Source organism: Agelaius phoeniceus, chromosome 3 (genome assembly GCF_051311805.1).
Source record: "Agelaius phoeniceus isolate bAgePho1 chromosome 3, bAgePho1.hap1, whole genome shotgun sequence".
NCBI lineage: Eukaryota > Metazoa > Chordata > Aves > Passeriformes > Icteridae > Agelaius > Agelaius phoeniceus.
Window position 1 is genome coordinate 70,846,500 of NC_135267.1, and position 248,177 is coordinate 71,094,676.

The following is a 248,177-nucleotide window of genomic DNA, read 5'->3' on the forward strand; positions in this document are numbered from 1 at the left end:
TTGTGCCACACTTTTCAGAAGTTTTATTCTTCCAGTTGCATTAAACCGTGACAATGAGAGATAGATAGATTTATTTTTTAATAGGATTCAGCTTGACCGGCCGTCATTTAGCTGGAGATGGCTTTGCTTTAAGGCAGAGCTTCCTGACTTAGTTTGTACAGGCACTGTGATCACAGAAGGAGATGGCACTGCACCATGCCCTTATCAGCAGTGGCTGTAGCAGCTTCTGGCTGTGTGCAAGGCTCCACGTGCACTGTAGGAGATGAGATCCTAGCCCTAACAAGTCCTCTGCTGGCCTCTGTACACAAGGGAGAAGGAAGAGGTATTTGGTCATTGTCTGTCTCCTCTGGGATTGTTTTAAAACGCTCCCACTCCACCCACCTTAACCTGCAGGGTGCCTGTTTCAGGATTGAAATCACACACAGAATTTTAATGCTTGCCATTCCATAAATTTCCAAACAATGGCCAGAAAAAGCACCGTTGCATACTTAACATCTGCTTTTTTTGCACATGAGGAAAAAGTGACATACAGAAAAGTTAAGGCCAATGTCCTCAAAAGCAGTAGTGCCTCTGTCCCACTGAAATCAATCTAAGCTTGGAGTCTAACAAGTTAGGGACATCTGTGCTCAGGTGACCTAAATGGAAAGTCTCCAACTCATCCTGAGCTCCATCTCTCTTCATGAAAACAGACCTATACCTCCAGCACACAGAGACTGTTGTTCACGCAGACACAATGTATTGAAATGTGTGACAGATTTTGAACTTTTTGCATCTGAAAACTCCTTTGATGTTCAGAGATGTTTCCAGTTCATAGAGGGAGCCACTAGGTTAATTGCCAACGACAGAGTCTCATAAGGTTTTGAAAAGCAGACTTTATTTAATAGGCACATCATTGCTTTAATAGCACTGGGCTGCACAGCTTGCTTCACCATTTGTAAATGGTTTTGTTTGATTACATTGCATTTCCTCAGTGTCAGTAGGATTCAAGTAAAAAAGTTACTGCTTTTATTCTCTGTCATTTCTCAAGATGGAAAAAACCAGTAAACGTCTCGCGCACAGGAGCAGGGTACAGACAGAACTGCCTGCGACGCAGCAGAACTCAAGACAAAGTGAATTCTGAGCGCTGAACAGTTAAAGCTGCAAGACAACCATACTACATTTGCTCAGATGGGAGTTTGCTTTATGCAGGATAGAGATGAATGTTGCCCACTAATACATATAATAATGCATTTTTATACTGAGAAACAAAGACTGTCCAACATAGACAAGAATGAGGGTTTCATAACAAAACAGTTCACATGAAATTAGCTTTTCTGATTATAAAAGTTGTATTCCCTCAGCTGCAAAAGTTAAAGGCCTAAAAGAAAAGAACTGCTTACAGAGCTCTAAAAATGCACTTTAATCAGCTTTTCCCCCTTATATTACAACTCTTTGAGACAAAAGCATAGCATTCTGGATTTTTTTTGCAATTAAGTAGTTTATGTGGTTGTTATATTTCTTCCCTGAAAATCTGCATTTTAGTATTTTATTAAATTCCACCAATAGAAGCATACAAAATCAGAAATCATAAGAGGAAAGTAATATTGCTCTATGAAAGAAAAAAAGCATGACTTCTAAAACAGTTTTCTGAACATCATAAAAGAAGCGCATATGGCATTGAAACATTTTGAAAATGGAGAAATATTTTTTGTGTTTCAATGTTTTTAGGTTTTACATTCTGTTTTCTGAATGTATATTTCCAAAATTAATATCTTTCAATTTTTTAATAGATTTTCTAGCATTGCATAGGACGGACAACCTAAAACCAACAAGGCAGGTATCTAGCGTGCTGCACACTTTAATATACACCGGTTACATCAGTTACTAGCACTTTACACTGACGGTACCTACTGTATTTGTAAAATTTGTTTTTAAATCAGCTTGTCAAAGCTTTTGAGAAGCAATCTGGGCAATAAGGTGGGTATTTTTAGTGTCTACCATGAATACAGCCAGTTACTGACTCAGAGGTCGCTCTCTCCATACAGTGCTGATGAAAAAGAGGTGTAATCCAGAGCCCCAGGAACAGAGCCTGGGCCAGTGTACGGAGGCATTCTCTTGATGCAGTACTGAGCCTGCTCAGGAGGCAGCTCTCGACGCAACTCATCTGCCAGGATATAAGGCTGGGAGGGGGAAAAGGATTGACAAATTCAGTATTTGTTCTTCAAAATCACAAAATATATTTATTTTCTGTAACTAATAGATTTGGGCATCTTGCCTATTTTTCTGAGAGCAAATATTTTCCTCGGTAAATTCCATCACAAATTAGGAGTTGAATTCCACCAACAAACTGATTAGGTCAAAATGCAGTGTCAGGATATGTGACTGCCTATGTTAGCTACCAAGCACTGTGCAGCCATGGGCAGACTGCTACAGATACAGCTTATTCCTAGATAGTCAGTATCTCTGCAGTGCACTACTGCCCCTTCTGCAGTGACAGGACAGATGCAGGTAGTTTCTCTTAGTTTCAAGGTTCTAATATATGTGTAAAGAAAGATGCATTATTTTTCTTAATGGCATGCATTTATGACATGAAGGATACCCTCTGTTAACAGACTTGACATTGCTTAAAATAGCAATCTAATTAAACCACTTTTTCCTGAGACCATCTTCCACATGAATTGCTACTGAGAACATGTCTGGAATTTAAAATGTGGTCCACATTAACTGAAATCACAAAATCAATACAAGCAGCTGGAATGAGAAAATCAATAGAGTGAGCTTGGGCAAATAGACCTGTACTGCTGTGATCTCTCCTTTCTCCACAGCAGAGGATTGGTTTTGTGGCAGCATTGTTTATGGCCCTGACTCCTCCAGAAGCTCTTGTGTTGCCATTATACTCCCTTACATCTTCAAACACCACTCAGTCACAAGTGCATCTGGCAGTGGGGATGAAAGTATGCCAAATTCAGGAGCTTTCTCTACAAACCCAGTAACTACAGGAGGCTTCCTCCTGCTGCTCCTTCTAGGATGTGGATGCACCACATTGCATCATCCTGTTGAGTGAGCTGTCCAGTCACAACATGGCTCACAATCAGGGTTAGCCTTGTGCACCTGATCTAGGCTATGTTCCAGAGGGCAAAACTGCATTGAAACATCCAGACAACAGCATGAAAGGCAGAACAAGTTCCCCACTAGTCAAAGCTGTAGTGTGGAAATAACCTGATGTAGAATATACAGATCAACCATCTAAGTCTTGTCTAAGATGTCTAATTTTATGTTGGCTCTTTATGATATGAGGATACAAAGACCAAGCCTTCTATTCTGCACCTATTTCAGGTAAGAGCCTTGGTTCCAAACAAGAAGAAAACGCACATGCTTTCACTGAAGTCTGACAAACTGCAAACAAAGCTTCACTATTACTAAAAGGCTTGTAACAAGAAGGGCTAAACAGGAGAGCAATTGAATCCTTGCAGCAGCAGCAGCATGGTGACTGACCTTATCTGAAGCCAGGATTCTGAAGGAAGCTATCACTTGCTCAGCCGTGTCGGTGTCTGCCGTTTCTCTGGTCATGAAGTCAATGAAGGACTGGAAAGTGACAGTTCCTTGCCCATTGGGGTCAACCAGAGACATGATCCGGGCAAACTCAGCTTCACCCTTTCACAAAATCCAAAACAAAGAAAATGGTCACCATAATACTGATCTCCAGCAGCCCAAGCCTCTCATGAGCCAGTCAGAACCACTGGCTATAGAGCTTATAAAGCATCTTCCTGACTTGGGAACATCAACAATCAGAGCCAATTAAATCTGCACCTTAAATGCCCACCCCACTTCTGTAAAAAGGACTGTGCTTTTGGAAAGTGTATCCTTTGTCCTGAATACATAATATGTACCTTCAATTAAATGTCACCATATTCTCTCCCTCCCACAGTACCAGTTTAGCTTGTTCTAACTTAACACTTCATTTTCCATCTCATCCTAAAGCCATTGTAATTTAGGCATCATGCAGGGAAGTGAAACAATAGCCCAACAAGCAGGGTAGTCACAGATCCACAGAACTAAGAAGGGAAACAATTCTGAAAATTTCATGCCAAATACAGGACAGCTTAACTAAGGATAATCTCTTTCTTTTCCATAAAAAAGGTGAACGTCAGAGGAAATTTTTAGAACAAATAATTGAAGCAAGAAAAATGTAACCCCCAAGGCAAGTTTATAAAAGTTAAACAGTATCAAACTCATTCTTCGTCATGCAGGTAGAAAAGGATAAATTTACAAAAACATCAGTTTAATAACTGTAAATTTCAATTTTTAAAGTTTCATTAATTCAAAGAGCAATGCAGTGCACCATAGAATATGGTTTTCAAGTGTCTTGTTTTACTTTTAACTTCCCTTTTAACCATTTGAAAATAAAGAAAAAGCAAAGAAAGTATTGTCTAGTGTGAATGACATTAGTATCCTCTCTATTTAGATAAGCTTTAGTATTGCTGTGGTTAACATTTTAGCTGCAAGCAGAATCAGCTGAGATTTTTTCTTAAAGCTCGTACCAAATCATAACCCATTGAAATTAAGCAAGCTCTGAAATCATCGTGGTCCATCAATCCATTCTTCCTCTATCGACCAAAACAATGTAAGGAATATAGAAGGGAGGGTTTGAAGAATCCAAGGTAATTTCCAGAGAGATGATGAGTTTGGACCATTGGCATATTGGATCCAGTGCATGAACAGTATTCATTGATGTTGCCCGATCAGGTCACCAGAACCATCATCAGTTTTAAAAAAAGAGGAAGAAGTAACTAACATATTACACACAGGAAAGAGACATTTTCACCACAAAAAAAGTAACATCAGGAAAGGTCAGGGGAGAGATAAGGGAGAAGAGGAGATGAATGGGACAAGAATACAGGGAACACAACCAGAGAAGACAAAGAGAAGAGCGAGGAGAAAAATTTGTTACTAAATTAGTCAAACTCAGTAGATGTTCAAGCTGCCTCCCTGATATGAAATATCTTTGAAATGTTCTGTGTGGAATCTCTAGCAGCCAAAACTACAGTGAAAAAAATGAAATACTTCATTCCAAGGCCAAAGTAAATACATTATGAGAGCAGTCTGCTGATATATGGGAAATAAGTACAGGGATTTTCCCTCTGCAGGCTGTCAAGACCCTGAATACAGCAGAGATGTGCATAATGGCTTAAAGGATGAGACCTGCAAGACTTAGAAGGAGATCAGTTGAAGACCTAGTATGAAATGAGGTTGCTCATTTTCCGGGCAATAACATATCTGCAACATTCTAGACTTGAGGCTGAGTAAACACAAAATGGCATGAGAGTAAGAAGGTAAATAAATCTTTCTTCTGTGCTGTGATAGATTGCAGTGGCTTGGAGAGAATTGCGTCATCCTGTATTAGGAGAGAGCGTAAGAGAACTTGTATTGAGCCTGAGGGAAGGAAAATTGACAAAAGTCTGAATGCAACAAGCATAAGAGCTCTCCTAGTCATCTAGTAGTGTCCAAATAAAATACCTCAAACCAAGTAAAACAAACAAACTGAAGAATCTTTGAAAAATGAAAAAAATATAGCTCAAAGTGATGCTGACAGTCCATCTAAACCAGTTGTCTTCCCAGAGGCAGGATCTTTTCAAAGCATTATGACCAACAGATTGGAGTTTAAACATGCAAACTTTTTGGCTATTGTTACATCTGAAAATAGAATTATTTTAGTTTCCTCTACCTGCAAGTCATTTCCAACCTGTCCTAGACTGATGAGGCAGGCTTTAAATTCATCAGACTGTAGATTGTCAGATTCGTCCTAGCATCCCATCACAGGCCATGCATTTGGGAAGGGAAAGGAAAGAAAAGTCACAGATCAGGTTAGTTGGTTAGTAAAGAACCTTCCATTCACAAATTAAAAATTACATTCTTCCAGAATTTCATGGAAATGTAATGTCAACATATGCAATGAATTACCTAAAAAGTGTGCAGTTTTTGCAGTTTCATTCTTTAGACTTTTTCTTAGTAGAAGAGGGTCCTCACTTCAACTACAGAGTTAAAACTCTGATTCCTTCCATCTTTTTTTAAAAATACCTTTGCTAACAAGGCAGATTGCATTCTATGAACTTCCATTTGCTTCCTTCCTTTTCTGTTGTCATGCAGTGTACTGGAAGTACTGGAATGATCTGCCCGGAAAGGAGGTGGAGTCACCATCCCTGGATATGTTTAAAAAAAGACTGGATGTGGCACTCAGTGCCATGGTTTAGTTGAGGTGTCAGGGAATGGGTTGGACTCGATGATCTTGAAGGTCTCTTCCAACCCAGTAATTCTGTGATTCTGTGATTCAGTGTATGTGAGATGCAATAAAAATATCACTGAACCCGGGCAAAACATGGTTTCCCCACTCAATTACTGTTACTTCATTCTTGATCTGGTAATACTACTTAATATAATATGCATATCTCAAAGGAGACAAATACAAAATAAATTTATAATTGACAACTTATTTTCAGTTATCAGTCTTCTTTAACAATATATATAGTCAGGTTTTGCTTTGAAAACTGACTTTAAACATGCATTGAATTCCAGGTTAAATGGTTCCTAGTAAAACCACATCAAACTGGAGCATAGTTCTGAACCAATATATTTTTCTATTTTGCAGGTGAAGAAAGTCCCACTAACTTCTTTAAAACAGACTGGCTTGTCTTTTTCTTCGTGTTCTTACAAAATGTGTCCTATCAGAGGGGTACTTTAGAGTGAGTTAACATAAATACAATTAAGGAGATATTCCAAGATGAAAAATTATTACCCTTATTGATTTTACAGATAGTTTGGAGAAGATCCAAGGTTTTCTGTCTGCTACATACTTGCCTGCTAGATGAATAATTTATTTTTGAACATTTCTATATAGCTATGCATAGGTAAAATTATAAGAGTTTAACAAATGCACTGGGCTTATTTAATATACTAATAGGATGAAGTGGTGCTTTAGTAAGTTAATAACACCATGCATTTTTAAAATATCATGCTGTTATTGACTCCCTCTGCATCAACATCCACCACCCCCATAAAAGAAAGATGAAAACTAACAGTGGGAAGTCAATGAAGAGGAAAAAAGCAAAGTTACAAATCTGGAGCAGCATTTAGTTAAGAGCCATAATCACAGTAGTTTCTAGCCTTTAATATTTCCATTTTATATGATGATTCCTTTAAAGCTATGATGATGCTATAAAGCATTCAAATTGGCTTATTTTATCATTCTCAAAATGTTAATCTAGGCCGGTTTGAAACTTTCAAAAGCTGTCCTGGAGACAGGCTATGGCAGGTCCCACCAGGGGTGAAGTTATTCATTTTACCTCATTTCTAAAGCTGAAGATACTTCTGTGTGACTGCAAACAAAATCATACAGAAATGAGAGCTAAGAGCCAAATCCTACCCCACCATCTCCTCTACTCGGTGTTGGTGGAGGATCACCAGCTACCACCCCATCCACAGAGGGTGGGTGGGTGGGCAGTGTGTGCAGGAGCTGCCCAGCCAGGCACACACAGCAGCAGGAGCTGAGGCAGTGAAGGGCAGATGGGAGTGAGGGGCTGGCACATGCTCCAAAATACCATTTTCTTTAGGAGAGAAGTGCAGTGGTTGTGCTGCAGCTCAGAACAGTCATATGGTTAAGTGGGACTCCCCAGTGAGGGTCCAAGTAGTAGTGCCAAGTGCTATAGCAGGTTTTCACATTCTTGTAGTGAAATTTTCAAATCTTCATCATATGTTGCCTAAAAAAAGCATCTTTGAAGTATATCAGAGTTTCATGGAATTCAATGGCATTTTGCAATTAAAGCATAGATCAAGCCCATGTGGAGGCTTTCTCAATTGGAAATGGTTCTTGACATTTACTTTTATTGTTTGCAGACCAACATTAGGAGCTGAAATTAATCTTTTAACAAATATAAATAACTTTGCCTTGTTTATATTTTCCTTCCAATGCAAAGAAAAACACTAAAATCTCCTTCATGTTTCATTATTAGTCCCCAGAAATCTTTTCCCTTCTTCTTGTGACTTATATGTGACCTTATAAAACAAGTGAACTTCTGAGTCAAACTAATCCATTCTTAAATATGTCCTTAATTTTCCTGAATGCTAATCGACCTGCATAAGCCTAAACATATGATTCCTTTAATAGAGAGCTGTTGTTTTTCTGTTAGCAAAATATAGGGTGGCATGACGCTATTTTTCTGCATGCAGAGCTCCTACTTGAAATCTGGAGTTTGCAGAAAAATCAATAGTAGAATGTATTAGCAGCCATTAAAATAGTACAGGGAGAGCAGCTGCAGATATTTCATCACGTACTTTGCAATCTTATTTAGAATTTACTAAATATACTTAATCTGAAAAAGGAATCCCTGCATAAAGAAATGTCAAAACCAGTGACTGACAACCTATCTGTGTGGTATCCTGATTTGGCTGCATACCATTATTCAGCTATGCACCATTTTGAACACTTCTAAACCGCTTCTGTGATTCAGACATTGTGTCCCACTTTCTCTTTTTTTCTCCATGCAGTCACATTAAGGAAGGAAATATAGCAGCAATGCTAAAGATTTATATTTATAACTACAACTAGACTGTGCCTTCAGGCACAATTTCTAGCAAGGAGTGGGGCAGCAGGGGTAAGCAAGGGTAAGCATCAGCACCCTCAGGAATAACCCCTGGGGTGCCAGCATGTGTACATGCCTGCTGGGAACACAAGAGCCAAGAGGGCTCACGCCCCCATGAGCAAGGGGAGAGCCTGTTTGCCATTTGCCTTTTCAAGGATGACTTGTAAAGCTCTCTGTGCCAGCACATCTTTGCTGGGGATGCACTGAGAGAAGCGTGACTCTTCCTGCCCTTGTAATTCTCACATGCACTGTGAGAATTTTTTTTTAATATATTCTTCTCAGGGAGGAAGACAGGGGTTCCTTTTTCAGATTCACAAGTAAAGGAAGTTGTTTCTAGAAGCACCCTAAAAAGAGTTTTTAGATTTATGTGTACCAAAATACATACTTTAAAATGGGGAAAGGAATTGCATATTAGTACTTTGCTGACATCCTCAACACACACTGTCAGACATTAAGAAATGTCTTAAATGTGAGAAATGCCACACAAGTCAGAGCTATACCATGCATAAATTATTCTGTTGTACTTAGATATTTAAAGCCTCCTTGTCAGTGACAGTATTAATTTTTGAGATCCTTTCTGGCTATTCATCATGGTGAACAGCAATCCAATCCTTCAAGTGTATTTTAAACTATATCAAGCATTCAGAAATACTGCTAAGTGCCACAAAATTTGTACATATATTGTTAATTCCATCTGACATGAAGAAGACAGTATTTTTCATGCTAGTGCTTATGTTCAGATAATCCAGTTTTATCTTCATTTCTATTTAAGGAAATCAAAACCATAAAATAATCCATTACTGCCTTCTCTTTCTAAAGATGAACAAATATAAAGTCTTCATTATTTTATGTACACTGAAGTAAGTCTGAAGTACCCTGAATTGCCTTCATTCACCAACACTAAATATTCAAATGTGCAAGGACACAGGAAAGATAGAAAAATGAAAAACAAGCCTGTCTTTCTCCAACATGTTTGTTCAAAGCCTCCTTTTAGCCTTTGTAGATTGAGTTGCATCTGTCCATTAAATAACAGTGTAATTTAATCCTTATAAACTTCTCTTTTATCAGTGCTTCTACTATCTGTTCCTGCAAAAAGCCTGGCTTGATGGTTGAGTCATTTTAGATCTTATCTTCTTCCTTTCTTTAACTTGCATTATGCTACAGAGAAAATAATTGTTACACTCTGTCAATGAAAACGTCCACCTAGACCAGTTTCCCTTGTTCGATTCTGAGGGTGGGGTATACTAAAGAGGGCATTTGTAAAATGGTGTTTTCCTTATGTGATCCTTCCAGACCTCTATTTTTAAGCCATTGGATTATATCTGTCATGGGGAAAGGCAGGGTCTACAGCTAAGCTTGCAGACCAGGCCCAGGTTGTTGAGGCCACAGAAACAGATGAGGATGTATGACAGATAAAACATCTGTCACCTTCTGCTTCTGACCTGGCCATTCAGGCTTCCTTCAACAGGAGCCAGGACAAAAGGGACACAGCCTAAAGCCATGACCCATTATAGCCTGAGGAAAGAGACAGTCAGGAACACGTAAGAATCTAAGAGCTGGGCAGCAATTTTGTGTTACTCATTATTGTTGTAGCCCATCTCCAGCGTGCTAGCAGCTGTGTGACACAACCACCTTCTTTCAGGTCATACAGCCTTTCCTAAGGCCTTGCTCTGTGTTATGCTTTCGTATTTCAGTGTCTTACTGCATCTGCAAAGCCTGAAAATCCATGACAGTAGGGCTGGTTGGTGTAGGATTTAGCTTCTCCCTTCAAGCAGCCTGAGGCACCAAGAGCTGACTGTGATATTTCCTCTGCCACAGAGCCAGCCTTGCTGCAAGTAGGACAGAGAACTCACCTATGAGCTACAAAGGTACAGGGATGCTAGAAATGCCCATCCAGCATAAAATAGACTTGGATTCAGTCACTTTGCCTCCTTATCTTTAGGGAACTGTCAAATCTTTGTGCAAACACCTTGGTTTCCCTTAGAGAAGTCTCTCAATTCAGGCATGTAATTTATCCAGGCCTGGTACTATGTCTGCTTTTAATAGCTCTAATTGCTCAATTATTTGCTCCCGTGCATTGGGAAAGCCATTTGGTATGCTACTTCCTTCCACCCCAGGAAAACTATCTCTGCTTTTGTGATGTTATATTCTGCTTTCTTAGAAAATACAAAAAAGAATTATGCTGTACTAGAATCACATTAAGATTTTTCCATAGAATCCATTCCTAGTTCTGTGTAGCTACATTTCCCTATGCTTGTATGTTTCTTCAGCAAGCAGAGGTTTGATAATTCTGGTCTTCTTCTTAAATAGTTAGGTGTATTCTAAAGAAGGCTTAGTAAACTGACTATCAGCATCCATTGCATATCAAATGAAAGTGCATGTATGGGCAACCAATTTGAATTGAGCTGGACCAACAGGATGTAGGTGAAAAGGAAGTGGCATTTTGCTGTACCCTGAAATTATTTGAAGGACTGACTTTACAGACTGGTGCTGCATTCTATGTTTTCAGTATTTGAACTGTGAACTTGGTTTTAAAGGTGGGTTCATGTGAGCACAGAGGCATCAGAATTAATTCATGTTCAGATTGTTCTCCAACTGCAAATGTCAGATCCCCATCTGCATATATTTTGCTATTGTGTATATTAATAGTTACCTTTATAACACCCTGTCCATAAATACTGCATAACTCACAGAAGTGAGTTAAGTTTCTTCACAGCACAATTTTCCTTCCTACTTTTTTATTCATCCATATTTAGAAAACTAAAAAAAGGAACAGCCTCTTATTTCCCACATACAGCCAGAAAAATAAAAGATATTCCTGGACAGCTGTAAGTGTCCCAACTATATTCCCTACAAATAAATTTCTAGGGACACAAGTTGTGATTCAAAGGGGAAAAAAACCTCTGTGATATAGATTACAGCTAAATTTAATGAGATAGAAACAACAGCAAGTACTTAGAACATACTGTACAGTCTTAAAATAAAAGAGTCATGTTATTTTCCAAAACACATGAATTTATGCAGTTCTGCTTATTATTTGAACAAATACTAAATCATATTAGCAGAGCTATAACTCTGCATTACACTTAAAAAGCAAAAATTAATCTTTAATTTATTTGCACAATGCTACTGGGCTATGGGGAGCCCTGGGCAACATGATCTAGTGGATGGTACCCCTGCCCAAGGTGGGGAGAGTGGAACTAGATGATCTTTAAAGCCACTTCTAACCCAAGCCATCCCATGACTTTATAAATTCTTTCTTAACTGATCTTTTTTTCTCTTTTAAAAAGAGCCCATTGCTAGCTCATTTGAAGGCTTTTTAAAAGGCTTATGTTTGGAATGCCAAGAAACTCGCTTTTGGGAAGAATAAATATTGCTAGTTGAGAAAAAGCAGGAGTACTGTACCCTGTCAAAGTGATTGAATGATGCTCTGAAGTCATTCATCTGTTCCTGGGTGATACCCTTGGCATCTCTTGTGAGGATCTGAGTCTCAACCTCATTGATAGTTCGAGCAATGGTGGTAAGCAGGAGCTCCCATCCAACACGGATGTGCTATGAGAGAAAATTCTGAGTTATTACAGAAGCAAATATATTCTTTTAAGAGTGTAAAAGGTACAATAAGAAATAAATCAGCTCTAAATATTTATGTGATACTTTTTCCATACCACTAACTCTGTATTATGACCAACGATCACTAAAAATAAAAATGGCCTTCAGAAAAATACGAAACTGGTTTCTAAATGGGTATTCCTTCACTAAAACATGAAAATAAATTAAAATAAAACAAGTCTTATGAGATTGTCAGAAAGCCTGCCAAATTCCCTCTGCTGTGGCAGTCCCTTTAAATCAGGGCAGGTAGTTACACAGCACACAAGGACAGAATGAACTAATAAATAGAAAAGGGAGTAAATGGCTACCTCCATGGTATAGTTGGTGTGCTTGTTGTCAAACACCAGGGCTTCTTGAATAAGCTGATGATCTCCTTCCAGTTTGTCAATATTGTGTTTATAATTAATTATATTGTGCTCATATTGCTTCAGCTGATTCATCTGGTCCTCCAAAGGCCCTGTCATTTCAATAGAACTGCGGGCAATTTCCTGTCAGAAGAAAAAAAAAGACAACCCCCCAGTCCCACAAAATTTAAGCTTCAGCTGTGCTAATTGACCAATGTTCACATAAATATGTTGTATTTTATACTAAAAAGCAACAGTAATAACACCTTCATACAGTGGAGATGAGAAACTTTACTGTAGAAAACACATTTCAAAAGAAACGTGTCAGATTTATATCTGGAATTAGTGTTGAGACCCCAGTGAACCTGGTATCTTTTCTACAAAAAGCAGAAGCTAAACAGTAATTGGTTAATGATTGATTTTTCATAGCTGAATCTCTTGGTCCACCATCAAGGTACCACTTTTACAAAGTTCCACAAAGTTTTAAGAATAATCTTAACAGGTGCTAAATAGTTTAGGCTCAAACAGCTGGCGAACTTTCATTGACTTTGCTGTTGCCCTGTATATAAAGATGAAAAAATTAAAAATCACTTTGTTCATCAGCTTCAGCATGAGGGTCTGGCACTCACCTCCATCTTGGTCTGGATCCATGGCCCGATGACATTGGCCTGAGCAGCAAACTGGCGGCGCAGGCGCTCGTTGGCATGCTGGCGGGCTAATTCCTCCTGCAAGGATTGATCCCTCTGAGGCACCAGCTGCTTCACCTGTTACAGTGGGAGGGCACTAAAGGTGAGTAGGCACAATTCAATAGTTTAAAAACAGAACAAGTAAGTCTACAGAGAAAGAATGCAATCATTTCCTATATTTTAACAGCACCCCTAGCCAGGCACCAGCCTCAACACATGCCTCTTGTCCTGGCAGAAAGACAAAGAGGACATAGGTAATATTGCATGACAGGAGCAAGGGATATTGTGAAGTGAGCTGGGCAAGCATAAAGGAGAGCATAAGGTACTGTAGAAATTCATTCTGGCATCTGATGATCTAGAATAATTTAGAGACGTATTGTAAAGTTCTCTGCATATTCTCAGTAATTCTCAAGCGGAATAATGTGCTACAATGTCCTTTCTGTATTTAGCAATTTAGCATACATTACCTTTTCCCACTTGCTACGAATCTCTTCGACTGTAACAGTGCTGTAAGGATTGGTTGCACTTATTCTCATGCTGTAACTCTGGATGACTTTTTCAACTTCATTCTGGATTGACAGTATGGCCTGTCGTTCACCATCTGCCTCTGGCAAAGTAGCTTTAAATTGATCGTGTGCAGAGATTAAACTCTAAAATCGGAAACAGAGAGGGAAAGCATGAAAACTCTAACATTTCTTCCAGCATCTGGAAGATCTGCTGTAAATAAGCACAGCTCCTCTTTCAGGCTCTCAAACATCCTGGCTGCTGGGTGTAGATGCAGGAAATAATACAATTACCTGAATTTCCTCTATGCTATGAACAATAAACATGTCCTGTAGGTCTTCCATAGCACCTTCCATCCAGTTGTTGAAAGGAGCAGCTCTTTTGGCAAACTCCAGGTGAAGCTGATCAATTGTTTCAAGCAGTTTCTCTGTCCTCTGTACGGGTTGGGAAAAGTGCATTCTTTTGTTATTAGGGCAAAATCTAGCTCCACACATACCACATACCCACCCAGAAACAAAGTCATGCCTCATTTTTTGAAATGCATTTGATTGCATTGACTGATTTCACCACCCACTTTAAGGATTCCCACTTGAGGCAATAGGACTAATTGCAGTAGTACTCTCATATCCAACACATTAAAAGGAGTGGGTGTATGCTTGTGAAGTATAATACTAATATTTTAAGTATTTTAATATACATATATATTAAGTATTTTTGTTATTGGGATCTATCTGCAAATGAATTAAAATCTGCTGATTTTGATTTGCCAATTTCTTTTAAGTACAAAAAGGAAGAATTACACATTTCTCACCTTGGCATTTATGTGTGTGACTTCCTCTTTTCCAACAGAACAAGGTTTTGCAAAGTATCTCAGTGCTTTGAAATACTCACTACCAAAAATTAACTTACTGCTGGACAGAAAGGTATGCAAGACTGCAAACTCAGACTGGTATGAAAAGGTAACCAACCAACAGCTTTTTTTAGCCTTGCTGAACATCAGATTCCCACAGAGGGGTGCTACAAACCACATGACGTTTGTTGCTGCATTACAACTGTCTGTGGCAGCTCAGAACTGTCAAGTCTACTCTGAGTAATTCAGTCCATTTGCAAGAGTAACCACACAAAAATTAAAATTATCTGAGATAAGGGTTTTTTGCTCTTTGGACTCCAAAGTGGATGCACCATTTCCAGATCTGAAATAAATGGTTCATTTCCCTCTCCCTTCCTCAGCTGAGCTGCTGATCCTTATTATATGGTTTACCTCCAGTGCCTCTCTCCTTTTCTGGGTGAGTGTTCCCAGACTGTCCCATTGGTCACATATCTTTTGACATCTATCATTGACACTTGCAGCATCATGGTAGTCCAGTTCACTAGGAAAGAGCAAAGGCAAAACTCTCTGTGACTTTTTGAAAGACGGGAGCAGTGTCCACACATCCACTGGCCCTCAATAATTCTTCCCCTCTTCTTTGCAATATTTCTCCTAAGGTGAGCAAGTGTTGCAGTACAGACATTGTGTTTAGGCATTCAGCATTTCAAGAAGCACAGCACAGGAACAGGATCAATCCCCTCTGTTCTGAGAAAAATCAAGTGACACCCAGGTATTAATCACACTTAAGGTGTCCAAGCATCTTTGTCGTAGTTATTCCTGTGACACAAGCAATTTGATCCCCTGATGGCCAGAATGTTTCAGTCTTGGTCTTTAACAAGTTTGCAAAGATTGGTACCTTTTTTAATTAATTGGTCTGAAATATTCACTTTGTTTTAAATAATCCAATGATCCTTTCCTTATATGCTTTGAAATTATTTAACTGAGAAACACAAATCAGGTTGCATTCAAAGTGTAACCTCTCACAAACCTGTCAGTACTAATAGGGGCTCCCAGGATCTGGGGAACAGAGAACAATTTTCATCTTCCTCTCCAGGATCTCCTCACAGATCTACACCCCAGAACTGGCTGCTTCAGAGAACAGGGATCTCCAGACCCACATATGCCACCAGGATGAATGAGTGCATTCACAAAGGACAGCAGTTACCATTGCTTTTTCACCTGCTTAATAGGCTAGTATAATCCTGAAGAAAGAAACTTACTATTCAGACTGAGACTGGAATAAATTTTTGAGGTTATGTCCTGAGATTCTGGACTGACTCTGCTTCAAACTGAACTTGTGATCTCAGTGGCAAATGAAAATCATCCATAATACATGTGTTTGACACTTTGGAAACTCCCTTTTATTGGTGCATCACCATTCATTGAATTTAGCTCTTGGCTTTGCCTTGAGAACACTCTGCCCAGTACTAAACGTTACAGGGACTGTAAATATGTGACACATGGCAATAATGAATCTAAGGTTTACTTTGAGGCTTGAACAAGACAGCAAGTGCTGATAGAATTTGTTCCCTTTTTGTTTGAGCATTCTTCTCTAGGCAATTGGCAAGAGGAGTGAACAGATCACACTGCCAGTAATACAGAGAATCGCAGAGGACAAAATGAGAACAGAGGCAGCTTTCCTCTGTGAAGCCAGAGGCCAGAAGCCAGCAGCTCTGTAGGCCAGGGGCAGTGTTCATGTTGTTTCTTCTAAGCCCAGTCAGAGCAATCTGGTTTGGGAAAAACCTGAGAAGTATGAGAACCATTCTCATTTAAAAGAAGCTTCAGATTGACTGTTGAAAGTAAAGAATAGTAAAACAGGTAAAAAAAATACCATAACAGAATCACAGAATTACAAAATCACATAGTGGGTCAGGTTGGAAGGGACTAGAGTGGGTCATCCTAGAGCATATGTTACAGGATTGAGGCCAGGCAGTTCTTAAATATCTTCAGTGAGGGAGATTATGCAACCTCTCCTGACAACCTGTTCCAGTGCTTAGTCACTCTCACAATGAAGAAGTTCTTCCTCATATTCAGATGGAATTTCCTGTGCATCAGTTTCTGCCTGTTGCCTTTTGTCCTATTGCTCAGCCCCACTGAGAAGTGCCTGGCTCTTGGCACCCTCCCTTTAGATACTGGTAGACATGGATGAGGTCCCTTCTCAGTCATCTTTGCTCAAGGCTCAACAGGCCCAGCTCCCTCAGCCTTTCCTCATAAGAGAGATGTTCTAGTCCCCTCATCATCCCTGTATCCCTCCACTGGCCTGCTCCAGGAGCTCCATGTCTCTCTTGTACTGAGAATCCCAGAACTGGACCCAGCATTCCAGATGTGGCCTCACCAGGGTTGAGTAGAGGGGTGGGATCACCTCCCTTGAGCTGCTGGCAATGCTCTTCCTAATCCATCCCAGGACACCTTTGGCCTTCTTGGCCACGAGGACGCACTGCTGGCTCTTGGACAGCTTGTTGTCCACCAGGACCCCCAGGTCCTTCTCCACAGAGCTGCTTTCCAGCAGCTCAGCCCCCAGCCTGTGCTGGTGCAGGGGCTTTTCCTCCCCACATGCAGGACCCTGCTCGTGCCTTTGATAAATTTCTGTCAGTTCTTCTCTGCCCAGCTCCCCTCCCTGCCCAGGTCCTTCTGGAGGGCTGCACAGCCCTCTGGGGTACTGGCCCCTCCTCCCAGCTTTGTGTTGTCAGTGAACCTGCTGAGGAGGCATCTGCCCCTTCACCTGAGGCATTGATGGACAAGGTGAACAACATTGGGCCCAGTGCTGGACCTTGGGGGACACCACAAGTGACAACTCAACCATGTGCCACTGGATACAACACTCTGGGATCTGCCATTCAGACAGTTCTGAATCCACCTCACTGTCTACTCATCCAGCCTGCACTTCATGACTGTGCCCATGAGGATGTTGTGAGAGATGGTGTTGAAAGCCTCACTAAAGTCAAGAGAGGCAAAACCCACTGGTCTTCCCACATCCATCCAGGTAGTTGACTCATTCTAGAGGGCAACCAGGTTGGTCAAGCGTGATTTACCTGACTACTCCTGATCACCTTCCTGTCTTCTCTGGCTAGAGATGGCCTCCAGAATCAGACACTCCATCACCTTGCCAGGGATTGAGATGAGGCTGCAGGCTGGTAGCTCCCTGAGTCCTCTTTCTTGCCATTGCTGAAGACTAGGGTGACATTTGCTTTCTTCCAGTCCTCAGGCCCCTCTCCTGACTGCCATGGCCTTTCAAAGATCATCATGAGCAGCCTCACTATGGTATCCAACAGTTCTTTTAGCATTCATGGATGCAGCCCATCAGAGCCTATAGACTTGTAAGATGTCAAGTTTGCCTAGGTATTCTCTAATCCAATCCTCTAAACAAGTTTTAAAAATAACAAAAAAAACCCCCAGAATTGTGGAAGTAAATTCTCATATGTAAAGAGAAAACTGACAGCAAGTCACACTGTACAAGGGCTCCTTAACTGGAAAACTCACTTCCTTCTTTGGAAGCCTTTTCATTAGCCTTCAAGGGGTACAACAAAAGTCACCTCTCTGCTAAGAAACTTTAAGTTAGAAGCATAGAGTCTTGGATGAAACAGGCTGAGATTGATTTTGCTGTCAGGAGCTTTTGGCTGAAAGTTGTTTTTTTTTTTTTTTGTTAGAGCATATTAAGTTTATTAGATTATGTTCCTGAGTGAGCAAACTTTATTTTTGCTTCAATGGATCACTTATCTCCTTTTGTCAATTAAGGGTAAGGGCAAGTGTCCTTCCATGAAAGTGAGGGACTGATTGTACCAGCTGTGGTCAAAGTCCTGGAAGGTGATACGCCACCTTCCTCCACAAGCTCTGCCAGGGAGATTCAGTCATTCCCCGTAAGATCTCTACTATCCTGTTCCTTCCAGGGATATGTGCTGCAGACAAATAGGTAGGAGAATAATATCAAAACAAATTTTTAAAAGGGCACTCATGGTGCTAACTAAATCCTACATTAGTTTACCAAGTGGCATTAAGCAGTGTAGCTCCACTTCCTTTCTGGGCCTGCTGTTGTTTACTTCAAGTAAGTGTATTATAGGTATCAAAGAACATTTTTCTGCTCAAAGCAGGAGCAGATGAAGTAATAACTCAAAGATCAATTAGCTGGAAATAAAACACAGGCTTACATTCCCCGTTCTATTAATTTTTGTATCTTTCTCAACGTTGAGGAGACTAGATTTACATTTTGTAAAAATGCAGTGCGTGAAGTACTGCTTCTAATGTGTTACAGACTTTCTGAGAGAACAATCTTTCTATTTGTTTGGCCACTTGAAACCTACAGCCTTTGGAATTTAAAAGTCATTAAGTTACCACTATTGATCTTATGAGCAACTCAATCTTCTTTGTCAAAAATTAAAAAGTCAGTCAAATTTTGACCTGATCCAGAGAAACACTTAAGTGTGAGCTCACTTTGGGAACAGTGATAGTGCCACAAAAATAACCTGCTGAGCAACATGTTTTAGCAGTGCTTCAGAACAAGGCTCATGTTAACCATGCACGTAAGCACAATTTGAGCCCAGGTCTCCAGAATCAAAATGACTCTAAAATCAGTCTTACAGATAATGGTCTGCTTGGCTGAAAATCAGTCACTATACTACAAGTGACAGATATACAAGAAACTACTTTCCAAAATTTTTGTCTTGATGTTTGAAAACATTGAAATTAGCACATAATAAATTAATATGGGTTTTTATGGCACAGCTTACTCAAATGAGCATTTACTATGTCATAAATGGCAAATCTCATTTTAGAAATGCCTCTCCCCTTCAGCTTTGTATAAAGCCCTATCCAAGCCCTGTCATGCCTCTTTGCCAAGGAATATCTAAGTTTATATAGGCTGGGAACACAACAATCTTATAGCAGCATCCTGGCTGGAATTGCCTGTTTGCATACACACATAAATTCTCTATTAAATAACATCAATCAACAAGTTTTAGCAACTTTAACCTTAAGCACACAGTGGACTGAGCTGTAGCAGAAATACCAGGACAGGAAACTGTAACTAGTAGAGTTCAAGGTCATACAGCAATAGTTCTCCTTTGAAATTGCAACTTTAGGCATCCAAGAGATGATTAAAACAAAACATGGAGGTGTACTGACTTAGAATTTAGACACAGACGATGATGTTTTCTGTAAGGGCCTGCTCCAGTGATGAGGAAAAAAAACAACCAACCCACCAAGCAAATGAAAATCAAGAAATAAATATCCACACTGACTTCAACAGGCTTTGTATCAAGATGCCAATGCACATTTCTTAGCATTCAGACATTAGTCCTTCTTTAAAAATATGGATTAAGAAAGAAATTAGCATTTTCCTCCATAATTTTATTGTGGGAGGAATTATGTATAAATAATTAAAATCAGTATTTAAATAGAAGCTGCCCATTTGCTTGCACCAGTGATAAAACCTGACCTTTATGACCTTTCATTCAGTGTTCCCCATGGGCATTAAGCCTAATTCAGTTACACAGTCACAGTGAAAAATCAGGCACTGATAGCACCATTGTATGGAGAAGCAGAGAAGTCAAATTAGAGCATCTCTAAATGCAATCAGCTTTCAGCACCTTTGCAGCCCAGGCCACAAATAACTTGTTTTACTTCACACAGCAAATTACTGAAACAACTGAGAAGAGACAATCCCAAAATAGACAGGATACAGTGCTCACTGGCGTCACCAGAGGTAAAGGACAGAGGGTTCAAAACACTGGTAAGCAGATGCTGTGCTATGTATGCTACATTCCCAAAGTTTCTCATAATTCATAAAGCTGAAGCTGTTACAGAAACTTTCTTTAGTATAAAGAGAAACAAATCTCGGGGCAATCCCAAGCACAAATAGAGGCTGGGTAGAGAATGGATTGAGAGCAGCCCTTGGAGGAAGGACTTGGGGATGTTGCTAGACAAGAAGTTAATATGACCCAGCCATGGGCACTCCCAGCCCAGAGAGCCAAACGTGTCCTGGGCTGCATCCAAAGCAGTGTGGGCAGCAGGGCCAGGGAGGGCATTCTGCCCCTCTGCTCTGCTGAGAGCCCACCTGGAACCCTGCATCCAGCTCTGGGATCCCCAGAGAAGACATGGACCTGTTGGAGCAGGTCCAGAGAAGGGACACAAAGATGATCAGAGTGGTGGAGCATCTGTCCTAAGAAGACAGGCTGAGAGAGAGTTGGGGCTATCCAGACAAGGAGGTTTTGGGGATACCTTATGGCAGCCTTCCAGTGCCTAAAGGGGACTTACAGGAGAGCTGGAGAGGTACTTTCAATGACGACAAGGGGGAATGGCATTAAACAGGAAGAGGGCAGGTTTGGACTAGATATTAGGAAGAAATTCTTTACTGTGAGGGTGGTGAGGCACTGGAACAGGTTGCCTGGAGAAGCTGTGGATGTCCCATACCCAGAGGTGTGGGGTGAGGTTGTATGGGGCTTTGAACAATGTGATCTAGTGGAAGATGTCCTCATCCGTGGTAGGGGTCTTGGAACTAAATGATCATTAAGGTCCCTTCCAACCCAAGCCATCCTATGAAATAACTCCACAACAGAGATCAAGGCATGCCAGAAAGTGTTTCATAATCTCACTCATTCAGGGCAATCTCCATTCTCTGTGTTTTTTTCTGATTTCTTTCACATTAACCAAAGCACAGTACTTAGTCTGCCCACTATGCTTAATTTTTCTTCCTTTAAATAATCCCGAAGATGGAATTTTTCTTTTAAATCCATTGGAATTCCATAATTACTGTAAGTGCTGCTGCTATCAGATATGATACACTACATTTTTAGACAAGTATCTGATTTTTAATTGTTAATGAAGATGGAGCTGTTTGTGAGTCATGGTCCTTCACAAAGTGAAAAAAGGGCATGTTTCTAAGATTTCATTTCTGAGCAGTAACTGTTCTGCCAGTTCAAGGTGAGAAATTGTAGCTTGGAGAGCTTCAAGGAAGCCAAGGGCAGGAATCTGAGAGCAAATTATTTCGTTTCCAGCGTCCCTTCAGTAAAAAGGAGACAATGGCAATTCCAAATATAATACCAAGAGATTGTGAAAATAAGCATATTAGAGACAGTTAAATCTGCAGGAAGTCAGTGCATTACCCACTACTATAGAGATAATAAAGGGATGTGAAGCATTTTGAAAGGACCAATATTCTTGTGAAGATACTTAATCTGTAATTTGTGTAAGTGAAATTATTTTCTAAGTTAAACAACTCATAGCTCATACCTCTCAGCAGACCATATGAACTGAGAAATAAACACCTCCAGGATTCCCATCAACCCATAATGGACTCATGGGTAGAGCTAATCTAAAATATTACTGTAAAGTCAAGTTTAAAATGTTTCTTTTCAAATAGTTTTGTTCAGTTGAATATCTATATTTGGTTGGGGGTAAGGGGGAGATGAGGGAAAGGTCTCAGTGACCAGCTCAGATAATATACTTATGAAGCTATGCCTGGAATTCCTTCGTTGGTACCTATGACACTATCAAATTCATTGGAAAGAGTTTATCGCAAAGTTAAATGTCAGCAGCTGCAAGCCTTTAAATGGAACATACTTCAGCTCCTGGGCAATGGCAGCGATCTGTTCCACCCTGTCCTGGTGAGCAGCCAAATCGCTCTCAAAAGCTTCATGTTTCCTTAACATGGCACGGACTTCTGTCAGAGAGGCAGACTCGTAATCCTTCTGAAGCAAGGTCTGCTCTTTGCCTGAAAGAGGAAATAAAAATATTACTAATTTTTTAGCAATTTATTTGTTAGGAAAATTGTAAATTTAATCAACTTTTTAGTTGAGGCATGGTGAAAATCAAATGTATGATTTCATATGATTTGATTAAATCCCACCCCTACTGAAATCAGCAGCAAATTGTCAGCACATGTTAATTAGAAACATATATTTTTAAGGCTCTCACAGTAATGTCCTGGGTTTTGCATAGGCAGCTTATACAGGTCTAAAATAGTGAGTACTACATTGCTGGAGAAACTGGCATAAAAATGGTATATTAGCAAAAACTGTATCTCTAAACCACTGTGATAATTTTTTGTAGAATAGATTTAAAAACCCAGAAATTACACTGCTATGCTCAGCTTCACTCTTACTAATGATCTGTTATTCTTTTTTTATGTTCTGTCTTCAATTCATTAGTCATTTCAGCACTTAAAAAAAAATAAACCTGAGATGTGTGACTGCCTTTTGTATTGAACTCTGAATTTTAAGTGGAAAATGCCAACTCATCTACAAAAGGCTAGAGAAACAAAGATTAAGTAGAAACTGAAATATTACTGCTGAGTAGCTCCTATGTTGGACAACTGAATCCACACAGACAGGCCCTGCAGCTGCACTCACCACATGGCATTTGCAGCTCTGTGAATCCTAGAGCCAGAAGCAACTATTGTTGCACTTGCTGTGTACCAGCTTATGTGAAGTTTTCCCTACACAACAGCTATGACTTGTGACCATGAGGAGTTTTTATGCTCAGAAAATCGGCTCTCAGGGCTGTAGTTTCCCTTCTAGTATCTGCTTGGCAACCATTTACAGCCTTGCATGCTTCCAGCAACTATAAGAGGATGGACTCTGATTCATTTTCACAGTGTCAAAATAATCTAGCTGGGAAAAGCCAGAAGCATGGCAGAAACAGGAAGACAGTCGTCAGGATGATAGAGCAGACCTACGTTTAATAGGCCCGAACAAAACTGAATGTCACTGTAAGGTCCTACAGGTGTCACAGCTACAGGTAAGGTTAGGTTAGCATTAGAAGCCAGAACTATTAATAGTTTATAATTAAGAGTTTGGAGCAAAGCAGACACAAGTCCAGTATCATGTAGTTTATCTGGACTATTCAGAACATCATGATGACCAAATAATAAACTCAGAATATTTCTGTTAAGAATTCCACACTTAGCCAGTGGTATGACTGCATTCCTGGTGTACAACTGTGTAGGAATACATTAGCAGTAATGGCTTCTATTCAAATGCAGAATATTCCCATTAAGTTTGACTCACTGCCTCAAGCATGATTTTTACAGTTACATCTCATTAGCAACATGCCAACAAGTTAGGACCGTTACTACAGTCAACAAAACCTGACATTTTATCTGTTATTATTTTAGATTGTCTGAAATTGTCCAAACTACTTATGAGTGAGTTTCTAGCTGGCAAATAGTCAGCACTGACAGGTCGACTTCAAACATTCGAATACTAAAAATGTAAAAAGCCATCTCTCCTCACCATATGCCCACTGTTCATGAGTGGAAGCCTTCTGCCTAAATTTCTCAGCCAAGTGTTCCAGTCTTTCCAGTCGTCGTATTTCATTCAGCAGCCACTCTTCATAGCCTTTCTCAGCTTGCTCAAGTCTCTGCCAAGCGCCGGCAATATCCTGTGAAGAGAATACATGGGAGAGATGGATGAAACTATAATCTCTTTTTATCTACGTTTACAGATTTTTGATTCATTCACAATTTGGCTTCAAAAAGAGAAGTTTTTATGTGCAGATTTTGTAAAATCACAGAATTATATAACACATTGTCAGGGCGTTGTGTTTTAGTGTGGACACCTGCTCCTCATAGTGTGTTGTGTTCAGGGGCATTTATGAAAGCAGCCCCTATAGAAATGGTTTCCAAGCATGGCTACAGGTCCAATGTCTTCACAATATATTGCTTTTACCTCCCATATTACAATGTGTGTGTTCTTTTATGTATTATGTGTTATCAAAATGAAAGTGCTTTGCTTTCACAAATGGACAATAGCAAGGTAATTACTATCAAAAGGATTTGGTGCATGTTTTACCTGGAACACAAATTCATTTCACTTTCTGTGGTATACAAAGTTTTGTGAGCTTTCTTGCAAACTCAAAAGACATGAGTGGGAAGCTGAAGTAACAGGGCCCTTATTTTCTGCATATGGAGGGTGGACAATAACCCTTTCCAGATAGAGCAATTTTTTTGTTTATGAAAAACAAAACACAATGATAGAATAGAGTACAGAAACAGGTTTGCTAGATTCCACAGGAAATGTTTTGACCCAGTCAAGCCACAGTATTTATCAGCAGATGAGAATTCTTGGTATGGACTGTCTTATCTTCATAGACATAAGAGAAAAGGCAGAATAGAAAAAATGTAGAAACATGTATTGAGCAATGTCTGTTTGTTTGATGATTAAATGTCAGTGAAACAACTGAGTTTTGCTTAAATAAGCAATCATTGGCCCAATGATACACAAGTATTGATAACACTGCCGAAGGAAGCTCTCTATAGTCTTGCATCTCCAGATAATTTGCTTTTGGGAAAGCCTTCAAAGAGGCAGGAGCATGCTTATTAGAAAGCAAGATTCTGGAACAAAAGGGAATGTGTAAAAGGAGTTTGGTATTGAAAAAGTACAACAAACTGATGTTTCTGAGAATGACTTAGAATGGCTTTTCAATCCCTCACATTGGCTTTTTTGGGAGATCATTGATAAAACAAACAGAATATTAAAGCCTCCTTTACTTACTGAAACCATTTTCCCCTCTGATGGCATGAAAGCAGGCCGATTGCTGATTCTCAGTTTTGTCTGCAGGGTGTTGAAATTGATCTCCAGCTGACATTTCTCCTGGACTTTGGGAGGTTTGTGCTTGCGGCGGTAGTCCCGGAAGTCCTCTAATTTCTTCTGCATAGCCTGCATTGTTTTTTCTGGGGTCCTGTTTTCCAGCCAAGGAATTGTCCGGCGAATCCATTCCAAAAGCTTTCAAGCCAACAAAAACAAGTCAAATAAAGGCAATGGAAAAACAACCAAAAAATATTATATTGAACTTACAAATCTTAATTAAGTTTGTTCCAATTAAATATTATTGATTTCAGTTGGTACTGATGCCTTAATGGTGAGTAAGCACAAAATATTCAAAGCTAAACAATATTTTTATATTGTATTGCTTTATAAAAGTAACAAATTTGCCCAGATATTCCAGGTATTTCTAGAAATAACCTGATTTTCAGAAAGATTAACACACATCTAAGGTTCCTCTAATTACTCAAAATCTGAGTTACCCAGCATCAACTGCCACTTTCAAAACTATTGGTCTTGGTGTTTCAGGTTTGTCATAGTTATGGGATCAGGACAGAAACCAGCCTCAGGTCATGTTAAAATCTTCACTCAGAAGGCCATTAGTGCAAATTTAGATACAGAAAGTAGTGCTGCAATTTCAGTTTATTTTTGCAGATTAAGCAATAAAAGATAAGAGAGCACTCATTTGTGCACTCTACATCTGTAGTCCTGCTTGGCAGATTTGCCATTAAACAAGAAAAGACAGGAGGAGCACGTTCATCTGTACATTCATCTGCTGTCCTCGCTCACAGATGGATTGTGAACAACCTGACAGACCCTCTCCAGGTGTGCTCTGCAGTACACAAAGCCAAGGGGCTTGCTTGATCTGGAATGTTCCACATGTGGTCAAGGTAGGCTGTCTTGGAAGATTAGAGAAACTGGAAGCCTGGTCTTGAGGCATATGGATGGCAATCCTCAAGACACACTTTTGGGCACGTTAACAAGACTGACTGACTGACTAGGGCACATTCACTGACTGACTGACTTCCTGTGCAACCTTCAGTCACACAGGGAGTTGTGGTGAATGATTCACCCGAAACTCAATGTCTTGGGCAGCTGGGCTTTGCAACCTGCCACTGAGAGATTTACCTTCACAGTGTCTCTGCTTTTCTGTCTTGAAGAGAGTGCACAAAACTTTCAGCTTTCAATAGTTCATGAGCATTATTGTCACCACATTACAGATAGAGCATCCTTACCTCACTTGCTAGTCTCTCATATTCTTCCATCAACCTCTCATTTTCCTGATTCACAGCAAGCACCTTACAGATCCGGTTAGCTGCAGTCTCAGCCTGTAACACACAGCAAATAAACAGAACATATTCATAAACACATTCTGAGAAAGGTGTAGGCTTGGAGAAAGAGAGAGAATGTGGCTGCTGCAAATAAAAGATCACTTTTTTTATAGTTGGTGATTTATGCTCCTAAGTTGTTTAGATACTCATTTTCCCTCCTCCTGCAGCCATAGATTCCAATGGCCTGAATGAGGCACAGATCAGCACAGAGGTCCCCTTGTTGTACAATGAAGCCTTATTATATAGTTGTCTAATAAATCTTTTCTTTTTAAAAACAACTTAGGCCATTCTTAAAGATATCCTATTAGGTTATTTTTTTAAGTCATATCCAAAAAGTATTAGATTTGTTAGCCACACTAGATAGACACCACATGTGATGCAGGAGTCTCAGACCACTCTATATCTGCATACCAAATGTTCAACCCTTGAGACTAAGTGCAGCTCAACCACTGACAGCAGATCTTTTCACACCTCTTAACAAATTTATATGTGAAGGCTCTGTGTAGCTCTGCCATATTTTAAATTTACTAGTTTGATACCACAAAGCAGTACTTTCATTAAAATATGACTCTGGAATATATCTAATCAAATAAATATCCATGTAGACTCCCATGTTACAGAGTAGTTGGAATTCCCCTTTTGCATGAATATCAAAACCCTCCTACCCAGGAATGAGAGAGTGCAACAGCATAGCTATGCTGTGGTAAGGTACAGGGGACCTAGCAGACAGGAAGGGAAATTCAGTCCTGAGGATGAAGGCAAAATATCAGCTACTTTAAAGGTTTGTTGCTTTTTTTGTAACATAAATTGGATTATGCCCATTTGTAGGCTAGAAATGCATGAAAGAGAAGAGTGGGAAGTGCCACATTTATGAGTGAGTATCCCATTAATTACATGAACATCTGCTGCTATGTTCATGCCTTTTATACTTGTACTTTCATCCACAAATTCTGTTGGCTTCAGTGGGAACCAGGCACAAAAACCATGTTGGATGTCTTCTGTGCCTTTCTGCCTCTTTAGGCATCTTTGAAAATCTAGCCCTAAATTACGACTCAGCATGAGTAAGTCTCAGTCTCCAAAAGTCAAACATTCTGTTATGTAGCAAACACATAAGATGTTGTAGCAACAAGCAACAACTCCACTTAATATCTTCAAATCAGCGTTTTCTGAAACAGTCCTTAAAATTATCAAATAAAGACCCAAAATTAGAAACAGAATGCGTATTTGAATTAAAGAAGTTAACTTGTTACACAACATTTAACTAAAACAGGTTTGAGAGTTGGTTAAAAACAAATATTAGTGCTCAAGTGATACTTGCAAATGTTAATTATAACTACATAGTACTAAATTAGTTGAGGTTGGTTTTTTTAATAAACTAGTGGAAATGTGAAACAACCAGTCAAAAACACAGCAACCTGAAGAGACAGTTGATTAATACCTGCTCTGCTCCAGCAAAAGCATGGTAGAAGCAGGACACATATGTCATGATAGCTCTCTCATCAGGTTTGGGAGTGTTCACAATGTCTACAAGAGGGGGGAGAAATTAAAATAAAACAAGAAAAAAAGGAATCGAGAAGTAGAAAACAGGATGAATAAATAAATGCATCACTTCATGTCCTTCTTACTGCTTTCTTGTCCTTAGCTCTGTATCCGAGAAATTCTACAAAGCTGTAAAAAATTTACTGTTAGATTGAGGGGTGCTGACAGAATAAAAAGTACACTAAAAATTCAGTGTAAGCTCATACAAAGAGGATAATTTTTTTTCATTAAGCTCAATCCAGCAGTACTTTCATAGGGGAAGTGACCCTAATTTTACCAGGACTGTCTGCATAAGAACTAGCACACATATGTCTGGTGACTTAAATTGTGAGGGTTTTGACTAAGACACAGGAAAGACAGACTACATTTCAGTCTAGGGAGATGTTCTCTAGAAGTTGCATGTTAGCATTTTTAGCATCAGTATTTTTCCTATTACCAATACCTGAAGTATGCCCAACTCCAAACCGCCTTACTTTTCAGAATTTTCCTTCTTTTCTTTAGGACATGATTCCAGAGCTTGTCTGAGATGTCTATAAATGTTTCTGTTTTGCTTAGTAGCATCATTTGATGTTGCTGTTTGTACTTACCATTAAGCATTTAACATTTTAAAAACAATCCTGAAAGCATAAGAGAAGGGTTTATTTTCTGAGCATGTTATGATGATTTTGACATCTGTGGCAGAAATAATATCCAGCAGAGAGAAGAAAGATGGAATTCTACAATTGCTTTTCACTCTGAGCTTATTTTCATCTTACATTTTTAATGGTGCTTCAGATGAATGCACACAAATTCATTTTAAGGGGAACATCATCCTCTCCCATTTGGTAACTAGCTGTCAAAAACCTACTGGATATTATTAGTAAATATGCAGAAAGATGAGACAGGAAGGTTTGTTTCTATGGAACAAATGGATAGACTACTACTGGCTCTACCAAAACAGCAGCTCACAGAGAAAAGAGGTGACAGGAAATGAGCTCAGCTCTAAGATGCTGTTCTAGTAACTAGTGAGAAAAAGATCAGAAAAGGAAAAATTGCTGAAAAAAACAAGACAGAAGGTGAAGGATGAGATCTGATCCATCTACAATCTCACCTTCTGAGCACCAGCAAATGCATGGTAGTAACAGGAAACATAAGTCATAATGGCTCTTTCATCAGGTCTGGCAGTGTTTACTACATCTGTGTGGAGAGAAGAGGGTTAACTGCTCAGAAATTCTCACAAGGTACTTTCATCTGATTATGCTAATGGTGCCACCTCAGTGCTGTAAGGATTCCAAATAAATACACAATTATTCAGGTTGCATCTGTTTACTGATATGAGTGCAAAGCCACCTAAGCTTTAGCAATCAGCAAACACAAAAGATACAATTCTTCCTGAAATGGCAAAACATCTGAAGGCTGAGACTGTACAGAAGGGTATTGCTACCTTCTGGTTTGTGGAAACTTCCAAGCAGATGGCATGGCTGGCAGATCTGCTGGGTTCAGCTTCACTGCCACTCCAAAGCAACTTCATCTGAATCTCTGCAATTACTGCAGAGCTAAATGCAGCCACTGACAGTCACAAACCAGAACTGCACTCAGTGTGTATCAGCACAGGGTCCCTGTGTCTGACAGGGTACTGGCATATACTGGGAACCTGTACAACTCCTGCAGGCCAGAAATACATTTTGTGCTAAGAAAAGTTGGACAGTAGCAGCTCTGCAATTCCTGTGCCAGCCCATCTTTTTCATTAATAGCATAAATCACAGGAGGGTTTGGCTTGGCTGGCTAATAGCTTTGTCCCTACCATGGCAGGAGAGTGGAAATATAAAGTGGGTGCAACCAAGGTATGCATGCATAGGTAAAAATGGACCTTTTCAGTACTTAACAGAGAAAGGCAGGAAAGGTGTTTTTACAGCAGTTATGGCTGAGTAATGAATGATTCTACTGCAACCTGCATGGATTCCTGCCAATGAAAGGAGTGGGAAGATACTGACTTGAAAAGACCCTAAAATTAGTGAAAATTTCTAATGTTAACAGTGAGATTTCTAAGTTCAGGATCAATATATTTACTGATTTTGCATCTACTTTATGTAGCTGTGAACAAAATTTGCAAAGTTTCCATGGAGAGCACAGTGGAAATAAAGATGGCAAAAAGTGACCACAAATACTTAAAGGGTATTAGAAAGAATATCATTTCATTATCTCCTCCCCTGCCAAGAGGAGAACAGTGAGATAAGGAATAGAATGTGCAGAAAATTTGGTGAGGAAAATAAAAGGTTTCTTATATTGATTATGAAGAGAAGAGGAAAAAAATGAAGAAAGCTGCTCAATGGCAAGGGGACAGCACTTCTCTGTTTATTCCTTGCACAGTATTTCAGAACAAAATAATTAAGTGGTGTTGTTGAAAGGTGAATTGCACTGCAAAAGATGAAAACTATTTGTTTTAAAGCATGAAAGTGAAACTACTCTTCAATGAAGAGATTACAGCCTGGACTTTCCAAATCATCCTGTCTAACTTTCCAAATGAAGACTTCAAGAGGAGCCGGTGTAGTCAGTTTGAGTGCTCTGGATGATTCCCATCTTATCACTGCTTTACTGAGAAGCCACCAGAGCTGAGTCTCCATTCTTGGGGAAGAATGCTTTGAACTAATTTAGGCAAATTCCAGTAGTTGGCAGCATTTTTTAGCCCTGAGTATGAAAGTTTGATTATCTTGAAGAAATTCAGGAAATTCTCAAGATAATTGGAGACACATGAATTATTTGTTAAAAGTATCACTGCAAAAAGCTTACAACTAAAATGAACAAAAAAAATGCTTTCCTCAACCTAGCTCTTTTTCAGAGGTGAGCCATGTGTTAGCATATTTTGAAGGCTTTGGAAGTACTTCTACTTTTCTATTTCTGGCCTCTTGCTTAAATGTTTAAAAAACTGAATATGCTTTAAGTTGCTAACAGTTATATTTCCCTTTATTAAATTTGAATTATTAAAAGCAAGGATTAACTTTTGATCCTGCATTCTACCTCAACACAGTGGGACCATGTGCTGAGGTTAGGGTCCAAAGCACTATAATAAATGCAACCATTAACAAACAATAAAAAAGCAAAAAGTGAGTGAAATTATCCAATGCATGCCAGAAAGAAAAGAAAATATATTTTTGAAAATGAAGCAAGTTGCTACATTATGATTCATATGGAAGGAATACTGAAAATCTGTTAGGAAAAAAAAAAAAAAAACAACAAAAAAAGAAATTTTACTGTGCCCTGCTTACAAACAACACAAACTTCAGTAAGGTATAACTCTCACCTTCTGCATCCAGCATCTTTGGGATATCCAAATGCTTTTCAGCAATTTCCATGGCAAGGTTGATATTCCCTATGGGGTCATCCTGCATTAAAGAAAAAAATACAATGAGTTAAAGATAGAAGTTTTTCTTTGAAGCAAGACTAGAGTAAGTACACTAAAACTTAGCTTCTATTTTTCCAAACTGTAAACTGGAGTCACAACTATTGTTCTTCAAAAAACAGTATAGGTATATAAACTTTTGGTCCATCTGCTGCTATATTTTCAAAAGAAAACTTTAATAAGCTGTTCTCCACAGCTAGAACTCTGCTGGAAATGCACTCTGAAGGTGAACACAGATAACAGTGTACTCTCAGTTCTGAGCTAATTCTGAATGAAGTACTGCAGTTATACAGACACTAAATGCCACTGGACCAGCAGGCTAAATGAGACTGTTCAACACAGTTAGCCCTGCCTGTTTTATACCCACTATACATTACATCATAGGGATATGACTTCCACTGAGTTCTCTGCTGGTTAGGTGCATGCATGAGAAGAAGCAAGCACAGGCAGAATTGTTCTCCAGAAGGAGTGAAACTTGCCAGTTTGGGATTGGAAATAAAAATCCGTAATTCCTTTACAAACAAAATTTTAGGTCTGTGGAAATTCAAACACTTCCTCTGGTTTTAAGATTTTGCTTTTTGAAGGAAAGAGAAAGCAAGCTGTGAGCACACTTCAGATAGGGAACACAGATTTTGTAAAAGAAAATTCAAAAGACAGTAAATCTAAGTGAGACTTATTGACTAGGTTAAAGCACTTTGCCCATGAATGAGTGATGATCACCTCCTATTTGTGTGCTTGGTACTAAGTGCACGAGCAAATAGTGCTCCACTGGTAAAGGAATGCTTTAAAATCATAGCAGCTTCTGAAGAATTGGAGATTTCCATCACCCATCCTTTTAAACAGAACTACAAGCTGCAGTAACTAAAAATCTCTGCTACAGCTAAAGAAATACCTCATCTAACTTGGCATAGTAAGGAGATCAGGCCTGTGTCTATGGATAAGGGCGTTGAAAGCAAGGCCATCTTTCCAGCTACAGGTTCACATGAAACATATTGGTGAGAAAAGGAAAGGACAGCATGCAGGCGGTAAGAAACAAGACACCAAGACAGCTGTTAATGTAACCAAAATGAAGAGTCAATCAAACATAGCCAGGCCAGAAAAGCAAGATCTATTTTAGGATTTTTTTTTTCTGCATGTGCTTTATGTTCAACAGCTCAGCCTCAATTTGAAACCTGACCTGTTCTTATTTTGGAAACCTCTAAGAGGAAAATAGTACCATTGAAGCAGGCCTGCTTATGTTCTGTTCCCTTTTCTCAGCACTCATCTATGGGATGGTTAACTGTGATGTTCTTCAGCACCACGTACCACTTTTCAAAGCACAGATTCAATCAAACTCACTTCTGTTCATGCCATGCAAAATAAGCACATGTGCACAGAGACAGGTAGCTCAGTCATTCCATTACTCTGTTTATCTGTAGGAAAGGTTGCATATAGAATTGGAGAACAAGCTGGTTTTGATGGCTAATATTTTGCCCATTGGTTCAGATCTGAAGTTGTCTTAACAGCTGCCTAAGTTTAAATCTTAGTACTGTGTTCAGTACTAAATTAATTTTTAATTTTCATCACTGCGAATTTCAGGGACTCTGACATAAATTGAACATATAAACATATAAAGCAGACTAAGATTTAAAATAGTTTCAGTTCATTCATTTATCTATTCTTCACCAAGGACCTTCTAATAACAGTTGATTCCACTAGTAAACCAGTTTGCAAAGAAAGGGCATGGACAGTTGATATTTTACCACTCTCTCTCATCAATGCAAAGTTGCACACAAGAGATTAAAATCATGATTAAGGTTTCTGTTGCACTGGTGTTTACATGAGACTGGTGTTTAGATTCATTCCAGAGAGGAGAAAACAGTGTGTCTGTATTGAGAGCTAATGTGAAACAAGAACATTCTACTTCTTTCTAGGTTTTTTTTTCCTTCAGTAATGATACCAAGAAATTCTGACATTACTGCTCATTCTTCATTTCTCCCTCTCAAACCAAAGTATCTTTTAGAAAACATGCATTTTGCCGTAAGTAGCAAACTGTAATAAAATAGTTTTTAATCCCCATGAGGTACTACCTAAGGAGGTTAGCTTATGGGTTGTGCTTCCACTTGTCTGGAAGTACAGGTAGAAGAGTAGATCTGAAAATCAGTGAATACTTCCTGAATATGTAAGACTAGTAATTTACTGTGTATTCCTAGTTAGTAAGAGCAGTATTTTTTCTAAGGAATCTTAGGATTGATTGTCATGTCATTGTTTACTGGTCTGCAATCTCCAGTTATTTACACCAGATAAAAACAGGATGGACAATACTATCAGTGGTAAATGGATAATTCCCATGTATTTGATTTAACATCCATACTGGGCAGTGTAAAGACTTCATCAACTGTCAGAATCTGAGGGCCAGATTATTTGCAATTAAATGCTGAAGTCATTGTAATGGGAAGGAAAGGACACAGGACAGCCAGGAGGTCCTCTCCCTTGTGTCACTGAGGTTTTTTGGGAAGGACTTTAGAAAGTCAGTCAAAATTAGTATGCACTCCTCAGCCTGTCTTTTAGAAAACATGCTAAGCAAACCAGAAGCCAGCCAAATCACTGCAGGACACCATGCTGTACCACCCAGGCTGATGACCTTATTTAGCTTGGAGTAGTCAATAAGATCAGGTCGGTGTCTGTGGATAAGTGCACATAATCCAAGGCCATCTTTCCAGCTTTACAGCAAAAAATAAAATGGAAAAAAAATTAGTTAATAAAGTCATGGCATTTTACAATTTGATCCTTGCTCAAGGCTTAAATTAAAGCAGGAATTCTGTCAAAAATCCTGAACTTAGATCCTGTCAACTCTCTCTGAGCTGCTCTGTTACTGTACTCTATCTATCTATAGTACATATCTTACTCTACCATCCATACATACTTAAGGTATACTCCATAAACTCCATGTAGACTTCAAATACTTTCTAGGCAATGTACATTTTGTGCAACAGTCCCTGATTTCAATTGCTTAATTCATGCAGTGTTCTAGGACAGCTCAAGTACACATTCATCCATGAAAGTGCATCATCTCCCATTACACTCACAGCGTATTTGTGAAAAAATAAAAGGAGAGCAAACCTGCAATTACTTGAATTTGCTGAAGCAATTGGCTTTTCCTCTGTTATTTCTGAGAATTTTACTGGCACAACCAAGTGCTTAGAGAAGTAAGAAATCGTCAATCAGCTCAGTTTATTTAAAACACTTCACACATATGACAGCGTTGATCTGAGTTCTTACACTTCAGCCTGACTTCAGACCTGCTACCTTTTATGGCAAGAACAGGAAATGAATGCAGCTACAAATAACATATTTTTGGAAAGATTATGAGAGGTTTTTTTCAGCCAGAAGCAATTATTCTGTAAGATACTTTATGTAAAGACTTTAAGCAATCACAGGGACTGAGGGTTTGAGGTCTTGTCCTGTGCAGTAATTGTGTGAGCCTAAGCATGTTAACACTGTTAAAATCCCTACCACTGAGATGTCTGGGTATGTTCTTCAAATAATAGAACCATCTCCAAAAAAAAAAAAAATCAAGCAGAATATACCTACATTGTATAACATAAAATCATCTAGAATGTAAAACCAAATCAAAGTGAGCACCAAAAAATTTATTTTTCTTTTTCCAAAAGGTGCAAAATAAAATGATCTGGATAGCCCACTGCAAAGCAGTACTGTAAGAGCCAATCCACACAAACAAAAATGAAGGTACTTCCATTCAAGATGTTTTCCCCATATCATGTATCAGACCAGTGTATGTACATAAATACACTAAGATTCTGACACTGTAACTTATAGTAAACCATCAATCCATAAAAAGTTCCCCTCACAGCTCTTTGCATATTCCAGGAAAGTAACACAGAGAAAATTTCAGATCTCTGAGAGGCAGTACAGGGACTGTACATCAGACAAATTTTTCTTCTCTTGTAACATATGTATGAACTGTATCTTCTCTGCCACTAAATGTGCTTTAGGTATTACACATAAAGAATTAATTCAAATCACTAATATAGAGCTCTTGTTTTAAATACTAGAAGGCTCTCAGGGAAGGGAAGATCACCTGATTAAACAGTGCACGTGCTAAGTCATGTACTTTAATGAGGTAGGCCAGTGGCAGAGATTTAGGAACTAGCCAAATCCCCAAACCAGGCAGACTGTATAGGGCCTGGAATTCCCATTCTAGCTCTTAATGAAAACACAGAAACACAAGGCTGGAGCTTTCACGAAATTTTCCAACTTAGGTTATGAGCCTGATTCTGTAAACCAATGTGTTTACAGTGCTGCTGTTGTGTATTACTGAGTGCATTTTATGCTCCCTATAGTAATGTACATTGCAAAACAATACAGATGGATTCATCATAATCATGAAATATTCACATGCTCAACACACTGGTCTTTTTCCCAGAAGAACTTCTCTGTGGCTCTCATTTGAAAGCAGTCATTTGCCACTATGCTACAGTACTCAGGAATTACTACAAAGGACCTCTAAAGATGTAATATGGTAATTCTGTATATAGCAGGATCTTTTTCTTTTAAATAGTAACTCCGGAAGTCATAGTAAATAATGCTAAAGGCTAACCAAAATAACACTCCGAAGATTGAGGAGGAGAATTTGAAAAAGGTCTAGGGAAGAGCAAAATTCTCTGATCAAATATATACCTGCACAACTGTGGGGAAAATTTGACATAACATTTTTGAGATTGCTTCTATCTCTTGAAATAATGGAAGATTACCTAAGATGGAAGTTCTGAATGTTCACATTTCTGTAAGGAGCAGTTTTCCTTTGACACCACAGCAGCAGCCCTTCTTTGGCAGAGGTCTCTGTAAAAGACACAAGGAAGTAAAAAAAAAAGGAAAAATTTTAAAACTGCTCAGGTAATTAATTTCCTGTCATCTTAAATGTGGTTGGCCATCTGAAACCGAATAGCATAACCCAACATTTTATCCTAAAGGTTGTTCATATAAATGCACTACTGGCATTTCATTAAAATACAAAGGTCAGTTAAGATTAGAGTCTCAGCCTGTACAGAATGTTCTAGGATGTCAGAAATTAAAGGAATTATATTTTTTTGGACAGTAGACTGTACACTGGAGAAAAATATCCAATAAAAATATAACACAAATAGACATAAAAGATTGTGTTGGTGCCATGAAATGTAAATGAAATATGCTTGTAGTCTCAGTTCATTTGCTTATGGGGAGGTTTAAGTGCCAAAAAACCACATTTATTATCTGAACCCTGTGGGCATCTGAGTGCATAAGTAAAGGTCAGAAATTATTAAATAAACAACTAGGTCCACACTTAATATCCAAATTATGTGTGCAGGACAACAAGCAGGCAGAGCTTGAAACAATTCTACTTTTGCTGAAAATTGAGATTAGTTTCTAGAATTCTAGACTTTCAAAGCATAGACTTGATTTAAAGAGTATTGTAACAACATGCTTTTTGGAGCCAGTGACCAAGTGGAAGTTAAGAAAAAAATTCTGAAACAGTGAGGGGAAAAAAGGATAGATAGAAAGAAGAAGGATATAATCAGATCATATTTATTTGCAATAAATGTGACAAATGGACAGGACTAAAAATGTATGTTGGAAATAGAACCAAACACAAAGGGTACAGCTCAGAAGCTCAGAAACATAGTGATGTTTCTGTCTCTGTAGCTGAGAGACATGACCAGAACTTCTGCACTTAGAAAGCTGGCTCAAGGTCTCTGTCAAGATAAGGAGAGTAAATAATTTCCTTCCTTCCAGAAATTCATTTTGTCACTAGGTAGAGAACTTACAGTACCATTTTCTGTGGAAAAATTATTTTTAAAATACTTCTCTCACTTATACTCAACTCATTTTAAAATGCCTTTAAACACATTTTTTAATTATTTAACATAATTGTATTACTCTTACCTTCCACTGAAATATCCTGAATAGCAAAACGAAGGATGATAGTCCAGATCATACCCAGTGTCATTTTCACATTGCCGTCCACGATTTCTAAGGTTAAAAATAGATATAGTAGTAGTATTTTAAATGGTTTTTTTTCAATGTCATCTTATTTAATCACACATTTCTATAAATAATAAATTGTAACTAATAAATTAATTTTACTTTTACTATAGTTTTTTATGCACACAGAGTTCACCTGGGTTCATTTTTCAACAAACTCATGCTTGTGCTACTCTGTCAGTAGAACTGAATGTTACTGAGGTCAAGGTCACTTCAGTCCTTCCATGCTGAAAGGCTTCTCTCAGGGTGGTTGTAACAGTTTTAAATCTTTACCTTTTAGGATGATGTATTAGTGAGAACATGAAGGGAAATATTGAAAGTTTGAGCAGTATCAGTATTAACGGTTTTCAAATACAACAGAATTAAAAAACATTGGGGTCTTACCCCAATTTTTAAGAAACTACAGGACATTAACAGTATTGGTTTTTAATAAAATGGTACTCAGAATTTCCCCTGTACTATTTATGTTTGAGAATTTACCTCTAGTGCCAGCCCAGACGAGACATGAAGAGCAGCTCAAGAGACACTGAGCTACACAGCTTCCTGCCAAGCTGCTCAGAACCACGGCCACCAGGCTGTAATGCCTCACAGCTCTGAAGCAAACACACATTTAACTATCTTTAATATAAATGTTGGGGTGTTTTTTTTACCTCTGGGGTTTCAATTTGTTTCAAGACTGCTTGAGACTCCCTATAACACAGTGAATGTGGGAATCCCTGCCACAAGCTGGGTCAGAATCCAATGCTCCCACACTGTAATTAAGTGATACCGCTGAAATTTCTCAACACCAAAATGTACTTCCAGATCACTTTAGTGTGCTGGTAATGTTAAATAATTCTCAAAAGTCAATCAAGAGACTCAGAAAAACACAGTGAGACTATAAGGAGGGTGCAGCATTGAGAGGGGAGGAGATGGGGCTGCAGATTGACTTTCCAGTCACCTCACACCAAAGGAGAGTGGAGCAGGGAAGGCACCAGCTGCTCCCCTACTTAAAAGTCACCTCCAGCCTTTCTCAAAAAGTAAGCAGCTGTGTCTGCCTGGGGGCCCGCTGGTGTTCTGGGCAAGGAGCAGGAGGAACTTGCAGCAGGAGGAATTTCCTCAATTTAACATCAAATGCCAATTGAGGTGCCAGCAGAAAATGCAGTCACTCTGCTACTTAAAATTGCCTGAATCCAGGGGCAACTTTTACAGAGCAAGAGCAGCTGCTGTCTCTGAGACTAGAGATACATGTTAAATTGCAGTAGGATGTGACACAAGCTGTCATTTGAACCTATGGAATTAACAAATGTGATGGGAAATATGTAACCCATCACTGCCCTATACTTATTTTGTTAGTGTGATAATTCAAGTTTATATATAAATGGCAAATTTCTCACTTCCCCTTTAGATCCTGCACTAATTTTCCAGATTTCTTACACTACGCTGCCTGCCTTCCATGCATCCTGCCTTATTGGCCCTGGAAGACCTCAAATCTCAAAACAAAATCCTTCCAGACAAAAAAAAAAAAGACCAAATGGCAATTAGAGCATGTAGCTACTTCTCTTTCTTCCCTCCTCCTGAGTGAAGTCAAGTCACTTCACAATTTTGATCAGCTGTCTGATATGTATATACAGTAAAGACAAATTTCTTCAAATGTAAAATAAATGCATTTAAATACTCAGGAGGCATTGTTGATTCTCAGGCAATCAATTAATAGATTTGCATAATCACCACATCGTTGTTTAGATTTACATATCTGTATGTACACACATACAGAATGAAAGAGCAAGAGAGGGAATTTTCTGTGTTGTGCCTCAGGAGGATTTTCAAGTGATTTTCCAGCTTTGGTTTCTCACAAAACTGCTTGCACAAAACAAAAAAGACTCCTATACAGGACAAGGAAGAAAAACAAAATTGATAAAATATTGAAAAGTATCAGTGACAAAAAAGCATAGATTCATTCTGATAATTTTCCTCTACAGATCAATAGAAGACTTCATTAATTTTTTCACACTACCTGTTGGCTCTGGCTGGAATATAGCTCCTACCCCTCACATACACAAAGCTACAGCTTTCTGGGGATGAGGGCAGAAAAAAAGAGAAAATGAAGCAGAAACAATAAAAACTGTCTAGTGAAAAAGTAAAGCAAAGCAATTTCTCAAAGGCTTTAGTCCCATTTTTTTTATTCTGCTGTGGTTGTATGTATTAATTTTTTTTTATTCTAACCTTCTTGTAGCAGATTCACAGATCACTTGGTCTTTAACATTTTTCCCATTTCCCAGAAAAGCAGTACAGAAGTATTTCCCAATACTATTAACAGGATACTTGTCTTTTGGGGTTCTCCATTTCTAGTTGATTTCATTCAGGATGCAAGCGCCTTCCAAATGCAGTTACTGCACTTTTTTAAAACTTGAGAGAAAATTTCTAAATCCTGGACTTCGAATAGTTCATAAGGACTACTTTCACAGTTTTTAATTTTAGCTTCTTGACTCTGTAGTCTCATTTCATGACCAGTGGAGAGAGATATTCTTTGACACAACAGATCAGCATGAATAAATTTGGCTCCTGCTCAGCATCACAATTAAAAGTGATCAGCTCTCTCCACTCCACAGACAGCCCAGAGAAGTCAGGCTCAGAACAATATTGATGACTTCAAAGAATATCCCTGGACCCTTAAAATACTAATTTTATTTTTGTACTGTGATGTCCCACAGGAACCACTGTTTTGAGGCCCCATTTTAAATGCCAGTTGTTCCCCTTGGGCCTTCGTGCTCTTCACCATTCAGTATGTCAGATAATGGAACATGATCCTCAGCAGATTTAGATACAAAACTTTCATGCTTTGGAAATTAAAAAGTATTCCAAGCATCCATGTAACTCAGAGAATGCCCAAACAGATGGGTGAGGGCAAGCCCACGAGCCCCATGCTCACCCACAGGGGCAGAGAGTTAAGGGATTGTAGACTTTGATAAGGAAACAAACTTAAGGAGACTGTGCTCTCCCCCCCTTTCTGGCATTCACTCCAACCTACTATTAATGACTGCCTGGTCAACAATGCTGAAAAATGCAACGAAAGGAAAAAGAGAAGTGAAGTGTGTTTTAAAAACAGATCAGATTGCTGATCCAGTCTCCAGCAGAGCTACAGCAACAGTTGTCAGCCCAAGTGAGAGGGCAGGGCTGTGAAGTGTGGGAGCAGGAATGCAGTTCCAGGGGGCACAGGGACTCTTTAAACACCCCCTGGTGCCAGAGGTCCCACAATGTGAAACCATACCCAGTCAGATGTGATACTGCTTTGCTGCATCAGCACAAAGCTGTGCTTTAGGTAACAAATTTAGAGAGGGGATGCAGTAAACTTAACAGGGCACTAAGCATGTCTGTGCCAGAGCTGGCTTTGTGCTCAGCCTCTTTAGGGTGGGAGGGAAGGCACGTGAATCCATCTGCTCCTGCCCACATGGATGTCATCTAATGTGGGCATCAGGCCACACTCAACATAGCATCATGTCTTACCGTGACAGGCTCCTCTCTGCTCCTAGGCTATCACAGTGGCTGGGAATTTTTCTCTCATGCTTCCATCTAATAAATTAGGGGGTTTTTAATGATAATTAATTTGGTTTTGCCTTCAATACATCCATTTTACAGATTGAGAATTCCAGAAACAGGGAATAGCTAAAACCATCGCCTTAATCTCTTGGGTTACTAGGTATGGCCTGCTGCTACATGCAAGAATAAATACTGGATGCATGGACAGGCAAGTGCCTGAAAAGCTGGAAGACATTACTGCCCTTTTTCCTGCCACCTTCCAAAGGGAATTATCACAGAGCACCTGAATCACAGAGCATTGGAACCCATGTCAGTTGCTGCTAAGGACAACAGCAGAGTTTAAATGTTTTTAATGTCTGATCTGAGCTATCCCAGATGCTTTGCCTCCAAAAAGTGCTCAAGTGCTGTTCCCCAGCCTGAGTACCCTGGCAGTAGTGACCAGCAATAAACAGGGCAAAATGAGGGAGATGGGAGTGCAGGCTTGCTCCTTTCAGGAGCAGATATGAGCTGATGTATCTTAGTTTAAATACTCCAGCCTTGTGTGAACAGTGATCAGCAAGAACAACTACTCTGTCTCACAAGATATTCGTTTTGCTACGCTCTGGTTTTGGCTAGGAAGCCTCAGAGTCTTCTGCCCGACATGACAGAAACTACTTTTCATTTGCTCCATGCTCTGTAATCTCAGCATTTCTTCACCAGCTATCAAACACGCATCTGTCTTAATTTTCATTTCCACACATAAATTGTCTCTTCAGTACCCTCTGCTGTCCATTCAATGCCATGTCACTCTCAGAAGAGCCTTGCTGCAGAGGTTTAAGGTAGAAGCATATTTTTCCATCCCATTTCTTTTAATTGAGGAAAGGGCACAGGTGCCCCAGCAGTCTGTACAAGTGATGGAGGGAGCCAGGAACCTCTGAAATGCAGTAGAGCTCTTCTGAGATCTGAAGTGCCTGTAAGAATTGCCCATTTCTCCCCACTGATGATACATTCCCTAAAAAAGGTCTCTACTATGTGTCTAAAGGCAGATGATATGAATTTGGGCTCAGGTGACTCACACAGTTCAGTCTCAAATAAATAAAGAGGGAGTTCAAACAAACTCTCTGGCCACAGAGCACATTCCTTGGGATTTTTGAGAACCTGAACACATTTGGTGAACAACACTTGAGGAACTAAATGGGCTAGGTCAAACCATAGTAAAATCAATGAATGCTGCCAAACCTCTCCATTATTTCTACAGATACCCTTATCCCACATAATGAATCTCCAGCTCAATCCACAGTTACAGTAAGGTCCCTGGGATCAAGGCTTGGAAGCCAGAATAAGGATACATATAAGCCTATAGGAATCTGGAAACAGGAAGAAGAGGCTTATAAATCAATCTAAAAAGGTCTAAAAATGTCATAGAATATAGGAGTGATTATCATCATAATGAGGTTGCAAACAAAATTTTGCTCTAAGGACATGTTAGAGTGGGGGGGAAAAAAACACAGAAAGCACATCCTTGAGGCTATGGAATCAAAAATAGTTGAATATCATGCTAGTCACATCATTCTTGGTATGGTAATGGCTATGGAAACCAGTATGCAAATACCTGCATGGAGCAACAAGTTCTACATAACCTTTGTAATTTTTAAACAATTAATTGAGTCTCCTAGGGAGACATAGGTTCAGTTATAGTGAGAGACTGCCTTCTTTAGCTCAGTTTACATCTATCAGAATCTAGCTAGCCAACCACATGTTGGTACTTAGCTACCTGAACAGCAGAACAATAAAAAAGCAATTGCTTTAGTTAATAGCATCCCACTCCACTTTCTTCATACGTTCAATCTCTCCCCAGCTACCAGTTTATTTTGATCACTCCCTTAACTCTACATCTGAATTTTAGAAACGGCTGCAGAAAATCTCATAATAAAGTGGGAGTAGGTTCCAGCCCCTCAGCAATGATGTCAGCCTTTGTTTTGGCTGAATAATATCTCCTAAACATGCCAGACTGTATAAGGCACACCCCAGAATCCAACCTGGTTTCTAAAGGAGTTCCTTACTTTTAATTATCTATGGGAAAACCACAGTGTCCTGTAAGGAAAAAAAAAAAAACATTATCTGAGCACCTACTGAACCACAGACAATTCAATTTAACCTTAGAGACAAACTAAGCTTTGTGTTCACTTATACCCCTGTCCCTCTCCAGGAGTCCAAAAATTTCCACCTCTTGTCCTTTCACAGATACAGTCCAGCAAGCAACATTGAGGCACCCATATGTAGAGAACATAATGTGGCCAAGGGTCTCCACCAGACTGCTCTGTAATGTGACCTAAGTAAGGTGCACTGTCAAGGTCTGTCACGTACCTTCTGCACCAATAGACACAAGTTTCACTCCTTTGCTGGCAATGTAATCCAGAGCTTTGTTAACATTAGCAATTTTATGGAAGCGCATCTTCCCTCTGTCTGGTTTCGGTAGCCTTTCCCCTGCAGAACAACAAATTTAATGTGATTATTCTTAAATACACCTTGCTACAGACATAAAAGTGATTAGAAATCAAGAGTGGATGTTCCCTAACACTACCTAAAAGTCAGCAATTATTTTATATGGGTATTTTTCTGAAAAAATGCCAAAGAGGTTTGAATCAAACCCTGAAAAGAAAATTCAAATGTTGAAGCATCTGATTTTGATCTTTCTGATATAGCAGTAAAACCACAGTAAAATTTTTGTTTTTCCTAAACATCTGGAAGATATTTGTACTTTTTCCTACTCCACTTCTGGTTTATTGCTACTGTCTGTTACAGTAGCTGAATATTAAGAAGGCAAAATGTTGTCAGAGCTCATCATCCTTATCTGCCAGACTGTAAAGAGAGGTTGGATTCTATCCAGCAGATCAGCCATAGCATCCTTACACATCTGACCCAGAATGATGGCTTTTAAGAACCTCATCCAGCACAGCAGAGCTCATTTCAGGGCTGATGTGTTTGAACAAACTTATCTTTTCAAATGATCACAAAGACTAATAATTTCAAAAGGGATTGTCCATTTCATGAAGAATGATCATTCAAAGAATTTCTTTCCACACTGAAATCTCCAGCAAAAATCTAAACTGTCTTGTGTATTTGTTGCTTGAGCTATTCCCTTCCCATTAAAGGACATTCTGATCTTACCTTGGAGACTGCCCCTCTGAATAATGCATAACAAAAGGGGCATAGTGAGTTTACATCAGTTAGCAAAAGTTCTTGAATGCTCCACTCTTTTGAAAAATGAGACCTTTTATTTGTGACTAAAGATTGATCTAGGCGCGCTTTAGGCGCTCACTTTTGAAAGCGTTGGTACGACCAATAAAGTCATTAAAAGCAAAGCAAAATGTTTATGCTAAAAGCAGAATAAAATTAATTTGTAACCTATGTGTAAAGGGTTTTTAAGTGTTAGGGGCTAAGACAAGGTCCTCAATGTTTTTGGTTTGTCCAGCACCACTGTGATGTCAATGATACCTTGATACATTGTGATATCCTGGAACACAGGCACAGACCAGAAAATTCTGGAGACAAGCAAAAAGCAGAGCTTCTTTTCCCCTCCTTTTTGCTTTACAGTGTGTTTCATCTCTCACTTTTCAGTCTACTTAGAGTTTGTTCACGGTTTTGAATCATTAGCAATTTAAGAGTGTTTCAGTTCATGTGCTGTAAATACACAGAAAACTTTATTTTAGCTAACCTGAGATAACTTCCAAGAGAAGCATCAGTTTGAGGCCATTTCTGAAGTCCTCTTCAATGTTCTCAATCTGTGTGCCTGCTTTCCTGAGGTGGGAATTGCACCAAGCTGTAAACGTCTGTAATAGCAATTAAAAAAAAATACTTATCAACAACTTATCAATACTTATTTCCAAACAACTGCTAAGCCATCTGAGTAAATACTGCATCTGAAATTTGGATGTCCAGCTCCCATTCACTCTATACATGTTGCCAAGTACAAAATTCTTACCCCAGATGTTCATGAAGATGCAAAGAATTTCTTGAATAGAAACAATTTTGTGCTAGATTCTGCTTGTAGATACATCTCCAGACAGAAGTTCTACACATAAAGGCAAAACTTGGACAGAAATGCAGATACTTAAGTTTGCAGGGAAAAAATGACCACAAAAGCAACCATGGATATTTTTGTGTCCATAGCAAGTAACCAAGTCTGCTTTTACTTGCAGAGGTGAAAAGCAGAACTAATTCCATTGCAGAGGTCATATACATGTTACCTTTTGTACGAATGAAGTCAAAACATGGGCTACTATAAAACTTAGTAGTTAAATTAGTCTGGTTTTAAATATCCATTACTTCTCTCAGCCTTCTGACAAATGGTCCTTGCTTTTCAGCGTTTGTTACAATACATAAAGCAAGTTTGTATTTACTAGGTATTTTAGCAGCTGTTTAGTTATATAACAAAGTCAGTTACTGAATATTTTTAGTAAATTAGACCTCAGCTTTTTAAAATTGTCAGATATTTGGAATTCCCCTTCTTTTGCTACATCAAATTTGCAGTTTTAAAAGCATTTAATTCAAATAATTAGAAAGAAACAAGATATATCCCAGTTGTAAATAAGAAATTCCCTTTGGCCTTCTTTATTCTTGCCTGTTTCCTTTGGACTATTTAATTTCTGGTCTCTCAGAAACAGAATAAGGAAGGCCAGTAGATTAAGACAAAGATTTCCCCTGGAATCGAATTCTACAAATTCTAGACAGATTTGATACCTTAATAAAACATGGACTCAACTCCGCCAAGTGGTCTAATCTTAAAAAAGCAACTTTTTGTTAAGAATAACATTGTGACTATTGTTGGGCTTGACTCAGTTTCTGTGAAGAATTGATGGGCAGCTTACTGGGCTCTTTTCTCAGTGCTCCTACTCTGAAAGGAACAGCTTCCTTTTGTCATCTTCTCCTGTTGAATTGAAAGGAAGCAGGAAATGCTATGGATATGGCAGAGCTGTGCAGTGAAATCCCTAATTCTAGGAACCCAGAAAAAAGAGGAGAGAGAAGAAAATACTGGAAGTGTTTCTGGGCAGAGGTCCATGTTGACATGCAGAGGATGAATTGTAGGTAGGAATGTGAGTTGTTCTGTGTGCACATAGGGATAAGTAAGGTTGCAGGGGAAGCATATCTGCAAACACATTTTAATAAAGAGATGTTAGCTCCCATTCAGGAAGGCAGAACACTCCTCATTTTAAGGTAAATAGCTTTACTGAGTTCATGAGAGACCTGAAACCAGAGCATCCCAATCCTCACAGCACAGATTGTAGGCACCTCTGCCATCAGGGCATGACATGATGGAGTGTGAGGATGGCATTTCACTTGGATCATTATAGAGTTAGGATCCAGTTTACAAGACTCATTTGTCTGCCTCAAGCAGTATCTTGTTTTGGTGGTACGTATCCCAAAAGGTTTAGCACCACATTGTCATTTGCAAACATTAAAAATTATTACAAGCTTCTTGGAAGGAATAATACTATGGCAATACAGAAAAAAAAAAAAAACTGAAGGCACTCAAGGGTAAATGCACATGAACCTTGCATGGCAATTTAGCAATAAATATTAGAAATCTGTACCTTTAAATAAATTAGCATTTCATTAATTAGGCTTAAGTGATGGACATGTGCTTATTTGCAGATGCTATTACAGTTTGTAGAACTGTTCCAAGCACACCATAACAAACTCAGAGAGGAAGCTGGAGAAAAACCTCAGCCATTTCCATCTCTTCTTTTAGATATTTATGGTAAATGTTCACCTTGTACCACTCAAGTAAATGAGTTTTCCTCATTTTTCATTTAATTATGAGTTTAATGGCAGCAACCCCACTGGGTGAGAAGTCTTAAAATATGAATCTGATGCCTACTGTGAAGAAGGTTACTTCTCAGTTTCTTAAGAAGAAAAGGATCTTGGCACTTAGCTCATATACATGCATATATATATATATATATATGAATTAGCTTACTTGATGCTGCACTGATAGATACAAAACATAAGTTTTATCCAAAGATCACAAAGTTTTCAAATAATTTAAATAATTTCTCTTGAAAATTGACATTTTTATGGCACTGAATTTCCTGAGAGACAAATGGTTTTCTAGTGTCATTCTTTCTATGCAGACAATAATCAGCCTATGTTGCTGTGATATAGACAAGGAAAAGATGCTGCTACTGCTGAGTCAACCTGTTTTCAAGAAATAGTTTGATGACAGAGTGGTTTTTATGATCTGCTTTTCTATATTTGCAGGTTATTTAAGATTCTTTCCAGCTGTATTGCATTTGTAGCATTTTGAAGCATAAACTTGGAATTACCACAAGGCCTCCATCAATGAGATAAGAAGTTCTGCTGAAGCACTCTGCTGCGATTGGAGTCTTTATTTAGACCATCTGTATCTAGATAGTTTTGATTACCTTCTATATCTAGAATAAGAGAGTTACATCTTTTATTTAAACTACAGTTGCTCAGTTTTCTGTTTTACCAGTGCCCCAGGCCATGCCTTGGTGCTGTCTGTCCCCTTCCAACAGTTGTCCTGTGCCTCATGGAAATGCCACTGCACTTCACAGCAGAATCCTGGTGTGTGGCTTCTGAAGCCTGGTGCCTTCCAAACTAGCTTGTTTCTCCCTGGACTAAACATGGTTATAGAAACGATTCTTACGGAAGTGTTAGCTTTGTTTCAGTGATGCAATTTATTAATGACTGCATGAAGGTTACTGCACAAGTTAACTTGCAGATTTTAACAATTTCCTCAATCCACATTTTATTTAACCCTCATCCTTGCAATACCACTTGTTCTCACTGCTTTGGCTTTAACTAACAATTCTATTCATAGTTATTGAGAAACAATTCAAAGCACGTTCAAGTCCTGGAGATCAAGATACAGCCAGCATACAGTACCCTGGAAATTTGTAATCCATTGGGATTTAAAAGCTATTAAATGACTTAGACAAAGCAAATTCCTTTTTCTGCTGAGCTGTACAGAACATTTCAGAGTATCAAATTGCCCAGAGAAACAAAGCAGGACTTAAGGCACCAAGCTGAATACCAGGAAGAACACAAATAAATGTCTACAAAGCTACACATTTCTTTTTAGGTTTTATTTACCCTACATGGCTCTATAAATTGAAAATATAAATAAATAAAATTTTCTCTGTTCAAAGTTTGTTATTACAAAAGAAAGTTTGCTAATGTTCTGAGAGGAGAGACCCTAGAAAAGAGGATGCAGGGCAGGAAGCCAAAGAACTTGCAGTCCCACAGGTGAATGTTCTCTTAATGCATCATTAATTGTCTACTGCTGTCACAGGTCTATTTTGGAAGCAGTAACTCCAGGAAAGAGAATGCAGTTTATGTTCTATGCCCACTTAGCCTCCTTGTGAAGACTGCCAATAGCATATTTTCCACAATTCACAGATCTGTGATGGCAAAGTGTATATCTATGGGGGAAAAACCCTTACCTGGTAATTTACTCAGGCCACTTAATTTCACAATTCTCTGACAAAATTGCGACCCAGGGGCAGCAAAAGGATATATCCCTAATTAACTATCAATCAATAATTAATGCCAAAAAAAGAAAAGGGTATGCCCAATTTGTACAAATATTTTTACACAGACGCAATGAAAGACACGCTTTGCAGGGAAAAATGGTACCTTTGAGATATGAGTTGTCCTACAGCTCTGCGAATGTCCACATGTCCTTTTTATGTGAGTGTAATAATAATTCACTTTTGATAGGGGCTCAAAGCCAGAAAACAAGATGCTATGATAACAAGCTTCACACGTGCATGTAATAATATGGATAAAGACAACTGAGAAAGCAACAGTCACCACACCCTCCAACACTGGTGAGTCAAGACAATTGTTCCACCTCCTGCAGACATAAAGTAAATTTCTAGTTTGGCGCCGACAGCAAGTCCATAATGAATATTGCTAAAGCAGCAGCAGAATTTGTGTGCACAGGAGATACACTTGCACTCAGAACTGAAATTCAGAAGTAGATCCAGCCTAATGAAGCACTGGAACCTGTATCCTATTTAGTACATATATCTCATATCAAGGCTAACTCTGCCTTTCACTCACTCCAACTCAAATCAATTTCTGTCTGCTATAGTATTTATAAGTGTTGAAAATTAATATTTATTTCAAAAGCCGTGTGTCTGCTTGTCTGTACCCCTATCAGTAGCCTAAGAAAGGCTACTTGCTCAAAGAAATCATTTGGTTTTACTTGAACTGGAAATTTAATATTTTCTGTTTTCTAAGGAAAACAGAAGCAGAAGCACAATTTGTTTTTCGTGGACCTTAAATTCTAATAACTAGAGCAAGAGAACTCACCTGACTAAAATTAACTTCAAATACAAACATTCAACACATCTGTTTACATACATATTATCCTGAATTATTTCAGTCTGATAGAGCTGTTTCTTTAAACTGATTTACAGCCCTTCTTCTAAAGGGCTTTTCCTCTCTCTTTGTGTTGGCTGAGGGTCTTCATTACTTCTAGGCTAAATGGGATGCAGTGATTCACTCTGCAATTATACAGAACATTACTGGGCTCTGAGTGCATGACAAGGGTGTTACAGAAGGAGCTCTGCCAGAACATTCCCAGTAGGCCAGACTGAGGTTTCCCCTTGAAGAATTTCCCATCTGACTGTTATCCATGTTTTAAAATATAAGTTGAACTTGCAACATGATATCCTAGCTCCTGTGTCCACAGCATGTTCTGATGGCTGCAGAATCAGGGGTTTTCTCTGGACTTAGGATACAGTCTGTGTTGGCCCTCCTTCTCTTGACTGTTTATTCTGTTACCAAAGGAGGCTGGAAGGTGAAATGCAGCAGAAAATTTTTAAAGCAGCACTTTTAAACTAGCTTGATGTAAACCAATAACTACACAGGGTATCTTCAGCTGTTCCTAGAGCATCTAGAGCAGCTATACTTGTATACATGCATGAGTATATTTTTATGAATTGAAAAGAAATAAAATCTTCTATTTTAGCTGTTGGATTTAATTAGCATTAACTGTTCCCTTGCTCTACTTTTCCCTTGCAGTGGAAACCTAAATACATTGACATATGTTAGTGAAATAACTAGAATAACTCTAACAGCAGATGTGCTTCACCAGTACAACTGGATCACATGAGAACATCAGGAAGCAACGTGGGATTTTAACACCAAATGTACCAGAGCATAGCAACAATTCAAGTGAAGCAGAGGGAAAATATTGTGAAGGATGGCATGAAGATTAAGGTAGGGGAAATGTTTAGCATATTCCAAAATGGTATTAAAAGGAAACTCTTAAATCACAGGCACCATGTCAAAGCCAAATTCCTGGGAATGCCAGAAAGGATAAGCACAGAACCATCTCACAATGGAAGTGAATAGAAGCTCCATCACAAGTACCCCAAAGCCAAAGCTGGGGTAAGCCCTTCCTGCTCCAGCACATCCACCCATATAGCTGAAGAGATGGTATCAGATATGATCTGCTGGCACATTCTGCACTGTCAGCAGATGTGCTCTACTAACTCAGGGAACTTCCTTCCAGTCCCTTAGTTTTATCACTCACAGGAGAAGTCACCAAAGGGATGCATTCATCACACAGGACTTTGCACACGTCTTATTGGCACTCTGCATTTTGCTCGCATGGAAGAGCCTGGGGAGCCCTCAGTCCTTGCAAAGCAGGTGGCCTAATCCCATGTGAGTCTAGGGTTTCCTGTAAAACATGCAACTCCCTCCAGTACTGAATGACTGCACGTCTGTTTTACAGTGATCACTATTACCAAAAAAACACCCAGAGCATGTAAATAGCCCTTGAAGAATAATTTGGCAAGGTTGAACCCTGAGCAATGTCAAGATTATTAAGCCTTTTGTTTCAAAGTGAGTGACATTAGTTCTTTCTTTCAGAGGAGACAACAGAGAGAATGTTTGTTTTCCCAGTGGTCTAAACTGCAAAAAAAAAAAAAACCCTCAGGTGGTAGCAAGTTGCATGGAAAATTTAGTATGGATCACTGGCTGCATTATCCTCACCTCAGCCCTTTTTTTTAACAAAAGAACAGGGAGGAAAGGAAGGAAGCTGAGAGGTTTCACAAGGTCTTTAAAGAGGGTAAAACAGTTAAAATTTTGCAAAGTTTATTAGGAGCAGGCAGATATCTTTATTGGCTCACCTGAGATAGATGGAAAAGGCAGAGAGCTTTCAGGCACATAAGCCCATCTTGACATGCAAAAGAAAACCTCAGGCATAAATGTGAAAATTTAGGCAAGTGTTCAGACAACTCAGAGCTTTGATGGACCATCAATATAATGCTCCAACAGCTCTATTCTCTGAAGGAAGCCCCTTCCTTTTTCAATACTATTGATGACACTCATTAAGAAATGTTTGAGAAAGCATCTGTAAAATCCAACTATGTGACTTCTCAAAATACATGCAGTACCATAGGGTTGCCTGTTGGAGTATTTTTTCAATTTAAAATTATTCTGCCTATTCAAAAGGTATTTTCAAACAAAAAAATTGATATTTCAGAAGTGAGAACATATGCAATATCAAAAATTGCATTTGAAACTAAAAGGTACTTAGGATCCATAGGAAATGTTTGTCTAAATCTCCTTTTAATTTTTGGAATTTCAAGCATCATGCATGTAAGAGATGCCTACTCAGAAAAATAACACAGAAATAAAAGATGTAGGGATCCTATGAAAACCTTAACTAAAAGCATGGGTATGGTTTTATTTTGCATTATAAAAACAGTGAGATTTTTTACTCATTTTTATCTTTACAACAATTGCAAGCTACCCAATTTGTTAAGGTGAAGGAATTAGAAAGACAAAGGGACTGTCAGGTGGAAAAAAACCCCACTCCTGTCTGCTTCTGATGTGTTCTCTGAATTCTGAATATTTTTTAACACACTCCTATCATCTAAGCAGACCAGAATGGTTTGTGAAAAATTTACATGTGGCAATTTGAATAAAAAACTGAGAAACACAATCCTACAAAAGGTCTGGCATATTTTGTTTACATGAAAGTGGGAAACTAGGTAATTAAGCATCAGCTTCTGCTAAACCCAATTTATATTAAATTAAACTTCCAAGGACAAGCAAGCAAAACTAACATTGTACTACAGTTCTAAGCCTGCATTTATGTACACACACATCCTCTGCTCATGACTTTATCTAGACTCTAGCCATTGGTCCTAGTTGCACTGGTTAAGCCAAAGTATTTTAAAGCTCCTCCACCCAGACTCTACAGAAGCAGATCTCTTTTATTTCTTGTACCTGAATCAGTTGCAATAGCAGCCAACTATTTATCAAAGGGGAAAACTAAACACAAAACTGTAGTGGAAAAAAAAAGGGTGTTTATTCCCAGTAATGGTGAGTAGTAGCCCACTTTAAGTGGAAGGGATTATTAAACAGACTTCTGTAGGAATCTGCCCTGAAGCATTTCCTATACAGCCCTTTACTTACTCATATGGATAACAGAACAAGGTGCATGCTTATCACATTTGAGTAAGACAAAAAAACGATGGCTCTGCAAGCATGTTTCATGTCAGAGCTACAATTCAAACTAATCTTAACAAATCAGTGAAATAACTTGAAGAAAGCCAGATTCAGATAGGCAAGAAGTCTCGATTCTCCCAATCATACTTTCTATGATCTTCATGGAAGATTTATATCCTAACAGACATCTACACTGCAGCTGTGAAAAGGGAGAATATCAAGAAGACAGCTTTTCCTGCCAGATTGTGTCCTGCCAGGTAAGTGATCCAAAGGCTACAAAAAAAGAAGTCACTCAGCAGAAAGCAACTCCCTTGTAGGAATCCAAGCACTTGGCAAGCAAAAGGTAGCTGTAAATTTTGTTTCTGCCAGGGTGTTCTTTAAGTGGTGATCCCCATTTCCATCCTCTATTTTCATATGACCCTCTAATTTCCCTTAGCAAAAAGAAACCTAATATTGGAGACTTGTCAGTGATATTAAAGAAAAAGAAAAGATGATGAAGACAGAGAACAATAATGAAACAAAGCTGAAGAAATAGAGGGTAGAGGGAGAGTCAAAGTCAATAGGCAAAAGAGTGTTTATGGGAAACTAAACAAACCAAAAAAAAAAGGAAACTGGATTCCATTATCTGTTTTATGGGTACACACTTTTCCTGAGGTCTCTATTATCATCCTTGAGAAGAGACCCTGACACTTGTGTTTTCTCCCCATCTTTGCAACAGCCTTTAAGGCACTTAAGACAGGAATTTTTAAAATATTTTTACTGTCTTAAATGCTGAGCAAATTATGACCCATCATTGCTCACAAGGGACTATAATCCTTTTCACAACAATACAGAAGTGGGATGCTGAAAAGCACTCAACTATGGCTAACATTTAGCCATAGCTGAGTGCTTTTCAGCATCCCACTTCTGTATTCACGGATAATAATAAACCCTCCATATTCCACAGCACTATTTTATGGGGAAATTAATAATTGTTTTTGAGATGCTGAAACACTACCCTGAAAAAAAGCCCAATAAAGAAAGAGTAGCAAGAGAGATTAGAAAGTTGACAAAACTACAAATGTCTTGTAAATAGAGAACCGTGAAAAAATGAATCAAAACCAGAACCAACTCTGGACAGAAAACAATACATAACAACTATCAACATCTTCAGTATCTGTACACTGTCATCCAACATTAATTCTGCATTTAAAAACCAAGTTGAAGTTTTTAGTATAACCAGTTACCTATTACTGTAAATCTAGTTACATGCTAGTTATTCTTCTCTCCTTAAACCCTTTAGTGAATGTGCCAGCCTCTCCAGCATGGAGCAAGAAGTAGCTCAGGGAATGGTTAAGAATAGCAATGACTGTGAGTAACCCCACAGATGCAATCTGAGAAAGTATTTTCACATACAGGAATTTTTTTAGCTTTCACCTCTAGGATGAAAAGTCACTGTCCCTACCTCTCACTAATAAGGTCAGTTTTGGGCACCTCCAATGAAGCTGCCATTTCTGGTGGTTTAAGTGATGGGGACACCTGTCCCTCTGAGAGCTAAACTGAGCCTACAACTCACCTCATAGATATTACCAAACAGTCTGCATGTGTTAGCAACCTTGTCACTTACTCACCTGGCCTGGGTTCAAAACACTGACCTAAAAGTGAAAGGTTCCCATCAGCCACACATTCCCAACCAATAAATTAAAAGTCCATCTTCAGCACAAGGTTATCTTTCATCATGAGCTGGGGTGTGGGAGTTATCAGAATATTCCACTAGGAAGGGTTTGCAATACTGAGACTTTTAATTAATGTCACCACCTTGCTAAGCAGTGCAAGTCAGCTTTCTCTTGGATGTGAATGACTATTTTTGCAGTACAGTTTGTTCATTCACATCACATGCATGAATCCCTGGAAAAAAGATGGTCCCCAACAATACTCTATGAGAATCCTTTGTCCAAATACTCAAGTCCGGATATATTATGTCAGCCCTGGATAATTCACAGTAGCCAGAAGGAGTGATGAGGAGCAATCCCTTGTTGTTTATAATGATGTTAGCTCTTCATTTTCCCTTCTACTTCAGTAACAATATGCATGACATCATTTACAGTTACACAACAGTCTTCTGATGACTCTGCTCTCTTTGCCTTTTATGTAAACCAACAGGTATATTAATACCTCATCATAACAGAATTAATACCTCTGCATTTTGGATTGTAGGCCATTATTCAATGCACATTCTCAATGTGGAAGATTAGCTTTAGAGAATGGTAAATAATTGTATAGTCTGTGAAGTAAACAAAGTTCTCAAATTACTAACAAATTTCCAAGTTATAATAGCCCCCATATTAAATTGCATTCTCCAGTGAGAGTGAAAAGACAGACTGTGAGGAATGACTCAGTGTTGGAGTTCTTGCTCTTCCACAGCTTTCTGTACAAGTTCCATCAAGTTATAAAACCTCTTTGCATGTCCAAAACCTTTATCCCACAGTAGATGGAAGTATAAATACATTCCATGGACTGAAACCTCTAAATGCAGGATGAGAAAGGCTGTTACTCTTCACAATGGAGTGTATTTCACGGTCTCATGTATATTTTGAAAACATAAAATGCTGTAGAAAGTGAAAGAAATTGTATTTCATAATCCTGAAAAAACAAATATTGGTGAAAAAATTATCAGTGAATCAAGTATATTCAGAACACAGTTCTTAAATGGCACTAAAGCTTTGAAAACAAAACCAAACACAAACCAAAAAAAGGAATCAATGGAACAACACAAATGAAAAGTTTTGAATAACCCATTTTTGGTCAATTGTTTTTTTATCTTTTCTTTTTAGATGTTGATTTTATATTTCCCTCAAAGGAAAAGTTTATGAACATGCTGATGTCTTTAAATTTGCCATATTATTTCTAGCATTTATTAATTCAGCAATTAACGAATCACTGGAGACTTTCTTTTTACATGCAGCACTGCCAAATTTTGCCCTTCAAAATGCCTCCTACTGAAATCTGCAGAAATAGAGATGCATCCCCCACAAGGACCTGTGCCTTTCTGACAGAACCAGGGCACTCCTACACAGCACAGCAAGGAGTTCACAGCATCCAGCCTGAACCTCTGAGGACTGCCAGCTATTTGCATGGCACAACAGTATTTCCCTCTAGAAGGGTAAGCTAACTTTAGAGTGCCCTCACCAAATATTCTCTGCTCTGATACACTGCACTTTGCAAAGCTTGCATGTACACTCTATAAACAAGCAAGCCTGACATTAGAACCTGCAGTAGTATGGCTACTAACATCTTACACAGCATTCCCAATCACTTTATGCCACAGAACCTCACAGTGCATGCCTAGAAATAAATTAGTTCTTGCTCAGTTGTCAGGGCATTAAAATAGATTTGCCACTACACTGCACAAAATTGAGTGCCACAAAGAAATGTACACAGTTTTATAAGAGTTTTAATGGACTCTGTCATCCATGCAATAAAGACTGCATCTTTGCATTTATACAGAGGTACATATTCATATCTCATAAAGTGCTGTCCAAATACCCCTCCCCAGTCAGTCAGGCAGGGCACCAGGGACCCAAGCAGAGAGCTTGCAGAGCACAAAGTCTGCAGGTTCTGTCAGAAACCCCAAAGTACTGATGCACACTCCCAAATATCTCTTTTCCACGCACCCTCTCTCTTGCTCTCTACAAGATTTTTAGATACAGATCTTGGGTGAACAAAATTAAGACAACTCCTGATACTTTCAAAGGCATGCTCAGTTAACGCAGCAGAGACCTATTTGCACTCTGGTGCTTTCTGGATCACTTTTGAGCAAAGTGACATTTGGGAAGTCTCACTTGAAATGCTAGTTAGACAAAGCATCTAAATATTGAAAAACCATTAAAAAAAAAAAAGCATAGGAAATGATATTTCATATGTCATGGGGCCAAAACATACAACAAAAAGTTCAAATGTCATAGGGTCAAAAGAAATTCACCCATTTCTACTTGGCTCAGAATGAGTTCATTTTCAAGCACCACCTTTCCTGTATTTCTGCTTCACAAGAGTATCAGCAAACTATAAGGCCTCTTCAGGAAAAGATTTGCATTATAAAAGCTAACAGGTTTGAAGGGAACTGTTTCAGCAATGATAAAATATTTGAGACAAGCCACTTTACTGTTTTCTCTCTCCCTCTATATTCTTTTCCAATTGTCCACTTCTTCACTATTACAGAAAAGAACTATCTCTGTTTCATTTGTCTCTCCCTGTGGAGAGTTGACAATGAAGTACAGGTAATCCTAAAAGGATCCTGTGATGGATCTTCAAGGGAGAAATGCACAGGTATGTTTCAAAGGGGAAATCCATGCCCCTCATACTGCCTGGGGCTTTCTCTCAAGTGTATTAAACAAGGAACATGCATTGTCACTACCCTGTCAGTGCCAAATGAACCTTCTTAGTAAAGAGATAGGACCCCCTATTGTTTCCATTCTTAGGTCCTTCCACCAGCTGTACCTTACAGTGTTCCTCCTGGTTTCCCAAGAGCTCATGAACTATCCCAGACAGCACTGGCTAACAGTTTTGTTTCAGCAGATACATATTTTAATGGCTAAATACTATTTAGGATGAGATGAAAGAAGCATTCACACATTACAGTATGGAAGGAACTAAAGGTATGTTCTCTGGAAATAGAAGGATTAATTAAAGTAGGCTAATGCAGGATTTAGTTGACTGGATTTCTAAATGGCTTTCCTTTGCTTTCTCTGTTGATTTTCTTCATCATGCCATCTTTATCCAGTAATTATACACTACATTGCCAGGTGAGTAAGTTAATACAGTATAAATTTGTCAATACAGTCAGAGTGGGATAAAACTATGTTCCTATCCAATTTAGCAGCATTCTTTAAAGCACTTCCATAATCATAAAAGCAGGCTGTGACAGATACTGAAAGTTTTTTCAATTTTACCCTTACCAAAACACACATCCTTAGGTCTCTGACACCAATAAATGGAAGGAAAATATGTCAATAGTCAGATCCCAAAACATTTACACAGTAAACGTTGTCTTTGCACTCTGTTATGTAGCACATCTGGAGACAGTCAAATCTAGTTTCACTTGTAATCTAAACTAAGGTTTCAGTTGATACTCTTACAGAGAAAGGAAAACCTCATACATTAATTCCCAATTATGCAAGAAAAGGCTTTTCTGTGGCATATATGCCACGTTACTCAATGTAGTATTTCTAAATACACAAACCACATGACCTGTCCATGTGAATTATTTTACTATTGTAACTGATGACTAAAAAAAAATTCAATTTTTATTTCATGCTTGTTTTAAGAAACTGATTTTTAAAGAATTTCATTATTTCTGTGGCTAAAGATACCACTTAAACATACTGGGTTAATTTGTTTATGCTTTAATTATTTTTATGAGGCATTATCTATAGAATATCATTTTCTAGAACATTTAAAATATCCTATAAGACAGCAGACATTCAGAAAAATTTCACAGTTGCTAAATAACACAACGTTTAGTGAGGCTCAGGTTCCTAAATTACTTACATTTTCTTTAAGAATAATTAGCAAAACATTACTTGGGATTTTTGGATGACTTGATTATATATGAATAAGAAATTTAACTAAGTAACCAGTTCTCAAGCACTTAACTAAGAATAGATGGGTAAATAAACAATGATGACTGTAATTGCAGAAGGCATAAACAACAGTTTTAGACAGTTTGTGATAAGCAAACTGCTTTATCAATTAAATAAACAATTATTTGTTTCTAGCTTCTCTCTTTTCAACAGGAGCCATTCCGGGACCTGTGCTCCATCATGGAAATGAGGGCCTTAGACAAAAGGAAAGAAAACCAACTTCAGCCTCACGTCTGGTGTTTTGCTTGTCTTTTACTATAATGCCAGATGGGTGTCAAGTACATTGTACATAATATGTGCATGCACAGATACAGCTGCTTGTGGGGCTGCACTGCAAACCACATTGCTGAAATTATTTAGGATTAAAAGGTATTAAGAAGAGGGAGGGTTGCCTCAAATTTCTTCCATGATCTGGTATATAGCAAAAGATCATTGTACCAGAAAATGAAGGGGACTAGAAGCCTATGGATAGTAGTAGAGTCAAAGATGATCAGCTACTCTGCCAAAGAAAACTTGTAGTGGAACTACTCTCCAGAAATGAGCTGGAGATGAGCTTGGACTATAGAGGTTTTCATAGCTCAAAGGAACTCCTCTAACCCCAGAGCTACACAATCATTTATAGTTGGGTGTTTGGGATTTTTGCTTTTTTTTAAATTTGAATTCAATGCAGCTGGGTACCAGTTTTCTTCACATTAAAGAGTGCAATGTCTTAAGTCTTGCAGCAGTGAAAAGCTACACTGGTGCCAAGATTAAATATAAAACAGAGTTTAAAAAAATCACTTAATGCTAGATAGCTAAGCCTTTTTGTGACTGCCAAAATAGCAGGCTGATTTTCAAAGGTGCAAAATAGACAGAAGTTCCTCCTGACGTCAGTGGAAATGCCTGGGTGTTCAACACCTATAAAAAAAATGAGTTTCCTTAGATGCTTAAGGAATAATCATGGATACTAAATTTAGCCTGGGGTAGTCACTTTCCACTGACTCCTGCTATGGTAGTGGGGTGAGCAAGGCTTTTCAGAGGGGCAGTTAAGATTAGAATCTGTCTGCTCTAAATTATTGAAGTTATTGAAGTAATGGATGGCTGGACTTCTTTAATTTACAAGTTTTCTGAAAGGAAATAAAAACAAACATCAGATTTCAAGCTGAAGGAATTCTGGCAGTTCAGAGCAGTTGGGAGGAAGCATTTGAAGTAAATGGAAAATCTTACTCATATCAAGTACAGTAAACACCACTGCCATCTGCCAAGCCAGCACATAGGTATTACAACCACTCTTTTGGAGATGAAGGCATGGACAAAGCAATGTGTCCTTATAACTCAAAAGTGGGTAAAACTAGGACCAGACACAGGAGCAGCAGTGCCCATTCTTGCACTTAGGACAGAAATTTAGGATTTATTTTCTCCCCTCTGTGCACATTCAAATTTTAGGTCCAATTATAGAAACTAACTAAAAATCAGCCAGACAGCTGTCACCTTCTGCTTCCCTCTGGAGAGGCCTTTAAAAGTATGAAGTGTATTTCTACAAGCTACCATTTCAAGTAGGAGACACTTTCATAAAAGGAGATCATTGCATTTCTAAGCCTTCTGCCTCGGTCCCTTTCTGCAGAGCAGTAACACCTGCCCTGTAAGCCTTTCACACCAGCAGTTTGAGGATTAATGAGACCACGCTGCCTTGATCTGTACTGAAGTGTTCCTTGTAGTGCCAGCAGAAAGAGCTACTACAGGTTCTGTACAGAAACAAGGCACAGAGGGTGATCATAACACTGTGTTTGCTGTTAAATGATGCAAAAAGAGGAACTTTAAATACCTGCCAAATTTTATGGTGTAGAAATACAGCATTGTATAGGACCTGTATAGTTATGATAACATTTATTCATCAAGTCTCTCAGCCTGAGGCATATTTCAAACCAACAAATCCAGTGATCTAAAAGCAAACATCACACACTCTTATCACAGCATTTCATGAAATGGTGTTCCCCAAGCACTGAAGATGTGAAAATTACCCCAGACTAGAGAAATGAAATTTAATTAAGGGAGAAATTGAGTACTCAGTGTGAATACACTTTCCTTCTGGTATCAGCTGAGAGTAAAGAATGCATAGCCATAAAGGAAATATTCACTCAGAGTCAGCAACTTCTCATTGCTCACAGTGGAGGAATTCCACATCAGCTACACATTGTTTATCCCAACAATTATGGCTCAGAAGAAGTTATGCTTGGCAGTAAAGCCATTGAAACCAACTCAACTTTGCCAACTGTGTAAGCACTTTTATATTTGTTTATTTGTAAGGCTATAAAACAACAAACAGGAGGGACATCTTTTGACTTGGGACAAAGCAAAGCAGCACAAATTCCCATCTAATTCTATTTCATTGACATGTTTCTTCCTGCATCACATCTACCTGCATTCCAGCTGCAAATCCAATGCATTCTTCTGTAAGCAGGGTCTGCAGTACAATTTCTAAAATACTATTAATATCTACTAATTAATCACTATCTGAAACTAAAGAAAATCTTAATGCTCAGTCCTTTGGAAATTAATCAGGAGAACTGCACAGTGCAATTCAGAAATCACTAGCTAAATTAAAAGTCATTAAATAGATGAGAATTTATGCAACAGTGATCAATTCATGTGAGGCATTTGTTGGCAACTGATTTTTCCATCATAATGACGTCTTTTGTCTTGTGAGAGGACAGATGGGTTTTAATGAAAGATTTTGACCTGGCCTCATTGGGCAAAAGCAGTCAAAATTCATTTTGTAAAGCTGTTTTAGCTTAAATTGGAAAATTATGATGGTATCATGATACTTTTTTACTGAAATTCATTCGTTTACAGAATTTACCCCATTCTGCTTTTATCTGCGCCGGGCCAGAAATTGCATAAGCATGGATTCACTTTTACAGTGGTCCCAGGGCTGAAAACCCCCAGAGACTGTCCAAGCAAACACCTTCCATGCCTCTCTCTTCAGCTCTCCAGTGACCCAAACAGAGATTCAGGCAAGATACAGACATCCCACCCCCAAGAGATTATTGCAAAGTCTACTGCTTAACACACAGCTTTTCTCTAGCTCTTAAGCACATTGGTTGCAGCTTATGGAAACCCACTTAGATGCATACTTTCTTCCAATCCTTATTGTCTTACTAATTGGATCAGCATATCTACAGACAGACATTGTACTATGCAAATTTCAGGGGAGGTTGTGGTGTGTATCTATGAGTACAGGAAGCAGGTAGACTTTGCTTCCCATTATAAAATGGTTCTGATAATTTCTTTACATAATCTGTTGCTGGCAGATATTTGGGGGTCAATGGAAATTAACAGCTACACTGAGACTGTAGGAATTATCAATTTGACAACACTTAAAGCATACAGAGCCTGGAATGGGTCAACATTGAGAGGTTCATTTCAGTTTAAATAGAAAACATAATATTGAGTAATATATTGATTTCTCTCACTTAGTACTGGTAAAGAAAACCTTCCCATTCAAACAAAGTACCTACATAATCATGTCTAGTAAAGTGAATTTCATAATAGCTTTCTTTGATTTTTCCTTTATATACCAGCACCACAGTATTCAGGGCTGCACACCTTATTGACAGCTTCCTAGACAAAATATGACCCTTCCACTATCCTTTCAGCATGCTCCTCTCAAGCACCATTCCATGCAAGTAACAGCAGCAAGAGGAATTTAACATGTTACTATTTTAAAAAGCACTAATCTCTAAGAGGCAAATTGTACAGAACAGGCCATGAGCACATTCCCTATTTCTACAGAGCCTCCTGCTCTCATGGCAATTCTTCATAGGATAAAAGAAATTGCCACTCCACGACTTTCTGTTGCATCAGTGTCTAATACTTGGGACAGTTACAGTGTATGTTGAGAAATCAAGACATGCTGGTGTAGAAAAAATATATGTTTGTCTATTGACTACAAAGTTCTCAGCAGACCTTCTATGGGGCCATCTGCCACTGAGAATGCACATAGGATTTAAAAGAGAACAAGAGATGTTCTTTGTGTGTTCTCGATGCTAGAGCTTTTGGCATCCACTGTTTGAAAAAAAAAATTCTTTATGCACCCAAAAGAGGAGCATTTGGCCTTGGAATGCTGAAACCTATGGTTCATAAGGTGCACTCTGCATTTACAGTAACATGTATCATTTGGCAAGACATTGCTATTCTATACAAGACAGCCAAATACTTGCTGAACACCAGGGGGAAAAAAGTCTAAAGAAGGTGGAATTGTTGGCACTTTTTAACTTTTAATACTAATAGAAAATCCTGCATTTCAGCCAACAGAATTCCTAATTCACCCACATAATCCTAATTACCTGCATAAAAGGTAAGGGAGGGAGAGAACTGCAGTGTAGGACTCAGCATATAAAATAGCATACGCTACCGTGGCACATGGTTTTTTCCATTATCATTCTGCTTTTGACTCTGGATGATTTTCCTCCTGACATATTCAATCCCCTCCTGAAAGTAGTTCTAAAGCTACTCAATTCTTCATAAGAAATATCCTCTTTATAAGAAATATGCAACTGTTAACAGTTTAGTACTAGGAATAGGTAATGAGAAGTTTTCATACTCTCTTCAAAAGGAGAGGACCTTTTGCTTCCTCACACCTCCTACATTCATGTCCAGGCCCTACTCATGTTGCTCACTTGCAGAGGGGAATCCATGCCTTCTCAACAATCCCACTGGTATTCCAAGTGGGTAAAAAGTGCCACCTCAGTAAAAACCCTCTAGTGGTGGTTTCTGTGTCTGCCATATGAGCCTAACACCAAGGCTCATTATTCAAGGAAAGAATTTTACATGGTTTAAAACAAACAAAACAAAACCCAAGCCAATTTTATTTCCAGATAATCTCAGTAACAGAGGAAGACCTAGGCTGGAATGCCCTCTACACATTGAAAATGTCATTATATTCTCCACAACTGTTTCAATCTGGAGCCATGAGAAGTGGTTCTGTAGAATTTAATTTTGTTGGTGGCGTCCAGCCTCTCCTGCCAACCTTTTTCTGCCTTACATTTATCTTTCATTCATTTATCCTTGCTGATTTTTCTTGCCCAGTGAAGAATGAAGTTGTTTCTTTCCACCTCTCCACTTACAGGAAGAGGTTTCTGATAAGAAAGCAACTTAAATTCCATCCATAGAAGACCAAGCAAACTGTAGAGTAAATCCGGGATACTGACTGTAACTCTATTTATAGACTCTGAAGTCAGACTGAACACAAGGTCAATTTCTCTTTCAGAAAGAGAACCTCACAAACCTGCTGAACTTAATAAAGCTGCGGCAACATAAAAATAAGAACATTGTCCATAATCTATAGTTCTGATAGCCCTGCCAAATAATTTGCCATACACATGACTTCCAAATGGTTTTTTGTTTTTTTTTTTGTTTTTTTTTTTTTGCTTGCAAGGACAACAGGAGTCATATAACCAGCCAAAGGAGGTAATACAGATAAATCCTTATAGGTCACACTTGAAAAGTAATCTGATATGCACTGCTGAAGACTGAAAAGACACAGCTTTTTTCCTTAAGAATCTTTTCCCAAGTCCTCACTCATGCACAACATTCAGTGTCACCAAGTAGATTTGCATTCGTAAAGAGGGCAATATCAAAGTAAATAAATATTTTAAATCATCTTGTTTATTTTATACCAGTATAAATAACACCATCCAAATGGTCATCATTTACATTGACATCTACATTAAAACCCTCTGCATTAACAAAGAAGTGGTACCAGGGCTACAGAGCAAGCCAGAATAAGATCATTCATCTGTAACAATGGCAGTAAGGCAAGGAACTTGTTCCCAGTTCTTTCCTTACATGTGTTAGGGCAATAGTGTCACTCACATTTTTATGACTGCTGAAGGCACGTGTTAAATATGTGAGCTCAGTTTAATGCCCTACAATACAATACAACTGTCCTGAAAAAGGGACCACACTTGTTTCACAACCTTCCTTGGAAATCTAACAAACCACATTGCATGTCGAAGTTTTAAAAAGCACACTCACCCTTATAATTACTTACAGCAAAAATTGCAAATAGGCAAGAGCCATGTTAAACACATGGCTAACCAAGCAGTGTTGGCAGATCAAAAACATTGCAAAAATACAGTGTGTGTGCATTTCAAGTAGCATTGTTGCATTTAGTTCCCTAAGCTAGGGGACACTGCATTTCCTTATGATCTCCTTTTAGTTCTACTGAGATATGGGGGACACCACAAGGTTTGTGAAGTCTGTTGAACTTTTCTAGAAAACTTAAGAAATAAATTTACTATGAAGAAAAGAGAAATTACATTTTAAATCTTCCATTATAAGCTAGTATGATTTCCACTTCCACTCCAGTCCAGCACGGTAGGGACTAAAAGACATCTGATCTCTAGTCTGACAGACCATAGAACAAACCACTTCTACCAGTTCTTAGAAATGTCACTGGCATCCTCTTTCTACCAATGAGAAAACTGAGGTCAGAGGTGACTTGACCTTGTCTAGGGTTACAGAGCAGAATGAAGAAAATCCCACCCTCTCTGGCCAGGCTTTCTAATTTCCAATACTTCTTTATTTTTGTGTGGTACAGTACTGAAGAAACAAGGGGCCACTTCCATAGATCTTTCAGCTGCTGTTTTAGCACACATGGGCAGTGGAAATGTTGTGGGTCAAGGAGCAGACTTCAGAAGTCTTCTATTTCATGGTACATATCTATATATTCAAAAGACACAAAGCCCATGGTTCTCTATTTTCTACAGTAGACAGCATTTCTACCCAAAATGTAATTTTTACTTTCTTTAAAGCTGCTGTCTGAAGTGCCCAATGACATTTAAATTTTTGCCAAGAGCGTCGAATGCAAAAATGGTCAAATTGTTGCATTTTTTTGATATCCTGAGCTGACACAGGCTTGAGGCTGTTACCTCAACTAAGTCATTGAAATTGTTGTTCACATTCAGAGAGACAGTGCTGAACTACAACACAACTTTCCTTCCTATAGTGTTCTTCATATATTTTTGGACATCTGCAACCACCAAGGAGCCTGGATTACAGCAGACCATAATATTCTACGAACTATGGTTATAATTAGGCGTCTCCTCCATTGTAATCCTATGGACGTCATCATGTGTTACCAGCATCTGTTGACAGATTTCATACCAGGCATATCACTGAAATGGCAAGTCTGGAGAGGGCAGCCCACAATAGAAACAATGGCATTTATTTTTGGTTTGTTCCAAGACCATCTCATAGAAAATATATGCTGCCAACTGCCAGGGCTCCACCAAGATCTCTTCTGAATATTGTATTACCAGTTAGAACAAAGATCTGTGCTCATGTACTTGCAGTCTTCCCCTAATGAATAAGGAAACTAAAGCACTTTCTGCAACTGTCTGAGCACAGATTAGGAAAAGATAGAAGCCTTGACATTCCACAAAGTTGATCAGGCCCTTTATCATGCAAGTACTTACTTTTCATGTAATAATAAATTCAGATTTCTTTCCAAGATGAAGAATAAGGATCCCCTCTTGTAAATTTTATTTGAATATGCCATCACATAAATATTAAAACTAAACCCTGGGAATTGGCAACATTAAGTGGCAAAACCACATTCTCCATGGAAGCAAAGCAGAGTCTGCTTTCATTTGACAGTGTGGAAATTTGACTTCCTGCTGAAGTACTGCTTGTTCAGAGGAATGGAAACATAAAATTTTCAATGCAGTTTAATTGCTCCCTGCTTTCCTGTAAAAATCAAGAGACTTGTAAGAATGTCTACCTAATCCAAACTCCCTTTACTTTTTAACATTTATCTGCATTAGAGTGCATTAGCATCTAGTAACCTGCCCATTTTCTTTTGAAAACAGCCTTCTCTGAAATAATGGACAATTGAATCCTTATCAGATGTAACACAACCCCTCACAGCTGAGGGGTTTCAAATCACTAAAGCACTTTAGCACTAAGATAATTTTCATTCTCATTATAAAACATGAAAGTATAGTTCACCATCTGAAGAGTGACAAATTAATACAAACACCAGTTTTGAGTATAACTTAATTATTCCTTAGGAGTTGCAGCAGCTGGTAGATCAAGAAAAGTGAACTTCAATTTAGGACAGAACTTGTCCCCTTATCCTCACAGAGCAGGATCTGAACAGGTATGAATGTAAGAAAATGAACAAAACCAGCTACAAATAACAGAAGGAGGGAAGCTACAAGCTAAATCTGAGAGAAAAATATTGCTTCTACATATTTTAATGGAAAAGCAAACTCACTGGCCTCAACTATTCTAATAGCTCTAACTTTTATAATTACACTTTTACAGTATAGCTTTTATAGAAGCTGTAACAGTGGGACAGACTGTCATTAGATCTAAATTGTCACCTTCTACTTAAGTTGCTCATCTAGGCAAAATGTATATTCAGCCTTATTGTCCAGAGCACTGTCTCTCACTCCCTCCCTTTTTTTCATTCTTGTAACCAGCAGATAACCTTTTAATCCCAGATCTGTCAACTGTGACTTCAACATCACCTTTTAAATTAGAAAGCAATAAATCCTTTGCATTATTTCGTCTTTCTTTTCCATGTGCTGCTTAAAACTTAATGTCATTAAATTAGATATTGGAAATATTACTAAAGTACCAAAGCATTGACATGACTGCAGCTGGGATCGTAATTTCTGCCTGTGTTAAAAAATAAAACATGAGCAGTACTTGGTGGCACAACAGTTTTCTTATACCTACAAGGCAAAAAGCATTTCTTCTGAAACTGTGTATTCTGAAGAGTTTACAGACATGTTGTTGGGTTTTTTCCCCCAGACAGTGAACTGGCATATAGGAAAATAATCATGACATACAGTTTTCCAAATATAGCCTGGATATATTTCTAGGCAATATTTTCCTTGTCAGGTCATTCAGTCAGAATGGAGATAAATAATAAATTCTAATAAGAGTTGACTTGCAAGATCACAATTTCAGAAGTGACTTCTCAGTCTGCTTTCAGAAATATTGCAAACTTTTCTGCACACTTATTTTGAACAGTCTCATTCATCTCTGCCTACAACTGCAATTTACTTTTTTTGAAAATCAATCAGGCACAAATATCAATTCAGAGTCTGCTTTCCAAAAGGAAAGACCCAGGAAGTGAAGTTGAAAGCTACTGAAATACTTATACATAAATCTAGAGGTACTGACATAATATTTGCAGTGCAATACAAAAATAAACTCCTGGCTCCCGTGAATAACAATTTAAGGTTTCACTTCAGAATTAAAAAATTTAATGCTTTAAACTAAAAATATGGCATAGCTACTATACATTCTAGAAATCGTTCATACAACATAAAATATATTTTATTACAGTCCCTTGGTTGTACAACCCCGACAATTCCAGACACAGCATGGCAATAAGATAGGGCATCATTCCACACAGAAGCACACAGACAGATACACATTATTTCCAGACCTTCCTCTGCTGTTTCTCCCATGCTGGGTCCAGGAGCAGATCCCTGTCCCATTCTTCTTCTTGGGTCATGTACTCATCCTCTTCATAGTTGTAGGTGTACTGCATGTTTGTGTCTATCTGATTCATGCTATTCATGCTGCCCGGGGATCAGCTTCAGCTGCTCTGGCTTCTACTACGATTTAACTTTAGTTTACTTGCTGAGAGGTTGTAGATATCGGTGTCTTTTTTCCTTCTTCCTTTTTTTTTTTTTTCCTTTTTTTCTTTTTGCAAGGTGACAGGAAACGAATATTGACTAATCTTGCTGAGAGCAGAGGCTGAAACTGCCAGGTAGGCGCTGACCTGTGATGACCTTCCTTCCCTCCCTCCCTGTGTCCTGTCCCTGCCGGCTGCTGCTGTCGGTGCCTGTGGCTGACCCTGCGGAGGAGCCCGGCGCGGCTCCGCGCCGCCGCTTATTATCCCCGCCGGGCCGTCACGTGGCGCTCGGGCACCGGGCGGGCAGCGCTGCCCAGCGCCCCGGCCCCAAGGCCCGCCCGCTCCTCCAGCCTGATACCTGCCTGGCCTCTGCTTTGGGCTCTTTCTCTCTTACCGACACGTACTCCTGCTGCCCGAGGGCCGCCTACGATCTGCTAATGCGGTTCGACACTGCTCAGCGGTAGTCTGAGCCCGCGTCCCGCCTTGAGCCACTTGGCACTTTCAGATTAAGGATTACACGAGCCAGCCCAGCAAGGACACCCAAGTGATGAAACGTTTTCCAGTGGAAATGGGTCTGGAGTTAACCAGACAGCATGGAAACACAGCTTTAAAAAGCAACACGTGTATTTTCGCCAAAACCCACGCTCAGTATATCCAAAAGCGGGGACCAAGAAGCACATACAAAGCTCTGCGGAGCCGGTAATTTTACAAGTGTGCGGCAGGAGCCATTTGCCCATGTGTTCCACAGGGCAAAATCTCAAAGGATAGCGCTGAGATCAAACATCCTGGCAAGCATGTCCGGTATCTCCCGTGCCCTCTCGTTTCAGCTGCTTTGGCAACAATGTTTCTTCTGGGAATTGGCAAGTTTACCACGTTCTTCATGGAGCTTGTCATTCGTGCCTGCACCTATCATCAGCCAAGGTCATCTTCTCTAGCGGTGTCCACACTGGATACAATACCAACCTCACCTAGAAAACGAAAATGCTCACCCAAAGCTGAGCTTTTGGAAACCGCAAGTTACGAAACCAGGTGTAAGGGAAAACTGTGCTCATTAAAGGCTGAGTAGGTCTCCAAACCAATGGGAATGAATAACCAGGATAATTTACACCTAGACAGCATATACCCTCGATCTCATATTGCTAGCTAAAGCTCTGTTTTCTTCCAATTCACTTTCTATCCCTTAACTCCAAGCAATATAGAAAAATATGCACACGTGCACAGAAAATACCTACTCCTCAGCTCAAAAAAACTTGGTAAATGCAGCACCAAGGTTGCAAATTGGAATTCAGAAGAGGATTGCAACAATTCATGCAATAACAGCAAGCTGAACTCCTGAAGACTGATGTACATACTATGAGATAAACAGTCTAAAAATGAAATTCCAAATCTAAGCAGCCAGACAGAACCACATGCTCTTCACCTGCTCACTGCAAATACTTTCAAGGTTGCTACACTTCTATCTACATACCAAAGCAAATGCTATGCTTAGCCTTTTTTGCTCAAATACAAATGAGCATTCTCTTAGGATACTCTGAGACCAGATCAAATAGCAATTACAAAGCAACACAATTCATGTGTGTACACATTACATGTATGCTGGTGCAACTTGTGTGGTTTATTTTTATAGCTTGGTAGTCGCCTTTGGTATTCAATACAAGTCTAACTGCAATCACTTAAATGATAATTCAAGCCTTCAAAGTCACTAAAACCATTTCTTCTTATTTGCTATATCAAGCACAGGAGAAGTTTCTAAAGGAAATACAGGAAGAAGGCAGAGAGGTCCTAGAAGTACACACATAAATTGTGATGCTGTCACCCAGAGCTGTCCCCCATGCAAAGAGCTCTCCTGCACTGATGAAACCTGTGACCTTCCATGCACTCCCTCATTAGAGGGGAACCATTGCAACCAGCTTTGTGCCTTTCCTTGGCACTGCTGTGTCTGGGGATCTACATGGATAGAAATGGTTCTGCACAGGTCCCCGCTGTGCAGTACAGGCGAGCCTTACAGGTACTGATGGCTTCATAAAGGGAGGCATTAGCTCCAACCCACATTTTATTTTTTGATCCTCACCCTCTAATATGGGCCAGGGTGCCCACCTCAGTTATGAAATAAAAGCTGAGGTGCTTTGGCAAAGAATTTCTTTGAAAAAGAGTTTCCAAGCACACTGTGAATTAGGACTGGAATCAGACCCATGTCTGGATTTCTAGAAATCAAAGGACATCTTACCCAAATTTTCTAGAATTATTAAAGAAGGTTATTAAGTTTTTCATAAAATAACTGGATTTTCTTAAAATACAGCTAGCCACTGCTACAAAGGTACTCTTCATTTTTCTATGTTTACTCTGTACACAGGTAAACACCACTTGATAACAAAGCAAATAAAACAAAAATGCCTTCATTGTTCCTAGAAACCAACAGCCAGAACCATAGTATCTCTCAGCTAGCTGGAGAGATTAAAAAAATCAAGTGTCTCAAGACCTACTTCGTCTATGTTATATTAGTCCATTTTGGAACAAAAAAAGATTGTTCATTCTGAAATATTTTAATTCTGAAAATGTCAAAATAGGAGGCTTCAACATTGTCAGTGTGCATTTTGGGAACATTGGGCTTTTTACCTATGAAACAGAAAGCTAAATGGAGTAGCCCCATTTTTTTAAAAAAATCCTGCCTCTCTTGATGGAATCTGACCTGTTCTAGGTTCTCTAACTAACTGCTTACTGTCTCTTAATCAGACAGCATGAGTAGGCAAGGGAGATATTTATAGATGGAGCTTTAGGAGTAGTATCTGGTATTTTGTTTACTACTTTAATTTAATTTTATAAACTAACTGTGTGGATGGTAATGAGAAGCATATGAATGGAGGTCTGTAGTGGAAAGAGAGCCAAATGTGAAGTGGAAAGGGAGCTGCCTCTTTCTGCTCCCTTTCCACTTCAGAGAATAGGAGAGAATAGGAAAGCTGTGCCTAGCACAGTGGTATGAATAAAGCAGTTTGCTTCACCAAGCTTCTTCCCACATCTGAGGTAAGTTAGGATTATTCCCAAATAAAGCTGGCAGAGTTGCATAGCCATGAACTATGTATGCCTAAAATAAAGAAAATAAAACCAAAAAAGAAATAAGTAACCTGAGCAGGAAAGAATAGACAAAAGTCTCCAAAAGAGAAAAAGAAAGAAACACAAACTATGTGAATAGGGAATCTGAAGCTGACATGGCAATATACCTGAAAGTCAGCAAGTATATTTAAGGCAGAAATGACACAGACTGTTTACAATGAGGCAAGACAAAAGAATACTCATGACTGACAAACAGAATAGAAAAAATAAGGTGGCAGGGGAGATCAGGAGTAGAGATGGCAGAGCTGAATTGTCAACTACTTTTGTCTTTTATTTGGCAGAAGATGTGCAGCTGTAGTTCATGCTAACATATAAACTAGTAAGGGCCTACCCAGGAGAATGGTGCTTCAAACCCACTGTGGCAAGCAGGCATCACTTCCCATGCATGAGGAACACCAAAAGGCCAGATCTTTCCTAGCAGCAGGTCTGGGAGTTCACACAAGTACCACCCAAGTGAAAGCCTTCTGGTATGCTTTGCATGAAGCTCCTTGAGAAACAAAAGGCTTTTCTACCTAAAGGACATTAATCTCTATCATTCTTCTTAATGAAACTGAAGGTTTTGACAGAGTTTATATTTAACACTCATTTACTTGTCAAAAGCCATCATACCATTCTTTCAAGAACTCTGTCCTTCACATTTTTACTGTTTCTCAGATTTTTCAATCCTTCAACACGTTTCTTACACTTCCCCTCTCACAGAATTGTAGAATAAACTGACAACTTTTATTAAAAGTTCAAAAATGCTGAACACTGCAAGAGTGTTTCACCAGATCATTCTTCTATTTGAACCTAATGAGATCTAGAATAAGAAATGAGCCAGATTTCTCTACTTCAATAATTGCCTGTGAAACAATCAATTGACATCAAAATGGTCACCATCAGTTTTCAGCTGTAATACTTCTGTGTAGGAACACAATAGTTCATATCTGCCAAAACTGTCTCAGAAAGGCCACAGGAAGATAAAAGAACCTTATGAGAGCTCAATCAGCCATTGAGTCTAAGTAATCATCTTGTCCTAGTCACTGCCTCCTTCTTTGTGAAAAAGAACAGTAGGATGCTGTCTCAAGAAAGAAGTCAAAGAAAGGTAAAAGAAAATAAATTCAAAGTGACTATTCTTCTGTATAAACTGTTAAGAGAATCTTAAAACAGGGATCAAAAAGCCCTTTCTTTTCAAAGCATGCCATATCTGTGACTTGGACATAAAATATATTTTTCCTTGTAGCAAATATCCACTAGTTTAATGCTTAACCAACAAAAATCTGAATTATTTAAGAAAATTATGATTTAGATTGGGCCAAAATGTTGGATTCTGTTAAAAATTATGCATCAATTTCCCTAACAAAGCTAAGCAGAAAGTTAAGGTGTTTTATAAAATGTATTCAAATTTTATTAGAGGTGTTTTGGGTTTGTTTTTTTTTTTTTTGCAATACAATAAATATAACCTGCCTTCTTCCATGTAAAAAATACACTATATTGTAAGATGAAAACCAAGGAATTTAATTCATTTTGTAAAGGTAGTATGAATAAATTTTAAATTCACTTAATGTTTTTGAAACCAACACATAAAAAAGAAAAACAGAAAGAGAGAAGAGAACAGAGACATACATCTGGGAACAAAACCCTCAATTTTGTCTGAGCTAAGGAAAAGCACTGTGGGCACTGAGCATATTTAGCCCTCCCACATTTAGCACCAAGAGGCACAAACTTTGACTCTGAAAAATTTCCACACTAGTCATATGTGGTGATAGTAACTAGATAGTAGCTAATTCCTTTTTTTAAAGTATATTATTTCCAATGACAGGTTTGGAAATAAAAATTAAGAAAGAACAGAAAACATTAATCTACTGGCTTCATAGTAACAACTGTCATTGTCAGAAGACCCCAAAGTGTTTCATCAGCTATATATAGAGACTACTTGCTCTGTCCCTGGAATTCAGCCATGGATGAAGTGTAGCAAGAAACATTTATGGGACCAACAAATACTACCAAAGCATAGCTTGGGCTTCAGGAGTATGGAGAAAATGCTGACTGCACTGACATCACCAGCTTTTGCCAACCCTTTGTGCGGAAGGAAAATCACGGGGCTGAGATGTGGTGTGACCATGCCAGCTCAAGATGCCCTTATCTGACCTTGAGCAAATCAATTCAGATAAAATTTTCCCAAAAATCTGAGTGTTAGTTTGTCAGATTACTCTCATCGAGAGAAATGAGCTTATTGTGCTGCACTCTGCCATCTCTGAAACTATCAGCAATGCTTCCTTTGGCCCCTAATGTCCACCTAGGAAAGAAGTCACAGGAGCAGAGGCTTTGTCTGTCTCAAAGCCCTGGGGAACCTACACAACAATTATGATTACAGTGTGCTTCACCTATCACACATCCTTCCCCTCCGTGTTCGCCTCTCCTGACTGTGTGTGGCCTGCACCCAAACATGCCCAGCATTATTCTAGAATGGCAGGGATTTAGGGTCCCTTATACCCTGGAGGAAGGGTTCCCACTGTTTGTAGGGCCATGCTTAGAGCCCTGCATCCTGCACAGCAGATGGCCCTGGTTCTCAGAGAGGGCTCAGGGCAGTAGGAATCAATCAACATCTGGTCTCTGCCAGAGCCACTAGGCAGTACTGTGATACATAGTAACAATCACAAACTGCAAGGAGAGTGCTGAAAGGTGTAACATAGCTGGGCAAACCCTCTAGGATGGCACTGCCAGGGACCACTGCACAAGATCAGATCCCTCAGACTTCCCAATCTGATGCATTTCTATTTCATAAGGAACCATGACACCTGCAGTCCCATATCCCTTGAGCTAGACTCTCACAAATGTCTTTTTGATTTAATGGTTCTTGTCAGGATAGGTGCAACTCACAAAGACAGATTGGATCATGGACTAAATAAAATCAGAAGCTTTGATAGATGCTTTGCACAGATTAGAAGTGGGCAAAGGAAAAACTGGGAAAAGTATATTGTAACTTATATACCACGCTGCAGTCAGTCTTGGCACACTGAAGCTATGGAGCAATACACACAGTAACAGGTGGGGAAACTACAAATAGGGCTGGCGTAATAGTGGAAAAAATGGTGAGACAGATCCAGGATTTTAAAAATGGTTCAGTGACGAGAATGCAAGGGGCAGGACTAGGGGTATAGCATGGCCTGTTACGAACCTTTTGAAGAAACCACACATCATGTGTTTCCAGAATACTGCTTCTGTTCCTATTTTATGCTGGCTTAGCTTTACCACACAGAGATACTAAGTAAATCCTGTGTGACTAGGGCAATGAGAAAGCTGCAACTGATGATATAATTTGTAATTCATTAATACAACCAGTTAAAACATCCCATTGTAGGCCAGCCTGTGACCCTTAAATTATTTCACTGAGACTGCCATCTAAAATGGCAGCACATTGTTCAGGAATAATTTTGGTCACAATGAGAGAGGGGTGTGTGTGAGACAAGGAGTGCAAAGAAAAGATGCCTTTATTTATCTAGAAACAAACACCATCAACTAAGCTAGCTTCCAGACAACAATTATCTGAGGGACACACGTTTTAAATCACTGAGGTATGAGGTAGAGATTATGGGCACAGGACATCAGGCACTGCTGTGTTCTAAACTCAGCATTTGTACACATTGACTGACTGACCTTTGACAAGTTGCAGTCTCAATGCCCTCATTTCTTTTTCCAGATACACCAGTGTAATATCACTAACATCAATGATACTCAAGTTACACAGTCAAGAAGGCAACCTGGTTGAACAAATGGCCAGTTTGCAAAAAGGAATACTATCTATTTATTATTCATTCCACAGAAGAGATAGAGATGAATAAAAGCAGCAAATTCATCCTTGTATACAGCAGTATTAGGCACAACATGAATTACTGCCAAACAGGGATAATTATGTTCTTTATGGATAGCACAAGGTTTCCTTTTCCAGAACTGTCATCCTTCCATGCTGTCCAACAGAGTCTTACTCTGACACTCAGCTGCATTAAGAACCAGCACTGTGAAAATGCTGCTTTTGCATCAGACATGGCATGAACATTGCTCAAGGCCTGAATTTTCCAATTCTGGTTTTAAAGACAATTGTTTCCTTTCAGCTATGATCCCTTTCACCAACCTCAGACATATTCTTACGTCAGGAGAAATAAGTATCAGTTTTACACACTTTCCAGTATTGGCCTGCTCTTGAGATCTACCAGCCACAACCTACTCATGGTGAAGGCTCTTGTCTATTTTCAATCCCTCTGAATGTCGACAAGTCCTCTGTTTCTTAGCTAGCTAACCTCTCTCCCTGCCTAAGTTCAGTTAAGCATAAGCAAAGGAGGACAGGAAAGCATTTAAATGTTTCTTCACTTTGAAACTAGTTCATTTTTACAATAAATTGGCTAAAGGGCAGTCTAGATCTCTTTTGGGTCCTGTAGTCAAATTTGAAATAGCTGTAATCTTCCAGAATTTCACAGCTGAACCAAGTTCAGCATGTGTGGGGTTTTTTTCCTAAGCCAGAAGCTGTTCTAGGTAATTTTTCAGTTCATATGAACAGTTACTGGAGGTGGAGTCAGCAACAAAGGTGGAATTACCCCTACAGGCTGTAAGGCTCCACATGTATTTATACAAACTCCCACTTTAATTTTTCAGTAGATACAATCTGAACACATCTTCCCCGATAAAAACATTCTACAGAAAGCTCATTTTGCAATTCAAATGAATGGACTCAAATATATTTGAGGCTTCTCTACAGGAAATTATTTTGTCATGTATGTGCTTCTAGAACACCATGACACTTTTTCATTTGTTCCCCATGGTTCAGTGATTCCTCTTGTACCACTTTCATTGGTAACCCCGGCACATAGATGATCTGTGGAAGATCAGGCTGTTCAGACTCTAAATTTGTAGGGCCTGATTTTTTACTGTGACAGTACCAGTGGTGGGAGTTAGGAGAGTCACTGCACTTCCAGTTGCAGGAGAGAATGCTTAAAACAGTGCATGATGGAAATACCAGGAAAACTTACAATTCTGATGGGCCTAAAGGTTCAAACCATCAGGCTTACTCAGTGGGGAAAAGTGCAGTATGCAACTGTACTCCGTAAAGCACATAAAAAAAAAGACAAATTCCATACAAACAGCATTCATTATCCTAAAACTATGCACTGTATAGGGAAATGGAAGTATATACAGTTTGGACCAAGTCCCTCAGTTTTCTTTCTAGAGACCAGGAATAATACTAATACTGTGATGTATAAGGAAGTGTGTGAAAATCAAATACCAGATAAATTTGGAATACTTGAAGACAAGTACAAATACTGTGATGACCAGAGCAGAAAACCATAAATTATATATTTAGGAACATGCACCAACTGAGTGCAACAGACATTCACTGAACAAAGAAGAAAAATCACAATGGCATTGAGCACGCCTTATGTAGTACACTAAAAGCACAATTTCTGGGAAAAAATTTTGTGACTATGCAAATAAAGTCTGCATTCTGATACATGCAAAACAGCTTGGAAAACTTAACTCTGGCACAACCCACCATGAATTAAATTGTGATCTTGATTTTTTTAAGATAATTTATACCTTATTTATAATTAGTTATAGCACAATTAAGTTATTTTAAATGGGTTCTGAATTGGAAGACAATTCATACACAACATCAAGAAAAGCACTAAAGGCTTCTAATGCAGCCCAGCAGCTGCATAACCCTTACAGCATCTGCTCAAGAAATAACATCATGTTTTGCATCTCAGATCTGTCTGCAGTTCACACAAGAGTCATTAAATGTGTTACATTGCCACAGACTAGACTTTTCATTAAATTAGTCATAAATTGTTTAAAGTGTTTTGTTGCCCCTCTGCAAATTAAAACAAGCCACACACATCACCCTACTGTTAAGAATCAGCAGGTAATACAGACCAAAGTACTGTAAGTAAAGTGAGAAAGATTCTGAAGTGCAACCTCTCCCATGCAGTACTTGAGAGTATCACAGCAGGAAGTGTTTTACTATCAGGCTTATTTAAAATTAATGTATCAGCATCAGAAGCACCTAATGCTCAGTGCTCCACACTCCCCTCCACTACATGTTCAAGGCCAGGCTGCCTTCCTGGCCCTACACTATGTGCCTGTCGAGCATTGTGTAGAAATAGTTCCTTCATCTCTGTGTATCCAAGGAATTGCCTCTGACGTCACAGGGTCTCCAAGTTCTCTCTCAAGTAGTTTCCCTGCAGAGAACTCCCCTAAGTTCCCAATATGGACAGTGCAGGCAGAGTGTCAGAGTGAGAGACACAGCAGAGAAACCACTGACATACACTTGTCAGTAAGAGCAGTTAGCAGTTATCTAGAACACTGCCAGTTGTCAAGACTACTTCATGCAAGGCACAGAAACAGCAGGGCCACTATTTTAAATCTGAAATCATGATGCCTCTAGTAATCAGTAAATCTGAAGATGTAGGCTTATTAGTAAAACTCAGATGCATACCCTCATCTAACACACCATTTCTTCTAAAAACAGGGGTTTTTTCCCCTCCAAGAATCCCCACAATACATAAGAGCATGAACAGTTTCCAATCCACAATGAAAGCAAATACAAAAGCCATTTTTTCAAATGGCACTGAAACACAGGAAAAATTGGGGGATTTTTGTGACTGAAGATACTCTATGTGACTCAGTATCATGAGAATGCACTAACTCTTTAATACTTTTAAAATATAACAGTATTAATATCTCTCATATATGTACACACATATACATACACAAACATTAAAAAATGTTCTGTTTCTCGCAGTGTTTACAGTGCCACTGTGCCAGGCATTACACGAACATATAACTCATTCCTACACAAAAAGTACGTAAAATAATTAAACTTTAGAATGTGGATAAACCAAATATGTAACTGAATATAACTGAACAGCAAAATCAGCAAATAAATATTCTTTATTGTGCTACTGAATGCAGACCATACCTGTTCTCAGGAACTGTCATGTAAAGTTGTGAGCTCACTGTAGTTTAAATCATGTATTCACCATTTGCAGAAAAGGCCCATGGACTGGCAGCGGCTGGGACAAATGAAGAAATGAAAGCAACACAGACTTCAGTAGCCAGCCTGGGAAAAAGGCTGGAATCTGTATTTAGTGCATCCAGATAGGAACAACACTATTTCCTCTTCAGGGAAAGAGCTGTGAGTCATCATAACGTTTTTAAAAAGACACAAAAAGTGGCTGGCTGACAAGCAAATAGAAGTTTGAACAACTGCAGGTCAGGAATGGGTGAGTGAGATCTGCTGCTGTGCCAACACCTGTGATGAACAGGCAACTAAAGGAGGTGATAGCAAGATATACACTGCAGTAAGGAAAGTGTTAAGCATGTCCCTATTGATCACTTCTTCCTCCTTCCCATCCTTCAGTTTATTGTCTCTCCTCCTGTTGACAGCCCTGCTATGAACAATGAGACATATCTGGTACACACTACTGTCATTATTGTTCATTACACCCAAGTCCCCAATGGCCACATTGCTACACTCCAACTTCCAAGTTCTCCCAATGCATTAAACAATGTGACTCACAACTACCACACAGCAGATCTATAACACCTACTCTCTCAGCAGATTGTCTGGCACAGGCACCTTTTCATAAAAACAGTTAATTTATACACTCCAGTATTGTACTCCCCAGGCTAAGAAACATCAGAGCATGACAAAGGACTATACATTCACAGCAATCATGAGAGACATTTTTCCTACTTTTCATTGCAACTATTATGCAGTCTCTGTAATCCAACTTTCTAGCTGACTTTTTTACACAAACAAAAAAGTCACTATTCATCAAGCAGCTCTGCACTGAAAGAACAGCTTTTTTTCTTCCATTCTTTACCTTCTCCATTTGTCTTCCTTACTCTCCCTAATGCTCTTAGGATAAACTAGACTACCCCAAATGGATTTACAAAAATTACTATTGCCTACTCTTTTCAAGACAATGCTTTCTCTGCATGTGTCTAGCTGAAGCTAGTTTGCTTATTTTGGGCTTATTTCTCCTTATGTAGAATATATATTTAAAAGCTTCCTTTACAGCAATTTTGATTCAGAAGCCTTTAGTCTGTATTACCATATCAGAAAGACTTGAGTACAGTAAGATCCCCAAAACAGCTTCCACCTGTTCTAGAATTTCTATTTATTATTAGATCTGGAATGCAGCTTAACATGAGAATTTATGGCTGGGGGAAGCAACAGTAGATTTTCAAGGAAATCCAGGAAAACATGACACAGCCTCCCACAGTGGTCAGTAAGTCAATGATGTGCTGGATGCATTGCCTAGCAAGGAAACTTCTTCCAGCCCTTCAGCTCAACTCAAGAATTATTCTCCCTTCAGCCTGATCCAGCAGTGAGAATTACAACTCTCTATAACCTCAACCACCACTGAGTGGTGACAGTTGACAAAAAACTCAACACAATCAAGCAATGTGTGCTCACAGTCCAATAAGCCAAAAGAATCCCAGGCTGCATCCAAAGCAGCATGGCAAGGAAGGGGATTCTGCCCTTCTAGTCTGCACTTGTGAGACCCCCACCTGGAGTGCTGCATCCAGCTCTGGTGCTCCCAACATAAGAACATGGAACTGCTGGGACCACAAAGTTGATAACAGGATTGAAGCACCCATTCTATGAACACAGGCTGAGAGAGTTGGTGCTGTTCACCCTGGAGGAGAGAAGGTTGTGTGAAGATTTAACAGTAACTATTCACTATCTGAGGGAGTATACAGGGAAGGAGGAGAGGGGCTCCTTGTCAAGAGCTGTAGTGACAGGACACAGGGAATGGCTACAAACTGAAAGAAAGTAGCTTTATATTAGATGTTGGGAAGAAATTCTTTAATGTGAGGGTGGTGAGGCACTGGGACAGGTTCCCCAGAGAAGTGGTAAATGCCTCAACCTTGGCAGTGTTAAAGGCCCAAGATGGATGTGGCTCTGAGTAACCTGGTTTAGTGAAAGGTGTCCCTGCCCATGGTGGGGAGGTTGGAACTAGATATCTATAAGGCCCCTTCCAACTCAAACCATTCAGTGATTCTATGAATTATGCTTGATTGTGTCTGCCTCCAGGTAGCCCAGCTGTACACTCATACAGCTTCACTGACCTCATCAGAATTACTCCTGAGTTTCACTGATGCAAGCATAAAAAGATCAAGCCCTTATGGGAGAAAGCAGATAGGGAAAAGAAATCTTAACTCCCTCATTTTAGATCCATGCATTGCTATAGGGCAAAACAGCTCCCATCTCTTTGCTTATAGCAAAAGCCTAGCCAAGAGAGTAATGGCCTCAAGGCCTTATCAACATGTGCCCTGCAGAAAGGTACTGCCTCATCATTTCACAATGCCCACGAGTGAAAGGTGACTGCTGTGTTGTCATAGGGTACAGAAAGAACTGACAATAGAGAAAAATATATTAATTAACCTAAAGAACACAATAAAGCACGGTTCTTCCTGATAATCACAGTAACTCTATAAATTCAGACAGGTGTGTCCTTATAAATGATAATGTTCTAATAGGAAGCATATACATACATCAATTAAGAACAAAGGACATGGATTAGCTCAGAGTAGCAGTCTCCCAAACTACAAAACTTCACCATGGCTCCTAAAACCAACGGCAAAACACAATATATTCCTTGATAACAAAATTACCTTGGGTGAACAAGGTGTTCAAGCCACTACTCTGAAACACAGATTGGTTTCCAGTTCAGTTAGCAGCCACAAATCCACATTAAACACATAGATTTGTTAACTTACTTTTGCTTAAAACATTAAAGAACTTCATACACTCCGAAAAAGTGACAATCTTTGTATATCCTAGAAAGGTTTTAATGTTACTTCATTATGCTGCAATCAGATGGTACTTTAAACACCAGAATTAGAAATGGCATGGGGAAATGTCAGGCAACATACCAAGATTATTAGCAAGTGATAGGAAGCACAGGGAAGGTGGCTTTCTTCTCTCTCCTTCAGAATTGTTTATCACGGTGGCTCACAAGATTACAGAAGGTGGTGCAAGAAGGAAAAAAAGAAGTCGCATATTAGTAAATTAATAACAATTTGAGAATGCTTAAGAGCATTTAATATAAGCACTGTAATTTGGTATGCAAACACTGAATTGCATAGGTAGCACTCAATTCCTTCACATTCATTCTGACATATTACAATTGAACACTACTGAGCAGTCTCTTCTTTTTTTTTTTAATCAGAAGAGAATCCTTTTTTCTCTCTACATGAAATTCCTCCCACCTCTTGCTTACAAATGAAGCCAGATCAGAAAGATGCATTCCAAGAGTGCAGCTCACAGGGTTTTGATCAGACCTGCATAAAACTTCTGAAATGCATATAGCATGATGAGGGTTCCTCAGCACCACTTCATTCTACAAATCCCCTCCTGCTGGGTGCATTACTTATCAAGGTAGATGAAGCTCTGCTCAATGCACAGCTTATAAGCTGAGTTGGAAAAAAACAAGAATATAAAGACTAGACCTCTAACTATATAAAGATATGCATTATATTTTCTCCAGAAATACCACAAACTTAGTGGTGGTACTTTTACAAAAGCAAAGGACACTTAAAATTTCATGGCACTTACCTTTCTCAATCAAACCTTTTCAAACACACCAATGCTTACAAGTGAATAACATGCAGAAAATGCTTGAAACAGATCACCTTTATCCCAATTAAAAATTAGCATATGACAGTTTATATTCTGAGACCCTAAGAACTTTAACAGACAATATATTCTTTCAAATGCAATTTAACGTCACAGTTGAGATGGCCACAGCCCCACTCCCAATCACCACAAACTGTGTGCCTGTAGTTTAATAGCAGCCATCAGCAGAGGTGATCTCAGCTGTAGTGTGGCTATCAGAATTTCACCTACACAGACCATCTATGTCATGAGAAAATAAAGAGACTACTTGAAATGGGTTTGGATGTCAGTTCAAAAAAGCACCCTTCAGAGTCTAGCATGGAGCAAATCTCCATGAGGCTCAGCTTCAACACTGAATAATTACAATGCCAACTAAGCATATTTCCTAATAGACATTCTGAGCTAATATTTTTCCACAAAACATTGTTTATAATCAAATCAAGAACAAATATTTTTCTCTCTGTAAAAGGTGTCTCTGTTCCTCCAATTAACTTCCAAGGGAAATCCCAGCTTTCCTCTGAAACCAAACAAGGATGGAATAGAAAGCAGAAAGGTATAAAACTTTTGTCTTGCAGCTCTCCATGGGAAAAAACAGAACCTGAACGATTTCCAGCTTTTACAACTTCCAGTTTATCTTTCTGGATAGAGTATTTAAATAATGAAGCCTGTTGCTGAACACAACAAACAAGACTAGTTTTCTTGGTTTAGAAAACTTTCTGCCCCTTGCAATATGTTTGGCATTTTTAGGCATGGAAATATGCCTAAAAATTTAATTTAGGCATATTTTTTATGGTTTTAAGTTATGCTAAAAGTAAGGTCATTTGAAAGTTTCATGAAAGAAAAGGATACACAGAAGTCACAGGGAATGTGAAAAAGTGCAGTAAAACTGGCCTTTTGGTTTGCACCACTCCCAGCCAGCCCCTTTGCTCAGTGATCAGAATCTCAAGTGTTAGAACCATCAGAAAAATAATATCAATTCCTGTTAAACCAGTTATATCCTCCAAACACTCTGACACTGTTGTAACTGCAGTGGTAGCAGCTCTTACCAGCTCAGCAATTGCTGTGATTACATCCAGATCATACCGTGTCAGAAGGAACGTGATACAGAGTTAACACACACTCTCTAAGAAGGCACTGGTAAATATCATCAGGCACAGAGTTGGACATCCAGCTGCATTTCCTCCCTCTGCTGCCACACCTACAAGGGTTTAACCCAAGCAAAATAAAATCAGAGATGAATAACAAAATGTTGAAATCAGGGGACACTCACAATGGATAAAATTAGGCATTTAAATAAATCTCTGCAGAGATTTATTTTTAAAAATCCCAGACTTTTATCAGCATTTCATATTTCTACTGCATGTTAAATGATTGCCAAATACAGCAGTCTTACAAACAAATCTGTTATTTCTGTCATAGCTATGAAGCTTTTCAACAATATGTGGAAATAGTTTTACAGAACTGATGCTGGAATTGTTATCTTTGGCATCATTTTGTCCATCTGCTGACATCAGTTGGGATAAATTTTATTTCTGATTTTTTGCCAGGCTTTTCTTGGTTTTGTCACAAGCCATGTTCCCTTTATGGCTTTATGCACCGACTTCCAGGTCCAGAACCATGCAATCTTGAATGCGAACTGATGGGAGACATCACAGGTTTTAATATCAGAAATTTATTTTTAATCTGAGGTTAACCAAATTTCGGATGAGAGGCTCAGTGAAGCCATGGAGTTTCTACCCTTGGAGATATTCCAAACACAATTGGGCAAAACCATGAGCAAAATGCTCTAAGCTGGCCCTGTTCTGGGGCTGAATCGGAGGACTCTTCCAGTCTGTATCATTCTCTGGTTCTGCAGCTACGATCCAGCCCACACAAATCACTGCAGCTTTCAGTACCTTCTGCTCATGGGAGTCCTGCACTTTCCCTAACTTCACTCACTCCAGATACGGTAAAATCTTAAAGTGGAACAACTCTGGTTGTCCTCGTTGTTCCATCTCTTGTTGCTGTTGGTTTGTTCGTTCCCGGATAGTCTCCGGGGAGCCCCCTAGGCTGCGTGTTCGCTGATAGCAGCAGCAGGCAGGACTCCACACGGCTTCTGAGGACGCTAATGAGATGAGGGTTTATTGGGGATCCTACCCCCGGGAGCTGCATGGTTTCTGAGGGAGAAGTGAGGGAGGGGGAGAGAGGGAGAAATAAGGCTAAGAGAGAGCCTAGTCTCCCCCGCACAGCTTAACAGGGAGATTCAAAGTGGGCGCGGAATAAGACTTGGGCCAATGGGATTACAGATACATGACACGGCAGGGGAGGATCACAGGCTTGGAATAAACCGTACGTTTTCGAGGGGTGAGACAGAGCATACCGTTTAAATAAAATGTTACTCTTCACTGTGAAGAGATGTTTGGTGGATCCCCACTCCCAGCCCAGGCTGTTGCCTCGCTGGGCTCAGCACAAAGCCAGCAGCAGCCCTGGCACACTGAGGTGTCTTCATCTCTCCACTGCGCTGCCTTCCCACCCTGGCTGGTGCCTGGACTGGATGCTGCCAGTAGAAAAGGATGGGCCTGCCCCCCACCTGGGTGATCCCTGCTGGGCCTGCCCCGCACCTGGGTGATCCCTCCACGGGACACTGCCCTGCGAGGCACCTGCCTGGATGGGTGACACCATCCTCCATGGCCACAACAGCTGCTTTCCTCACGGACACCAGCCACACGCCGGCATGGCCTCCCGCAAGAGGCGCACACTCAGCTGAATCATAGAATCATTTGGGTTGGAAAAGACCTCTAGGATCATTGTGTCCAACCACTATCCCAGCACTGCCAAGCCCACCACTAAACCATGTCCCTAAATCCGACATTCACATGTATTCTAACTGCTTCGGGGAGGGTGACTCCATCACTTCCCTTCAGTTCCAATGCCTGACCACCCCCATGGTGAAACAATGTTTCTAAATAGCCAATCTAAACCAGCAAACCTCGAGGCCATTTCCTCTAGTCCTGTCACTTGTTTCTTGGAGCAGAGGCCAACTCCCCCCTGGATACCGTCAAGGACAACGTCCCCCTGAGCCTCCTTTTCTCCAGGCTAAACACCTCCAGCTCCCTCAGCTGCTCCTCACAGGACTTGTGCACCAGACCCTTCACCAGCTCTGTAGCCATTCTCTGGATTCGCTCCAGCGCCTCATGCACTGCAGGGCACAGAGCTGGACACAGGATCTGATCCTTTCCCTGGTCCTTCTGGCCGCACTACTCCTGACACAGGCCAGGGTATCACGGCCCGCTGGACACGGGGCTGTCTCGCAGCTCTCGCCCGGCGGCTGCAGCCCCTTTCCCGCCGGGCCGCTCGCCGGCCGGGGCCGAAGGCGGGACACAGCCGGGCCCACGCCCGGGCCCGGGCCCGTCCCTCGCCGCCGGGGCGGGAACTTCCCGAGCCTCGGGAGCAGCCACTTCCGGGTGAGCGGCGCGCGCAGCCCACGTGGGCCCGGCGGGAGCCAGGTCGGTGGCGGGGACCGGGGCCGGGATCGGTACAGGGACAGGGACGCGTGTCACCGCCGGGCTCTGTCCCCTTCCTCCCCGGACGGGCCGGCCACACGTGCGCGCCCGAGCGGCAGCGGGGCCGCGCCGGGGCCGGGAGAGGCGGCTGGTTGCATGCGGCTGCTCCATCGGCGGGCCTGCTGTGTTTTTCTCCCCCCAGTTTTCTCCGGAGGTTCCTTTCCCCGGTACTCAGAGCCATGACGTCCCTGGCGGAGCAGCTGAAGCGGCTGGCGCTTCCCCAGACCGATCCCAGCCTCCTGGACCGCAGCGAGGTGGCATCGCTGCTCTTCACCTGCAAGGAAGCCGCGACTATTGACAGGGACACGTTTTTTGCCATTGGTGAGTTTGGCTGCTTAGATGCCACTGGTTTTAAAAACACTCCAAAAAAACAGATGGAGGAAGATGAATAGGAGAGGCAAACCCGTATTCAAAAAAGGCTAAAAGAATAGTTGAAGAAGCTACCGGCTGGTCAGCATCACTCCAGTCCTCGGGAAAACCAGTTCCTCTACGAGCATGTTTCTGGGCAATTGAGGGTAAGGTGGTGGGGAAGAGTCAGGGATCACCAGGATGCTCAAGGACTGAAGAATTTGCCCAATAAGGGAAAGTTGATGAGAGGAATATCTCTGGTCTCAGTCAGTCTGGAGAAGAGAAGGCTTTGGATATGTCTCATGGAGCCAGCCATTGCCTTTGACGATATTCCCAGAAGATGCACCAGGCATGTATGGCTGGAGGACAGGAGACAGTGGGAATGAGTTGGAAAAATAGGAGTTAAAACTGGATAGAAGGAAAAGCTTTTTCATTGTGAGGACAGTCAAGCATTTAACAGGATTGTCTGGGGCGATTGTGGTTGAGAAAAGAAAAAAAGTGACTTTTTTGAAAACTTTGACAGAATAATGCCCTGAGCAACCTAGTCCAATTTTGGAGACCCTTTTAACCCTGCTTTGAGCAGAGCCTGGGACTGGAAATCTCCCAATGTGCCTTCTGACATGAATTCTTGTTTCATGAAAACTTGCTGATGCTCTGCTCTTGGGTAACGTTATGGTCACAAATAATGTGAAGTGGCAGTAGCCTTTGCCGTGTTGGCACACTTCAAACTCTTTATGCTCTATCTCTTTCCATTTTTGTATAAATTTTTATCCAGGCATGTGATACTCTTGAATAAGAAAGCTGTTTTCTAAAACCAGGCAGATTGATATCGTGTTTCCGTTTTAAGTAACAGGATTGTAGATCTCTATCTTTGATGCAGCACAGTGTGTTTGTTTGGTTTCTTAAATAGTTACTCTAGAACTGCTTGGCTGAGTTTGAAGATGGAGTTTTATGGTCTCTCATCCAATATTGCATCTATGATCCAGTATTTGATCATTCCACTGTTAGAAAAAATAAAATCCATACATCATTGAGTTTGAGTTTCCTGTGTTCAGCTTGCATCTGTAGTCCTCCCATCCTTCCACTGTGCATCTCTGAGAAGAGTGGCTCCATCTCCTTGATAACCAACACCATATCCTGTTAAGTAGCTGCAGACAGCAGAAAGATTTCCTTTTGACTCCTTCTTCTCCAGGCTGAACAGTTCCTCCTTTCCCTTTTATGTTGTTTTCCAGCCCCTAGACCATGTCAGCATTCCTCTGCTGAACTCACATCCAGAAATGTTTTTTCTTCTACTGATGATCTTCAAATTGCACACAGGGCTCCAGCTGCAGCTCACAAATGGAAGGGGCAGTTCCCCCCTCCGTCAGCCTGCTGGCCTTCACTGCTGCAAGAGCACTCTGCTGATAGTTGTTAATGTTCTTTTTCTTTGTCAGTTCAGAAATAGTTCCAAGTATATCAAAGGTTTTGATCTTAGCCCTCTTTACTCTTTGTTTTGGTTTGCTTGGTGAGGATGACATGTACCAGTATAGCAGAAAAGTTGGATAAGCCAGTGGGGAAGTAAATGGGTAGGACTGGAGAACAAAAACTATTGTGTTAAAAGCATTCTTCCCATTAATTTTTTTTCCCCCACAGGGTGCACTGGCTTAGAAGAGCTGATGGGCATTGATCCTTCATTTGAAGAGTTCCAGGCCAGTTTGTTTAGTTCCACATCCAAAGGCCTTGAACGCAGTGTTCAGACTAAAGCAGTAAATCAGCAGCTGGATAAGAGTATTTCATTGTTCCTCATTCACCTGTCCCCCTACTTCATGCTTAAGCCAGCCCAGAAGTGCCTTGAATGGCTGATTCAGAGGTAATCCACTAAATATCCTACATGTCAGTAGATAAGGCTAGAAATGCAAGATTTATTTCTCCCCAGTGAGAAAAATTTTGAATAATTTTACTTCAGCTTTCTGAAAATAGGATAGAATGTTAATGATGTGCATTTAGACTTAGTCCTTATGGGGCCAGATGCTCTTCTTTGCTAATTAGATTTTTGTCTTTTGATAAATTTCTGTGATTATTTTGATCTGTCATGATATTCTGTATAAAAGCAATTTCACCAAAGTTGCCCAGCCCTAGGGATCTTACAGAGCACACAGAGAGGCACTTCTATATTGTGTTTTTAGAAGTGGGCTTTGTAAAATAGCAAAGTTTCAATGTTAAGACAAACCATGAACCTTAACTATTCTTATTTCAAGGTTTTGTAAGAAGGTGTGAAGAAAAAAACAATGAAGTATTTTGTGATGTTATATTTATTTATATAAATTAATCTATCCAAATGCAGAAAGTGCAGTACTTCTTATCATGAAAGAGTGTGTGATTTTCCTGAAACATACTTCTCTGAGTCACATTTGTTCTATGCATATATTTACTGAGAGATTCATACTAGATTTTTGTAACATCTGATTTACTCTTGAAGCCTGTGCAGAAGAAATTGTTGTTGTACAGGGACCTAAAATTGCTGATAGTGAGGGGAAAATATATGCTTGCACTGTTTTTTCTTCTAGCACATACAGGCCACCTTGAGTTTCTGGACTGTAGGTGGACCATAGATCTGAGTCAGTCTGACAACCATGTCAGGTCTTGCTTAAAAGCAAGTAAACAAGGTGTTCTGAGAAGAATGTGGAGGGGTCTTTTTTCCTTTTTGGCTTCCAGATACTTTTAAACTACATATGTATGTTCTTTTCCTTAGATTTCACATTCATCTCTACAATCAAGACAGTTTGATCGGTTGTGTTCTGCCATATCATGAGACTAATCTATTTGTGAGAGTTATTCAACTTTTAGATATAAAAAGCCCAACTCATAAATGGCATTGGATGGATCCAATACGGGTAAAGTACTTAACAGATGCGAGATAGAAGGACCTTGAGGGACTTTTTTTAATAATATCTTGACACTTCTACTCTGCTTATGAATATGGTCCACCAATTTATGTGGTTAGTTTTAGAACTGTACTGAAAGGTTTAATTACAGGAGTGGAGCCTGGATGCCCACATGTTATTGCTGCTATCATTCTTTAAAGGTGAAGTTGATATTAAAAAGCTTTGACTGTAATTACTCTTTGTTTTGGCTAAGTTAAAGCACACTTAAGGTGTAAGTATTTGCTACTGCTAGGAAGATACATCAATTACTAAAATTTAGGTTTATTCACATGTAGTTTAAATATAATTCTCTTCATCATCTGTCTTAATGTAGACACAAGACATTCTAAAGCAGTGTGTAGCAATCCATTACATATTTCAGTTTCAATGGTGTTAACTGATCAGTAGGATTAATTTAGAGATTATAGTAATTTTTACTTTTTGTGCTTCACTTTACTCTGAGTGTTCTAACTTTACTTTTTTTCCACTGTGTAAAGAAACCTGGAGTCCCTCTGGCAAGGGGTACTGTCATTACACACTGCTACAAAGACCTGGATTTCATGGATTTCATCTGCAGGCTGGTGGCAAAATCTGTGAAGGTTGTTCATTTATTCTAGAGCATTGTTTGCTGTCACTTTGTCTTCCTGGGTTTTTATAGTAATGTGCTATTTCTTAGTATTTTGAACTCATTCATCAGTAAACAGTATGAGGACTTCTTTTATTATAACTTGTGAAGATGACAGTCTGTCAGAAGTTCTTATAGGGAAGTGACTGAGAACCAATGAGCCATGACAAAACAATTTAGCCATACTGTATTATTTACTGTGTTGCCTCAGGGTACTTAATTGTCTTAATTTCTTCCATAAACTCATTCCTGCCATTAGTCTTTTAACTGTGCTCTGAATTTCCATGTCTCTTCTGGGGGTTGTCATGGGTGTTTTAAATACACATTTTCAAATATTAATGAGAATTTGAAATTGAGAATGTTAGAAGGTGGGCAATTTTTTTTTTGTTTTTTTCAGTTAATGTCAAATAGAGGGCTAGTTCTGTAGTCTCAGAAGGGTAAGATGTATGACAGATCCAGTTATTTAGAGAACTGGGATGCAATTGCTGTCAAACTAAGCAAAGCGGACACAGTAACATTCACAGGTGTAGAAAGAGGTGTTAAACATAACACCATTTAGCTTCTTGGCTGTCCAGCTCTGAGTCTTGAGCAGTACACCAGGATCACAAGTGATTTTGGCTGCCTTACTCTGATTAACCACGTTGGCACCCATTTCTGTCTGTGAGGAGGAGCAGTAACCTCTGGTGAGGGTTGCTGCTGTGAGAGGAGATGACTTCATTTGTGCCAGCAGGAGCTGCTGGAGCTTGCAGGCTGGAGTTCTAAGATTTTGGTGGTTTGAGAGAAGCCATATGTGCATGTCCACTTGCCCTGATGTCTGAACAACCGATTTTTTTCTGTGATCCAGGTCTTTTCAGAGTGTCCTGGCAACTCAGCTCAACTGAGAGTTCTCCTTGTGTTTTATGCTTCCACCATTGTGTCAGCTCTTGGAGCTGCAGAGAAGATAACAGACACTATGGTGTCTCTGCTGCTCCCTTATGTCCAAAAGGTGGGTGAAGCTCTGTTTCCCTCCTGTGTGATGAAGTGTGCTGTGTTCTGCAGATGTGCATCTGCAGATAACCTCTGAGGGAGGCATCCTGTGTGATTCATACTGTACCACTCAGCCTGATTTGAAACCTCAGGCAGGTGAAGGCCCATGGGAAATAATGTTTTTTCACACCTCAGATGAGCACTTTAAGAACTGTTTTCTACTCTGCATGAGGAATGGAGCTGTGAGAAATGGATACGCAGTTTGAAAGTGTCTTTGCTTTGAGATTTATCACACTAAACCATGAGGGAATTGTGTCAGGGTAGATAGCCTGCTTTAATATGCTCTCTTGTCCATGACTGTTGCTTTGTCAACAAACAGAGCAGTAGTTAATAAATGTGTCTTCTTTATCTGTGGGCCCTGCATGACAGCTTTTTTTTGAAAGTTGAGTTTATAGCTACCTTAAACGTTAACACATGGAAAAGAACATCTGTGGATGTCAGAATAAAAATTATTTTAATGTACTCTTTTGTGTTATTCTGTGTTAAAAATTCACCTTTGTCTCTTTTTCTAGGGCTTGAAATCCTCTGTACAGGATTACAGAGCTGCAACATACATGATAATCTGTCAGATGACAGTAAAAGTGACAGTGGAGACTTCCTTAGTGCATTCCTTGATGGTACAGATAAGCAAGACATTATTTAAAATGCCCTCATTAATCAGGGATGGGCTGGCTTGCTTGAACCTACTTCTGCAAACTCAGAAAGGAGATAAACTTGGGAAGAAGTAAGTCTACATGAATCAGATTTTCCCTCTTTCTAAAATTCCAAACTGTGCTTTGATTATTTGAAATTTTTATATCCTCATCATGAAAGGGATACTTCCCTGTCAGAAGTTATAGTAGTTGACATTTCAAAGGGCTTGCAAGCTCCTTTGGCTTACTTTGAAAATTTGTATGCCCACTGCAGCAGGGGAGTGTCAGTGGTGTGAGCTGGTCATCTCTTGGTGCCTCTGCTACTTCTCTTAGTAAGGGATTGATGTCAGTGTGCAAAACTGAGCTCTGTCCAGTAAGAGGTTTTCTGGAAAGTGCAAAGAAGTTCTGCCCCTTCAGTGGAAGGGCTTTGAGTTGGTGTAGTTTAACACCTGAAGCATAAGTGTTTCTCTACCACCCCTTGTTTGGTTTCACTTCAGCTGAGGTGTTCTCCTGGGGACTTGTGTGGGAGATTCCCATCCATCTGTCTGCCCTGCTATGGCACAGTTGGCTTCTGCTGGTAACATGCATTTGAACATAGTCCCACATGCTACAAGGAATTTGCTTGCTGTCAGAGAGGAGTATTCCAATAGGAAAAATCTTCTGAGGGATATATAGAGTGATTACTTTCCAGCTGCTTAAACACTGTCATAGGTTAAAAAGTGCAGGTATGGGGTTGATGTGTTATGCAGCATCCAGCCAGGTGGGTGTAAAAGGAGACAAGGTGAGGCTTTGTGTGAGCCAAAAGCGAAATGGCTTCTCCTCAGAGGATCTGTCATTGCACGATTACTTCTCATCCCTTTTGCTGCTTCTGGGGGATAGATATGCTCCTTGCAGTGTGAGGATATCTTCTGTAATTCATACAAGTATTTTTCTTTTTACTACCAGCTTTGCAAAAAATGTAGGTAGGTTCACTGTGCTGTTGCAGCAGCTGTGCTCAACATGGCTGGCAGTACCCTCATTTCTTCTTGGATATTAAATTTGCCAATAAACACCTGGCATTAAGTGGAGCCTGTTGAATCTTTTCAGTGTTTGTTTACAGTGGGGCTGTTACCTGATGCTGAAAATTGAATCCTCATGAAGTCTGCATAGTTTTGAAAGTGTTTGTAACCCAGATGAGCATACATACTTTTCTTTTTTTCCCCCTTTTAATTGTGCAGGCCGTTTAATTATCTGTGCAAAACTCCAGAACTGGTAACGCTTTTGCAAGGCCTGTCAGCAGGCTATGATATCTCTCCTCTCCTCCGCTACCTGTTGCCTCACCTTGTTCACACCATCATGAAAAGTGATACAGGTAAGTTAGCACAGGTTCTCTGTAAAACTTGGATCAGCCTTAGGATGGATAACTGTGGTAGATGTCACAGCTGTGTAATTGCTTCTTCCATTGAAACTGTGCCAGTACATGTGAAGACCTGATTGAGCTTTTGTGCGTTTGCTTTTTTTCTTCTATTTTCTTTTTTTTTTCTTCTTAGAGGTGTATTGTAGTACTATGAAATCTTGGGTAGATTGCATGTACTCCATATGTGGTTAATTAGGGGACAGCTGTGTTTCCCCAGTGATTAAATGTGCCTGGGAACAGTCTGGGGCAGCAAGGCTGGCTGACATGCAGTTGTAGCCTGTGTCTGTGCTAGAGAGTCTGTTTGCACTGTGGCTTTGTAATGCTGAATCACGACTGGGAAAGCTGTTTTGTTAAAAAGGTCCAGATTCACACCAAGGAATGTTCTAGGGTAGTTGCTGGCATAGCTTTTAGCAGCAGGTCTGGAACATGCCAAAGCATCCTTGAATTTATTGGCAGCAATCCAGGCTTTGGCATTTTAATGATGTTGGTATAAAGCATTGCTAATGGATCACAGAGAGTTAGTGCTGCTGTGGTCTTCAAGTTGTGTGCTTGGTTCAGCAGAGGATGATGCCTGTAGAAGCTGTTTGCTTTAATGAGTAGGAGGGGGCTGTTTTCTAACTATTGTTCATCTTTTATGATTGTCCTTAGAGGAGCAAGAAGAATCTGAGGAGCTAGAAAATGACATTTATAGCAAGCATCTTCAAGCTATTCTTGAGAGTATTCCACTGGAAAAGGATTTAGATTCCCTGCTGGCTTCGTGAGTTGACTTCAGTTCTTTTTCCTATGCAGTAGTGCAGTCACTTCCAGTTTAACTATAAATAATTCCTGACAATGGCATTAGCATTATATGAGTATGTTTTTATGAGTTCATAAATTAAGTCCAGATGTGGATTTTGAAATTTAAACATTCAGTAACCCAGAAGAGCCATCCATTTAGCATTTGTGGGAATAGTTGTGGGACAGAGTGAAATTTGAGGCCAGCAGCAAATCTGTACTTGCAGTAAATAATGGGTATTAATCCTTATCTGTTAAGTACTGTGCTTTATAACAGAAATTAAAAGATACCATGCAAAACATGGTGGCTTTTCCTTTTGTTTGTAATTTTAGCAAGTTTCTTGAAGAGTTTATCTCCTGTGGCACAGAGATTGAATCTAATCCCACCAAAATGGCTGCACTCAATCAAAAGATCCTTCCTCTCATCAGACTTCTTGAGAGAAAGTAAGTTCCATTTTTCTGTGACGTACCCAAGTCTGTAGAGTGGTGATATCAACTATGATCTTGGATTATTGGGTGTAGTAAGCACAATAGTCTTGCTGAAATAGATACAAAAGTAATAACTGACTCCTAATCTCTGTCCAAATTTTGTTTTACTGATTGTCCTTATATATTTTGTTATCACTGTAATACATGGACCCAGACCTACTGGATGTACAGCTCTTTACTTTGTAGCATGACCTTCTCTGCTCATTATGTCTCCTAGTGGTCTGCATATCATTCATTTGTGTTAAGATATAATGGTTTATTGCCTTTGCAAAACCACTTAAACTATCTGGTTTGGATGAATGCATGTGCTTTCAGTTTCCTTTGTTTTCCCTGTATTTCTCCTGTGAATACATGTTTTTCTATAATCCTCTGCAGAAAGTATTGATGGTTTTGTCTTTTGGCAGGTATCCTAAAGCCTTAGACTCTGTGTTGGAGAAGCACCTGGAAGATTGCACAGATGAGGCTGACCAAAATCTTTTTCATCAATTTATTTCTCTTTCATTAAGCTGTGGCAAGTACAAGGTAGGTAGGATTATGATCCTAACTCTTATATGGTTATACTGTCAGAAGGCTGATTTTTAACATAGTTCTGCTCTCTATTACTCCTTATGAACAAGCTATCTACCGTTCCTACAAAAAAAAAAGAAAAAAAAAGAAAAAAAAAAAAACAACAGCAACAAGAAAAAAAACCAACCCAATACCAAAGTAAAGGATCCTAACTTGATTAAATATTTGGGGGGGGAGCTTGGTCAAAATTGTGGTTAAACAAAAGCTATCAGGTCTTTTAATTTTTTTTTTTTCATAAGGACTTGTAAGCGTGAGATTTTTCCCCTGGTTAAAATGTCTGCATTTCCACCTGCTCCAATTGCTACCAATAATATTTTTCTTATACACATGGCCACTACATAAACTGTAGGGGTCAATAGTGACAACACAGTGGTGCCCAGCAAGGCCTCAAGGATGTTGTCAGTGGCAGAGGAGTCTGTTTTGGGAAAGCTGAGAAACAACTTTATCACTGTTGAGAGAAGATGGCTTGGTCCTTTTCCTTGCACTGATTTTATGAACATTTGCAGTCGGTAACAGGGAAGAGTCTGAGTCACCACAGAGTTCTTCCTGTGCCATTTCTGAAGAGCAATTGAAACTCAGCCTAACACAGAATAACCATTACTACAACAGATCTGGCCTGGGAATTTATTAGAAGAGCTGGTTAGTATTATGGCTGTTGTTTGCAATGATTGAAGGACTGAAAGCAAACATGACAAACTACAAAAAGAAGCGCTTCCGTATTTTTGTACTTATTTAACAAAGACACAGATTCTGTGCCAGAGTAACAGTGTATTAACAGAAACACAAGGCATGCAGAACAAAGGCATATGACTCTCTTCCAGCTTTTAAGGTTCCTGAGATAAGTGCACGCAATTGGACTAGCAGGGATGCCTTTTTAGCAGTTTCTGTCTGTGCTGTGTCACACTGACATTGTCACTAGAGCTTTCTCAGAATCCTTAGATAAGCGTAATGCTTTTCTAGGACATAATGGTGTCTGTGGCCTACTGTACTTTTCAAGCTATCTTCCAAAAACTTTCTGCAACAGTGAGGAAAATTAATAATTTAAAACAGTTATACAATAACATTGTACTGTAGTTGAACTTTCTAGGTCTTGATTGTGCAGGTTTTCTTCTGATACAAAAAATTGCCATAAGAATGTCTCCCATTATCCTTATGTATATTTAAAATATTTTTAACATGCACTGGGGTCACTGTGAAATCTGTATTTCAGTTTCTGGACGTCTCTGATACCTCCCTTCTGCTTAGTTTGAATCATCCTCAGCCTGCTGTGCGGGTCCTGGCTCTTCAGCATTTGAAAGATGTTATTGAAACTTCTAAGGTTTGTGTCTGAACCTCTCCCTTACAGAACTGATTTAACATAGAATGTCTTCAAAAAGCTGTTTGCCAAACTTAGCAGTTGAAGATGAGTGGTATGTAAAACTGTGCCTACCTCATCCTTACTGCTTTTCATGGTGTTTTCAGTAGGCTTCTGTCACCATTTCCCCATATTCTGGAGTCTGGTTATAGTTCTTGTTGATTAAGCTGCTCACATTCTCATAAAATCCAAGTTAGTTAATATTTCTAGTTTTCTTTCTTTTGTTATTGAAAGTTAGTCTGCCTGTGAGATTTAATTTAGATAATATTACCACTTCTCTTACACTAGAATTCAGATATTAAAAGCCTGTAAAGTGTTTGACAGACAAATTATTTATTTTCCTTTTGACTCTGTTTTCCTTTATTTTTTCAGGAAGGTTTTGATCAGGCTTTCATAGAAGAAGCAATTTTTGGACGGCTCAAGGATGACAACAGAGATGTTGTGATGTCTGCTCTCAGTTCTTTGGAGGTAAGTGGGTCTTTTGGCATGCGAGATTTTACCTGGTCTCCAATGTGTGTGTCTGGAAGGTGTTCTGTGTAGTTGTCTTTCTTGTCCTTGTGTTCCTATTGGATGACTTTTGTCCTTTAACAGGATAAAGCAGCACAAATACAGGAAGCTTGTGTTGTTTGCCATTTCACAAATTCCCCCCAAATCTCTGCTCCCTGATCCTTACCAAGGGGTAGGCAGTTAAAGTGAATTTATCAATTTTGTTTTTCCTTTTTTTTTTAATGTAGCTACTGAAGCATACTTAAATCTTTGATTATTATTTGAGGCACATTTCCTGCTTATTCTGTATGTTTTTCTATAAAAAGGCAAGCTGCACTATCTGTCTTTTGGATGGAAAGTGTTGCAGTCACAAGACATTACTCCAGTGAGAAGTGCTCAGCTGAGTTTTTCCATATGCGAGTCATTTGGTCAGTTGATAGTGGCAAAGTCCTGAGCTCCAGCTCAGGTTTACTGGATAGGACTCTGGTATGCATTGTACTGATTGTTTCCAGCTAGAGTAACAGTCTCTCTTCATGGCTTCTGCTAGTAGTAGTGGAGAATATTATTAGCAGTAGTGGAATTGGTCTTGTGTGTTCATTCATTCTTGATCACCAGTAAATAGGAATAGAAGCACGTGAGGGCTCCTTTAAACTTTAGTGTCTTTTGTTAATGTGCCTTTTATTTTTGTGATCCAGATGTAATATAAAGTAAAAGCAATTCTTATTTAATTATAACATATTTTGCATATCGTTTATCAATTTTACCAAACATTTCCACATTCAATAAATTCTCCATACTTTAGCTATCGAGAGGGCATACTGGGCCGCCTTATTACTTCTTTTCACCTGATAGTATTTTCATTTCATGAACATCAGCAGGAATGCAGTTAGTCATGTTTGACCTCTGTTCCCACTTGTTATAGCAGATGCATTTTCCATTGTGATGTGGTTGACTGTTTTGTATATTGTTGTATTTTCATTCATTTTTCTTGATTATCGTTCAGATTTTCAGAGAACAAGTCAATCCAGAAGTAATAGTATCAAGTCTTTTGAGCATTTTCCAGAAAGCTGATCTTTCGAAGGATGGAAAGTGGTATGTTTGTGCTTTTTTTTTTAGTCTACATTCTTTCTGTACAAATTAATTTTTTTTAAAGTAACTATAAAGAGTACTTTAAAAACTGTGTTTTTCTGCAGATGCTTTTTGTTATGCTGTCTATGCTGAGTTACAAGAGAGATGTCCAATTATTTTCATACCATTTCCCATTAATTCCTTATGTGTTGTTACTGCTGTTTAGATACAGAAAATCACCATGGAGAATAGAGAACAAATCAAAGAAATGTTGCTGATGTGCTTGAGTAATGTATTTTCAACATGATTTGTTCTCTTTCAGGTACAAGGTTTTGGAGCAAGCAGTAAAAATTTTAGTCAAAGAGGAGATTTTGAAAGAGAAGAAAGAACTGCTAGATGCAGCAGTAATGCAGTTATTACCTTTTATGATAATCACTAATGCAAATTCAAAATCTGCAGATTGGAAAATGGCTGTTTGTTTGTCACAGTCTGATCTCTGCTCTTTACATCCTTTACTGAAAGGCTGGCCAGAAGGTAAAGCATTCCTTGTAATTAGTTTGATAAGGGAAAACTTGTGGCAAGTTAGGACCTCATCCTTATTGAACCTAAACACATATTGAAGGAGGCAGGCTGTCACTATCAGGCTATCATGCAGTAACTGTGAATGGATTTAGGAAAAACTCTTTGAAAAGAGGTAGAAATTGTTTAGTATGTTTCTGACTCATTCTAAATATTATTGAGTCACCAGTATGTTAATATGTGAATTTTATGCCTAGATTATTGATTTGATTTTTTTTTTCCCTTGGAGTAGCTCTTGAAGAGGCAATTAAATCTACCGAGCCTGCAGAGTTGGTTCGAGTGGCCAATGAGAAAATGATTCTTCTACTTTCTGGAAATTTGACATCAGAGGACCCTTCCTTACTATTGCAAATAGTAAGTATACCATGTCAGCCTAACCTTAGAGAAGTTTTACTTTTCAGGTGGTGACTGATTACTTTTCAGGTAAGTAAACAAATGTGATATTGAAGAATTTTGCATGGCTGCTTTAGGCACTAGTATGCTATCATCAAGCTGCTAGGCAAATACATGTATATATAAAAATTATATCTATCTATGTCTGTATGTATTCATGTATTTATACACAATTTACATATATATATATATATATATATATATATACACAAAATACCAAACCATAATACCATCCATGTAAAACCAATTTCTTCCTTAACGTAAGGAAAAGAACTGATTACCTTTTTTGACAAATGATTAGTGTAACTGAATTTGAGGAATTTTTACTTTAGTAAAAGAAAAGTTCTAGAGAGTAAGCAGGTATACCGTTGGGTAGTTCATAGAAACTGATGTTTGTGCATTGCAAGGTTTTAAAGAGTACAATTACAGCAGACAGTAACTTTTTACCTATGATAGAAACTAAACAGTATTACAACATGTCTTGGTTTAGAAAGGCAGGTGTCTGCTAAGGAAGGCAGGAGCCTCCCCTGAAATGGAAAATGTAAACCCCCTCCCTCCGAATTGTCATAAATTTGAAATTAAGGGACTCTCAAGCAAAAATATGGGAGCAGGTTTAACAGTTCTTTCTTGGAGAAGAAAATTTTAAAAAGATAAAATAAACAATGCAGTAAACCAAAACAACACTGATAGAGTTAGAATACAACATATCACCCTGTTGGTCAGGGTGCTGGTAGCAGTCCAATTGGAATTGTGGCTGCAGTCCTCCTGGTGCGGCAGATGTGGTTCTCTTGGAGCAGTGATCCTGTAGAAAGGGTGTAGTCTTCCTCTGAAGGTCTAGTGGAAAAGGCAGCTGCTCCTCTGGGAAATCCAGTGGAGAAGCCGTGCTGGTGTTCCAGAATCTCAAGACTATATCCAGGTAGGAATGCTTGGCTCCTCCCTCTGGGTGGAGCATCTCACAAGAAGATGCTCTAGTTCTTATCAGTCATGCAGTGACATTCAATAGCGTGTTATCAGCAGATGTCTCCCTGGAGGGAGGATTGGTTGTGGAAGAGATATGGTAAACTGCCCACTTAACAGAAGACAGCTGCCATATAGATGGCAAATAGAATACATATTGCTTGGCAATCTAGGACACACCATTTTTCATTTACATGTTCAGTTTAGTCAGAGGGAAGTCCCACTCTTATACTGATTTTTGTTGTCCTCCACTCTTTTTTCCTAAGGTTGATGACCTGATAGTCGTTGCTGAAACAGAATCTGACACTGTGAGACAGAAAGTAACTACTCATATAATTGGTGCAGTGCTTGTTCAGCGCTGCTGCAATGCACACATAAAGGAAAATTATCTTCCAGTGGCTATCAGAGTCTTCCGCTTCTTGGATAAAAAAATTAAGAATCTCAGAACTTGTGAACCTGCAGAGGTAAGATGTAGACAGTGTGGAGAGGGCATTTTCTTTGTACTGAAAACAGTATTAAGAAGGTTTTTAAATTGTTTTTACTGAAGACCAGGTTCAGAAACTTGAAATGAAAGATCTCACCTTCATTTCCTCTCAGAGCAAAATCACACACTTGGAAATAGTGCCATTAAGAATTACTCTAATATTTTATGTGTGTTTCCATTGGAGTTTTCTTGACTTATTTTGTTGAGAAACAGCTCTAGGTTTTTTTTCTGTGTGTAAGAAACCCATGTGAGCAGGGTTGTGTTTCTGTGTGTTCATCCCTTCATATACAAATGCATAGTGGCACATGGTAATTATTTATTCTGACCTCAGGTTATTCCATTAATGATTTTATTTGTATATGCAAGTATCTGAAACATAGATTATTTTTCTGGAACAGAGCTAGATGAAAGTGTTAAACTGACTGTCAAAAATGCTGCAATTCCCAATCCCTTTGAAGAGATATTTTAGAGAGACTAATATTTTACTCTTCTGTTACCTCATTTATGTACACTGTAATTATGGTAGAAAGAGCTAGCATAGGTTTTAAAACTGCAGATGCAAGTTGCAATGTAAAATCAGAAATGTAATTCACTCCGTAAGGATATCTCTTTGAAGGTTGGAAATGAAATGTTGCTGAATTTTAATGCTAAATTTCTGGTTTCTTTTGCATGGAATTGTGACAGAATACATTAAAATTGATTCTCATTCACAGGAAACTCCCCTAAGCTGGTCTGTTGAAACAGTAGAGGACACTTTGGTGCCTGAGGACTTGTTAATTGCATATATAGAAAAGCTCAATAGTGATGAGACTGCTCATGCAGAGGAGTCAGCTCTGGTTCTGTTCTTATTGAAAAACTTTATTAATGGCCTAAAAACTCCCCTGGCCTTTGTAAGAGGTAGGTGTTAAGATTTTGCCTGTTGTTTACACCAGTGAAAAAGGAAAGGTTGTATTTTTTCCTTCCGAAGTTGTTGGAATCATGGAAATGTTGCTTCCCTAACCTTCTCCTTTGTTTCTGACATATGTAAAGATTGCTTACTTGTGAACATGAAATCAACTAAATGTATTATCCTCTTTTAACTAGAGATGTCTGGTTTCTCCTGGTTTCTGAGGGTGTTCCTATGCACCTGCTGTGTCTTAATTATAACCTGTATTTTTTAGAGAAATATTGCTGGAATCCTGAATCTCTGAAGCAAGATAGCCGAGACTACCTGCACCTCCTTTTGGGGCTGTTTGACCTGCTTGTCAGTGGAGCTAGTGAGGGAAGCAATGCTCTTCAGTACAGAGCATTGATGAATCTCTTTTTCAAGGTATTATTTTTGCATTTGTTGCTCTGAATTATGAGTCAGAGTCATGAACTATTTCATGATTGTATTACCTTTAAGGAAAACTGAGAAAAATGGTCAACATTGATGCAACACTGCTTGTGGCATTCAAGTACTGTGAGGAGATGGAAGCGTAAGCTTCACCTGGGTTACTTAACCCTAATTAAATGTAATAATAGAAAGCTAAAGTTAAAAACAAAACAAAACACAAATGTACTAGTGGAGGCAAAGATGAAAACAACACTGATTCGCAGGACAAGATCAAGAGCCTAAGTCTGAGCAAAAAGTTTTTGTTCTATCTGGTAGCAAGACAAAAGTTGCTCTGTAAAATTTGGTAGTGTTTATATACCGAAACTGGAAGGAAAACTTCTAGGAGAAATTTTGTGTTTCCTTATTACATCATCTCATGATTTTTCACATGCATATGTAAATAACATCTGGCCTTGTATATACATGCAGCATTTACTCAATAATTTTTCATCCCAAAAGACACTGTTTCTCTGTTTTTGTGAGACAAAGTTCTCTTTCAGTGTACTCCTTTGACGTGGGTGGGGTGGTTTATCAAATATTTTCAGGAGTAGTTTGCCAAATAAATTAAAAAAGTGCTTTTTTCCTTTTTTTTGTTTTCCATTGTGTTAAATTTAAGGTGCATCTAGAAGATTCAGATATTCTCTTCAAATTCCTTTCCATTTTATGGACTTACAGTTATAACCTTTCAAATCAACTGAACTATGAAGTCAGTGCAATGCTACAGACTCAGGCTCTGTATATTGGCTATGCACTGCTTGAATCACAAGCAAACCAGAAAAAGAAACAACTGCTATCACCATCATATCCAGGTAAATTAAATGAGTATCTGTCTGTCTGTCTGTCTCTCATCTTAGAACTCAATCACTGTACTTTTTAATTTTGTGCAATTATACAATATTCTATACCATGAAGGGTATCTCAAGTTATTTATGTTCAGCTTCCTTTGCTGAGACAGTTCTCTCGCTGATTCACTGGTGCAGTTGTAAGTCCAAGCTTGAAGTAAGTGAAGTCACTTTTTTTTTATTTTTATAAGCGTTAAAGGAGCACAGGGCTGTGCTGAAGGAGTCAGTTACAGGACATTACTGTCTGTGCAGTCTCAGGGTGTGACAGTCAGTAGCAATATATGAGCTCTGAGCTTAAACATGAGTATAAGGACTGTGATGAAGTTCAGAGTCATGAATCTGTGAGACTCATATTGGTTTTGTGTACCTTAAAGGTTTACAGTGAAAAGACACAACTTCTTAATTCCAAAGTAATGTTGATGCCTCTTCAGGGACAGCTACAGTAAAATTTTCACCCCTCACTTTACTCTGTTCTTTTTCCTCCTTTCCTCATTGTTCTTGCAGTGGTGATATCTTTGCTAATTAACTTGGGTAGTCCTGTGAGTGAAGTTCGAAGGGCTGCTCTCAACTGCCTCCATTCCTTGAGAGGAATAAAGGAGTCTCTGTTTCATCCTGTCCTTCAGCATTTGGAGCAAAAGACAGAAGAGATTGTATCTGACCCTACATACATAGCACAGGTATTTTTTTAATTTAGGCATACATTAATGCAAGTTTTGTCTGCTGCTGTGAGCTTCTATCTCACAGAAAAGAAATCAATTTAACCAGGAAAGTTGTCTTTGTATCCTATAGTGGACTGATTTATAATTTTTTTAGGAACTATAAAAACATTCAGGTGATTTATTACATGCAGAGAGCTGAGAACATAAGAAGCATTAACAGTGGTTTATTTCCAGATGAAGAACTCTGCTTATATATAGATGACAGTGTTATGAAAGCATCAAATAATTGTTCTTTTAAGGCATTTTTATTGCAAGAAAATAATTTTCACTTTGCTAATGAACTAGATTATGGGAACTCTATTTGAGGATCTTGAGACACAGTCAAAACAGAAATCCCAGAAGAAAAAATTGTTGGAAGCTTTGGAAAACATACTTGATTGTGTACAGAGCCGTATTTTCCCATCATATATTGCAAGAAACTTAATGAAAATTCTTCATGAAATCCATGGTGAAGTAAGTGCTGCCTTTTGAGTTTTTTTATGGATTCTGCACTTGAGTGAAATGCTGAAATCACATATCATTTAGTAATAATGCTGTTAAATAATTCCATAATGTATTAGATTATTAGGTATTGACACCTCCAATAATATGCAGTAAAGCTGCAAATTAAGGTTTAATGAAACATAAAACGTTTGCATGCTCCTTCTGGAATGTAATGGCTGTAGAATTTTGCATTGGAGTTTTTAAGGAAACTTCTTTGATATTACAAAAAAATACTGTTTCAGAAGAGATTGTTACAGAAGAAATGTATAACTTTGGTAAGTGAACATTGAGTTTTCTGTACGGAATTGCAAGGTATTAAATAGTGACTGTGAATTTCTTTTATATATATTAGCCTAGTCTCATCTAGCATATTCAGAATTCTTGAAGTGCTGGAAAATATGACTTCAAAGTTCAAAAAATGAATTAATTTTGAATTTTTATGTTCTGTTCAGTTGTATGTGTCTTGAAAAGATTATGAACTGCATAAGGAGGTTAGTTGTTTTGCTTCACATTTGGGTTTTGTGGAAAACAGCAGTCATAAATGGGTTGGAAAATTACCTTGCTTCTGTACTTTGTCATTTGCAGAACAGTATTTATTATTTCAATAGCGAAGGAGCAGATGAGCAAGTACTTGGGGTAATCTCATATTATGCCTTGTGAAGAGCTGCTGCCTAAAATACTGTGTGCAGTGTGGTCCAAGAGAGGGGGTGCTGCAGTAAAATGAAGCTGTGGTACTGGAAAGTTGTTAAACTGAGAAGGGATAAAAACTCCTGCTATGCATTTTCTCTCTTTGCAGATGGTTCTCTCTCACCTCTTGCCTCTACTAGACCGTCTGCTAGAGAAGGTCTTTCACAAAGCTGAGGAAATGTTAAAAGATGAAGTCATTCTCCTGCATCTAATCCTTGGAAAGTTTAATGAATATTCAGCAACCCTCCTGTGCAAGAATCAGAAGAGTCTGGATTTATTTATCAAAAGTCTGCATGCTGCCAAGAAAATATATGAAGAAATTCCACCATTTCAGATCACAGCACTTGGGCAGGTATGGCTTTATGAAATACCTTTTATTTATTTTATGCTTAAAGCAGCTAGCAGTGTTTGAGATTGGATTTACAAGGGCTCTTTCAGTGTGGAGGAGTCCATAGCTTTCAACTGTCTTTTTTTCACTACAAGATTTCAAGTGTCTTCATACTATCTTTGAAACATCTAAACAGGCTGAAAAACTTGATCTCTTAAAATTATCAGAAGGAGATATTGCTGCTTGCTCTATTTTTTGCATTTTGATAAGCACAAAATAGCAATACTGTATTTGCTTGCAGATGAGTTCCTGTATCATTACAGGTACTACTGTTCCACAGGTTTTAGGCTTTGGTCAGTCAGGCAAGAGCTTTACTTAATGTTTATCATCTGAGGAAAAATTGTCAACAAAATACAGAGGTGAGAAATAGTTTAATTTGAAGGAAGCTACAGATTTGGGCCTATATTGGCCAGGTGTTGGCATGTCCTTCCCAAAGGCTGGCAACAGCAAGTTTGTTCCCCACACCAGTCAGTTATGAGAAAAATTTCAGAAGTCAGTTTGTCTGTTGGATATATCATGTGCCAGTGATCTACATCTTTTTGTCTATGTTCATTCCTGGATATATACAAATATGTAGTTAATATGCATTTTTTGCAGTACTGCACGAATGGGGCATGTCATACAGAATCCAACATACAGTAATTCAACAACTTGCAATTTTATTACCCTCTTAAAGTAAACCTCTCTGCATCTTTTTTTTCCCCCTTTTGTAGATTACTAAGCCGTTCTTTGCAGCTGTGTCAGATGGGATGGTGCAACAGAAGCTACTAAAAGTATTGTTTGACTTACTCTTAGACTGTAAGAACCCACTTTGTGCCCAGACAATCAGCAGTGTGTTTAAAGGGGTAAGTGGCAACCTCCAGAAATATGTTTAAACCCATTGCAGTGTGATTTTGTGTCACCTACATTCAGTAACACTTTTTGTTTAGGTCATTTATACTGGGAAAGGAATGGGAAGCTTTTTGTCAAAGAATAGTGTTAATAGCATGAAAATTTTGTTAAATGACTGACTGCTTTTAAAAGATGTTTCTTTAATAGCCACCTATCAGTCACTTATTACACTAAGTGAATGAATGCAGCAGAAGTCACTTCTTTTCTGCTGCACTGATTTCCATTTTCTGGGAATATGACAGGAATATGTGGATTATATACCCGTATGTGCATGAAAGGGATGTGTTTTTAAGAAAGGCAGGGCACAGATATGTGATGTGACAAATTGTTCATTGGTGCTTGCACTGTTACTGTTTTGTTTCAGATTACAGTGTGTGCTGAGCAGATTGTCAAAGAACTGGAACCTCCTGAGAAAACCAAAAGTCTGGCCACTGTTCAACAGACTAGAAGGCAGAAAATGCAGCAACACAGGTAAAGTAACTAGAAACTCACAAGTATTATCCATGCAGTTTGAAAACACCAAATGTATTGTCTTAATACTTTGCATAGTTTGTACTGAAAACACAAGCAAGCATTTCTTCTTTTCACAGTAAAATAAATCCAAGCTACTTTTGGCATGGGAAAACCAGCTCATATCGCTGTTTGAGAGCTGATGGAAATACAGTCAAAATATATTTTAAAATCCAGTATATTTAATGTTGACAGTTGCTGTTATAGAATCTTGACACAGTTCACCAAGATTCTTTTTTGTTAATGGTAAAGTTAGTTTTAAATATAGATGCATGGACAAATTACATACACTTGGCTGAAACCTAACAGATGTTCATCAAAATATTCATTAGTTGACTGAAAAACAGTATTTTGTTTCCAGTAAGGTGGTAATATAATCACTAATTTTTAAATCTTTGTCCTGTTTCTTCTCTCTGTTCTCATAAGGAACTGTTTTACCCACTGTACTTACTCTCTTTAAACATTCTTTCAGCCATATTGAAACAGGATATTGAGTTAATTTTTCTGATTTGACCGGGAATAGCTTTTCTAATTTTCCTTCACTTGACCATTTTGAATAATCATAACCAGTTAGATTGATGCATCTGTAAACTGTACCTGTCACAGTTTACAAACAGACATACTCATACACCCCCCCCATTGCCTGCATAGTCAGTGTGTTAACCACTAGTATTTCCAGAGAAGCAAGTTTCCTGGATGGCAAGCAGATCATAATTTGGACATTTACCTGGCAACAGTTTTTTTTTTACCTCCCCACTTCCAGAAGTGTTTCCAAGAAACACTTGTTTTTTCAAGTTCAGTCTGAAATTTTTTTGTTATTTGTTTAAAATGTGTTGCTTCAATCAAAAGCCCACACACTGCCACCCCTCCAGGGAGCAGCAGTAAAGGACATACAATCCTATGTGAAAGAAAAATTGTCTTTTTTTAGTTGTGTGTGTGTGTGTGTGTTTCCTGAAGCACTGTAGCATTTGCTTTGACAATCCATGATTGTTTGTCCTGTCTTTTTAGAAAGCCTCAAGGTGCAGAATTGGCACCAGAAACAAGGCACTCTAGCTGGCAGAGGGTGATGCTTATTCTGGAGTTACTGCAGCATAAGAAGAAGCTTCGACATCCGCAGGCATTGGTACCTGCACTTTTCAAACTTCTGAGCAGGTAAAACAGAGCCTGGACCCCTCTCTGCTGCAGCAGACACCCTAAACATGGAAATATGGGCTACTGGGTCTGTGCTTTGTTGCCATGTCTTGTAGTTTAGCTTGTCTTTTTCAACTGAACTTCTTTTAGGCCAGTCAGGAGGACGAGGGGAATGGGAATTTACGATTTTTTTCTCTTTGAAACAGTAAGATTTTTACCTGATGCATGGCTTGTCTTGTGAAAACTTCATTGGGCAGAGAGTTTGGGATTACCAAGAAAGATGACACCTGTCCTAAAACTGGGATAATTGGCAGAACTTGTGTCTTCAGCAGAGCTATTATAATTCTCTAAGCTTTGAAATTCCTCCCAATACATTGTGGAACAGTCTTAGTCCAGTGTAACCTAAGGAAATTATTGTTTTTCCTGCCAGCCCTATATCCAGGCACTTAGGATAAATTTATATAGATTAGGTGTTTGTCTTTTTTTCCTTATGACTTGCTTGTACATAGACTAGCAATTATAGTCCAGGTTATACATAAGTTTTTGGCAGAGCTTTGATAAGTGTCTTTTATTAGACCAGTTGATGCATTTGAAAACAAAAAAAAGAAACTTTTGGCAAAGGCTTTTTGGAAGCCTCCATTTAGAATTTATGTGGAATTAAAATTGCTGTTTCTTATTTGTGTTTTAATATACAGTTTGGTTACTTATTTTTGCATCTCTTTTTTTTTCCATGAATGTACAGGTGTCTGGAACGCACGGCATCGAAAGAAGAAAATATGGAATATACAAAGCAGCTGATCCTCAGCTGCCTGCTGAACATCTGTCAGAAATTGTCATCAGATGGTAGCAAGGTCCCAGCAGGTAAAAATCACCAAACTCATCTCTTGGTAATTCTCTCACAGCTCAGCATTAAAACAATGGTCTCAACTTGCTTTTCTTCCTCAGTCTACACTGTTTTGTTGAGGAGAGAGGGATTTCTCTATGAGGGTATACAAGTTTGCCTTCCCAATCATTTTTTGTAGATGCATTAGGTATGGTTTGCACGCTGAAAACAGTGCTTGAGTGTACTGTTTACTCCTACATGGCTGACCATTGATGTGTTAATCAGTGAGTATTTTTACCTGCAGATATCCTGGACAAAGAAAAATTCAATGTGGAACTGATAGTTCAGTGCATCAGGATTTCTAAAATGCCCCAGACACACCACCATGCTCTGCTCCTCCTTGGTGCTGTTGCTGGAATATTTCCTGTAAGTAACACCTGGTAGACTGTATGCGTTGGCTCCTGTCTTTGGTTTCCAAATATTGGGTAGAGTGAAGAACATACAGATCTGTTCTGTGGGGAAAAACTTCCTGAAAAGGAGACAGAGGCAAAATGGGCAGGTTCCCTGCTCTTGTAGGGCTTTCTGTTCCATTTTAGTTGAAAACAAACCTCTGTCTTGATGCTTTGGTCACCAGCCATTTGTGGCTCACAGTGGAGTGCAGCAGAAATGGAAGCAGCTTTCTGACACCAGCCCTGCCTGACCTTTCCACTCTGGTCAGAGTTCTCATGCCTTTCTCTTCTTTCGCCTTCTTTTTTATATAAAAAAGGAAAACAGCTCACCTGTCAGTATATGCATTCTTACAAGTTCCTATCTTGTACAACACTGAAAAATGAAATTGTAGTTGATAATAGAACTGAGTTGTTCTGATTTTAATTGACCAAGAAACAGGCCTTTTCTTGTATGGACTGAAATTTGACTGTATACTGTTCTAAGATTCTTTTGTTTTGAAACTAAGCCAGCAAAATGTATCCAGGTGTCTCAAACTCAGTTTGCATCTTCACATTCACCTCAATATTTTCTCCACACATTTGGAATTATAGCATGTTTTCTGAAAGACAAAACTGTGAAATCTTTGATATATTTTGGAGGATTTTGTGGTTTTATTGTTTGGGGTTTTTGTTTCCATCTTTCTGCCATCACCAGGCATTTATTTTACATTAATATTGGCTCTTAAAAAAGTTTTCTGAATAGAAGGAAACATTTTGTATTCATTTAATCTCACTTTTAAAATCTAAAACACTTCTTCCAGTCACTAAAACTAAATGAAAAACATGTCCATAATTTATTGCTCTAAGTCCTGGCAAAATCTAGGAAACTAACTTTTGAGCTAGGTGACACCTCTAATCCAGCCTTCTTAAAATTGTTTACTGTCATTACAGTCTAGGCCCCAAAAAGCCAAAAATTGAAATTAGTATGGTTAGTTTACACTGTATGATTGTGGATATTGCAGATGTTTTACAGATACAAAAAAAAGGTGGTTGGGAAAATCACTGGAATCTGTGCCACACCCACATTTGTGCTTCTGCAGATTTCCTCATAGCTGGTTTTATATGTGTTCACCTGGCACTGAGTGGAAGGATACAAGGTGTTTTATCACACTAAACTCTCAATTTCCACTCTCTAATTACTTGCTTAGATGTGTGTCTTGGTTTCTAAATAATGTTTGGTACTCTACCAATCACACAGCAAGTAGCATTAAGGGACAATATGCATTTAAAACTCATTTAGGGAGATTTTGAAAGATAATCATGATTCTTTTTTTATTTTTGGGCTTTTTTTAATGGGAATCTAGTGTCATTTGTGGGAATGAGAAACATCTCAAGGTACAGCAGCAAGAACTAATTTCATCTGTTCTTTTCCAGGATAAAGTTCTTCACAACATTATGCCCATTTTTACATTCATGGGAGCAAATGTCCTGCGTCTGGATGATACCTACACTTTCCAAGTAATTAACAAGACAGTGCAGATGGTTATTCCTGCTCTTATACAGGTACATTTGTCTGTTTAATGAAAAGATTATTAATTAAGTAACTTTATTTAGAATATTGGTGGTAGAATAAATTCTCACCTACTCTAGGATTATTTTGATAGACAATAAATTGTATGTAATATAATGTAATTCAGACTCCTCTGTCTCTGACCAAGTTCATCAGAATGCTGCTTCTTTTCAGTTTTGAGTTTCTGCACTTTGTAAATGGTTTAACCAAAATTACCACAACTATACGTTGAGAGGTTGTGAAACATACTTTAAGTTCAAGCTTTTTGTCATAAAAATAGCAGGCAAGTTCAGTAGAGGAACCATTGGAAGGAAGAATCTGGTTATTAGTCCTATAATATGTCATGGTCATAGGAATAGTAGATGTGGTCTGAAAGAAGTGGAAGTGCTTTTATTCTTCCTGCTGGTGTTTGTAGGGCCTTTCTTGATTTTGCCTGGACCTCTTAGATAAATGACTATCAGCCAAAACTAAAATAGATCCTTGTTTTTCAAATCAACATTTTCTTCAGTCAGATTTCACTTGCACCTAAGAAATCTCGACTCTGGATCATAATTAGATTTAAACATGAAACACGATGAATAATGTCATTTAAAAATGAATTGAGGAAAAAATGGTTTTGATAATGGGCTGAAGATTTCCCAGACTACATTTAATTGTATGTGTACACATTTTTCATCCTTCTATATCTTCATCAGTTATAGTTCTCTTGTTATATAAAAAGAGAGACAAATTAATTTCTTTATTTTTTTCTTTAAAACCTTTCCTAGCAGCCCACACAAGTTTCTGTGACAAATTATTTGTTGCACACAATTATTTCATGTGGGAAGAGACTAATGTTACTTGAGACCGTGTAGCCCATGTATATTATTTTTCCTAGGCCCTTGAATCTAAGACCCTAACTCAGAGTTTTCTGAAGGACGTGGCTTTGCTTTCTCTTGAAAATGTCTTGTTTGTTTCAGCTGATGCCGAGTAGAGTTTTTCTTTTTTTTTTTTAATTCTTTTTTTTTTTCTTCCTTTTTTTAAATTTTATTTGAAGCATCTTCCTTTAACACTGCAAAGGAGCTGTATGATTACAAACTTTACTTGGGAACACTTATGTTTTCCTTGAGGTTATGCATTTGGCAGTGCTGTTGTCTGGCACTTAGAGCTTTCTCTCATTTTCTGAAGTTGCAAGAAAGGCCTTGCACCTACTGCAGTAACGTGTCTGAGCTGCTGTGTTTGTGCCCAGGCTGAAGACAGTGACTTGTCAGAGTCCTCGGGAAGCGTGGAGGAGGTGGTGATCAAGATCATTCGTGTGTTTGTGGATGCCCTGCCCCACGTGCCGGAGCACCGGCGCCTGCCCATCCTGTCCCAGCTGATCACTACAGTGGGAGTAGACAAATTCCTCTGGGTTCTCCTGGTGCTGCTCTTTGAGCAGTACGTGACCAAAACTGTGACAGCAACACCAAGCACAGACAAGGTTAGCAGGCTGAGGGGTCACCTTTTTCCCTGAGAGCCTGATCTCTTTTCTTCATGGTCTTGTCTTTAGGAAGGTTCCTAATAAGCCCCAGGTTATGCTGGAAAAGGTAGTGAGCTCTGGATTTGTGCTACAGCAGAACCTGATGGTGATGTTGGCTGTGACTTGTACTGCACATTCAATAGTGTTATGTCCTGGGGCCTGAACAATAGATTAGATCAGATTGTATAGCAATCCTTGATCTGAAGAGCTGATAATCTAATTATGTAGTGCTTCAGTAGTAATGAAGTTGGTTTTTTCCCTTCAGTTGTGTTTGTGAAACATGATACTGGTCTTTCTCTACAGACTAAGATGAAAACCCTATTAGGTTTTTGTGTAGGCAGGCCCTGAGATTAGGTGAAAGCATAGTTTATGGGGGAAACAGAAAGAATTATTAAAGGAACATTGGTGAGAAGATAGTCTTTGCTGCAGCAGTTTAATCTCTCTCTTTACCCTCTGGAGGTTTGTTCTCTCCAAGGGCTTGCTGCTTTTACCACTGGTGTTAATCCTGGAAATGTCCAGCTCAGCATGGCATTTTCACAAGCTCACTGAGGCATTTTCAAGTATTTTTATTAGTATTGATAGAGATATTATTTCCTAATCCTTGAAATATTTCTTTTTTTTCCTGAACCATAAACAGGATGCTGTTCTGGAAGCAGACACTGAATTTTGGATATCCATCTGCGGCGAATTTAATGTACGTTCTCAGTTCCAGAGCGTGATGAAGATAATCCAGTATCTGACAGAGCTGCCAGAGAATAAAGAAGGTAACCACAGAACAGACAGCAAATGCATATAAATCTTCTGAATATAAGAGAAAATGGGTAGTGGTTTTAAACTGAAAAGGGATAGATTCAGACTAGATATAAGGAAGAAACTTTTTACTCTGAGAGTGGTGAAGCACTGGAACAAGTGTCTCAGGGAGGTGGTGGGTGCCCCATCCCTGTCAGCGTTCAGGGCCAGGCTGGATGGGGCTTTGAACAACTGTAATTTTACTTTGTTTCTGTCATCAGAAATGAAATATCTTTTATTTTTGGATGCAAATTTGTTTTGTCAATGTCTTCAACAGATGATCCTGGGACAAAAAAGTTAACGTGTAAGACAAAGCCGAAAAATCAGGAGGGGCAGCTCTTTAATGTGGAGTCTCACTCCGACAAACAACTCCGGCATTTCAAATTCTTGTCAGTCTCCTTCATGTCACAACTTCTGTCCTCTCAGAGTTTTGTGAAAAAGGTAATAATGGCAGGTAATTTGCTTCTAGACTGATCACAGTAAGTGTTTGTGCCATATTGTAATAGCTGAGGTGTCATTTACTTTTTAGTATGACTTAATATTCAAGGGGGGGCATTGTCCAGTGTATCATGCTGACACCTTTATTGGCACAGTTTTGAAACCTCTCAGTAATGTTATTTATTTTAATAAGGCTTTTCCAGACAGTCTCCATTTATGTGACTAATGCATAGGTAACCAAGTGAAATTCTGGTCCCAGTGTATTCCCACTGGCTTTATGGAGCTTGGGATTTCACTCACAGCCTGTGTAACTCCAAATTCAGTGTGGGATTCATGCTGTTAATTGAAAAGACAAAATATTATGAATTTCAGACTCTGACTCTCGCAGGTAGACCCAGTTTTTCAGCTGAAAATCATCCACCAGCATGAAATGCATTTGCTAATGTGACTGCATTGCCCAAGGGTCTCAGATTTCCTTCTAGAATGATGGCTTAAGTACAAATGTAGGGACTCATAATTAGCACATTAGTGGACATTTGATTCAAAAAAAACAAATTTGTGAATTCTGGCATTTTAGTTTAATGAGAGGAGGTAAGTTTCATATTTTCATTCTTGCTTTTTAAACCAGATAGTTGAATATGAAGAACCAGAAGTGCTGCAGGAGTTGGAACAGAGGTATGCTTTAAATATGCCCTATCCTATTTTTAGCTTTTACTGCAACTCAGGAATATCTTTAAGTGTAGTGCCATTAGAATATCTTTTACTCTAATGATACTGTTTAAATGTCCTCTGTAACAAGCAGTATTTATTATGTACAAGTTACTTGGTTTTGGTTTGTTTTTTTCTTTTAATGGAATGTGAAACTTTTTATTTCTCAAAGATTGCTCTCCCCAATATGCACTCTTTTTCTCTATTTTTGATAGAGGTTATTTGCATGCTTGGCCATAACTGTCATGCTATTCATGTCTGAATCACTAAAGGAATTCCAGACTTTTAGCAAAATATATTGGTTCATTGGTAGAAAAAAAAATTAATCATTGTTCACAGGTGCCTCTGTATTGGTGTAATCAAAGATCATAGTTGTAGCCATTGTGCTGTAAAAGCCAGTGATAGGGAGATTGAGGGTTTCTTTTGCAGAGGCCTAACTTACATGTTTGTTCCAAGAGAAAAAGGGTGTAAGATTTATTTAAATGCTGTGTTCCATGAATGCTCATTTTCAAATTTTTCTGTTTAATTTCCTTGTATTTTTGTTGCCTTGTAAGATTTTATGCTTTCCAGTAATAACAATGGACTTCTTTAGTCTCCTTGTTACTTGCTGAAAGTTACTTCCTTTCTGTCTAGGCTGTTAGAAGAAGTTCTTCAGTACATAAACACTGTGGCATCTTCAGTGGAAGGAAATGTGGACAAGCCAACGGCCAAATTTTGGAGGGTTCTGCTTAGCAAGTGCTATGATATGCTGGATAAAGTAAGTCTCACTAGCCCCCATGTTAGCACTGGGACATTGCTGCTTTTGCTTGTTAATATGATTATAAACTTTGTAGGGTTTCTTGTTGCATTAGTACTACATTTCATTGGGTCTGCAGCCTGGTACATCAATGTTTAAACACAGCTAACAGCCTGAATAACTAGAGATAACAGCTTCTTAGGACAAGCAGAACAAAAATCAGGAATGCTTGTTTCCTCTAGTTTAATATTCTACTGGCTGTAAGCAGTCATTTCACTATGTCTGGTGGAGAAAAATGGCTCTTGGCAGCATTTCTCACTGTTAACTCACAAAATTATTAGCTAACGCTGTTGCATATTTCTACATGAAATTAAATCCTTACACTTTTCATCTTACTATTTTTTCTGATTAGAAATGTATTTGTAGAATTTGAGTGGCTATCTAGCTGGAAGTTTTCTGTAAAGCATATTCCAGTTTTCATTATGTACATGCAGAGGGCATTGGCAGAATTATTTTGGCTAAAGAGGGACAGAGCTCACGAGGGTAGACAAAAGGACTTGCTGAGGAAATCTCAGAGCTAGTGGATAATGGCTGCTTAGCAGCCAGTGAACACAGACTAGCTGGAACCTGCTTTATTGTTTTGCATGCCTCAGATACAGCATTGCTGGCTTGTCCCCTCTTCTTTGTTCTTGAAACCCATGAATTGAACAGAATCTTATCAGGAGGCTGCCATGTCACAGTGCATGCAAAAACATTTATGGTACTGTTTTGTTTGTTTTCTCGTAGGTCAATGCCTTACTGCCGACAGAAACCTTCATCCCTGTAATTGGGGGGCTGATGATGAATCAGCTGCCGTCGGTGAGACGCAAGGCCATGGACCTCCTGAACAACAAGGTGCAGCAGCGCACCAAGTGGCAGAAGAGCCAGGTGAGGCAAAGGGGTTAAACCCAGTTCCTTTAGCAAAAGTACCCAGAGAGAGATTGATGTGCAAGCGCTTGACCCCCTGTAAAGATGGCACATACCAGTGCCAAGCCTGGCAAGGGCTCTTGAGCAGTGACATGAAGGCTACCTGCCCACAGCTACCTTGCAGGTCCTGAGTTTCTCACTGAATGTCTGATGTGTGTGTTCTCCTGTCCTCTCAGATCCTGCAGCTCTTGGAGCTGGTTCCTGAGCTCATTGCCATTGTCAAGTGCAGAAGAAAGGAGGAAGAAGAGGAGCAAGCCATCAACAGGCAGACTGCTTTGTTCAGCCTCAAGCTGCTCTGCAAAGGTTTTGGCACAGAAAATCCAGCGCCATTTGTGCCTGTTCTGAAAACAGCCATTGATCTCATTTCTTCAGAGAAGGAAGAAAAAAATGTGATGGGAAGTGCTTTGCTCTGTATAGCTGAGGTCACCTGTACACTGAAAGCCCAAGCAATACCTCAGCTTCCAAGGTACTGTTGGGTTCTTCTTAACAGAACCAACTGCAGCAGGAATTAGTTATACCAAAATGCATTACTGAAGGAATGCTGATGAAAGCAGTCTGCCCCTGTGTGTGTTTTGTGCAGACAGGATTAAAAGTATTTCTAGTGCTTGAACGTGCTTTGTGGTCATAGAACTAAGAAACTAGTGGGAAAAATTGCAAGACTTTTATAATGCCCAGTAGAGTTCCTTATGGAGTCTGCTGCTGTCACTAGAGAGGCAACCTGTATGGCTTTAGAAAAATCAGACTATAGTTGGTATTTTTTCTGTAGAACAGATTGCATTTAAAAACATGAGAACAAGTACAGCTGAAAAACCTTCATGAAAAACTTTATTTTATTCTCCCTATCCAAGAAGAATCCAAGTATCTAACTTGTTCCTTGTAAAACTTTTTCATTTCTTTACAAATACAAGTCTCTTATTGTCATTAAATCTTTAAATTGAAGACAGGGCTTTGAGAAACCTAATAGAGTGAAAGGTGTTGATCTAGATGATCTTTAAAGATTTCTTCTGATCAAACCATTCTGTTAATCTAATATCTTTCATTAGCTTCAAAATAAAATATGACAGTGAGCCCAGAATACTGAGCTTTCTCGAATACACGTGTAAAAATTCTTGTGAAAATTGTCCTTGCAGGCTTAACAGATGGATTTATTGGATTGGAAACATACCTCCAAATGGTCAGTTATTTCACATTTCTCTGTTTATGTTTGGTTATTCACAGACTGATGCCAGCACTCTTGAAGACTTTAAAAAGTAAGAAGGAGCTGGTCTCCAATGAGATTTACCTGCTGAGTGCCATCACTGCTCTGCTAAAGGTTGCAGAAACACTGCCACACTTCCTTAGTCCTTACCTTTTGGAGTGCCTGTTGCAGGTGAGCTCTGTGACTCCTACAGGGGTGTAAAGGGGAGACAGGGCCTTCCCAGATCCCAGAAGAAGCTGTAGAGATTACTTTTTTTCTCTGAAACTGAAGTAAGAGTATGTGCCAACTTTGTGAAAGCTCATAACAACTCTTCTACTCACTTTCTTATGCAGGTAACTCAGATACAGAACCTAAAAGCATCTCCTTCTTCTCCCTCAGATAGGTTGTATTTTTCCTCTTTGAAAAGGGAGATGAATCACAATAAATCATTCTGTAATATTCAGTCTCCTCAAACTTGTATCTGACACTCTTGTTGGAATCATTCTAACCCTCTGCTGCTGACATGGGCATTTTTCAGTGTTTGTCTTCTGAAGACAGTGAGGCTTTGTACAGAGACCTTAGCATAAGGTGTTCCAAGTGGTGCAAACAGCAAAATTCCTGTCTGACATTTGAAGCAGACAACTACTATAAAGTAAGTTCTTAAGTTGCTAAGTAGGCCTAACTTTTGTTGGAATTCCTCACAGGTTGTCCGCTTGGAAAAGATTGTGGCCGAGTTCGGTCCCACTTCCCAGATCAGTGTCCGTGTAGCAGCACTGAAATCCATCCTAGCGACGAGGCTGGCACCCCGAATACTCCTGCCTGCGGTCACCAAGTGTTACAGTGAAGTGCTGCATACCCGCAAGGTAAGGGCTTTTTTCATCCTTCAGTACTGTGATAAAGAGGGAGGAAAAACAAACAAACAAGCAGGCCAAAATTTGGTTCAGCTGTGTCCTCTCCCAGCACTTTGGCCACCACCAGCCTGCTGGTGTTGTGGTTCAGCAATAGCTAAAACACCGCTGTGTAATCAGCATTGCTTTGGTCACAGATCTAAAGCACAGCACCACGTGAGCTGCTCTGAAGAGAACTAACTCCATCCCAGCCAAATATGCCATAGGCTTTATATTATGATCTCTGGGGTTTTCTGTACTGCTGCAGTGATTCAGGAAAGGTAGATCGGGAAGAGATCCAGCAGTTTAATGTCTTTTGCATGTTAAATGATGAATGCTTGGGAGATCATCCTATTCATAAAGAACTTCATTTATGTGCTAGGAATGTGAGTGAGTGAGAATTTTCTCCAGTATGGCAGAAGGTATGAAAATGTTTTTCAGGAATCCTACTAACTTAAGCCCCCAAAAGTACAGGGAAAAAGCTTATTTATTTTATCAACAATATTTCAGTGAGTAAATGCATGAAGTATATAAATCCAATTCCCTAGTTATGTTTTTCAATTACTGTCAATATCACAGTTGCCTTTGCATTGCTTTGCTTTTGTTTTGGCAGAACTGCCTTGGTCCTCTTATGAACATTTTGAAGGAGCACATTACTGGTATGGAGAAGGAGCACCTGATCTCCCATCAGCCTGAACTGACAGCATTTTTCATTAAAGTCTTGGACTTCCGAACAGAGCACGCCGAGGTAGCTTGATTGGGAGGATGAGCAGCAGCTGCACCTCTCTACATGCCAAGTGCATTACTTGTTTAAGAAAAGATTTGTAGATTCCGTTTTACACGTGCTCTGAAATTCTGGGTATCAGATATTCTGTTCCACATTGGTTTTATGGTGGAAAACATGGTAGTTAAGTATTTAGTCTGAAATAGACAAAATGAAAATGTGCTTTGAAAGCTCAAATTCTTGCATTTCAAACTTAGAATTATGTTTTCTGATTTTTCTAGGATGATTTAGAGGAAGTTGGTAAGATAGAGGCTTACATTATTGACTGTCTAATCAGTATGGTTATGAAACTTTCCGAGGCTTCTTTCAGGCCCCTCTTCTTCAAGGTAAGAAGTCTAAATATAATTCATCTGCATCAGCATGTTTGTGTTTTCCAGTGCACAGACACAGGAAACAGCTAATCTGCCTTTCACTTTCAGCTCTTTGATTGGTCCAAAACAGAGGCTACCCTAAGAGACAGGCTGCTGACATTCCACCGAATAGCAGACTGCATTGCAGACAAGCTCAAGGGGCTCTTCACCCTCTTTGCTGGTCACTTAGTGAAACCGTTTGCTGAGACACTGAACCAGGTCAACATTTCTAAAACTGGTAAGTTGTCAATTACTGGCTACAGAGAGGCTTAGTCTTGATTGCTGAGAGGCTAATTTTAATTGCAGAAATTTTAGTCTTACAGGATTTATTTCACAGCACACATAATTCATTTCTTTCTTTTTTCTTCCTGTGGTAAATGAGAAATCTTTCTCTGATGGAACCAAAGGGTGTTTTACATCCATGGGCATGGGGCTGCTATTACAATGTTGTGACCAAATGAAAATTTTCTGTGTCAGCCCCAGTGAGTTCCCTGACTATGAAATTGTATAGAAAGAGGGTTTATCTTTTTACTTTTTTCTTTTTCATTCATTGACTTCTCTTATATGTGGCCTGGTGTATCTATACTCCTCTGCTTTCTTGGGCAAAAATAGGTGTTGTTATTTTCTGTGGGAAATTTTGCCCATCCCAGTTGTAGTGACCTGAAGAAATTCTCCATAACCACAGGTATGGCCAAGCACTTCTGTAGCCACTGGCTATTCTCTTTTATTTCCCTCAGTAGCAGACCTGCTGGGGCAGTAGCTCAAAGGCAGATAATGTATCACATCCACTTGATTGTTCTGAGTGATAAGTACATAATTGCTATGGAGTACATCCTGTAGCTACATTGACAGACTAGCAATGTTTCTGTCCTGCAGTTTTGTGTGAAGTTTTGTGTTTTCATATCATATTGATGATACTTTTTTTCTTCTCCTTGACTCGTGTGTAGATGAAGCTTTCTTTGACTCAGACAATAACACAGAAAAGAGCTGTCTACTCTTGCAGTTCACCATGGACTGTCTGCACAAGCTCTTCCTTTTTGACACCCAGAAGTTCTTGAGTAAAGAAAGAGCAGAAACCTTGATGCAGCCTCTGGTCGATCAGGTATTGACAAACAATAGAAACAATTCATAGCTGATTTTTTTTTCCAAAGTTAACAAAAAAAATCAGACGTCAGTCCACTCCCTTAACAAAAAAGGGGGCACTAGTTCATCACTTTTGGGCCACAGACAGTATTGATTTCTTTGCCTAAGGCTCTGAATTACTGACTTTTTGTATCCTTTTTTTAAATGTCTTCATTCATTAAGGTTCATACATGTTTACTGAGCTCTTGCAGACCAGTGCACTCCCACTGATGAGCTTTGACTTAATTCTTGAGTACCTACAAGCCAAAGCTATAGAGCTTGTGTTTTTGGCTGGTTTATCTGAGACTGGATCTGTTTTACTTCCACAGCTAGAAAATGTGCTTGGAGGAGATGAGAAGTTCCAGGAAAGAGTGACAGCACACCTGATACCCTGCATAGCTCAGTTTTCAGTGGCAATGGCAGATGATTCTCTTTGGAAACCACTGAACTACCAGATCCTGCTGAAGACAAGGCACAGTTCTCCTAAGGTTGGGAGCCATCAGAATTTGAACTGGTTTTCTTTGTCGTGCTAGAAAATGGGAACAGTGCTCCCAAAATCAGAAGTGAATTAACCAAGTCATTGCTGAAATAGTAGCCTAAATTAAAATACTGGTGCTGTACAACAGTATTTCCAAGTTGTAGAGATGGGTGCAACATGCTCTTCTGCTCTTATAGAATATTAATCCCGATGTTTCCGGGTGTGGGGTGCCTGGCTTCGTCTAGCTTTTGCTGCTGGGCCAAAGGCGGCAGCTGTGGTGTTTTCACCTCAGAGACACCTTTGGCCAGCTGGGCGCTGCAGCTGGGCACTCGGAACAAATCCAGGCAAAGTAGGAACTCAGTTTACCTCTGGTGGAAAAGGTTCAGGCGACAGTGAAAACAGCGGATTCTATCATAGAGTCTTAATCCAGAGTTTTATTGCAGCATGGTAGACCTCTGAAACAGCTCCCAATAGAACCCTGGCCCCATGGTCTCATCCCCTTTTAAGCCCCGGGACAGGGGGAGGGAAGGGACAGGTGAGGGCCAACCAGGTGTGAGGAGGGGAAGGCTCAAGGGATACAGACGCTAGGACGGGCCAATGAACCCAGACCAGAGGAGCATCTTTTGAACTTCTGCCAACCACACGATGCCTTGCTGGAATGTTAAAATTGATGGACAGCTCTTAGCAGGAGGGCAAAAGGGGGATGGGAAAGGTTGGCACACCTGAGGGGTTGGGATAGGTGAAACAGGAAATCACACTGCAACATGCTCTAGCTGTAAGCAGTTAATATTCCATGTCTTTTGTGCTGTGAGGTTTGGGCTTTTTAAAGATTTGGTATGTGTTGTAATAAGAGATATTTGTTTGTGTAACGAAGACAGGGGCACTTTAGAGGGGTAATGGGAAGACAGTTATCAGCTTTCAGACCTGTTCAGAGTTTTGTCAAGATTCTCCTATTGGTTACAGAAATCAAGGGAGTGTACTTGGATTTTTCACAGTGCTGAGCTACGCCCTGATAGAGTGGAAGTGGCATTGTGACAGGAAGTTAAAATCCATTGTATCAAATAACTTCCAGCAACATTACCTGCTTCTTACAACCTGTTTTGTATTTGCCATTATGTTAACCAAGATGTTAGTATTCAAATTAGCTTAAAACTACTTCCCTTCAGTAATGAAAGATTATAATCTTCCACAATGAACGGAAGGAAGGCAGGGGTGGGGGAAAACAGGGAACTATACTGTCATGTTTGTTTCCTTACGTAATTGTTTTGGTTTAGGTCCGATTTGCCGCCCTGCTTGCTTTGATAGAAGTTGCACAAAAACTGAAGGAGAACTACCTGGTCCTGCTACCCGAATCTATTCCATTCTTAGCTGAGCTTATGGAAGGTAATGTTCTAAACTGGCATTAGTGACTCATTTCAGATTCAGACAAGCTCATTGTTGTAACTGCTATAAATCTTATGAATTTGTATACGGTAGCTTATACTGTGCAAAATGCAAACTAAAATGGATTATGTCAAACACTCATGAAGTTCAGTTAATTGTGGTGGCTTCTTCAGTGGTGTAGCCTTTGCACATCTCCCCATGTGCAAGTTTTAGATCACTGTTAGTAGAAGGAGTTTGCCTAGTTCAGTGACAAAATATTCCTGAATAATAATTTCAAATACGGTGTTTGAGGATGGTTCTAACCCTGATGCTGAAGCCTTCCTTGGGTAGCCTTGTAATTCCTTCTCAATTTCTTTTTCTAGATGAATGTGAAGAAGTTGAACAGCAATGTCAGAAGACAATTCAACAACTGGAAGTCATTTTGGGAGAACCACTCCAAAGCTACTTCTAATTTTATGCCCTTAATTTTCAAATTTTGTCTGAATTGTGTTAGCTTTACACATTCAGGTGTTACAGGCAAACTGTCATAACAGTTTTTATCAGAGACCAGATTTTAACTTTTTAATAAAATATTTTAAGAATCTGGCTTTATCATTTCTGGATGGACTGGGGACTTTTCTCATGACTTTTCCTTAACTGCTCTTTTCTTATCAGTGGGAAATTGGCACAGGCTATAAACAAATCCTGAATGACAACATGTGAGACTTACTGAATTCCACTGTGCTCAGGGCGTAGTTACTGTCCCAGTGGAGGGGCTGTCATGCTCCAAGCCTGGTCCTCACTGGACCAGTGCACTGCAATCCTGAAAAATCTGGTTTTTTTCTGTCATCTGTAGGGAAGTAAAAAGTATACCCACTGAAGATACTGAAAAATAAGTTACAAGAAACTATGATTCATGTAGAAACTAAATCTATTTTACAGTCTTTAAAGACTCCTACTGATTAGCTGAAGTTCAAGAATAAATTGCTTGCTATGATAATGGATTTACCCAAAAAATTGTTTTGCACCATGAGGTGCTGGTTCATTAAACTGGTACTAAGAAAGGCATTCAGACTCTGTAAAATAGGGTTTAAAATGCAACAGGGTAAAACTGGCACTATACAGAGGATAATGTTATATCCCATTGGGTGCTGGGAATGAGCCTCTGTCCAGGGTGCAGCATGACATGTAGGTCCCATATGTGGAAAGATTACCACATCAAGCTCTTACGGGATTTTCTTAAAACTGTCAATTGTGTCTGCTGTCAAACAAAAAGGCTATTCCCATGAGAACATCTGCTGAACTCTCAGCTAAAGGCAAGGACACACAAGTGGTGTTACTGCCATAAGGAGCTGCCTACCAGCTCTCGTGTTCCAATGAGTTTATGCTGCAGCCAAGGGGTCTGTACAGCACAGCACAGCACCACATTGCCCTGAGGGCCACCCCAGCACAGCTACAGCCCAGCCCCAGTGCCTGCTCAGGTTAACTGCTCTCTGCATTACTAATTCCTTGATGTAGAAATGGTTCTCCAGTCAGGGTCACTTTGCCAACTTAGAGATACTGGTAAGACAATAACAAAACAAAACAAGATAATAAACCGAAAAGGGATCATAGCTACTTAGTTACACTTGGAGAAAAGCAGGGTTCACATATGTTTTTATTGATGCTTTTTATACATTAAATTTGCTCATTTAAAGTCTTTTAGTGTACATCTTATTCTGGAAATTGCTTCGGTATTAGCAGTCTTAAGATATACAGGGACATCCTTCAGGCATGTATTGACAACAAATAGTAACTTATTTTTAAAAAGGATATAAAAAGACTGACATTTGTATGGAAAATGAATAGGAACAGTTTATTACACATAGATAGTATTGCAATACAAGACTGAAAAAGGATTCCTTCTCTAGTCCACTGAGTGCCATCTCAGCTGAAACTCTACCTGGACCACCTGGATTCAGACATATTCTAAAAATTATTTTATTCTACTTCAGACCCCAAGGATTCTTAAGCCAGTTAGGAGCCACTTCAGATCAAACAAGCTGTGCAAAGTTCATGTTGAATTGAAACCAGCTAAATCCCTTTTCCGTGTTTCACTTTGGAAAACTAAAAGCTAGAAATCTTGGGCCCTTGTAAGCAGGAGGTGACATAACCATAGATGTCAGAGAAGGTGCTATTGCAGCAGCAGGCTAAGAGGTAAGATCAAACTTCTTGCCTTTTGCCAGAAGTAAAGGATCAACTGTTAGTTGAAGCCTCACTGTAAAGGTTATTGGTCTAACATAAAATTAAGACATATAAAATTATAATCCGTAGTTCTATATTAAATAAATTATAAACATCCCTTTTGAGGTGGATAACTATCTTTGGATTCTATTTCAGTCTCATTTCTACTTCACAATATTGAATGTGTGATGTCGAGGAATGCTAAATGGTAGTTAAACATAACATACAGAGTGCAATTGTTGGACACAGTATGATGCAGCATTTTCATATTGCTAGGTTCAGTAATGCAGGAGATTTATCTGAGCAAACACTAACAGCTTGCCAGGAAACTGAAGACTAGAGAAGGATTTAAATTTGCAGTTAGCATTTCTGGTACTTGCCTAATTCACAGAGGCAAATGCAAAGCCTAGATAGGTTAAAGGCAGGCTCAGCATGAGTCAGCACCTGTTTGTACTTGACAAGGAGGCACTGTCATTAGAAGAGGTTAAATTATTTCAGTACTGATTGAAAAGAACTACCAGCTCCTCACATCCAACAAGTGAACATCTCCTGTGACTTCCACTATGTTGATCTTTTCAAGTTGTTTAAAACGATGCTTGTACTGCAGAGTGTGAACACCATTAACAGCAACTTTGAACTGGTAGGCATCACAGAAAATAATCAGCTGGAAAGCAAGAAGAGAAACAGCTAAGATTTAAGCTCAGGTAAGATGTGAAAAACAATCTGATGTCGTAGTATAGACTTGGGCTAGACATGTTTCTGTTACAAAGAACGTTTCATGCAAAAGCAACGTTTAAAAACAAAAATGGGGCATCAATAAAATTAACAGAATCATAGAATAACTTAAATTGCAATGGACCCATAAGGATCATCAAGTTCAACTCAATTTATTTAAATTTACTCTTAGCACAGGTTGAATTTTTGCAACTACTTAAAAAGAAAACAGTTACTAAATAAAGACAAATCTCTGGTCTCTATGGTCCCATTTAATTTGAAGTATTTGCAAGACATGAAAAGCAAGAATAGCAGTTTTATTTAAATCTGTATTATTAATAGGACATTTAAGCACCAATGTTAATCCATTTGGCAGATTTTTTCAGTTTGATGCTCTTTTAGTTCATCTTACCTCAAAATACATCCCTGGACTGAAAGGAAAGTTAGCAACTTCCTTTTCTTCTTCTCCCCAGCTGTCATGAAGGTAGGAATTTCTTACAAAAACTTTATTTTTCATTCGGGGATTCAGATGTAAAGCAATGTCCTTTGAGTCACTTGGTTTCAGATTGACTGCAAAGCTGTAAGATATTTTTTAAAGTTTACTGCACCAAGGGTTTACAGACATGACAAGAGCAGTCAAGGCCATTTACCAAGTCCTCAGCCAATATTCGGGCGGTTTGGGAGCCAGGGCTGTGATTCACCTAAGATCCAAGCAGGCAGCCAGCGAGCATGCACTCATCTTTGCACAGAAACCTTTGCTGGAGGCAGCAAATGTAGGACATGACCCTGCTAGATCCACTTCATCATTCACAGCTTTCTGTACATGTCTCAGCAAGAAGCTATTGAGCCAAGAGCAGCTCCCATAGTGCACTAGGAAGCAGCATTCTCACAGGAACACACAGAGCTGCCTGCTTCCCCACCCCTCACTCAGGCAATGGAGAGTGGGAGCCTTTCTTTTACCTGAAGATATCATATCCTTTCTGCCAACAAACTGGTTGGACTCTAAGGAAAAGTTTAAGGATTCTCTCCATACATTTAAGACTGCTGGGATGCCATGCATACAAACATTATTTTGTAGGCAGCAAAGCTCTGCCCAGGCTGAGTGAATACTCTTTCATCTCATATGCCCACCAAACAGGGTTCTTAAAGGGGAGCTCTGGAAAAGGGTGATCAGAGGGAACAGCCATTCAAATTCAAATGAATACTTCAATCTGTGGCAAAGACCTTACTGCATTTGAAGGAAAAAAATATTTCTTCCCCAACCAAATTAGCTCCAGCTATCAGATTGTTGCCCTCTCTTGAGAATTATTCAGTCCAGACAGGAAATATTGTAACACTTCCAAGCTGTGAAGTTCTCTTTTTCACCAAGAAAAAGAAACATCTAAAGCTGTGTGAACTGATCTAAAGACACTGAATAACTTATAAACTCAATATATAGTTTAAAAGCATAGACATAAAAAGCAGACAACCTGCATGCTTTAACAGCCAAAAGCCTCTTCATGCATCTGAGCACATCCAGCACTTGAAAAGTGCTAATAAACTTTTCAAGCTAAAAGAAGGGAAAGAAATGCTACTCTCTAAGTATTAATTATCCTATTCAATCTGAAGTCAATCCAAACTTTGTGGACAAGATTCCAGACCTTGGATTCCAGTATGAACTCTGAATGCTGTTCAACTGCAGGTAAGAAACATGCCCTGAGGAAGCAGGAGTGCAATACACACACAAAATGTGAAAACATGCTTCCCATCATTTTCATTTTTCATTAGTTGCTTCATTTTTAGGCATGTTTTTGCAGAGCCAAACCTACCCCTCAGGTAAAGGGCATGCTGAAGCACAGACATTTGCTCAGCTCCATTTTGACTGCATTATGCTCCCCTACTCCCTGAGCTTTATTTCATGTTTGGAAAATGTGTTCTTTGCAACTCTTAGTTCCTAGTTTGGTATCAAAATTATTGCTGATATTCCCCTATCAGCTTTCATGGAGTCACAGAATGCCCTGGGTTGAGAGGGACCTTAAAGCTCATCTCATTCCAACCCCCCTGCCATGAGCAGGGACACTTTTCACCAGACCTGGTTGCTCAGGGCTCCATCCAACCTGGCCCTGAACACTTGCCAGACATGGGACATCCACAATTTCTCTGGAAACCCTATTCCTATGTGTCTCACTATCCTCACCGTAATGAATTTCTTCCTCATTTCTAACCTAAATCTACTCTCAGTTGGAAGCCATTCCCCCTTTTCTGTCATGACATGCTCCTCTAAAAAGTCTCTCTCCAGGTTTCTTATAGGCACCCTTTGTGTACTGGAAAGCCACAATTAGGTCTTCTTGAAGCACTTTTTTTCCCAGGCTGAACAATCCCAATTCTCTTAGCCTTTCCTCTTTGGAGAGGTGCTCCATCCTTCTTAATCACTCATTTAATCACTTTCATCACTCAGTTATTGTCAATTAGGCACCTTCATGCTTATCCCAAGGAGGTTTGTCAGAGAAATATTGTAACATGCAGCATTTGAGCACACCAGCAACTCGCCTCACTTATGTTGCACCTATTTCTGACACATCCTTACTCCTGGATCTCTTTAGAATAAAAGCTGTCTCTGTACAGTACATCTGCTCACACTTCCTGAACAATGGAAAGCCCTGAACAAACACACAAATTTGTGAGTGACACAGATTTAGTAGGTAAGACACTCAGGTTTTACCTTCACTTTTCACAACGGAGCTGCTCATTCAAGTCCTCTCTAAAGCGGTAATCCTGCTGGTTCCTGAGGAAACTGCACTGTAGTTTCAGGTGATTCCAGATGCTAAGTTGTTAGTGAGTAAGGATATACAAAGGCAATGGAAAGGCCTACTCATTCTCAAGAGCACCTCAGTTAAATAACAGAAAAAAAGCCCATCATTACACATACCTCTTTGGGTTTTTATTCACTTCTCCTTTAATAGCAATTGTGCATCCTGGACGAACTGCAGTATCAAGTTTCCCAACGTAAGGAACACCCTGGAAGTACACCCCCAGTAAAAATCTTGACTGTGACTTACTTTTTTCGATTTTTTTATACAAGCTGAGCTTTACTATGGCATGATGAAATTTTGGCCTACAATTGCAAATCTGCACTTACAGCTAAAGTTATTCCTATATTATAGGAATATATTATATTATATTATTCCTAAGTTATATTGCAGGATCCTGACAGTACAGTGGAAAACTTACACTGAGATAAATACATCAGTGTACTGGGTTTTAATTTAGACTTCTACCTTGGGTTCAAAACAAACCTTATTTACAACTACTTCTGCCACTACTAATGGTGGAAGGAGGGGAAGAAGGGGAAAGAAGAAAAAAAAAAAAGAAAAAAGTAATTATGAAACTCCCTGTAATAGTTTAAATTCATATCACATAATTATTCAGACATATACCTGCCTTCTCATCTCTGGAAATATCAGTTTTGCTTTAAAGAGTAAGACTCATGTTAAGGTGTGTTGTTGTCCCATGGTCACATATGTATTAGAAGTAGAGTCACTAAGTGTTCTGAGATCCAGGCAGCAGTTCATAATGATAGTGCAAGTATTTTATTCGTCTTTACTTTTTCATTTTTAGCAGTGTTAGGAGTTATTTTTACCAGGGAAAAGAAGGGAATGGAGAAGCACTTCACTTTTATGTTTTTGCTGAAGTCCACCACTTGCAAATTACAATATTGTGTGTTACTTGGTTTAGAAAAAAGACTGGAGAAGGCAGGCTGTCAAGTGACAAAGCATCTAAAATTATGGCACTCACTGCAACTTCACTTTCTCCACAAATTCTATCTGTATATATTCCTGGCTTCAGCCCCTTTTCAGTTTGAGTGCAGTCCTTGCTCCAGGGGGGATACAGTTCACCTGGACAGGTTTTTGCAAAAAGATGAGCACTCACTCCATCTACACTCCATGTTAGCTGAGTACAAGTTCCACCCTTGAGGTGCAATACTTGCATCCAGCTACCTGAAGTGCACACAGAGATCTGTCAGCAAGAGGAAGATGTGGCAGACAGGTTCCACACATGTTAACATAATATGACTGCAGAATACTTTTGCTTTGCAGGTATTCCCTAAGGCAGAGAAAAAAAGTATGCCTATTTGAAAAAAAAAGTGACTCGGTCTGTTAAAACTTCAGATACTTCACTTTAAATTTGTTTATGATTGTGGATGCTGTGTTTATCTTTTGGGTTTTCTAAATGATTTAACAATATCTCATTTGTACTTGCAGCAGAGCATTACCCTCTACAAAACCTCACTGATGATCTTTCTGCAGTTGATTGTCAATTCCTTTCTTCTTGTCTTTTGTGCATGTCTTTTCATAAATAACTGAAGTATTTTTGATTGTTTTTTATTCTACATTTGCCACAAATCTACAGGAAGCACTTACCAATTGTGAACCATTTGGCATTTCCCCCTACAAGAGAAGAAAACAACATTATCTAGCTTATCAGACAACAGGGAAATTCATTCAACCTTTTACAAACATACGTACATTTTCTGTGCTTATCTTTGTTACTCCTAGAGATGATGGCTGAGAGCCTTGTAAAGACTGCAGAAAGAGAGATATTTAGGTGTCATTGCTAATGTCATATAACTTTAGCATAAAGTTGGTTTAGAACAATGTAAGGATCATCATGCTTTGGATGGTGAACTGTTAAGATGGAAATCTAGGGCTATGTTAATGAAAAAGTTAGCAAAACCCCTACAAACTACAGAAAAGTTCTGATGATTTCTGAAGATCACCTCATTACAATTTCAATCTTTATTTAACAGTCAGAGCACTGTCAAACCTTCAGGATCAGAAGGTACCCATAGACTTTTCCTCATAGTGTAGCAAGTCCATACAGCAGGGTTCTTGGGATTCTAAGCAGTGCTCAACATCACTGTCCCTTCTCATGGGAAGGACAGATGAGCAACATGGCCATGGCAGAGACAGTTCCAGCTTAGCCCTAGCAGATTGTGTCTTCAGGTTGGTTATTTCAATACAAACTTACAACTTCCTCCTCAGAAAAGTGTATTAGAAGCAAAGATTAAAAGGAAAGAATCGCCCTTCTCCATTCCTTTCTTCCACAAAGCATACAGCATCAGCTGGTACAGATTAAACTAAGTGTATGTTTTGTGCTTGGGTCAGAAACCAACCTACAGCACCTGCTTGCCCTCAAGCTCTTCTTGGAGTCAAGTCCTCCAAGATTAGGATGCAGACAGCTTTTGCAGGAATATTATTCTGGCAACATGCCCAAGGCCAAGTGATGGGACCCATGAAGATCTGTTTACTGTCTTTGCACATGATCTTTAAATGCAGCAGACCTATGTTTAAAGCTTAGACTTCATTATGCTCAGCTTTGCCTTCTACTAAAACAATTATTAGTCTGCTGACCTGAGTTAGACCTGGTATTTGGCAGCAAGAGTCAAAAGCTTCACCCACAATGTAGTGAAGATTGTGCTGAAGAGACCCAGAGTATCTCACAGGAGGAGGTAGGCTATCTTAGTGAATGGCAGAAAAGGGAAAAGACGTTCACATCTTAGTGAATGGCAGAAAAGGGAAAAGACGTTCACCTTCTTAGTCTCCCTGGAATTTATCACCTTCAGTTTCTGTTCTAAAAATCTAACTCTTTCAGAACAAAAGGATCTTCTCCACAGGGAAAAACTCCCTGTTAGTTTACTATCAGCAGCAGAGCTGGCAGCTGAGAGGAGGCACAGCACAGCCTTCACTTCAAATTCACTGCAGTTTGGTCCACTACAAAGTCTGAGAAAGAATACTTCTTCTCATTCCCATAAATGTACACTTCTGACTTCAGTCAACAAATCAGTCAGAAAAAACAGGGCTATGTGCACAAGGAGCTCCAGCTGTGGCCAACATTGGCATTTCAAATGCAAGAAACAAGTTACAGCCGTGGCTACACTTGTCTCTCAGAAGCACTGAATACTCAAGAGTTTATTCTGAAGCCCTGCAATATTTGGAAAGTCTAATCCACTTGTAGACTAACTATCCAATCAATTCTTATACTATTTGCCCTGTTAACCTTATAAGCTGTAAACTTTTGTCACATTCTTGCCCCTAAACTGCAATACTGAAACAGGAAGACACAAATCCTCATGAGAGTCACATGCTGAAATGTGGGGAAACCAAAATCTTCTTACTAATGTTGGACTGTGTAGCTGCTTCTCCTTCGTTTTCACCATAAATCCCACTATGCAGCTTAGAAGGACAGAGGAAATGAATCAAACAAGTCAGCTATCTATACATCTTACCTTAGAAACAAACTCTATGGTTTTGATCTGCACTTTGCCATATATTCCAAGAGTATCTATTTTTTCAAGGCTAATTCTGTGGTTGTAGAGCAGCAAGTGCTTTTTGTTTACAGTCACCTAAAGAGAATGGAAACCAAACAGAAAAACTGTATTAAATATGCATTCCACCAGCCATGTATCAAACTGTATGCACACATCTGGTTTACACTGGTTTGGTACAGAAACAATTTGGTACAAAACACTCCTAGGAGTGTCCTAGAAATATCAGATCAACTAAGTTCAGCTCATCCATGATTCAGTCACTCTTTCCATCACTATGAGGGAGATTCATTTATCTACACTAAAATTTGCACTTCACACCTTTGTTTCTAACACCTGATCATTTATCAATGTGGTACTATCAATACAACAGAATATATTATTGCAGTCTAACAGAGCAAGACAAATACACCTCACATGTCCCCTCCAAGAGGATTGTCCTGTACTAGCCACAGAACAGGTTTATCCCAAGATTAGCCCTTTGAACATACACAGGGAAGGGTGGAGTAGCCATTAGCTGTGGCAGGAAGTTCCTTGCCTACTCATCCAATTTGGAGGGAAGCAATACAAAATTAAAGGTCTGATTTAATTAGCACCTCTTTAAAGAAAAGCTCTAAACATTTTTGTAGTTAGACTATACCTAGGTAACAGAGACACCTAGACCTCCAATATTTATTTCAAATAATATTTCAATTATACAAAATACCTCTACTTTATTGGCCAGAAAATGGCTGCAGATAAAGAATCAACCCAGACTCACCTGGAATTTATCCTTTAAAATCATGATGACAATCTCAAATGACTTTCCTTTTGCAAAGGGCATCTCATAAGTGATCTCCTCCCAGCCCCACTTCTCCCTCTCCAATGTGTTGCAAACAATGCAGCCAGACCTTTTGAAGCGGGGGTTGAAATGGAATGCCACATCAGCTCGAGGCTTTATGCTGCTGCCACACTGTAAATCCACCTGGAACCTAATCACAAAAATAAGACAAACCACATTCATCTCAGTCTCTCAAGAACTCACCTAAAGGTTTGGTTCATTGTGTTTCACTGTGGAGCCTCAGAACAGGCAGACACAATGAATGTCACTGGATAAGAAAAAACCCTCAAAGAAACATTTGTCCTCCTCTCTTCCTACATAGATGTGAAAAGTTCTCCCATGATCTACTTGCAGTGAATATAAATGTTTAAATTTATTTAATGGTTATCATTCATATCATGTAAACTCCTCACTTACTGTGTTCATCACCTTCCCTCCCATCACCTTCAGCAGAACGTATCAAATGAACCTTGGATAAGGTCAGGGAACACAACTCCCTTACTGGGCACAAGCACTAGTCCATGCCTCCCTATGCCAGTTTAACTTAACTCCTACATACAATACATTCAGTTACCAATTTTGTTAGAGTCAGATTACCCTTTAAGCCTGCATTCAATCTGATGTTATCAAAAGGATTTAGATCAAGCCTTTGTATGCCGTCCTAAGAAGGATCCCTGGAAACATTTCAACCTTTACAGTCTTGCTCACATGGTGACACTGCAAAACATGACAACATAGCCTCTACCTGTCTGCATCATCAGGAACAGTCCCATGTATCACAATCAGCTCTCCAGGAACAAGGCCACCATGTATTGTCCCAACATATGGAATGATCTAGAAGAGGGAAGAACAAAAAAAGAAGGAAAAAATATTCCAATACCATTTTGTGATGGAGGCAAGAAACCCCAAACCAGTTCAAAAATTAGTATTCTAATTCTTAATTATATGATGCTCTACAACATTAGAAGAAACACAACTAGCTTTTAATATAAAAGAATACACAACAGGAAGGGAAAACCTGGCATATTTTCCCCTATGAAAACCAAGATTTTCAGATAAAACTAAAATTTCCATCCTCCATTCTTAGCTCTCAAATGAAGAGTCATAATATTTTATTGCCTCACTATTCATAAAGCATAAAGAGGATTCACTTCAAAGTAGGTCATTCCCAAAAGTTGACTATTATCAGCCCCTTGCTGGTACCAGAAGGCAACTTCCACAACTCCTCTGACCCCAGACTACAGGAGCTGCCTTTTTGCTTGCTCTTGCTCCATTAGGGAAAACAGTGATAGGAAGAGACTGTCACAGAGTGTCTTAGTAAAACCTACACAAACACAACAAAATACCTCATCCTAATGAGCTAAGAACTGCAAAATGCACTAAAACAGCCCTGTCCAGGAGTCTGATTTTAAGGTGCCTACAGTATGCAGTCTGGCTCAAAGCCTCACTATGTCTTCTTCCTTATCAATAGCTGGAGAAGGTAACATATGGATGTTACACTGAACTGAAATGGCAGCACGGTGAGAGTTGATAAGCCATAGGGAGGGGTGTGTCCTTTAGGATAAAAGCCCCAAACACCCCAGCACAGCTCACTGGCAAAGACTCAGACGTGCTCACAGAAGCCCTACCCTGATCATCCAGCATTTCCAAAAGGGATGGGAAGCACCTTAACATTAAACTGTGAAAGTTCCCAGGTGCCTGGCCCAAGAGCAAAGCAGTAAGTCTACATCTCATCACATGTGTGATGTGCCCCAGATTAAAAACGGAAGTAAATGGTAGAAAATGTTGCATTTGCTCTGGTTAACAAAAAGGAAATTCTGCCAAGGATGGTTTTGGTAGTTTAAAAGATTTTAGGATACTTCTGAAATGAAATATCAATTGCAAACAAGAGTTTCAGTAATTTAACAGCAAAAATAACAAACACGTTGTAATACTACTCTTGAATGGAATATTGGACCATAAAACAACAAGTTGAGATTTTTATTTTTAAAATATATAGATCATTGCATGAAACAGGCAGATATGATAAGGATATGTGTTTGTTGACACATGTTTTTGTTAATCTGTGAGGAAAAAGGAACAACAACAACAGAAATTGTCTAAATCCAGAGTGTTGATCATTTCTTCCAGTAGATACACATCCTCTTCTGCCTGTTCTCCACTTTCCTTCTCAGCTACCCACCCACTGCATAAAACCTAATTCAGAGTCATCTTCTGCATCAGGGAAAAAAATAGGACTTGCTTCTCAAGCAAATTGGCAGGTTTTTTAAGTTTCATCATGTTTATTGGCTTTAGCAGGTGCCATAGAGGAGGACCAAAATGAGAAATTAAGTGTTAAAAGTGAAAGAAAAGTGAAATCCCTTTGCTTACTAGTAGTGGCTTGGTTCCTTAAAATATAAGCTGCATACCAGAAGATAATTTTTATTCAAACAATAATGATAAAAAATTAAAAGTGTATCTTGATTGTTCTCATTCTTACACTCTGCTCCTGAGGGGCAGTAGCTCTACTGCAATAAAGTAGTAAGTTACTGGTTCATTCTCCAAAGACAAACCAAAGAAGCACACACAAGTCAGGGATACTGGTACTTGACCACTTTAGTGAAGCAAAGTTCTATACTCATGAAATGGAACTGTGGCAAAAGCACTTCTTTATATTCAAAAGGATGCATTCATTTAAAAGAAAAGGTGGCCCATCAACTCTTCAGAAGCTCAGATGTGGAACCCACAAGACCATAATAGAGAATTTTCTGGGTGCAATACTACTGACTTTGTCATCACAGAATGTGCCTGTAATTTCCTCATGTCTCAAGATGCTGTTCTACTTTTTCCTCATTTATTAAGAATAGTGCTTGTCACATGACATGATCAACCATCATCCTGCCTTTCTTCCAGATCTCCAAAACGCTGCTCTAAAGCCAACTGGTCAACATAAACTGAGTTTGAGAGGTCTCAAAGATGATGTTCTTCCTAAAAGAAAATGCCAATTTTCATAAAACAAGAGCAGAATTATGATCTTACAGAGGAAAGGACTGCGACAAAAGCTTTTATCCAGCGTGCTGGATATCAGACAGCTGCCCCACCAGATGGGACATGACATCATTTCTTGTCAGATGAGTGGAGTAAAGGGCATAAAGGAGCAAAGCAGATTTTCTGCTTGAGAACAGTACAGTAATGAAAAAATACATCTCAGACTCAAACCTATAGTAAAGTTATGAAGTTTTGCTGCTAATGGAACAATGTACTGAAACAATGACATTTTCATAGCCTGCCCTGCTACAGAAGGGCTGAGGTTGGAAGACACCTCTGGTCTCTCTAACGAAATGCCTTGCTCAAAGCAAGGTCAGACAGAGCAGGTTGCTCACTGCCTTGTCTGGAGGCTGCCCCAAAGTCATCTGGCACAATCTTTCCCAACTCTGCCTCCACATTCCAATCCCAAATACTCATTCTTTTTCCCACAAGAGACTCCTGACCCCTAAGCTCTAGTTGAATTCTCCTGCTAGGTCTTTTCAGCCATCATACTGGTCAGTCCACCCAATTTTGCTCTTAGTCTCTCTCTGACACTACTCATTTGTCCTAAACATCCCCTAGTCCTTCTCTTCACACCTCCTCTCCCACCAAGATCTCCATCTACCAAGTTTCATCCTCCCTTCTCCTTTTGCACTTCAGTCCTTCCACCTTCTAGTTAATCATACAGCTTTCCTTCCTCTTCCAGCTGGGTTCTTGTGAAGGAGGTTGAAATTGTTCCCCCCTCACCCCTAACTCTATTCACTCTGCAAGCAATGACCATACACTGGGAATAATCAGATTCTCTGAGGGCCCAAGAGTGTGACAGTGCAAAGCTGCAACAGATAAGGAAGTGTGCAGGCCTGTGCTACTGCACGTTCCCCATAAATATTTCACACATTTTAGTACTTGTAAAGGGGTCTAGCACAGAATGGTAAAAATACTGTTTCCTGCAGGTTCAAATGAACAACCTTTTTTAAGACACAACAGAAAACACAGCTTCAGGTCACCCCTTCAGGGTAAGCCAAAGTCAGGTTGCTATCACAAACCATGAGAATGCTAGAACTTGTCAGAGAAAGTTTTCAGACTCTGAGCTAGGCAAACAAAATTCTGTCAAATCCAGTCTTTGCAATTGCTGAATCACATCAGCTCAAGTCTTCTGTAGAAAACAGAATTTATTATGAATTAAAATATGAACTATGAAAAAAGATTCCAAGTTCAGTTGTTCAGACTGAAGTTACAGGCACCACAAAAAAAACATTCCATGAGAGCTGCCAAGCACCACCCATATTTACAGAGAGTAAGAAGTGAAAACACTTTCACTTTCCAGCATATTCTGCAAAAATGGCAGACATCTACATAAACTGTACATGAAACAGGATTATCCTCCAAGGCTGACAGAACATCCGTCCTCTTTTGGAAGTCCTGTCCATTTGTTTACAGCACAATTTCTAAACACCATCAGCTCTTCGTGTCACCTGTGACATTCTCCCTCAAAAACCTGAGTGATGCAGAGCTCTCAGCAGCATCCCTCACTGTGCACAACAGTGCTGTTGATATAAAACAGCAAAGTCCCCCCCTCCCAGAGGACACATTGTTGAAATGCCAGAGGAGTTACCGGGTTACTGATTGTCTTCTGTGATGTATCCAAGGGCAGTTCATGTATTTCTTTCTGTGGCGTATCCAAGGTCAGTTTATGCATTTCCTCCTGTGGTGCACCTAAGGATGTCATCTTCCCTCTCCAGCTGAAGTTTGTCAGTTCTCTGTGGCCACTGCTGGAGCGTATGTAAAGAACTCACTGATCAGGCAACACTAAAGGAGTGATCCCTTCAAAAAAAAAATCCAAAAACTTTAGTTAAAGAGAAACAAGGTGACACAACATGAAGTGAAACCCTCAGTACCTCCAAGGTAAAGAGCACAAGAATGATGCAAACATCTTTCCAGTACATCTGCTGGAGTTTTGAAATATGAAATTAAAAGGCTTGCATAGAGCACAGAGATGCCCCACTGGTAAACAGTGTCAGCAGCAGTGTGCTATCCCCAGATTTCCCATGGCAGTCAAGCCTTAGCAGGTGACCTTGCCTTTTCCACCTTTATCTTACATAAAGTCAAGAAATAATAGGCAAAAACAAGAGAAACAGAAGGTCTTTTATATTTCTTCCTTCAACACGTACACTCCCAGAACTCCACAAGTAATAACAGGAGTTTGTAAAACTATAATTAAGTGCACATCATTAATAAGAAATAAAGTTTGTGGGTATAGTCAGCTACACTGCAACTTCTTTAGCAAATCCTTTAACAAAGTGTCCAAAATTCAGGGCCCAATTAAAACTACAAAGTGTTATTATTTCTGGCATATTCTGGAGAGAGGTAGCATGTAAGCTATGTGGTGATGACAAGCAGACAGGGAAGAAGTCAAAGGTGAGGGCTCTAGCCACATTATTGTGTGACAACAGCAAGCAATGTTATGAAGAAGGAAAAAAAAAATAACCAACCAAACAAAAAGACCCCCAAAAAATAAAACCACAGAAAAAAGCTCCAAAACAACACAAAACCAAAACTCCAAGGTCTGTGGCTTGTTCCACAGGGATTAATCTTCTGCAATGATTGAACAATAGAGTGGTCCATTTTGCAACACCTGACTTAACTTGTTGGAGATTTGGACCAGATGAATATTACCTCACCCACTTAGGACCAGTATCTAGAATACAGTTCAGAGAGCATAACGTACTTTAATTAAACACTGCAAAACTAATTTGCCCTTTGACCTTCTCAACAGATACTACCGTAAATTCGCTTTTACCTGTGCAGGCAAATTTTATCAATTTCATTTTTAAAAGAAGAAAGTGAAGACCAAATCGAACAATAATTTTGCCTTTATGGTTGTATGGTCCAACAGCAGACCCCACGAAAATGAAGCCTACAACTCAGCAGCCTGCTATGTGAACTTCCTGTACCTGCAACAGCAATCTAGATCCTGCTAGGAGTGGATCCTGGCACAGGATCTTGGCAGGGCAGGTGGCACTATGACAAAGTGATGAGTTGGGGGTTTTCTTGTTTGCCTATTACTATTTTATTGACAAGGTCGCAATGATGAAGGAAAGCTGCAATTCAGGCTCTGTTTGTTAAAAGCAGGACATGCAACTGCAAAGCTCTCCCGTATCCTTCTGCCAGAGCAACCACTACCAGGGTACGTGTTACACCAAAGCTGCAACGCGGCAAGTTAAGGTTCCCTGGCTGCCCTGTTATCTCACATATTCCAAGGGGCTGGAAGTATCTCCCACAGACAAACATGAAACCATAGAGACCAAAAAAATAATAATAAGCAGCTATTATGCTTCCCACTGTGACACAGAGAAAATGTGTCCTTCACGAGTTACCTTCACGACGGTAACTCCGGCCAGCCCTTAAAATTAAAGCGAGATTTTGTACCAGTGCGAACAAGGCTTCTGCAAAGAGAACTACCGAGATTCTTTCTGGATATCTGCAAGCAATTAAAGTACAAAGCACTGGCGATGTCCCCTCGTCCCCCGCTATAAACCCAAGACTCTCGAACACTGGAAGGACACAGGACCAAGCAACCGCGGCCACTTCAGCTTTACAGCGAACCGAGGCAGTCCCGGCTTCCCATAGCCCCGCCGGGAGCAGCCCCTCTCCCCGACACGCACAGGGGCGGGCAGGGGGAGTGCCCCTGCATTCTCCGCTCCGTCTCTTACCTGCAGGAGGCACCGCGGCGATCAGCGATCAGCAGCGCCCGCTCACCCGCGGGACGCGCCCGCCCGCCGCTGCCGCCATCACCGCCGCTCCCGGCCCCGCGCCCGCTCCGGCCCTCACCGCCGTGACGTCACCGCGGCGCCGCCCGCGCGGGGACTGCGGCGCGTGCCCGGCGCGGCCTGCTGGCCCCGGCGCGCGCAGCCGCCTCCCCCTGCGGCCGGCGGGGCTGGGCTGAGGCGGCCGCTATGGAGACCAGGCTGGAACTTTGTGAACTACATTGCGCTCCCTTCCCTGCGAACCGTTCGCTTCCTATGTGTGTTGTGCTTCCTCTGGACGCCCCGTGTTACAGCGCAGCCCCATCTCCTCACGAGGCACATCTCACACCGAGTTACAGAATTGTTAGGTCTTTTCCAACCCTCTGGTGACCAAGTCCCATCAGCCTGCGAAGGCAGGGTCACCTCGAGCAGGTGACGCAAGAATGCGGCCAGATAGATTTTGAAGGTCTCCAGACAGGGAGGCTCCACGACCTCCCTGGGCAGCCTATTCCCAGTGCTCTGCCATCCTCTCTACATACATAAAGAAGTTCTCCCTTACATTCCTGGGGTTTAGTTTATGGCCATTTCTCCTCACCCTATCACTAGGCATCACTGAAAAGAGTTTGGAACCATCCTCTTGAACTCACCTTTGAGATACTTCTATGCATTAATGAGATCCCCTCTCAGCCTTCCCTTCTCCAGTCTAAGCAGGCCCAGCTCTCACAGTCTGTCCTCCTAAGAGATACTCCAGACACCTTCCCTTCTCCAGTCTGAGCAGGCCCAGCTCTCACAGTCTCTCCTCCGAAGAGATACTCCAGACACCAAATCATCTTTGTGGCTTCCACTGGACCCTCTCCAGGAGCTCCTTTTGCCTTGTACTGAGGAGCCCAGGACTGGACACAGTGCTCCAGCTGTGGCCTCTGTAGGGTGGAGTAGAGGGGCAGGATCACATCCCTCAGCCTGCTGGCCACACTCTTCCAAGGCACCCCAGGATACCATTGGCCCTCTTGGCTGCAAGGACACTGCCAACTTGTGGTCAGCTTTCAACCACCAACACTCCCAGGTCCTTCTCTGCCAAGCTGCTCCCTAGTAGATCAGCCCTCAGCCTGTGCTTGTACTTGGGATTATTCTTCCCAGGTGCAGGAACCTGCACTGGCCCTTGTTGAACCTCATAAGGTTTCTCTCCGCTCAACTCTCCAGGCTCTCCAATGGCCCACGATGACTGTGGTCATTTCTGTGACCATCTTCATGTCACCAGACCCAAACACAGTTTCAAAGCTTAGACTGGGTCAGTGGCTGCCTCAGAACCTTTGTGTTTCTGAAAACATGGAAATCTTATACCCAACCCAATCTTTAAAACCACCGCCCCAAGGCTGCACTTCCATCCTCCTGTTCCCTTGCAGGCCCCAGTAAGAGTGATTTTGGCAGTATTGGTAAGGTCAGTAGGAAGGCCAATGAAGTCCCTTGCAGTTTCACAGCTCATGATGTGTAACAACAGTCTGCTCAGAGAAGCACTACTTCAGGTTCCCCTGTTAATATGCTGGATGGGGAAAAGATGAGCACAAAAATAAAGAGTGCAATATAAAAGGCTCACAAGCTTAAATCACCATCTCCTATTCAATTAAAGGCTTTCAGTATTCCTCTACCTTGCAAAAAGCAGTGTATGTGGCTGTAGAGAATTTAGAATGGCATTCAGCCACTTATCACAAAGACCACTAGAGTATCTTAGCTAGATAATATCCAGTCTTTTATTCCACAATTAACCAACACAAAAGCCCCATCACAAATCATCTATCTACTTGCTAGAGTTCTGCTGATAGCTGTAGGACTGTTGCTTTAATGGGTACCTCAGCTTAGCTAAATAAGATTGGAAGGATTCATTCACAGAAAGGTACAATAACACTTCTTTTGAAGAGAATTGCAGAAATGAGGTACTCAGATAAAAGAGCAGCAGAGCAAATTGCCTGGGGAAAGGTACCTTAGAATCATGAATGGTTGTGAGAGAGGACTGACAACTATTGTGTGTAGTCAGGTGCTAGCAAAAAGCCTGCTATTCAACTGTTCTACATAATTCCACAGCAGGAATTATTCCACAGCACTACTTAAAAAGAGAACAAATAAAAGGTCTGAACTACCACTTAGTTTTTCTTTGAAGCTATTTTTCTAGGCACTCTAGTTGAAAAAGTAAAACACTTTAATAAAACCAGACTGACATAAGTACATGAAATACACTCAATTGTCAGTATTAGACTGCAACCTCAAAGTAGGTTTGAAAGTTCAGGCCAAACAGCAAAGACAGAAAATATGCTGAAAGGTTGGAATAAAAAATATGATGCAGAAAGGAAGAGCAATAGGTGGAAATGTTTCTAGAACCAAGGAAAATAAAGTTTTACTACTTTACTACTTCTTGCTCAGGGCTCTTCTACTTTTGGGAAGAAACAAACCAGAGGAAATAAAGTGATTTGAGTTATGCACCAGTTCATTACTGAAGCAGAACAGCTGCTTGATTCATGTGATTTTAGGCTGAGTCATAGGCAGTTTATGAAATTTGCAGGGAAGCCCCTATTCCAGCTCCCAAACCTGATGCAGGGTTGACAATGAGTCAGTTGGGTTACAGCTTCAGCAGCTTTGTGCTAGCTACAGTGCTGTTGCTTTGTTCATAGACTGTCAGTCTTCTGCTGATTTCTTGTGACTGCTATTTTTAGCACCATTTACTAATGGCAGTCTTGGCAGCAAATAACAAAGTCTTCCCTTATTTTCACAGTCCAAGTCCTAATTCAGGCTTTTTCTTCCAAATTTGATGTGCATTCAACCATTGCTGGGACTGTGTGTAATCCTGTCAGCAGAGACTTCTCATGTTCTGGCAGAATTTTGCTTGCTGGAAAAACAGAAATGCTTTGTCAAAACAGATGCAGCCAATTTCAGCTGAAGTTAATATAGCAGCTATTCTTGGCCAAAAGGCCTTTAACTGAGGACCCTGTTACCCCTAAGAAATTTTACCTGCCTCTCCTGTCCTTGATTCCAAGCCTGTAACCTTGTGTCTCTCAGGATAGCAAGCCATGGTCCCAAAGTCAAGGTGAAAACAAACATAGTCACACTCACTTACTTGGCCTGGTATTTTATGCACAGTTCAAATTATAAAATTTCCATCAATAATGGAATTGCCTAGACTTGACATAAATTAACACTAGTCTCCATTAAGAAACCTGCCCATGGAAGTTACTCTTGACTAATGTTTTTAAATTGTTGTTGTATATAATAACTAATTTTCCCTAGTTTATACAATACTACAGGCCACAGGGGTAAAGCCTCTAGCACATTGGACTGTTCAGCAGACATTTTGTGCTTAAGGACTTCATATGATCTCAAAAGACTGACATTGTTGTGTCTTCTGTAGTTTTAGTGGAGTTGTTTGTACATTACAGCATTTTCTGATGGAAATTATTCCCCTAGCTTCTTTGAAAAGCTTTAGACTCAAGGAGGACATAAGTCACCACCTCTTGGTACACCAACATTAAAATTTCAGTTGACAGCCCAGCTGGCTCAGTTTTTACTTATCTATGAGTTAATCAGTGGCCTTCCATAACTCTTCCTTGACATGGCACTATTTAGCTTCAGTGATCATTCAGATTTTCCAGGTTTCAGTTTAAAGTTGCAAATCACAGGAAACAAAAAGTAATGGTTTTTTAAATGGGCTTACAGATTCAAAAGCTTAAAATGGGACAGCTGCTTCAGGAACTACCAAGTATTCTATTTTTTTGTTGCAATGCCTGCTTTTTAAAGCAAAACACTGAAGAAAAGCATAAGAGCAAACAAGCTACAGAATAGATATGCAGGCCAAAGGATAAAGAAGATACCAAGTCATTGGACCTTTTGAAAACCAATTACAGGCCATATAACCCTTAAAACATACTCACCCCTTCTTTCTTAAATCCGTGACACGACACTCCAGGTTTCCTGAAAGTCAGGATCACGCCTTCATTTGCATTGCAATAGCTGGGAGAGCAAACCTGTGCTGTGCTTGCCCTGTCTGCACACCCAGCACACCCCCACCCCCGGGCGCTTGTGCCACAGTCTGCACAGTGATTCAATCCCTGCCTACCTAGGGACATAAAAACTAGGAAATATCACATATCTGTGCCAAAGGAAAGACTGTGTGATGTTCTTCAAACTAGGGACCGTGACCAAGCCCAAGATCCCTAGAACTTCACCTTCACACCTTCATTATCCTCCTTGCAGTTGCTCCTGGATATCCCTGGTGGGTCTCTGCAGTTATAGATGAGCTCACCTGCCCTCAGCTCTGCTGCATTTTCAAGGGAGACGTGCGATGGTGTAGTATCACCTCTCACCACGAGATGGTAGCTGTTTCCTGATGGTTAGAGACAATCAGGCTTTTAAAAGACCTTTGAGATGGTGAACTTCTCTGCTTCAGAGAAAGCAGAGGCAAAAGTAAATAAGGACCAAAAAAACCACCCACTGGTTGCAGGATTGTGAATGAAGTAGGGGAAGCTCACATATATTGGGTGCAAAGACAAAAATAAATTCTCAGCTTAGACTCAAGATATTTTTACTACTGTAAGGATTTGTGTGCCCCTTTCTTATCATAGCTTTTTCCATTAAAGAACTTTTTAGTTATGTAAATTTTTTTTTATGTCATCAACAATATGAAACTTCAGGGTTTGGGATTTTTTTTTTTGAGACAAAAAACATTCCCAAATTAAATATTGGGGGGGTAATTTTGAAACAAACTCATAATAAAAAAAGAATAATTTCACATTCATGTGTAAAGTTGTGTATCCATTCCTTGCTGTACATAGATACACAGAACACATTTATTATCCAAGTTACTTGCGCTGATCTTTCTCATTTAAGAATCTTGGGCAACTCTCATTACCACAATAACAAATATACATTTCCTCAAATGACCTGCCTTTGAACTCAAGAATCACTGTTTTACAAAGGCAAAATACAGAGATCAAGCTAGTAAGTATGCCCAGCTGTTAATTGCCCCTCTGCCCCTAACAGAGGGTACAGCAACCCTTTCCCAAGGCTGTCTACTTCTCTTAGCCATTAGTTTCTTGTAAGATGGAGTCAGTCCCAGTCCTTGGCCAAAATACAGGCAAATACTACTGACTGCACCTCTCAAAGTAAGTTCTTTTAGTGCTGCTGATATTCAGCCTGTTCAACCAGTAGATCCATACCTTCCCTATCCACTTAAGGCCAACTGACTATAGACATGGAATCAAGAGTAGCTGAATTCAGGACTAGGAAAAACACTTTTCTGTCAGAAAAAAAGAGGCAACAAGCTCACATCCTCATTTAATGGTGCTCTGCCCTTCTGTCCAAAACTGAACCAAAATTTAAAATTTATAAGATATATTGAAAGTAATTATGAATAACTAATTGCTTTGCCTTCATAGAGAGAAGAGCATGATCTGCTGCAAAAATTACACAAGTAGGCTGCTCTAAGTTATTATAAATGCCATGCACTTCCTTTGACCTTGTTTAAACAGTTCTTCTGTCTGACAAATAATTTCCAGCTATGTCTGGCCACAAGTCAAGAGTGCTACCCTAGATTAAAGAATCATAAGGCAGAATTTACATTTCTTTCCTCTTGCTAACAGCTTGACTTGGAACTGTGGGAGGCCTTTTGAGACAGTGAAAAATCTGTAGTCTGTTGCACAAAGCACTGCCCAGGCCAAGCTGCAGATCTCCATTTTTCAGTACTGGTTCAGGAATAACCTTAACTTGTACAGAAACTGTAAACCAATTTTGAAGCAAGCATTTGGGACCATGCTGACTATGCCTATCTTTTATGGTAGGTTCCAAAAGACAGTCCCAAACCTACACTGCATTCCTCTCCACAGATCCAAGGGAAGTGCATGGAGAGTAAAGCAACTGGACACTCTCACCATTTTGCTGGGGATATCCATACTTGTCCTCACAGGACAAAACAGGTTGAAAACTAGTTTCTCACAGGAAAACTAGGTTCTCCTGGAGCACAGCACCACAACTTTGTCATTGAAGAACAGTAATTAAGCTCATTTTATCTTAGATAAGCTTGCAGGAATGAAATAATACAGTGGTTTGACCAGCTTCATAGAAGCCAAAATGGGTGGCAAAGGCCACTGATCATCCTGCAGGCACAGAGACAGCAAGCAAAAAACTGGAAATCCCTGAAGGGAGAGCAGGTCTTATACAGGAATAGGAGAAGGATATCATGGAACAAAACTGATAGCCTAGTAGAACCTTTTTAGTGTCCAGTATCAGATTGGGTATTAATTCAGGAAAAGTTCACCCCATATAGGTTTCTTACCTCTCTTAGTCAGTAACTCAGCTACAAGTCTCTAGATAAATATTTTTGTTCATCTTATCAAAATTAACTAATATTTCATACGGAAAACATTTTTTAAAAATGTACGTTCCTTTCTTCAACAGCAGTATGTGTTGCAAACAAAAGTGCCTTAAGGCATCATGAATTTCATATACAAGATATTTTTTACACAGAACTAATTGATAGTTCAGTAATTCCAAGGGGTGTGGTGAGAAGGAAAACAGCTGTTTTCCCAGCTGTAATAAAAACAAATACAATAAAGTCAAAAATTGACAACTATATTTCTTCTAAAATAGTACACATTATAACAGAGGACATAAGAATAAATTGAACACTCAAGACCAATATCTTGTAAACAGATAGAAAACTAGAAAAAGAGTGTGTACATCTCCATTTATGCCATACAAGGAGGAAAAAAAAGTATTTCAAGTATAGTTATGAGTAATCCAGTGTGTGCTGAAGTTTAAGGCAAACATTTTCAACCTTCAGAGCGGAATTTATACTGAATCCACCTGTGAACTCTCAGAAGCAGCTTTATTTCCATCTAACAAACTCTTGCATCTGACATTGACTTTTGAAAAGGTTCAAGGGATCAAACTCATCTTCACAAGACAACAGAGTTTCCTCAAAATTTCACAAGTTTTACCCAGAAATCAGGAAAGTGGGTATAGTTCAGTTGAACACCTTGATTCAGGAATGCTACTGCATCATTTCATATTCCCATTCTGATTCTTAGATGAGGATTCGAGCTCCTAGCTGGTCTGGATCTACCAAAGCACAGCACGTTATAATACCACACAAGATATACCTGTGGTATGTTATGGGAGGCAAAAGCTGTGTGTATACATGCCAGCAATCATCACTCAGAAGAACAACTTAACACATGTAGGAAAGACATTCTGTGCTGTCCTTGTGAGCTAGCAAGGGCCTCCTGAAGATAAGGAGAAGCCCCATATCTCTCCTGAAGGAAGACCAAGGTTGTTACCATGGAGACCAGAGGAAGGAGAGAAAGTTAAGAGATATGGGCTCTGGCTGGCTCACAGAGTGATGTGGCTCCCTGATCACCTACTGGGAATTTTGTTTCTCTCTTATGACCAATGGGCACTGAATATGTATGTTGGATGGGTGTAAATATCTTGAAGATGTGTAAAAGTAATGTTGCTGTAATAAATCTCTCTCTTGCACCCTTTTGATGGAGTTGTGTATTTTTGTACTTTGTTGTGCTCTATAACAATAAACACAGAGACATATGAACCTAAATCCTGCATGCAGTCAGCCCAAGGTATGGGAATTATGTTGGACAAGCTGCATTATGAGCTATTTGCACATCAGCAGTGGATGCCTGTGCAGGACCTGAAAGCAGCAGGCAGCCCAGCCACAGCCATAGTCCCCAAAGCTGAATCTAGAGCATCTAACTCAAGACAGATTATTTGCAAAAGTTATGAGCTGACAGACACCTGTTGTGACACACCCACTCTTAGAAGAGAACCATTAAACACTTAAACTCCAGCCCCAAGAAGACAGAGCAGTAAAATTTTCTCCTTAAAATACAGCTAGAAAACTAGAGTTCTAAAGAGTAGCAGCTTTTTTGAGGAATGGTTAAAAAAATTCATCACAAATTCCAGTCTTTTCTAAAAAAATTAAAATTCAAACCTCAAATTTAGGTCAATTTCTTTACCCTGAAACAAGACTTTCAGCTTCTTGAAATCACTAAAATAAAGCTAGTTTTATGTCAGTCCAGAACAAGCACCTGACTTGAAAATGTTAGTCTTTACTTCTAGCTCCTCGGTAACCATATCACTCAGTATCTATAGTAAAGTATTACTAGAGGTCCCTTTTCAAACTCTTACAGTAAGAAACTCAGCATACAGCATTAGACTTCCCTCAGCTTCACTACTAATTCTTATTATATCTACTCGAGAAAAGTAAACAGTGTATCAACCTGCACCCCATTCTAGTTTTGCCCTACAGCTTGACCAGTGCTTGGGTATATACACCTATATACATACTACATGTCTGAGATGTCAGAAGAATGGTAGGAGAAAGGCCAATTCTGAAACATTTAAAATGTAAACAGTGTACTTCAGACAATCAGAATCCTTTAAAAAAAATCAGTCTAAACTACTGTAAGTGCTTTAATAGCCATCCACCTGGGCTGTAGGTGAACTCAGCTGTTCATTTTCCATTAGAGTGGTTCTAATCAATATATAGTGCTAGTTTCACACAAGGCTGCAACTGCCTTGGTGTGGGACAGAAAGTAGGCCAACCCACAGAACTGTAAAGAAAACCACAGCCTGTGAAAAGGGAAGTTACAGTCAATACTAACAATACCCTGTGGTGCCATCATCCCACACTGCAAAGTGAGAGGGATTTGATACCTGCACTCACAGTGTACACAGTCTTTAAACCTTTGGAAAGTAGTTTTAAGCACAGAGCCTTTTAATTGGGTTTTTTTGCCCCTGAAGGTTATGGGTTGAAAAGTCTCTCTGAATTGCATGATTTCTCTTAGAGTAAATATATACACTATGATGTAGTAGCATGTAATTATTTTGTTTAACAGCTGTTATTGGTTAATGTCTACTCTTGTTCATAAGAAACTTAATTTTTTCAACTGTGATGTTGAATATTCAGTTAATTGCAACATTCAGATCCAAACTGCTGCCTGGAACACTGAGGTGTTCCTGTGCCAAAAACAGTGTCACAAAGCTTAAAAAACAACTAAAAAGGAAGAAAAAAGATTCCACCTCATGTTCCACTAGGTAGAACATACAAAATTGTGGAAGGGCTACCAGTAAGGCCTAGAAACTTGCCTTCTAACTGTGGCTTTCCCAATAACAACAGCACACAACTAATGTGGTTCACAAGTGCTGCAGTAAAACAAGCAGTCTGGCTTTTTCATTCCTTTTCTATTTAGGAAGGCTGTGGACAGCAGCAAAGAAACTGAAGGTATTTGCAGACTCAAGAACTCAACCTGGATGATTCCATCCACTTTGGAAGGTTATCTTTGCAACCCTGAGGGCATAAAGCTTACATTGTGTATACAGTAGATAAAGCTTACACAGTATACAAACCCTCAGTACAGGCTTTCTCTCTCTTGCAAGGGAAACTTCCAATGTATCAGTGGTAGCTAGCATTTAACACGTACAGAATAACAACTTTGACCTAGAAATCATTCTGGTAAGTTCTGTTCCCTCTCTTGGGCCATTCCTCCTCCACCCATTTCAGCAGCACTTTCACAACATCAATTCTCTTATAAAATTTACAGAGATCAATCAGCTGCTCCACAGTCCGGTCACTATTCCGTAGCAAGAATTCCAAGGTGGGACTTTGGGGCTTTTGTTCAAGGAAACACAATTCATCATAAGTCATCCCCCACTTGCTTGCTAAATTTCTCCAGTTTTTCACTGTTGGATGGCAGGGATCCAGCTTTAGCCTCACTGTGTACAACAAGTCCTCGTCATCGAGCATGTCACTGATGGTTGGTGCACGGAATAAGCACAAGGAGCAGGTGACATTTTCCTTGCAGGTTTTCTTGAGATCTGCAGTGAAAATAATTACGTGGGAAGAAATTAGGATCTATTGCTGTGGTATCACCAGGAACAAAAAGTTAAAAGCATATAGGGTTGAGGAGTATTATATTTCTTTGAATTGCTTCTGAAAAAGTCAGAATAGTGATATGTAATGCCTCTTCTCATGAAGACCTCATTAAATTACTTTCTAAAACTTCTCTCTTCACTACACTCTAATCAAAAGTGGCTTTAATCAAAAATACAGTAGTTTTTAAAGACAGTACATTACTTGGAAAAGTTATTTATACTTGTACAGAAAAGACACAGGGTTCAATGCAGTATATGAGCTAGTATAGTCCCCTTTTTTTGTTTTGGAACAACGTCTCTTCCTTGAATCTACCATAATACCCACTTACATCACCAACAGGATTATGTGTGCATTCTGTGCTTCTTGTGTGCCTGTGTTGTAGAATGAAGGAAAAGGCTTTGCATTTATGAGCTGCTACCTTCAAAACAACATGAAATACGTGCACCAGGAGAATCTCTGCTGACAGATCCAAATACAACTAATATCTAGTACTTTAACACAATGAAAAAGTAGATATGTTCCTTTGCTTTTTAAGGGCTCTTGCAATAAAAACTGTCTCTGTTTTGCCAACAAAACCTATTTTAAAGGTACATCAGAAAAGGAATAAAGTGCATACTCCTCCACATGCGAGAAAAAGAAAAATACCAAGTTGATGGAAAAAGGTGGTGATATGTTCTAAAATCTGCATCAAATACTGAAAATTGCCATTTAGATATCTTCTACACACCACAGTCAGCATCTCCCCCAAAATTGGGAAAAATGTGGTGCTATCAGGCTATATTATATATTAATACCCCTTAAACCACATAGAAACCAGTTTGAGTCATACCTCTAGTCCAAGTCTCATACCAAGACCTTTAACACTGCAACACTTCAGGACATGGTCTGAGCATTTTGGCTGCAGATATGACCTTAACTCTCCCTGCTCCTTTTTGAAAGCAGGGAGAATCTGGTATCTCCAAATAGTATAAAATGGACACAGCCTAGAAGCTTTTCATAAAGTTTCTGTGCTCCAGCCTCAGTGCACAGCTTGAAATAGGGAAGTAGCTAGTCCTACTTCAGATGAAACTCTGAAAAAGGGGCTGATAGTAATCAAAAGATTTATTAAAAATAATAGAAAACAGTGACACACAATTTACAAGTGCTGTATCAGAGGCCTGAACTGTATCTCTGGCAAAGGAAAAATCTGGTAGTTAGTGCCACCTACTCATAAGGACAACAGCATCTGTTCAGGCTGTTTGTTTGTGGGATTTTGTGGCTCTTTTTTTAACATCAATTATTTATTTTCAGTAATTATTGTCAGATTGTGTGAAAATTCCAGAATATAATGTCTGCATGCCTGTTCTATTTATTTTTAAAGAAAGAACAGGCTATTGTTAGTTTGTAACATTGCTCATCAGATTGTTTTTTTAGCAGGCCAAGGACAACTTCTGAAATTTTCAACAAGTTAGGACGTGCAGCAACAACACCGCTACGGAGACATAACTTCATACAAAGGCATAGATTCCCTGTTAAAGGGAAACATGTTCTGGTGACATCTTAGCTAACAGGTATTCCACAGGCCTTGCAGCTGTTCTCTACAGGAATATGTATGTTAACTCTTCTGTTCTTCTCTAAACTTGCTGAAGTGAGACAAAACTTTCTTGCTTCATTCATGCCAACCTTTACTTATACAAACAAGGCAAAATGAATATAATATAATCCAAGCAAATTTCTGGCTGAGCGCACGGGGCAGGAGAGCACCCTATCTGAATTTCATCTTATTTACTCTGGCAGGGTTGACAGGGAAAGTTTTTCTTCCAATAGAAACAGGGAAGAAGGGGTAAAGAAAACACCTCTGTAAAAGGGCAGAGATATAAGTAAACAAAACTAAACGAACCTGCTTCTTGTGCTATACCATCTGGAAGACTATCAAAAGCATCATAAAGAACCCTGCTTTTCTAAGGTGGTCCTGTCCTAGACACTGACAAGCACTACCCAACTAACGGCATGATCCTAATGCTACCTGATAGGACAAGCTGCCTTACTAATAGGAAACTCTCAGTTTCTTACTGTTAGACTAAGAGAACTGTATATCATACACCCCTCCCCAGCAGAACTCACACAAATGGTGGGATAAGCACTCACAGCCTACTGCCAGCTTCTGCTCTCTCCTGACAGCTATTTGCATGTCACTTCCAAAGGCAGAAGTACTAAAAGTATTTGGAAAGCTCAAGTTACATATTTTGTATGGTCTGCGTTATTGATCACCATCCTCCTAGAACAAAGAGGAAGCTGTAAATGACACTGGTAAGGAAATGAGCTCCATAAGCACTAATTATCCAGGCAGTTATTTGTTGTGACAAATAGCAGATTTTAAAAAAGCACTTTCTAATAAAACCTAGGAATAAAATATGAAGAACAATAAAGTTGACATATTACCTGAAAGCGATTCGTCAGTATGGTTTTGTGTGTCTTTGTCTTCTGGCTACAAAGCAGAAAACAAATATAAAGTAAAAATAAAACAATGTAACTGAACAACAGAATAAGTATTTGACTAATTTACAACCAGCAGGAGATTACTTAGAAGAATCCCAAGCTACTTGTAAAATCAGACAGGAAATAGACATATAGTTTTGAGGAATTGCTAACAATCTGGAGTCTTTTCAGGCAGCATTTCCATGCTTTGGCTCATGAAACTGCTCTGTCGGTTGTATGCACTGAACAACAGCATTTTTATTAATGATATGCTATAGCATTGCATCTTGTGACTAACTCTCTATTAAACACCCAAAAGTTATTTAACAAGCCATATGTTTTGATTTAAAAGATTTTTAAAATGTTTTGCAATGTAAAAACCAAGAATTTTGTAACAAGCAGCAATAAGGGATTGTTCTATGGATTTAGGCAAAGGGGAGAATTTTTTTTTTACAAACTTCTTTACGCACATGGGAAGCTTTTACAGACAACAGGTGGAGGTGAATATTTTTGCAGATCACATCTACCCCTCTCCCTATTTGAAGTTAACATTCCCTCAATGATGTTTCATCTGCTAATTAAACATAATGAAATAACTAAGCAGCCCGAGACTGTAACACACGTTGTAACATTTAAATTCTACTAGTTAGCAACCTCTAATAACTGGAAGGACAGCCCCTTGACTGTAGAACTGTGGGGAAACTGCAGCTGCCCTTACTTTAACTATGCAGGTGTGGAGCCAGGTGAAATAGCTTTCTTCTGTTGAGGATTTAAAGATGAAAGTAGAGGGGATTTTCCCTTTAGATAGCTGCAATGAAGTATTGTTGATCTTTTTGTATTGTGTCATTCTTCTGAAACAGCAGGCTTCTTAATTTTGCAAGTTGTGCATACAAACAAAAGTCAATATATGGGTAACAATATAGTGTAATAAGATACTCTAGTCCAACCTGCTACACCTTCTTTACTAAGAAATCCACTAAAAATAGAATACAGGCAATTTCAGTTGCTGTGGTGAACTTGCATGCATTCATGATCTAATTATAAAGAAGGTGAACTCTCTCCAAAATATTTACAGACTTTGTTAAGAAAGGAAAAATTTGCATACTGTTTTCAGTATTTCTTTACTCCCTGAAAACTGCAAGACCACACATGCAACCTCATCAAAATGTCTGCTGTCTGCTCAAGAGAGATCATCTCTCTATCTAAGAGAGATGTCAATTGCAACTGAATAAGCCTTGCCATTATCTTCTAGCAGTTTACTTTTCTACCACGACAGCTTTATCTGGACAATGCTTTTTAAACACAAAGTTGGCCTTCACGGCAACATGTGAGCACACAAATTTAAAAAAATTAAATCTGCAGTTCCTGATTATAGTAATTGTCTCCACTCCAACAAATGCCATACTGAGCCTCAAGGAGCAAATTCCCAGAAGATTAAGTCATTGGGGAGAATGAGGAACTTCCCAGGACAGCTCAGCCTCCCCAGACATCTACTTCAAAAGAAAATAAATAAGCAAATTTAAAAAAACAAAAACAAACTGAACAAAACAAAAAAATCCACACTAAAAAAAAACACACAAAAAAAAAGGAAAAGCAGATACTGTTCACTTAACTGCTGTACTGAACCTCATTTCTCAGACTTTATCAATTCATTGAAGTTCAAACCTTACTGTGAAAGCCAATGCCTAAGTGCCCTTGTGTCATTATACATGCCTTATGAGGCATAAAAAATAAGAGTGGGTAGTACTGCAAAAAGTACAAAGAAAAGCAGCAATACTTACCTGTGCCACACATGTTTTCAAAATTCATATTTTTACTGATCAGTCATAATCCAAATTATCATGTCAGATGCACTCAAGTTTATTCAAGATCATTTTCTTGTAATGTAATTGCAATAAGTGAAGATCCAATCATCCTCTACAGGTCAAATCAAAGCCATAAACTTATGTGCAGTCTGCAGGTAAGCAGAAAATTTTCCAGCTCTGTGGAACCATTACCACCCTAATACACTGAATTATCTTTATGGTGATTCTAAGTTGCCAACAAATGCTCTCTTCTTGATGATGGCAAGGAACAGTTACCTCCATCATCTGTGAAATGCATACCAAACCCATGTTTGTTTCTGATGGAATTCAGCTGGGACTCTGGCATTAGGAACTCCTTTTAATTCTTCATCTTGCTGGAAAATGCTCATTCATTTCTCTTCTCCAAGTTTCTGCTCAACCCAAAGAGAATCAATTTGAAATTCAGCAAAAAACATTCACTTGAAAGATGATAACCGTGGAGCATGGGAGTCACTCAGCATTGCCCTTCCTATGGCAATGCAAGATGTCACAAAAAGCAGACAATGTTTCAGCTATGGGAAGAGCAGTATCCCAAAATCAAAGCAAAACCATCCAATGCCTCCCTAAAGACAAAATCTAGGTTTTCTTACTTCTTCACTGCCTGGCTTTATTTTCACCAGGAAATATTTTCATCAGAGGGACAGCATGCATGACAAAGCTTTAACACTTTGCTGGCACTTCTTCAGAACATCTATACATTGATCAAAACCTATTTAAACTAAAAAGTACATGTTAATCATAAAATAATCTTTTTTTTTTGCTCTTCTCCACAAAAGCTCCCTTCATTGAACTCTTGAAAAGAAAGCAAATTTCTGGTCTGTTTTACTGAATAATTTTCTGCTCTCCAGATACAGTCTGAAAATATACTTATTTGTTAACATACTTACTGACTTAACAGTAGTAACTTAGTTCACATTCAAGTATCATTTTTCTTACCTGTTGTATTAGGCCAGAATCTGACGTAAGGGTCTTGATGTTCACAGATGCAATTTCCAAAGTAACTTGATCTGTTAGGTATTCCTCATCTAAGGCAAAGAGTGTGAAACACTAGCCTTCCACTCACAAATTTAAATAGTAAGCAATTTATGTTATCAAACAAATTACAGTATAGTTGTCTAACAAAAGATTTAACTCCATATCATGATCAAATGCTGGGAATTGCTAGATTAAAAGCCCAAAATGTTAAGTCAGCAGAGGCTGTAACAGTCATGCAGAGCATGACTGTGAGAAGAAATATAATCCTTGCAGAGATTAGATACTAAAGTAGCAGTTGTTTTCTAAACAAACATCACACTATTTTTAAAGCAAGAGTCATGTTGTTCTTTCAGAAAGCTGACTACAGAATATTAACTCCACCAATACAACAAAGTAGGCTGAAGATGTCACAAGTCACTCTAATTTTTGTTTTCCTTTTCTCATCACACTTAAAATGACAGTTAAAATAAATACTGCATAAATATTTATCTTTTATTCTGCCCCTTTGTGAACTGGACTCATCCTAGTGATTCCTACTACACAGGAATTTGCTGAAGCACTGAAATAATCCATTTCAAAGTGTGTTTATCAACAGCTCTGGGAGTCCACTGAAGAGCACAGCATTCCCTAGTACAGCACAAATTCTACTAACTTCTCAAGCATCACTTCGGCCCTCAAAATGGGATACAAAGGATACATAAACCCTTTGTGGACCTTGTACACTCTGCATGATTAGTAAGGTCCTCTTCATCAAACTATTTGCATGATTCTCCTGAGTCAGGTGGAGACCTAACCCATTAACACAAGGTTAAAAAGGGTTAGATTCTACATGTTTTTACACACAAGAACGCTGCATGAGGGTGACTACATTTGTAGCACTGGAATGTTTCCATTTGTTGTTTGTTTAGTGGCAAGATCTCATTGAATCCTTTATGAATCATCACATAACAGAAAGAAGCAATATTTTCTTAACTCACTCAAGAAACTGATCTGAATCAAATAATTCATCCTTACACTTACAAGAAAAAGAAAACAAAAAATCACTACTCTCTTCTTTTTCTGGTTTTGTAAGACAGATGGAAGATACTTCATCCCCAGTGATGTCAGTGTTTGGTAGAGGACCATCATTATTCTTTATGACTGTAGGTCCAGATACAACAACAACAAAAAAACCAAAACAGCAAAAAAAAACCAACCAAACAAAAAAAAAACTAAAAAACCCACCCCAAAAACAAACAAACAAACAAACAAACAAAAAAAAAAAAAAAAACCTCACCCCCTCAAAAATAAAAAAAAAAGCAAAAAAAGTCTGTCTGAAAATGCAAAGCATGGGCATCAAACCTGTGAAAATAATATGCGTGAAATTTGTTCTATAGTTGGGTGGAAATAGAATTATTATCAAATAATGATAAACACTAAGGCAACCTCTGCAAGATAAGAAGTTCCCTCAACTCCATCTTCTCTCATAATCAGCAAAGGGTGCCAAGAACTTTAACAAGCTATGGCTCCAAAACAGCCCATTAATTAATTGACCAATAAAAGATACAGACAGCCCCTCTCACCAATGTACTGTCTGTTCAAACATTAAATCTGGAACAAATATAATTGTGTGTTATACAAAATCAGACTGGCATATCTGTTACAATTTTTAGTTGACAGACTCATACTTCTAAGTTTGTATATTTTATAGAAATAACTATGAAAAGCCATTCTTAAAGAAATAATGAAATTTACAGTAATGAACAGAATACTAAGAGGTAGTTGTATTACATTCAACTTCAAAGGGGAAATGTCAAGCTGTATAAGTAATTACATCTTCTTACAATTAATAAGAGGAAGCAAAAATGAAAATTAAATGTAAACCAAGTGCACTTCCTTTTTACAGAAAGTGATGACCTTTTTACTTATGTCTTAGCTTTCCTTTTTAAATTAGATGCATTTAGAATATGCAATTTTGGATTTTAAACAGCCATGGCAAATTTGAAATTTAGGAATTTATCTAATTAATTTTGAGGAGGCTCTAATGTGACAGGTGAAATAAAAAACAGAACATGGAAAATAATGTTCTAGTGTAATTGCTTTGGTGCTAATAAACAATTTTGAAGGACCTGCCTGCAAATAAACAGAAACTAGTTTATAACTTCAAGAGTCTTCATCCCACATGATCCTTCCCTGCTGAGCAGCACTTCTGAAGAGTGCTCATCTCTTCTGCCTGGCTTTCTCAAGCTCCAGAATAATCTCCAATTTTTCTTTAACCCCAGCCGTATACCCCTCCCACTCCTCAGCACGAGTTTCCATCGTGACAAGCCTGGTTTCCTGTGCTTGTCCCACTGCAGACCTGCTGTGCAATTGCAATACAGGATGGAGAACACACTACCTGCAGAGTGCTCCTCAGGCAAGCCCCTGCCAGGGCATTCTCTGGACAAAAGTCAATGGCCAAGCCTGGGATGACAACAAAAAAATCCACCCCACACATCAAGGAAACATAAGGAGGATATTCACTCTGTATAATCCATGTATTTTTCTTCAGAACCTGCACTCCCTCTCTCCTTTTTCAGCAAGGAGGGGCAGGAACTTGTGCAGAGTAGACCTAATAGTAGGTTCCCCAGTAGATGGTATTAAACCAGCTAAAGGTAAAAGATGGCATGAAGAGTTGACAGCATATAAGGCTGGGAATGCAGTCAGAGGCAAAAGACCTGGAAAGCATTTCTTGATTTTATTTCTAACAGCATGAAGGCACTGGTAGTCCCTTCAAAGTCACTACCCAACATTATGATGTCTCTACCATCTGTTGTCTGAACCCTGTCTTTCAATGGCACCACTGTATTTTCCTTTCAGACCAAGAACTCAGGTCTTCTGATGATATTTTTAGAGTGACTTTAAGATGAAAACTAAACTTGAGAAGGAAATTTCAAAAGTTAGATAAACACACCAAACTGACCTCAAAAATAAAGAGGGCATTACATTTAAAGCACAAATATGTAGAAAAAGCATGAGTATTTTAATCTGTTGGGTAACACCACTGGTTTTATTGCAGATAGCAACAGATCAATGATATCTGAATAGAGAGAATTCACAAAACTTACCTTTAGGTACTCCTGTGTCTTGGACAGGATATTTTTCTGTCTGTTACAAAAAGGCAAGAAACACAGATGTTTGTTATTTTGAGTGCAATTGTGCTGGGGAAAGAGCAGTTATATACTCTTTCTTTGTGTACTTTTGTAAGTGCACAATTATAGTAGTATCTCTCAAGTTGCTACTAGTTGATCTGTTCACCATCAAATACAGCAACACTCTTCTCTGGAAACTGAGATGTTACTAAAACTGCTCATTAGCACTTGAAGAAGTAATAGAGATTGCTGCTTTGCTACGGTATTTTTAAAGCTATTTTTAGTGAAAAAGCAGAGTTTAAGAAAGAAATTTTGTACTGAAGTAGCAAGATAATCTTGAAAAGGTAACGCATGTCAGAAAGAACAGACATGACTTCAAATTGTCTTTTAGCAGATTAAGCTTTTAAAAAAATGTTACTGCATTGAAAGAAAAAGAAATATTTTCCCTTCTGCTCTAAACTTACATAGCTGATTAAGAGGGAATAGGAAGTGGTTATTACTGAGTTTAAGGAGGCGGCTACTGATTCCCGGGCATAACATAACTTATCACTATATCTGACACTTACCTCCTTCCCTATGCCTCTCGCCCTTATATGAAAGCAGGTCTGCCTTTTACAGAAAGCCACATTTTAAAAAGTTTTCACAGAATTTCATATTAGCCCCACCTGGGCAGGAGCCCGGGATGTTTGAGATCCCGACACAAGCGGCGCTCGTGTGCCAGCGAGCACCAGAGGGCGCGGTTTGGTCCCTCCCGAGGCTCAGCCGGGCCTGCCTAAGGCACTGCTCTTGGATTCTGCCTTTCCATGACTCCAAATCAGCTACAGGAAGTAATAACAGCTTAGGAGTGTTGAACTTTTAAGCCCTAGGTGGGTTATTTTATCCGTTCAAACTATGTAGACAAAAGAATGTCAGCACTAATTTTTCTCAGTTGCTGGGACTTTCTTAAACTAAAGAGATGTCACTGCCAGAGCCTTTGGAGGTTATCCCATGGGCAGCTCCACTGATAATACCATCCAGTTCAGCTGATATACATGTTGGTATTTTTATTTACACTTTGACTGCACAGGTTAATTTATTAAGGCTTTTTGTGCACTCAAATCTTTTATATACACTGACAGTGTGAGTTAGCATCCTTGAATGTTTTCTCTCACTGTGGCATCACATAACCATACAGAGTTATAATGATTTCAACTGCACTAGACTAGAAACACATACCATTGTTAAGGAAAGAGTGCTTGGATCTGTATCCTCCACTGGCTCTTTTGCTGCATGATCTGCTGGAAAAAAGAAAACTTTATCACAGCATAGTCATTAAAATATTTCTGCCAATTCATATTTTGCTCCTTTGTCTGACCAAGGTAAAACACAACTGTACAGCCATTACACACATTATGTCATATTTCCACAAGAAAACATGACAAACTGGAAAATGTCAGAACTACTAGCACAGACATTAGAAACTACATGTAATAAGGACATCCAACTCTAGTTTGAGATTTTAGTTGAAGTCTATCTTTAGTGAAAAAAAATCACAAAACATGTCAGCAATAAATACTAAAATTCAGTAAATTTTCTAAAAGCTAAGTTCCGTTCTCCTATTGACAGCATTGAAGTTTTTCCTCAAAGAAATAATTCAAACAGGAAACGAACATACCCACTACAAGAAAAAAAATACTAGATTGAACATCAGATTACAACAGAAAATTGAAAACACTCATTTAAAAATATTTGAGCAAAATATTAATTATTTGTATACAATAGAACAGTAAAAATCTACTATATTAATATCAAGAGAATCAAAGCATGAATCTTCAAAGTACCTGCAGGTGAGTCATGAAATGTTAACCCCTCTGCATCAATAGCTAAATTGATAAATACTAGTGGGATACTGACCAAAAGTGCACAGAAAATCTGAAATAAATCTTGTACAGAAGACAGGATTCACAAAATTACTCCTATAATTTAACGTCATCCTGCCATATTTTTCAGAAATCTCTTCTGTTGATAAGAATAAATGTTTTCAAAAATTGAAAAACATTTTAAATTATGTGCTAAGATCTTCATCCTTGTCACTCTTGCTCTAAAAGTCACTTACTGCAAGTACACATTAAGTTTTCAGCAGCAACAAGAAAGACATGGTTGTAATCAGTATTTTGTGATTACCTTCTTTGGAATATAAAAACCAGTAGATTTAGAACAGAGTCATAGAAATTAGCTACAAAGCACACATTATAAACACTGAGCCCCAAAACAGAACAGAAGTTACACAGACACTATTCTAAAGAGCTCAAATTTAACATAGTTGCTTATTTGGGGACCCACTCCTACCAATCCACTCAATACAACAGAACGAGCTAAAGCAATAACCAATGCAAGACAGAACAATAAACTGAAAATAAAAAAGGAGGCAGCAGTGGGAGAGAGTTGTTCTCCCTCCTGCTTCTGTGAGGCAGCCCCACCACCAGCAGTTCCTGAGATTCCATGTAAAGCCTTTCTCAGTGCTAGAGCCCCCAGGAAACCCACAGGCATTGTCCAGGCAGGTGGCACATGATCAGAGGGGTAGATGACAAGGGCTGAGCACAGTCTTTGCACACTGAATGTAAACACTCGAAGGCACAAAAAAGGCAGGGGCCTATGAAAATGCCATTGAGCATTGTTCACACTGCAAATTAGAAAGCCATATGCAGAAGAGGAAGACAAACAAACAACCTAAACCCCATGTTCTTGTCATATGTCTTTTTTTGTATATAATAAATCCCTGCTCCAGAAACACGGAATTAACAAAATATTCTGGATAAAGCCTGCCTTGATAGCAACAGTCAGCACAAACTCTCAAATGCAGAGAAGCTGAGAGTCGCTGGGACATGGGAAAATACAATAAGCTGGCATAAGACATTGCTTGAGGGTAGGGCCAAAAATAGAAGCTCCTAGTGGGAATTGCAGTGGAAAGTTGCAGGGGAGCTGGGCAAATAGAAGCCCACCCAGTAAAGGAAAGCTGAAAAACGAGGCACTGGGAGCCAAAGAAAGGCTCCAGGGAAGAAGGCCAGCCCAGGCATCCCTAGTCTCACTGTTTTTCCACTCAAAACCAGTGGCAAAGCATGCACCTTATTGTTGCTTATTCTGGAAGCCTTTCAGCTCCTCCTTACAGATTCTTAGATGAATTTAAAAAAAAAAAAAAAAGCAACCAGCCAAACCAACAAAACAACCCCCAGAACTTTCTTTTTCCCACGTAAGAGGAGCCTTGAAGCAGGTGAAGGCAGACCCCACAGAATGTCCAAGCCTTGGTGAACATCACTGGCTACTGTAGCTATAAAAGGGCTCTGTCCTCTATTCTCTGTTACATCTCCCTGACCACCAAGGTACATTTTGACATTGGTAACTCACTTCCCACAACCCAGTGGGAAGCACTGAAAAAATTGGAGAAGCTCAGAGAAAACAGGCATTTGAAACAAGGACTTGATAGACCCAAGGGTATCTTTACAAGAGGTGATGGGGTACAAGGGTGGTACCTCTCACTCCTGCTTTCTAGGTCTCACACATAAACACAGTCATGAGAATCTGCATCTTACTTGCTTGGCATCCATCCTGAAAAGTATTTTAAAATTGTATTTCATTTCCTATACCTCAATTGCTTCCCTTTATTTAATAGTTTTTTATGAAGAATAGTCATTTCCATTGTTTTGTTTAGGTTGCAGACTACTACTAAGTCTCCAGTTTTTTTGTAAGTGGCATGTATATTTATAAATATTTGCACCTAAGATTAAAAACTCCACATATTGGGCTGCAGATGATTCACCAGGATCTTGTTGACCACTCATAGTACTATGGCAGATAATCTGAAAACCACAGACCTAGTATTTTATTGTGAATAAGGCAATTTGAATGTCCTTTCGCCCTTTCCCACATGCATCTGCCCCAACATTCCACAGCTCATGTCATAGAGCTGGACACAGGTGCACAAAGCAGTAGAGAGGAAAGTTCTGTGTTTATCTCAGATGTAAACTATCCACAGTTTTGCATGCTGAAAGGCCAACAGGAACTGAGGGTATCATCTGATTGACTGTCTGATTTCATGGTTACTTTGACAGACAGCTTCATAACAACGTTACCTGGGATCCCTTACAAAATCACTACCCTGTACTCACCCCAACAGGATACAGACACTGGACCATTTACTTCCCCACCCTTCTGCAGGGAGCCATAAGTGAGTTGACTCAGATGGATGTAAATCAGCATGTGCACATTGACTCAGACAGACACAAATCAGATTCAGTGGTTGCTCCTGAGGTTCATTTCTGCACCTGCATGCTGCTCAGCAGCTGCCACAGCTCTGCCAGGGCCCCCCCAGTATGACCAGTCTGCAAGAAGAGCAGCAGACTTGTACCGATGCCCACCTTTTCATTCTGTCCAATACCGCTGCTATTATTGGGATGCAATGCTCTGCACTTACCAGTGCGAACAGTTTTTCTGCCTTTCACCCTTGCATTGGAAGGAAGTCTAACAGCGAGTTTTAGGGACCTCAGGATTTTGACCTTTAAGCAGAAGGGGTTTCAAAAAGCACCAAGGAGCAGAGACAGTCTTCTCCTCTTTTACAGTTTTACTCTGCAACACAGTCTTGACACCGACAGTAGTGAGTGAAGCCCCTGAAATCAGCTGTAGTTACATAGTTCAACCATGCACATTTCCACACCAAGGCTGGCATACACATTAATACTTTAACTTAGCACAACTTTAACAAGTAATCACTCTAATACTAATGTTGCTCACAAAGATGAATTCTTTGACTAAACCCAAATAAAAAATGTTGCTTTGACTAGGGGCACATGAATTTAGATTTGAATAGGAGGAGAAGATATGGCAAATTATACTAGAATATTCAGTACCCTGAAAAGCCCAAGTCCATCAGCACTTGTGTATTTTTGTTTACTGTCAATTACTCAAAACTTTGTCCCTGTCTGAGCAGATAGCTCATGGAAAAGTCTGTGATGCTGGCACACCACAGGTGAGGCGTTAAAAGTCATTTGCACCATTACCATTACTATGTAAATTAAGGCACGTGGACTTCGTAGCCACCCGAGCTCTGGGCTCCTAAGAAAACGCCTTTTAAAAAAGTATTTTGAACCTGCTGTTAACTAGCGCAAACTAACTTAGACGCTAAATACTGGAGCAGGCTTGACAAGACAAGTTACGCTAAATCACATCAGCAGAGCACATGATAAATTATTACCGTACTTAACTGGCGTGTGCGGAGGGGGAAGGGAGCAACTTAAAAACCCTTTTCAGCCCGGCCGGGTGTGCGCTCCTCACCTGGCTCCCAGGAGCCGCGGCCCCGGCTCCGCCCGGCCCGGGATGGGCGCTGCGGGCCGCCCCCCGCGCACCGCCCGTCCCGGACCCCCGCGGGCCCCGGCTGCGGCCACCGCCCCTCGGGGCATCCCCGCCCGCCCGCCCGGCTCCCCGCGGCGCCCCAGCCTCACCTGGGGGCAGCGGGTCCTGCGGAGCGGCCATGGGGCGCGGCGCTCCCGCGGCGAGGAACGCGACGTGCCCGGAACCGCCGCCCTGCCGTGCCGCCCCCTTCCTGCGCCGCCCCGCCGCAGGTAGGGCGCTCCGGCAGGGACGGAGCCACGCAGGTCGGTCCCACCCATGGCCCTCCCGGGCGCCTCGGCCGGCGCGGTAGGAAGCGCGTCTGCCGGGAGCCCGCATTTCCCAGCGGGAAATACCGCGGATACGTCGGGTTAAGTCCTCCCTAACTCAGGTGCTCCCCTGAGTGAAAACGCCGTGTTTCGCTGAGACCACAGACATGGAGTGCACGTACCGTTCGTCAAGTAGTGCTAGTTCGGATTTAAAAATGGGCCACTTCAGCAGTATGAAATCAAGTGTTCGCTGTCCTGTTCTTGCGAACATTTACGAGCCTAAATCACCGCTTTCCGACAGAGAAAGGCGGTCTCCATTAGGGCTTAAGGTGCATTTGCAGGTGGCTCAACGTGTACAGGGAGAGTTTACAAAAGCAAGTACTGCAGAGCAACAATCATAGACTGCACTGGTTTCTCACAGATATTTAAAGTTTGTTCTCTTATGCTACAGGCACTTCCAATACCATGACGAAGTCAAATCGTTGGCTATAATTGCTTTTGAACCCCACTGTCATCTCTGGCAAATTCTCTCACTTATGGTTTCCATGTAGAGTAATACAGGCTTCTAAATGTGGTCTGTGCATGAAATCAAGCTCTAAATAAGAGATATTATGTATTGCTACAATGGAAGCAAAATAAGCCGGCACAACTGAATCTGCCATTATAAAGACCACTTCTATGAACCACCTGGCTCATTTATTAAAGAGATAAATTTACAGATAGATTCTGTTCTGTAACACTGAGAAAGCTCCAATTTAGCCAACTGGCTTACACTGGCACAACTATAAGTAGCCTTTGGTCCATTAAGCATTAAATTAAGTGCTTTTCCATGGATTATTTTTCATCTCTTGTTCCAAATAATAATTTTTTTTAAGTGATCAAGATTAAATTGCTGTTATTTCTACAATTTAAATTGATGACAGTAGCTGTCATCCTGAACAAGTATTTCTCACACTGCAGCCTGGAAAGGGTGGGGATGTGGCATGCACCACCACACCTGTTATTTTTTTAGCTTAACATCAGTAATATTGATGTTTTTCAATTATTTTCTTACTGAATTTCATCTGAGATAAATGGAGACTCCACCACTGGGTTATAAACACAAACATACATCTATCTCTATATATCTTAATCTCCAAGGTACAGCTAACAGATCACTAAGATTTCTGCAATTCATGTGCAGAAAACAAAGATTTTTTTTTTAGCTCTATCATTGAAGTCCAACTGTTCAAGGGGCCAGTAGCATCTCCTTTCTTCCACATTCATATTAAAACTCATTCTCAAAAATAAGGGCATACTTCAAAAGGTAACACCAAATCAAATTAGAACTAAAACTGGTGATGGCGTGTGTTTCCCTAGATTTCCTTAGCAGCACAAGGGGTTTGGTGATGGATAATTAGGCTGAGATCAGAAGTGTATTCTTACCTGCACAAATACTATACTAATTATTGGAGTCTCTTTTATAACTGTGAGGAATGACACAGCCACAGTAGAGCTAAGAATGTTCTAAACTCAGACCTGTCAAATTTGTCCTTCAATAAAATTAAAGCCATGTCTACCCTGAGGACCTCCATGTATTTATTGCCTCTATGTGCTGTTCAAAAACTACTGGACACAGTGACTGTGAAAACTTTTGGAAAATATATTTACAACCTATATAAAAATGTATCTATTGATTTCCTTCAAAATATCCCTAGTGTACTATTGTTGCACAGATGGCTGTAAACAACAGAAGGCTACAAAACACTGGTGCTGTGGGCTAAGTCAGGTTTTACAATCAACATGGCATTTACTCTTCTCATAACTTACAACCTGATATCTTCCTATATGAGGATTAAAAAAATATTTCAGTAAACAATAACAAAATTTTTTTTAGTGGAACAACACTTGTGCCAGCAGCCAAAACTGGTTAATATTACTCAAAACCATGTATTTTAAGAATATAAATATTTATACCTATAAATTAGATTGGCTTTTCAATTTGAAGCAGATTTTTTAAAAAATTATTTACAGAGAACTTTTTAAAATAATGAAATTTAATAGAAATGAATAGTCTAGAATATATTAGTGCTTTAAAACTTAGGTTAGTAATAATAGTTTAACAGTTTTTTCCATAGTACTGGAGGAGGAGAATGCAATTACTTACAAGTATCTCTAGAGTACTGATAACAGTACAGATTAAATTGGCTGTTGCATGCCTGTTCTCGTATCGTTCTTTAATGAGTGTTGTTGAAGTCTTTGTTACTTAGCCAACTGACCAGTGCAGAAAGCCAGCAATTATTTTGGCAAAACTAAACACAACCATATCATAAAAGCCAAGTTCAGAATGAGATAACTTTAAGCAATGGCATTCCATAGAATGCTGAAATAATTTTCTCATCAAATTTCTAAACCTAAGTACTATCTGTACATTATCTTGATATAAACCTATAAGCTACTAAATTCAGCACAGCTAATTATAATGGTAAGAGTTCAGAATTTTCTAAGTTTCCCCTCAAATGCAGAATTAGTAATTTCAAATCATTTTCACAAATCAAGTCTATGCAAATCTTTTCTCACTCCTTTCCTCTTGGCCCCATCAAAAAACCCAGCCATATTTGATGACAGAGGCTTTTCTCAAAGATCTACAAACGACCTGGTAATATAGAGCTGGAGAATTAATTGTTTGAAATAGCAATTAACACAGTCTTGAGGGGCTTCCCACCTCCTGAACACAAGACCGCAGACAAAACCAGGGACAATATATTCCTCTCCAGAAAAATATAACATATACATCCCACAACAAAAAGAAAAATAAAACTACACACACAACCCCCCACCCCCCAAAAAAAGAAGAAAAAAACCCCACGAAAAATAAAATTAAAAAAACCCACCAAAACATTTTTTTCCAGTTGATCTTCTGTAGCTTTTCCATGTGGAGAGTTTTTGTTCCAGATCATAAATGCTACTATAACACAGGGGATCAGTGGTATTCCCCATGCCTTGACACAGGTTGCCAATAGTCATGGTAACTGCGGGCCTACCAAAATCACGTGGCAACCTTGTTTATTCTTTCTCATCTGCTTGCTTTCTACACTTCAAATATTTTCACTTAAGGAAGTTCACATTGAGTAAAATACCTCTATGTCAACATAAACTCTTCACCCCTCCTGTATTTCAGGAGATTTAGGAAGAAACCACCCTGCATTTTCTCTCCCAGGATCTTCTAGACAGTTTTTAATTGTCAACAGCTTCAGACTGCTGCTAGAAAAGTTCTTGAACATTCTGAGACTGCTTTGGAGAAGGGATAATTAACCAGCAACTAAAAAGTCAAAACTGCTTTCTTTGTCAATAATGACATTGGTATAGTTCTTTTACAGGAACATCACGATTTTGACATTTAATTGACAGAAACAGCACTAGATGGAGAAAACATAAGAAATGACACATACCTAGACCATCTTATATAACCCTGTGCAAAATTTGTTTGCCTGACAGGACTGCATGACATGGGAATGTTCCCACCACTCCAGGAGTTGTGCTGGGTCCAAGTCAAACACGCACCACAGAAACAGTGAAACCTTGCTTCCTCTAGATTGACATGTTGAAACTGAGCCTAACACGATTGATTTCAGGCTGCAGCTTATGGCTCTGCAGGGACATGAGCCCAGTCCCCCTGCCTGGCTGCTTGTTTCCATAAATGTACAATTTATATGAGATCTATACCTCATGGCCTTATGGTCAGATTTGCTGACAGATAAGCACACACACTGAAAGAGCAAGTGCACAAATCTTAGGTGTTTTTTTAAAATAAGATTATGTATTTTTAACACACTCACTATACTCAGAAGTTTGACAGAGCTAGTAGACTCATTCCTATGTTGGCACTCCTTAAAAAGAGTATAGGTACTACAGGAATGACAATAAAACTCGATAGATTACTTCTACTCTTCACTCAGATCGTGCTGTTATAGACTACACAAAGCACTTTGTTAACATCCACCTGCAACACATACACACGTGAAACATGGAAATGAGAATACACATCTACAGCTAAGATTTGTAGTTAGTTTTTCACCACCTACAAAAACTTCCTAAAAATGCACTTCCTCCCTGTAGTTTGCTATTCTTTATTTTATACTGCATTCTATCATTCTTGCTTTTCTTCCTCATAGTCACTGTGAAAATATTGCTGTATTTTCTTATTAAAATTTTACCTTTTTTACCACTATACTGAATTTGACATACTGTTCTGCCATTCGCAGGCCATGCTCCTGAGATAACCCTAGACATCCATAGGTACTTTTCAAAAGATATTTGCACCCGTTGCTGCAGACATGAGCACGGGTTGTGGTTTTAAGGCAGACATCAGTAGGTGGGGAACAAGATGTCAGTGAGGCATGACTTGCAAGGAAACATAACTTGTATCAGGCCTAATGAGAGTAGGACAGAACAGGGTGTACAAGCTCTTCAGAGCAGAAGGCCTGACAGACCACAGAACTCGTGGCCTTGGCTGCTTTCTGTACTTGTGTTAGGTGGTTTACTGAAAGTTCTCACCCACAGCTGTGCCTTGCTGTATCACTTAAATCTAGACTACCACAAGATGTTCCACTGCTCAACAGGCACTGCTCTCCCACTGCTGCTGTTTGCCAGACTTAAACAGAAATTTGTGACATATTGATTCCTCTGGTTTACTTGCCTAAGTTTAGGAAGGACTCGTTCAAAAGATAATTTGGAAAAATCAATAAAGGCAAAAAATAAATAAAGAAAAATAAATAAAGGCAAATGTTTCAAGGGCAAAAAGTTTCAAAATAAAAATCCATGCTGTCACCTAATTGTAGGGGTTCCATACTGTTGTCTCCTATTGCAAAAGTTTCATACCTTCTTGGTGTTTTCTCATGGGCAACTCTTCAGAGCACTGACTCTTCTTCACAAAGCAGCCAACAGACTCCAATTCCCTTCTCAGCCAACCAACCCACTCTTTTATAGCACTCTTCTTCTCATTACTTACAGCTGTGGCCTGTTGATGTCAGGCCTGTTCCTAATCTCTGATAATTGGCCTAGCTGCAACTCCTTAGGAGTAAGATTACTTTCTACACTATCTTTATTTTCTTATATTTTATCCCCCTACAAATCCACATTTCACATTACTGAAATCTAGCTCATGAGCTTGAAAAAGCAGCTGGGATTTATCAAGTTTCTCCTAATGAGAAATGTGAAGCCACACTTTTTTATCATGCATGTTCACTTAAATCAGTCCATAATGATCTCTAAGATCCATTTTTAGATTCCACAGTTGATGCCCATAGATCATTATTTCTGTCTACAACCAGAGTCCATAAGCTCAATTCTGGCAAATAAGAGCTGGCTAAAGAGCACCACTGGAGGTAATACAATAAAACTTGCAGGACTTGATCAGTTTCAGGCCAGAGGCAAGTTTGGTAATTGCAGATTTGCTGCATCCAGTAAAAGACTGTCTCTCTCTCATGCACCCAGATCTGTGCCTATGCTGGAGGACATAACAGAGACATGAAGAGGAGGTGACTCTGATGTTCTTTACTTAATTCTTATTTAAGAATAATGTTTCTAGTTCCTGTGTTCAAGGCTTTCTTTGCTTGCACATACAAAGAAAACATTTGTGCTTGTAAATGAAACTGTCAACATGTGTAACAGCAATGCATATTATGAAATCACAGATGTTTGTTCCTATGACAATCACACTGAAAAACTAAATATATAGGCCAGACTCTTCATGACCCCAGCAACCTGTAAACTGTGATTATCCCTCTCCCTAGTAAGAGCTTGTCCTCAGCCCTTGCTAAAATGTTATAACATTGTGGCAAATTTCTTTAAAAGAAAGAGGCTTAGTAGACACTCACAGCTTTGTAATATGCTGTTGGGTTTTGGTTGCAATTGGAACACTACTTCTTCTGCAGATCTTTCCTGAAACTGATTTCACACAGAAATCCTATATTAGGATTTTTATGGTTGGGGTTTTTTAGACATGTTTATACCACTAGCAAAGTAGCATTCATAGATTTAAATCTACACTAAAATATAAAATAAGATTGAAAATACCCTAGAATTTAGAAAACTGTGTCAAGCTACATTCAGCTCCGCTGTCTTAGATAATACTTACATATAAAAGGAATAATTTTTTTACTGCCTCTTAAAATGATCCATTATATATTTTTACAGCCAATTCCTTATCCTTCTAACCTGGCAGTAAAAAGCTAAACCACAACTGCCTTCTGGTACAAGTATTTCAGTGGTGAAGAAATAAAGTACCCCCTGTAACTAACATAAAGTGTTCTGAACTGAAAACTCAGTGAACACTAAGACTTAAAAATATGATTGTTTACTTCCAACTTTTAGAGTTCTTTATGTAGCCCAAGTGTGTGACAGTGCTTGATTCTTCCAAGGTTTTAGGGTTTTTCTAAATACTCATGACGGAAACTTTTTTCCAGAATCAAAGGTACAAAATGTAAACAGATACATTGAATTCACCTTAATCTGCTGAACAGAAACAGTTTCTTTGTGAGAAGCACAAGCCACTTGTGATAAAGTATGGAGTACTGATACTGAGAGCAAACTATGGCAATGTAAACATTAACATTAGCTGCTCTGCTAATTTCTTCTCAAGTATCTAGCGAATGTATTGCTCCACTGGTGCTGAAAGTAGGACTAGGTTCTCATTTAGTCGTGTGTTCCCAAATTATAGCTGTACTGCCCATACTCCAGAGAGGAAAGAAAGGAGCACTTACATCATCTCTCTGGAACCAGACTAACTACTGCCTACTTCATTTTATGGTCTTTGTAATTCCTAGACAGCATCCCTTTGAGACATTTTCAGCAATGCAAAAATCTGTAACACACTGGCCCCTTAAGGACCAATGTAATGGAAAATTTCAACTATTTGAATTAATTTGTAAGTAACAAAAGTCAGTTTAAAAACTTTTAAGCCCTCTAACATAGTTACCCTAGACTTAAAGCTTGTCTCCACACTCCAGTAAAGGGGGATTCTCCAAATGAAAGGGTGTAAGAAGAACCTGAGTTAGCATCTGAATTGAAAATAAAATCCTAATTTCAGCAACCCTGCACATTAAACCAGTGCAACCCTCAAGTTTTTCACAGAAATATGACTTTTTGCAATTCGGGAAATAAATATTTAACAGATAAACATTTAACTGTTGGGAGCAAAGGATTGGTTCTGAGCTGTCCCAACAGTGGGGCGGGGGTCCTGTGGCCCTGCCCAACTCACCTCTGTAGCACTGGCCCTAGCCCACTGGGTTATACTGGAGTGCCCTGGGATATAGTGGGCCAAACTGGTTTGTACAGGTCTGGACTGGGTTGGACAGATTGGACCAGGCTTAGACTGGGCTTGTAGGGAGATATGCTGGGACATGCTTGGTTTGTTCAGCCTGGAGAAGAGGAGAGTGAGGGGAGACCTCATGGTGGTCTTCAGCATCCTCACAAAGGGAAGCAGGGGGCAGACACCGATCTCTTCACTCTCACGACGAGCGAAAGGACTCAAGGAAATGGCTTGAGGCTGAGTCAGGGGAGGTTTAGGTTGGATATCAGGACAAGATTCCTCACCCAGAGGGTGCTTGGGCACTGGAACAGACTCCCCAGGGAAGTGGTCACAGCACCAAGCCTGAGAGAGTTCCGGAAGTGCTTGGACAACACTCTCGGGCATGTGGCGCTACTCTTGGGAATGGTGCTGTGTAGCGCTGGGAGCTAGACTTGATGATCCTCGTGGATCCCTTCCAACTCAGGGGATTCTGTGATACTGGGCTAAACGAGTTGATACTGGACTGGCCTGGGTTATACTGGGATGAACAGCGATATACTGGCCTGGACTCAGTTTAGGCTGGGGTGAACAGGGAAATACTGGGACCTACTGGGCCCGACTAGCTCATGCGGATCCGGCCGGGCCGCACGGGTCCGCTCCACCACCGCCCCTCGCGCGCCCCTCCTCGCGCGGCCCTCCCGCCGCCGCGCGCACGCGCCCAGCCGGCCCCTCGCGCGCCGCCGCCGCCACTTGTTTTGGAGGCGCGCGTGGTCCTCTCCGATTGGGCACCGCCGCCCCGCCCCGCCCCGGCCCGGCCCGGCCCGGGGACCGCCAGGGGAACTACATCTCCCGGCGTGCCGCGCGCCGGCGGCCCGGGAGTGGCGGGTACTGGAGCGGGGTGGTGGTGGCGGCGGCGGTGCCGCGGCTTCGCGAGAGGATCCCGGCGCGCGCGGCAGTGCCGTGGACAGGTCGCGGTGAGCGCGGCGCCCCCGCCCGACGGGTCCCGCCGCCCGCAGGAGCGGCCGCGCCGGGAGGAGACGCTGCCGCCGCCGACCCGCGGCGCGTCCCTCTCCTTCCTGTGCCGGCGGCGGCGGGGCGAGGGCTGCCCCCTCCTCCGTCAGTCGCGGCGGCGGCGGCGGCAGCAGCAGCAGCAGCAGCATGAGCGGCGGCAGTGGCGGGCGGAACGCGGCGGCGAGGGTACGGCCGGCGGCGCGGCTGCTGGCGGTGCTCGGCTGCGTGCTGACAGCGGAGGCCCAGGTAGGAACCGGCGGGACGGTGCGGCGGAGTGGCACGGCAGGGAGCGTGGCCGGGCAGGGATGCCCGCCGGCTGTGGGCAGGGCTGCGGAGCCCTCCCGGAGCGGCAGCAGGGCTGAGGCGGGAGGCGAGGGCACTTCGGGGAGTCATAGGGGAGAGGGCAGCTTTGGGCCGTGTCATGGGTCGGCTCCCCGCGGAGAAGTCGGGGAATGTCTAATTCGAGTCTGCAGCCCACGTCCTTCCCCTTCCACACCCTGCGGCTGGCACTTGCCGGGATCCAGCCCGGGGCCGGTGCCGCCGGGAGAAGTTGGTTGGCCTGGGAACCAAAGGTAGCATCAGTCAGTGGGATATGTCGGGGAGCTCCGGATTGGATCATGCCCGTGGCTTCAGGCAGAAACTTCGGTGCCCTGATAAAGTCTGTGAGAAGCCATATGTTCCAATGGTGATGCCAGTGCCCGGGCTTGGCTTGTGCTTAGGTCGTGTCTGTTTGCTCACATTAGCGACAAGGATGAGAACACCCAGTCCTCCCTTCTGTAAGCTGCGTTCCCAGCTTTAGGAGGACATGTGTCTGTAGTTTGGAGCTCGCTGTTCATCCACTGTGTGACCGTGACTGATATGATCGCTGGTGCCAAGTAGGAGAGGCTTTCAGCTGGGCCAGAGATGTTGGAGAGAGTTTATTGAGGAATACACCGTCCACACGGAGCAAAGCTTGTCCTCTGGATTATTATTTTTCTTATAGTTTCTAAATTTCTGTGTTGCATAATATGCTGTAGTGTAAGTGGCTACCCAAGGTGGTGATGACAGTATCATAGATAGCTTTTATTGCAGCTTGTTGGAAGTTGAAGTTTTCTCTGATTGACATTATTTCAGTAACTATATTTTAGCATAACTAAATGCTAATTGAAATGGGGTTCTTAAAGAAGCACTTAATAAAGTGGCATGGGGTTTTTTGTGATGCTTGGCAGAGAAATTGGTTGTTGCTGTTTCATGCAATTGTTAGCGTATTGAGTTCAGAGTTTGGCTTGTGCAGGGAATGGTAAGCTAACCTATAGTTCCTGGAGTCATGTTACCTGAGGCTGTTCTCTCATTCTGCAGCCATGGCAAAGTGAAATGTCTGAGGAACAAAACAAGGTGTCCCAGGTGGTCTTCTAAGTGTCGAAGCAATTAAAGTACAACAACCTGATAACACTAATAAGGTTGTTTATATGAATAGATTGCTTATTATTATATGCATTTATTCAGCTTTTTTCCCTTAATATTAAAGTGGTGACTGTGTTTTTCTTTCTAGATTTTATAAGGAGAAGTTGATGCAGGTTGGACATTGACCTTCTGAAAGGCTGATTTATCTTGGAGAAGATAAGTTAAAAGTTTCACTTCTCCAGTAGAGCTCTGATACCTGTTCAAGAACTAAACTAGGTTTGACAACACATGGAAGTACTTTGATAAGCATATTGGAAAGGTAGAAAAAATAGCAGCTGCCCCATTTCAGATGACTTCTTGAACACAAATGATAGTAGGCTAATGCTTTTAGAGTTTATTTAGAGCTCAAAGTAATTAACAGATGAAAAGAAACCATGATAGTTGTCCACCGTAATAAAATTTAGAGTACTTAGAATTTGACTTTATATTTGTAGATTAAGTTAACTAGTGTAGTTCAATTAAAAAAAGGCAAAGTACCAATTGTGTGAATAACAAAGTAGGTCTTGCAATACGTCGTTTTAACTGTGTAGTACACTGTTCTTATTTTGGTATTTCCAATTTGAAAAAGCAAATTAATTGGAAGATCCAGATGCTGACAAAATTGAAACTATTTCCTGCATGTTCTTGGAGTGTTGCACTGTGAGTGAGAGCACTGAAGCCTGCACTTAGACTAATTAAAAAACCTCTGACTGGGGTACTTGAAGCCAGGGTTGCTGTTGCATCACTGTGCTGTGAACTGACTCCACTGCTGTGCAGTATTAGTGTTTCATGCATGCTGTTAAAGTATTTTATAATTTGTGGTTTGGTACAGATACAGCTTAGTTTAATTTTAGAGCATCCTTTCCAAGGAAACATTGATTTTGCCATTTTATGTACACAGGGAGCTAACTGTTCCAGTTCTGAAAAAGTTGTGAGGAAAAAAATGGAAAAGTTAGTTTGCTTGCTCTACTACTCTGAATTAATTTTTCTCTTCATAATTTCCTAGATCAGTTCTAGTTTTTGAGGATTTATTTCTGAAACTTCATTGATCTCTGTACTGCATTTTCAAAGTTGTTCTTAGAATTGAGGTCTTAGTTAAATAAAATGGCTGCAGCTTTTTATTCTTCCATGAGGATTAGACACTGAATGTAACTATTGCATTTACCTGGGACATTTTTCCCCTGGAAAAGCATTTTCCATTTTGCATAGATGGTAAAATTATTTTTGTAAGCAGTGGATAGTCTTACAGGCTGGTCATCAAAATAGTTTCCTGCTCTTTATCTTCTCAGTCCAAAAAAACTTCCGTGTATTATCCTATTTATACAGTTCAGTAATATTTGAGTAAAATGTTCAGAGTTATCTCTTTGCCTTTTTATATTATAATGAAATATTGGGCTGTTTGCTTTGTGGTATAGCGTTACCTGTAAGGGCTGCACCTTTACAGATTTCTGCCTGTGTGTGATCAATAAGAAAATTTCAAGTTTTAAATGAAATTATTATAGACTAAAGTGCATGGGGGTTTTCTCTCTGTAAGCATCATTAATAACAAGCTTCTTCTTCTGACTTTGAAGTTGGCGTTGTGTGGACTGTGAAAAACCTGTAATTACACATTGGCTCTTTGACAGTTGTTTGCCCAGGTTTGATTAACAAGGCAAGCATAACAGCAGGAAAAAAAATTTGTTTAAAGTATCTTTCCTTAAATTAGCTTTACTTCATTGCCATATCTGCTCTACAGAATTGTGACAGCCTATTTAGTGCCTCAGGAAAAGTAGGATCTACATAAGGTGAATTTTCCACTTAAGTGCTTTATTGCCATATCCTCACCTCTTTATTCGCACAGAGAGTTGGGGGAAATCCATTTTCCAGGCCTCCTTTATGCTTTATAAAGGAGCATAAGCCTACAATTTGTTTTCTAGTGGCTCTTTTACATCAAGCTTGGTTATATAAGGGTATCTGTTCTGTAAAGTACAGGAGTGATTTATCATGCATAAAACAGATTAGATGATTTAATAATCTCATCTGTGTGAAATCTGTGGAAGAAAAAAAAGGCATAAATATTTTTTGTCTCCTTTTCCACATAACATTTCAATAGTTAGAAGTTCTTCTAATCCCATGCAAGATATAAGATGTGTGGGCATTTCTATTTTAAATAATTTCTAGGCCATAATGGATGTCAATGAAGAACAGAAGCAGTAAGCACCAGTGTTTGGTTCCATTCCCTTTTAAACATGTCTGAAGCCTTCTGACATATTTGTAGTAGTTTAAGAAGCTATGCCTAAGAGAGTTAGTTTAGATTTATTGAAATTTATTATATAACTGTGCATAGAATCACACTTTCAGTATTTCCACCTTTCAATAAGACACCACCAGGCTCTCAGCAAGTGTTTCCATAGCCTAGTCAGGGATGTTAGTTGGAGCTGCCCTCTCTGCTACATGCACAGTCCTGCCTTCCCTTTCTGTGCTGGCAGTAGAACTTCTGCACTTGCAGCGTGTGCTGCTTTTCCTAGAGGTGCTCCTAACCTAGTGCAGTGGCAGTACAGCCTGCTGTCCGGGCAAAAGAAGAGGGATGAGGCCTGGAAAAGTCATAGTTTCATGATAGATTCACAACATTGAAATATAGATCCCCATGCCTGGTTTTCCTTGTATTTGTTTGTTGAATTTATTTGTGAAATTGCAAACTTCTTGGGTGCAGAAGAACCTACAGTCCTTTTCCCCATGCCTCTAAGGAAACTAGATGGAGTGTTTTCACACTTTGAGAAGAAATATGAAAATAAGATGACAGTGTGTGATTGTAGGGTTTTTTTAGGCAATTTGACTTGTGAGCATTTGGTAGGAGAACAGTTGATATGGAACTTTGCTAATATACCATGTATTTGTAATTTGGAAATTCTTGTTGCTCATTCTTCAAAAAGTTCTATATGCTGAAAGTGTCAACAAATTTCAGGGGTGAAATTAATTGCTCACATTGATTTAGCAATGCATTTGGAGGTGGGCTTAAGCTCAAAGTGCTACAGTTTTACTTTATGAGGTGTGTTACAGAGTATTTTGTGATGAGAAATATTTGCTATGGAACTGCATTTCACTAGTATTTTTTTCAATTACCATCTTTTTCTCTTTAAAAGTTTTTTCTGCAGCTAGTATTCTATTTCTATATTAAAATAAATGTTTATGTATTTTTCAATAGCTCACAGGAGTCCTAGATGATTGTTTATGTGACATAGAAAGCATCGATGACTTCAATACTTTCAAGATCTTTCCCAAAATACAGAAACTGCAAGAACGTGATTACTTCAGATATTACAAGGTACACTTAGAATGGTATTTTTCTGAATAATTTAAATAAAATGCAGAAAATATAGGAAGGATTGCATATCAAATCAACTTGCCAGTGTTAAGCTGCCTATTAGAAGCCCACAGCTTTTTAATTTGGTTGAAGCAGGTTTTTAGTCCCTGACAGTTATGTTGGTAGTAAGTCTTGTTTGCTATGTTCATCCTGGAGTCAGTGACAGTAAATTATGACTGCTTTCATTCAATTGATAAGTGGTAATTTTAAAGATAGGGTCTTTGCAAAAGGCACTGGAAAAGGATGATATTTTAGCAATTTTATGAAAGCATGAAGTGCTTATCTTCTAAGAAATGTGTGTAATTTGAAATGGAAATATTGGCATGATTTACTTTTCTAAAAAGTTACTGTCTTATTTCTGATTTTAGTGTTTGTTATTCTTTTGAAAAATAGATAAAACTGTTCCTTTTTCAAGTAGTGTGTAATATCACTTCTTATTACTTGAAGCATTTTTTTGTCTGTGTTACTATCTGAGGTGCAAATGAAGATTTGAAGCCTGATACTTCTGTTTTCAGATATGCTTAACCTGAAAGTGAAGTTGCATTTTGACTGAGCTAATCGGGTGGCTGCCTGCCACTGGAAAAGGGAGTTCACACTCCTCTAGGGCAGCATCCTGCCCCTTTGCTACTTTTACCTCTCAGTTAGAAGAATGCATCTCTTTAACCTGGTAGATATTTAGTTAGGGTGTTTCCATTTGTCATTTGGTAGGGGGTTTTGTTGGTAAAGTTTTGTTGATTTTGTTGGGGTTTTTTTGTTGGTTTTGGGTTTTTTTTTCTCCTCAGGGTGTAAGAAGCCATCTAGCCGATCTGGAGTCAGGCAAATACTAAACTCAGGCAAGATGGCCTTATGAGTGAGCAGAAGGAGAAGAAAGCACTAGACTTTAACTTTTCTACTTTGAGCAAGCAGTGTAATGTACATTCAACTGCACCTTGAATCTCCTTCTACATGATACAGTTCTAAATTCACTTTTCAGGAGAAACAGGATATGTGCAACTTCAGTACTAATATATCATGTAGTAGTGGTAATGAGATTCTCCAGAGGTAACAGAAAGATAGAAAACAAATTATATGAAGATGAGGAGCAACAGGTATATGAGACTTCATAACACAGTAACTTCATCTTGCAAATTTAGAGCTAATGTTCATTTCAACAGCAGTTCTGCAGATCATACTCTAAAGGTGTGTTTCAGTCCTGCCTCATCTTTTATACTGATCTTCGTAATAGATGAGCAGTTCCAAGGGCCTGTGTGCAGCCCACCCAGCGCCACACTTCACTTAGTACTTCCACTGGTGGCAGGGAAGAATTTGTGTTGAACAAACAAACTGAATAAGTCAGTCAGAACATTCTTCACCCTTTGCTGTTTCAATAAGCAGCAGCTCAATTGATATCCCTGTGCAGAATGATGGAAGTGCTTTTAAGTACATAAATGGATGTGGAAATTGTGAAGGTAGGTGTTGTGGTTTAGGAATGGTACTCCCCACCAAACCACGCACCACTCACTCTCTTCCCCTGTTTTCTTCTCCCTCTCCATGATGGAGGTGAGAATTGGAGGCACAAAAGGTAAAGATCATGGGTTGAGATAAGAACAGTTTTCTGGAAACAGCAGTGAGATAAGAAAATGAACAGTAATAGCAACAGTACTAATGACAGAGGGCATAAGAAAAGAAGTGATTCACACAGAGGTGAAAACAATAATAGACAATATCAGACGACTCCTTCTGCCACATTTTCTCCACTGGAAAGAACCCCTTCTCCCTGGAAGAAAGTAGTTTTCCCTGCCCCTGGCAATGATGTGTGGTGGTATAGAATAACTCAAACCTTAATACTGAATGGATGAGGTAGTTTTTATTTAAAGGCCAGAAAAAACTTCATGAAGTCTTGCAGAAATTGTGCTAGGTGGTTTCTAAATAGTAGAACACTTCCCAGTGAAAGAAATAAACATTTGTGTCTCTAATTTTATACATCAAAACACACCAACTGTGGAAGCCTCACGATCAAGAATGTTTTTTAATTTGTGAAAAGACTGAATAATCCTCTGAGTGATAATAATGAAATCCAATGCCTCATACCCTGAAGATGATCGGATGTTCTATGTAGACAGTACATGATTGGTTTGATAAAAGTGCAAGTGCTGTACAACCTCAGTTTGTGTGTGTACTGGTTTTCAGTGTTCTTCAGTCATTCTTGGACTAGTACATCTTGATTCCCATGTGTTCTTTCTGAATTAATCTGCAGTTTAGGCAGCAGATTATTTTTTTATTATATTTACAGCATTCCTCTGTGCAAAAACAGTGACTGCCTAGTTACTTATATCTTCCTCAGTGTGTAAGCATTTTTTTATTGTGAGAGTTTGCTTTGAAGAAGGCTGTAATTTAACTATTTTAGCTGATCTTTTTTGATAGAAATTGGTGGGAGGTGAAAGTTTTATATGGTGGGCCTTATTGTGAAGGTGATGTAGAATGTAAAACTATTTCTTGCTTTATTTGAGAAGATATGAGTGAACAAGTACAAAAAATATTTTTGCATTATTTTTTTCTGGGAATGGTGTTTGTGTGTTGAGTAGAGGAAATGGGGGAGGCAACCTAAAATCTCTGCTTTTATTGTATCTGAGCTTGCAAGGTTTGAGCTGTAATGAGAAGATATTTGTCATCACTTCTAAGAAGTCGTACCATCTGCTAAATGTCTTGTCGGGGTTTTTTGACTGAGGAATATATTTAACATTTAAAAATAATCTGTTTTTAGTTTGATTTTGAAATCCAAAATCTTATTTAAATTAGTAAATTTCATTTTAATAGCGAGAGATTTAATTTCTGCTTTAATATATTATGTGTTTGTGTTCATTCACTGGAGACCATTATCATTAACAGTTTTACTGCACAAAGCTTCATCTTATGTAGTTAGAGAAACTAATTAAAAGAATTTAAAGGATTTCCTGATACTGAGAGCTTTTTTTCTACAGTTGCCTTATGTCAGTGTGGATTGTAAACTTCTGGTTTTGTATGTTTAGGTCAACCTGAAGAGACCATGCCCATTTTGGGCTGATGATGGCCATTGTTCAATCAAAGATTGTCATGTAGAGCCTTGTCCTGAGGTACGGATTGAATAATATATAATAGAAAAAGGGGTTTTGGCTAAAAATTTGCTAATTTGCAGTGGCTAGTACTATAGTACTAGCTAATGATACAAGCACTACTAGCAATACTTTTTAGTGAGAACTTAAATTTAAGTAAAAGTGACCAATTTCTTTTCTATTCCAAAAGTATAAATACAACCAAAATATTTTAAGGTCTTAGTCATTTTATGGAGAAAGCGGATAGCTTCAAGAGTAAATCTCTTCTAAGCTCTAGCACTGTTTTGCATATAGCATGTTGATAAGGTAAAGGAGCAAGTTAATTTTTCAAAAAACAAGTTTGCTTTGACCTCTATAGGAATGATACCTAATTTGTAGATTTTAATCAAGTATTTCTATGAGCAGTGTGAAAGCTGTGATTTATTTTTTGTTTCTAGAGCAAAATACCTGTTGGAATTAAGGCTGGGAGCTCTAATAAAGTAAGTACTCCTTAATTTTTAAAGTTCTTTCTGATTTTTTTTTAATCTTAAATTTAGAACATCTATGTGACTTTTTAGTATAAACCTTCAGTATTCTTACACTGATGAAGTAGTTAACTGATCATTTCCTGTATGTGACTTAACCCTTCTGCCTTTATGTATAGCAGTGTTTCTGACATAGCTGGTACTGTTGTGTCATTTTGAGTCTGTCATTGCTGGAGAGCTGCTGCAGACTGAATCAATGAATGACAAGGGACAGCAGTGCATGGCCACAGAATGCCTGATGCAGAATTGTTGCTTCATTTCTGAGTACAGGTCACCTTTTAAAAAGCTACAGGCTGAGAGGCACAGAGGCAGTAGCAGCGCAATCTTTTTTAACAATCATAAGTAATCACAACATCTAATATTAAAAGAACCCAAGTGATTGCATGGAATTCTGCTATGCCTTATTTTCAAGAGGTCATTAGTCCAGAGATTATTTGGTCATTAGTCTAAAGACAGTTTAGGCCAAAGTGGCCAGTGCAAACTTAAGCAGTCAGTCTGTGCTGTTGGCTTTTGCTTGCATCTCTCCAAGCCATCCTTTCTAGATCACCAAGTGATCTTAGCAAAGCTAAAAAGTTAAGAAGCTATACATGCATAGGAAAAGAGGTCAGAGCAGAAGGATTACCCACAAATCTGAAACAGGGTGCCCAAGAATGAGGATTTTAGCAGTTGATGGGTTAATGGTGCCCAAATGAGAGATCTTCCCATTGAGTGCCTTGATGTTTTGTAGGCACTTACCTCTTGATTAACTATCATATCTCCATTGTCCCCAGTGCTCTCTACCTCACAGTGCAGACTGGGTGTAGTTCACCAGATCATAAAGGACTTATGAACGGGACTGTTGGCATTAGGTTGAGATCTCATGCCAAGAAGCATTATCAGAGATAGCTGAGATGAATACTTCATTGTGAATTGATGACTTGTGTGCTGCTGTCTGGAAAAGAGCAGGCAAATCTGTCCAAGCTTTAGCTCAAGAGGAAGAAGTCTTGTTTCTTTTACACATACATTGTTAACTCACTTTGAAGTAAAGACTGCTTCTTCATTTAAAGGTTCCTGGTAATCAGTAAAGAAAAATCTTTCTCACTGACATGACCTAAATGTCAGTTGTTTGCCATTCCAGCACAAGCAGCAGTAGTTTTTCTGAAAAGCTGACACTATCTCTGGGCAGCAGATTTTGTGTTCTAGCTGAATAATGTGTTGCCAGTTCTCTTTTTCATTAACTCTTTTATCTTCCAAGCTTGATTGTAGAGAAAATGACTCCTGGAATGCCTCCTAAAGAGAGGGACTGTAAACTTTAAAAACTGCTTCAGAAAGGGTTCTTTCTGAATTTGAGCTTCCTGATTGATTAATCCTGAGAGCCATAAATAAGGTGTTAAATAGTAACCAAAGAGTATGCTGTTCTTTGGATAATTCACATGACCATATCAAATTGGATTTAGGAAGTGAAAAAATGGATGCCTTTTGCTTTCACCACAATAAAGAAAGTTGGATAGATTCTTTGGGAAGCTGTCATTTGCTGTATGTTCGCTAGAGTGTTTTCCTTTGAGTTGCCTTGCAGGTTGTTGAAACCAGCTACAGTACTGAAAGTTAAGCAATTCTGTGCCTTTAATCTGTAGTAGAAGACATTAATATGTGCTGCTTTTCTGGGTGAAATTTGTCATCAGAATGGACATGAATCTTACCTACACAGTTTTCTTACTTCTTATGGTTCAGTTAAGTGATCTTTCGTAGAGCCAATTAAAAATTTACAATCTCATTTAATATCCCTTTTAAGGAAATATCAAATTCATTTTAGTATGAATGTTTTGTTTCAAGGACTGTGCAAGTACTGTGCTATTAGCCTGTGCTAATTTCCCATTTGGGGAAGTCTTACACCTTATGGCTTATATGTAAAGTACTGGATTTAAAAAGAGGATGGTTTTTTTCCCTGAGAACACATGCATGTCCAGTTTCTGTCTTTCATCCTGATAGTGTCAGTCTTAGGAAGCTGAAAATAACCAAAGGCATGTTTTTAATAATGACACTTACAATCTCTTGAATAGATACACTCACAGTAGAATCCTGTGGAGAGGTTTTCTGTGGCTTCTGTCCAGTTTTCCATTGCCTTTCTCTCTTAAAGTAAAGGAGCTTGTAAACATCTAGCTTTATTTAGGTTTTTGTGGGGATTTTTTTGGTTTGCTGAGCAATGAAGAAAACAGTTCTTTTGAATGCCCATCTAGCTGCAAAGACCAAGGTTACACTTGTAAAGCTTCCCCACAGGAGTGCAGTTAGAAATAGAGGATGTCTTTTTAATTCTTGACATCACCATAAGCCTTTTGAAATAGTGCTGTAGAGGCACAGAGTAATTTCCTTTTCTATAGTTCTGTTGCATTTGAGTGGTGAATGCATATTTTGTGGCTAGACATTAAAGCTGTATTAATCTTTAAAGCAGAGGACAGGATACAGTAACTCCAGGTTACAACATTCAACTTCGTAATTTACTTCCTGCCCTTCTTTTCTGGTTTTTTTTTTGTTTTTTTTTTTTTTGTTTTGTTTTTTTTTTTTTTCCAGTAACTGGCCTTAGGAGATCCTGGTTGGCAAGAACAGATATTTTGTCCTGATCTTGTCAGGGGTCACAGAGCACTGATCCAACAAGTGTTGCTATTAAATACTGGAGAATAGGAAAGCCTGGAAACATGTTTTGAGACCTGAATGTTCATTTTGTTAGAAACTTTAAATTTAGGATTCTAATCTTGGCAGTAACCTTTTTTCACTTCAGGGTAGGGATTGGTTTGCAACTCTAGACACGCAGAATATTTGCTTCAGCATCTCCGTATGTTATTTCATCAGCAGTATCTGTTTCAGTCTAGGTTAAGGCCATTCCTTGTTCCCATTTTTCCTTTTAACATCCATACAATGCTGAAGAATGCCTGCCAAATGCAAGAAAATTGAGTGAGAAATTCTTTCTGGAGTAAGCATATGTGGGCAAGGCCCCTAACAAGATTTAAATTATTTGTTTTTTCTAATCTCCTTTGTGTCTTCGGTCTTCTGCTGTTTTTCCTTGTGTTGGTCCAGGCAAATGCATTTTTAAAAAGCAAATAATTTTGCTTACTCATCTGAACAGTTTTAATGAAATTTCTTTTTTAGTGATACATATTGTGGTGGTACTTTGCCTCTGGCATCTTGACCACAAAGCTGTCCACAGAAATAAATTACTCTTTCTTTTAAAATTTATAATTTATTTGTTTTAATAATTGACCTAAGGTTTAATCTGGAAAAAAATACACATACCCCCCCCCCCCACCAATCCAAAAACCCCCAAAAGGAGGAAATTGAGTTTATCTTTTAAGACAGCATTGTTACTACCTTTTATGTTCCTAAACGTAGAACTTTCTGAGCTTTAAGCTGGCAGACTTAAATTTCCTGCTTACATAACCATATTATTATAGAATAGTGGAATATAATCTTTAATTCTTCAAATGTTTTCCTTAGATGTAAGTATTTTAGTGATTACTTTTTAAAAAATTCTTCAGAATCAAAGTTCAGCTTATACATTTCCATTTTGTCTTTAAAATAAGCAAAATTTGAGTTCAGCTGAAAAAGCTTGTCTTCCAGACCCATGCACATCTGAAGTGGACTGATGAATTGGATTAAAGGAAACATGAAGGGAAAATGGCCAAAAGTAATAAATATGCCTACTAAAATGAAATTAAACTTGGCATATGATTATACTTGCAAAAAAAAGATGGTAAATAAGTATCTGAAACACTCCATGTAGGGGGTTTCATAACAAAAGAACTCAATTTAATCAAAAGGCAAAACAAAATTTTGACATCTTTAGCTGAATTCCCTGTAGCAGTTAAATTCAGAGTGAAATTAGTCCAATGAACTTAAGTGAAAAAAAAATCAAAGTAAGAAATGTCCCAGAACCATAGACTGCTTGTAGAATTAGAGGATTTTCCCTAATACTAGGGAACTCGCTGCTAAACTTAGAAAGACCTTTCACAACACCTGTTCTTGAGGATTTCAGTAATTCATTTGCATATTAAATATTACTTTTTTTACAGTATTCAAAAGCAGCAAATAATTCCAAAGAATTGGAAGACTGTGAGCAAGCTAACAAGCTGGGAGCGGTTAACAGTACCTTAAGGTATGCTGTGATTTACATCAACAGTACAAAAATAGTAAGATAGGAACAATGTTTTTCTGTCTGATGTGGTGGTTTTTGTTCTTCATTCTTCCCATTAGAAAGTAAATGGGAAATGATGCAAGAACATCTGAAGGTAAAGGTATTAAATGATAAGTAGACTTTGTGTTGTTTAAAAGAGGTATCTTACAGCATCAAGAGTCAGAAGAAACTTGCAAATAAAACCACCTTTTCTCTAATCTTTTTTCTCAGCAACTGTGCTGGATTAAGGGGTTTGGTCCTGCTTTGTCCCACTGTTGCACTGATGTGCCTATTTGTGATCATTCAGTGAACCAGATCAGGGAGTTGAGTTACTTTTGTTGGTGGTAAAGTTATTTTTAACTTGGATCAATTCTGTGATCTTGCTTATTGCATGGCACTGTCAAGGTTGGGTGGGAGGAATTCTTCAGGATGGTGCTACCCCTAGGCACAGAAGTCTATGGAATAGCATCTAGAAAACATAGCAGTCTACTGGATTCCTCACTTTTGAAAAGCAGAAATAGAAAAATCAATTTTTCACTGTTAATGGAGGGATATGGTGTCTTTGCCCACAAATTTCAGCAGTTCTGCCTGGTAAAGATTTTGAAACTCTTTCTTGTGCCATGAAAAAATGACAGTTTCTGCCAGGTGTGTGGTGTTGTAGGGGAAGTAAGAAATTATTAATTCTGTTCCATTTCTGTAAGGCAAAAGAATGTGACAGTGTAAATGGAGAGCTAGAGAAAATGCCTTTATGGAAGTAGGATAGATAATTAAAGTTGGAAGAGAGCAGGTAATGGATCCTGCAAGTGGAGGACGAGTTTGTGCTTTGCAGGAAAACCTCCATGTTCTCTATCTAGCAGTGCATTATCCTCTTGGTTTTGAGTTGTTTTCCTCTACAAGTTGTATTTCTTGTGGTTATCAAATCTTGTCTCTTGGTAATTAGCAGAGAATTTCCTCACCTAATGCCAAGTATGTCTCCTATTGTGATTTGGCAGAAGGTTAGAAGTTAATCTTGTAGAATTGCCTCTGTTTGTAGCGTTGAGCTGGTGCTAATTTGATCAAACAGAATAGGTTGTTTTTGTTATTTCAAGGCACTTCCCTGCACCCCGGAGCAGAGTTCCCAATCTTAACTTTGCTTACATTTTGCTGTCAGTAGTGTGGCATCAGCAGTTCTGTGCTGCACAGTCACAGAAGGAAGGTTTTGGCACTGTTTGTGTTTCATAGTGTGGGAGCTTCAAACCATTTGTCTCTCTAGTACAGTGCACCTTTGAAAATACTAGTGTGAGTGGAATGCCATTATTATTAAAATGGCTTAGGACAGATCATATTCATTGAGTACTTTAGCTTAGAAGAGGCATTTAGACATCTAGTCTCCCAGTAAAAAGTAAGTCACTAACAATTGTAGCTTTCATTGAAAGTACAGGTTATGAAAATAGGGTGATTCCTTCCTTCCCCACCCTCAAAGTGACAGCTGCTAAAGTAGTATTTGAAATGTGTTATAAATGTACTATGAACATATTTTACCAAGCTCTTATTGAAGAAGAGAAGCCACTGCAGTTTGTTCAGATAATGGTGAAATCTTTGTCTCAACATCAAATTGACTTTTGAAAGTATTGCAGTTGATGCTTGCTTGAATCTCATTGCAGTTAACAAGGAGTAGCTCCATAAATTCTCAAGTTTCAGATATACTGACTCAGAATCCACCTCCAAGCTATATGTAGGTTATATTTCTTTCAGAAGCTCTTATTGACATTGTTTATTAAAAAATTTAAGATCAATTTTTTTTTCCCTTCAGTAACCAAAGTAAGGAGGCTTTCATTGACTGGGCAAGATACGATGATTCACAGGATCATTTTTGTGAACTTGATGGTAAAATGTTTAAGCTTTTTCATAGTGTTTGTTTTATTTGCTGTCTCATGAAAAATGCAAAAGATCGTGTTTTCTGTACAAATAGCCATTTTTAAGAAGTTTTAATTTTGTTCTAAGTGACAGAAATGTGATAGCTCGTATCATACACACAAAGTGCAAAGTTTTGCAATTTTACAAGGAGTGTTTGGTAACCTACACAGTGTACATTTACTGTTACCTCCTTTTAGTATATTGAACAGGAGATATTTATGTAAATAAAAAAGATGGTAAATGGGAGAGGGCTAACACTTTTTTAGAAAGCTTCTCACAAAAAAATTGCATCTAGCACAAATATAAGACAAATGGCTTGCAGCTGGTTGTTTCTTACTACTATATTGTTTTGTTGCTATTTTACTATGCTTAGATTGAGTTTGTTCCTCTTCCAGCCTTGCTATTTCCAAATGATTTCTGCATCCTCATTTGAAAGGACTTTCTTATTGTTAAAACATGAGGATACTAGATTGTGTCTTTCCTCTCCTTCACATGTGTGTGTCTTTTTATTTGCTTGTAACAATCAAAGTTCAAAGGAGTGTTTTTCAGGTAAGTGTGGGAATTGCCATCTTCAGGATTGACTACTGAAATCCTTTTTAATAAATACCTTAGCTTCCTATGCAAGGAATATTTAGGGCATAATGCTAGATGTTTTCATCTACCTTTAGGCTTGTGTTTGGTGTCATTTGAGAGAGTAGCTGCTGCAGTGGACTTAGCAGTGGACTTCTCTTTCAGTACTTCTGTGTCTGATCTGAATGCTTTCTATATGAGCTGTTTCTGTAACAGCTGATGAGCATAACTGTAGATCTGAACTGTTGTGTGGAATTATCTGCTCTTGTCTCTACTATCTTCAAGTTGTCTACATGCATGTTTTAGTAATACTGAGCTGTGAAAGGTATAGTTGAGGAGCATTTCTTTTAGAAAAAATACTAACTTAAGTAGTTCCTGATTCTACCTCCATCTCTCCTTATATCATGCCCTGCTGGAGGAGGCTGTCCCCAGCTGTGTTCTTCCAGTGTGGTTTTTTTTTTGCACTGGCTCTGGTGTGCATCTTTCTGCATGGTAAACTGATTAGGCTTACCTAAATAGCGGGAAAGTAAGTTGCCATCTCCCTGCCACCTCCCATGCTGTTGTGATGAACTGGCTTGTGAGGTGAGTTTGTCATCTGGGGCAGGGAGAGTGAGAGAGAATAACTACTGGGAGTCATGGGGAGGAAGCAGAAACCCTTGCTCTCTTCTCCTCTCTTCCTGTTGGGCTTAATCATAAACTAGATAAGAGAATTGATCTAGCTGAAAAAACTTACTAACCTGGGTCACCTTTCCATCTTTCTGTTGCATGGCCCAGCAGAGAACATAAACTCAGTATGTGGATGACAAGAAGAAAAATGGACCCTGAAGTGATCAGGGAGTGTAGGAACTGCTTAGGTTAGCCACACTGTCAAATAAATAAGTAAAGCTGTAATTTGACTTTCTCTCATTTGGCACTCATTGTTGTCTGTCTTGTATCAGTGTCCTTTCTTTGTTTTTGCTGCTGCTGAAGCAATGCTTAACTGCTCATGCAGAATCATCTCTTTTTTTAGAGCAGTTTCACTCTCTGTTTCTGTGGGGATTTTTGATATCTGAGGAAGTACTACGTGGCACTTCTTGGCCTATTCCTATGAATAAGTCTCTGGACTTTCGGCTTGTATTGTATGTGGGGTTTGTTTAAGCATGAGTTGATCCTGACCTAGAATTTCAGAGTGGTGAATTCCTCCTGCTTTTTACTTGTAAGAAATTGTTGTAGCTTGAAACAATTTCTGTTTCTACAATGTTTTTAAGCAGAGGGAGTCTTGTTTAACAATTTTCTTTGGATAAATTACCTGAAGTTTGTAGTGAACTTCTGAGATGAGGATATAGCTTGTTGAAAGGCTGCTTAAGTAACATGCTTTCTGTGGTAACCAAGAGATATGTTCTGCAATATGCTGAAAGTTTTGTACAGTTAAGCAATGTGATTCAGACTTTTCTGCCAGTATACGAGGGTATTTGGAGGAAAAATGGATTTAGCTAATCAATTTACAGTATGTACCAGCTTCAAGATGTACTACTTTGATCTTGTCTTTATTAACAACCTGCTGTATGCAGTATATCCATTTCATAAAAGCAACACCCCCAAGCAAATACTGCCAGACAAACCCTAAATTTGGAGGCCATTTAAAACAAAACACTGTTTATGTCTTAGCCTAGGGTAAGGGACTATAGTGCATGTCAAGTGTTTATGGTAGATTTAAAGAAGCGACATAGATGATCATCAGACATTATAGAAATTAGAGACACACAGGAGACTTTGGAATAGATTATGTGCTTTTGAGCTTTGTATTTAGTGTGTATATTGCTGCATTTTTACATACATGGCACTTAAAATCCAACTGGAAGACAGAATAGTATTATATGAGACCCCTTGTTTATATTTAGTTCTGTGGGACTGGTTAAATCTTTTTCAATTGATCACTTGGCATATGTAACAACATGTTTCCTATTTAGATGAGAGATCTCCAGATGCACAGTATGTGGATTTGCTGCTCAATCCAGAACGTTACACTGGATACAAGGGGCCTTCTGCCTGGAGAGTATGGAACAGCATTTATGAAGAAAACTGCTTCAAGTAATTGGGAGGGAGAGGAAGCCTATTTTTTTATACTTGTACCTCAATTTAGCTAAAAACTGATCTTTGTGTTTTCTAACTTATTTTTTAGGCCTCGATCTGTCTATCGTCCTTTAAATCCACTGGCGCCTAGTAGGGGTGGGTCCTGCCTGTTTTATTTTCCAATGCACTTCTTTTAACATAGTGACTGTTGCAGTACAAGGAATACAGATAGCAATCTTCAGTCTGTAGGTGTGCTTTCTGCTTTTTAAATTTCTTCTGTAGAGATAGCTGTACATTTTTATATTTAGACTAAAGTGTGTGATACTTTATTACATACATGTCTAATCTTATCCCTATTAATAGGCTCATTATTATCAGATGAGCTGATATGAAAACTAAATTGTAAGTCTCAAACTGTTTATGAAGTGTCACACTAGTTTTCCACTTTGAATGCACTTTTGTATTCTTGTTTCTTTTTTCAAAAAGCATTTAATTTAGTCACTTCAGTTCATACTTATCCTGGTGTAATGTAGTTGTACATTTTTCATCCATAGTGCTCAATGTATTGCAAGTGTACAAATAATTTGAAGGACTGTACACTTATGAAGAATCAGTTATGTGCAAAATTGTTTAAAAAAAGTATTCTAATAGCTTGGGATTTGTTTTCAAATTTAGGTTGAAAGCTATAACCTGGTGTTTCAAATGAATCAGCTTTCCTCTATCAGTGTGTCTCATTTCCCTTAAAAATTAACTATTAGACAATAGATTCAGTTAAAAAATCACCATCCACTAGAAAATCAAGATACCTCAATATTTATAATTACTAAAAGCTGATACACACAAATCAAAAGAATTGTGAGAATTGTTTAATTCAGAGATCAGAATTTCAGGAAGGAACACTGGACTGATTGTTGAACAATGCAAACTAAAGACTGTGGCTTCTCAACCATTTTTCTGAAGCTAAAGTACAGCTTTCAAGAATATGTGAATCAGCTGCTATTAAGATTTAAATTTCTTAGTGACTTTCATTAATACAATGTGTTAAGTCTTGTGTGGTCTTGAGCAGCAAGAATGGAATTAAGGAAGGAAAGTAGCCTATTTTTTATAAATTAAATAAGATTTCTTGCACTTTTTGAGTGTTTGTATTAAAGTCTGTGTTTCATTACTGCTTTGCTGTGGAAATTATCTTTTTAATGCTTATGCATTTCTTTTTTTTTTCCCCTCTAAGGAGGAGATGATGGTAAGTCATCTTATTTTCCTTGACCTGCAGAAATGAAGTAAGCATTAGAGAGTTTTGGATTTTTGGATTTATTCACTTTACTGTTATCGAATTAGACAGCAGGAAAGTTATGTTTCTGTTATTAAATAAGAGAGCAGGAAAGTTATGTTTTTATGCAGGTTATTAATAAGAAAATGTTTTTAATGGACTCATATTTTCTTTTGGAGTAAGAGGAGTGGATAACAACAAAACACAATTCTCTTCTTGGTTCTTATTCTTGTAACAGAATGTGTTGTAATAATGTTATTAGTTCTTCCAGAACCGATTGATACTGATGTCAGGTGTCTTAAAAGAAGAGGGACAATTTCTTGTGTATTTTCTTGAATGCCCTTGCTTTTGGGAAGACTGGGAGAGAGTGGGGAGAAAGTATTTGATCTGCCTACAGTGAGGCAGACTTAAAGATTTTTCAGCCAACCGAAAGCTATTGGGCAAAAGATCTAAGTCTGAAGGAAACCTTTAGGCAGATTACAGTGAAGGCTGTCAGAATTGCACTCTGCCATCATGTGTTTCACCAGCAGTGCAAATAATCAAACTTGTGCTTCCATACACTGCTGAATGCCCTGACCAGTAGCTTAGGCATGCTCGTTCCTGTATTTCTCCTATTCTGTCCCCAACAGATTTAAACCAGCCTCCAAGTTAGCTGCTTCAGTGCCTATTCTCATTTTAATAGCTAAATTATTTAACTTCATGTTAAATTAGATGGCAGCTGATGTTGTATGCATAGTAATATAAAGATGCTGTAGTGTTGAAAATGAATATTCTTCATTTAACTATGTACTTTGTATTTACAGGAGAATCTTTCTACACATGGCTAGAAGGTAAAGGCTCTTGGATGAGTTATTGTAGTGTTATATTCACTAGAAGGAACACTGTAGCACTTTTTTAATCTCCTCAAATATTTTTCATAGCATAGGCTTTTTTGTAAATTGTGCAGAGCTTTCAAGTGTTGTTCAAATACCTCTTACCTTGAGGGTCTTTACAAATCTTCTCATTTACTTAGACAGCATACGCCTTAAACGTTTCAGTGTTTTATCTTTCATAAAGAGGGAATTCACTTCATTGCCAGTTACTTTGAATTTTCTGGTTATTTTAGGCATTTAAGCAGAGGCATTATTAGTAGTAATATTGGTAAGCATCATTATTTGGAAATATCTTTAAAGAAAATTAAAGATTTTGGTGGCTCTATTCCCAGTTTATAATCTAAGTCTGTGTGTTCAGAAGGCAAAGCAGTTTTCTTTTCATTAATGTTGAAATGGAAATTATTATTGCAGTAGTAGCAATCAAAATCCCATTTTTGAGGTGTGCTGAAAATTAAGTGAGTCAAATGTACTTAATTTTAAAATTAGTTCATTCTGGCTTTTCTAAGCCTTTCCTTGTCTGGTGGTATTATAGGAAAGCATATAAATTTACATGCCTTTAAAAATGTAATGTCTAAGTGAGGACACATGTCAGCCTCACAGAGAGCCTTCACCATCAGCTCTTCCTGCTTCCATTTGTGGAGACTGGAGTGGCAGGAAAGTTGCCCAAACATATTTTTGAGAGGAACAAACTCTTTAAATTTCAAGTGTAGTCTCTAACTTTGGTTCTAATTGGAATTATAAGTAATTTCTGCATATAAATTGTATTCTGACATCTCAATGCTACTGTATTTCTATTTATGCTGTAGAAGTCTGTATTGATCGAGTGATATTTTCCAAGGTTTTGTCCTGTGCATTTAAATCTTCAGTGACTTTGTAGTACAGCTATAAGGAGGTATTTTTGCTGTTTTCCAGTGCTGTAAGGTTTTCTGGGCCTTTTGGTGTTTTTCTTTAGAGCCACTCCTCTAATTCAGTGGTAGCTTTAATTGTAATTAAGATGGGTCACAGTATATTTCTGATTTCCAGACTGTAAAAATTCAACATCAATTCAAATTTATTGCTCAAACAGTGTAGGGATCTTATTTTTGTGTAACAATTTATCTGTGCCAATTGAACAGATCCTTATTTGACTGTGTTTACTAGAACACAAAAATAGCAAGCAAAAATGTCAAATGTCATTAATAGTATTACTTAGATAAAAAATAGGAGGTAAGCTTTTCCTATGATGGCTATAAGGGCTTATTAACAATACTCAAGTGCTGTAATTGTAATTCTTGAAAGCCAACAATGCAGATTTGCATCATTAAAATGTCAGGGTATATTCATTTTAATGAATTATTTCCAGTATTTAGTTTGGTATCTGTTTGTCATTTTTCCTGGACAGGTCTGTGCCTTGAGAAAAGAGTGTTTTATAAACTCATTTCTGGACTCCATGCTAGCATCAACTTGCATCTGTGTGCAAATTACCTTCTTGAAGGTATGTCTAGGTAAAATTGCTGAATGGAATTCTACAATATCTGTAGTATGTATTTTGTTTTTTCTGAAAATTATTGGGGTACGCTTAGTTATTTTATGTTCTAAATGTGTCTCTTTTACTACCCCTGCCTCGCCCTTTTTCTTTCTCTGTGTAGAAACGTGGGGGAAGCCCCGCTGGGGACCAAATGTGAAAGAGTTCACTCGCCGCTTTGACCCTGCTGAAACGAAAGGAGAAGGCCCAAGGAGGCTGAAGAACTTGTATTTCTTGTACCTGATAGAGCTGCGTGCCTTGTCCAAGGTTGCTCCGTACTTTGAGCGTGCCGTTGTCGACCTTTACACTGGCAACGGCCACGAGGATGCTGAATCTAAAGCTCTCCTACTAGATATCTTCAGGGACACCAAGTAAGGCAGGAGGGGTTTTTATCAGCAGTTTGACATTTTTAGTTATATTTGGAAGTGAGAATATCCTTGATAGGATAGGACAGGAAGGAGAGTGGAATGAAGAAATAAAATTTAAGTAATGGGAGGGCTTAAAGTGGAATTTGTACATTTGATAGGACAGATTAATAGTTTGAATATACCAATCTTTAAAAACAAACAAAAAGCACCCAAAAAACCCCAAACAAATCAACACCCTCGGCTACTTCCTGTATGTTGCTTTTTCTGATTCTTCAGTATAAGATGCACATGATTTATTTTGAAAAGGAAAGTAGTACATACAGTCTTTTAATGGCCCACTGAGTAATTCTGCTATTATCACAGACTTAACCTCTGGTAGTTTGGCCATCCCCTCTTCCTTCTATTTATTCCATAATATCCTCAAGTTCCGTTTCTTTGCTCTCCTTTTTGCTAATTTTTGTGATTGGTAACATGTTGTGTGGTTTCATTGCTGTTCCTAATCGTGGTCTTGCTAGGTAATTGAGATGTAGCCAGGCAATGATCAGTTGGAAGGCAAACATTAGGCCAGTTTCAGTATTAATTTGAACCAAACTCTGAATAACAGATATCAAGTTACAGTGATTGCACAGTAAAACCAATACCACTGAGTATTTTTTTAAGGCCTAATCTGCAAGGACTAGGAACTCTGAAAAATATCTTACACTGATGGAATCAGCTGCTTATCAAGCTTAATTGAGCACTGTAGTTTATGCTAGCATTTGTTTTGATTGCATTTTGTCTTTATTAGGTCCTTCCATATGCACTTTGATGAAAAGTCCATGTTTGCTGGAGATAAAAAAGGAGCCAAATCACTAAAGGTAAAGCTAGTTTTCTTAATGACATCCAAAATACCTATTTTGGAGTTAGGCTGTGTTACTTTGGAAAGCCCTTCTGCCTACCACAAACACACTGCTGGGAGTAAGATTTTATCCCTGCCTTTGCTAGGGCTGTATATGAGGCCTTTCAATCAACTTAAAGGTGCTGTCCTGTTCCAAGAAGACTGAAATCTCTGGCTTTGTGCCTTGAGTCTGGCATCAGGACTGTGGTGGGGCACATGAGTATTACCAGTAAATGCAGTGATGCTTATTTTCAAGTAAAGTAACTGTTTCATAATTATCTGGATAAAAAGAACCCACCCAGTCATGTTTGCTTTACAAAATGATGACTTATAGAACACAATATACAGTATTGTCTCATAAATATGATATTTAACATTAGAAAGCATAGTTCCTAGACATGGGAACCTAATGGGAATGCTGTACCCACCATCAGCTTCTGGTGTTAACATGCCACGGGTGTAAATTGCAATTCCATAGTTGGTAATGAAGTTCTGTTTTAATATTTATTAACACTTACAACACTTATTCAGTAGTGGTTTGGAATGTCATCAGCATTACAAAAAATGCTATTAGAAAAGTGGCAGTGTTTTATCAGCCCAGCCAGTGTTTTTTGGACCTTAAAAAATTGAGATCAGCTTGGTGAGTTCTGCACTGTTGCTTGCTCCTGCTCTGTCTAAAGTTGCACAGCAACAATCTACCCATAGTTTTGAAAATATTTTTTGTGAATTGTAACTTGTTGTCAAAAAGATGGTTTGTTCAAAAAGGATTTGAATAATGGAAAAAAAATGGGACACAGATACAGTACTTATATCTCAGAAAATTTGGAGAAAGTTGGTAGGAAATCAGTGTATAGAATCCAGGCATTACCCTGCATATTCTGTATTTTTGGGGGATTTTTTAAAGAATTAACTGTTAGAAGTGGCTTGGAAATCAGATTCTGGATTTTCATGGATCTTTGTTATGGCCTGACTACATAAAACAATGGTTTTGTTCAGTTTTGGTTAGAGAATTGATATTCTAATGGTACTAGATTTCTAATGATACTACATTCATTAATGTTCTGTTTTTGCAAAGCTAAGATGTACATTAGCTTAAGCTTTCTTATTTTGTTTTTAACTGATAGGAAGAATTCAGATTGCATTTCAAGAACATCTCCCGCATAATGGACTGTGTTGGATGTGACAAATGCAGGCTGTGGGGCAAGCTGCAGGTACAGTTTATTTTGTGTAGGTCTGTGTGTTCTGGCAGGGGCAGGTCCCAAGATAAGCATCTATTTCATTTTGGCAGGACACCTCTTACCTTAGCATTCAGGCTTTCGGCACATGCTTGGTCCTTGGTATCCTTACCTATATATTAAAAATAGATACATGTTTAATTTACCATTAAACATGTATCTATTTAACATTTAATTTTTTTTTCAAATTGTTTATTTTGTTTAGTCAACAGCTGTGTAGCTTACTAAAAGGTAGAGTTTGTGTTCTAAAAGTTACTTTTAAAGCAGATGCTTCATGGTGAGATATTACTAACAGTCAATATCTTACCTATATTCAGTGATCAGAAGAGCCTTGTAGAATCACTTATGGGAAGCCTTCTTTTAAACACAGCACTTACTTGTTAGGGAATCCAGTGTGATATTTAACTCCACAAATTGAGGTGTAAGAAAAAGAAAGAATACAGATTTTCACAGTTTATGCAAAGGACAGCAAATGAATGCAAAGTTGCCCAGTAAAGCTGAAAGTTGAAAGCCAGTTCCATTTTCTTGGCTCCTACTATTTTTTTTTTACTGACAACAGTATTTTAAACCTCAAGACTAATGTTAAGTCCAGACTGAGAAAACTTATTTTGGAGTGCCTGTTGTACTATACCACTATACCACATTAAACTTATCAGAGTGCAATTTTCAGAGTTTGCAGCATCAAAAATTTGTTGGTCTCTGCTGAATTTCTGGAGTTCTGCTTATCCTGTCCTAGTTAATACTTCTGATCTGTTGTTATTGTTCCTCCTCACTAAGAACTAAAGAAGGCCAAATTTCCTGACCTATAAAATTCTCTTGCAGCCAGCTTCAACCACTTCTTGTCAAAGCCAGTGGTTGTTTATGTAGCCCAACTAAAAGTGAAAATAAGAAAATCTACTTCTGTTCTATTCCTGCGTAGAAAATAGGGGTTGAAATTGAAGCTGCATTGTTTGCCACTAGAATTGAAGGTGGAAAAAAGTGCATGTGTTGTGATACCTCATAAAAAACTTAGTTTGACTTCAAAGGGAAAGGGGAGATGTGCTCCTGCAGGAGTTGGGGCATCTATAAGTGAGGGACAGGAAGGAACTGGAAGTTTTATGTAATGGACATATTTTCATATGCATAACCAAGAAGAAAAGAGATGAGAAAAGAAGAGATGAAGAAGGCAAGGGTGAAGAGCAAGTATACTTGAGCAAACAAATGCAAACCTGGTACACAATTGCTGTCATGCAATTGTATTAGTGCCCTGGTTTTTGTACAGTTATTTGGGTTGAGGGTCAGTGTATAAGAATTGGTACTAAAGTTTGCCTAGATTAGTGTGGTTTTATTTTTTTAATGGTTTTATGAGTAATTGAAGGAATGATTTTACTGATGTTAAAACATTGGACTTTTCTTATAGACTCAAGGCTTAGGAACTGCTCTGAAGATCTTGTTTTCTGAGAAGGAAATACAGAGCCTTCCTGAGAATAGCCCATCAAAAGGTTTTCAGCTCACACGGCAAGAAATAGTTGCTCTTGTAAATGCCTTTGGAAGGTAAAATGTTATAAATTTATAGAAGAAAAATATAAAACTTCAGTGCCAATACTCAGTTTCTGTGGAAAGAAGGTATTGTACACATAGCTGTAGGTTTTGAAAGGCTGAATTACTACCAGTAATATTGATAAACTTAATGCCTTCAAACTGAGTATTAGCCTTAGTCTTCATTTTACATTTGGATCTAATTCATCCTCTCTGTCTCAAGTCTCATAAATCTACTTTCTGCAAGATGAAACTTAAGTCTCTTACATTTTAAAAAAATTAATCAAATTTATCTCCTTCAAATGATGAAACATTTTAACAGCTTTAAAAGAACTTTACATAGAGTATGCTTTGCTCATTATGTTGATTCTTCAGATCTTGAATATAACAATCTGTTCCTGTTTAAACAATCTATTTAAACAATCTGATAAAACAATGTAATAAACTTTACTACCTGTGGTTAGGGATTTTTAGAAGTTTAATGAAGCTGAGATGATTAAACATTATATATAAACTGTAATCCCTGTCATATATTATGTTAATGTAAAATGGAGAGTCAATAGACTTTTTGAGAACAGAATTGTGTCTGAGGAAAAATCTAAAGGAAAATGATTGTGATAATTTGTACTTCTCTTTTGCTGAACTGGTAACACTTTGATGGTTTTTATTTTACAGGCTTTCCACAAGTATAAAAGAGTTGCAGAATTTTAAAGTTTTATTACAACAAACTAGGTAATGAAGGTCTTTGCACAGCGCGATAGTGAAGATCATTTACATGACTGCATTGAGCAGAAGGAACTGATCCTTACAGGACTCACATGAACTGATAAAAAGTAAAATCAAATCCCAACTTGAATATTTATGTTTAAACTAGGAATGGTTATTAATTAGAAAATATATTTATGAATGGAATATATAGTTTTTAAATGTGTAAATTATGCTGATCTGTTTATTTTGTAAGTTTTCTGCTCACAGTTCTGTTGTACTGAAACTTCATAAATTTTCTTATTTCCTTGTCTTTCTGAGACAGCTGTTTTATATGAAAACAAATGTACCTCCACCCTGACTTGGCCTGTCTGGAAAGGGGGGGATCACTTCTGTGTCTCCCCATTTACTGAACTTCAGTGTATTCTGAGGATTTGGTATGTTAGTTCTGACTGTCAAAAGGAAGGGGGGGAACCTCCAAACAAACAAAGAAAAAAATAACAACAAAAAAAACTAACCACAAAAAGGAAATAAGTCTCTTGCTGAGTTTTAGCTTCTTGCTGTAATAATGAAACTTACTTAAAAATAGCAAATTTACCGAGCAGAAATTTTTTCATGCTGGGCTTCTTTGCATCATGATGATACCATTTTTTTTACCCTTGTCTTGTGCTTTTCAGCACTTTTTTTTTTTAATTATTACTTTGTCTCTGATGCAGCAGAGTTGAAAGTGACTTTTCTGTAGCCCCTTGCTGCTGCCTTTTACCTGCATTTAGTTGGAGGTAGAGGTCAGGACAGGGGAAATGGTTAGTGGAGTGCTGCTAGCTGAAAAACCTCAGTCAATCAAATTTCTGTTTACTCCATATTATTTTTCTAGATAGTAATCACAAGTTCAGTTTCCAAAAGTTGTCTTTTTAGTGTCTTAAATGTTAAAATAGCACACTTGGTCTTTGAGCCATGGAAATAAATTTGCTCTTTATGGGTTATGTTTGAGTGCTATGTTAAAAGGTCAGTGTAAAAATAACTTGCTTTTGTAGTCACTTTTAAAAAAGATGCTTTTTAAAATTCATAATCATACTGACATTTAATGCCACATACTCTATCTATGCAAACCCATACTGTATCTTCTTTAAAAGGATATTCAGCATAAAAAAACGGGTATGTTAATAACATTACTTTCATAAAATAAGAAATTACTCATGTATCATTGTCCATAAATGTCAGTGATAACTTACCAGTGTCAAAACAGAATTCAGAAACAGCATTATCATTAGTAGCAACCAAATATTGGTTTAAATTTAAAATGAAGTAATAATTTCTTTTAAACCAGCATGTTTAAAATTGAAGTTAGGTGTTATGAATGTAGGAAGTGCTGGTGCAGTGTAGATACATCTCTTGTTTTTAAAAACAAGTCTTCACAAAATTAAGTGCTCTTAAACATTTTTCACCCTCTTAGATACTGAGTGACCTATTTATATAATTGATTGTAATTGTATTGGCTTCCATACTGTGTTCCTTTACAGCTGAAATTTTCTGAAGGCTGGAATACACTCTGTCCTTTGTTTCCAGACTAGCCTCAAATTTCTACCTGACTGGAAATGAAATAGACTATTCTGCTGACACTTGGCTTTTATAAAAAATGCTGTTGCTTAAGAAAGTTAACCCCTTTGTGTCAAAATGGGATATGCTAAATGAAATTTAAAAGAATAGAAAGGGAAATTAAAAAAACAAAAAAAAAATCCAAACCACCCTTACGAAGTTTTGGTGATAGTTGCACAAATTGGCAGTGAACTGGTATCCCAGTGGAAGTTTCTGTTTAATCTTATAGGTAATTGGACATGGTGTTAGGGGAAGCTGATGCCAGTTTGGGGATGTTATGTTTTTTCCTGGTAGCCTCTCTGGCCTGTGGGCACCTGTGTCTGAGCAAGTCATCACAGGCTTTTGTTTTCTAGTTAGGTAGAGGAGCAGGAGGGTTCTAGGTGCATTCATCTGGCCTCTTCCAAGCTCTGTATTTGCACCCTCAAAGTTTATTTTTCTCTATTAAATTGAAGTGGGAATCTAGGTAAGTAGCTCAGATGTGAACAGCTGTGTTTGGTAGATGAGTTATACAGAGTATCCAAATCTTCTGAGTAATTGTATATATTGAAAGAGTGTAATTTTTAATTGGCTGTTAATTCTTTGCCTTTTGGATAGACCTGCAAGGGCTAGAACTGTAGGCTCACTTGTGTGAAGAGTGCCCTATAACTGGGATTTATCTGTATTGTTATATATTATAGTGCCTAAAGCTTTAGGCAGGATTTTCTAGTTAAAATAAAAAACAAAACTGTATGACTGCATTGCCCCAGGAAGGACCTAAGTCTCAGAAACGTTTCTTCCTTTTCTCCCCTTGCTGTGTGGGGAAAGTGAATTGCTTCCAGCCTCCTCCTGGGGATGCAACTTGCTATTTTTTTTCTTTTTCCACCTGTGCCTGGTTAAAATCAACAGACACTGAAGCAGAATCATGCACTTGCTCATGGGACAGGTGAGAGATTCAGGCATGCAGATCCTGGACACCTGGTCCTTGCAGCCCTCGTTGGCACAAGGCAAATACTGTAGGGTAAGGACATAAAGAGATGTGAAGCTTTTCTTCTTTTCCTTTGTGTCATGGGAACACAGGAATGCAACTGAACAGCAAATTGGGTGTGCAAGTTCTGTTGCACCTGAAGGTACATATCTCTTGATGATCAAATATGGAAGGCATTTCACTTCACTGTCATTGTAGAGATAGGACATAAGATTTTTCCTGTAACAAATCTAGTTGAAACAATTTTCCTGTCACCATCTTTTTTACTGTATTTGATGTACATTCTGTGACTATGCTGCCTATGAAGTTTTGCTGTGTGAGTTGGATGACTTAGTTCTTTATATGTTAAATTAAATTTTAAAAATTTACAGCTCTTTTTTTATACTAAAGAATAAGGTTAGTTACACCGTCCATGATCTGTAAACTATTTTAAATTCCAGCTCCCTGTTGGAGATCAGCTTGTCAACACTGTCTGCCATTCATTTCAGAGTAGCAGTACATTTTCTTGTACAAATGACACAATGATTGTAATCCCAGAGGTAGTGAGAAGACAAAGACAAAAATGTTTAATTGTTCCCAAGTCATGAAGACTTGCGTGAAATGGTGAAAAAAGACTTGGTGCAAACTACATAGGTAAAAAGTAGGGCACTTGCTGAATAACTTGTTCTTCAGTGCCTGAGAAGGTAGGTCAGAATATAAATTTAAAACAATGAAATATAGAGACTTGTGTAAGCTGGAATAATAAGTGTTTTCCTAGTTTTCAGCTGATGATCTGTGCTGTCATTGTATGTGCATGAAATACACTGTGCCACATTTTCTTGAGTTGTGTTTGATGGTTGGGTTGCCTTTATCTGACCTTGCTTTGTGCTTTTCTGGGAAATGACCTGTAATATGTTGTAAATAATCTTGATGCTCATGTTTATAAAGTAGCAATCAGCAATTCATCGCTTCACAATTTCTCCATATAGCTATCCTATTAAAATGTAATATTTATTAAAATCAGAATCAATGTTGGAACTGCTTATTGAGATCTAAACACTTCTGAATCTTTGCTATGTTTGAATCTACAAAATGCAAATTAAAGTATTTTCTGCTACACCTTCTTTTTCTGGATGTAATTTTTTGGTATTTCATTTGAAAATATATTTTTTGCTTTTCATTTACCTTTCAATGACACTTGGCAGCTATTACATAAATTCCTTTTGTAATAGTCATGTAAGATTAAAATTATGAGCAGATTTTCACTCTCACTTAAATTTCGTTCAAAAGATGAAGGTAACCTGTATATTTCTTGCTGATAACATTGCACTGTGGTGTGTGTGCACATCAGGAATCCATTGTAGAATTACAATATGTTTCTGTATGGATATTGCCAAATATAGCCCCTGTTTCAGTCAAATTGTTTTAAGATACAAAAAGGCTTATTTAGAAATTAAGTCTCTTCTGTCCCTTTCTCAGAATATCTTATAAAAACAATTTTGTGAATTTTTTTTTTTTTGTTTGTTCATGCAGTGGGGGTCTTCATGTTGAAATTATTTCTCTGAAAGGAAAATAATTCTCTTTTTACTTCCATGTATGCATTTTTAACAAATTGTCTTACTGAAAATTTGATAGACATATTTCATCCCCAGCTTAGGTGAGTAAGCACCTGTTACACAGGTGATGATAAATTAAATTTTAGATCGTACCTCTCACATTGTTGTTCAAATTTCCTGTGTTTTAGAGTATTTAGTTCATCACTATGGTTGGTTACAGTCATTTGCTGTTCCACTTTTTTGTGTGCATACTGGGCATAGGGCTGAAGTTTGTTCTAAGTGGAGAATTCTCTTACATTTTTACTGTGTAGCTGTAACTGCTGTGAACAAAATGAAATTCCTGCAGACTTCTCTTGCACTGGGTCTTCAGGCAGTTTTTTACGAACATGATTGTAGAACTCCAAATTGTTTAATAAAATTTCAGTTCTCCTAACCCTGGGTTATTTCTTTTAATCTGACTGATACTTTAATTGGCTTTTTTTCTTCCATGAATATATGTGAAGAATGTAATGTAAGTTTTGGGACAGCAAATAGTTTACCTCTGCTGGAGGCAAGGCTTGTGCTTTGGCTTTCCTACAAAGACCCCAAAACCCAAAGATGCTGTGGAAGTCTTGATGTGGGAGTGGAAGTCTTGATGTGGGAGTATGGCACTTTGGCTTTCAAGCAGATCTGATCAGATCTACTCCCCACCCCGTATTTTTTTACTCTGGGTATTCTCTGTGAAATGTGCATAAGAATTCTCAACTGCTTGTACTTCCTGAAGTCGAGCATGAGGAAAACATGAGGCTTGTCCATCATTTGGGAATGCTTTAGTACACCTCAAAATGGAATACTTATATAGAAGTAAAATTATTGGAAGTAGTATATTTATCTCCTGGGAAAATGTGGTTTGAGTTACAGTATTTGTTCCACTTAGATAAGGAGAAAGAGATGCTGAGGGTGTACAGAGTTCTTCACTGCTGAGAACTGGGCATAATAAAAAGACCTGAAGTATAGACAGGGTTCCTGTTTGCCTTAGATTAGTAATAATTACTTTTAGGCTTACTCTCTGCAACCTCACATCCTGGAACATTATTTATCCACCATTACCCCCCCCAAAGCTCACTACATTTATCCCTGAAGATAAAAGGCTGAAGCACAGCTTTTCTGCTTGCTTGTTAGGCAGAAAGGCACTTTTGAGATTCTACTGCTTTATGTACTTCCGGCTCTTGCTCTATTCCCACACTGCAATTCCCAGGTTCTTTATAAATAAACAAGTCTGGTTTTTTACACTGTTCTATGTATCCCTCTCCCTGGTGAGGTATTTGACTGACTCTTCCATGTAATATATATAGATCTAATTGATGGACATGATTGCATAGCTTTACTTTTTCAAGCATACAAATTTTCAGCTTGTTTTGCACTTCACAGTGCTCCAGTTGCAGCAGATGCCCATCTCCACTCTTATGAGACTGTCCCTAAGCTGCTGAGAAAATACAATTTTCTTTCTTAGAAAAATATAGGGTACAGGTAACTTCTTGCCTCCAACTATCACACCACACTGAGTAAGCAGTGACATCCAAAGAGTAAATTGTGCTCTGAGAACATAGCAATAACTTGAAAAGACAGTATTTAATTGGGTTGATATTGTTTTCTTACAGGCTTTTATGTGCACATAAAAATTGCAACTGTCATGCATTTGAAAAATCTATTCATGTGTTTACAGTATATTGATCATAATCATGTATTTCTAACTATACACAGTGTAAAAATAAAAATACTTAGAAAATAATTATGCCATTTCACTTCATGAAATTTGCTCTTTTAAATTGAGCATAAAAATGATTAAATTATACCTTCTAACAACTCTATTCAAAGCCAAAATACCATGGCTTAGAACAAGGTATTAATTGGAACAGTCTTCAAAGTTTAAATCATTAGCTTATACTTCTCCTTGAACTATGAAAAGCTCATGGTAAGGTTCTTCATTTATGTGTGCATAGGAAAATTTCTAAAAACCAAAAGGTGAAGAAAAGTTGCTAAGCTTTGTTTTTCGGAACATTGGCTTTAACATTGGAATGTCCTAGAACGCTGTAGTTGATTGAAGTTAAATAGGGCTCGGCCGGTCTGTGTCCAGGGCTGGATCTTGTTGGAGGGATCCTATGTAAGCCATGAAGCTGTTGTTCTGATGGCTCCAGTCATAGTAGTCTGGAGAGAAACTGAGAAAGAAAATAGAAGAATTAGTGACTGGCAGATTGATTCTTTAAGCACCTACTTAGAGAATATGGGGAAAATGCAATTATGCAGAGATAGTTCTCATGCTGAAGTGCAAAAATAAAATAAGCCCCCAACCAGAGGTACAGCCAGCTATCTATTTTTCTGATCTGTCAATTATTTTGGCCCAAGTGTTCATTATCTATTTCCTGATTCTCTCAGTTCACTAAAGACCCCCTTCTTTCTGATTTGCTGTTCCAGAAGGTGTTGGAAAATCCCAGAAATGGTGCTGCTTATCCCTGCCAAGTCCTGGCACTGCAAGGGCCTGTCAGAGATCTAAATCTCCCGTGTCTGTGTCCCAGAGCCCAGGACATGGTTTGCAGCTCTGCCATGCTGTCTTTTCTCCCATGAGCAGCATGACACAGTGCATGTGGCTGGTTTGGCTTCCACTGGGAGCTGTGCATGTGTTACCAGTGTGGCTGGCTCCCTGATGGCTCAGTGTGGAAGACAGGGTGATACCAGGCTGGCTCAAAACCACCTCTAGCATTCTCCATGGGCCTAGTTACTATGTGAAAAACTAACTAATGCAGGAATAGGATGACTGATAACTGTAAATAGTGAGTGTGCAACTTTACTGAGCCATGGTCTAGGCTCACAGACAGTGACTACACTGTCTCACCTGAATGAGTGACAAGAACTAGATCTGGGTTACATTAATCTATTCATATCATAGTGTAGCTACAGCAACAGCAAAGGGAAAACACAACTGAGACTCCTTTCAGGGCAGGATAGAGTCCTGTCAGTGCCTTTCCTTCTCTGAAGTGGGTGCTACCATTTTTCATGTGAACTGCTCCTTCCTGGACTGGAATCCTTTCCCAAACATCACACCTGTGCAGAGAAGACAGAATTTTTGTGCCACTTCTGGGTTGTGTGGGATTTCAGCAGTTTGATGGACTTTTCTAAGCTTTCACCATCTGGGAACACTGATGCTCCCTTCATTTCAGGTCACCCTCAAGATATTTAACCATGTTACAGGGCAACCTAAGTTGAAACCTGTGCTGTCCAGCTTTTCCCTGCTCTGCCTGAGCAGGGAGACAGCTGTTTTTCTAGGCAGTCTTGCTCTCAAATTTGAATGAGTAAATGGAATTTCTGAAGCCATTCTTGGAAGAAATAGAGGATGAAACAAAGTTCTGACCTGAGTTTTTCGATGAGCAGTATATTTGTACAATTCTTAAATTATGTAACAATTTTCATTCTTGTGTCTTTATGGTGTCTACAGTGCCCTTGGACCCTCACATTCACTCACTGCTGCCTGTCCACTTCAGCTTCCCCTTTTGCTTCCCCTCACCCTGCTGGGATTTACACAGCAATTGCAGCTGGACAATTCACATCCGTCTTCTGTGGTGTGTCAGAGTTCCTGCTCCTCCAGTTTCTGTTTTGGGCAGCAAGAAGTTCACTGTTGTGTCTCACCTGCCCTGTGCCCCCTGTGGTGCAATATTCCAGGCCAGATCATCGTCACTGTCGTATCTACGGGGATTGTCAAAGAAGTAAGACCTGGGACTGAAGCCGTGGCTTGGGACCATTCCTGCATTGGCCTGAGGGAAGGGAAACCTCAGTCAGTATTTGCAATATGTATCAAATAGCTGTTTATCAATTGCCTGGTGCCTGACTTCCAGAAGAAGTTGCTGCCAACTTACCTCACGGTTTCCAAAATAAAACACGCAGTTTTGCATTTGCTGAAGACAACTGAAATAGTTTTGCATTTACTGTTCATGTCTACCAGCACAATGATATTCATCTCAACAGCTTTTTATTTATCCTTATTTCATAGCTAACACCTGACCTTCTTCTGAAGCCACCAGTCTGCATTCAACCTTTCTGCTGAATTCCTGTCCATCCAGGACACTTCATGCTTTCAGGCAGCTGACCTGAAGTGAGCAACAGGAAGCAGCTAACACTCTCTTCTGGTGCCTTACCTCCCTTACCACAGGAACTGATCATGTTGAAGCTTGGCATCCTGCTTAGTGAACCCACATGTGAAAAGTCCCTTAGGCCCTCACCAAGCAATTTCAGTATCTAATCTATAGTGAGGTTCAAATGTGCTGTGACGGTCAAATCCTGAGGTCAGGTCCTTTGACAAAACAGGGAAAGGAGTGTACATGTAACTCTTTCATTTACAAAGCATTTTCACTTTTTTCCCCTGTGAATCAAAACAGAAAACATACATGATGCAAGAAATTTGTTTGATTCCAGAAACAGCACAGAGGGACATCTAAGAACCCACTGAGCCTCAACCACTGATCCACTGCTCCCATCCCCAGGGAAGAGGGGTTTGCTGTGCCTGTGAATAAGCCAGGATGACATCTTCTCTCTTAAAAAGGAGAGCAGTTTGGTCTCCCCCTTTATTTTATGTGCTAAATAACTTTGACAAAGATGAAATGAGGATTAAGTGCATCTCTGTCATGCCCCCATTTCCAACATTTGTCTGGTTAAAGGTATGGCAAGGTGTAGGGCCACATGCTGCTGTAAACCTGTGTCAGCACCAGAGCCAACAGACAGCTAATTCCAGGCTATAAGCACTGATTATTTCAATGAATTATTTCATGTTCACTGAATTATTTCATATTTAAGTAATGCTGAATGTAAGATGCCTCTACTCAAACTTTTTGTTTCTGAAATCCCAAATGAACCTTGAAACCAAAGAACTATTTCTCAGGATCGTTTATTAAAAATTAAAGAATAATTTTGATTTTTACCTAATCAGACTTGTTGTTATGATTTTTTTTAACTAAAGGAGGGTTAGCTTTAATTCTAACCCCGTGCTTTCTGGCCAAGTAGCAACCTACTGAATACATTAGCCTAAAATCCTGCGGCCCTTGGTCTCCCTCTTGTGGCAACCTCACACTGAGGTTCAGTTTTCTTTTGCTACAATCCCTTCATTTTTTGTTCAGTTCTACTTATTTCTGGTCTTCCAATAAATATTTGTCCCATGTGAAAAAAAAAAAATCTATATATGACCTAACCCATGTGACAAATGATGTTTACCCTAAAAAAGTTATCCATAAAAGAAGTGATACTGATTGCAGTATACAATTGCAGATACTGAGGCGGGATCACTGATTGCCTCTTCTGAACTGCATCTTTATGGAAATAAGGGCTTTCTGCAAATTACAATGCAAAAATATGTTATACATGTTACTGCCATGCTCTTGTGAGGGAATACTGCCTGTTTGACTCCATTTGAGCTCTTGTTTGCTTAGGATTCCAAGCCTTCATGGGATTAGCTTTTCAAAATGAGTGATTAGATCACTTCCATTATTTTCATTCTCTCTGAATCTCCTGCACACTATCCAAACTTGGCCACCAGGTCTAGTCTTATTAAGCCCACTTTAAATTATATGAGATCTCTCTGTGGTCACTTTTCAGAAGAGCAGGATCTCTGGCCTATAATTAAAAACATTTCTTCTCTTTGCAGTTGTCCTGGTTAACTCCTAAGCAGGAGTGAGTCTGAGATGGTTTTGTCATAGGCACTGGGATCCATGGGGTTTCTTAGTGCAATGTCAGGTATTGTTTCCTTGTTCATCTTGGCTATATCATCGTCTCTGAAATGTGCATGAGGATTTATTTATTTATCAATGAGGATAAAGCCCATCACCTTGTCTAGGTTATTCTGTTGTTTCTTTTACTTGTGTATTTACCATTTACACCCCTTTTGAATAATATTAGCTTTGGTTTTATTTGGCCTACAGAAACAGAGACATTACCTCAGTAATCCTAGTGAGGGCTGGTATTGCCTGTGTGCCTGTCAACCAGCTGACCTGGAGACATTGCCTACAGCTACAAAAAAATGCTTGTCCATCTATTACCTCCATAGATATTAAGGACATTTATGGGGAATTATCCTTACAACTCACACTTTAATTTCTGGTCTTCTGAAATAGCCAACAAGTCAGCAAGTGCTTATTATGACCACTGGTCTTTGACTTGGAAAAAATTCAACTATTATTTCATAACCCTGTTGAGCTGTTAGCACACAAGCATTTTCACTGCTATGTGATGAAAGATGCCAAGTTTGGATAACAAACAGCTTTTCCACCAATTCCAATAAAATGCTGCATTAACTCAAAGGGAAGTTGTCTCTACGCTTAAGAAAGTTCCTGGTTTTTTAGATAACCTGCCTGAGAACCTGGCCTTTCTTTCTGGATAAACCTGATGAATTTCTTTCAAGAGGAGTTAGCATAAAGAAGCGGGAAGTTTTGGTTGCTCTTATTCTGCCGAGGACACATTGAAAAAGAGAAGTCAGAATGTAAAGAAGCAAAAGATCCCTCAGCAGCTGAGCCCCTCAGACTTGCCTGGACATTACACTAGCAAATACACTAACAAATTCCACTTACAAGGTCTTTTGTAGGGTTTCGAACACGGAAGAAATACACAACCAAGGAAGTAGGCAGGAGCTCCCAGATGAAAAGGATCACTCCAAACACTATGTAACCTGCATCTCCCAGCTGACATTTCAGATCTGCCTGTTGAAAAGAAAAAGAGTAAAGTGTTTAAAAATAAAGATGGCAGCTCATTTGAAGGTGCAGGGGGCAATGCCAGAAATACCATTCTGTAGAGCCAGATCAACCTGGCTAATGATTAAAGGCATACTAAAAAAATCAATATGCTATCTTGGGTACATGATTTCCCTTTCCTCCTCTTGCTATCTTTCTTTCAGAAATATCAGTTTAATGCAGGGATCTTCTCAGCTTAAAAGCCTGGCAAGCAATCACTTGATGAAGTGATCAAATTCAGGTGATGAGAAACTAGTTTTCCAGTCCCTTTCTGGCTGGAAATAATTGTAAAGGAACAATCAATGGTCAAGGGCATTGCTTTTAAAAATAAAAGGCTTGGGTCTGTTCAAATTGGTGCACATTCTAAGGCTGAATAACTCTGCTGGCACTGCAACATTAGCTGTGATCTTCTCTCTAGATCTCCACCATTGCCTGTAGCTACAGAGGGCAAATCTTGTCCTTTCATGTGTTTTGTAAAGGAGAGAAAAGGATGATGCTGACCGGTGACCTGAGCAATACTACAGTACATTTATTGGGCTGTAATATTAAATGTGTCTTTTGAGCCTGGTACCAAATTGAGTGCCCACTCCTTCATTCCAGGCCCTTTACATATAGTTCAAACAACTTACCCCAAAATCCATGCAACCCTAACATCACAAGCCAGAATAGATGTTCAAAACATGTAGTAGTAACTCAAGGGCTAAAAAGCATTCCAGTGAGCTCCCAGTGAACAACCTCTGCCTCCAGAGGGCAAACAGGACCAAGGAAGTCTGGCCATACCAGCCCCTGTTACTCCAGACTGCAGGAGTCAGAGAACAAGTTGTCCCCTGCAAGGGGTCAGCAGGAGCAGCAGCAACTCCTCAGGGCTCAACAAGAGGGAAATTGTTTGATTCAGGAGAAAGTCAGAGCCCAATGCCCTTCTGCTGTAACCTCTGTGCTCTAATTCCACTGGCAACACCTGCAGTCCTCTTCTCTGCACTGCAGCAGAGGGCTGATTAAAGGTCCCTTGACAGACCCTACTCAACTTACTCATAACAAGGTCCTCAGGGCAATCCTATCCTACTCTTTACCTACTTCTTAATTAGAGTTTTACCTACTGCTCAACAGAAATTTGTTAATGGCTGCAGGTTTGCTTGGCCACCTGGGCAATACAAGGTCCTTGCATGGCTGGGAAGACTGCTTTGGGTCTGCAGGTGCTTGCTGATTGCAGGGGAGACAAGGGATTTTGAGACCAAAAAAAAAAGATACACACGATCCAGACCCTGGCCCAGAGCTGGAAAAATACTGGGACCTAAATACACTCTTCAAAGCAAAGAAAAGAGCTAGATGCTGAAATTTATTAGAATTCAACAAAGAATCCCCTGCTATTTCCTTTAGAGTTTTTATTACTGTTAGTTTGCAGTGTAAATTGTCACTCGCAATTAAAGGTTGGGGAGAGTCAGAGCCTTATCCTAAAACAACAGAAATTATCATGCTAATTCCAGAATTAAAGTAAATAACCCCACAGCCCTGGATGGTAGTGGGAGATGTCATGATGTCTTAGCATGACACTGAGCATTTCAGTGGAATCAAGTACTGTTTTTCTGATTCTCTAAGTACATTACAGTCTTTACAGTGGACACAATACATGTTTTAAGAAAAGGTGCTCTTTCTTTTGACAACAAAATCAAGGTAAATAAAAGATTGATTTTTAAAAATTATTAGTCTTGTGGTTACTTTTTTCTTTTAGCACAGAGCTGGATTTTTTATCCTTATGCCAAAATGATCAGATATTTGTATCTCTGGAGCAAAACAATCTTCATGCCTTGAATAAAAGAAATAAAATAGGGTTTGAATATATTTATTCCTCTTGTGATAGCATTTAGGAAGTCAATCAACAGCTAGAGAATTAGGTTTTCTCATTAGCAAATATTTTCATACTTGCCTGATCTGACACGTTGTACCAATCGTAATCAAAAGAGTTGACTTTCTTGGTTTGGGAAAACGATAAGATGAACAAGTTGTAGCAGGCTCGTGAGGTATAAAGTAGTATAACAGTCACTCCTATGCTTGTCACCTGACAGACAGATGAGCCCTGGAAGAGATTTAAGCACAGGTTGTTATTCATAAGGGAAGTTGAGAACAACTTTGCTTTGCATGGACTTTGAGAGTTGTCATGCTAGTCTGTCTCATGCGATTGACTTTTTGTCTTTCCTTCTTTGGCTAATATATCCTGTTTTATGTATATTCCTGTATTTTATCAGCATAGTGGTTTCCAGGCAACAGTAGCAGTTCCAGCCCTTAGCAAGATGGGCTGTGACTAATTTTTACATTTTATTGAACAAGTGCTATTTTCAGAGCAGTGAAAACACAGAAGACCCACACTTGGCATGAGGTGGAGCAACAGAATTCAGCCTTCAGCTCTGCACTAGCTACAGAGCATCCTGTATCAGATGCTGGCTAGCATGATGCAACCTTGCATCTTTTTACAACTGCTTGCTTTGCACCAATTTCAAAAGTACAGAGCAGGTCATAACAGTCAGCACTTAAACACAGCACAGACAGGAACAGAACATCCTGCCTCAGCTAATGTCAACACAGAGGAGACAAAGTGGAAGCACAGCCTATGAGCTGAGCGACCATGGCAGGGCAGTCAGAGTGGCAGCTTGAGCACAAGGGGAGGAATGAGACTGCAGGGTGAAATTGGAACAGTTCCTAAGCCCTAGAGAGAAGACTGGACAAAGCAGGGGAAAGACCTTGATCCAGTGGGAGGATTAAGTGCCTGACTTGCCACTATGTCAAGTGGACAAGGTCACTGAGAGGGGCTGAGACATCAGCACAGGAGTTGTAGTAGGAAGGAAGCATGGAAGGAAGGAATTCAGGAGCCATGGCTGCAGGGATCTGTGTGAGTCTGATCAGAGAGGCAGGCAGATGTACAAAAATGGGACTGGCTTTGAAAGAAACTCCAAGTAAATTCTTTGTAGATGGCTCTGGAATAGTGCTTTGCACAGCTAAAGGAGGAGAGATGGGTAAATGTGCTGTGTCCATTTAGAGGTAAGTTGCCTTGCAGTCATTTGCTTCTCTAGCCCTGTCCTCTCCCTCTCCTGGCAGAGATTCACACCAGGAGGATGGTTTCCTTTCATCTATGTGAGAGAGACAGGCTGAGAGAGAAGCTGCTTTTCCCTGCCACAGGACCTTTTAAATCAGTGTAGGAGACTGGAAAGTCTGCATCTTATTCCCTCTGCCCACACACTGCTTCCAGGTTTGCAGCTGAGGGTCAGAGGTTCAAAGCACTGTGGTTGGCAGAGCAGACACAGCAGAAGGGCTAAAGAAGTATCAGGGGAAGTCATCAAGCCACCATGTCCTGAATTCCTGGACTTCAGGAGACTACCAGGGCTGCAGTGCTGCTCACCCACGCTGTTGAGTATTAGCCCTGCAGCTTTATTGACCCAGCTCCTCAGTCTGCCCTCCCCGGTGAGCATAAGCTAAGAGAAGCTCAGGGAGTATCAGGGAGTATGAAAAAGTCTGTGGAAAATAAGCTTGCCTGTCTTCCCAGCAAAATAGCATTGGTTCAGTGAATAGCCAGGCTCCGAAAATACCCACTGCAGTCAATGTCTCTGAATTACAGCTGATAACAGCCTGGAAACACCACTGTTCACCAGGCCATAACCTGCAGCCATGTCAGGAGTGAGCCAAGAGACTGCAGCTACTCAGGAACTGAAGCCAGATCCATAGCAGGCAGGGGTGAAAGCTGTGGCAATACCAGCAAGCAGGAAATGCTTTAAAGAGGAAATGTTTGCTAGGCACTTCTCTGTTCTCCTTCGATACTAACAAGTCAGTGGTGCTGTCATGGAAACTGAGGGAGAGAGAGCAGAGAGAAGCTGCTGACTGGCACATACCATAGCCCAGCTCGGTGGCATTTACAGATTGCAGACAGCAGAAGCAAAGAGCAGAACGGGGCTGGTATTTCCCTGTATAGATTTCCCTACATAGCTGTCATTCTTTAACAGTTAATAGTTAAATGTGTAGAGATTTAACAAATTACCACCCCAAATACAAAAAAGCAGATAAAAGTGTCCTGGTTTTGCTTCCATTCACTTCAAATGCTTCAAGTAAACTTAGTGGGTCGGTGAAGGGAGAAGGAAGCAGTGAAAGTAAATCCAGAGGAATCATTTTTCTGTCACAGACCCCTGCAGAAAAGAAGGGGAGCCCCAAGCTGGTCGTGTGTCCCACCAGAGAACCAGCCCAAGGGCAGGGCTGTGCACCTCCTGGGCACTGGCACAGCCCTGGCACAGGGCACTATGATGGTTCCCCATGCCAGGTCATGGAGATGAATCTGTTTTCACATGTGGTCAGAAGATATATACCAGCAAATGGGAAATGCAAATAAAAGGCTGCCAGTACTGATGCCTTCCTACATGCACCACAGAGCATGCATTATCTCAACAGTATTCTGTCATATCACTGCAGAGAATGGATTTTTCTTCTCTAAAATAGTTTTTTGGCATAACAGTAGCAGATAAAACCAGGATGTTTTAGTCACAGCTAGTTTCAGTCATCTGTATCCCGAAATTATGTGCAGTCAAACCCTACTGGAAGTCCTCAGAGGAACTCCCATCTCAGGTCAGCAGAAAGGAGGAGCAAATCACTCTTCAACTCCCATTTCCACATTCAAACTTTCATCAGCTGAGTGTTCTGTCCTTTCCTGTCTGCAGTAATGTTAAGAGATCCTTTGGGCTTTGTGAAATAGTTTGGAGTAAGGAAGGTTGGGTTTCCCACAGAAGGAGAAAACACACCAAAACCAAAACCAAACTAAAACAGAACCAAAGCCTCCTTTAGGTTAACACTGCTTTGTTACAGAGATTTATGCCTCTCTGATTTGCAGCACAAGAAAAACTTTTCTTACTAATAAAAATAATCCATTGCCAGTGCCCTTTGGTCAGCAAATGACAGGCTTGAAAGAAACAAAACTGAGCTGTGTTTTTAAATCTTCTATTCAGTCCTGAACTTTTAGTTGTTGTGCAGCATGGCCGGATTTGATTAAACAGGAAATGTACTTATTTCATCTGATTAGGTAAATGTAGAGAGGAATTCTATGTTAAGGTTTTCTTAATAGCAGTTGAACCTTAAACTTTTAAAGGCTTTGTTGTGGTAACAGCAATATGTTATTGGTTAAACTGATAATTCAAGATTTAACTGTCTTCTGCAAGTGCAAGGACTTTTGAAAGCCCTGTTTCATTATTTATAGATACAAAACATCTTCACTTATTTTATAATAAACACTGCATGCTTATGTGATCCCATCCAGCTTCTTGACCACTGAATGTGTCCAAAGATAAAAACCTACCAATATTTCTTTAAAGAACATCCTGTAGAGTAATAGGAGACACCTTTTAACCCTTTTCCCCAGCTGGCTAAGTTATAATGTATTGTCTTTTAAAACACATTCTCATTATCTATAGGAATATATACAAGAATATGCAAGTATATAAAGGGAGATTAATATTTCTCTGTCTGGCTTATCTTCAGCATGCTGCTACCTTAAACAGTTAACTTAGTCAATGATCTGACAAGCTGAAGGATTTTGAAGTACAGGCCACTTCTATGTTGCAGTACTGAAATGAAGTGGTCTTCAGACAAGGGACCCAGAGAAAGCAGTGTCTGCTTGAAAAGAGCTGTGAGAAACTCCAGCCAAAAAGTTATGCAAAATCTGTCTCAAAACCACATATTTGGGATTACTGGTTTTAACCAAAAGCTCCCTTGCTAACATTTAATATTTAATTCATGTACTGAGCACAATGGCCAGCCAAGCACAGGCTGTGAAGTTTAAGGCCTCCAGCTCTCAGGCTTTGTGGCTTTGCCTTGTACTGCCCTTGTATCTCAGAAGATACTTGAAAAGAACTGAAAATGTACCTTACCTTGGACTCCAAGTAAATGTTGGCTAAAGACATCTTGGAGATCTTATACAGGCAGATGGAGAGTGAAACAGCGCACAGCACAAACAATGTGTCATTAATTGCCACCCGGACAGAGACAATGATTTTTCTCTCTGAATTCTGTGTCCTCACCAATACTGCACATGTTAAATTCACCAAGAGGAAGAGGAGACTTATGAAAAAAGAAGCCAGGTAGAGGGGCAACCTGGGAGAGTGAGAAGAAAACAGTTTTAGCAACATCGTTCAGCAAGTGTCAATCATGAGCTGGAAGTTGCACTCTGGGAAATGAAATCTGCCTCTGTTGGGCTGCCACAGCTGACAGAGTAACCAGGTGCCTGAGCCAAAATCAAAGTGCTCCAGATTGCTGGAGAGATTAACCTAGCCCATTTCAAACCTGTTTTTACAGTTACTCAACAAGCTCTAAGTAAAACAACTAATATCAAGCAGCAAAACACAGAAGACTGCAGCAGAAATTGAACAGCACAGTTCTCAAAAACAACTTAAAAAATACATGCACCTTCTTAGACCGTGCGCTTCATACACAGCACAAACCCTCTGCCTAATCACTCCCAGAAAAAAACCTCTGCCTGGAATGGACTGGTTTTGACCCTGGTTTTACTATACCACCACTGCCATGTAAAGCATCACTGACTGTTAATTTATATCATCAGATATCAAATTAAGGAAGTGTCTAACAGCAGGAAAAATCTCCAGATTACTGATTCCCTAGCTTCCATCTCTGCCTCTTTTGCTAAACAATTTGGTCATGGTCAACCCCTTGAAAGAAACATCAAGAAATTTAACTATGCATATTGATTCTGGGTTGGCATCTTGCCATCTAGGCCGGGAAAAACGCGCTTACACCACCACAGAAGCAGACCTGGAACCGAAATGTGACAGACAGAAGCCCAGGAGTTGGACTGTTTTTATCCATTTGGTTCTTTTCCAACCTACCCGGCACTGATGCGTACAATATAAGCATACCATGTAATCAAGGTATTACATGGTATGTAATTTTTTAATTTATTACTGGTTGTAGTTCCTCTTTATGCCTACACAAACCTGTGGGGCTTTCCATTAGGGAAAAAAAAAAAAAAGAGCATGCTTCCATTTAAAGCATTTGCTTAGTTCATTATCATTGCTGACCAAGGAAACTACTGATAAGATGCATAATCTGCAGTCACTGAACAAGAGGTTTTGGCCCCAGCTTTTCATGCCTGTTGGGAACTTTGAATTTGGCTGAAAACAAACATACAGACTGTCCCTGAGGAATCCAGTTCCAATTGTTTAACAATACTTTACCCAATGGGGATCTTTTCCTTTCACACATTCATATTCTTTTGGGTTAGCATTGTGCAGCTACAAAGCTGAAGCATAGCTGGCTTCCTTTCAGAGGGCAAGAAAGGAGGAATACACCTTTGAGGTATTTTAACTGTGTTACAGGGAGAACTGAGAGCCTAAAAGCTTGTGAATCAAAGCCTTTCTTTCCAGCTATATCTGGCAGTGAGTAAGGATGCTGTTTTTTCCTTGCCAGGCACGGAAATTCCCTCTCAGCAGGAAGATTGTGCTCATTCTTAACTTCCCAGGGCAGGGCTCTGTTTTTAGGATAAGCAGCTGGAGGTAGCTCCTTTAAACCTCATAGTCTAATGCAGGAAGCACTGCACTCCTGAAGCTCCTCTCTCACACGATTTCCTCTGCAATGGTGGTACATTTACAGCTTTTATTAGTAGCTCAGAAGCTACTTTAAATAGTGGTCACATGTCTTCCTTTCCTTCCTCTCCCAAAGTCCCATCTCCAGTCCCCTTGTGGGGGGCATGTGAGGAAGGGCACACTCTTACATCTGCCTTGCTTGTGGGACAGAAAGTACATGCCCTCCTCTTGCTCACCTTGGGCAGAAGGACCCTCTGCTGCAGCACAGCCTGCATGCTGGCATGCAGCATCAAGCTGGCTTGCAACCAGCAAGGCTGAGAGGCTTCCAGGCCAGGCTCCTCCTCTGCAGACTTCAGCAAAAAAAACCCCAAAACCAAAAAACAGCAACAAAAAAATCCCGGTGCTTTCACACTCCCATGCCCACACACTCCCATATGTGCCAGGGTGAGCTGTCGTGGCCAGTCAGCTGTGTAGCTCTTCACACGAGGATCTTCCAGCCCCCATGATGTGGCTGGGGAAATGGCTGCCTGATTTGCAATGCATAGAAGCATTGTTGCTGAATTTATGGAAATGCACTGATAGAGATGCAGACTGTCTCTCTAGGGGAAGGGTTTTAGGATCTCAGCAGATTAAAGGCAGAAAGTATCTTTACAATTCAACTACAAGAGCACCTACAAGGCATGAAGAAGCACATGGAGTTTTATAGAAAACAGAAAAGCAGGGCAGGAAAGGTGTTTCCAGATTGCATCAGTGAAAGTGCAAGTGAAAGTTCAAAGGCGTATTGTGCCTAATCCCCACTTTGGGACTAGTCTTTAAAGGAGCCTTGTGTAATCTGGTTTGGCTGGGGAAGACACATGTCAGGCTGTTCTGTTCCTTCTGTGTCAGGCTGAATGCACCCATAAGTTTTTCTTTGAGCTGAAAACAAAACCTCAGATAAATGCAGTGAGATTTGCCTCGTTTAACAAGAAAATCTGTTTGAAATTACTGTATTTTGTATGCAGTGTTTGAGGCTTGTGTGTAACAAGACATGCACACACAGCACAGTAAGCCTCATCCAAAAACCTGGTGACAGTAAGACATGCCCATGTCCAGGGAGACAGGCAGAAGTACTGTTTAAATATGAAATTGGACAGAGACTTCACCTTGAGCTCTTTTACTAATATTATAAAGGCTGTTCTGAATAAAGTTTGCTTAAGATTCTGGATCCCCAATAGGATTTATAGGATTTTTTTTGGCATCTGAAATGATTTCGATTTCTGAGACCTGTGTCAGTACACAGACAGAAGTCCTACCTCTCAGTTGCCCCATTTATGTTGCCATCATCTGTTGCAAAAATGGCAATACCAGGTAATAGGCTCTCACACTTAATAAAGAAAATGGAGGAAAAAAATGAAAAAGTGAACATTCAGTAATGAAGAAAAATCAGATTCAGTAAGTGTAGATTCCAGACCTGTCTGTAGGCCTTTCATCTTTCCATCATTTATCTCTCCCTCAGGATCTAAGCAACCTGATCTAATGAAAGATGTCCCTGCCCATGGGACATGGGTTGGACTAGATAATCTTTAAAAGTCCTTTCCAACACAAGCTACTATGAAAGTCTGTGTTCTTTCACTAGCTTATTACAATTAATTCATCTGTGGTTGTGCACATATTACATAATTTCAATTGCCCTGTGTAAGATAGGAAATGAGGTCAGCTTTATTAATGTAGCTCTTTTAGACAAACTAACCACACTCATGCTGCAATTGAGATGTTAAAATACAACTGAAATCCCTTACCAACAGAGCTGAACAAGAAAGAAAAAACTAGGCCAGATCCAAGAGTGATTTGTCTTAGAAATCCAGTGGGGAAGAGTCAGGGTGGACGTGGAGCTCTCATGAGGAGGGTAGTCTGTGCATGAGTAATTCTAGCCACAGTACATTTGTATTTAGGAACAAAATGCTCCAAAAGCTCCATGCAGGTTGCTAATGCAGTCACTTCATAGGCATTGACTAAATATCACGAGCTCCTGTGCTTCAAGAAAGACATTTTCAAGCAGTGTTCAGGAATAAAGCCTTGCCACAAGCATCAGTAAGAGATGAGGTTCAAAGCTTCTAGCTCTCACCTCCAAAGCCATGCAGGAACCTGTCCACAGACAGCCCTCCACCACCCTGAGCTGGCTCTGTGCACAGCGATCCTCTTTGTCTCTCTTGCCCATGTGCCCCATCAGGGGCAGCCTCATCTGCCCTGGGGGACCTGTCTGGGGTGTGCTCTGCTTGTCTGCCAGCCCATACTCCTGGATTTTCTTCTCACAGGAACCAGAGTGCAAAAGGGGGGTTCAAAGCTGCGGTTCAGCCTGGAGTCCACATTCCTGAGCCAGCCATCACACTCTGCATTTCCCATGTCCTCCCCAGCCCACCTCAAGCCTGCTCTTACTGTACTGTCCTTATACCAAACATGGTTCCCAAAGCACTTGTTACAGATGATTGCCTCACAAGCTGTATGAAAAAACAGTAGGATAACAAATTTCTAGAGAAGGACAGTGATAATATTTGCCCTGTTCATACAGTACTATGTTCTCCTAACAGCAAGTGACAATTCAGATTGCAGTTTAAATTATTCTGTTTTCCTATCCTGAATTCATATTGTAAATTCTTTCTTTAGAATGGAGACAACCACTCTCTCTCTCCTCCTTCTAAACAGCATTGCCCAACTTTTAAGCATTGGCACAACCAATATTAATTTATTGAGCTCTTCCTGAGCTTTCTGGACATTACTGCCCTTTGGGGTTCTTTCAAATACATCCTGACAGCTTCTCCTCCACAAGATGCCAAATGAATCTCTCCACCTAAATGTAAATCTACCATAACCTCAGCTCTATGGAGTCAGGGGAGGCTATTATAAGCTATCAAACACATCACGAAATTGAGTCCATTCTCCCTAGCTCTTTCTCTTCACAACTTGTCCGTCATCTTCCCAAAACTTTTAAGACTTCTATTACATTGACGTCACAGGTTAAAACTATCCACTCCCACTCATTCCTGTCAAAAAAACGAAAACATCACTCTGCTTCTTCAGCACTGGATCTGAATTTACCTAGTAAAACAAATGTTAAGAACCAATAAGCAAATCCCCAGGGTGGGTGTTTTCCACTTGCATTTGAAATATTTGCTTTTGAAATACGTGACTGTCTAAAAATGATCCCTGTGTTGAGAAAGGACACAGTCCCCTAAAGGTCATAGGAAGAAGGTGGCTTCAGAGCCATCATCATCAAACATTGGTATACAAATATGAATAGCTGAAATATGAGCATCACAAATTAGAAACTATGTTTCTCAAACAGTAGGGCTCTTCCCTCCCACATTGAATGTTTGCAAAGTTCTTACCTGTATTTCAGTAGCTCTGGGGAATATTTTGACTTAGCTTTGAAAATCACCTGCAAAACAAAAAAATATTGCATCAAACACAGTATACATGTCAGCAAAGAAAGACAGTGTGAGTCACAGCAATTCTGTCTCACAGGCCACAAGATATGTCATGACAGGTTTCATTACATAACGGATTTGCATGGATTGCTTGCCCATGGCAGGCAAGCTCTAAGCAAAGTACTAGAACCACTCAGCAGGTGATCAGATGCACTTGTATACAAACTGCCTACACTATTATTTTCACTTATTCTGGTTTAGGAATGGTTTAGGAATAAGGTCCTTTATACCAGTATTAACAAAAGGATCAATGCCAGCATAACCATACAGGGAAACTATTGTAGGCTCTTGCATGACCTGACAGTACATGTCTCTCACACAGACCAGCTCACACCAGGCCAAATGTTCCCCTGAAGAGCCTATCATAGTAACCTGGCCTGAAATTAGATATACACTTTCACATTCATGTTGCATTGCCAAAAATATACCATTGAGAGCCAAACTCATTATTTTACTCTGAGGTATTATTTGGCGTCTGCTGACTGTCTCTTCTCTGTACAACAATACGTGCTTTTACAGAGGGATAGCTCATGCCCAGCAGCTGGCTTGCTGTACCAGAAAAGATCAAATACTGACAAAGTTTTCTGTAATGTAGCGAGGAGCCATCAGTCATAGTTGTTTAACCATCATCAGAAATTATACAAAAATATATTACCATGTTTTGTATCTTATTTATTAAAAAATCACTTGAAAGTACCACTGCTTTTTTACAAGCTAACATGGTTTCCAAACAAAAGCTTAGTTTACAAATGTTGCAAAACAAAAACTTAGTTTACAAATGTTCATTTACACCAACAACAAAGCACGCTGGTTACAAGTACTATAAAAACCTCATGATGTATGACTTATTCTGGGTAGTTTCCCAATCATTTTCTCCTCAAGTTCTGCTATCTTATCCATTTACCTTGGTTTTGCATGCCCTTTAGTTATGTTTGCATAATATATTCTATGATGATTATGCTTTCCCAAGGAAATAGGACTTAAATGATCACAATATGACTGTAGACATGTGTCTGCCTGTCAGTCTCTTTATCTGGCCTCTACTGATCTTAAAATACTTCAGAAAACTGATGGGAAAATGCTTGAAGTATCCTTTATCATCCTTCTAAAAATCAATTACTTAAAGGAAAAAAGGAACTCTATAAATATATCTAATATATGTCCTCTGTCAGGAGAAGCCTACATAATGATTCTACAAATCACCCAGTAGGAGAGAGTCTGCATAGCAAAATATTGTAAAAAATTCTCCAGTTATGGGAACAACTGAGAGTCAATCATGAGACATAGATCTGGAGAAAATCAGGCTCAACTTGTTCCAGATCTCCTGGAACAACTTGTCATTTAACTCCTATTCACCATAAACAGCTGCCTTGACATGGAAATTATTTTTGTGATGCATCAGCTTGCTTAGCATTAGCTGAAGCAGCAGAGAACAGGGAGTTTTTCAGCAAACTGAGAATAAAATTGAAAACTTGGGAGAAAAAAGTCTGTAAAAATATTCTGCAACCATTGATATTGTTTTCAAATAGATAACATCTCTGATAGTATCCCTTATTGAGGAGTTTTGTGATTCATTCTCCAAATTCCTGGATCGTGAAATCTCACAGGAGTTCAGGAAGAAGTTTTATGTTGTTTTATTTACTTGCTTTTGAAAGGAAAGGTACAAGGGGCTTGCAAATATTCTGCACTTCTGCTGTGCATAAAGATTAGCTGTCACTTTCAGAGAAGGGATGAGGTTCAAAATACTTCTCAGATACATTTTGTACAAGATTTATTGCCTACCTGCTTATTCTGGAAGGAAGGGAGGAAGCAGATTCCTGACCTCAATGAAACTAAACGAGTAATCCTTGTCTCTAGGGTCATTCCACAATCCTCACCTATTGTGAGTATCACTTATACACATTCTACCATTAATTATGACACCTTTCAGGAGTTGCACTGAACACAAGAGTTCAGAGCCTCTGCAAAGAACTTCACAAGACAAGCAATTTCCAGTGGCAAGGAGTTGTTCTGGTTTCACAAAACCTAGCAAATGTCAAGTTCCTAAATACCATCTCCAGTGGCTCCCCAAAAATTATCTGCTCATCCCTATTAAGTCACAAGGTACTGCCACATAAACCAATCCAAGACCACTGTCCAGCAAAATCTCCATGGATAACTTAGGTAAAACCAAATGTGATGTTCCTGTTGCAGATCCAATGGGATCTCAAGATTCAAGATCCCCAAAGCAGCTGTTACTGTGGTTCTGCATTTGGTGAACCTGTTCCAGGTGATACATGTTCTGAAATTTTCAGAGCAAAATGACCATTAAGAAAAAGAAATAAGTACTGTACCAAAAAAACCCCAAACAAACAAACAAAAAAAAAACCAACTAAAAAAAACCAAACAAACCAAAAAACTCCTACAAAAACAACCAAACCAAACCAAAAGGATGCTACATAGAATGAAAGCTACACTTTAAGGCATGGAGAATTCTTACCAATTCACTGCTAGGCAGGAACACAGGCAGCCAGATTCTGCCACCTTTGCTTAAAAACTGATGAGGCTTTAGTTCATGAGTTACAGCCCTGCTGTAAGCAATGGGATTGTCACAGAATAAAGGGTTGTTCAGTGGGAGTAAGGATGTCAGGAGCTGATCTCAATATACCTCACATGCGTGGGTGCAGCTTTTTGCTTTTAGCATTTAGCTCAAGAGCCTGGTTGCTCAATGGCCCCTCCTCGCAGCAGTGTTGAGAAAACTTCCAGTCAATATCTGAGTCATCTAAGTAAGTCTTCCAGCAAACCAGAGCAAACCAGACTATTCCTAAGAATAGACTAAACAGCAAACAGAGAGCAGGCTGTTTTAAAAAGATCTTTCAGAGAGGCCCAAGATGAACATGGAAAACGCAGTGAAAGTCCTTGCTAATTTTCTTATGTCTAAAGGGTTACTTTTTAGACGTAAAAGTATTTCCCCTTCTGCTTGTTCTTTGAAGGAGAAATATCCTGTTTTGACTCTCTGTTTCTGCCAAAGGGTTGGAAACCTCAAATGAGATTCTCACACTCCCTCCTCCACTCCCCTGAGGTATATGTCTGGCATATAAAACTGCAGCAGTTCAAAAGGACTCCAAAAATCCCTTCAGACAGCCAGAGAAAATTCCCATTGCACGAACTGATGTAAACAGCTGACCTTAGAGACATTTTACCAGGCCCCAGGAGTGGGGATGGCATGGGATCCATCAGCAGCTTGGCTGCAGACAGCTCTGGAGAGCTGCTGGGCAGCAGAGCAGGCAGACTGGGCCAGGCTGTTGTAGGTGATGGGGGTTCCAGCTAATCGGGAGCCACTTTGGCTCTATAAGTATCAGTGAAACAGCTGTCAAAGCCAAGACAGATATTCCCAAAGCAAAAGGAAAATAAAATCTCCCTGGAGCAATTTTCCTGTCTGTGCTCTGATTTAGCTGAACTGATGTGATGACTGGCACAAACCTCTCCTGTGCTAGCTGATCAATTCACTTTTACAGGAGCTGCAGCTCAGCTTACCAAAAAGCCTCAGATATGTGGTAAATGCTTGCGTATGTCTCAAGCTGGCCCTCGGCACAGGAATGAAGTTCAGCTTTATTTACCACTTCTCACTTCAAAAACCCTATAAGAACAATATCATGCATTTTTCCTTCTCAGTTCCTTTCATCACAGTCCCTCTCTCCTTCTGTCACACTCCATGCAAACTTCCCTTTGAAACCTGAAAATAATGCCACAATCTCATCATCAGCACATGTACCTTTCTTCAGCTGTGTATCTTTCAGTCCCAGGCCCACCTTCCCCTTCCTCTCCTTCTTCCATGTTCATTCTTTTATTTGGATCAGATTTCCCAAAACAGGCAAGTTTTCCCTCTACTCTCTAAATTCTACACAGCTTGTAAGGCCTACAGACATGGGCAATGTGACTCACTACCATCCTCAGTCTTCCACAAATTGGTAAAAATAGTCCTAAAAGGACAGGGATGATTGTGGGGGCTGACAGCTACAGTAAACTTCCAAGAGTAGCTTTCCTATCAAATTATTTTCTAAGTCAAATGACCTCATCCTTCATGTCAGATACTGACAGCCAGCCAACCTGCAATTGCAATTTGTCTTCTGTAGATACAATAGTAAAGGCAACATTTTACAGCAAACATATTTGCTAATGCTTTACCATATGTAGTTAGACTCCTGTGTAGTTCTATATATATCTAAATCTTGTTTTAAATTAATAATAAGCTTTATAAGATATGATTTATTAATTTTGGCTAAAAAAATAATCCAAAATAAAAAGCCCTCTCTGTTCTCTGACTGGTGAGAACTTTTGAAATGCTATCCTCAGTAATTAGAGAATGAGGAATTTTCTCCTCCCAGAGCTACCATTTACTCTGGTTCCACTGAAATACATGAAAACTTTCTGAAAGCCTTGTGCTGTTTTTACCTTACCCTGCCAGGCATGGCCAGCTCCCCTCAGAACTCTCTTACTCTGTACAACTTCTCTTCATTTGAAAGTCCCTGATTTTATCAGCACTGCCTGGGAGGCAGGGTAAGTTTCTCAATCCAGATGCCAAAGAAAAGGGAAGATGGTTAGGGAGGAGGAAGGAGAGGTAAAATCTGCCTACCAGCCTTCTCCACCCATACTGTCTCACAGCTCTTTAGCTCAGCACTACTTGTCCTTGATCCTGGAGAAGTTCCCAACCTGATGACAAAACCTAGAGCCCACACAACTGTTTTCTGTGCCTGGCCACAAGGGATGCCTGGGATTTTCAGGGAAATTTATAGCTCATGGTCTTTGGCCCTGACCTTGTTCTTTGAGACTGTAACCCTCCATCCTAGCCTCTCTCCTGCTTCATTTGTTTTCTGTTCCCCAGGGAAATGCAAAGCCTGAGCAAACAGGACAAAGTGAAGCAAGTCCTTCTCTCCCACCCCTCACATGCACCAGAAAAGGCAACTTTTTTTTTTTTTCCCAGAGCCTCTTTACTCTTTCACTCACAGCACTAATTGTAAAGCCTGAGGACTCATCTCAGTGTCCCCTTGTCAGAGACAGGGAAGATTTGAGGACATAAATAAAGAAGTGTCCAAGTCCTGAAATCCTCACATTTTTCATTAGCCTGGGATGCCTCACTGTGGGATCCTCCACTTCTTTCCCTTTAAAGTGGAAATATGTTGTTATTTATCAGAAAATAAAACATTTGAAGCTGCATGTGTGAGGCAAATATCTCTATGAGATTTTTGGTCTGGAGGTGGAAATACACCTTGGCTCCCTATGTGGTGGATCAGGATCAGGGGGCTGTCCTGGTATAGTGCTGTTACTTGCTGGCGTTGTGCTACTGTTTTACAAAAGTGTCACTGGATCTCATCTTCATTTGAGATTTATTTTAATGATTTCCAAGTAGGCAGAGGGCTTCCCCTCCTGAGAGCGTAGATCACACTATTATTTTTCTTTAGAAGGAAATCAATACAGACACAGGATTAATAAATTCTAATACATTTACTTATTCCATTAAAAATCATATTCATTTTCTCCAGTATGGAATCTCTGAGAGTAACCAATATTCTATAAGCCTTATCTGCAGCACCCTTTCTACATGCCCTAAGTAGGGTAATACAACTGCATCAAAGGACACTGAACTTGGCTCTTAACCCAAAGATCCCACTTTGAGTCAAAACTATTTTGATTCTAACTTCTCTTTTGTTCATAGTTTCCCTGCTTTAGCAACCTGCTCCAACACACTAGAGGTTCTTCTGCTGCAGCTGCTGATGCTCAAGTCTGGGGACAAAACTCTGCTGTGCTGATGTCATCAGGGTTCAATTGTCCGGCTACACATGAAACACCCCTGAAATTCCCTATGGCTTTGGGATACCTATTAAAAAAGAGAATAGTTGTGGCTAACTTTCCATCAAGTTCAAAGGTGCTTGTTATTTGAAAAATGCCCTCTGGCACTTGCCAAATGAGCTTTTTGTTTGGCCAGGAGGATTTGCAATATTTTTTAACCACTTTTTTTCCTCTCACATCTACATTTATCAGTTTCCCTAGCAGTGCTACATTTAGGAATGGTAGGTGCTCTACAGCAGATAATAAAACCTACAAATTCCAGAGACCCATGGGATCTCTTCCAGTGCTCTGTACCTATACTATACACTTCTTTCCCTCTAGCTAAGCACCAGTGAAATAGCAGGGGTTTCATGCAATGAGACACAGCTGCAGACCCTTCTTGCCTGTCTTCTAGAGAATAAAAGGATAAAAGCTGTTTCTAAACAGGTCTGTGAAGTTTTAAGCCATTACTGAAAACAAAATTTTCTCTCTCCACCCCTTTCACACTAGTTCTTGCTTGTCTACTGTGGAAAGCTAGATGTACATTATATACAAGATGCTGAATTTCAAGCCAAACCACCTTTTAATGGTTAGAAGTAAAGAATTAATAACAGTGAATTAAAAATACATGCACTTATTTTGTCATGCATTCGTAGAATGGCTGTGCTTGTATTTCTTAAACCTTTGTTTCAGGTGGGGAGATATTTGAGATTAAATTTCACTGACTGCAACTAGCTCTAGAGCAAACAACAATACTATTCTTAAGTCTTTCTACAGTGGCCCAAGGTATTTAAAGTTTATGACGCACATCACAAACTCTGAAAGTCCCTTGCAAATATTGTTTCAAAAGCCTCACAGCAGCTCTTCAAGACACGTAACTATTCCACTCTTTCTCAGAGGGGCTCAGAGGAAGATCAGGAGAACTCAGAATGACAAAGCAGGAATTCTGTCTCAAAGGCAGAACCAACAGCCCTAGCTTTTTTCTGTTTTCAACCACTGACTTGTACTTCCTGCACGCTATCAGACAACAATGCTAAAAATAAGTGAAAAGGACAAATGTCTGCATTCTGTGTGCTGCCTTTTCAGATCTTCAGACAAAAGGAATGCTACCTGCAGCACTAAGCCTCCTGAGTGCTGACACTACTGCACAGACTGCTGTGCCCCCCCTGTGCTCCAGCCCAGGCTTCTCTTGGCCAAGAGCCAGGATGCTGCATCCTGCCTCCAGGCTTCCACAGCAGCCCCACATGCGTGTCTGAGGGAAGAGTCTGACCCCAGGCTGTGACTTAGCCCCAGCACTGTGATGGGGTGGACTGTGTGCTGATGGACATTTGACCCTGCAAAGCTGCACAGTTATCAAATGACTCTCACAATAGCTATGGGATAAAGCATAGGTAACCATATGCTTGAGCTGGATTTGAGTAGTATGCAGATGAAAGGTTCTTGTAATCCCTTAATATATCTCAAGTACCAGGGAGTGGAGCAGGGTGAGTTAGCAGGCATTTCAGACACTGAATCCATGAAAGCAAACCTAAGCACAAAACTGGGTATGTGGTTCTAAGTATTTAATACCCTCTACAACTCAAGTGATCTTCTTACAGCTGTCATGCTTACCATTGCTGCTTTTCCAGCTCTGGGATAGCAGCCCTTGCATGCAGCCTAATGTCTCCAGTCAGGCTGTTCAGAATTGATAAGGCCTGTCATCACTACAGAGCACTGTTAAACACCATGGGGACTACAGAAGCACCAGCCCCAGGCACCCAGCTGGTTCCAAGTGGAGCACACAGCAACACCCAAAGCATCCTGAGCAGTGCCTGGTGTGCTTCAGGGCTGGCTGATGCTCTCCTGACTAACTGCTCCTGCACTGGGAAAGTGGACTTTGGTCAGGGCCACATGAGTGCAGGCTTGGTATCCTGCTCCAGGCACTGCAGTGGGATTGAGGAGGTAAAGAATCAGTCTCTGCCTTCCTGCAAGTTTCCTGTGAGATCTTAGGCAAGCCCAGCAGCCTTTTTTTTGTCTCAACATGCCAATATCCTGTCCTTCAGCAAGATCACCATGCTCACCATAAATATTTCCAAGCAATTCTAGCTGCAGCAACCTGGAGCCCTGTGCAGCTTGACTCATCTGACTTCTTAGATGTCCATGGCACAGATACACTCTAAAGACCTCTTCCTGAAAAGGAGACACTATTTCCTTTACTCCAGTATACAGTGAATTTACCTTTACATCAGAGAGTCCTTGAAATAGAGAGTGTATCTGTGCACAACACTTAGCAGTTATTGAACAGAGTCAAAGCTGTTTGTAATACAGATCCTAACAGGAATTTAGGCCCACAGTAGTTTTCCATCAACAGTTTCGATTGTTATACACATAATAGAAACCTCACTGAGAAATGTCGGCCAACTTATGAAAAAACTGGAACTGGGGGTTTGTTGCAGGCAAAATCAGACATTACAATTCTGACTGCACACAGAGATCAAGTCTGGTAAGACAGGGGGCTCCTAAAGTCTAATAACAATAATAGAGCATAATAATAAAATGACATTTTGGGTGTCCAAATTCTAAGCTCTCCCATTTTTTCTCCAATCTCTGAATTATTTTTATAGACAGTAGACGTGTTAATTTATATTCTCGCAGTGATCACTTCAGGCTCTGGTTTCATTATAACACTGATCACTGGCATATAGACCAGAAGTTAAAGTACCCAAATAAACAATTGAAATTTGCTTTTTGCATTGCCAAGGTACATTTGTAAATTACATTTTTCTCATCACGTTCACATAATAAGACTTTACCATTCAGCTAGATTTAATCAACTAAATATCTATTGCTTACCTGTGTGAAGTAAAGATTCATCAGGGTCAGGGTGAAAAACTGGAGGCAGACTGGGAAGCAGTAAAGAAGCCAGAAGATGAAGGGGCTGAGAGAATTTGCTGTGACAAAGTCTTTGAAGTAAAATGAAAAGAGCACTGTCCTAAGAGAGGCCCAAAACAGGCACAGAAACAGAAAGACAGTTTGGTAACTGAACCTCTTGTGCCTGTAGTGAAGGACCAGCCAGAGCTGGACGTAGATGAACACAAAAAGCAGTGAATAAAAAACAGTATATACAATGGTCAGGCCCAGCTTCACATACGGAGGGACAGCTGGCGTCAGGGTCGGCGGAAGGGTGTCATTTTTCAGTGGGTCCCACTCAGGGGCCTCCATTTGATATCGGGAATCGTCAGAATTATTTAAGTTTGGCTGCCGCTGTTGCCTCCTCCTCCTTCTCCTTTCATCTTCCTACAGCATAGGAATCAAGAAAATGAAAGAAAACAAGCTGCACTTCCTCTTTGGCAGCTCACTGTGGGCTGGTAGCACATGATCACAATTCAGAATGATTCATTAGGACTGCCTTTGTCAGCAATTGGCAGGGAACAGCTCAGAAAGCTGCTCTTTGCTGATGTCTCTGCACAAATCTTTGCCATCCTTAAGAAACAAAGAAATCCACCAGCCCCTGAACGATTTGCTGCTAATTTTTTTCCTAAGGAAAATTATCTGGATTTTAAATTAGTTAAGTAATGTTCTATTTTTTACAAGAAACAAGTACCTGACACTTTCCCAGTGGCAGACACATAATATCTTTGTAGGATTTTTTTTCTTGTTTCCTGTTTAACAAGTACTTCATTTAGCTGCATTTTGTTAGAAATCATTTTAAACACCTTCAAATACTCCTGAAACTCAAACTGCTGTATTAAGCTGCAACAGCTCAGCTTGCCATTGCAGAAAGCTTTGTGTTTATAAAGAGTTACACAATTGGCACAGCAAATCTAATATATTCAGTTTCTTCTTTTTCTTATAAGATGCTTCATTAGAATAGGAGAAAAGGTACATCAGGACTTCCAAACCTAGCATATATAGGAACAAAATAAAACCTCCTAGAGATCTAAATTCACCAAAGCATACATGCAGTTACAGGTTCTTTTCTTCTTGGTTGCTTTTGTACCATCACTCTGGAAACAGCTGACCGGCCACACCTTCTCACAAGTGTGCAGATATGCCCTTGGGATGAAATCTATAAATTAATAGGTGCTATGGCAGGCTGATGGGTTTGACTCATGGGGGTGAGAACTGAGAACTGAAACTGAGCGGTTTAGACATTTGTAGTGTGGTCAAAATGCTTCATATATCTCTAGGTCATGTACAGCGCCATGTACCATACAACAACAAGATTTTAAAAGCTACTTTGGTTATGACTGTAGCACTGACACATTTTTCTCTATCATTTATTGTAAGCTGATTGCAAGAAGTGCTTATTACCTGGACCAATCCCCAGGGAAGACCCCATATGTCTGGTGAGCAATGAAAAAAGATTTCTGTAGTGGAAGGGTCCATGTAATAAACTAACACACTGTACATGATATGCAGAAATTGACACTATCAACAAAAATAGTGATTTCCATTATTAATCCCTTGCACTAAGAGGAGTTCAAAACTACTATTTTGTTGAAAAAGACAGTTATCATAATTGTGCTTATTAATATAATAAAATATATAAAAGTTTGCATATCTATTTAAAAATATCTCAAAGTGAACCCCATTCTGCCCCAGAAATAGCCATCCTCAAGCCTTAAAGCTCTGTTCCAAAATCCAAGGTTAGGTACTGAAACTTCAGCAGTTTGATTTTCAAGGTGCTGAGTAAACTCAGGTTCCATTGACTGCAAAAGGATTTGTGGGTTCTCAATGCTTCTGTAAATCTAGTCATTGATAAAAGTTTCTAGATATGATTTTAAGACTCTTACCAGGAGCAGGCAGCCTTGAAAATCCCAGAAAAACAGCTTACAGAAGCAGGGTGATACACAGCACTGGGTGCTGGTTGATTTGACTACATACAGAAATGTACAGAACACAGAGTGAACATGGAAGAGATGAGAGAGGCTAAGAAATGCCTAGGCACTAAAAATCTTGTACATGTACAGAGGTATGTTAGAGCTTGCAGAAGAAGAATTATATGGCTTCAGTGCAAATAAACTTGGACTTAGTTTTGAACTAGCACATGCTCCTAGATCCTGCATAATTCCTGGGGAAAAAAAAAAAGAAAGGAAAGGAAAGGAAAGGAAAGGAAAGGAAAGGAAAGGAAAGGAAAGGAAAGGAAAGGAAAGGAAAGGAAAGGAAAGGAAAGGAAAGGAAAGGAAAGGAAAGGAAAGGAAAGGAAAGGAAAGGAAAGGAAAGGAAAGGAAAGGAAAGGAAAGGAAAGGAAAGGAAAGGAAAGGAAAGGAAAGGAAAGGAAAGGGTAAAATAAAGAGTAAATTTACTCAATACCAGGGTAGGACACAGAAAACTGACAGTTGCTGAAGCAAGTTTTTCAGAGAAGCTGTCTGTACTCAGGCTGTAATGTTCATTAGGAATAGATGGTGGGAGGTAAAAGGCCTGAACAAGAGTTTAGAAAATATGTAAAATATTTATAACAAATAAGACACAATAAATTATATTTCAATACATACTACAGAATGCTCCATCTCCCAGATCAGGGAAAACATCTCCCATATATTGAAACATACTTCCTCCTAGCAGACAAGGAAAACAACCTCCTAGCCTTCCTAGTTTCACTAGTAGGCCAGCCTTGTATGTCTGTCAGTCTTCACAACCCCAGTGCACACATACACTATTGAGAGGCCAGAGTACAGCAATAACAAATTAAGTGGGTTATACACCACCTCTCTGCTCTCAGCACAAGCTTTCTGATTGTGCTTGTGGCCATCATTAACCCACAGTGACCAGAAGCACTCTACTGCTTTTTATCAGTGACCTATAACAGCTCTTCACAGCTTGTGCTGTAGGACTTTAACCTGCTACATGGGGTAAAGGCTTCCATTGCATTCCTTCAGCAAGAGCCACTAGGATTTTAACACTGCCACATGCCTGAACTATTCTATAAAATGTACAGAGGAGCAGGAATCCATTTCCACTCAACAGTCTGCTGGTTTAGTGCCCTTTGGATGTGATTGCCAGCTCATGCTTTGTGTGTTGTAAACAGCTAAAGAAGAAGCTGCTGCCTCGGTCAGGTGTTGCCAAGGGACAGCAAAAACAGTGGTCGCACAGATTATGCCCCAGACAAGTGTCCTTGACATAGGTGAGCAAAGGTTGCTTATGCAACTCTGCATTGCAGCATTATAAGAAACTTCTTAATAGGCCCATCTTCCCATGCAGCTCTTCAGTGCTCAGGAAGTTCAGCCACTTCTTGGTCTTCGGCAGCCCTGCTGCTGTCTGTGGATGTTGGGCAATTCCAAATGATCTGTTTGTGTTATTATTTTCTTTCTAAGAGCCATCAGTCAAAGAAAGATGTCACAGACATCTTTCATGAAAAATCCTTTCTTAAGATTTTTCCTTGTGAGAAGCTGCAGTTTCAGCAACCAAAAGTAAACAATGGTTATCTGCTGCTGTACAATACAACAGGTAGACCCGTGATTGGTCTCCTGTGAATGTTTAGATTTACTAACCACTCATAGCAGAGCTAGCTCCTGCTCTCTGTCTGAGACACAAATCTTTGTTTTTCATTCTTGTCTATTCTTAGCTTAGCTAGCTTCTGAAGAAACCTTTTCCTTTCTATTTCTTTTTAGCATAGTCTTAATGTAACATATATCATAAAATAATAAATCAAACCTTCTAGTAATAGAGTCAACATTCTCGTCTCTTCTTCATCCTGAAAACCCTTGTGACCACGGTCACAGAAAGAAACTTCACTGAACTGCCAGTGTTCAAAAAGTTGCTTATCTAGGCTGTCCCACTGCTATTTGACTTGAAATGAGCAAAAGTAATTAACATAAAGTGTCTGGGTTCTGCAAGTTGAACTTCTGCCCCTGCTCCTGTGCAAAGAGGTCTGAGTTCTCACCTATGATGTCACTTGCAGTTAATGAATTGTCCTCCTTGGTTACCTGGGCAAGTTTTAAAATTCTTTTGAGGCTTCGTGGCTTCTTGGAAGGGTTGTGTTTCTTGTAACTACCCTCAGGCTCTCATGGTTCAAACCTGAAGTACTAAAGAAAGTATCATGGCTGGACCTTAAAGTCTGTTCTTCAAAAGTTGCTTTCTCCCAAAGTTATCTGCAAAATTGTGAGGCCTTTCTATTCGGTTCCACCCCAGCTGAGACATACCAGTAGAGGTTGTCAGATAGACAGGCCTCTTGCCAAACCAAACAAAAATAAACTGGTATTCTGGTTCAACATTTTCTTTTGCTCTGCACCCCATGAGACCTATGATTACAAAGCTCAACAACAACATTTTGAAGTAAATAATTCTTCCTATTTCTACACAAAAAAAACCCCAAGTGGGACAGGAATCTGATGCTGAACAAGATCTGCCAAGTATCTGGTGGGGAGTGGGAGTATTAATACTCTGAATCAGGCAAAGGGTAGAGGTACCACAGAATTCATGATTATTTAATTCTCTCAAGTTTGTCACAACACTTACACCTCCTCCTTTTTCATTTTGTGCCCCACAAAAGTATAAGCTCAATTCCGTGTACTCGTCTCATTTCACTTTAAATAATCTTTTGAATATACAAATTCCTCAGAAGCCTTGTGTAATGTGACCATTAGAACAGAGAAATTTAACTATGTGGTGTAAGCACACACCTTCTGCATCTAAAACTTAGGCCAATGCAACATGGTGCATTACATGACAAGATGTCACATTTCTTGATGAGACACTGTGGCCAGGATGCTGAAAAAAATGGACATTTTCTTTGAACGGGTTCAGCAATCTGATTTCACTACCGGGCAAGCACCTAAACCAGTGCCTGCTCAACATGACGGATGAATTAGCTAATAAATCCTAACCTGTAATTTCTCGTTTGTCTTTGGTTTCTGAGAACCTTGTTGGAAGCTTTTTCACTGCTACTGCATTGCAGAGCATACATAGTTAGGCTTGCAAAATACTGCTGATGGGATACTTCTGTCCTTCATTTGGAATGGGCTCATCTCCAAGTCATGGTCTACGTCACCATCTTTGGGATCCAGCGTCTCTCTGCCATTCAACATTTAGTAACTCTGTTAAAAGCCAAACAGAGGGCTGGGAACCAGTTTTCTCAAGGGAAAAAAATGTCATTTCATTGCTGGGCTTTCTCTGTGCCTGGGCATGTTACATTTCACTATTAATCCTGACACAGACCTCATACTCAAAACATGTCTAAATAAAACCCTCATAAAAAATCAGGATTTATTATTCTAATCTCATTTAGGTCATACAGTGGCGTAAAACAGTACAAATTCAGGGCCTTAACCCATAATCCTTAAGGCAGCCAAAGCTTTCATTGGCTTCACATAAAGTAATACTTACACTTTGAGGGCAAGAGCTCACCACACAAACTAATCAGAGTAATGCAAATACCTTTAAAGCAAGAAAAGCGTGGTTTCATAATTTCAGCCTATACTTGACCAGAAGAAAATTTTCCAAAATACACAACTCAGTGAATAGAAGATTGAAAGAGACAAATTCTGAAAACAGAAGCATCTGGATACAAGTGCCCGTGTTTCATTTTTGAGCTTTGTCACTATTAGGCTGATTGAATGTTGATTTCAGGCTGTCCTGCAGGCTTCTCCATTGTGCATTATGCAATAGGAGCAGTGTGAAGCTTGGAGTTGTAGTTTGGATTCTAGACTGGTTAAGAAAGTCCTGGACATCCTGAAATTTCTGTCTGTGTTGCATGTTCCTTGGGATTTAAAGCAAGACTCAGCAAACTGAGATCTAACATTGAAAAGAATCAAAAATGATTTGTTGCTTTTCACTGTTTAAATCATTCTTTGCAGCTTTCAGTTTTCTGGATGTCTCCATAACCCAGAAAGACACTTTGAATCCTTGTTAGCTCAAGCAGAATATATCCTCTCCTTTGCTAGCCTTCTTCTGCTTTCCTTGACTCACAGTTTACACTGTACTTACTACTTTGCACCCATCCCCAGCCTCCACTGGAAAAACCCATCCAAAGGGAACTAAAGCAGTTGGGCATTTCCCTTCAGTGGGAATTCCCTTAGACAGATCTGTCAGTTGTGTATGAGCTGGCTGGAAAAAAAGATGTGGATTAGATGTGTACTGATAACAGAGGAAGGAAGATTTGAGTGCTAAAGGTTACTTGGCCCAGCGCTGGGCCTTTCATACTACCTGTGACATTTTCTAGCAGGGAACATGTCTCCTTTCTTCTTTTCACAAGAATCTTGACAGGTAAATAACAAAAGTCCATTTGAAAAGGGATTGTTTTAGCCACATCCAGGAAAGTGAGTTAATTAATTTTCTTCTCTTGGCTTCTGATACTTAGACAATACGAAGCCTCTGGCTCACAGCTAACAAACCCCTCCATGTCAGAAATCACCTGATTCATCTCTGATTATCTGTTCATTCAAGCAGCTGAGAATTCAGCTGTGGAAGCAAAAGTCAAGAATCTTGATTAAGCCTTCTCAGTTTAATGTCTCAAGAGGGTTTTTAACTCCAGTGTCCTAAATCTATGCCAGTTAGTGCTGACAGCCAGGCTAGCTCGGAGGAAGATGAGGGTTATGTTGGGAAGTGCTCACAGACAGGCCTGAGCAGCTTGGTGCTCCTTCAGTTTCTGAAACTGCGTTGCCACGGCTGTGCTCTGAATGTGGCTGCTGGAGAAACTTGTCAGCTACAGGGCTGTCCTTGGAGTATTGATGAAGACAAGTTTGTTGGTCTAGCCTTTCTGGGATATAAAAACAGGGTGGAAAGGGATAGCTACTGTAGCTGGAAGCAAAGGATCTTGTCTGCCACTGCAAGGTGATGTAACTGAGCAGAAGAACAGAATTCCTGAGATACGTGTCAAGTTCACAGCTCAGAGATGCATTCCTACAAGATGAGCTTTCTTTGATCATTAGTGAATCTGATACTTAAGCGTATCTGGGAAGACCTGAGATACATTTGTATTTCCTGGGCTAAAACCAAGTAGTAAACAAACCTTTTGCAAGCAAATTTACATTCAACTTTTGTTAAGTCAGATTGAGCCAACAGTGCCCTTCCTTGCCTTGCACATGGATCCTTTGGATGCCGTACCTCATGTGTCACCCTCGTGTGTTTGTGCTGGCACTTCCCTGCCGACAGGAGACTTGTCTGAGCTGTCAGTGCAGAGCACTCCGGTAGCACCGCCAGCTCCCATTAGACGAAGGAGACAGAGCTGGCACCTAATCTGCCAGAGGCTGCCACCTCCTGCGTCCCCACCCGCTCCGAGGGGCATCTCTGTCAGCGGAGAGGAGGTGAGGACACTACGGAGGAGGCTCTCGCCTCAAGCCACCGTCGCTCTGTCCCCGTCTGCCAACAGGAAGGGACAGAGAAGGCTGGCTCAGAGCCCCTCACTCCGGGAGCCGCGGGGACAGGGCCAGAAGTGGCGGCAGGAGGGCAGACCCTGCCCCAGGAGCAGGACAAGGAATGCGGGGAGCGGTGGGGCGGCTCCCGCGCACCCCTTCCCTCACAGCGGGGCGGGCGCAGCCACCGCCCCCCAGGGCCCTCCCCCGGCCCGCCAGGGGCCCTCCCCCGGCCCCCTCCCGGCCTGCCGGCGCCACCGCGCCCCCTCGTGGGTGAGGAGAGACGGGAACAGCTTCATCGGCCGCTCGGTGATGGGCTTGAATTCCGGCTTTGTTAGGGTGGGGGTTTTTGGTTTGGAGTTTTGTTTAGTTAGTTTATTTTTTTCTTTCTCTTTTTCCTTCTGCTTCTTTTTCTTCTGTTCACCTGAGATGGACACAGAGATTGCAGCTGCTTGCTTTCCCCTCCAGCTTTGTGTGTGCTGAGGGCATCTGCTTTTCCGCAGTGCCAGCCTGTTTTCTCCATAAAGCTCCCCTGGAAGAGGAACAGAGGTTCATGTCCCCCAGCCAGCTGCATTGAGCCAGGCGGTTTCCTGTCCCGACCGGCAGCTTTTCTGTATTTACCCCTGTTGCAAAGCAGTAACCAGCACCGTCCTGATTTATTCTGCAGGGTTTACTTGCTTGTGAACTGTGCCTCAGTGGCAGAAATCGACTGAGCTTTATCTCCTCCTCCTTAGCATAATTAAAATACATTTATGTGGAAAAAATAGTATCTGGCTTAAAAGAATGTTGGTTTTATTGGGGGAAAAGTGCCAAGGTAATATTGTATGTCCATAACAGAACTGCATTTGTTTCAAACACAGTAAAATAAAATATGATCTTTTCATGAGTGCAATAATCATGCCAGCAATTTATGTTTGTTTTATCATGCAGAACATTAGGTGCGTTAGACTTCAAATGGCCCAGCTGAAAAAATTGCCTTAGTGGGTGGAGCAGAGCAGTAAAAGTGTAAAAAAGAGAAAATAATCAAAAGTAAAGAAAAGAGAAATGAGAATGTTTGAAGAAAGAGCTTTGCAGATGTTTTTACAGGAACGACATTAAAGAAAAATTCTGCTTGGAGACAGTAAGTGACATTTTGTAACCTTTGGGGTTTTTTGTAAAATTCTCACAAGCAAGTTGTTTGATGATACCATCATGTGGACAGCAAAAACTCTGTGTTTTTAATTTCTTTTCATAAAACCGTGTCTATGTAAGTTTATTATATTAAATAAGCATCTTGGCCATTATTGTGGCTTAACCCCAGCAAACAATTAATCAGCATTATTGTACTAAATCCAAAATACAGCACTCTATCAGCTGAGAAGAAAATGTACTCCATCCCATCAAAAAACAGCACAACTACAATTATAATTTCTTAATAATAATATTTGACAATAAATTTATAATAAATTATAATTATAAAAGAAAAACACATTATATAGCTATATTAATATTATTCTTGATATATTGCTAAATATAATTTAAATTATAATTAGGTAATAATTTATAATGTCATAGCATTAAGTAACAAGATATTAACTATTTAAATATTAGGGCATGATGGAATTAAGGTTGTTGCTGTGAGGTTTTGGACACCTTTGCAAGTGTTTTGTAGTTTTATCTTAGTGAAAGTTTTTCCTGCAGGGTCCTTGCTTAGGAGAACAAAATGGTAACACAATGAATGTTTTAGGAGGAGCCAGGGTTGTTAAAATGTGATATGGTTGGTTGTAAGGTTTAACATATATGTGAGCTGAGGTTTGGTAAAATGATGGTTTGCATCAAACCATATCAGCTCTTTGTAAGTACAGGGGGAGCTGAGAAATTCTGCAGAGAGGAGTGTACATGCTGTGAAAGGAAAGATTTAACAGCTGGGATGGAGAGCAGGGAGTATTTGGCCTGGACATACTTCTATCACCTCCAGCTGTGCTGACTGTAGTTTATTTTTGAGTAAAATACAGAATAGCCCAATGGCAGATTTCCAATCCTTTTATAGAATGGACAACTTTGCAGTAAAATGACTTCAATCGTGTTTGCTATTAAAATGTTCTAAGAGGTGTATTCCTGCATGCAGCTGTATTTACTTCTTAACTATGTCATTGCAGGGAATGTTTCATCAGAAACTTCTGGGTTTTGGGCTATTTTTCACATTTTGTTGCCCCATATTTTTTTAAGAAGTAATGACTAATCTCAATCTGAGCTAAGGAAAGGTGGTACAGCCATGTGATTAATAAATAGAAAAAATCTACAGAATTTCAATCTACCTTAATGAAAGAAACTGAGCAGCTGAATTTGAGTTTTACTAACTGGTATGAAATGTTTTCAGATTTGCATAAGATAATTTATAGTTTTAAATGCAAGAGGTGTATGTACTAAAGAGGCCTCAGCCAACAGCGTCAATGACAGCTAAAATCAAAAGCTGGGGCAAAAGGAATTGGCAGTTCTTCTTGGGACTGCTTGTCCCAGCATATATCCTGCTAAGTATTGGGGGCTTTGAGAACTACAGGTATAAAATTTTAGTCCTTCAAGGTATATGGCACTTGGCCATTTATTTTACATTGCTGTGTGTCCTGTTGTTCTGTGCTAAAAAAATTAAAGACATGAAGGAGAGAAAGAGAGAGAGAGGGAAAGAAAGAAAGGAAGGTTGGCTCGTATCCAGGACTGCATCTTCAAAGGCAGGCTATGCAAGCCTCGGTCTCTCAGCAGGCAGCTTTGGTTATAATTTGGTTACAGTCTTACCAAATCTATTCTAACCACCTATCTGTTTTATTATGTTTCTCAATTATTGTTAATTAAGAGTAGCAAAATAGTAATGTCAGAGAATGTTTGCATTAAAAAAAGAGTGTAATTTGGTAGTCAGAAGACAGTAGGGAAGATGCATGGTCAGTTTCCCCCACAGGGCTCTTTAAGTGAGTAACACAAGAAAAATTCAGTCTTCCAAGTATTTTCAGAAGACAGACTAAATCTAAATAGTTTTTATTTATTAAGTTTACAGAACTTTATAGAGAAGAGTAATTTCTATTTAAAGCAAAATGAAAACATGAAGCTAGTTTTCACACTGCATCCTCTTTATAAAACCCTTATAGCAGTATATAAAAAATAATTTAAATGGTAGAAGGCATGAGATATATTTTGGAAAAAACCCAAAATGTGCTTTCTGTGCTTTCTCCTGCAAGACAGAGAACATGGAAAAATATCAGCCTTTTGAAATTCACCATAAAACCTGAGATTACTAAGGACATATAAATGTTTCTGTGAAATTTTGAGATAGACAGCTATATATGCAAAGTAATTGAAAATCCTGAACACTCAGTAGTAACAAATTCTAACCTTTCAGAGGGATTTCAGTGATATAAACTTAGCAGTCTGAGTGTGTTAGCTTTCATTATATATTCTATGCTCCTATTACCATCAACCTAATTTTTAACAGTTTTTACAGTTAAGCAATTTTATGAGGATTTTTTAAAAATTTGCCTTGCTAATACTAGATCAGTACATTCTTAAACTCCTAGGAACCCACATGCTGACAATTTGTTAAAAAAAAAAAGCTTGAACATTACCAGAATTGGAGTAAGTAACTTTACTAACAGTGCCACCACTTGTCTTTCTGGGCAGAGACACTTAATGTTGATTTTATCCCCCCACTTAGGGACATATTTCTGTCTTGGAAAATATGACTCCTTTCTTTGTTGAAGTCACTTTATATACCTATCTCACTCATTTTTCTATGATATACTGGCTAAAGATCTAATCCAATGAGAATTCTTACACATGGGTATGGTGTCCAGAAATTTGTGCTTAGAATTACTCCAGTCACTGCAGATGTATTTAGTATTTACCTATTCACGTTGAACTTGGAGAGAGTATTTCAAATGCTGTCTATCCATTTAAATTCCATATAAATATCCACATCCATGTAGTTACAGTAAGAAAATATTAATGACCTTTCCCAGTTTCAGTCAAGGTGGTTTTGGTTACACAATTGTGTAAGAGTAATCAGAATAAAATATCCATATCAGCCAGCTCTTGGAACCACTGCTTCTCTGCATGAATGCACATATGCTAAACAGAAAGCAACTATCACTCCCACCCCCTCAAATAATTATGTCACCAGATTATGAACTGATTTAGGTAGACCATAATTTTCAACATGGACCTTTATGGTTTTATTATTGGACACCTCAATATAAGTAGAGTTTCTGTAACTACACAGAATAAAAGTTTTTAAATCACTAATGTGATTACACGGGTGATCTTAAAAGAAAAAGAGAACAAGTTAAAATATGTTGTATGTGCTTAATCAGTCTACTTCTAAAAGACATTTTTGCAAGCTGCCATGCACACAGACCCCAGGTCTTCCTCAGGTGCACTGGCATAGGTTGTGCCTTTTTTTTTGATTGAATTTTGCACATATCCAATGTCCAGAAATCTTGGAAGAAAATAAATGGCAATAATTTATAATAATTTTAAGAATTAAAAAAAATTAAAGATATTAACTCTTAATTACAAGCACCAAAATAAGATTGGTAATTTAACTAAAGTTCTAATTAAGATTAGTCTGTTTGGGGGTTACATATTTTCATATATTGTAACATTGTTTGAGAGTCTTGTAATTTACACTAAAATTAAGTGCTCTTTCTGTGCATAAGGTTTACAGTCCCTGACCTTGCTTTTACGTCTTGTGTGTGCCTAGTGACTGGAGGCAGCTGGGGGCCGCTTACAGAGGGCATGACCTATTAATGAGTCTGGTAAAAAGGTGTGTTTCTCTAGATTTACCGTAACAGGTCCAGCAGCAGCTCTGATCAGCCCCTTCCCTGCGGCTGCCTTCATGGCAGGGGCCAGCGGAGGGTGCTGCTGTTACTGTTCTGCACCAGAGCACGATGGAAAAAAAATACAAACCCGAGGGCAGCATTGTGCTGGGAGTACCCTGTGCCAGCCTGGGGTCCTGTGGCTCCTTCCCGGCACAGGCTTGCGAGCTGCCACCCGCCACACCCCGAAAACCTGTGAAATGGTTAATGATGAGTGATAGGAGCACCGTCTCTGACCGCAGGAAGTTGGGAGCGTGAGGGGAACAGCTTCCCTAGAGAAGGAGCCTGCAGCAGAGTGCTCCAAAAGGCTGGGGGGTAGGCTGTGGTGTGTCTCACTTTCCAAGTGTAAGGCTTGACACGCTGGCAGACACAGCCACTGCACTCAGTCTGTCATGGCAGGGGGTTCAGTTTGCTTGTTTCTATTTTGAAATATCTTTGTGGAACTGCGCAACAGAGGTTTACATGCTTTAGCATAGAGTCATAGAACATGCTGAGTTGAAAGGGGCCTATCAGGATCATCAAGTCCAACTCCTGGCCCTGCACAGGAAATCCCAATAATCACATCTTGTTCCTGAGAGTGTTCCTCAAATGCTTCTTGGGCTGTGTCAGGCTGGTGCTGTGACCACTTCCTTGGGGAGCATTTTCCAGTGCCCAAACACCCTTTGGGTGAAAAAGTTTTTCCTGATATGTAACCTTAGCCTTCCCTGACTCAGCTTCATCCTGTTTCCTTGGGTGCTGTCACTGATCACCAGTGTGAGGAGATTGGTCCCTGCCCCTCCTCTTTCCTTCATGAGAATGTTGAAGAGCACAATGAGATTTCCACTCAGTCTCCTCCAGGCATTGGCTGCATGGTGCATCCTTTGTGGTGAATTTTCACTTCCCCTGTGATACTGTAGATTCTTGGCTATTCACAAGCAATCCTGATGCCAACTTTGAAAAGTCACCTTTTGGAGGTTGCAAAGTATGCAGTAATAAAAGTGTCCTGTACTGTATCCCACTCGTGTTGAACAGCATATGCTTGAATCTTTACTGGTTGGCTTTACAGCTAGGAGACCTCTGCCAGGGGAAAAGCTGCTGGAGCCCTCATCTTCTGCTTTGCTACAGCTGTGGTTTACCAGCTGTGAAAGCCTGCAACACCAAGTCTTTAACTCTCACTGAATAGAATCTGAAGACAGAAATAAACTACTAGACATAGGAAGCAGGAGTCAAGCTCGACAAGGGATAACTTCTAAATACAGTATTTAATCCTCTCAGCATCTGTGCTGTTCTTGTGCTGTTCTCTTTTTGATTGGAACTAACTTCACCCAGTTTTTGCTCCTTGCACCAATACCAGTGCCCTTCTTGTTCTAGCAAGACAGTCCTGCCTATACCTTTCATCTCTTCAAACATCCTTCCTTATTACTGAGTGGCAGCATTTCTCTTTTATTTAAAACCAGCAGATGCTCATTCAGAGAGTTCACTTGTCTTAGCCGAGCACTGCGGGAGGTAAGAGAAATCTTTGATCAAAGAGGAGATCCATTTTATCCTGCAGGCTGCCAAGACCAGCAGGATCAGCAGACCCTGGCTTTCATTTGGCATGGCTGGGAGTGCACACATGGTTGGGCAGCAGTCCACCTCTTGCTTCTTTGCCTGCAGGACTGGATCGCCCAAGTTGTGCTTTTCTTCATTACCAGCCCCCTTCTTGAAGTCATTGGGGCAACTTGCACAAACAAATGCTGGTTGTGACAGGCCTAATATTTGTATCCTCTGACTTAAAAGACTCAAATTCTCTTTTGCTTTCCCACCATTCTTCTCTCATTTGACTCCTTTTTGAAATCCAGGTTCTCTTCTCCCTGGTTGTTCCTTCATAATTGAAAAAAAGACACTCTGAAAGTATGGGGTGAGATTACCGAGTCCAACAGGCTTCCTCTTAGTCCTGGGTCTGGCTCTGCCACAGCAGAAGCAGCTGAGAGCAGCTGGTTCAGATACTGGGACAGTAACTGAGTTGTTACTCTGCTGAAGCGGCACATGCAACAAATATTTATGTCTGGTACCAAGAGGGGAAAGCATGTTCAGAGAAGATTGGCTATTTGGAAATGAAAAATGTCCTGACCTCAGGCAAGGCTGAGCAGTCTGGAGAGATTGCTGTTTAAGTCAGTCTGAAAACTATAATACACTGTAGGGAATGCTCACAAATCTTAGAAAGTAGGAAAGTTATTACCATTAGTGGCAGTGAAATAATAAGGACAATGTACTTGTAAGTTCTTCTGTACATGTAACTTATATGCAGTTGAATATAAGCCCCACAGTTGCAAATACTTGGGCAGAAATGTTCCCAAGTTTTGGAGAACACTTAGATGCATGAAACATGCAGGGCATGCTGATGAATATCTGGAAAGAAGCATCAGCAAGAAAGAAAACTAATTTATTCTTGGTCATAGTTTGCCAAGCGAAATGGACACGATGCTCTGGAAACTTCAAAGGTAAGGTTTTATTCAGACAAGAATCATACTAAACAGAATTTCCTCTCTAATTGTCCTACCTTTGTATTTTGCTGTCCTTGAAGAAGAGGGTTGTTTGAACAATACTGCGCTGTCAGGGGTGGCTTTATGCTGTTGAATTAATCTATTTGTTTTACTTTACTCTGAAGCATACATCCTGTTTCCAAAGTAATGGCACAATTTACAGAGAAGAGAAACAGCTTGCAGATAATTCCTCCACCACACAGAATGAAAATTGTTGCATAAGTGTTTGTATCTTTCCCTGCTTACTAAACTGTAATTTGTCAGTCATATCCTCCCCAATGGGGCTGAATTTGGCAGCCAGCAACAGAATCATTTGTTACATATTCACTGTAAAAAACTTGACTCCTGATTTTTCTTTGGGATGGTTTTTTCATTAATTTTTGCCATGTGGTGGCCCACAGAGGATCTCAAGTTGGTGAGCTTTTTCTGAGGCTTGTGAGCTTTAGGAATAACTACACAACTCCACACCCATAGAGAGTGTGGAGTCACCCAATTAGCTGAAATTGAATTTTCTTGGGTAGAAACATGATCTGCTCCACTTTAGAAAGCTGCTTCTGTTTGCTAGGAAATCTTCACTGAGTTTTTCCTATGCGTCTTCTGATTTGCCAGGTGGACAAACTGTGTTTCTTTGATACCTGAATTTTTCTCTTTGGAAAGTGGAAAAACAATAAATGTTTCTTGAATCATCAAAAAAGGTTTTGAAATTTGGAAGAGTGGAGATCTGACAAATGGAAAGTGCTGTTGAAACTATTACACCATGATTTTGAGAATATTGTACTGTGATTGCTGTGTGAAAAATCTGCTTTATGTTTTAGCACTGTTGCAGGAAATAAGCCACAGGAAAAAAAATATTTTGGATAAAACAAAGTTCTGTTCTGAGTACTTAAATAACTGAATTTTATTTACTAAATGGAAGAAGCAAAGAACAGCAGATTTCCCTCAGAAAGAGCGCAATGCTCTTGTTTCTTCAAATGCTGTAGCTCATTCTTCAGAAGTTATTCTTCCTCCTCAGATGATAAAAAGGTTAATATCCACCAGAAAATCAATAATTTTGTTAAAACTTCTGTCCAATATAGTACATATTTTTTCCCAATTATTTGTTTTCAACAATTTAATCTCCAATTATTTTCAGACTATACCAGCTGTGACAAGTTCAATAAGGGTGTCTAAATGAGAATTTTGTGTTGTATTTAATGGCTCTAAAGATGAATGTGTTGCTGGATAGGATGAGCATTTTAAGGGACAAATACATTAAATACATAAAACCATAATCAACAATTATTATCTATTTCAAAGAAAAATAGAGAATTAAGGACCAGACATAGTTTTGTTTTGGATAATACATTTTCTTTCCTAAGTTATTTTCTCAAGTATAGTGGCCTTACTTGTAAATAAGTATAACCCATGCTGGCAGAACTGTGCAACTGAGTAACTTGGAAAGAGCTGTGCTGCTGGAAAACATTCAAATGTTTTTCATACAGGAAGTTTGAGGGACTCATAAAAGATTTACAATTAAAGGGAAACAGGCATGAGTTCCTCTGCGAAAGAACTCAAGGAATGAGAACTGGTCAATGAGCCATAAAGAGGGTCAGCCCTAAGATCCCATAAGGTTAATAAAAAGACTCTTCTGAAAAAAGATAAAGAAGGAAACTAAGATACAGATAACCAGTACAGTGTTAAAGGCCCTTGTGGGGAAAAGGTAAAGGAGAAGGAAGTTGACAGTGGGTTCAGAGAGCTCAAGGGAGAGAAGGCGGGACAGGTGAGGTCATCTAGTTGGGGGTCCAATAATGACCGCAGAGCAAGAGCCAGTAATTGCCTGAAAAGGCTTTGGTAACCTTTCATATGCTAGTGTAGCTTTTACATTTTTTGTTGGCTTGATGGAGCTGTTACATTTTTTTTGTGACAGTCTTGCTGTCTCTCCCCCTTGACAAGGTGAGAAACCCACCTCTGATGCAGGTACAAAGGTACCTCTGTACCCCTAAATGAGAGATGGCCAAGGATTTCCCTCATGCACTGAACACCTGAATATCTGCCCAAGTGCAAGCTGATCTCCTGCCCGCCCCAAAAGGCTCTTTCCATGACAAAACACAGAGTGGTCTGGCAAGAGTTTGCTCCAAGGACCACGCTCAAAAGGCAGACACAAGCCACAACCAGACTTTATTCTTGTCCTTTCTCATCCTCCAGAGCTAGCTCAAAGGCTTTGCGACTTCAAATACCTGCACATTCCCTCATGTCGCAGGCTTTGTTTTGTGCTTTAACACCCTTAGTTTTGTGCTTTAACTAAACCACTGCTGGTCTCCGTAATGGTTCATTTCATTTCAGACACATTGAACACGAGTGGGCAAGAGGGGGAAGAATGGAAAAAGATGTGTCTTAGGGCTGCAGTAGCCCAGCAGAGATTGAGGGCTAAACGCTCTGCAGGGTGGACACTCCAGTAAGGTCTGGGGTTAGTAGCTTGGACACAATCCAGTCCTTGCTGCTTGGCCTCAGGGAGTACCCTCTGTCTCTCTCTCAGCTGGGAGTGTAGATACACAAGGACTTTGTTTCCAGCAACCTCTTGTAGAAAAGACCTCTCACCCTGTCACTTCTCCAGTGAATAAGTTATCAATCCCAGGGTTTGTGAATCAAGCCTGTTTTTTTCCCTAGGGCAATGCAATTGTTTCTGTGCTGAGTGACTTTGGTGCAGATCCCCATGTTTTATTGTTGCTTTGTGGCAAAACTAAGTGTTACATCCTACTCTAAAACACTAAACTCTGGGAAGAAGTGAGTGGGCCATTGCTTCAATTAGTCTGCAGATTCCAAGTGAAGTGAACAGCAGTATAAATCCTTGGGTCAGAAAAGATAAATAGCTGTAATTCATGGAATTACTCCTGGGTCTTTTTGAATCTGGACTGTTTCAAGTCAGGGTAAAGTTCACAGTCTTTACACAGTTTTAAAAAGGAGCAAAAAAAAAAATCTTCTTTCAGCATTGAAATGTTTGGTGCATTACAGCCATCTACATGTGCTATGTCGAACATTTTAAGCATAACTTGCCCCCAAGCACATAAATTAGGTCTTCCAATTGAAAATGTACAGTCAGTTCTTGAATTCACACATGTCTAATCTAAGCATAAATTATTATACTTATGCCACCTCATAGCTAAAATTCCAGTTCAAGACACTGGAAAACCTATGAAGATGAAAAAGAGAAGAAAAATAATTTAAAAAATAAAGCATGAAACTACTAAATTGATATCCACCAATTTTTTACCATTTTGTGTGGAGTGACTGACAGAACTGTCGCTCCAAAATTTTGCCTAATGACAATGTTCTTGGAGTCGAAGGTTATGATTCAGCCATTCTCAGGCAAGTTTTGCCTTTAAGCACAGACATCCACCCCCTCACCCCCCCCTCAGAAAATTATGTTAAGCTCACAGCTAAATTTCAGTAACTTATAGGAAGCTTTGGAGTGTGCTGACTGGATTCCTGAAGGCAAAAAGCCTTTGGTGTAGCCAACCTTGAGCAGCTGACCAGGAGACATCAGGAAATGTTTACATCCTCTTTGGATGGAGGAATATTCTTTCCCAGTAGACCTTGACCAAAAATGAAAACATTTACAAGCAGCCTCATTAAAGGAAATATTAATATCTAGTGTTCAATCTAGCCAAGCATGGAGTTGTGGGGAACTTTGTTCTTCCTCTCTGCAAGGCTTTCACAAATATATCTACATGTAAGGATAAACCACAACCTAATTTTGAGACCATGCAGTTTATGAGAATAGGTGTTGATTAAATATTTCTTCCCTAATTTGGTCCTTTTGTAAAAAGCAGTAATTAAAACTGTTGACCTTTGCTGCATCACTGCACCACCTATCCTGAATGAAAGTCAATTTCTGTGTTTTACTCACAGTCACTTAAGGTAATGATAGATTATTCCTGAGTGAATTTCACTAACTTGGGCAATGGTTTCCACTCCAGAAAGATCAGTTTCACATATATGTTTTCCTTGTAAAAAACGTTATTTAATAATCATGGGGGAAAACAGGTTGTCTTGTCTGAATTGTTGTGAACATTTAGACCCATCTGAGAAATCATATATTCTTTCTAAATGGCAATTGCTGCAAGATATATTATTCTAGCAGGCAGAGAATCCAGGCAGAGCCAGGCTCTGAGGCTGGCTGGCTGCTCTGCAGACACAAGAAGCTGATGTGAGAGAATAGCTTGGCTGTCACAGGAAAGACTGTGTCAGTGTTTCAGACTTTAGTAGCCTTTCTGAATGTTTGTAGAAAAGCTGAGGATGTAACCATTTGTTAGAGAATTTTCAGCCTCCACAAGCATCAGAGTGCTTGGCCTCTCTTTACTTTCTGATTGTCATCTAGAAGATTTGCTGTTGATACTCAATGTGGCATTTATTTTTTATGTGTTACATCTGCACCTGAAATTCACAGTCAAAATCTGGATGCCACATAAAAGAGAATACAACATTTATCATTGCCTTTGGTTTGGGTGCACATTCAATCTGAAGCAGTGTTTAACTTGAGATGTATTGAATACTAGTACAATACTAAATACTTTGCCAGACTACAAGGATATGTATTTTACCTGTGTGTAATATCTCTGCTCCAAAATCTGACACAATTATCAGTGGGTCAGAGTAATTATTTCCGTAGTCTTGGAGAAGATAGGTGGTAAATGATACCTTTTCCATAGCTGTCTTCCTGTCCCATTCAAACTGGTTTTCCGCATCCCATTCCCATTGTTTGAAAAACAATGTTCCTTCATATTGTAACTGGTTTTTGTGTGTATGAGAAAATGATTGTACATTTTGTCTTCCTGTCTTCGCTGCATTTTTTAAAACTCTGAAGTAATTTTTATTGTCTGTTTGGAGACTTTTATGGCATAAAGCAAAAACCTTTAGATAATAACAAAACAGTAAGACTTGGAGTAGATGTAGTAGTTACTGCTGAGCTGAATATTTAAATAGGAGACTAATTATATATTCTCTGGCCCTGTTACAATTCTTTCTTACTACAGAGAAGTTCTGGAATTCTTACTGTATTAGAGAATCTGTTCTTGAAAGAGATCAAACATTAGGATGTAAGAAGAATATTTTGAAAATATATATATTAAAAAGTCATATTTTTCATATGACTACATGTCAGGTGGGAGGATTGTAAGACTATTTTTTTTGTCTAGCCATTTTACAGTGCTGATATTTTTCTGTTCCATTTTCCATCTAATTTTTCCATATTAAATGGAATTAAATATATATATATATATATATATATATATATATAATATTTATATATATATCCCATAAATATTAAATTGGGATGAAAAAAGAGTTCGTGACTCTGTACAAGTATTACTTCCTCTTTGAGGTTTTTTTCTGTCCCCTATTACTATAGTTACCAGCTCTAATAATGAGAGATAGAAATAAATTAAGAGAACCCCAGAAATACAAAGTGTCTCCTTGCACCAGACCTAGGAAGGGTCTAAGAACTTCTGTTTCTCCCATGCTCCTTGCCCTGCTCCAGGGCAGGAATCTGCTGCTGCTATGTACCATTGTATTACAGCAGCGTGGCTCTCCTGTACTGACCAGGTCACTGGCCAAGTGTTAACACATTCCCATTCTTGCCCAGCTCTTCTCCAGAAGAGGATATGAGTTTCCAAGAAGATTGTCCTGCAGAAATGTTGCTCTTTTGTTGCTCTGCAATAGTTCTGCATGAGAGAAAAAGAAGGGATTCTACAATCTGCTATACTCTGCTCTAATGCAGAGGCCAAGAATTAATATCGCCATTCATGTGAACCTCTTCTCAAAAGCATGTAAGAGTGCCTCAGAATTAGTTTCTTTCTGTAGAGAGTTCTGCTGCAAAATGCACTTTTTTTGAAGATGCTCCAGAGTTATGTGCCCTGCCTGGTGATACTGGCTCATGTAGAGTTACAGAAGGAATCTCATTGTGTTCCACTCTAGTGAACAATGAACATTAAGTTCTAAAACAGAGTGATTTAAATTTATGATGTGCACTCCAGGATCTTCCTGTGAGCTTTGCCTTTGCTTGTGACTCTCTGATTCCCATGACCTTGTCCCTCTAAAAAATGCTCCTTCTGAGCAGACCTCAGTACTATTCTTTCCTGCCAGTATCCCAAATACTCAGTTCTCTCCAGTTTATGACCACATGGTTACTCTGTCCTTTAATCTATCCACTGAAATACTTTGTTGTCATTGGACAGCAGAATATCATCATGGGAGACCCAGGGCATTACTTTCCTTACTCCAGTCATGCCAGCAAATGGAAGGCTAGCTCTGTTTTCTCTGTTAATGAAACCTAGGGAGGGGCTTGAGAAGGTCAGGCTTCTCCATATCTGCACCCCCTTTTCCAAATCTCCTCACATTTAGACAGTGAAATGCTCAAATATATGCGTGCATGTGTGGAGGGATAGAATGTAAGAAAATAAAGATAGTGCAGAAGGTAGTCTCACACCTGAGGAGTTGCAGCTGTACCAATCACCAAAGATTAGGAGCAGGCCTGCCCTTAATAGGCTACAGCTGTGTCCAATAAAAAGATGAGTGCTACAAAAGAGTGGGTTAGGTGGGTGAGGAGAGGGATCGAGTTTGTTGGTTGTGCTGTGAGAAGAGTTAGTGTTGTGAGGAGATGCCCATGAGAAATCACTGAGAAGGTATGGAACTTTTGCAATATGACAACATGTATGTATATCTGTGAGCTATGTTAGTACTGTATGGACATAGAAGCTTAAGTCAGATCTGTTGGACTGTCTCAATTTGTTGTTAAATGCAGAATTATTCCTTAAGGTCTATTGCTTAGTGATCTGATCAACCTAGGGTGGACTTCTCAAAGATTTCTATCATTCTGCTTCCACTATGCCTCATCTATGATTTATCTGAAAATAGACCCTATGGTAAGGAAGCATTTGCTGATACATGGTTTCTTTAGTTATTTCTTTTAGTTATTTCAGTGTCCTAAGTTACCTTTAATCCTCAAACTCACCCATTTAATTCCTCCATCTGTTTGGTACCCCTCTTCAGATATTTAAGTTGAAGATGATACGTATCTTTGAAGCATGATCTCAATCAAATCTCCTCATTATAATTTAATTGAGTACGTATGTTCAGTTCTTTAGCAGTTTTCTTTTGTCCCCTGATCCTTATTTTTGGTTTCAGTCTCAGTTCTTTCCAGTGGTGAATTTTCTGTGACACCTCTGATCTCACAAGCAATCTCTGGAAAAGCAGTGTCATTATACACCTTTAGAAAATGTCGCCTCCTTGTAACAAAATGAACCCAGCTTGTTTGTTGTACAGGTTCTCAGCGGCTGCTCAGGGAGTACTGTTGCTTTGTAAACTGCTGCCATATCTGATTTAATATCCAATGGAAATGTGGAGTTCTTGGTATTTAACAGCTATGAAAGACTTTCTGGAAGGTCTTTCTCAATTGGAACATTCCAGTTTGCATTTAAATGCTTTCCCTCTGTTTTTAAATCTTGCTGGAGTCCTTTGCATTCTCCACTCTGTTTGGAGTTACCAATCAGTATCTCCCAATTAATTACAATATAAGCAAACATGCTTTTCCATCCCCCTTTTTAGGTCCTTACTTGAAGATGCTCGAAAGGACAACGGGACTCTTATTTACTTGTCTTAGAACTAACAATGCTTAAAACTGCTCACAGTGGGTGCTGTATAGAACGTAAACTTGCAACTATAAGAGAAACATTGAAATCCTCTTAAGGTAAGTATAGACTAAACAATCTCAATATGCTGACTAATGGACAAAGGGTTTACCCTAACATGGCTATTACCCCATGTTTTAAACATGCAGATGAAGATACTTAACTCTTGAGCCTTCAAATTTACTACACTGAGTTTCTAGCTTCTCAGTAGTCCCTGTCCTTCAACTTCTGGACATAATACTAGGAAATCAAGTAAATCTGACAGGAAAATGTTACCCCCTCAGAATTTTCTTCTTGTTTTGGTTATGTTTTCCTTTTGTTGAATCTCACTGTTGTAGTAAATGTGGCTGTGGAAAACATTAAGCCTAACAGAAATTATTCTCATGTAAATGTGTATATGTTACCATGGGGGTTAATTTAGTCTTTCTCTTTGCTATGGAACTGTATTGCACAAGAACGGGTTCTGCAAATTTGGAAATGGGCTTATGTTGGGGGGAAGGTTTGTAATAGGAACATGATTTTGTAGTGAAGGCAGCTGGTGGTATGCCAGTGCACACATACAATGTAAGAACTTACAGTTGTCTTGTGGTTAAGCATTGCTTTGTCAAATGAGGAGAA

General features: G+C 39.4%; 6 protein-coding genes across 19 annotated transcripts; 2 read left to right on the plus strand and 4 right to left on the minus strand.

Moving 5' to 3' along the window:
• Positions 1 to 854: 854 nt before the first annotated feature.
• On the minus strand, positions 855 to 121,694 carry ACTN2 (actinin alpha 2). 11 transcript variants are annotated; one of them, XM_077175571.1, is made up of 23 exons: positions 120,920 to 121,694; positions 80,704 to 82,643; positions 44,648 to 44,762; positions 43,297 to 43,416; positions 37,333 to 37,419; positions 36,165 to 36,252; positions 34,034 to 34,112; positions 31,312 to 31,393; positions 29,122 to 29,207; positions 26,397 to 26,489; positions 25,111 to 25,341; positions 23,851 to 23,998; positions 22,181 to 22,331; positions 15,020 to 15,128; positions 14,052 to 14,192; positions 13,722 to 13,904; positions 13,198 to 13,332; positions 12,533 to 12,712; positions 12,021 to 12,167; positions 5,705 to 5,782; positions 4,521 to 4,586; positions 3,475 to 3,633; positions 855 to 2,159 (listed from the first exon to the last, which is right to left on the minus strand). In XM_077175571.1, the coding sequence occupies exons 3-23, from the start codon at positions 44,670 to 44,672 to the stop codon at positions 2,001 to 2,003; spliced, it is 2,547 nt and encodes an 848-aa protein (XP_077031686.1). In that variant the 5' UTR covers positions 44,673 to 44,762; positions 80,704 to 82,643; positions 120,920 to 121,694; the 3' UTR covers positions 855 to 2,000. The 11 variants fall into 11 exon arrangements, with proteins under 11 accessions (XP_077031686.1, XP_077031685.1, XP_077031687.1 ...); XM_077175570.1 differs by lacking the exon at positions 120,920 to 121,694 and adding an exon at positions 84,414 to 84,832; XM_077175572.1 differs by lacking the exons at positions 80,704 to 82,643; positions 120,920 to 121,694 and adding an exon at positions 77,738 to 77,832.
• Positions 84,861 to 120,791, plus strand: HEATR1 (HEAT repeat containing 1). Its single transcript, XM_054630763.2, has 45 exons — positions 84,861 to 84,930; positions 85,130 to 85,308; positions 86,968 to 87,184; positions 88,067 to 88,208; positions 88,736 to 88,837; positions 89,708 to 89,848; positions 90,402 to 90,613; positions 91,739 to 91,872; positions 92,566 to 92,674; positions 93,025 to 93,135; positions 93,585 to 93,702; positions 94,958 to 95,065; positions 95,474 to 95,569; positions 96,591 to 96,679; positions 96,978 to 97,189; positions 97,467 to 97,588; positions 98,851 to 99,048; positions 99,782 to 99,965; positions 100,229 to 100,377; positions 101,039 to 101,231; positions 101,769 to 101,941; positions 102,269 to 102,436; positions 103,263 to 103,505; positions 104,255 to 104,386; positions 104,797 to 104,903; positions 105,951 to 106,094; positions 106,816 to 106,934; positions 107,201 to 107,322; positions 108,759 to 108,887; positions 110,123 to 110,353; positions 111,030 to 111,156; positions 111,459 to 111,622; positions 112,248 to 112,294; positions 112,961 to 113,084; positions 113,850 to 113,990; positions 114,206 to 114,495; positions 115,248 to 115,398; positions 115,911 to 116,069; positions 116,707 to 116,841; positions 117,099 to 117,203; positions 117,297 to 117,465; positions 118,175 to 118,329; positions 118,679 to 118,837; positions 120,102 to 120,210; positions 120,573 to 120,791. The coding sequence occupies exons 2-45, from the start codon at positions 85,167 to 85,169 to the stop codon at positions 120,659 to 120,661; spliced, it is 6,471 nt and encodes a 2,156-aa protein (XP_054486738.2). The 5' UTR covers positions 84,861 to 84,930; positions 85,130 to 85,166; the 3' UTR covers positions 120,662 to 120,791.
• Positions 121,695 to 121,828: 134 nt separating the features above from the next.
• On the minus strand, positions 121,829 to 137,067 carry LGALS8 (galectin 8). Of its 2 annotated transcripts, XM_054630760.2 has the most exons (10): positions 136,970 to 137,067; positions 134,872 to 135,080; positions 130,996 to 131,084; positions 130,191 to 130,401; positions 129,392 to 129,508; positions 127,632 to 127,688; positions 127,527 to 127,553; positions 126,035 to 126,123; positions 123,539 to 123,704; positions 121,829 to 123,076 (listed from the first exon to the last, which is right to left on the minus strand). In XM_054630760.2, the coding sequence occupies exons 2-10, from the start codon at positions 134,983 to 134,985 to the stop codon at positions 122,927 to 122,929; spliced, it is 1,020 nt and encodes a 339-aa protein (XP_054486735.1). In that variant the 5' UTR covers positions 134,986 to 135,080; positions 136,970 to 137,067; the 3' UTR covers positions 121,829 to 122,926. The 2 variants fall into 2 exon arrangements, with proteins under 2 accessions (XP_054486735.1, XP_054486737.1); XM_054630762.2 differs by lacking the exon at positions 127,632 to 127,688.
• Positions 137,068 to 143,593: 6,526 nt separating this feature from the next.
• EDARADD (EDAR associated via death domain) lies at positions 143,594 to 160,945 on the minus strand. 3 transcript variants are annotated; one of them, XM_054629830.2, is made up of 6 exons: positions 160,794 to 160,945; positions 156,535 to 156,593; positions 155,296 to 155,335; positions 152,171 to 152,259; positions 149,355 to 149,400; positions 143,594 to 146,875 (listed from the first exon to the last, which is right to left on the minus strand). In XM_054629830.2, exons 1-6 carry the CDS (start codon positions 160,822 to 160,824, stop codon positions 146,499 to 146,501), a joined length of 642 nt encoding a protein of 213 aa, XP_054485805.1. In that variant the 5' UTR covers positions 160,825 to 160,945; the 3' UTR covers positions 143,594 to 146,498. The 3 variants fall into 3 exon arrangements, with proteins under 3 accessions (XP_054485805.1, XP_077031691.1, XP_077031692.1); XM_077175576.1 differs by having other exon boundaries at positions 156,535 to 156,596; positions 160,794 to 160,909; XM_077175577.1 differs by lacking the exons at positions 152,171 to 152,259; positions 155,296 to 155,335; positions 156,535 to 156,593; positions 160,794 to 160,945 and adding an exon at positions 150,109 to 152,160.
• Positions 160,946 to 169,021: 8,076 nt separating this feature from the next.
• ERO1B (endoplasmic reticulum oxidoreductase 1 beta) lies at positions 169,022 to 198,261 on the plus strand. Its single transcript, XM_054630385.2, has 16 exons — positions 169,022 to 169,476; positions 173,837 to 173,956; positions 177,004 to 177,087; positions 177,504 to 177,545; positions 181,634 to 181,716; positions 183,527 to 183,600; positions 186,150 to 186,270; positions 186,362 to 186,408; positions 187,481 to 187,492; positions 188,323 to 188,349; positions 189,773 to 189,865; positions 190,020 to 190,266; positions 191,051 to 191,120; positions 192,265 to 192,351; positions 193,775 to 193,908; positions 194,569 to 198,261. The coding sequence occupies exons 1-16, from the start codon at positions 169,378 to 169,380 to the stop codon at positions 194,627 to 194,629; spliced, it is 1,401 nt and encodes a 466-aa protein (XP_054486360.2). The 5' UTR covers positions 169,022 to 169,377; the 3' UTR covers positions 194,630 to 198,261.
• A 2,024-nt stretch (positions 198,262 to 200,285) lies between these two features.
• Positions 200,286 to 225,635, minus strand: GPR137B (G protein-coupled receptor 137B). The gene is made up of 7 exons (XM_054629311.2): positions 225,109 to 225,635; positions 216,370 to 216,419; positions 211,337 to 211,559; positions 207,360 to 207,513; positions 205,281 to 205,405; positions 202,357 to 202,481; positions 200,286 to 200,891 (listed from the first exon to the last, which is right to left on the minus strand). The coding sequence occupies exons 1-7, from the start codon at positions 225,475 to 225,477 to the stop codon at positions 200,780 to 200,782; spliced, it is 1,158 nt and encodes a 385-aa protein (XP_054485286.1). The 5' UTR covers positions 225,478 to 225,635; the 3' UTR covers positions 200,286 to 200,779.
• Positions 225,636 to 248,177: the final 22,542 nt, after the last annotated feature.

Bases quoted from the DNA above. Each gene is read 5' to 3' on its own strand.
- ACTN2 (XM_054629098.2), bottom strand. From the start codon at position 67,617: ATGAATAGCATGAATCAGATAGACACAAACATGCAGTACACCTACAAC. The intron at 13,905-14,051 runs GTAATTGTATTA...TTCCGATTTTAG, and splicing joins ATAGCATAGAGGAAATTCAG to AGTTTAATCTCTGCACACGA. The intron at 12,168-12,532 runs GTAGCCATTTAC...TTTCTCTCATAG, and splicing joins ACACCAACTATACCATGGAG to CACATCCGTGTTGGATGGGA.
- HEATR1 (XM_054630763.2), top strand. From the start codon at position 85,167: ATGACGTCCCTGGCGGAGCAGCTGAAGCGGCTGGCGCTTCCCCAGACC. The intron at 104,904-105,950 runs GTAAAGTAACTA...CTGTCTTTTTAG, and splicing joins CAGAAAATGCAGCAACACAG to AAAGCCTCAAGGTGCAGAAT. The intron at 116,842-117,098 runs GTAGCTTGATTG...TGATTTTTCTAG, and splicing joins TCCGAACAGAGCACGCCGAG to GATGATTTAGAGGAAGTTGG.
- LGALS8 (XM_054630760.2), bottom strand. From the start codon at position 134,985: ATGACATCCTTAGGTGCACCACAGGAGGAAATGCATAAACTGACCTTG. The intron at 126,124-127,526 runs GTAAGTGCTTCC...GTGTACTTCCAG, and splicing joins TGCCAAATGGTTCACAATTG to GGTGTTCCTTACGTTGGGAA. The intron at 123,705-126,034 runs GTATGTGTAATG...AATATCTTACAG, and splicing joins GTGAATAAAAACCCAAAGAG to CTTTGCAGTCAATCTGAAAC.
- EDARADD (XM_077175576.1), bottom strand. From the start codon at position 160,824: ATGGCCGCTCCGCAGGACCCGCTGCCCCCAG. The intron at 149,401-152,170 runs GTAAGAAAAATG...TCTGCTTTGTAG, and splicing joins ATTCTGGCCTAATACAACAG to CCAGAAGACAAAGACACACA. The intron at 146,876-149,354 runs GTAATATGTCAA...TTTTCACTGCAG, and splicing joins TACTGACGAATCGCTTTCAG to ATCTCAAGAAAACCTGCAAG.
- ERO1B (XM_054630385.2), top strand. From the start codon at position 169,378: ATGAGCGGCGGCAGTGGCGGGCGGAACGCGGCGGCGAGGGTACGGCCG. The intron at 190,267-191,050 runs GTAAGGCAGGAG...TGTCTTTATTAG, and splicing joins GATATCTTCAGGGACACCAA to GTCCTTCCATATGCACTTTG. The intron at 193,909-194,568 runs GTAAAATGTTAT...TTTATTTTACAG, and splicing joins CTTGTAAATGCCTTTGGAAG to GCTTTCCACAAGTATAAAAG.
- GPR137B (XM_054629311.2), bottom strand. From the start codon at position 225,477: ATGGAGGCCCCTGAGTGGGACCCACTGAAAAATGACACCCTTCCGCCG. The intron at 211,560-216,369 runs GTAAGAACTTTG...TCACTCTCCCAG, and splicing joins CCAGAGCTACTGAAATACAG to GTTGCCCCTCTACCTGGCTT. The intron at 207,514-211,336 runs GTAAGGTACATT...AATCTCTTCCAG, and splicing joins ACATTTACTTGGAGTCCAAG to GGCTCATCTGTCTGTCAGGT.